At 46.7% G+C, this 286,934-nt stretch overlaps 14 protein-coding genes across 40 annotated transcripts; 6 read left to right on the top strand and 8 right to left on the bottom strand.

The window, feature by feature from the left end:
- Positions 1 to 1,333: 1,333 nt before the first annotated feature.
- LOC121589504 (cuticle protein 19.8-like) lies at positions 1,334 to 2,226 on the bottom strand. Its single transcript, XM_041908469.1, has 2 exons — positions 2,129 to 2,226; positions 1,334 to 2,054 (listed from the first exon to the last, which is right to left on the bottom strand). Exons 1-2 carry the CDS (start codon positions 2,138 to 2,140, stop codon positions 1,461 to 1,463), a joined length of 606 nt encoding a protein of 201 aa, XP_041764403.1. The 5' UTR covers positions 2,141 to 2,226; the 3' UTR covers positions 1,334 to 1,460.
- A 13,391-nt stretch (positions 2,227 to 15,617) lies between these two features.
- LOC121600592 (ATP-dependent Clp protease ATP-binding subunit clpX-like, mitochondrial) lies at positions 15,618 to 37,399 on the top strand. Of its 8 annotated transcripts, none has more exons than XM_041929351.1 (7): positions 15,618 to 15,704; positions 20,795 to 21,150; positions 33,779 to 34,916; positions 35,025 to 35,301; positions 35,394 to 35,543; positions 35,621 to 35,842; positions 35,930 to 37,399. In XM_041929351.1, the coding sequence occupies exons 2-7, from the start codon at positions 21,078 to 21,080 to the stop codon at positions 36,146 to 36,148; spliced, it is 2,079 nt and encodes a 692-aa protein (XP_041785285.1). In that variant the 5' UTR covers positions 15,618 to 15,704; positions 20,795 to 21,077; the 3' UTR covers positions 36,149 to 37,399. The 8 variants fall into 8 exon arrangements, with proteins under 8 accessions (XP_041785285.1, XP_041785261.1, XP_041785245.1 ...); XM_041929327.1 differs by lacking the exon at positions 15,618 to 15,704 and adding an exon at positions 15,711 to 15,867; XM_041929311.1 differs by lacking the exon at positions 15,618 to 15,704 and adding an exon at positions 15,711 to 15,871.
- Positions 37,400 to 38,095: 696 nt separating this feature from the next.
- On the bottom strand, positions 38,096 to 63,367 carry LOC121600623 (tumor necrosis factor alpha-induced protein 8-like protein). Of its 6 annotated transcripts, XM_041929423.1 has the most exons (6): positions 63,217 to 63,358; positions 60,746 to 61,345; positions 43,827 to 43,952; positions 41,988 to 42,304; positions 40,042 to 40,196; positions 38,096 to 39,968 (listed from the first exon to the last, which is right to left on the bottom strand). In XM_041929423.1, exons 4-6 carry the CDS (start codon positions 42,073 to 42,075, stop codon positions 39,555 to 39,557), a joined length of 657 nt encoding a protein of 218 aa, XP_041785357.1. In that variant the 5' UTR covers positions 42,076 to 42,304; positions 43,827 to 43,952; positions 60,746 to 61,345; positions 63,217 to 63,358; the 3' UTR covers positions 38,096 to 39,554. The 6 variants fall into 6 exon arrangements, with proteins under 6 accessions (XP_041785357.1, XP_041785337.1, XP_041785328.1 ...); XM_041929403.1 differs by lacking the exon at positions 43,827 to 43,952 and having other exon boundaries at positions 63,291 to 63,367; XM_041929394.1 differs by lacking the exon at positions 43,827 to 43,952 and having other exon boundaries at positions 63,277 to 63,365.
- Positions 63,368 to 66,495: 3,128 nt separating this feature from the next.
- Positions 66,496 to 67,583, top strand: LOC121588164. The gene is made up of 2 exons (XM_041905814.1): positions 66,496 to 66,606; positions 66,672 to 67,583. Exon 2 carries the CDS (start codon positions 66,710 to 66,712, stop codon positions 67,418 to 67,420), a length of 711 nt encoding a protein of 236 aa, XP_041761748.1. The 5' UTR covers positions 66,496 to 66,606; positions 66,672 to 66,709; the 3' UTR covers positions 67,421 to 67,583.
- Positions 67,584 to 69,544: 1,961 nt separating this feature from the next.
- On the top strand, positions 69,545 to 149,018 carry LOC121588516 (adenylate cyclase type 6). 8 transcript variants are annotated; one of them, XM_041906553.1, is made up of 20 exons: positions 70,536 to 70,822; positions 72,136 to 72,476; positions 105,371 to 105,514; positions 109,064 to 109,225; positions 109,632 to 109,862; positions 116,773 to 116,869; positions 123,387 to 123,529; positions 135,486 to 135,675; positions 137,202 to 137,601; positions 141,227 to 141,694; positions 142,341 to 142,500; positions 142,594 to 143,412; positions 143,509 to 143,840; positions 143,944 to 144,028; positions 144,095 to 144,211; positions 144,295 to 144,375; positions 144,465 to 144,622; positions 147,462 to 147,702; positions 147,808 to 148,159; positions 148,250 to 149,018. In XM_041906553.1, the coding sequence occupies exons 4-20, from the start codon at positions 109,112 to 109,114 to the stop codon at positions 148,507 to 148,509; spliced, it is 4,248 nt and encodes a 1,415-aa protein (XP_041762487.1). In that variant the 5' UTR covers positions 70,536 to 70,822; positions 72,136 to 72,476; positions 105,371 to 105,514; positions 109,064 to 109,111; the 3' UTR covers positions 148,510 to 149,018. The 8 variants fall into 8 exon arrangements, with proteins under 8 accessions (XP_041762490.1, XP_041762487.1, XP_041762486.1 ...); XM_041906552.1 differs by lacking the exon at positions 105,371 to 105,514 and adding an exon at positions 100,108 to 100,217; XM_041906557.1 differs by lacking the exon at positions 105,371 to 105,514 and having other exon boundaries at positions 123,390 to 123,529.
- Positions 149,019 to 151,311: 2,293 nt separating this feature from the next.
- On the top strand, positions 151,312 to 157,643 carry LOC121600091 (SET and MYND domain-containing protein 4). Of its 2 annotated transcripts, XM_041928399.1 has the most exons (5): positions 151,312 to 152,183; positions 152,300 to 152,663; positions 152,731 to 153,652; positions 154,028 to 154,042; positions 154,229 to 157,643. In XM_041928399.1, exons 1-5 carry the CDS (start codon positions 151,625 to 151,627, stop codon positions 154,376 to 154,378), a joined length of 2,010 nt encoding a protein of 669 aa, XP_041784333.1. In that variant the 5' UTR covers positions 151,312 to 151,624; the 3' UTR covers positions 154,379 to 157,643. The 2 variants fall into 2 exon arrangements, with proteins under 2 accessions (XP_041784333.1, XP_041784341.1); XM_041928407.1 differs by lacking the exon at positions 154,028 to 154,042 and having other exon boundaries at positions 151,317 to 152,183.
- LOC121600128 (proton-coupled folate transporter) lies at positions 154,483 to 156,543 on the bottom strand. The gene is made up of 3 exons (XM_041928451.1): positions 156,453 to 156,543; positions 154,933 to 156,350; positions 154,483 to 154,850 (listed from the first exon to the last, which is right to left on the bottom strand). Exons 1-3 carry the CDS (start codon positions 156,477 to 156,479, stop codon positions 154,715 to 154,717), a joined length of 1,581 nt encoding a protein of 526 aa, XP_041784385.1. The 5' UTR covers positions 156,480 to 156,543; the 3' UTR covers positions 154,483 to 154,714.
- A 15,741-nt stretch (positions 157,644 to 173,384) lies between the features above and the next one.
- LOC121600107 (uncharacterized serine-rich protein C215.13) lies at positions 173,385 to 252,059 on the top strand. Of its 2 annotated transcripts, XM_041928425.1 has the most exons (7): positions 173,385 to 173,541; positions 174,572 to 174,821; positions 201,897 to 203,345; positions 239,920 to 240,000; positions 240,132 to 240,193; positions 249,789 to 250,018; positions 250,108 to 252,059. In XM_041928425.1, the coding sequence occupies exons 3-7, from the start codon at positions 202,284 to 202,286 to the stop codon at positions 250,395 to 250,397; spliced, it is 1,725 nt and encodes a 574-aa protein (XP_041784359.1). In that variant the 5' UTR covers positions 173,385 to 173,541; positions 174,572 to 174,821; positions 201,897 to 202,283; the 3' UTR covers positions 250,398 to 252,059. The 2 variants fall into 2 exon arrangements, with proteins under 2 accessions (XP_041784359.1, XP_041784352.1); XM_041928418.1 differs by lacking the exons at positions 173,385 to 173,541; positions 174,572 to 174,821 and adding an exon at positions 191,597 to 192,282.
- On the bottom strand, positions 238,900 to 259,335 carry LOC121600075 (elongation factor-like GTPase 1). The gene is made up of 3 exons (XM_041928375.1): positions 256,602 to 259,335; positions 256,412 to 256,525; positions 238,900 to 239,515 (listed from the first exon to the last, which is right to left on the bottom strand). Exons 1-3 carry the CDS (start codon positions 259,081 to 259,083, stop codon positions 239,142 to 239,144), a joined length of 2,970 nt encoding a protein of 989 aa, XP_041784309.1. The 5' UTR covers positions 259,084 to 259,335; the 3' UTR covers positions 238,900 to 239,141.
- Positions 246,950 to 248,220, bottom strand: LOC121600153. Its single transcript, XM_041928486.1, has 2 exons — positions 248,041 to 248,220; positions 246,950 to 247,941 (listed from the first exon to the last, which is right to left on the bottom strand). Exons 1-2 carry the CDS (start codon positions 248,138 to 248,140, stop codon positions 247,007 to 247,009), a joined length of 1,035 nt encoding a protein of 344 aa, XP_041784420.1. The 5' UTR covers positions 248,141 to 248,220; the 3' UTR covers positions 246,950 to 247,006.
- LOC121600083 (pre-rRNA 2'-O-ribose RNA methyltransferase FTSJ3) lies at positions 253,187 to 256,229 on the bottom strand. Its single transcript, XM_041928387.1, has 2 exons — positions 253,670 to 256,229; positions 253,187 to 253,599 (listed from the first exon to the last, which is right to left on the bottom strand). Exons 1-2 carry the CDS (start codon positions 256,039 to 256,041, stop codon positions 253,323 to 253,325), a joined length of 2,649 nt encoding a protein of 882 aa, XP_041784321.1. The 5' UTR covers positions 256,042 to 256,229; the 3' UTR covers positions 253,187 to 253,322.
- A 104-nt stretch (positions 259,336 to 259,439) lies between the features above and the next one.
- LOC121600117 (tyrosine--tRNA ligase, cytoplasmic) lies at positions 259,440 to 261,512 on the bottom strand. The gene is made up of 2 exons (XM_041928438.1): positions 261,117 to 261,512; positions 259,440 to 261,014 (listed from the first exon to the last, which is right to left on the bottom strand). The coding sequence occupies exons 1-2, from the start codon at positions 261,318 to 261,320 to the stop codon at positions 259,593 to 259,595; spliced, it is 1,626 nt and encodes a 541-aa protein (XP_041784372.1). The 5' UTR covers positions 261,321 to 261,512; the 3' UTR covers positions 259,440 to 259,592.
- A 242-nt stretch (positions 261,513 to 261,754) lies between these two features.
- Positions 261,755 to 264,106, top strand: LOC121600145 (TNF receptor-associated factor 6). The gene is made up of 4 exons (XM_041928475.1): positions 261,755 to 261,907; positions 262,110 to 262,243; positions 262,324 to 262,624; positions 262,696 to 264,106. Exons 1-4 carry the CDS (start codon positions 261,857 to 261,859, stop codon positions 263,353 to 263,355), a joined length of 1,146 nt encoding a protein of 381 aa, XP_041784409.1. The 5' UTR covers positions 261,755 to 261,856; the 3' UTR covers positions 263,356 to 264,106.
- Positions 264,107 to 267,549: 3,443 nt separating this feature from the next.
- LOC121600043 (serine/threonine-protein kinase par-1) lies at positions 267,550 to 285,905 on the bottom strand. 6 transcript variants are annotated; one of them, XM_041928321.1, is made up of 15 exons: positions 285,099 to 285,905; positions 276,313 to 277,343; positions 275,171 to 275,287; positions 275,015 to 275,078; positions 274,508 to 274,623; positions 274,246 to 274,416; positions 274,053 to 274,176; positions 273,727 to 273,968; positions 273,448 to 273,650; positions 272,829 to 273,369; positions 271,957 to 272,359; positions 271,601 to 271,858; positions 271,368 to 271,530; positions 270,258 to 271,284; positions 267,550 to 268,833 (listed from the first exon to the last, which is right to left on the bottom strand). In XM_041928321.1, exons 2-15 carry the CDS (start codon positions 276,997 to 276,999, stop codon positions 268,696 to 268,698), a joined length of 4,254 nt encoding a protein of 1,417 aa, XP_041784255.1. In that variant the 5' UTR covers positions 277,000 to 277,343; positions 285,099 to 285,905; the 3' UTR covers positions 267,550 to 268,695. The 6 variants fall into 6 exon arrangements, with proteins under 6 accessions (XP_041784255.1, XP_041784264.1, XP_041784280.1 ...); XM_041928330.1 differs by lacking the exon at positions 285,099 to 285,905 and adding an exon at positions 280,730 to 280,814; XM_041928346.1 differs by lacking the exon at positions 285,099 to 285,905 and adding an exon at positions 280,663 to 280,756.
- Between the last annotated feature and the right edge of the window lie 1,029 nt (positions 285,906 to 286,934).

The raw sequence follows: 286,934 nt of genomic DNA, 5'->3' as shown, positions 1-286,934 counted from the left end.
TCGATGGCTCCGGGAGAGTTTCAAAGCCCTCCGTTTGGCTGATGCAAAGGAAGGCTTGCAGACACCGCCAAATACCCATATGCTACCCATAGTGAGAGACAGTGAACAAAAAAAAAAACCAACCAACAAAATACGGAAAGGGCACCTGTGTAGCATCCCCCTTGTGTGCCACTTGCCCTCGCACGCACCGATTTAATTACTCATCCCTCACTGAAAGCCTCATTCGTGGAGATTTGAATTAATTAGCTAATCTGCTGAAAACTGTGCCAGCGGAAGTGCCAACGAGGTGGTTCCTCTCCCACCGGCAAACAGGTGGGGGGGGGGAGGGTTTTTTTCCACCCGGATCGAGTTTCTGCCCTGCTTGTTCCTGCTCACTACCAGGCCCGGGCCCGGTAACGTCCCACCAGCCGCCAGGTTCGAGAGAAATGAAAAGTTTTGTTTTCGTTCCGTGCCGCGCGCGTTTTGCCACCGTTCGCGCCTGATGCATTCTTTTCTGTTTTGTTTCCGAGCGTTTTCCGCCCCCACTCCACCAAGTTAGCCTTCCTTTTCCCGTTTGCCACGGTTTGCATTCCAGCAGTGTGCACAGGTTTCAGGTCAGAACTATTCCCGTCCCCGAGGTCGCGCTCAGCTTCCCGAGCGATTAATAAATTGTTCCCTACCGGCAGTTTCACCTACTCGCGAAGGCCGCACAATGCAATGGAAGGGTTGAGAGAGAGTGTGAGAGAGAGAGAGAGAGATAGAAAGAACGGGGGAAGTGGTACAGAAATTCACAGGAAGCTGCTGTGGAGCCGCCTGCAATGCCCGACCCGACTCCGCTAGCGAGTCGCACTTTTTCGCAGCGTTCGTCACTTGCGCTCGTTCCCAGCGTTTAAGTCACCCGAAGCAATCGCTGATGATGGTCGTTAGACCAGCGCTCGGCGCGTCACCCGTCATGAGCGTCTTCCGTTGCGCTTTTGCGCGTTCGGAGAATGCAAAAAAGCAACCGGGACCGAGCGCGACCGGTTGGATTAGGTTGGCGTCGAGATTTAGTGGCCTGGTGTGGTGATTTGAAATCGTTTGCTCCGGTGCACAGGACGGGAGCGCTCGCCCCGAGGCTCGTTAATGTGACAGCAATGAGATGAAATGGGTCGACCAAACAGGCTGCCATCGGGCCAGCCATCCGGGAGCCCCATAATTCACCCCAGCTTGCGCCGGAAGCGCAACCCCGGACAGACTGTCCCGGATGAGGCTGATTGATGAGGCGGGCACTGCTGTCAGCGCTGTCCCCGACCGAAACGGACTGCTGCTACCTAATAACATTTCGCTTCGCTACACGCACTTGCTCTGCGTCGAATCTTCAGCCAACAGGCAGGCATACGTTTGTGTACGGTGGCATTTTATTGAATTAACATTATTGGCATTCTTCGGGTGTGTGCGGGTACGCGGGTATTATCCAGTATCGGAGCGCAGGGAAGGGTGCTTTAGTTGCGCAGCAGAACGGTGGACGTTTGCTGGGGCGTGGTGAGCAGCGCCGGACGGTGCTGGCCCGACACGAGATGGCCAACGGTCGGCTGTCGCAGCAGGACGGCCGGCTGCAGCGTGTGGACGAGCTGGGCCCGCGTACCGACCGACGGCTGGTGGCGCACGACCGCATTGAACCCGCGCACATCGTCGGCCGTGTAGTCGACGATGCGCTCCGTGCCGTCCGACTCGAGCGTGCGGTACTGGCCCCGAACACGGTCGCCGTTGCGCACCTCCTGCTGGCTCTTGATGTCGCCCGAAAGCTCATCCCGCACGGCGTACCCGTAGCTGTAGTCATCCCGATCGTAGTCGGATGACTCGCGACGATCCTGCTGCTGCTGCTGCTGCTGCTGCTGCTCCTGATCCAGGGTGCGGCTGGCGTAGCGCTGCTCGTTGTACAGATCGTTGTAGTTGCGGGACTGGCGGGCACCGTCGTCATACGCACGGAGCTGGTTCAATCGATCCTGCGAGCTGCGGCGTCCCAGCTGCTGGCCGTACTGTTGCGCATTAACGGCCACGTTCACCAGCAGTAGCCCAACGGCGATGAGAGAGATCTAGGAGGAAGAGTAATGGAGTGGAGTGTTGTATTTTACAGCGTTAAGCACCATCAAAGCCGAACACTATTTACCTTTGAAGCCATTTTTGGTAAGTGTTGCTGACGCTGGAGTAAATCACTGAGTAGCGGTAAACTCGCTGTAGAATTGCTGATATTGCACTTAGAACACTCAGCTGCTGAATGATGTCTTTGCTAGGATGGGCCAGCGTGTTTTATAGTCGTTCTGCACCCGCCTACGAAGCAAGAGCTGTCTAGCAATGAAACATCAAACCAGAGGTGAACTATAGCTTCTTTTTAGGCTTTACAACAGCAGTATCCAATTGCAGCCAGTTGATCTTCATGCACTAATTGATTACAATGTACACATTTGATGTTCAGCAGCTCAACAGATCCGTCAGCATCCTTGCGGTTAAGCGCTCCGTTTCCAATTACATGCCCCTGTACGCTGTCGCGCGCGTCTGTGCTTGTGGTAACGAGCTAAAATACAAGAATACTGTACCAACGTGAACATGCGGAAATGGCGGAGGTGGATTGGGAGGACGGTAAAGCTTACAAGGCTATTGTAAAAAGTGTGCCAAATGAATGATGTCAAGCTAATTGTTGAAGAAGTTTGTTTAATTATTAGAATGTAGTAGGTTAAAACATGTCCCTTTTTCATCATATTGCCGCTTTCGGAACAAGAGCTTACTTCCTTTATAACCAGAAGTAGCAAATTTCCATTACAAAAATCGTATTGGATCAAGACAGTCTCCGCACCAGACAAGCCATTCGAACAAAATCTCTAAAATAGCTTGACAAAATAACACCACACCTTTCCACGCCCCCTTCCGCTCGTAAAACGCAGCGAGCAGAACGTTAACCCAATTTTTCCGTTAAATCAATTCGATCGAATCCATAAATAAACTCTTTCCCTTGTGCTGCTGCTGCTGCTCCTTCCCTCTCTTCAAACCGAATCCAAAGTGTCAAAAATATCGGACCCCCCATCCCCCTTCCCTCTATCTCTCACTTTCCTGCCCCTCAAATGTTGGCCACTCGTTTCCCAGCGTTGACCGCTTCCGGGCCGTGCCCGTCGTGCGGCAGTGATTTATGAATGAACTAGATTTCAATTTCCATCGACAGCGGCCGCGATTGCCGTGCCGTGGCTGCACTTGTCCTACCCCCCCTTCCTCTCATTAGAGAACCACTTGCAGACTTGCTCTTCCCCGGACTCTCTCATGAAGCAAAAGAAGAAAGCAAAGAAAGCAAAAAGTAAGCCAAGCAACCCCCCAAAACAATCCCAAAGCACCAGCGTAATTTTGAGACACCCAAAAATAAAGATCACAGAAGAAGAAAGGTAATGCGGTACCTCGCCGCAGTTACCTCAAACAACACCGGCACCAGATGCAGAGGGGAGACACAAGGCGGGGCTGGCTGGCAATTGGTCTAATGTTGGTCCGGCACCGAGCGCACGCAGTAACGGCGATACGGCGTCGGCAATGAGCAATCGCGGCTGCTCGATGACGCACTGTCTGCGTTTGGCGGGCGGCCTAGTGCCGTGTGTTGGCTAGTGGGCAAAGCACGCCTCGTTGGCCCATGCGGGTTCAATAAAGATGCGTTGATTGATAGTAAGTGTTTGAGCTGTTTCTTATTCCCCGTTTCCTTCGATATTCATTGCACCATGCAGACGGTGCAGACGCGATGACTTGAAGGGAAATTATCATCCGAAAAGGTATCTGTTTTAGATTGGATTAAGCGATACGTTAACTAGTGTGCGAAAATGAACAAAAAGTGTGGTAACAACGATATTAATTTTTAACTTGCAATTACTACAGAGCTAATCGGATCGCCTTGCAAAGTTAGCTGCATAATTCGATTTGTGTGATTTTGACTAATGTCTCATATTTGTGTGGGTACAATCCACAGTGCAAAATGGTTACTTGGCATTGTTTAAAAAAAATCCAAAATATTTAGTTCTTAATAAAACACACATATCATTGATGTGTAATTTTCGAAAAAAGTTCAGCCTAACGTTCGTACCAATTCTAAATCATGGTAATATGCTCTGACCTACTTCTACCATTAACCCGTTTTCACTTTCCTCCGCACTGTTCTACGGTCCCGAACGGCCGCACAGGAAACGATAACACCTTCGTCTTCCGTTTGGCGGACGAAATGAAGCAATAAAGCGGCAATGCCCGACGCTCGACCATCGTTAGTTTGCCCAGTTCCGGTTGAACGTTTTGTTTCCTCCTTCCCCCACCCGTTGTACCGCTCCCTTCGCCGGTCACCCAGCACACGCGTACGGGAATCGGGGGGAACTTTCAAATGGGAATCGGGCACCCGAAATCGAGCTGTGGCTGTATAAAGCACGGTTCGGGGTGCTGGGAAAATCGCCACCACCAAGCGCCAGCTTGAAATTGAGCAAGCAATTCTTTCGTTTCTTTTGCGCGCACCTCGCCGCAACGATGGGATAATGGGCGTATATGCTGCTCGCACAGTCGCCTAGATCCCAGCGTTGGTTTGTTTGACTGGCCAAACATCGTTGACCTTAATTTTTATGACGCGCGCGCGCACACACACACACAAACGGATGACAAGTACGGAAGATTTTGGGCCAGTTTGGACCGTTGAATCACAGGTTTGTTGTGGAAAAGAGATGCTGTCTTACCTGTCTTCCTGGTGCTTGTGCTTTTATCATCGAGTCGTATGACTGCTTTGGTTAGCTAGGAGTAAGATTGGACTGGCTCTCAGGGGAAGTGATCACGATGACGACAGCGATACGGCACTGACCGGGGCTAAATCGAGCTGGAAACGTTAAACGAGCCTTTGCGGAATTGTACGAATGCCGGATGGAATTGAGGTGGACCGATTCCGCAACAACTAAATGACACATCGTCTAAGGCATCAAAACCATTACCCAATTAGCATTTTGGGTTTTTTGTATTAATGGATTTGGGTGTGTGTAATGTTTGGTCCATCGAAACCGTTCAATTCCCGACCAGAATTGGAGTTAATCGGTTGGGGCAGGCACAAGATGGCTTTATTTGATCCGATTATAGTGCAGAATCATTTTTCGGTTCATAATTTTTAATTCATTGCGGAAATGGGACAAATTTAAACCGAAAAAGAAATAGAAAAATTATTTAGAATAAATGTTAGCGTTGGAAGATAATACAACTGAAAACGGTAATCTATTGAAGCAAAAACGCGCCGAACACTCATTTGCCAGCGATGGGAAACATTCCATACGACAATTGAAAATATGCAAATATTGAACGTTAATCTGCACCCACTGCATTCACGTTTCCGTTGGGTGTGAAGCGCACACTTCGAGAGCTGCTCGTGCTGCGCAAACGTTTGCACGGCGAGCTTGCTGCGCCGATAATTGAGTGCTTAAAAATGTCCTCAAAAAATGCAGCACAGACATTCGTTTTGTTATGGAGATGGTCCTTTTTTTAACGTTTCTTCTTTCATTTTTGCGCGCAAATCAACGGTGCAAGCAGAATTGTTTGGAAAAAAAGATGCAAATAGGCGCTTTGCATGAATGTCCTCCCGTCTTCACGCCCTTGACACTGAGGGGACGACCGTCGCCGACTGGCAAAGCCGACACTGGCAAACGAACGATGCGTTTCGTTCTGCAAATAAAAAGGCCAATGACGCTGATCTTCTCATTCGCTTCATTTGCAACTGGGACTGCACAGATGTTACACCATTGCTGTGCTGATCGATTTGTTGGAGCAGTTTGAGTATTATGTTGTTTTTTGTTTTTTGTTTTCGTAACCATTTAACCATTCTCTGTGCGCACACAGTGTGCACAGGAAGGTTGCAATTTTTCACCATTTCACCCCGAAAACGCTTGCCCCCGCTGGCGCCTTGCAAGCGGGAAATATGTAAATAGCGTATCGTACACACGCGCACGGACCGTTTGTACCGGGCGCTCATTTTAAAGGTTACCCTTGGAATGGGTGCTGGAAGGCCAAGGCCGGTGTAGCAAATGTGTTGGCATTGAGCGGACTTTTTTTTTTATCGTACGTTTTCGGGAAATTTGAATCATTACACGTCACAGCAGCATCACACACACACGGGATTGATGGGTCGCCATGTCACCAAGCGTGAAGCACATCTGGGCGGCTCGGAGGTTGCCGTAAAGCCGAACGGTTTTGCATTCCCGTTTCTCGGCCGGCTGGCCACATCCTTTCCCTTTGCTTGTGCACAATCTTCCGGGACATTGGCGGCGTGTACAGTTTTATGATATCTATATGATTACATCGGTAGGCTCATTTGCATGTTCGGTCACCATAAAGATGCAAACGGGATGCCGTCGTGTTGCAGCCGGCGATGGGAAAACGGTCGAGCGGCCTGTTGCCGTGGTGGTCGTGGCGAACCGTTCGAGGGTGTGCCGAATCGGGGAGGAGCAATAAATAAATAATTATAATTATCATTATACTGCTCTAAGATTAGCCTTTTATCCGAACCCGGGCCGGACGTGGACCAGGCCATGGGTTTGGTGGTTTGCTTGAACAAAGCAGCTGGACACACACACACATACAAACATGTCTTATCAAGCCGGATAAAATTAAAAAGGGAAATGAACGATATTATTTATTTTGTCTACCATTTTCTTCTTAAATAGCGCTTAGATTAACGTTAAATATTTCCGATCGATCGCTTCCAGCTACTGCTTGATTTCGATGCTTGCAATCTAAAGATAGTTTATCAGAATACATTATAAGTGATAATATATAACTGAAATTTTTAACTCATAGCATCCTTCAAGTAGCCTTTTTTCTTTATTTTATTGACAACTTCGTGTCATTACATTGAAGTAGTGTAAGAAAAAATCAATAAAAGTGAATCAATAAAACAGAAGTCTAAAAGCAACTAGCTTTACGCTTAGTGTTGGAGTGTAGGCATAATTTTAAAAATAACCTCCTAATGATAAAAACTATGGGGATAATATAACTAAATTGAATTAGAGAAACTTGTAAGATATACAATCATTCTTATTTATTGAATTTAACTAATGTCATGACCTTTTGAATTGAATACAAATTTTAAAATACTTTTTTTCAATAATACATTTAAACGAACATCACACCATAAACATTAATCAGAAATAAATCACATTTGGCAGCAACAAAATACGAGCCCCGTTAAAAACTAAAGGAAAGCAAAATAAACACACAACAACAACACCAGCGGCATCGTCGTTGATTGGTACCCGCACGGAAAGGGCTGTAATTATCCTTCTCAACCGTTGCGGCGGCGGCAGCGGCCAAACCGCCCCATCAACGGAACCTCAGCGACCAGCTGGTTGTAATAATTTGGCTTTCCTGTTATTTCGCTTGTTTACAAACCCTAGGTCTCCCCACCCCCCAGGGTGGGTCTACCAATCATCGGTTTACCGCGCATAACAAAAAAACAAAAAAAAGAGAAGTAAAACTGCTGTCTGATGTCCTGCTAGGGTGGTTAGTTGCCATCCGTCACCTTCCGGGGGCAGTATCAGGCAGAAGCAAACCAAGCCAGGCTCGCTGCGCCGGTGCTTATCACAACGCATAAAGCATCGACATCAATTGCCAAACAGGGTCGAAAAAAAAGTCTTCTTAAAATCGCATCTCGATCACTTCTCGCGACAGCTCCGCCAAAAATAAAAACACACACATACACACTCAAACACACGATCCTCTTCACTTGTCCCAGGAATGTGCACGAAACGGTTAAATTTTGTAGTCCCGCGCAAAAAACTTCCCAGCGTTCGTTCCTGTTCATTCAACTAGCCCGGAGGGAGCTTCCGGCCTTTTTTTTTGTTTTTTTGGAAGGGTGCACCGGACAGCGAAAACAAAACCAAATGAGACAAAAAAGCAGGCACACCATGCTCAAAACTGAAGGAAGGAACAAAACGATGCCGGAGTTGGAATTTAGGACACCACGCCCGAACCCGCCGAAACGGGCTACGAACGTCGTCTGCGTGAGGTGGTTTTGTTGTTGATGGTGTTGTCCGTTGGCCGATGAAGAAAAAAAAAAGAGTTAAAAACGCATAAATACTCACACACACACACACATGCGCACGCATACACATGTGGCCATGGTTGTGGTTCATATCATGCGTTGCGTCAAACGATTCGCTGCCTCGCATGAGCTGGGCCCCGTTACGCGAGCCACGCGGATTCGCGGATGGAAGCATTTTAATTACATTTTTATGTTCTCGCTTACCCCCTAGTGCCTGCCCTCGAACCTACCGGGACCGGGCCGCCCGAGCGTTTATTTGTGTGAGTCCTGCGGGCGAAATGACCAAACGACCCATCCCGAAACGATCGCCGCGTGTTTGTCTTCATAAACTGCGCAACCCGCTGCCCGTGGTCCCCAAGTCCGACGCAATGCGCGTCCATGGTCGCACCGACCAGCATCGTACGAGCGGTTCGTCACTGGCCGTGACCGTGGACTCGGTTCGCTGTGGTCATACGATCCAGGAAGATGTAGCGGAGTTTGGGTGAGTAATTTCATTAACCTGAGCAATATTCTGGATGGCGCAGCAAAGGGTAACGATGGTCGGCAATGGCGATGCGGGAAAGGGGGACGGGGAGCGTGTGGTTACATTTTGTCACATCAATTTTCTACCTACTTCATTCTACTGCGCTACGTCGCCAATCACGGGACAGGATGGCCGGTGTCATCCTGTTGCCGGGCCTTTTTTTTCGTTTACCTTTTCAGATAGTGTCATAATTTTATTTTTGCACCATTTTCATTAAATATAAGTATACTAAAAAAACAAAATCCTGCCATCTTACCTTTAGGCTGGGTGCACCCATAGGAGGGCGCAAATTTGGTGCTTCTGCTTCCCCAAAAGCGCATGATTTATTCGTGCAATTAATACGAAAGACTTAAACAGGCGTAGAAGACAGAAGAACCGTTGGGCAGAAGGCAGTAAAACAAAGACTTCGTTACAGCCAGCAATGTCAAACAGGCATATTTTAGCCGACTGACCCACAAAGTCTGGGGCGGCGGACGGGTTACAATGCGATGCACAAAAATAACCGTTCTTGTTTAAAGGGGTGCCCCGATGGAGGAAGAAATACAACGGTGCCCCAGCATCACGTACGATACGGCAAGCACGCATTGCTCGATGGAAATCGTATGAATGAATGCAGGTGGTGTGTGTGTATTTGCTGTGTCGTGTGATCGGCTCGGTGAATGTGAAAATGAGTTGCTTGCTCGGGCGCGTATTAGACTGTATGGATTGTTTTAATTTGGTAGCATAATTTAGGACATTTTATTTACCGAAAATACATTTAAAAGCATAACATAATTACATACCACTAAAATTTGATATCGATTATATATAGGTAATCGATGAACTTTCAACATTAAATTGTACATTTACAGTGAGAAGTCGTTATGATCGCTATTACACTAACGTTAGAACGTTTTAAATTAAACCTTTTTTCGGTTGTGAAGAAAAGCTAGTTCCGTTTTTTTCAACATTTACAATTTAATATTAACTTTCTGCATAAACCAAATTCAAATAACTAATTATTTGTTTGAAAATCATTGATATCAAAAAATCATTTTACTGCTTTACAAACTCTGCTATCATATGTTCATTTGTTGTTGTTTCAAGATTTATTTTGAAAGTCTAAACATACAAATAACCATTTTATCAGTGCTTCTTATCTATTTTCGTTTCTACACATCATACCCAACACAGTTAGCGGAAAGCGGGGCAAAATGGGCATGTTAAGCTGTTTACTGAATATTCCTTTGAATATGCCACAAAAAGTAATTTTTCTTTCATTATTGTATGCCTCCACCCTTTATCTATGGATGAAAATTGCCACAAAGAATGAAAACAACTTAAAACCATGAAAACAGTGTAAAATGAAAGTTGATGTTTTACGAGACGCTATTTTGACACGGGGGGTAAAATGAGCATAGCACTGGGGCAAAATGGGCATATTAAAAAAAAACTGTGAAACGTCAAAACACTGGGGCAATATGGGCAACAACAACTGCCCTTAGGTAATGGTCTATGCTTTTGCGCACATTCCGTGAAATATGTTTTCGTTCTATCTTTTGTTTTGCTGTTCAGGAAAGCCCTTAAAAATATGTCCAAAAATATGTTATCAAAATTAAAACAGTTTTTACACGTTTAAACCTACAAAATCGAATCTTTTGAAGCTGTGCCTTTTATTCTTATTAAGGCGACACATACAACACCATAGCCTCACAAAACGCCGTATGTCAAAAGCACCTGCCCATTTTGCCCCTTATTTGTGATGTAAGGGTTATGAAACTTACATGGTGTTCATAGAAAACTCTAATGAATTTATTTTGAGCATTGGAAAGTATCTTTGTAGTGAAATAATGCTTAAATAGAGGGTGCCCATTTTGACCCACGTGTCCATTTTGCCCCACTTTTCCCTACATGTCTAATAAAGCATTGCATTGTGAACACAAACACTGCATAAAAGCTCTTATGTATAACATTGATTCCAATGGTATTCCTTGCAAGAACCTAAAGAACACACTAATTGATGCTAAGCAGAAACATAACGATCGAGTAGGATAGGTTGAGAAATTCGGTAAACTTTTCCATCGACACCGGATTGATCGAGCCGCAGGTGAACCGGACCCGGTGCTGGCTGCGCATAATCAGCAATCGAATCGTAAGCGCCGCCGATCGATACTCTCGTTGAAAGTCTCTCGAATACTGCAGCTTCAGCATCCACTCCGTCCCGTACAGCCGATCGCCAATCGATCGGTTCTTTTACAGATGACCGAAAGCGAAATTGAACGACAAAGTCAGTCCTGGGTGCGACACTTTCTCCCTCCCATTAGGCCTCCCCTGTTACTTACCATATCCTGCAGCTTCTCGACCAGCTGGCAGAAGATAAAGTACTCCAGCACGATCGAGATGGGATACTCACTGAGCACAATGTTTTCGCGCAAGGCCGGACCGCGCAGTGTCACGTAGGAGCCGGCCACCACCAGCCCGAGCGAGAAGATGTGATGCTGCAGAAACACGAAGCTGGCCATCCGCTGCAACTTCGGTAGCATCCTGTAGAGACGCGGAGGTGCGTTAGATGTTTCGTTCGGAACCCCGGAACTCAACGAATGTTAGAATTACGTGAAGATTGCACAATGCCGCTGGGCGCATCGGCGTAACTCGCCGTGCAAGGTGGACCAATAGAGCGCGCGACTCTCCGGCTGACCAGTGGGTCCTTCCTCCTTTACCTGCCGCTCAACCGTCTCGAACACTTCCCCCAGACAGGTGGCCAACAGTTCCATCTCGCCGAGAAAGCCCACCAGCACGGCGTTCACGATCGAGCAGCCCATGAAGAAGCCCACCGTGGGGAAGTAGAGACAGCTCACGTACAGGAAGTGGTCAAACTCGGTACCGACCGGCTCACCGCGCACCACCAGCATGGTGTGCTTTTTCAGGTGCTGCCGCGAGATCCACGTTTGCAGGAGAATCAGAAGGATGCAGAGCTGCGGCCCCAGTATGAGACCGTTGCTCCAGCGATACCAACGGTCGCGGATACCGGTCGCCAGCGGATGGTCGCGGCCAAACGCACGGTCGTTCAGGAAGCTGCCCAACTGATGGAACGCGTCGTAGTGGACGGTAAAGATTAGCATCAGCAGCAGTACGGCCACGAGCACGGTGATGCCACCGGACACGAACGACACGTAGTTAATGTCCTCGGGGCGGTACAGCACGTAGCTAATCTTGTGCAGCAAGGTGCCAAGGTATGCCAGGTAGGCTGCCAGCCGCACGACGGTCGCCAGTTTCGAGAGTGCCGATCGGGGATTGATCGGATAGCCGGCTATCAGCTGGAACGGGCGCAGGTAGCGTAGATAGTCGCTTCCCTCCCGTAGATGACAAATGGCGTGGCGCTGCTGTCTGAACCACTCCATTTCTGCGGATGCACTGAACATTCGAGTGGAGTGTCCGCCGACGGGTTGTACGGTTCGATTCGTTCGATTAGCCACTGAAGATGGGACGCGGAGTTGTTGCACGATGAATCCATCATTAAAGGCATGCATTGGTAAGGCACGGCTAGTTAAAAGTTTTCCCATTAATCAAGGTTTATCAAAAATGCATTTCCACCGACATGGTACGGTGGATGGTGCGCATCCTTGTCCCGAGTGCAGCCGATTGGATAGTTGAAAGAAAACTTTGAAAGACTGCTTTGTAATTAGATGTTTACGATCAGAAGGGTATCGATTTCAACCCCTCTCGCTTTGATACTGCAATTATTCTCCCTTCATGTCATTTTGGTTCACTGTTCCGTTTGATCCTGACTGGGGGAGGCAAAGCATTGTTCATAGCATAGAACAGAATGATTGTTTGCTTTGAAGTGCTACTAACCTATTGATTAGCAATACAAATTGAAACAACGAACAACTTCTTTGTGGGTAGCATTACGTTACAATTGGTAGTTCCTTTCTTTTTGTGAGAGAAATTGTATTTTATAATAAAATCAGCTAATCAAATACAGCGCAGCTTAATACAATGAAGCCTGGCTAATTGGATGGCTATTTTAAATGAGAAAACTAAATAGGATAGCATTCAATTTAGGCCCCGAACATTATTATTATTATTAGTTTTATTTTTTTTAAGGACATTGTTCTTGTTATTCTGTTGGCACAATAGTATGGGGGTGCATGGTTAAGTCGTACTAGTTGAAGACTGTGCCATGGGACCGGCCCATTCAATAACATAATGTTTAATTAAACATTAGATTATTATATCTACTTCATAAATTAGTATAAGTTCGTCAGAATCATCCATTTAAATAATATCTTGTCCTTAAATGCCGAAATGCTGAAGTGATAGTCGTGATAGGAGACTAAACTTAATAAACATTCCGCTCATAGCTTTTAGAGGGGCATCTCTATCAGGGGCGTATAGATTTAAATTTTCAAGTGCATAAGTAGCGTCAATCTGGTTCGCAAGAATCTTAGCTATAAATGAAGCCTATTCAGCTTTCATCTAACAGCCGGTATAATCTAACAGTTATTCATAATAAAGCATTATTCTATTTCTAAAATACGAGTTTAGGGTAAAATACAATTTACTTATGTTATGTACTGCACTTCATTCATTATAATTCATTTTTTTATTCGCTTTGAGCTTTTATTCATTTTCTAAAGGTTGCCTAATTCATGGATTTTAATGTAAACATTTACTAAAAATATTACTTAAAATATGTTACTGCATATGAGAAAAAACCTCAATAAGTGAAAATTCGTTCCCGAATGAATTCTTTTTTATCCAAGTTTCACTGTGTTTCATTGCTATTATTATTATAATATTTTTCTTTCGTTCTTTACCAACTGAAAGAATGCCAAAAAATGGACTTGAATCATGCCGGTAACCAATTATTATTTATTTATTGGCCGCTCGCTTTGCACAGAAAAGCTTCGCGCACCTTCCGCATCTTCAGCAGGCATTGTGCGTGCTTGAACTGAGCCAGAGGAACGAACCGAAAGCCCCATCAATAAAATAATGTGCAATAAAGTTGCAAAACAAATGGGCACGCATAATGGGAAAATCTCACCTTAACCCTCTACCCCCTCCTCCCCACCGAGCCGTCCGGGGAAATGCTCGGGGTGAGAATAAATCGCACCTGACCCGAATCGGTCACCGCCGACCTCTCGGTGTATATGGCCGCGAGGCAGACGAACGAATTTTTTTCAGCATTGGCCTTCTTCCCACTCGTTGTCGATTGTGCACATCTTTCTATTTTACTCCACTCAGAGAGGATCGATCTTTTGGCACAATATTTGGTTGTTTTTTTTGTATTGAGTGTGTTGGATTACTTTGTTGGAGAAGTTTTCCAGATCCGAGCGGAAATAAAAGAGCGAACGACAATGAGAAGATACTTGAGCATCGTTTCGGCTTTTAATTGCTTATCTCATATTGTGGACCGTGATGCTTATTATGATTCATACACTACACTAAAATCCCAGTGATCACTGGGCAAGATGTTCCCCAAAATCATGAAACCATATTCCACTAACCCAGCGGCAGAACTCGCACGCTGGCAAGCAGTAACCCGCGGACAGTGGCGCTTGGTGTGACCTCAAATGCAGTTCACGGCTGACAACTTTCACCCAAGGTCACGTCCGACGAATTGATGCGCAAACACTAGAGCAGGAAGCGGATTTTATGATCCTCGAATTGGCGCTGCTGCTGGGTGGTTCCAGGTCGCGCCTTCCCTACCAGACGGCACAACGCGCGCGCGTGGACTAATCAGCACGACACAATTCTTGCCGCGTATGGATCGGCGGACCGGTCGTTTGGAGGAATGGCACAGTTGCGAAGGTGCCACTCGCAACCGAACGAGCGAGCGGGACCCCTAACGGCCCATTCCATGCCAACCGATGGAGACAGTGCGATAAAATATAGCAAATCGGCGCTCGTGAAGCGGAATCAATTCGGAGCGAGGCATCGGGCATTTTGGAGGCGTGAGCAGCATAACGGAGCTGGCTGGCCGACGAATATAATTAGATGGAACCGTATGATGACGGTGGAGTGAGCAGGGCGTTGGTAGGAAGGCCAAAATTCGTCACCGAACGAAGAGGACTCTTGGCAGTTTGTTCAAGCGTGCCATATCGTACTCGTGGCGTCCGCTATTCCACGCTGCTCCTCGAAACTTTGAGCTTGTCGTGAACTTGACGAATTACTAATGACTGTCCTGTACATTTTAATAAATTGATCGATTATTATGCACTTTGGCATTCTTCCATTTGAACATTTGACAATTATTTATGAATGAGCATTTTTCAGTTCACGTTCAAATTTAAGATCTAAATTAAATCGTAACTTTTTGTGTTACAGCATGTGAAAAAAAACGAAACAAAAATTAGTATTAGAATGTGTTTATAAATGCTTCAGATTTTTTGAGACCCGTTTTCACATATTTTTTTAAGCATAATCAAGACATGTAAGATTGAGATATTTTAGGTCTTTACGAAGCTAAATACAAGTCATATAAGAAATCTGCACCTTTTTGAGATTCGTCAGCTCGCATTAATTCCCGGAAAATATTTTAATCCGTGAAAATTCTTATCTTATTCAAACGTTTCAAAACGTCCGTTATACCTTGTGTGAAAAGTTGCATTCAAGCAGTTTCAATCGATTTTAGAACACAAGATTGCTTGCAAGCGCAATCCACTGTGGTCGGCCTGTGCGACAGGCGAAAACTAATATAAATTAATGTAATAATATAAAATAAAGTTTTCTAGTATTTCATGGTTTCGGTGGTACATAGTATTTAGAGCTGTGATGTGGAACTGTGTATGCAACATATTACGTAAATTTCTATTATATTACATGATTATTAATTGAGGAAAAAACATTCTCTTGGATGGAGTTATCATGGTTCTACAAGTAAATATTTTACACATTTTTTTAAAGTTTTCAGATTTATGAAAGTTCGTCCCGTGGCTACAAATACAAATTTATTTCGAATAATTCCCCCTAGCGATGGGCTGGGCTGGGAACGATTTCTGGTCGGAACATACCGACCTGTTTGCCGCATCCGGAGCGGATCGGTTCCGGATACGCTGTCAGTTTGACGTTCGGTTTGTTGTTGGTTTTTTTTTTCTTCCCGCAAGAATTAAGAACAAGAGGCACGGACCGAAGAAGGAACAAATTACGCACACGGTAATAATATCGCAGAGCGGAAAGTGAGCGGTAGTAGGAAGACGAAAGTCAAATCGCGCCCGTGCTGTTCCGTGCATTGCCCGTCCGTGCGATTATTCCCCCTCAGTTTTGTGCTGCTTTTGCTCTTCCCCACCTGGATCGTCCAGCAGATCAGCAGTTGGCCGTGCGTGAGTGTGTATGCCGCATAGTAGTTAAAGCGAAAACAGTAAAATATTCGGCCTAACAGCGGTGACGGTAGCGGGCCCGCAGTGTTGAAGTGCGTATTAAAAGTGCGAGAAAAAAGCACATTTGCTTTGTGTTTTTCGTGTGGCTTTTACGATTGTCGAAGCTCTTCCCTCGGCCGCACCAGTAAGCGGCGCAAGCAGAGCGACCCAGTGATAAGAACTGCTTCGAACTGCGCCAATGTGTGATCTCGATAGCGCTGCTGCCCGAGCGTAGCGAACATTGCAAACATTTATGCAACAAACACACTCCCGAAACCGTGTGCGAAAATCGACCAGCGAATGGGAGCAAGGCAAACGAAGCCCGATGTATCAGCGGAATAAGTGCAACGTTCCGTTGGCTGGCTCAAGAACCAGTTCTCGGTTTCGCCCGTCGATATATGTTTTAATGCGTCGCAGTTTCTGTTCTGTGCATTTGCTCGCTCCCGCTGACAACCGATCGCTTTTTCTTTCTCTTTGTAGCCCGTATCATCATCCCTCTTGCCAATGGCGTGACTGTATTTATTTTGCTTTGCGATGCGATTGCTTTTTTCTAAAACCGTCTGACGTTTTGAACTCCGTCGCCCGTCACTCCGTTCCCCCGTCCCCCCGCGGTCGAACGTTCCGGGTTTTGAGTGGGCACAGGTTGAGTGAAAATGATTTCATAACAAGTGGTGAAATTGCGCGCTCTGCGTCCTGTGTTGTTTCGCGGAGTAGTGTAAAGTTCTGGCAGCTGTAACTGCTACACTGTTTGCGGATTTAGGAACGGAAGCTGTCTCAAATTCTACCCAGTGGACAGAGAACACATATTTTTGGGCCAGCTAAGCGCACTGAGACGGAATTTAGAATGGTAAACACTGTGCTGCTGTTTCGTAATGTTTAGGGGCAGTGCTCTTTGTGCGCTGTGCTGCGAGACACGGGCCAAAACAAAAACTCACTGTACCCCTACAATTACTACTACTACTACTACTGCCATATGGTTACCCCAAAGAGGGAACATTAATAGCGCGCGCGGACAAGAAAAAACGAAATATCATGCCTCGAAGGGAATTGCGCATGTCGCTCACAGAAATGTAAACAAACAGCTGAAGTGGACGTGTGGGGCCTTGAGTGTATCGAACACAGAACGCGCTACGATAAACAGCGAAACCGTTTGGGACGTATGCAAATCTGGCTCGATAACAAAAGCCACTCTCCGGTGTGTATGTGCCCGCCCAGCATAAGGCGCGACTGGCAGGCAGCTCCGCCGGGCAATGTGTGGTGACCACATACCATTATCGTTGGCTAATTGAGCGATCTGCTTCGGTTAATGTGAAACATCCGCCTTGAGCGTCAGCATGAGCATCTTACCCCTCTCCAGCTCCAGCTGGAGGAAATCCTGTTCTCTGCGGACCTCGGTTCTCGGATGCTTCGTCCGTCCCCGTTTCAGAAATGCCGTCATTGGGGGGTTTATAAATAAGCAAACCGATCTAGAGAACGAGCGATCCTTCACCCGCCGTCTCGCTCTTGTTTGGGTGGTAATGATCGGTTTGTTGAACACCTTCAACGGGTCATATAAGTGGCACGTTCGATTTGTGGGCTCGCTTCACGCTGGCTTACCTTAGAACGAAAGTGGGCACGGAACCGGTTCAGGCTCGTGCGCCCCACCGGGCGGGCGAATTATTTGCAACAGCACCCACACCGAGACACGCCGCACTGAGGGGACGTCTGTCCAGCTAGAGCTTTGGATCAAAAATTATTATTAAAAAAAAAATTGAATCATCATAAGTTTGTTAGGATTTTCAAAAGATTCAAGGTTATCGTGTCCCGGTAGAAGCTTCATTTTATTAGGTGTGCCATAGTTTGAAGAGGTGTGTGTGTGTGGGGTTTTTTTTGTTCGTACACATCTTGTTGTACGTCTTGATGGTCATTTTAACACAAAGAACCGTGAAGTGGTACAGCTGACTCTGCATTTTTTTTCGGAATAATTAACATTCGCTGGCAGCGAAGAAATATTTGTCGAATAGTAGACTCATTTCCGCCCTGTGCTATCTGATAGGCGGACGAAAAATCAGCTGATTTATTTTTTGTAGGGTAATTAATGGTTTCCTATTATACTAAGGGCGCAGCAAATTTAACATTTATTAGGCAAAACCCACCTCAATCGTATCAAAGCTGTCGAGCTTACAAAAGGAAGTAGATAATTTGCTTTTAAGTCAGTGGGATTGTATCCGTTTACAGACATTCCCCGATATACGCCATGCTCGATACACGTGATATTCTAAATTTTACAGTTCTTTGGGCAAATTGCACTAATTTCACCCATCCATTATCAAATGCAAAATACAGGGTTTTCTAGTGGCTCTCTCAGTTGTGGAACACTTTATTGACTCTTTCTAACAGGAAGTGATCTTCATATCAAAATTGGACTCTAAAGCACCCTTGTTGCACACGCTCCTTGGAAAATCATATTGGATTTGTCTAACAAGGGTTCTATAGAGTCAACCCCTGGAAAATCCTGTAATGCCCTATTGGTTCAAATTTTAAAACCATTTTAAAAAGGTACAAAAGTATAATCTTCAGCTGGAATCAGATCTAATAAATTATTATGTGGCTGAAACCTACGACTTAAAGCCAAATTACACTAAAATTTACACCTCGAAATTCGAGATACGCGATTGTCTGCGCTTGGCATTAATAGCATTATATCGGGAAATACCTGCATTAGTCTAATTTGATTTATTTTAACTACAGGTAAATTATGGTTCCAAAAAGTGCAGAAATGCTACCTGCAATCCATTAAAATCGATTGTAGTGTGTCGCTCATGACATTTTGTTTCTGTTTAAACAACATGAATCCTCAATGCCACATATCATCTACCTATGTTCGGTGCGCTGGCTCATGAAAAACCATTCCTATCAGGTTCTCTTTCTCAAGGTGGACGAGAACATTTCGCACTGATTAAAATCGCCAACACCGTCACCACCGCCGCCACCACCACCACCAAGGTCACACTGATCATAATGTTCTTCCTATCCGAACCTATCTGGCTCTGGGGATAAATCACTCTTCCGTTTCTGTGAGAAATTATGTAAATCAGTCCTACTGTCCTACAGTCCCCGGACGAATTGATGTGCTATATTCGGCAATTTGTTTTCACCGGTGCACCTTGAAGCGGAGAACAACAGTTCCTCCGGTGTTAGTATCGGAAAGCCCGACTGGCCCGGTCCGAGAATGATGCCGGTAGGTGGGTTTGTTGTTGTTATTTGCTTTGTTTCGTTCCTTCTTTTGCATAGATCGCGTTTCTTTCTTTCCCTATGCGATCGGCGCCAATTCACTGCTTCTTGCCGTGCACACGGGCTGTGCGTGGTGTGGTTCGGTCGTTGGGCGAGCATAGTAGGCGCACATTTGCCGGCCCGCAGTTGCTATACCACCAAGGCTGATGATGATATGCTTTGGAGGAGGGGCACACGCGCTTGAGTTGGGTTCGTTTTGGTCGCCGCGTGGCTCAAACGCGATCTTGCCGTTGCCGGTGTAGGACGTGTTCGGTTCGTTCAGTGTTCGCTTGGGTGTGCTGTACACGTGATCTTGTTTTGTTGGGAGTGTTTTTTTTTGTTTATTTCAATTGTTGTGAAAATAGGACTGTGCTTAAGTACAAGGTAAAGTGTACTCATCATAGATTGCAGTTGGTGACTACCGTAATAATTGTACATAAAATACTACCAATAGCACAATGCAATGTTTATTGGCATTGTAAATACAATGAGCGATTCCCTTAATAGTGTAGCAGTGCGTTAGGAAATACACAACTGATGATCGATCATCTCAATGTGATCTTGTTTCGATTGATGTTAGTGATCAAGAGAGAGAAAAAAGACACACACACACACACACACACTTTCTGCCCTTACTGAGCGAGACAACCAACACTAAACCGTACATTAGAGTGATCTTGGTGAACAAAGAAGCTTCGTCTCTGTACAAACCTGAGACCTAAAATGGTTCAAACCCGTGTTCGCGCACAGGAAAAGAAGTAACACCAGTACGCACGCTTGAAGGCGCAAAGAAGAGCGGCTTTCCCTTTCCGCTACAGACAGTCAGGCTATTGTTCTTCCATCGCCAGCCGGTCGCGTCGATAGACGATGTAGAAGGTGTTGATGAAGATGCTGCTGATGATGATGCAATCAGTGGGCCTGTTGTTCAGGAAAATCGAGTGCGGCTATAGCAGCGGGTACGATCATGCTTCCGTGTACCCGATCATACTTTATGCTCAATATACGCTTCCGAATCATACCAAGCTGGCTGGAGGATAGTGAAAGTGGTACGATCTTCTCCGTGTTTGGGGGGTTTTCCCTCTCATTTTTCTAATCTGATCTTTGTCCGGAGGGAAGCATGCAATCTACGCCTTGTTGCGACGGTGGGTGGATTTTGAATTGTGGGGATTTAATCTATTTTCGCTCTTTCCGTTAGATATTGTGTCCATTCCTTTTACGGTGCTTTTCCGCGTTTCTCTATTCCTAGCTTGGCGCGTTTTAAATGCATTCTCTTTTTAACTTTCCCGGCAGTTGGGGCGGGTTGTACGAAACCGAAAGGAGATGTTGAATATGGGTTATAAGGTTTTGTGTGTGTGGTGTGTGTGTGGTTTTTTTCTCTCGCCCTGTGGACTGTTCATGGACCAGTACGTAGTCTCAAACAGTATATGAAAACCGGACAGTGCAGCTATCTATTTCATCACATTGTGTGCAGTTCGTGAATTCATCGTTGGCGGGTGCAAATGTTACTAAAAGTACCTTCCTTTAGGCACACGCCCTAAACTCTCCAGTAGCAAAATACCGTGGCAATATCATCCTGTCTTATCTCTCCCTTTTTGTTGATTTTTTTTCCTCTCCAACGAAAAATTTACACCAAAGTGGTAAACTCGGCATAAAAAGAGTGATTCTTTCGAACGAAATTAACTGTGAAAACTCGTAGCAGCGTGTAGCGGAAGAGAAGCAGTTGACCGTGGCCCAGTAGTGCGTGAGATAGTTGATTAAATTAAAACATCAGTCAGGCGGACGGACGGTGGGCAGCATCAGGCAAAAGGAAATCGGATTACAGCCGTCTACGAAACCGGAACCGATCGAGCGTCAGTGTTGTCGGATCGTGCAAAGCTCTAAGGCCTTTGTCTCGTGTTACGCCGTGTGGTTTGCCGAGATGCGTAGCGTACGGAGCAGCTTCACCATCGGGCGGTTGGCGATCTATCCCAAGAACTCAAACATTCGCACTGGTAAGTACTGCTGAACCGTAATTTAATAACGTACGCTTTTTGCGAGCCCAGATCCAGATTACTTCTTTTAGGTTTTCTTTTAATGCTGCACCCCACTGCCTGCCCAATCGAGCGGATTCTTGTTTTTAAACCTCGCCGGCGGTGTGCGGTTGTGAACTGTACCTTTTGCAACCTTGGGCATTCCGTCACAACCGGCAGGCCAGGCACGTTTCGAAAGGACGAACGGCCCTGCCAGCCGACATTGTGGGCCGAATCCGTTGGCATACACTTGCCAACTATTCCCTGCGTTCGCCTTTTTTCGATCGATTCTGTTGGAAAACAATCGAAGCGTGAACGAAGTGTAGGGCAGAGATGCAGGTTGGCGAAACAAAACAACACGCCGTGCCAAACCACCAACCAAGCACACTATCAATGGCACAGGCTCCGTGCAGTTGCACGTGAATGGACCAAACCACCTTCACTCTCAAAACCCACCCCAAAGCGCGTGCATTCTCGGCGCACAGGTGAGCGGCGCGTTTTGGCGACTCGCACGCCGGCTGCGCACCATAAATATACAATCCCGCGATCAGATCAGGGCGAGAAATTTTTGGCAAAACCAGATTTCACCTGAACCATAATGCGCCTTCCAGAATCCTCTCGTCCTTCGAGCAACAACCAATTCTCGGCCCAGGTTCTGTCTATAGGTAGAGCTTGCCGGCTACGGAAAGGTAAACCGGTGCGGGCAATGCGTTGTTTTTGCTGCTTCTCTGGTGTTGTGGTGCTCGTAGAGAAAGGATAAAGGTGAGAAGAACCATTCAAAAAATGCCATCAAAACACACTGTTTGTTGCTGTTGCTGTTTGGCAACCTGTGCATTGATCACTACTGCTGCTGCTGCTGCTGCCGCCTTTGGCTGCCCCATTGAGGACATGGTTAACGAATCAATTATTTTATTTTACGCTGTTTACTTTACCACTGCCCGGGTGGTGCATATTATTCAACAACTGGGTGCTAATTACTTGTGGCGTTGCTTCGCTTTGGATTATAGTAATTATCAGTTGGTTGACGAAAAACATATTGAGGAATATTTAAAAAAAAATGAATGCAATCTGTTTATGCTCCAGTATCCTTGAACCACATGTGCTGCTCCACCTGAATGGGGTTGCTGTTTGTGCATAATAATGCGGGAAAGGATTTTTTTGGTGGAGAATGTCATGAAACAGCAATAAAAGCACGTGCAAAAGCATTTAAAAGATTTTCCCCCCATATTTTATATTTTTTAAAGATCCACAACTATATCTGCCAGCGTTTTTTGGTATTGTTGGCTGCTTGGCTCGGGAAAAGAAACCGCAGCATTGTAGGGCCCAGCCAACATTAACCTCATAGCCAGCAATTGCTGAGCCAAATATAGACGGGGGAGGGTAGTACGAGCTCGGATGGAGATCGTGCGGATGGTGGCGCGATCGATAGCTGTCTCCTCGGATAGAAAGTGGAAGGTCGAGGCCTCCACCGGTACGCGTGCGATCGTATCTACCGGAGGGAGGACCGGTGGCAGAAAATAAAAACCTACGCCAGCAAAACACACAAGCACAACACGATAGCACAGAATAGCATATGGTTAATAGGTCCGTCTCTAGATAGTGGGAAAAAAGAGCGCCATAAAACGGTACATAATAGGCTTAGCCCGAGTGGCACATGCAGCAGCAGCAGCAGCAGCAGCAGCAGCAGTAGTTAGTAGCGTCTTTTCTCCACCCAGCAACTGTCGCGGTGTCGTTGTGTAATCGAGCAAAAGAAAAAACAAAGACGTGATCGCACAAAACGGGTGTGATAAACACAAAAAAAAACAGCCAATCGAAACAAATGCAAACACTAAACAAAGCTCTGGGCGAACTCGGATGGGATAGGAGATGATTAAAACTCTGCGGCGACCTTCCTGTCACTTGGTGGACGGCACACGTGGAACGGCCACGGCGGTATGCAATTAAAAGTTGACCCTTTTCTCCTGACCTAGGCGTTCGTCGGTTGAGCGCCAGGCCAGACCAGGCTGGAAGGCTCCTAAGGCAGGTCCGCTCGCACGTATCGCGAATGTGAACTTGACAGCGGACAGAGCAGTGGCAATAGTAAACGGCTATCTGTGTGGCAATGACGAGCAGCGCTGAGCTTTGTGTGAAGCATTAGAGAAGCAAGACGCGTCCTTCGAGACCAGATTGTGCGGCTTAGCTCAGGTGTTTTGGATGGTGAGGGTTTTTTTTTGTCATTCGTAAGTTCAATTACGTTTTAGTTTGGCTTTGAGAAATTGTTTAGTAATCGTAACGTTCTTTATCTGCAGAGTACAAACGGTTTGCGTCACAACGAGAAAACAAAACACTCGCTGAAGGCCCGCTAGTACTCGCGATAAAACGGTGTGTATCACCCCATCACCTTCTTATCTTATCGAAAGCGATAAGACCGCCCCGCTCCATCGAACGATTCCCCAGTGCCAATCGGGCGTATGGATTGTTGTGCTGTTTTTTGGGAGAGTTTTTTGTTGTTGTTGTCATTATTCTGCCTTTGTTGTTGAGGTGTTTATTGCACTGGGGGGAGACCTAGTGAGTATGGTGTCCTTATGTGACGTACAATTGGCATGGAAAGTGTTACCAAATCTGTCACTGTGCAGCGCGTCCATACATCAACCGAAATGCGTATTTATCTGATGAAGCTTTCGGGCGTAATGGCATTAATTGTGAATAGAATCGCCTCAATGAATCAACGCGCGCGCGTACACACCATGAAAGGGCACTTGAAGCAATCAAGCGGGTAAGATACGCATGCATAATGGGGCATCTTTTGTAAAAAAAAATGCCCGGGCGAGGAAGACGTCTCAAAACTGGCTGGCGATGCATAAACGAGTTTCTGCGCCGTCGTGTCTGCCTGACAGGAAGGAGGAATATATGTATATAGGTAAGGGCGCTGGGCGCCGCCCCGTACTCCAGGGTGCTGCGACCCAGTTTCAGGACGCGCCGTGCGTCCGTGACACGATTTAATGAACCGACGACGCTGTGAGAAATCCGGACTGCAGAGAGTGTGGTGGTGTATGTACGCGCACAGCATCATCATCGACCACGCTTGGGCGGGAGATGGCCCGCATCCCGCCGTGCCCAAGGACCCAAGCTGCAAGGGCGGGTTGCAATGAAAAGGACGCGTGTTGCAATGTGCTTGCATCGTGTTAATGGCGGTTTGGGTGGGTTGTTGTTTTTGCTTGAGCAATTGCAAGTCACTCAAATGCATAATGTCCCGTCCCGTGCTCCTGGACGGGGCGCGTCCTGCTCCTGCTGCCTGCTGTCGGGCTGTCCGGTGTTGGTCGGCACGCAACAGCACTAACGATGTGCCATTTGTGTGTTGATCTGTTCAACAGGGGTTCGTGTGCCTCATTGCCACGACGGCATCTTCCCGCTTTTGAAGGATCGTTTCGACGGGGCATGGGGAGGGGGGATGGGTGGGTGGTCCGGCTGAACCGGTTCATACTATGCACGTATTGTGATTTCATATAAAGTGTGTAACGGGATGATTTATATCCCGCGCAAGGACTGCGCATAAGTTTGTAAATGCAGTGTAAATCGGGAAGACGAAGAACACTGCGAAAGTCCCTACAATTTTTGGGTTGGACGATGGACGGGTGAAGAAAAATGACACAAACATACAAAAAAGAAGAATATTTTTGAATAATTTCTTCCAATATCCTAAAATCTGTAGGGATTGTGTGTGTTCATTGTAAAAACATTGAAATCATTTTTGCTAAAAGAAGGATATTTCGATGACACAGAACCACCCACAGGCGTGTGATTACAACTATGTATCTGAATCAATCAAACATAAGTATGAAATGTTCTCTACCAACTGTCAACACTTGTCAAACTGCTTCCCCACGGGATCATGCATGTAGCAGCAGCTCAAACATGAAACAGCTCATCTGTTTGCTGAAAAAAAAGCCCCCCGAGATTGCTGACCAATTGCCAACTTTTACGTCAACGATCGCAGCGTACCAACCCCGGTGTGGTACACACGGTGGTTCGGTCTGGCGGTTTTATTGATTTTTGCTCCAAGCTTCCATCGTTTGGGCCGCCGCCGCCGCCGCGCAAAGAAGACCTCCTCTGTCTCAAGGTCAAGGTTGGCCTGTTGGACGCACTGAGCTGGGACGGTGGCTGGGGTCTACATGATGGGGCCTACCTTTCAAAGCTCATGCCTTGTCGCACGACAGTAGATTGATCGTCGCCGCTCAAATCAAGTGTTAGTGTTTGTTGCGATTTATCGGAAGGAATACATTATCGTGTGTTGTTGTTCCGCTCGATCGCTCCGAACCGTTGGCCGGCAGTGCTCTGGCGCCAAACCGGTGTGTCTCTCTCTCTCTTCCCATCCATTGGCTCCCAACTTTGTGTTGGAAATAAAAAAGAAAAACCAGTATCCACCTGTAGATCAGACGATCGGTTTGAAGAGGTTGAGTTTGGGTGACGGTTTTTTCTCTCTTCTTCTCCAATCTGCGTCAAAGGGCTCAGCAATAGATATGTTCGATGCAAATATTTTGCATTTAAAGTCGTATTTTGGAGTGGTAGAACTGTCGTTTGTAAGCAATAGAATAGAATCATTGTGATAGGCTCCAGTACTTCAGACTTATTCGACTGCTTTTGCTAAGACCTGCTCGTCTTAGCGGGCTTAACATGTGCATCGATTTTTCCAATTGTTTGCCTACGTTGCCACTCGGCGGAACCCCTTTCGGCCGAACGGCCAAAACGGCCAGGAATAGCACATCAGCTGATATTTCAACTTGCGTCGCGCGTCACTATGAACTAGAGCTCACCGAACGGCTGCTAAACGCCACGAACACAGCCCACACGGGGGTAGGAACGTGTTGCTGTGTTTATTTTTCCTTTCCATTCTTCGTTTTGTTTGTTGTTGCAAAATGTTGTTTACCAGTTTTTAGTTCTCTGTCGTCGCCGTCGTCGTCGTACGTCATCGTCTTGGAGCGCGCGAGGATCACCGTGTCGTCGCATGAACCGCCACTACGGCCGGGCCTGTTTGCGGATCGTCGTAATTGTTTATCACTTGCCTTCGTTCTTTATCAAGCTCAATCATCGCGGTCAGCGTCTAACGGCGAGCAGCCAGTCTGGCCGAAGGTGGTTCACCATGTGTGAGCGAACTTGTGTGTGTGTGTTACGCGAAGAAGGGGGCGCGTATGGATTCATACATCGGTTTTTTTTTGCAAGCATTTGACAATCAACAATCAGCGGCCACACACAACAGTGTAGGGTGGATAAATATGTTGCTTTGAAGGTCATTTTCATTTAGGCAAGGGGAGGGGGGGGGGGGTCGTTCAATAGTTCGCTCAATACAGGAAGTGCGAGATGAGTAAGTGCACAGTAATGTTCTTTTCAGCCTCCTGAAGCTGTTTTTTTGCTCAATCTTGAATGTTGTTGTCCCCTTTGTTTGCATGACGTTTGTGTGTGCGTGCGTGTGTACGAGTTCAGTTTCGCAAGATCACATTTTATCGTTAATTGCTGCGAGTTTTCGCATCTTTGACCGCACTGAACGATCGTAAGGCGTGTGTGTGCCAGGGGATGCTACTGTTTGTATACATTATTGGTGATAATAAAACAATTGGACATAATGTTGAAAAATCAGCTGATCGATCGCTGAACGTCTCCTCTAGACTTTTAAACTTTACTACTCGTGTTGAAGCTTGATCTGTAAAAAATAAAGCCTGGCCATGGGAAACGCAACCGTAAAAGTGTATAATTCATGAATTTCCAAAGATAAATGAATCTTCTAAGATCAATGAATCCCGCAAGACTCATGAATCTCGAAGGGTTCGTGAATTTTAAAAGAATCTTATATCTCGAAAGATTACCGTATCTCCAAGGATTCATGAATCTCAAGGGATTCACACATCTCCTAACATTCATAGAGCTTGAGCTACTTATTATTCTTCTTCTTGGTGTATCAATCTACGTAGTCATGCCAGCCTATACAGGATTTCGAGACTTCTTGGCAAGTAGCAAGCAGCCGGATAGTTTATTTTGATACGAGGAGACGGTCCATGCCGGGCTTGAACTTAAGACGGTCATGATGTAAGGTGTGATCGCGCAAATATTTTGAAAATCATACATCTCTAAAGATTCATGAATCCTTGGAAATATATGAATTTTAAAGAATTTAATCTTTGAAGATTCACCTATCTTTCGAGATTCATGAATCATTGGAGATTCTTAAATCCTTGGAGATTCATATATCTTTCGGGATTTTTAATATAATCCTTGAAGTATCGATTCGCGATTCGAATCATTCTTCACTGAAGATTCATATGTATGAAGCTCAGCGAAAGATTAATGAAACCCAAGACTACTTATAACCCGTGCGATCACGATGTGCTTTTACCCTCACGACAACACCTACACCCCGTGGGGGGGGGGGGTGACCTTCGACATCGATTGCAGTTCAGCAGAAACCACCCCCAACACAAACGCGTTCAACACGCACGTAGGCACAATACACGCGGGCATGACGCGTAGCAGTGTGCATATAGTTTTAGTTGCGAATCACGCGATCGTGTGTGTCACGATCGTGTAATAATGGCGGTACAGAAACGCGCACGTTTTCCAATCGCGCCATGATTACTTGCTTGCGACATTTCGCTTTCCTTCCCTTGCGCCGCTTTGTTTCAGCGCGTTCGATTTTATTTGCTGACCCGTCCGCCCGTTCGCACACACACACACACATTCGCTCGTGATTACACTCTCTAGAGTTACTTCCAAGATCATCGCCACTGCCCACACACCGCTCGGTTTGTTGTGATCGGTTCACCAGCAGCGACCACCGTTGGGCAGCAGCTCCAACGCGTCCCCCGCCAATGCCGAGGTCAGCAGAGACGACGGACCACCACCACCACCACCCCCACCGTTCGCTGACCCGCCGGGTGCAATACAGGCGTAATTCGCCAATAATGCGGCGCACGTATGCACACACTCTTTCGGCAGCGCAGCACCACCGCATGGCGAAATGGCATGCACCGTGTGTGCACCGCCCTCAAACGCATGAACATGGAACAAAAGGGGCCACTCTTGCGCACACCCGCCGGCTGTGTTTGCGTGCGGAGAGATATGGCAATGGTCGGGTTGTTGTAACTTTTGCACTTTCTTGCAAACAACTGTTTTGATGCACTGGCCGTTAATGCTTTTTTGGTAGTGTAACATTTTTTTTTTGTACGCGAAGTCGTGTGTAGAATGGCACGGCGGCCTGTGAGCGTTAGTGATGCCTTATTTTGCACGAGAACGGCCGCAGCAGCAGCCCGCTACGGAATAGATGGCATGTCATACCGGTTCATAATCGGTGGCAATAAAACACGCAAAAAAAGCCAACTGAAACTCTGGCACCGTGTGGTGAACTGTAGCACGAGTCATAAAACTGCGGAACAACAATGCAATGGCCGGCAGTACCAGGCACCAGGCTCTGGTGCTGCAAGACGCTAACACTGCAACTGCTTCACGCCAACATTGTTGTTGCCATTCTTTGGTGGGAAGGTGTGCAAAAAAAGAATTATATAGACTGACGATCGATGCAGACTTTTGCGGTCGAACAAAACCAGTCCCGTATGGTTTGATCGATCGCCCGGGAAAGGGGTGGGGTAAAGTATAGAATATTAAAAGGGAACGCCGAAAGGGCCGTGCGCGCTGATCGGTGTGCTGATCGTGGCAATATAAAATGCAATAAAATGAAATAAAAACACTCACCGGTGTTGTGAACGACTCGTATTGATATGAATGCTGGTTCAATTTGGGAGTGCAGAAGTGGGACAGCGTGTTGCAACAAGCCTTACACCGCCACCCTCGCGCGGGACCGCGGTCGGTGGTGTATGATCGGCATAACTGGGGTCTTGCCTTGATTGCCAAATAATTCCACCGCACGCGGCAGAGTTAATATTACAAAAGTAATTCCGCCAGCTTGCGTTGCGTTTACGCATTCCAGCCACGGAACGGATCGATCGAACGGTGTCGTCGGGTCATAACAACAGTCCTGCGGGTGGAGCGGGTGATGAGAGGGGGACTGATACTTCAAAGATTTACGCTGCCTTCATTGTATTGTTGTACCGGCTGGTAGTATTTATTGAAGTTGCACTGCATGCATCTTATAAGTGATGTTTTAAGATTTGTTTATAAAAAAAGCTAAACGACTAAAGAAATCATAATGAAGTATGTGTGAAATGTTGTAGTTTTGAGTTTCAGCCTTGGCGTTCGTTTTTATTTGTGCGTGTCGGGTTGTTTTTTTTTTTCTGGTGACCCAAAATAAAAACTCCAAAAAAGGGTATCACTCTCGCTCTCCGCAATACAAAAGGCTCTGAATCACACTCACTTGGGCGAGCAAGGGATCATGCATATGTTACCGATTTTTTGACCGACACTTGAGACACAAGGGTTTAAGCATTCGAAACAAACCGCAAACCATCCACACCGCCGAAAGCATACAGAAGGAGAAGGTGGTAAGCCGATTTGAATTAGTCTTTTGCATTGTCCGGTGACGAATGACGCCACATTCGTACGATCGGTCAAGCTGACGAAAGTGGAGCCTCGAGGTGTGTGTGAAGTGTTCTCGAGTTGTCGCCTCTCGAATGATGGAAAGCAAATGTGGGTATACGGTCCTCCCGAAATCCAATAATCCCATTGTTGTATGTTATAGTGATGGGTAAAGTTGGCAAATATCCGAAGTTGACTCCGAGCTGACTCCGATAATTTCGGAATCGACTCCGGAAGGTTATTCCGCCTAGTATTACCCAGAGTCGTCCGGAGTCGTTCGGAGTCGTGTGGAGTCGTCCGGAGTCGTTTGGAGTCACGCGGAGTCGTCTGGAGTCGTTGGTAGTCGGAGTCGTTCGGAGTCGTCAGGAGTCGTCCGGAGTCGGCCGGAGTTGGCCTTCGACACAAAGGCCTGTTTACAAAGTGCACGCGCGAAGTGAACGACAAAAAACGCAACGAAATGAAATGCCTCATCATTGCACCGAACGGCTCCTGATAACTCCGACCGACTCCGATTCCGGTCGACTCCAATAGACTTAAGATGACTCCAAATGACTCCGACTCCGGTAGACTACAAACAACTCCGGACGACTCCGGACGACTCCGGACGACTCCGGACGACTTCGAACGACTCCGGACGACTCCGGACGACTCCGGACGACTTCGGACGGCTCCGGACGACTCCGGACGACTCCGGACGACTCCAAACCACTAGTTCTGCGCGATTTCGAACGACTCCGAATTAGAACGACTCCGCACGACTCCGGACCACTTTGCACGACTATGGATGACTTTGGACGACTCCGGACGACTCCGGGCGACTCTCAAACGACTCCGGGCGACTCCGACTCCGCGCAGAACTAGTTGTTCGGATTTTGCCGGAGTTGGAATCGCACTAACAATAGCCGGAGTCGGATCGGAGTCGTGTATGCGCTCCAAAAACGCACATCACTAGTATTTTATGCTCGGTTCAGTGCGGCAGCATCTATTTGTCAGTAGTAGCAGGAGGAGGGTCACACGTCATGCACCGGAGGTACGGTGGCTCGATGGCCTTACGGTGGCGGTTTGAAAAATTAAAAAACTTAAACCCAGACAACGCCCCATCCAGAAACTAGGTGACTACCACCCCGCACGCGCGCTCCTTGCAACCGATGCAGCCGATCATTAGCGCCACCACTCCGGCGGCAGCGCGTGGTCTGAAGCGCTGATTAGAGTGTGGCAAAGAAAGAAAGGGGGTGCTTCGTGGGGAGAGGGGCAGCAGCACAGGCCAAATCAGCGCTCCAAACCTCCATAGATGGGAAGTTAACGAATTTTTCGACATTGGTGTGGTATCATTAATCACACGAGCAAGGGACGAAACGACACAAAGCGCGTCAAGTAAACAAAGTCTCCTTTCTGTGACGTGACGATGCCGACGGTTGGGCTCTGGTGTATGGCTTTTGCTTCTAAGCTTCATGTTGCAAGGTGTGTGCACTAGAAATGTTCGAGAGATAATTGAAATGGCAAAGTGAACCGTAAAAAAAGTATCTCTCTCTTGGCCGACGCTTTTTGTTATAAACATCACCGAAATGCCTGTTGGATGCCTTCGGATGCTCCATATCAAATCTATGGCACTCCTTCAAATATGATTTCAATGATCAATCTAATACTTCAACCTCTAAAGTTTTCGCTCTGCCGTGAAAGCTCTTTTCGAGGGACTTTAAGGTACGGTCGAAAACTTCACTAATGCCATCGCATTCCCAGACAATGGCAAACTCTGTCCGGTTGAGGAGAGAAGATTGAGCAATGCTGCTAAGCGGGGGTAAGCGCAACATTAAATTAATCTACTTCATCGCTGTCATCGAAAAAAAAAGGTTTGAAACGATTCTCTCTGCAAGGGTAGGAAACTGGGGCAGGAATAAAAGGAATGGTGACTGTGAACCCCTTTTGGACCATAATTTCTAACAATCTATGGATGGTGTTGTTGGCCTCATTTGCCATTCAAGCAGCACCCCCGTTTTCGTTTTTGGTCACTCTAAAGACCCAAATTTTGAGTTCATGACACCTCTTCGTCGTCGTCGTCGTCGTCGTTGCTCGTAACCTTGACGGGTGGGTGCTGAAAAGATGCGGTTAAAAGAATTATCTCACGTCGTGTGTCGGTTAAAAGTCGTGGGAATGTTGCCCATCTTGCCCTGCCCGAGCGCTTCAGTTCACTCACTTCTTGTCGGTGCAAAATTGTCATTTATGTTGTACACTCGCGCACCGTCGGTGTGCGGCTTCAAGAGGAGGACCAGCCGGGCCCGCCCCCGGTTTGTTTACCATTTCACGTGTCGCCCTGTGCAAACAGCCATTGTGTGGATGAACCGCGCGATCATAACCATTTCACGCACAGTTAAGCATTGCACGCAACAGCATCTCGGAGTGGTGAAGTTTGTTTTATGAGGAAGAGCGCTTTGCGCTTTGCTTCAATGTTACCCGTTCCGATGCCTAACGGAGTGAGCGTGTGTGTGTTTATATGGCACTGGCACTGTTTATTAGCACTTTGGGCTGGCATCCTCCGCTTCTCGGAAGGGTTTTCTGACGGAGGCTGGCCAGCAAATTTGCGCCATTTGCTTACGAGCGGGCGCAACACTACGATGCACGTTGGGCGGCTGCGCATTATTTACCAGTTGTTGTTTTCTCGCGCCACTTACTCATTAAGCGGGAGACGGGTAGTCGCGGGGCGGGGAGCGGCTAATGTTTGGATAGTTACGGTGTTTTATGATCTAATGGTTCCTACAATTACGTTGAACCCTGCGTTTGTACTATTGTAAGCCGCGGGTATGATGATGATGACGATCATCATCATCAATCAAGAAAGTACAAACATTGACGAGGGCGCACAGTTTCCGAGTCGGAGGGAAAACACTCGCGAGCTCAAGCTGACTCAGGCACACAGATGGCAAAAGACGGCGGGGCGGCGCACACAAGCCGCCTTCCCGCTGATGGAAAGGTGTCGCCCGCGAGACGAACGCGTCTGGATTAGCAGCAATGGAAGAGGAGATAAAGAGAGAGAGAGAGAGAGTGGGGGCAGCAGCAGTCTGACTTTGCATAGCGCCAATCCTAATTGGGATTTGCATCGTGTGGGCGCGCGCAGACCCGTAATCTTGCTGCTCGATCGTCCGATTGCCATCGCGGGAGATTAGCAAAAAAAGGAAAGGGTTTTTTTAGTATGCGTTTGTGTGTGTAGTCGTCGTTTTGCTAGGAGAAATGTATGATCATGCTTTAATTTGGTAGATCTCTCTTACACACACACACATACACACGCATACACGTCACATCTGCCTGTGGCTCACATGGGGTCATGGCAAATTGCTTTTTTGCGCGTCTCTCTTGGTGGCCTAAAATTGAAAGTTGAGGCAGGCTTTTTTCTTCGGAAGCTGCCGCCCCTCTACCTAGCTAAATGATCATGCGACTTATTACATCAGTGTACGTCGGGAAAAATTGTCGAGTTTGGATGATGCTGGCTGCTCTGGCGGCAATTATTCCACAACTACGCTCGGTGTACCGTGTCCCCTTTCTCCTACTGCTCATTGCAGCAGCTCCAAATGTCTGGTGTCCCGGTCATGGTGCGCTAATGATTTTTGCATTCCAGGTCAAAGTGTCAAACAATACGCGAGAGCGCTTGTTTCTCGTCGCTCCGTTTGTGGTTCGTCGTAGCGCGTAAGCCGATGAAAAGTGTAAAAATAATGCAAGGATCATCATGTACCGCATGACTCGTTGCACCCGCAGTGGACGGTGAAAGGGTTTTTCTTGCAATTGATGTCGGTAACGCTGTCGCCTGACGATTAGTATTATGTCACTTTAGCCTGTTGATCGTTTGAAGACGGCGTTTTGGTATTAGAGAGAGATGGAGAGAGAGAGGGAGAGCAAATTCAGGCAGCAAATAATGATGGGCTCGAAGTACATTACTTCGCAGTCCCGTTGAAGTTTGTGAAGTTTTTGACCTAAGACGACCTTGTTTGTTCACCGTCTCAGATAGCGGGTTTCGTAAAACTATTACTTGCTTCGTGTCTCATTTACCAAACGTCCCTCTCGTATGAACTTTACTTTACCAATATTGATGGACATTCTTTTTTTCGATTCCTTCTTCCAGGTTCGATCTGTCTGGTATCGTCGAACGCCTCCAGCAGCGGCTACCAGTTTTACCTGCACCATCCACAATGTAGCCTAACGACGCTTGCGGCCAGCAATCCCGCCGTCACAGCGAGCGACCCATCCCGGAGGACGATCGGTAGCCACAGCGTGAAAGCGTGCCCTTCCTCCCCCGTGCTGCTCAGTACCGGGCCAACGGTCACACAGCGTAGCGGGCGCCGCTCGTTTCATCTTTCCGCGGTCTGTGATAAATCATCATCGAAGGATGGTAGCAGCGGAAGCAACAACAACAACAATAACCCGCCCGGCGGACCGGGTGGCAATGGTAACGGCAGCAGCACCACTACCGCCAGCGGATCCGGCGGCTCGGTGGGAGCGGGAGGAAAGGACGGTGGCAGTGGCAAGGAGCCGCCGAACAAGAAGAACACACTGTCCTGCCCGAAGTGTGGCGATCCGTGCACGCACGTGGAAACGTTCGTCAGCTCGACGCGGTTCGTAAAGTGTGAAAAGTGTCACCATTTCTTCGTCGTGCTGTCCGAGGTGGACTCGAAGAAGACGATCAAGGACACGGAGACGAAGGGTGCGCGAAAGCCACCGCCACCGCCGAAGAAGATCATGGAGTATCTCGACCGGCACGTCGTCGGCCAGGAGCTGGCGAAAAAGGTGCTCTCGGTGGCGGTGTACAATCACTACAAGCGCATCTATCACAATCTGCCGCCGCCGGCCTCGTCCGCCTCGAGCGCTCAGCAGCAGCAGCAGCAGCAGCAGCTGGATTCGATGTCGCGCAGCGGCGATCTGCTGCACATTTCCGGCATCGGGCACACGATGATGAGCTCGGCCCCGTCCGAGGTGCCGCGGCCGCCGATCGGGGCGGGTGGCGGCCACGGTGCGGGCTCGAGCGCGCACCAGCCCGGCTCGGAGCTGCTGGACAAGAAGACGCACGAGCTGAAGCTGGAGAAGAGCAACATTCTTATGCTGGGACCGACCGGGTCGGGCAAAACGCTTCTGGCGCAAACGATCGCCAAGTGCCTGGACGTGCCCTTTGCCATCTGTGATTGTACGACGCTAACGCAGGCCGGTTACGTCGGCGAGGATATCGAGAGTGTGATTGCGAAGCTGCTGCAGGACGCTAACTACAGGTAGAGTATGGTGTGCTGTTGCCGTGTGGCTCATTATGCGCAACCAGGGCTCGTCTCTAATTGTGTTTGTACCACTTTCTCTCTCCCTCTCTCTCTCTTTGGTTGCAGTGTCGAGCGGGCGCAGACGGGCATCGTGTTTCTGGACGAGGTGGACAAGATCGGGGCCGTGCCCGGGATCCATCAGCTGCGCGATGTCGGCGGCGAAGGCGTGCAGCAGGGCATGCTAAAGATGCTCGAGGGTACGATCGTGAACGTGCCGGAGCGCAACTCGCCGCGAAAGCTGCGCGGCGAAACGGTGCAGGTCGACACGACTAACATTCTGTTCGTGGCGTCCGGTGCGTACACCGGTTTAGATCGGCTGATTGCGAGACGCTTGAATGAAAAGGTAGGCGCGCGCGTTGCAGAGGAGGGAGGTAGTTCGTCCCATCGAGCCATCACGGACACGGTTTATAATACTTCCCTGCACTTGCGTTTCAGTACTTGGGCTTCGGCATGCCGGCCAGCTCGTCGGAAGGACGCCGGGCAGCGCAAGCGTCCGCCTCGCCGATGGATAATGATCAAGTGGAGCGAGACGCCAATCTGAAGAAAGTACAAGCGAAAGATCTCGTCGAGTTCGGTATGATTCCTGTAAGTGGTTGCACTCATTTCCTGTGATTTGCTTTCAAAGGGAACAATTAGTAATATTCATCTCCCTTGCTTTGCAGGAATTCGTTGGTCGCTTCCCAGTTCTGGTGCCGTTCCACAGTCTCGACGTGGACATGCTGGTACGCATTCTTACCGAGCCACGAAATGCTCTCGTGCCGCAGTACAAGGCTCTGCTCGGTATGGATCAGGTTGAACTCTCGTTCACTGATGAAGCTCTGAAGCAGATCGCTCAGCTGGCGATGGAACGGCAAACCGGTGCTCGTGGTCTACGCGCAATTATGGTACGGCAACTCACAGTGAAATGCATCTCACTGATTTTTCGCCTCCACCTCCGGCACAAACTAATCATTACCGTCCGCTCATTACAGGAAACGCTGCTACTAGAGCCAATGTTCGAAGTGCCCGGATCGGACGTTAAGGGCGTACGCATTACCGAGGAAAGTGTACGCGGTGCCGAACCGGTGTACGTACGCCGGGGAGAGTCCAGCACATCGAGCAAGGACTCTACCGGGTCCGGTGAGGCAGGACACTCCGGCAGTAATTCAACGGAAGAAGAGGAAGCGACAAAGGTGCGCGTGAAGCAGTAAAAACAGGTATGGGCAGGCAGGCAGGCAGGCAGGCAATGGGAAGTGGGGTGCGGGCGCGTGCAAAATTCTGACAGACATCGTAACAATAACAAAAAATTACATACATTTTGCCCACAATCAATGGATAAACGAAGCAAATGTATTTGTACATACGATTTTTCTTTCTCCTACGAAAGCGTTCCTAATTGTTTTGTTTGTTCTTCTGCGTTCCATCGTGGTTTGTGGTTCGTTAGAAAGCCATTTTTGGGATTTTTTCTTTTGCTTTCCTTTTCAGTTTGACTCGACTTGTGTGCGAGAGTACTATACTAACTTATTGTTATGCTGTTGAATTGGAGATTAAAACAAGTTTTCTTTTAATCTATGTGTAATCGTGACGCTTTGTTTTGCTAGCAGTTGATTCTGCGTCACCCTGTTGCTCGCAAGTATTCCTATGGATTTTGATACCATTTATTTTAAAATGGCTTTTAACTTTCCCTTAAATTGTAGAGTCAGATGATCGCGTGATCGTTTAATTAAACAATTAAAATGAAACCTTTTTCGCACGACGACGAATTACCTGCCACGGAAACATTGAAATCAATTCATTAGCACAGAGAGCAGAATAGGCACAAAAACATGCCCTGTATAAGTCTAAACATGGGTATAAGTCTAAACAAAACACAAAAACCGTTACATTGCTTTGAATCATTGGAAATTATCCGCATTTTTTTGTTTGTTTGCGAGCGGTTTAATTATGCTAAAGGTACGCAAAACAAAAACTACAAAATAGACATGAAACTGTTAACGAATCTTGAAAAGTATATGAACGGAACAGTCACTCTCGATAGTGTAAAGATGAAGCACGGGAAATCGCCCAATCCTGTTTAGGAAAAAAACAAAAAACATAAAGCAGATAATCCCCCTAACCTGCTGTTTGATGCAGGCTGGGGCAAAGGCTACCCCATTTACGCAACGTAAAGTCTTTAATTATATCTTTCAGCTTGCGAGAGAGCGTGAATGAAAGTGTACGTGTAATTAGTATCGTGTAGAAGTGTATCGGTTTTTTAGAGTAGGATTTTTCAAAATTCCTAATTTTGTTTATTATTTCCCTCCTCCTCCATCCCATCCCCCACCCTTACACTCGTTCCTCAATAATGTTGTGCGTCGGTTAGGGACGATTGTACTATGCAAGTTGATTAGGTGGTAAGTGAATTTAAGCGTAATAAAACAGATGCCCGCGAAATAGAACGTTTTCGCGTTAAAAAAGTGAAACTAATAGCACGATGGCGAAAGTATGTGATGAAAGAAATTAGTTTAGGAGGGGCGGGAGGGTTTCTTTCTCGTTAGTCTAATGATAAAAAAGGCTGTAACGAAAGTAAAATCGTGATTAAATGTTGAATGCCGCTACGAGACGAGAAGTAGGTTAGGTTAATCGGTTAATAGTGCGTGACGAAGGCGATCTGGGGTACGCGTTGAAACGATATGATGCAGATCCAGTCATATGGTAATTACACGACGAAATGCATCGTTTTTGCTAAAATGTAATCAAATAGAACGAGTGATGTAAAATCGATCGAAGGTTTTCATTAACAAAGATGAGAATGGTGCTTTTGATTGTTTCGTGTATGCTAGTCGAGCATTGTTTTCTTTCCTGTTGATAAGCGTTATGAAGTTGGTTGTCTTTTCTCTTCTAAGTTGTTTTACGATGTAAAAAACAAATTTGTCTCTAAATTTGCGAAAGCGTTCCACAAAAGGTTGCCTGTTCGCAGCTTTGCATACCTTTTGAAATATTTCACTGATGGTTATGAAATATTTCATTTCAAATGTGAAGCAACGGAAAAACATGTTTGTACGAACGGGTGAACCAAATCTTAACATTTGACTGTTTTCTAAATAGCTTGGCATATCAATTTTATTATGTTAGTCTTCTCAAGTACTGCTCAAAAAATAATAGTCAACAAAGATTGATTTTCTACGTGCCCATTCAAAATATCGTCGGTTTTATTTCAATTAATATCAACGGCTTTCCCTCCACGCTTACACACTTACACAAATGATGACAGCATTTTACACTGACCATGCAATTCGTTCCATTTTCATAGCATCTGTTCATTAACATACAATAGCGCGTTCAAACACAGCAAACATGTTGCACAGCAAAACATTCAACAATTCCATTCAGCTTGTATTCGGTTCTGTATCTAACACAACGACGCACGAGTTTAACATACGCACGGTTCTACCAGCGATCAAATGCCATCTCTAACGCTCCGCAATAATCCAGTATATTCGGAATTTTGTTCCTATTGGTTGTGTAGATTTTTCTAAGATTTGCTTCAGGTTGTGTTGTTGGTGCATTACGAATACGTTCTTCTCTTGCTATATAGTCAGCGTTCACAATGGAAAAGATTTGTGGTTTTGTGTTTTGCTAGTGTTTCAAAAGTGGTCATCAAAACTGGTCCTCACTGTGTTTTGTTTTAGCAGTGTAGTTGCTTCTATAGTGATGTGTTTATATCTGCTAGCTGTGTGTGTATGTGTGAGATATGAATCGAAGTGAGGTCATACTGCTGCCGTGTGTTCTAGGAGGTTTCTTTACCCATTCTAGCCATTTTATGCGTAAGTTGTGCCATCTTTTCCATGAGAATTGTGACGCCAATGTGTCATACTAGCAAAAGTGTGTAGAAGTGTTTCAATAGTAGCGCCAATAGTGCCAAGTCTACAATACTGCTTTCGCTATAACCACTCTAACCATACGTACGTTATTATGCACTTCCCAAAAGCTCATCACCCCGCCACTGACTTAATTGATATGGACAATTAACCTCACGATAAGATGCTTGAGTATGTACTTCCTTTCTTTTAATACTTTTCTCTGTATCTCCCTTTTATTTATCCTACCACGCCTGTTCCTCGACTGTACCGAATGCAAAACAGGATACAAGCGTTAGTTGCTATGACTACGTAGCTATTCAAAAACTTAACTTAAATACGATCGTTGCATTAAATAAAAAGCTGAAATTGTTTTCTTCGCTTTTCCCGTTTCCCATTTCCCTCGGTAAATGTGTGACTTGCTTTTCGATTTGGGTTTGAAATTAATTATCCTTCTTGCTGCACTCGAACTCCCGTGCGCAGCTTTGGTGCATCGGTCGGTTCCCGCTCAACCGAGAAAAGCGGCAGACTCGCGACATGGGCGATGATGATCACGTTTGGCGATGATCTTCTGCTGCGGAAATCTAAAGCCTTGCGGTGCGGTGCTTCATCCACGATGGGTACTGTTTCAGAGGGGGGGGGGGGGTTGCTTTCTACCCCACGCCCCAAGAAGCTTCGTCGCTGGCAGCAGATGAAAGACATCTTTTTTTTCGTTTTTTTCTTCTTCTTCTTTCGAGAGCATTTTGCATGCAGACGGAGCTAACGGATTTCCCCAGCATTAAATGTCTCCATTCTCCATCGCTTTGTTCAGATCGACCACAATCTTGTCCATGATTTCCCGGTAGGGCGAGTCCTGCCGGAAGGCCGTCTCGAGCAGGGCGGAGTCAGCGAACGTGTCAAACACCTCGTCAATGCGGCCGAGCGATTTGTCCGTCAGGTGGCGTACCACGCACGAACGTAACAGGCTGCGGCAGTCGGCGAGCGATTTCTGCAGATAGTTGAGATCGAAGCTGTAGTCCACCTCGTAGAAGGACAGGATCGCCATCTGGAGCGTTTGGAACTTGGTGCGGAACCGGTCCGCCTGGCGCAGCTCGTCCGCATTCAGCTGCCCATTCCGGTGCAGGACGGCAATTTTGATCACGATTTTGATGATGTTCTTAACCAATCGTTCCGCATCCTTTTTGCTGCCGGTCTGTGAAGATGAGAAGAGAGAGCGAGAGATGAGTTGTTTGGTCTTTCGCGTTACAAGATTATCTTTTACTTACATGCACCTTTACCAACCGGTACACGTTGTCTAGAAGGGATGCGGTCGTACCGTCGATGAACACTTTAGCCACATTTTTGCTTGCCATCCGGGAGAGGATTTTCTTCTGCGCCCGCAGCCCAATGTCCTTCGCTTTGAAGGCATTATCCGTCATAACTGAAAGGCGAAGGAGAAAGAGACCGTTAGAGACGTTAGGCTGATACGGATGCAAGCCGCCAAATCCGCTGTGCATCGAGGCCAACCAGCGGCAGTCAAGTAGAGGCGTAGAGACTGCGAGACTATCAAACCTCCACAACTTTCTAGCCTATCTTCACCGCAAACAGACGTGTATCTTATCGCCAAAGCAGTGTGTACAACAAGCAGAACCACATTTCCATCTCAGACGATTGCGCTGTGTTGGTCAACGCAACCACCAGCCGGTATCGCGCAATGATCACCCAACTCATGGGCCCAACGAAAGCCTAATAATAGAGGCTTCGAGTGTGATTGTCGTGATTGCCGAAGTGACATCAATTTGGTTGATTGGTTTCCCTACTTTCTGATGCTGATTTGATGCTTTGTGGTTTTGTTTATTGAATCGTTACACCACCAATGTACCGTTCACTTTTATTATTTCACCTGTTAGTGTACCGCGGCTAGGGTGAATTGTATACGTACCTGTATCGATCATTGTGCACGGTAAATAGTTTGGACGAGAATGCTTTGGACTTAGTGATTGAGTGAGTTTGCTCAGCTTTTGGGATGAGTTTTAATATCTTCGTTTTGATAGTACCGATGAATAACGTAAACAAATATTTAAATCTGCACGCTAATGTTTTCAATGAAAAAGCATAATAACAATATGATGAATATTCCTGAAATAATAAAAAGAAAAAATAAATAAATAATAAATCGTAAATAAGTGAAGATAAGCGTTAAAAAGAAGGTAATTTAGATATCAACTTACAAACAGAACATAAAACAATGATTAAAAAATAGAAATGTGAAACAAGATAAAACTAAATAATGCATACAAAGGCAATTAGTTCCTTCGTCTAGCCAAACGAAGCTCTCGCGGTTAGTTATTTCCTTTCAACATGCGACAGTTATCCTTATCTCAAGGCATCTAGCAGGAAAACCACAGCATTTCCATACCGTCTGGTCCCTCTCGATGGGTACCATTTGCCTAGGTCACAGTGTCACCTGCTGTCAAAGGATATTTGACGGTCACACGCTACTAATGATATATTCATAACATAAACGTAGCCGTACGAAAAAAAGGGGCAAAAGAAAAGGGCCAATGCATTATGAAACAAATCGAAAAAATCTGCCCACAAGAAGAAGATGTCTTTACTTTTTGAGCCAGAATGCCTTAAACCGGGCACATTGGCAAGGACGAAATCGTTCACCCACGTGTCACCATTTAAGAGGATTAATGTTGCTGCCCTCTGCCCCCTGCCCCCTGCCCTGCCTTGCCCTGCTTGGCGGTTAACCTTTTTTGAAATTAACCCTCCAAGAGTTTACCAATTTGTGCCACAGCCCGATCGTATTCCGGGTAAGGCGATAGGAGGGCGGATGTAAGGCATGGACATTGCTCCCTTATTTGCTTTTCATTACCAACCGCTGCCCAAGGATTACTGTGACCGTTCAAAGCGGAAAGCGAAGCCCTGTTTGGGAATGGGTTTGCTGCCCACCCCGGCAAGATGGACCGATGGCTTAATAAGCCTAGCGCGGTTGTCTTACCGCAATTGTGTGTGCTGCGGTTCTGCCCGTAAGGGTGTTGTTGTCCATTTCCGCTACCCTTTTTGGTGGAGGACAAACGTTGAAGGAACGCACGCTTGTAAGCTTTTACACTTGATCCTCCGAACGGTTTGCCGTTGGAAAAAAGGTCCCCGAACGGTGCAAGTTCATTCATCGCAGCCGTTTGCCAAGAAGCGTGTTTTGTTTTGGGGCGGGGCAAATACTTACACAAACAGTTGGCACACTCGGCCGCGATGCGCTGGTAGACGATCCAGGTCTGCAGTTCGAGAATGCTGGCCGCGCTCATGTTGTACATGCTTTAGAAGGGTTTTATGCTAAAATGGGTTTCGTTTGGTGTCTGCTGGTGTCTCCAGGTCTAGTTTCGTTTGATATTGATTGCTTTTCTCGAAGGTGAAGCTATATCAATGCATTTGTACTTTTGCACGGATGGATCGAAGGGTGGGCCCCCAGTTGTGATGGCTTGGATGGAGTGCGATTATTGCCAACAAGTGTCCAAGTAAAGATGATTCACATTACAAATTGATCTGCGAAATAGAAATAGAAAGGATGGAAAAATAAAATTAGCAATCTTGGTGATATTTGAGAAGAAATTGTATGAATATATTAAATTGTAAATATCAGTCTGTAAATTTTGTGCACAAAATAGGAAAGTTTAATACTCTATGTTGGCAGTCGGTGATAAATAACTCAATCCAAACTGAAAGCTGCTAATAAAATTTGCAATAAACGCGTTCGATGAAACTGTAACTTGCACATTTTAGTCCCCGCCCGCAGTACAAGCCGATGTACTAATAAATTGAATGTTTGCCGGCTGGGGCGCGTTTCACTTTCGCATGGGTTTGGCACGAAACACGGGCACCAAACACATGAGGAGAAAATCGATTTGATCATGGGCGCTTCTTCTCTTTGATCTTTGGCACCGTATGGTCAAGGCGGTGGGGCTTTCCTTAACTTTTTTTTGGGAGCGTGCGACGTAGTTGTGATAAATATTAATTGATCAATGTAGAAATTCGATCACACTTTCCCCCTCCCTGGTTGAGCTGCTAAAATTGTAAATTTTCTTAATTGACATCATGCCGACTAGTAGTTGGGTTGGTATAATGGTTAGAAATTGTAAAATCACCGAATAAAGAGGGAAGCAAAAACACTTGCTCATATTACCATTTTTAGCGCTGGTGATAGTTTGTAATTCAAACCCTAGCTTTCAGGAAAAAAAAAAAAACAAAACAATACAAAACTGGACGCACTCTCTTTTCATTAGAGAAATTATCATTAACAAACATCAGCGCACGGTAGCTCCGCGCACCTTTTAAAGTGTGCTGCTGCACACCTCTTTCAGTCGACAAGCCATTACCGCTCATCATTTCCATAATTCTCATCACCGTGTTATGTGTGTGTGTGTGCTTACTAAACGTTGCCTCTGGTTTCGTTGACTCACACCTCACCAACGGACGCACGGACCGAGTGGAGGACAGGTGACGAACGCGAACAACGATCCAAAGATGTGGCCCAGCGAAAGGAAGACATTAAATATGAGGCTTTCAACAGGGTTGAGACATCGGCAGCAGCTACCGGCGATGCACTTTGTTTTGCGTACAAAAAGATGGTTTAAAAATGAACCCCTCAACTCTGCACAAAGAGTCTCTCTCGTCCTACCAGAGAGGGTTGGCCACGTTTATCATGTTCGCGCTGCTGTTCAAGTTGCTGTTGTTATGATGATTTTTTTGTCTGCAAAACCATCATCTATCTCGCAGACATTGTTTGGTATTTTAATTTACAAACGGAAGCTAAACCATCCCCGCGCGCGTGGTGTGTTCCGCTGTCGCCTCAAACACACACAACAACAAAAAAACAACCCCCAACATGACGTTAGTGTTTGCCTAGTCTTGCCAATCTACACATTCACCATCCCATTTTGTGACATGAAAGAAATTTTAATGGAGTCACTTTTGCTGCTCCATCGTTCTGCTGCTCCATTTGTGAGGGCGTCCATTGGGACGCGTTGGGCTTGCGATGGTGTAATAAAAGGCACAATTTCATCCGTACCTCAATGGCATGTCGTTGTGTCGGTGTGCCTCTGTGTGTGTGTGTCGGGATGGGTTTTTGTCGTCACTTCAATTTTCCATCACAAAACAGTGGATGAATTGGTGCTGCTCACATTGTCAGCATGTGCTGTGGAGGAAAGTTTTCATAAGAGGGAGAGTGAGCTCTAGGGGCTGAACATTTGATCGAAAACGAACAACTTTCCCTATCGATCGTGAGAAGCGAGAGTGTGTGTGTGTGTGTGTGCGAGATATAGAGAGAGAAAGAGAGAGGCGCTTGGGGGGGGGGGGGGGATTGTCTGGCACGGACGGGCACATTTTCTGTTTATTAGTTTGATGTCTGTTGATGAAATTATTGACATGATCAATCATCGTAAGCGAATTTCTTGTGAGGAGGGGGCACTCTGTATTAAAAGTGATCCTACATCACTGGTACGGTGGCAAGGGGGGGGGGGTTGATTTGATTTTGACTTCATAATATCACGTAACCAACCGTGACCAAGACACAAGCAAACACGATATACAATGTGTTCGGTTCAGTACTTTTACGACCAAACTACCAACACCCATTTGCTTGACTAAAACCGGCACAAGTAGATAGATTTGACGCAGCAGCAACTAATAATGGTGTCTCCAGTGGCTTCTCTGTTTATTTCATTACCATTCCCTGAGTGGCCCTTACTTTGTCTTCAGGCAGATCGGCAGCACCCACAGTCCTATTCTCAGCTTTTCTCAACTTTCTACGACACAAACGATGGACGAGGAAGGATTCGTGGAATTTGGGAATAATGGCGAAATTACATTCTTGCCATCCATTTTCGCCCGGAGTAGTGTACGGTTACAAATGTGCTTCATTGTGCCTTTGGGGGGGTGAATTTATCACCCGCTGTGTCCATTTACAAGCAACGGCGTGCTCTGGGAAAATAAACATTCTATCCAAAGAATTACCATAAATGATTAAATTTCCTCGCCGAGCTACAGGGATACTACACCGCACCAGAACGATGGTTTTTCGATTTCGTGTTGTCTTTGCAACTGTCTTTGCAATGTTACAAAATTAATTACGCACCCCACTGCCCGGAGGGTTGCGCAGCTTCCGACCAAAAATCAATTATTGATTGTTCTGTAAGGATTGTCGCAGGAATCGTACAAAAGGCAGCACTCGGGATGAAATTAGCTGCCTACGCCTACGGGGATATCGAAAAGGGGGCTAGAGTGTTAGGAGCCAGAGACGGGAGCATTAGGATTGTACTTCAATCGGTAATGGGGTAGATAGACGATAAGCGAAATGATCAAGAGCTGTTGAAGCAACTAAAGACCAACCTGATTTCAGCAAGAATAAAGTATACGAGCCTAAACAGAGTCTAATGAAAGCCTTAAACAGCAAACAGCAGGGAGGTCTAATGGTAAACACATGAGCTTCTGTAAAGATCGGACATGAATCGATCCTCATTCTGGCCGATATTTTCCTCAGTAAGAACTGAATAAGCCTACAAAAAGCCGCGTAGTTCGTTGGATAAAGAAGTGTAATTAGAAGAAGCAGAGTGGCTGACACGGTAAACGAAATAAAAATACTTCTGTGTTACATCAAATGAACAAACACAAAAAGCACTATTTAAAAGCACTTCCGAGCTTCTCTATTGATACGTGGTATATCTGGACGTGTTATTTACAGTGAAATAGAACTTGTACCGGAAGGCGTGTGCAATTCCCTCAAACAAACATGGGGGAAAAAGCATTTTGTTCATTTACACCGTGGGTGGAACGATTGAAGCTTTTAATTTTTGCTCGTTTGTTGGCACTCCGCAGTGTTGTGGCCGTTACTTCATACTTCTATCCTGGAAGATGTGTTATACATCCAGAGCAGTAGAAGGAAATTTAACCACCCTTCTCTGAACATATTTCAGTTATCAACAGGAAAAATTATTAACGCCAACAACTGCTATCCTCGTCTTCGGTAGAAATGTGTATGAGTGGTTGCTGTACGGCACACCACACGGTAAAGCGAAAGCTTACGGACACATCCTTTTTTAAGGGTAAGTTTTTCCCGCACAAAATATTCTTCCACCTCTTCGTTTTCATCACACGTTCATTGATACTCAAAAAACATTATTTCATCCCCGAGCCGTATGTTGGTGGTGAGTTTTAAAGCGAAATGAACGAAAGTAAAGTTTCAAATGACTCCATCGGGAGTCATTCACCCGTGCAAGAACGGTCGTGCCAACCGAAATGGGGAAAAGTTTTTCGCTTATGTTTTCTTTCCCTTTTTTTGGCAAATAACTGCCGAAAGGGTGAGTGAGTGTGTGGGTGTGTGTGTAAGCAGTGGTACGACTTTTGAACGTTCGCGGGAAGCAGAAAGGATGCCGCTTTTCAAGATTGCTTTACACTGTAGAGTTCACACAAATGTCACCGTTGGGTGCATTTAGAAACCCTTCTGCCATATCATACCGCAATCGCCAAGCAAAGCGATTCATTCTACCACAGCCACAGGCGTCAGTCGTTGGGATGATGTGAAAGGAAAGGATGTGCTGTGGAAGATCGGATGAACTTGAGCCGTCTTCTCCAGAACTTTCAGTACTCCAGCTCGTAACGGCAGGAAGAAGCCATTGTAATAAGGTCACTAGCAAGACTCGCAGTACCGAGATTGCATCTGGCGATAGATGGAAGAGAGTGGGCCGCTTGTTTTATGTTCCAAATTTCAATGCAACCGTCTTCCTGATCCGGTCACGTGTCACGAGTTTATTTCTTTGTTAACGCGGTGTATAAAGCCAGGGTAGGCGCAACGAACTTTTTTTTTCCAGCGACAGTTGCTATAGCTACTGGCGTGCAGGCAAGCAGCAAGTTTGTACCAAAGTGTACCTTTCAAGGGCAGAAAATGTACTTGAACCCCGTGGCAAGCCGTTCTAAAGCGCTGAGGTTCATAGAGTTTTCCACGTGCAGGGGAAAAGAATTGTGAAGAGCATCGAGAACGGGAAGATAAAGGGTGCTCTCACATGAAAAGCGCAATGTAGACATAAATGGGAGCTGGAAAATGTGGCGTTTGTGTACACGGGCCACTAACGGCACGACACGTGCTGTTGGAGTGTGCTGTTCGCTTTCAAGTTCCAGTACGCTGGAGGAGTACGGCGCTTTTAAGTGAGCGTGAATTTCCATGTTGGAGTACTGCCGTGGATGCTACGCCAAGCATTGGGAGGAGATATTTTGGGCCAACCATATTTCATTAAAATATGGTTTCATTAACCTCAACTTGAGCCTTCCTTTTTTATTGACATGAAAGGTACCGGCATTGGGAAGAAATTTATACTGCGAGATGGTGAGTAAATGAAAAGTGCGTTTTTTTTGCAAAATATCGTATTAAAACCAAAAAGTTAAGCACGGAGAATAACGAGAAGAATTTAATTATTGCGCAGCGTAACTTATAGATGAGCCCCCTCAATTGCATTAAAAAAGGTACACACATCTGTTTAACATGACATGGCCGCTCCGATGGAACTTTGCAGACACGAGCATTCGTTCGGTCGAACGTCAGCAAGGGCCACACAGAAGCCCCGGGATGGAAACGAAGCCACAGTATGTAATCCACATGCACCGGTCGGTCCGGAAATCGGATCCCTTTTCCGGTTCCGGTATTGTGTCAAGATGTACTCGCCACCGAAATGGTTCCAGTTGCTGGAAACGGAAACATGAGAGCTTACTTCACAACAACAACAACAACAACGGAACGAAAGAAAGAAGAGTGTTCTGGGGCACAGAGACAGCAGAAAATGGGACTCCTACGTCTCACTTCCCTCGCCCCACCTCCCAAACACACCGTCCATGTGAACACACAAAATATATCCAGTTTCCAATAACGATGACGGAATAGCGATTAAAGGAATGCTTAACGGCATTCCAGACGTTCCTCAGGACCGGTTTTACAGGGCGGCGAGTGGGGTTGTGCTTTTCTTCTCAAACCCACCAACGACCCAGCTGACTGGCCGGCTGGCAGTGGTATCGAGCTCCGAACGGAGCGCTGCCGCGAAAACGTTCGAACGATAGCTTAGCGCAGGTTGATGACTGTGACGTGACACCGATGGTGAAGAAGCAGCCGCGATTTCTGCTGCTGCTGCTGCTGCTGCTGCGGCTGCTGGGCCCAACGCCACGCCACCGGAGGCATTAGCGGTAACGGTTATTGGCATATTTATAGCGCCAGATGACCCAGCCGGCCGGTCGAACTCAAAGGTGGGGCAGGGGGAAGGGCGTATGCTGATAATCGGTTCGCTGCATTTGTAGGGCTTTGGAGCCGTTTTTTGCTTTATGCCAACCTCCGGTGGGGAAATGGACGTGGCTGAATGTCTGAAGCATCGAGCCCACAAGTCCCACGATCATGAGACGATCGTGACACCGACCGACCGACCGACCAATGCTTGGGCCGAAGCATTCTAATAAAGCGATTACTGTCGCAGTGGTTTGCCAGATAGGCGGATTTTGTTGTGAAATTGTGTTCCAAATTGGGAAACAATGTTGTTTGCTTGTGTTAATTATGGAGGAGTTTGGTCATTTTATTTTATAGCCATTTCTTAATACTTTTGTTTGCTGTATTTAATCTACTTGTAATTTGCGGAGGGCATTGTTTTGCAAGCCTTTTCTTTTTCATTAATAACTAGACATTTAATGAGCCAAGTATGCAACAGTTTGCAACATTTGAAGTTACATTTGCAGTAAGGAAATAGTTTTAAGAAGCATGAGCAATTTGGTGTATTGTTCATAACATTTTTGTAGCAAATTCTATTACATTACGTTCAAAGCTTACGTTTCATTACAATGCCAAATAATTGTAAAGCGTGAATAAAATAAATCTTTCTGCTCTGTTTAGCTTTTGTTTTGCAAAAACATTAGCAGAAAAGAAAGAAAAAATCTTGTTATAATATGCTTTGTTTGCATAAATTTGCACTGCCGCTCATCACTTATCAAGGTAATTGAAAGAAATTTCGTTGGTTGAAAGCATAAGATATGCACAGCTTAAGTGTTTCTACTTTAGATACGCATCAGGCGAACGGCGAACAGCGGAACCCCTATGACTACCACACACAAAAAAGCTCTCCTTTCGCTTTGACCAAACACAACACACAACAAACAAAAATACAACCGTTCGGCAGAGCAAACGTTTATTAATTTGATTAGCAAATCTTCAAATGCTCGCACACCGTATCGCGCCAAACTGTTTTCGACACTTACGCCATCATATTGCGCACACCGTTGGGTCATATTTTTGCGTTCACAACGAGCGCCGGGGCTTGTGTCTCGCGTTACATTAATTTGCACATTTTAGGCGGCCCGATGACCGAGACCGGTGGGCTAAACAAATAGGCTCAAAATTTACATTCGTGTCGGGGCCGGAGCTGACGAACGAAAGTTTAACGAAACCCGCCACACCGTGCAAGAGCATGCAATTCACTACTACTACTCCTATGAGGGTGTGATGTGTTTAATCTTCAGGCGTTGGTGATTGATTCTACTTGCTGCCTAACGGTGCCTAACCAAATAAACTCCCAAAAACGCTACGCTTACTCTAACCCATTGAACCAAGGGCTGCGGGTTCATCGTGATGTGGTAAACTTCCCACAAATGTGCAACTGCCTGCACACCGTCTAACTACACTCTCACACAGCTGCAGGAATGTTTATGAAATTCCACCGACGGCTAAGAATTGCTTCGGCATTCGGCGTTGGGAAATGATCGGCAGATTGCGTCGAATGTGGTGGCGAATGGGCGACGACTTTCAAACACAGATGCACCATATCTAGCGATGCACCTCAGCGAAACTGGAGATGATGTGACCGCAAGCGCGTGGTTTCGGTAGCAGCAGCAGCAGCAGCAGCAGCAGGAGAGTTTGCCGTCTGCATATGTAATGGTGGTAGATGATTTTCATACGCGACTGTGAACCAAAGGGCGTCTGGTTGAAACAGATGGCAGTGAAACAATGCGCTGGAATTTGCTTTCACACCGCAGTGTGTCGAGCTGCATAGCAATTGTTGCATCTTCACGACGCACGATGTAAAACGGTCGTGTCAGATCAATCGGCGAAGGGTGTTTGTTGTATGTAAAACGCAACCAATGTTGTTATGCTAAAATAAATCATTTTTTGTATAAAACATCGTTCAAAACATCTCCAAACGAGCACACAGTTTTTGCTTTTGGAGCGGGTACAAAGTTTGATTAAAAACCGCCTCCCAATAGAACTACCGTTGAGACTGAAATTTCAACACACACACACCAACAACACCACGGTCTCGCACGACCGGGCTTATGTGATGCATTTTAAGCTACTCAGAGCGCGTAGGCGAAGCAGAATTTCAAATTAGTTCATTAGCCCTCTCGCTGCTGCTGCTGCTGCTGCTAATGAGCTGGTGCGGTTTGCCGCGACGAACGAGCCGGTGAAATCGTTTATTTATCTATTTTCCAGTGCCAGTGCCACTCGGCGCTCGGTGTCTCGGATCTAATCTCGCCCGCTAATCCATCCATCCACGGTGCACGACGATTCGGGACTGAGAAAGGTGTTGTTGTCTGTTCTGTTCTGCAGCACACGGATGTGTGAAATGATCTCTCTTGCTCTCTATCTAGTCTGTTCTAGTTTAAGACACAGCGTGCGTTGTAAATCTACACACAATACAAATCAGCAGCAGAATGCTAGCAGTGGTTCTAATGTTCTGGTTTGCGGGTAAAGGCAGCAGATCGTGCTGTGTTTCTAGAATGTAGGCTCAGGTTTCGTTTACGAGGCGAGATGATGAATTCTTTCGTATTAACCCTTTATGAGCTATGAAGAATGAGGCTAATTCTAATGAAAATTGATGGTTCTACCAGAAAATATATTCTAAGTATAAAAAAACAAGTCTGATCACATTGCACTGTATACATCTGAATAGAAATGTCCCATTCATGACACATAAATGTTGTATAATAAACACTAAATTAAAACATCTACTCACTGCAAATGATTCGAATGTTATTGGATTTTTTTTCAAAATTGACAAAAAGTTCGATTTCAATATGGTTTAAACGCTTGAAATGCTTGAATACCGGAAAGTGTATTTTCATCGCATTCAAACGGGGACTGCATGGTGGGGAGGTTTGTTTGGACAGGGAACTGATTTTTATTCTCGCATCGTCGATGAAGTAAACATTCATTTACATTCATCTTCCCGCCGCAAGACAAACCAACGGGTTTTGCGGTACGGGGTTTTTATCCCCAACTCGCAAACAGCTCCCCAAGCACGCATAGACAAATCTTTCCCCAGACGGTTTGAGATTAAAACCGCAGCGAAAACGAACGAGAAAGACGGAAAAGGGTGTGAGAGGAAAATCAAAGTTTTTCTTGGAGTTTTCAATAATAAATTATGCTACCGGGGGCCAGCTTCGGGACATACGGGTAGTGTATCCCAAACAAAGACACAGCTTCCGGCGAGCCACAGCAAGACCGAGCCGCTGACCGACCGACGGACCGATCCCAGATAGATTTTTCTCCCCCCCCCCTCACATAATGGGAAATAGATAAAGGGGGGTAATACTACCCCGGGGAAAGAAGTAGTAGATAAACACAGCGGATAAGAATGGACCAGAAGCGGTCGAACGCTTGCTTGACCGAATCGATCCGAACGGCGGAGATATGGCGGGGGCGGGGAAAGACAAATCTTCCAACGCTCGCGTACGATCGGAGCCACTCGCCACCGCAAAGGGTTGGGAAATCGTTAAGCAGTTGTTTACCTCGGAGCGTCTGGGGGATCTGGAACACGGCCCTGTTGTTGTTGCCACGCTTTGTCGCCGTTCGGCTGGAGCCACCGTGATTGTTTTATCGTTACGATGGCCCGCGTGAAAGCAAATGGGAGGAAGTGAAACAAACCAAAACTGAACGATTGGATGGTCAATTGATGAAGCGGGCGGTAGGAGAAGAAGAAGAAGAAGAAGCGAAAAAAATACATCCACGATCGCACTAAACTATTGATCAAATTGTACGAGACAGAGTGTGCTATTGCCACTCTGTCACTACTGCTGCTGCTACTACCACTATTACTGCCCTATTACAAATTCTCATTCGCCGTGAAACAAGTGCATCGATCCACTACACTGCCGCGGAACGCGTTACAGTGAGGCACAATTTGTAGCAACACCTAGCGAGATTCCAACTTTGAATGAAGCCATCAATCTTGTGACAGTACGAGCGGTACGGGAACGGTACTTATGAAGCAAATATTTCCTGCAAATTCTATTTTTCGAATACGTGCGAGATCTGTGAGAATCTATTCCCAGCTACCGGTCTCTAGCTGGACGATCACGCGATCGCGCGTGCGCTCGCGCTGCATTTCGCTGCGCATTCGTTATGCAGTTTTGGTGTGCTGTGATCGTAATGGCATGCCTTTCGTCATGCATTACAAAACACTTACAATCTGAAGCGGTGCGAGGCGTCGTGGAAAACGCTACCGCGATGCACGATGGAGCAAGATGCGTTTTAGCAAGAGACGTTTGATTTTGTTGCGCGTTTTGGAGGGTTTATCGGTCTGGGAAACCGTGGTTTGACTTTTTTTTTGCAAAAGCAATGTTAGAATTGGATGTTGTTTGTGTGTGTGTGTTTCTTTATGATAACTGTGAGTAAGATTTCACACATACAAACTCATAACCGAGGTCCCACAATAATTCGGTTCCATCCGATGGATTTATATTTGACGCTTGTTGGCTATAAATCTCGCACAGTAGCACTAAGCCTTGAAAGTGTTGCCTCAGGTGGGCAAATAAGCAAACAAAAAAAAACGATACGAACGAAAGGAACCACATTTGGTCGTGTCACCTACGTAAAAGCATGAAATTCCCATTTTCGACCCGTCAAAAATCGGAGCGTCTGGAGTGGAAGCTTCGGAACTATTCGATCCATTACGCTTGGGATCAAAGCGGAAAACGGTGGCAAAGTAGAAAATTGGCTTTTCTTCCTTATCGTTCTTATTCAGAAAAAAAACTCCATTTGTGACAAATAGCAAAAAGGTTACAACACGAAAATGTGTGTGTGCGTTTGGCGCACAACTTGCGCACTGCCCAAAATCCCATGTCATGGCGCCTGGGGTCCACTGTGAGCTAGGCCAGGCTGTCACGGGTCGCCAAAAAGGTGCAAAAGCGTACCTTGCCAGCCCATATACCCATCCGTACGTCAAGCCCGTTCCAACTGGTTGGGTTCGGCCTTGTGTGGGAGGCTTTTGGAGGAGGCTGAACAAGAAACGACAAAACAGAAGAAGCTTGAACTTGAGCGAAACCTTCCACCGGTCGGTGTGTTGTTTGAGGTGCGTGTGCGTGTGCGGTTGACAGCGAAACTGTGAGCTTGTGGGTGATCGTTACCGACCCAACCGTTACCGGTATGTTGGCTTGTCAAGCTTAATAGTTGCGAACAGCAGAGCACTCGAAATTTGTTTCACCCAGCGGGCGGTGGTGGTGGTGGTGGTGTCGTTTGCGTGTGCTTCAGTTACTTACGTTATCCATTACAGGATAAACATATGAAAAAATGATGATTATAATAAAACACTACTCCATTTTATTGGGGTAGAAAAATGTGAACAGCTTCTTAATTGCCCAAAAAACAGCACACAATTTTTTTTGATTATTAATAGAAGGCAGGAGGAAAGCAAAACTGGCACGAATCCAATTTCCAGTCCTGCAACGCCCTGCCCTGCGCATGTACTGGTTAATTGGAAAGATTATCACGGCGATGCTAATGATGTGGTAATGATGCAATCTAGCCCGCGCTTCGGCATGGCTGAAATTCACATCAGCGTAAATGTCGGAGCATCAGCGTACATATCCTCCGGCTGACGCACACAGATTGGACCATTGAAGCAAGCGAAACGTGCTTCATGCTATGGCTATAGCGCACAGGCATAGCATAAGGCCGTCGTCCCATCAAAGTCCCTTGAGCATGAGGCGCATGCAAAACTATTGCATAATACACTGGAAGGCGCAAAAAAACTGTACTACACATCCCCGGAGTTGATAGATTCTTGTAATTGGGATGGCTCAAGGTTTAAGTGCCAGTTTTTCATTCGTTTGCCAATTAAAGTGAAATAATTTTAGTAGCGTAATAAACAACACACTGCTCATTTCTCCTAGTCAAACACCGTCATGGGGAATATTAATTTGCGAGTTTTGCGATTGTTTTTCTGCTTCTGTTTATATACTCATCGCGTGGAAAGTTTTTGCTTTTCAATGAGTCGCTACTAAACAGCACAACTTTTCAAATCCCTATCGCGCGCAAACACTACGCGCGTACTCAAATAAACGCTACGCCAAGGCACGCAAAGGATATCGCGCTAAAGTCGAGTCGTCGTTAAAAATGGCACAATCAACGTGATAATGAGATCCGCTTCCCTCCGCCCTCTTTTACCTTTACCTTCCCCTTAGGGTGGATAACACGAAGGACGAAAGCAAAACAAATTTCATGGTTCGTGCAAAAAAGTCAATTTCGCTTGCTCTCTTCCCTTCGTTCGAGGGACCGGAGACGGTGTTACCGTTTTTATCCCGGTGCTTATGCTGCTGGTAGAAAAAGTCACCATTTAGAGTCGGCTGGTGCTAAAAATATCAACCAACAGCACGCCACAAACACAGTTACCGCCCTCAACGACACGACACATCGCTGGTGGACGATTTTCGGTGGCGCACCGTTCTGTGTCCCTTTGCTTGGGTTGCTTCCAATTTTCTTTGATGATATTCCAACGATGTCCGTCCAGCGCTTGACCACAACAATTCATCATCGAGTAGAAAAAGCACCCGGGACGGTGGTGGCCATCGAACGGCTATGGTGAGCCGGTGGGATCAATAGATGGATCCGAAGCAATCCGGCCGACGAACTAGAACCAAGACCGCACCGCTGCTTCGGATGGGGTCGGAGCTAAGGAGCCAACATTTCCAGGCTTTTCCATCGCCCTCGAACTATCGATTTCGTTCAAGGACTGGGGTTGCCCTGGCGATTGTTTGGTACCTGTCTATTTGAGCACGACGTAAAAAGCACCAAACACTGGATGGACAAGTAGTATGTGTTGCGTGTGAGTGTTTGAGTACTTGTGTGTTGGAACCACTGGCGAAAGTTCGTCCATCGGGTTTTCATCGGCTGACCTTATACCCTCCAAAAGCCATGGAGCAGTCCCCCCCCCCCTGGCCCAACTGGGGCGGAGGAGTTTTAGAATCGATTTTCCCCTCTACTGCTGGCTTAAAGGTAGCCCGAAAGCAAGAAGGACGATGGTGAAATCTATGTTCCACACCATGTTGGGGGAATGGATGTTTCGCAGCACGGTTAGAGGTCAGGGCGAACGTAATCACCTCTCATAAATGAACGAAAATATCGTTAGCAGAGTAGTGCGATAGGGAATGATGATAATGTTGTGGATGATGCTGATGATGGCACAACATGAATGTTTGACGTTTTTGACGGACAGCCCGGAATGGTAGTGTGACATGATGGAGTGTTTTTTTTGTGCTGATTTTTTTTCGATAGCCCATTTACACCCATGATAAGGATATGCTGGTTTATGTGGGGTGTGTGATTTTTGGACACTATTTTTGAGTAGCGATGAATTGAATGATCGTTAGGCAGGATGCTCTCATCACGAATGGAACTATGCACTAAGTGGATTCTTTTATAATTTTGGAGCGTTTTAAAGACATTTTCATCCCTGTTTGATGGATTTGGTTTTTCATACACCTGGTTATTTTTTTCTTCCTACTTTATTAATGATATTAATCACATCACGTCGGCCTACACAAGCATTGCAGACTAATTAAGCACAACGCCTCCTAAGCCCGTATAAACATAGATTCGTGCCAAAAAAACCACGTACCTGCTTGAATTTGTAACCTATTGCACTAGCCTACTTTGATGCCGGAGCTCAAGTCGATGCAATTTATACAGATCTGAAAGCAGCCTTCGACTCTCTTCCTCACGCAATTCTTCTCGCTAAACTCGATAAGCTAGGATTTCCCTGCTCGCTCGTACAGTGGCTTAAGTCTTACCTAATTAATCACATGTCCAAAGAAATAGTCAGTAGCTCGGGTGTGCCACAAGGAAGCAATATTGGCCCGCTTTTCTTCATATTGTTCATCATCGATGTTACCCTCGCTGCACCTCCCGACAGCGTCAGTCTGTTTGCCGACGATGCGAAAATTTTTGCGCCTATTCACAACACAGGTGACTGTACATTCCTGCAAGACTGCATCTAAATATTCTGTTCGTGGTACAAGTGCAATGGACTGACTATCTGCATCGAGAAATGCTTCTGTGTGTCTTTTTGTCAATGCAGAAGCCCAATTACTGGTACCTACTGCACAGACGGCACTGCAGTTAATCGACAAAATCATGTCATAGACCTGGGCGTTTTTCTTGATTCAAGTTTGAACTTTAAACAGCATAACGATGACGTTGTAGTCAGAAGAAACCAACTACTTGGCGTGGTTATCCGGACAACTAATGAATTCCGCAACCCCATGTGCATCAAAGCTGTGTACAATACGTTCGTTCGTTCGGTTCTGGAATATTCGTGCGTAGTCTGGAGCCCAACTACTGCTTTTTCAATTGCTCAACTTGAGGCGATTCATCGTTAGCTTACGCGATATGCCCTACACCTACTTCCCTGGCAGGATCGCAGTAATCTTCCTCCGTATGCTGCGCTGTGCCGTCTTCTAGGCCTTGAGCCTCTTTCGGTTAGAAGCCGCAATGCACAGTGCTCTTTCATCGTTTGCTTTGCTAAATGGCTCTATCGACTCATCGCCTTTGTTGCATCGAGTCGATATCTATGCACCATCCCGAACACTTAGGTCTAGAGAGACTCTACGACTCGCTCAACCTCGTTCCAGTGCTGGTCGGTCTGACCCTATGTTCCGCATGTTGGCTGTCTTCAACACTGTCTCGGATTGCTTCGACTTCAATATCTCAACTCAGTGCTTCAAGGAACGTCTCCGGCTTCTGCCGTGGCCGCAGTGAATTGCGATACTTATCTTGTTTTTGCTATGTATTTTTTTGTGTACTGTTACTTATCTTAATTAGGCCCGCTGAAGATTAAACAATAAATAATAATAATAATAACAATAATAATATCGCAATCGGATAGTCACAATTCCTATCTATAGATAGAATAGACCACCACTTACTGCTCTCGCACTTATGCACTTCTACTGCTATCCATGTAGCGAACAAGTCCGATGCAGTTTGTTGTAGCTCGCCTTACAGCTAACTGCTAAGCGGCAGCATACAACACGTTTTTATGCACTTTTCTTTGTTTTTCTTCAATACATTCATGATTCAATGCTCTGCACGCTAAGCATAACTGGCACGCGTACCACACATGACTGGCCTGTGTGTTTTTTTTTTTTGTATTATGCTTCATAATTTGCAACATGCACTAAGCCGCGATAATGCCACAAGTAGCGATACATAAGATGCGCATGGCACATACATTGCTTGGTTTTTTTTTTGTCATAAAATTCACATTAATTGTCTTAGATGGGACTGTGAGACAACTGAGCTACTGCATTAGGCGCCGCGTGTTTTGCATTGTGTCCACTCCATCACTCAAAGCTGAGCGTGCAAATGCACACATCCTACTGCATTTTTAATCCCCCTTACTCTTGCTCTTCCTTCCATTCGGTCTATGCACTTCCATTACAACCATCATTCCACCCATCATTCATTCATAAGAGAGCACCTTGAGGCAACGGTGATGATACTGCTGCTGCTGATGCGAACGGCGGGGCTGCATCGTACAGGAGTGTGTGGAGTAACCCTTTTACCGGTCGCTAAATTTAGCGGCACAAACACAAACTGTGTAGCCCAACCGCGCGAGCCCAAACGCACGACCAACCGTCCAGAAAGAAGCCAAAGCCAAAGCAACCGAGCGCAAATCGATCCGTTTGGGTAGGTGCGCGTCACTGTCCACTGTTGGTGGGCCCGGCCAACTTGTTTTAGCAGCGGCAAAAAATATATATATATCAACAAGCGTTATATTTTCTTCGGCCGCTTTGAATGGCGTACGTAAAATGCGAAAATCGTACGTAAAAACCCCCCCGACCATACCATGCATCTTAAGCGCTTACTTGTTTTTCGTTTGGTGTGTGACTTTTCATGCGGCTTCGTTGCTTTTTCGTTGCTGCAGCTCTGGATGGTGGATTGGTGAAGCAGTGGGCGAAAATGGATGTGATGGAATGGAATGGCATTAAACATTTACACCACGAATCATAAACGCACCGCACGCAGGCACGGAAAGCAAAGGACACATACACCGAGCCGTGTTTGTTGCGTGTTTTTCTTGGGAAATCTATTTCCAGAAGGGTAAAACGCGCACTGCCGAAAATGGAAAAAGGTCCTTGCCTGGGTTGTCGTTCTAAAAACTGTCCCCAATAAGGAACCTTTCCTTAAGTACTGCTGGTATGATCGGGTGAAACATTTCGTTTCCTGAAGGTGAAAACTTGACGCAAACATTAGAAGAGAAGTGAACCATGCGTGTCACTTTCCTGTTTCATTATTCATCTAAAGGGTTTGTGTTAAACTTTATATTTGAAAAAAAAAATGTACGTCTAACTCAGTGCAAAACACACGCACAAACACAATTTCTTCTACTTCTACTCACACGCAGACAAATACACGCGCGGATGTGTAAAAATCAATTCCCAACCTAAACCCAAGCGCGTCCTACCAATTCCCTAGCTTTTACAACCGTACCATTTCCGTTATGAATGGGTCGTTAAATATGTATAAGGTCTGTACGTGCGTGTGCGTGGCTGTGTTGGACGAGAACAAATTTCCGCCCGGAACAGGATGCGTATTGTCCTTTGCTGGCGTGGAGCATTACAAAAAAAAAAAACCCCGCACCAGCAGACGTCAATGACGAAGAGAAATAAATTCGCGCACATTCACATCCTTTTTATTGCGGAACCATTTTTTTTTTCATTTTTTTTTTTTGCTTTTTGTTTTTTGGTTCACAACCCCTCGAGGGTAAATGGTACGGTAAAACCTTTTCGTTTTTGTTTGTTTTTTTTTTTCTACAACTGCGTATTTGTTTATTTTTTATAGGATTTCTGGTATTTTGCTTGTTGTTAAGCAGTGTTGCGTAAAGGATCTACTGCCACGCGCACCGGTTAGCATCGGAGACGGTGTTTTCTTCCTCTGTGCATTAACATTTCTCTATCGAGATGTCTTTATGCTGCCCAAAGCAGTGCAGATGAAATAAATCATTACCCTGATGATGATAAAAACGATCATAATCATCGTCATTTTATGTGCCAGAGCATTAAGATCACATAAACGCGCGCAATGGAAGAGCAATGATGGCAGTGTTAATTATTATAATCTGGAATTTCCTTCTTTTCGTCTTTGGGGCATACTTTGCGCGTGCGAGAGAGAGAGAGAGAGAGAGAGAGAGAGAGAGAGAGAGAGAGAGAGAACCACAAAATATGATTCATTGCTAAATGTGTTTTACTGCAACACGTTTCGTCGGAAGAAAATGATTACCGATGGCCTTTGGTGTGCGACAGTGCGGCATCATCCAGAAGGTGGTGAATGACTCAACTGTCCTCGGGAGGAGACCTCGGCAGTAAGATCCAACTTAGAGCGCTTAACACACCAGTCATCATCGTTGGGTATGCTTGTATGCTCAACTCGTCCCCAGGTCGGTATGAGTCTCTCTCGGGGATAGTGGAATGAATTGACCCTGATGGTGACTACACACAGGCACAAACCAACACAAATGCGTCACTTACAACGTGCTATCGATAGTTTGCTTCAGGTTGATCATTTAGTGCTGTTCGCGGAGTTTGTTTGCAGGCTGGGGCAAGCCAGCCGAACAGCAGACGCATCTTATCTAAACTGTCTTCATTCCACCAATGTCTTCACATCGTTTGTCATATTTGTTTGCGCGATGACAAACCTCTTCCAGGAGAGCGTGGTGTATTGGTGTTTGTGTGTGCCCACTGCTGTTGAATGTAAGTGGTGGATGGATGGAATTTCTGCTGATAAGAATACCCCATCCACATTCGATAACAGTGTGTGGAGGTTGTAAACCGAACAGGTTGTTGAGGGAACAGGGACCAGCAAATCAATCGCCACTCGGTGCACTTTGTACCATTCAAACTTTCAATCAAAAGAATGTGATGGTGGCATTAAATTTAACGCTTTGCGTGAATTTCTAAAAAGGATGGCAAAATGGACCTGGGAAGACAAGCATCGTCCACGATCCACTTACTATGTGTGGCAACACCAATCTGTTTTGTCTGCACATACAGCGTTCGAAACGAATAGAGCGAACGAAGCGAGCGTAAGTGCATTGGCACCACCTAACGTGATGCATATGGATCAAATGCATCAAGCGAAGAATTTATCAACCCGTCCTGACACCGTTTCACCCTCCCATTTTATCGCTTTCCCTTGCTGAATTCTAGCGACTTCTCAGGCTAGTGCTCCATTCTGCAGCGTGACGAGGTCGAGCTGCGTTCGTTCTACCAGATGACTGCAGCAATTCGTGATCGTCGTTTCAAAGAATGTTCGTTGTTGCTTCACAGCTGCTTCCTGTTCCAAGCTGGGGTTCTCGGGGAAGCGCGAGCACGTGTTCCGGTTGAGCGCACACATACACACATGGTGCAATCGGTAAGCCGTTGTATGAAAGATGGGATTTTGAAATACGGAAGGGTCGAAAGACATTAAAGTGTCTGGAGACATACGAAGGAAGCACATCTTGAATAGTCTGTGTTAAAGTTTTGAGTTCTAAAGTGTATGTTAGTTTCTTTTGTAAAGCAATTCTAAAAAAGAACCCAAATAGATGAAAATCAATCTACAACAAAAAAAACAGAAGCTTCTATTTTACATAAGGCAATGTTTGGACTTAAAGTACTTAAATTAAAGCGTTCTCGTTAGGAGAAAAAACTTACCCAACTGTTGGCCTAGGATCGTTGAAAAGAAAAAAAAAAACAGTAGAATCGACCGCAAGACACAATTCTTCTTCTTGACCCGCCAGTTTCTTGACACCCGGTTCCAGCTGACACCGTTGGCCGTCGCCCTTTCTGCCTTGATGCGTTGTTGTTTTGGCGGTTATTAATCGATATCCTTTTTTCACTTCTCTTCTACACACAAGCACGCATACACCGTGCCGCTCTGTATTACACGCACCAATACAGACACGCACCGGCACACACTCACACAAACACTCTATTGGAGGGAGTTTTCTTCTCGCACTCGCTCGCGCCTAGCTCAAGGACGAACACTGTGGCCAGCTGCTGCTGCTGCTGCTATGACTGGGCAGGTGCTGATTGTACGGCACACGACACAAACCTACGCACACACACGACACACACACACACTGAGGGATAAAAGGACGAACTGCTGACAAACGCCACCCGTTGCGGCTGTTGGGATCGTTTTCCTGGTCACACAGCGGCGCCTGACCGAGCGGTCCCGGCTACAGTACAGTGAACACACTTTAACGGAAATTCGATTTCCTACGCGCAGAAGATGATGGCCAGCTGTGGATGCTTTAGAGATAGGAATGATTGAATTTATTACCCCTGAAAAAAGCTGTTTTACACTCAATGTACAATGCACAAGCGGTTCGGTGTGATGTGATGTGATGGGAAGCTGCAAGGAAGCGGACGTTGCCAACAGTTGACCTACTTTTCTCTACCCAGCTCGCACCCGAACCTTGCACAAGATTTTTGTTTATCCCCCTCCACACCACGACACACGAAAGCCGCAGAGCAGTAGGCTATGCGCACACCTCGCGGTCATTAGGCAATTCGCGCGCGAGTTTCTTCAATGACGAGAGGTGGGGAAGGAGAAAAACAAAATCAACAATCACTCCCGCTTCGTCGTGCGGTTGCGACAAAAATCAACTTTTTCCCATGCAATTGGACTTCATCAGCATCGGGTGCCGTCCAACCGTCCACCATCGTGACCATGGTGATGCTGCTGCTGCTGCTGCTGCGTGTTGGATTGGATGGGATGGATGGTGATTGTTGGGTTTGTTTCGTTTGGACCGGGCTGGCCGGCCAACCGTGGGAAGGGAACCTGGCCCAATCGACGGCCCGTAGGCTGTAGTTGAAGATTTTGTCACACTAGCAGCATGGCAAGACAACTTGCACCACTGACCCGGGGGCCGGTTCGAAATTAATTATTGCCCAACCGACCGCTGACCAACCGACGTCCAGTTGACAAACGAGGGGAGAGGGAGTTAAGTGGAAGGGGACAGACTAACACATGGGATCTGATGACCGTTTGTAAAATGCTAATTACACCAGATGAAGCGTGAAAGGTAATAAAAAATCCCCCCTCGATTGGCGTTTCTGGTAGGCACGCAAACCACACCCTGGCGGTGTCGCGTGAGCTGGTGCCGTACGGAAACTTCACCATCGTGTGTAACTATGGTTTTACCCAGCCAAGGGAGCTCCATCAATTAAGATTAATAAATTCATCAACCTACCAGCGCCTGGTTGACGCAGGAAAAACGTATGCCCTAACAACACTGGAAGTTCCATTCCCGCAGAGAGAAAAAAAGCAACATCAGCAAAATGTAAAACAAATTCCTGCCAAGTACAGTTCGTTCTCCCGCCAAGGACATCATCTGTTGGGTGGGGGATACGATACGCGTCTACTCACACACACACACACACACACACATACACGTCAGTACGTTTCGCACAGCAGCAGCTTGTGTATTGGTGCACCAGAGCAGTTCCGGGCCAAGCCTTCCGCACGGTCATAACAAATCTAATACGACACCGCCGTTCGTCGCCTCTGGTCCGCTCCGTTCCTACCGCTTTGGGCTGCTTTTCCTGCAATTTTCCGCCCAGCAATTTCCACGCTCTGTGTACGTTTTTGGTGGAACTCTCTCTAGCACAGAGAGCAAGCAGTGTGTAGCGAGACACACAGATATATACCACCGGTTGCATGGTCCTGTGGCCAAGCCTTCGCTTTTCTTCTCCCGTACACGCTTGTGCATGTTGTGTATGCGTGCCTGGGTTTGCCTCCGAATGGCAACGAAAACGTAACGATTTTTTTTTTTTTGCGTTTACTATCGGCGACGACGCGTTCCATCATCCATCGTCAGCTTTAGTACCACCACACCATCATCACCAACACTACTGCTGTGTTTAACGATCTTTTGCATGTTTTATACTTGTCGTATATGTTTCACTCACAAACACTGTATTTGTTGTTGTTGTTGTTGCGTATAAGAATATTTGCCTTTCCACGGACACTGTGCAAACACGCGATTCGGTGAGTCAGCCATCAACAGTCGACACGCACGGTAAAGTTCAAAGATGTTTGTTATTTCTTTACTTTTCTTGGTAATCAGTAGTATTGGGGTTAAATTTGATACACACTTCACTCCATCGTAAATTCTTACCAATTATTTATCTAATTTTTTAAAATGTAAAATAGCAATTCATAACACAACTTCACTTACGCGAACGAACTTACTATTGCGGATACGCAGCGACGCTCTGCACGTCCGTGCGCTTCGAGTGGCGGGAGAGAATTGATGTTGCTTCTCTTTGTGCGCGGTCAGCGAGCATGAGCAAGCGTTTCCCTCTGGCGTTATGTACGTAACGGTATGACGAAAGATGCGTTACATTCAACCGAAAAAAAATAAATCTGTGTTAATGGTATCACAGGCTTTTTTAAATAACAATGATTCAGGTTCTTTTTATAAATAATGTTCACCATAGTTAAAAGTAAAAAACAAAGAATAAAATTTATTCTTGCTTATACCAAGCGTTACTATATCGTTGCATGCGTTACATGCGTCGTCAAGCGAAAATGTTGCTTGGGCGTTGACACACGTGACCAGAGTGACCAGAAATACCGATTTATCTGTATTCCTACCGATTTTTTATATGCCTACCGATTCACAGATGACAGCCCTAAAACTACCGATTTTCCATTTATCCTACCGAAAATCACAGATATTTGATTTTTCAGTCGTTTAAGCTTAATCTGTGGCGCTTGGGATGCTGTTTCAAGGATTGCTAACCTCATTTGTTACTTATCGCGCTAATGCACGTTTGTATGCCTGGCACTTTTTATCCGTTAAAATTTAATGTTCACAATAAGCAGAAAATGTCAGTTGCGTGGATTCCGAGAATTTCTCGTCAAAGAAAATCATTTAAATTTGAATTTGAATCTCGCTGTCGGCGGTTAAAGCACCGACAAACCGACGTGACACTGGTGTTACAAAAGTGTCCCACAGGAAAGTACTGTCATTTACCAGTGAGGCGATCACTTCTGTCAAAGTAATCTCTGTTCACTGCTGCTTCGATGTGAACAACTTTTCTAAATACAAATTGCAAAGGAAGTGTGAGGCAAGATTTTGTGAGAATTATTGGACAAAACACCTGGGAAAATCATTTTATAAGTTTCCAAATCAATGCAAAGATGTGAGAAGCACATAAAACAATACGCATTGGAATTTGCGAAGAAAAACAAAAAGGGGATTTAGCAGTCTCTTCTCTGCTTACTACAGCGAATCATTATAGAGATGGCGCAAGTGTTTAACGTATTTTCATTTGAAATAAGGAGACAACCTTTGAAGCTCATTTTGTTCGAAGTGTCACGTCGGTTTGTCGGTGGTTAAAGCTTACCCGACAGACAAAGAGAATGAAATTTTCAGGCGAGGGGAAGGTAGAAACACACGGTGGGGGTCCGGCCCAAGATCGGATCCGAAGTCCGTTGTTTTGGGCTGATAATTAATGAATGGTGGATGGAGCGCTACCACAGGGAGAATGCGCTCTCTTGCTCCTTCTTCTTCTTCTTTTTGGCACAACAGTCGCTGCCGGTCAAGTCCTGCCTGTACCCACTAGTGAAGTGGGCTTGGCTTTCAGTGACTTATTGCTACCATAGCAGGATAGTCAGTCCTACCTACCTATGGGGGGTCGGTCTATCCGGGGCTTGAACCCACGATGGGCATGTTATTAAGTCGTTCAAGTTGACGACTGTACCACCAGACCGGCGCTCTCTTGCATGCTGCTCTCTTTAAAATACACGAGGCGCTCTCGCTGAAAAGAACGCTCGCTCGCGCCCCAAGTGCCACAAATCCACTAAACGACCACTAAACGGCTTCTAAACGACTCAAGTTCTCTACCTAAACGGAATATAGAAAGACTTCGTTTAGCAGACGGCAAACGACTCATTCATTCTAAAAATAGCAAAAAAGCTGGTGGCGCTCTCTGTTGGTGGGATACCCCAACCAGTTGAGCTTCATCGCTTGGAGGAGAGCTTTCTCATTTCCTCTGTACTGTTGTATGGTTTCGCATTGAAGTTATGCATCGCTAGAACTAGAACGGCGATACAATTGTTTAATTACTAAACTCCAACGGAAACCACCAGTACTGAAGCAAGTGAGAATTGAGTTATGGTCGTTGGTGTTGATACCCACGTATCTGACCACACGACCATTCACATAGATTTTTGCTCAGAAAGTTATAAGGCTATATAGGTCATGATAAGATGAAACTTGTCGAAACACATTGCAAGAACAGGATAGCAATATAATGATGAGTTGTAATACGCCATCTATTGATCAAACCAATGAAGCTGTGGAGCTTTCATTTTTTTATATGGATATTAAATTTTCCAGTCGTTTAAGCTTAATCTGTGGCGCTTGGGGCTGTTTCATTGTATTTTCTCCATACCCCTTCCTTCCCGTTTCTCCCCGAACATGCTGCACTAGTGCGAGTGAGACACCGCCCAAGCGCCACAGATTAAGCTTAAACGACTGGAAAATTGAATATCCATAGAAAAAAAATGAAAGCTCCACAGCTTCATTGGTTTGATCAATAGATGGCGTATTACAACTCATCATTATATTGCTATCCTTTTCTTGCAATGTGTTTCGACAAGTTGCATTTTATTATGACCTATATAGCCTTCTAACTTTCTGAGCAAAAATCTATATAAATGGTCGTGTGGTTAGATACGTGGGAATCAACACCAATGACCATTGCTCAAATCTCACTTGCTTCAGTGCTGGTGGTTTCCGTTGGAGTTTAGTATTTAAACAATCGTATCGCCGTTCTAGTTCTAGCGATGCATAACTTCAATGCGAAACCATACAACAGTACAGAGGAAATGAGAAAGCTCTCCTCCAAGCGATGAAGCTCAACTGGTTGGGGTATCCCACCAACAGATAGCGCCACCAGCTTTTTTTGCTATTTTTAGAATGCATGAGTCGTTTGGCGTCTGCTAAACGAAGTCTTTCTATATTCCGTTTAGGTAGAGAACTTGAGTCGTTTAGAAGCCGTTTAGTGGTCGTTTAGTGGATTTGTGGCACTTGGGAAGGTCGCGTGGAGGCCCGAGAAAAAGAACTTGCCACCATTTAGAAGAAAATTTGCATCTCAGTCCTTCTTTGGCTTAGAATTCCTAGTACAATTTTCAGATCAACACTTCAGGAAGACCTTCATTTGTGTAACCGCTGAACCAAATCTAATCCATATCCTAGGTAAAGGATGCATATTCTTTTGAAATGGAACTTTCATTTTGCGCATTCGTACACCCCACCCCATCCCGCTTAACACTTCTTTCGCTTTCACTTCTTTTAACTCGAGTTAAGTTTCTAGTTTTAACCTACCGAAAACTACCGATAAGATATTGTTGCGCCTATCGAAAACCGCCAAAATATTCTGGCCACACTGGTCTCAGCCGAAGTTTGACAATTGCGCATTGTTTTTAATCGATTTGGTTGGAAAATTGTGAAAACAACAGTACAAAACAAAAACAAAGCAGGGCTAATTTTCACAAGGTTTGTGGTGCTACCGTGCCGTTTCCCAGTACAGTGCACTAACTTCAGTATGTTGTGTTTTACAGCTACCTTCGCGTACGCGTACTAAAATGTTCCACTGAACATGAGTGGACCGAGGGGCGATGATTTGACGGACGGTACCACTGCGAACGACCATCGTACCAGCTGCGTAGAAACGATGCTGAACAAACGGCCCCGTCTGCTGTCCTTCCAGGGACTGAGCTCCCATTCGCGGGCCCTGGGCGAGCGGGACGTTGCCATGCCGATGGCAAGCACCTCGTCCAGCTCGCTGGAGCACATCAATCGGCGCGAGCAGCTCGCGAACGATCTGCGCAGCTGGCAGGAAAGTCAAATCGCTGCCTGCATCGATGACAACATACTGAACATGGTGCTGGAACGGTACCTGGTCTTCTTCGAGCGTCGAAACAATCCGAACAGCGCGCAGCAACCGGTGGCCGCGAACGATGACGAACTGTTTGAGGATGAAGCGGTTCGCATGGCCATCAGTGCAAGAGGTTTGCTGCCTGCAGCGACCGCAGCTGCTGCTGCTGCTGCTCCCCGAGCGGACGAAATGGCCGGCCCGTCCACGGTACCATCGACATCGTCATCCCAACCGCAAGCTATCCGGGTGGTGCGTGATCCGGTCGAGCAATCGTCACCAGGACCAAGCTGGCCTGCAGCAGGACGTGCCTTGCAGGACAATTTCATCCTCGAGACAGCGGTTGCGGCGGCGATCCAGGAGAAGGGTCTGGTAACGGGTAGTACGGAACGGGCTGGCGAAACAAGCGAAGAAGAGGAAGACGATGGCAGGTAGTGGAGGCACGCGGCAAAGGGTTTATTTGTAAATCAGTCTTTAAATGTATCGTATTAGGAATTGTGCACGTATCATCTTATCTCCTCACAGGCATCTGCTAACTCGTTTGTATACCTGTCGTTAGAAGTAACAGCGAATAAAGTACGGAATAATAATAACGTTATGTTGATTTGTTTCGTCTTTTTTTAAGTAAAACAACTATTATCATGATAGCAGACGTGGACTAAGACTAAATCACAGCTCATAGATTCAATTGTTCCTAGTGTTTAGTGAGGGTCATGGTCAAATGTTCCCGACACAGGCACTATATAGGGAGCACGACACAAATAGCAGACGAGAACATATGCGACACTCGACACGTTACGCCAGCTGAGCGCCGAAGATAGAAGACGGTTGTGCCGAACCAGTTGTGCGTGTAGCGTTGATTAACACTAGCCTGGTAAACAATTACGATCGTGTTTTACCGACCCTCTGCCAACACAGAGTTTGAATGCCTTTTCGTTAGGACCGGTGTTGCGGCAGTCGTAGACCATGGTCTAGCACGCTCCAGAATAGAAATATTGGCGGCATTCAAAAGAGACCACCGTAGACGCCGTGGACTGTTCAATGTGTCCCATAGGATCATCCTGCAATAATCATCTTCTTCGCAGGGCTGCCTTCATCCTACTGTTGGTAGAATTATCAATGCTACGGACACAAAAATAGCAACTCGTCCCTTATGTGTCTGAAATCGTAAAACAGCGATACGAGCGATACATTAGCTTATGGTTGTAAACTGATCAGCGAACCATGGCGGAGTGGCCGTTGGAATAGCACACCAAACCACACAAACGCACAGGAAATGCAATGCAGATGATACTGCGCGCATGATTTACCCATTCACTCAATCGACAGCTCACCGAGACAGGAAGCAAAGTATGTCGTTTTTTGTCTTATTTTTAACTAGCAAATAGATGCAAACAGAAACAGGTCTGGTACGGTTTACGATGTAGAGTTTGCCACATGCTGCTGCTGCTGCTGCTACTGCTGGAATGCACTTGTGAATTATGCAATGACGTCACAAAGACACGCGGAAATCCGGTCAAGTTCATGGTTGCCCACGTTGAATGAGGATGGGTTTTATGAAAACATTACTGGTTTTTTTGTTAGACCGATCGAACTTATCTATTTTTAGCTTAAAAATTGTACGATTTGAGAATGATCGATCGTTTTAAAATGGATTGAATAAATAAAATAATACAAATTGTTCGTTACATCTCCTAGAAGCCCGATTTGTTCTGATAAAGTAGGTACAAGCTTTTGATGTTGAGCTTTCGAAAGACAAACATTCCCCTTTCGCAACGCATTGGTAGAGAATCTCCCCCCTCCTCCCGAAAGCTCACTCACAAAGTGCGCAAACGCCGCCAACGAAAAGGAAACTTTGTCGTCGTGTGCACTTTCTCTGTGCGATGTTTTCCTGCACACTGGCACAAACCGAGTCGGAACACTTTCACTCGGGTTTGTGATTGATTGGGGCTTTTTTTTTGTTGGTATTGTCGGCTGTTGCATCGAACCCACCAACAGGTCCAACAGGTTATCCAAAAATTCTGTTCCCCTACTTGCCCTCTTCTCCCCATGCGCCCCAGTAATCCGATCGGAAAATTCAAGAGCATGGCTGAGTAATTCTAAATTTGCTTCTCTCACACTTGCATAGCATGGTTGCTGTATAAAGGGAAGGGATGTGATAAAGGGCGGTTGGGTGTGTGGGGCTGGGGGGGGGGGGAATCGTTTCAAATGCTTGCTCAATGCTCACTCACTCACGCACGCACGTGAGAGATCGATGAGGTTTTGCGTTTTTACCCCACACACCAGCACCCTCTGCGCTTACCCTTACCGCTTGCACTGTTAGATGGAACTCGTTCAACAACAACAACAAAAAAGCACCACCCACCAGCCCACCCGCAGCCGGAGATAAAATCTTCCGCCGCATCGAGTGGAGAACAATCTCGCCGCCAGATGCTTGGGAAAATGTAAACAACCCGAGTTCGGAACACAAAAAAAAGTGGGGGAGGTACCAGAACCGAACTGCTGCGGCGTTTTCGTTTGGGCGGACTGTGAGTCGGCCCAGCTGGACATGGCCAAGCGGAGGCAACCTGTTGTCTTCCTTGTTTGCGTCTATTTTTTTGTTGCGCTTGCCGCTTTAGGCCTTCAGTTTTTTTCAGTTTTAAGTGTGTGTGTGTGTGTGTGCGTTAGTGTATTTTGGAGGGGTAGGTGAAGTGATAATAATGATAACACAAGATAAGCTTCACGTTCGTGCTTGCTGGTGAGTAAGAGAGAGAGAGAGAGAGCAAGTGCGAATGCAGCGGGAAGGAAGATGTTCAAAGAACGGTGGGTCGCAAGCAGGTTTAATAAAACCATTTGTTTGCAATTGCCCCTTGAAATCAGTTCCATGCGGTTGTATTAACTAATTGCATCTCTGTTAAGGTGTGTGTTGTGACTAAGTAAAAATAACTGAACGCTCGCAACAAAATGTTGGCTAAATAATTGGTTTAATGTCAACTCTAAACGCCTTTGGAAATTGGTTACGCTTTTTGTGTTTGGTGTTTTGAATATATTTTTCTTAGTATTTTATATTTAATTTACTATAAGAGTTCTTAGCAACAAGAGTTGCAACTTTTATTGCGAAAAATCTGCGAAACGCTTCGATAGCCACGTGGTGAAACGCTTTAAACGCTTACCGCTTATCGTAGATTAATTTAGTTTTAATCTAAACATTTTTTTATGTTAATTAATATTAACAAACTTAATTTCCGTTCGCTTTTTATTAATGCTCCTACTTCCGAAACTCGGTTAGGATGGATCTATTCCTGAAAGTTCTCAAAGCGTTCTCCCCTCTCGCCGCGATGTTTTTCTCCACGCGTCGTGTGCTGTTCGGGTGGCGCGTCGCTGAGCTTTCGACTATATTTGATGGGATGCATATTTTTCCCACTCCCGCTTGCTACCCTTCCCTGTTTACGGGCAAGCAACCAGCAGACTACCCCGCCGCGGTACGTTGCCCCGGCAGCGGAAGATGCTGAGGCTACTAAGTTCGAGTTCGGGTTTGAGTTCGGGGCTCTCCGGCAGTCAGTCAGTCGAAGTCGTCGGTCCGTGCCCATTCAATCCGTGAACGTCGGACCATCTGGACGTGTTGTGTGTGCGCGCGCGTGTGTGTGTGTGCTTGTTTGTGTGTGTGTGTGTTCCAGCCCGTGGACGACTGTTGAAAACCTTTGGGACCGGACTCGAAGATTCAAACGTAAAAGACCCCGGCCTCGGCTCGAAATCGCCAAACTCGGTGCTAATTTCCACTCGGCCCGCCCGGAGCGGGGCGGTGCCGGCGGAGGCGAGATTATTTCGTGCGCGACCAGCTTCTTCATTCCAGCTCTGGTGAGGATGGGAGACAAAGGAGGGAAAAGTGGAAGGGGGTTTGTGCTCCTTCCTCTGTCTTTGCCGCGGTTGTGTAAATAATCAAAATTTACTACGTGTTCCCCATGTCAGTGTTACATGTGAGGGGGGTTGGATGGGAGGATTCTTTTATCACCCGTTGTGTTGTGTTGTTAGTGTGTTGCGCCTACCGCCAGGCCGTCCCAAATCCATCCCACCCAGCCCGCTAACAACCACTGCAAAGGGGAAGGGGAGCGAGGGGGAGCGAACAAAAAGAAAACATTGAACTTGCCCGGCGTTTGTTACAAGCACGGCCGAACCGTGGCCATCGCGGCAGTGTCTAAACTATCATCCCGAAACCTCCTTCGATCTTAGTACAACGCCGCCTCTATCGAACGATCGAGCTCATCGGTGTGCGTGTGCGTATATGTGTGTGTATGTGCTTGTGTCTATTCTTGGTGCTGCTGCAAATAAATACATCTCCTGGCTCAGGCTGGCCCACAAACGTCCAAACAGTGGGCGAGGGAGTGTACGATTTTTGCGCGCATTTTCCCTTTTCGCGCACAACAGATAAATATTTTCTCTGCAAACACAGTCGGGATCGGCTTGTGTGTGGTTCTGCTCTTTTACGATATTGCCTATCGATCGCTCTGGACTCTGGACTGGATCAATGGTGACCTGCAGCTCTGGATCTGGTCTGGTCTCGGCGAAACCTTCGGGCCGTACGCTCTACGTCTCTACATTCCGGTGTGGCCAAAAAGGAGCAATCGAGCGCGGCCGTATCAAATCAAATCGGAAAGATAAATATGCAAACGCATATTGACATCTATGCGGTGGAAATGATGAAAGGTTGCCAGTGGTGCTGGACTGGCTAGCAGACGATTGCTGCGGGCGATTGTGCCGTAGTGTTTCTGGCTGACCGTTTCGGTACTTGTTGCTATGGGATACGCCGTGAGGTGTGCACTGCAGTGACAGGGGTTGTTTTGACACGGCCGCTCATCACTATTTGATGCTTGCGGGAAAATTGCACCACAAATTGTGTGTTAAACGGTGTTAAAGCTATTAAAAAAATACAAAAATCTAAAGTACAATTGAATAGGACGGCGTGAAAAATACGTGAAGGTGAATAGATTTATTTTACCAAACAAAGTTGTTCAAAAGTTACCAGTAATACACAATAACAAAATGTGGTCGAAATACTCTTTAAGAACTTGAACAGCTTGTACCGTCTCACTAAGAATACAGTGTTAAAGGGAACCGAGTAGGGAAAAAAGTGATTGATTTCTATTCTCTTCCGATTGGTGTCGCAATCACAGGTTCGTTCAAAATTTGCTGAATAGCTTGATTCATGCGCTGCTCCCCTACCAGTGACTGTACGTCCGTGTACGATCGGTGTGTGCGTGCGTGTGTGAGTGTTTTTGTGCTGTGTGTTTCCAAAAGTAAAGAGTCAAGCAAAAACCCTGCGCCAACAGGGATAAAGAAAAACATCCTTTCTGGGCCTACGACCTACACCTGTGCCGGTTCTGGCTGATCGAAGTACTGCTGAAGCGAAGGTCCCTCGTGACCGTAGCTTTGAGTGCCATTCAGCGACGGAGAGTAGAGGTACCATCTCGGAGCTGGTGGGGTGGTGAGGGTTGCAACAATCTTCAAGCACCAGGTACGTTCGGTAGGAAATATTTCTTCCCCACGTCTCCACGATGATTGTAGGAGCGTGGTGTCCTTGAGTCCACATAGGGGGAGGATTGTCAGCACACACACACGCTTGCCTGCCCTCTCGGTTCGATTACATCTCGAGCTGTCTCGGTTTCAATCCATTTGAGAGACATGCTTTCGCAAATGGGTAATCCCACTGCTGGCTCGATTTCACCAGCAGGCTAGGTCGTACGCTTGCCTCCATGCCTTGGTGGCCGAGGAATAGTGGAAGCAAGAACGATTTACACCGGTTGCGATGCGACAGGACCGACCAGAGACGCACTGGCATGCAATGAAGCTCAGCCCAGCAACCCTAAAAGAACACACATTCCGAGAAGGATCGCCAACAGACACAATGGAATCTTCGTCCTGTACACACCTGTGAATGGCAGGACATATGCACATTGTCCTTCGCCCAGCATGACGTCAGTCAGTAACATTGTATCATCTACCCGAAAAATAGGGGGGGGGGGGGGGATGAATGCTGGAGCATGATGAAATAGTTTCTTCTGACCGACAACATAAAAATGAGGAAGGAAAAAAAACATTCTATCCATCGTTGCAATAACATATTTTCTTGCCAAATATTTTCCTCTGATGATGGAACACACAGTGGCAAGGCGTTGAAATCACGTCCCGATCGCGCGTGTAAGTTGGCCGGAGTCGATGAATCATGGTAGTTGCGGGTGTGTTTATCTTACCATGTGCCCGCCCGGCACCCCAGCCCACTCGGTACGGCCCATACCTGTCCTAGTACAGTATGTGTGTCTGTGTGTGGCATGTAATTACGTCCCCATAAAGTCCAAGGTAAACGGGTCGAATGGATGAACCCCACCCAAAACCCGCGTGAGCTCGTTCACTTCGGCTTCGGCTTCCGAAAGGGCGTTTGTCCAGGGCAGTGGAAATGGGTGAAGGAGAAAGGGAGCGGGAAGGTAGGCGTGTGCCATCGATAAGAAATTTCCAACACGCGCCAGGTATGACACTACTACCGAACCGGTGATGCAATCCAACGTGCGTTGTTCTGGGGAAAGGTTCCAACATGAGGAAACCGAAAGCAAATCCGATCCTCTTGACGACTCGATTCACCTCCAGCCAGCCAGCCAGCCAGTGGCCACCAAAGCAAGGCAAACACAAGTCTTGTTATTAGCGAGAGGGGGCTGTAAAGAATGAGAAAATTCTGCTGAGCGTAGTAATAGCAATGGAAAGAAGCGATGAGGGAGGCAAACGGGGCAAACGTCGATGGAAACGGAGAAAAACTGCCGCCAATGGTTCAGCGGTACAATGAATTCATTCCACCACAAACACTCCGGGCGGCACACACACACACACACACACACACACACACACACACACACACACACACACACACACACACACGTTCATCCGTTCGTTTGCCTCGCAGCTTTGCTATTTTTAGTTTGTTTTATTGATGGTAATCGATGATAGGTTTCATTTTACATGCATACATACAGATACGCCCGCATTTCGTTGTTGCATGTTGTTCCCTCCTTCCCCTTCGTTCACTATCACACCCGCCCCTACGAGGGTGTCTGGCGGGGTGAAGGTTGTGTCGGTTCGGTTAAGGTTTGAAGTTCAAGCTGTGGACCACAAACAAAAAGCTAAAATTTTCCACTGGAAAGTGTGAATGGTGGTAGAAGTTAAAAAAACGGCGCCAAACGTCGACAGTATTATGAGTCGTTCCGGTGAGCTGATTTCTCGTTTAAGACACTACATTACTCATTTAGACGCTTTATCTGCGTATCGCTGATAGTTGAACTAAAAACATTGATAGTTTTTGTTTTGTTTGCTTTCTTGGGTAAACCAAAGAGTTCTGGAAACTCTTTTGAACAATCTGCGATATGGCATGTAACGTTTGCATTAACAAAATGGATTTTATCGGCTAGCTGTAGAAAACCAAACTAAGAGAGATCTTTGCATGAACATCCCTTGAACAGAAAATATTTAAGAAAAAATGCAAAAACAAATTTACGCTTTTACGATCTTGCGAGCTGCCTTTCGTTAGTTATCAGGAATTTTCCCCAAGGCGGACGAAAACATGTGTGTTGGCAAATTTTTAAGATCTACCTTCGTATTTTGATCAATGCCTCAGTTTCCCCGACCAAATTGTTGGAGTAGAGCTATTGCATCATGTTGGTTCAGAAAATTCCGATGAAACGCAGCTGGAAGATGTTAAACCGGTTTGCGGACTAGGATGTCATATGGAAACTCCACCGAAATTCGCCTAAAATAATCGCATTGAGTTTTGCTGCTGCAAAACCATTGGACGCAATTTCTGACTTTCTTTTCTGAACTTCAGAATTTCTGAATTTCTTCCTGACATTTCGTTTTTTTTTCTTTATGTTTCGCATGTACTATTTTCACTGTTTGACCGGTTGCATCGACCTCTCGGCCAATGTAGCGACTTATCCCTCGGTCTTCGTTTTCAGTCTCATTTGGAGCTTCTTATCGCTCAGAGTCATTCGGAACGCGGCTTTATTTCGATACCCTGATTGTTGTTTAATAATGCCAAGATGTTGTAGATGCCGGAACGGCATTATTCATCGTCTACAAACTGCCCCACGATGTCCGTTTTCGTCGTAGCGTTATGTCCTTCTTTGATTGCGCACGCTTCTAAACGAAGTTGCTCCACTTTTTAGGTCATCACGGCTAGAGTTTGTCTGATAGAGAACATTTTGTCTGCTGACTCATGGGGCACTATTATTGAAAGTGCAATTAACGTTTCGTCAGTGCGGGTAAATCCATGAAAAATCGACAATTTGTATCCTTTTTTGTAAAAGGCGAAACACTACTGTCTATAAAATATAAAAAAGTGGCATCCCATTTAGATGTTGTCTTTGAAAATCAGTAATAAATTAGACAAAAAAAAAAAAGATAAATTACACCCCCGGTATGTTCACTCTTCGCTTTATATTAACATTAACGGAACAATTGTCCTTGACCAGCAACGGTACGAACGACACAGAACAAAGGTACAGTGTCTTTGTTTAACTGCAAGGACGACCCTGCGTCCTTGGGCATCCGAGTGACTCGAACGGATGGAAATAACCTTAAACCCAGCAGAACAAATCATGCTACAGTGCGCTGCACAACGGATGCTTTATAAATATCCTTTCCATACGTGCCATGTGCTAGTTTTTTCTCCATCTCTGCTGACTGTAGAACCCTTTAAGATCGTTCGGAGATGGAAAGTGCGGCGTTAAAGTGGCACTTACATTTGTGGAGCATACATAATTATTAAAAAAAAGTTACCCTAGCTCCCGTTTGTTGTAGTTGGTTGGGGCTTTGTTTCCTCTCATAAAAACAAATGTTTCGAATTAAAATAATTTATTTGCCCAATGTTTGCCACATCAAGAAGCCAGTTGTTTTTTTAAATCGCTTTGCACAGGGTACTACTGGGTAATACTGGAAAACATCGAAAATAACTCGAAAACAAGCACATCGCTGAAAGCAAGTTGATTGAAGATACTCTCTAACACCACTGCACAACGTGCGGCTGACCTCGGCGAAGCTCATTTCCAGTAAAACCGCTAAACCCACCCATCGGTGGTTGGCTTGCCGAAGCCAGCTACAAAGCTACCGGTTCATGCCCTCTTCGTCGTGGCGAATGCTGGACATGTTGAGATGCATCGAGCTCGGCTGAACAACTTTTCGTTGCACTTTTGACTCTTCCGACATTCACCACCGACCATCATCGCACAGGATTCTGTGCTACTTGTGAACACCATCGTAAGTAGCACACCGTGCGCAGCAATGTAGCTTGCACGATGGCTGTATTAATTTGCTTTCCCGGAGCCATTTCCTTGCACAGGCTTCTTAAAAAAAAACTTCTTAAATTACAAATCCAAACCAAAGTGCATGACGGACCACATCCACTGCACTTCCGCTCGCTTTCAACCGGTGCAGCGGTCGAGTGTGCGATTGGGTTCCGCAAGAAGATGCAGCTGGAGCAGAGAAATGGTGGGTACGCTGTTAAAACAAAGCGAAAACTTGAAGAAAATTTTGTTGTTGAAAGGAAACAGACAACAACACAACAACAACGGGCAGGCTGCAGGACTTCAGCACCGTGTTACGAGACGCCCAGCGAGTAAAACAGACACCGGGAAAACAACCATTATCGAAACTAAATCCATGTTCGGTTGGTTGGATGGGCGAAAGTTTTCGCTCGCTGTGTAACCCGTTCGGGCAGGTGCGGGCGAGGGCAGCGGTTGTGTTGGCCGTGTTCTATTGTGTGCCTATCCGGGCGCGTCTGCTCTGGAAGCTTTTCTGCTCGATCATGCCAGGGAACGGTGGTTTGGGAGTGCTCGCCAGCTTTGGCAAAGTTGTAATGAAATGATTCTCTTATTTCACGTTGACTTTGAACCGTTCGTCTGTCCGGCTGACCGCCCGCTGTTACGGGGCTTTCATTTCCCATGTAAGTGTCAAATGGGCGAGGTGTGTGTGTGTGTGTGTGTGTGTGTGTGTGTGTGTGTGTGTGTGTGTGTGTGTGTGTGTGTGTGTGTGTGTGTGTGTGTGTGTGTGTGTGTGTGTGTGTGTGTGTGTCGGAGTATGAAAGACAATGTGCATCTTAAAACAATGCAACGAAAGTACAGGGCGTCATGCATGCGGTCCCCTGTTCGTTGAGGTCGTATTCGGGCACCCACCGGGGCACACCCAATCCATTTTGTGTGCCCTACCAATGGCACTGGCACACCGGCACTGTTGCCCACTAGCTTCCTTAGCATTGAAAGAAAGGCACAGCGGAAAGACATGAATTGACAAAAAAGGGACATTTCGTTTGACACTCCGCTCGAGTGGCTTCTGTGTCCGATGTCAAAGGTGGAGTTGTATTTTTTTTTCTGCCGCATTGTTGCCGTTCGTGTTGTGTGGCAGCCGAGTGCCGCCACATTTACTGGCGATGGCACCCAGTACTGGAGGGTTGCAATTACGTTTATAAAGCGAACGGTTTGTCGTTTTGTAAAATGAACTCAAGGCAGCCGGAGATGGGGCGATAGAGACAAATGGATGGCTCTTTGTTTGGTGCTGCTAGTGCCAGGTTGAACTTTGCAACCCGGGGTAAAAGCTTACCGCGCAGAAGAAAGGAGTTACCGCTTGGAATGGCAATAGTGTGACAAGTGATACCGGCTTGCAGCCATTTCCGAATGCATTCGACGCGAGTGTCGTTGGATGTTAGCAGCTGTTTATTTTAATCTGTTAACAAAGACATGAAGGTGGCGGTACGAATCGAAGAAGAAGCTTCAGTGGCAGCGTGTGTCTATGTGTTTAAGGGACGTGTTGAGGCGAAACAATGCTTCCTGTTCACATGTTTGTAGACCATTGCAAATAGAAACAGGAAGTGAAAGACAAATGATGGTTTTCAAAAGAAACTTCAACAATAGAAACTCATCAGAGAACTAAAACATAATTTATTACTTTAAAATTAACAGGGAAAGCAAGCATATCAAACTCATGACCACTCGAAAGCAATCGAACTCAGAAACAGAGCAGTGAAAATATTGATTCCTCAAACCATAACTGCAGACAAAAATCGAAACAGCAAAGAGCAGTTTATGGGCATGAGTGCTTTAAACAAAACATAGCCAACCAGACGACGAATCGCAGGGCCGAGAAAGCTTTAAGCTTTCTGTGTCGTTTCACGTGCGTTCCATGAGGTTCGATCGACGTGCTTGTGCTGGGGTTCGAGATTGTGCAAGCGCTTAAGGAAAATGAAAAAGTTACCCTGTTCCATTCCGGCCACCGAACTCTGAACCGAATGTATTGAACGCGAACAAAACCCTAGCGTTGCGGGCTAGAAGTAGTGGCCGCAAATGGAATGGCAAATCGGCGGCAAACCGCAGTTATGCGCCCTGGGAAGTCGTTGCATTCCCCCGCTCGATGATCGGTACCGGGGTGTGCTGACATTTGATACTTACCATTCGTGTTCGAAGTCCCTTAAGGACCCTTTCGGGTGCTTTCTTATTCGTAAGAGGATTTTGGGCTTTTGATGTTTGGACGACATAGTTTGGCCAAAAAAAAAACCTTACTGCTTGTTGAGCCGCGTTTCTATTGCTGGTCTCTAGTGGTCTGAATGCAGGTTGGGAGCGTCGTTATAGAAAGGAATGAACAACGAAACTGTACGGAAACATTGATTTTCTATTTATCTTTAAAGATGGATGTTGAGGGAAAGTGTATTTTATAAAAGATTGTGGTTGGATAATATAATTTAATAGTTGGCTTCAACTCGTTTTTGTGCATTAAACTACCTTCTTTAATGCAGTCAATTCAAAGAGTAACAATAGATATGATATTTGCGTTATTAAATCAAACTCTCTTTAACAGCTTTTACTCACCGTGAATGCATCTGTTTTCTCGTTTAAACGCGCAAAATGTCTTTAAAATACGGCAGACTGTGAGCCGTAATAAGTGAATTTGCACAGAAAAACGCGAGAAGAACAAAACTCGAACTCTGTAATCAAATTCGCTTCACTCCGACGGGAGCTTCTCATCCTCCCGGCCCCGGCGCAAAGCTTTCGTGAAAAATTGAAAGAGAATATTTAATGCCACTGCTTTGCGAGTGCCCCTGCCCCAGACGAAAGCCAACGTATTGAGATGCCATAAAGGATAGCAATGAAACTCTATAGCCGTGTCACGATAGCTCGTTTTGGCGAACTGTTAAATGGCGCCACATTCCACCACGCTGTTTGACCGAGCAGCTTGAAGTTGCAGACCATTGTCTGCCGAAACTCTAAAGATTTATGACCGTTCACCAGGACGCACTGTACTGCAAAGAATTGAACAAAAAGCTCGCGGATGGTGCGTTCTTTTGGGGCGTCAATTTTCAGCAAGGCGATGCTTTCCCAGCTCAGTACGGGTGACTTTTCCACTCCATAGCGAAGCGTCATCGTGATGGACTGGGCGTCTCCATCGGGTCGGGAAACGCGTACCGGCCGTTGAAAAAAGCGTGACAATACACCGGCAGGGCTGTGAAGTGGCTAAGTTTGATTGATTGATTGAGCTAGCGGATTTAGTGTACAATTGTGCATGCGAACATCATCATCGTTTCATCACACTCGACGGACGGTAAAGTGTGGAACCACTGTGTGGGGATGGGCGCAGCGTATTGAGCTTTTCCGGTATCATCTGCATTCCAGTCCAGACTGCAGTCGGGATGATTGATGTGAATTTCATTAGAATGTATCAAGCACGAATGGTTTCAGCGCTGCGGTTGGGCTGAAATGTTCGACACTATGCGGATTTGTCTACTACAACCTTGCTTTAGGTGATGCTAGATGGCTATACTTTCTAACGTATATCTTAATTTATTGTTGAAAAATTACGCTACATCATTTTGCAAGGTAGACTATTTACTTTGATATTCATTAAAAATGAAGAAGTAGCGGAAACTAAAAGACGTAAAGAATCGGGATACCAAAAAAGCGTACAGAATTAAGCTCCGGACAGGTTGACATCTGTACACGTTGCGAATGTTGTAGAATGTCGGTACGATGTAAGGATTAGTGTCGCTGTCATCCTGTTTTATTCAGTGCAAAGTGCTAAGCCAAACACACGGAACACACTGAGCAGGCTAGCAGTTCCGACACAGAGAGGCGAAAACGGAAAGGATCAGTGTATACCATACACTCGCCCTACATGTGCGGATAAACCATCATCTGTTTGTTTTTAATGCAATCGGGAGCATGTGCACGACGGAGCGTATGTACGGGATAGTTTATTCTGCCCCTGCCTTTCAGCTCAGGGTTGATTTGAAATGTCACAATGAATGCTGGTGTTGATTTTTCAGGCGGTTCGGATTGCATCACACAGAGCGGTAAAGCTAGCTTGAGATTGTTTGCGCCCGGGCGGATTATGTGTTGTTGGGAGGGGGAGGCTGGAAAAATTTACACTCATCCCGGTCCATTTAAATGCCAAAATGGGGCTACAGTTTGATGAATGAAGAAGCTTAATGTTGTTGGAAAAAAGATAAAAAATTGTAAAAACTACGTTTATTTGTTTTTTTTTATTTTAGTGCATTTTAACTTGTTTTTAATTTGTTTTAGTGTATTACACATATCATCAGACATGGTACCATGACGTAAAATGTATGGTTGTTCAGAAAACCATTTGGTTATTTGGATCATTTTAAGTACAATGCGCCAAATCCAATGCGGAGAGACAAAGATAAACAGCAATAGAGGAAGAAGACAAAATTCACCTTAGCAACGAATAGAAACAGGGTAGAGCGCAATCTAGAGCGTAAAGTGCAGTTGAGAGAGTTTGGTGAGAATAATGCTCACATGGCAGAAAGAAAAAGGAGAATTTTACGAATGACTGTTGACATGTTGATGAAGGGAATCATTTGATCGAGTTGCAGAAACTTTTGCTAAACTAACGAACGTCATGAAACCAGTAATCAAATTAACAGAAATCTCCAAAAGTACCGTCGTATTAGCTGAAAATTACACTCCCAGCATCAGTCTGAGTGCCAGCCTGCTAACCTTTCCCACACCGTGAGCAACACGGGCCATCCGCTTGGGGTGCATATTTATAGCATGTTCCCACCCAAATGTGTATCATAATGGGCTCAATTATTTCCTAAAGAGCAAAGTGAATGGTAAACTTTCGCAACAGGCTTTCCTCATCTGCCCGTCAGCTTGGAACCGTTCATCGAACGTTCATCGAATGCCACGGTGAATACGTTCAAAGCGGGAAGAAATCACATCGTTAGCACACAGAGCCCGACCCCTGCCCTGTGAGTGGGTGTGAGGGGGGGGGCGGGAGTGTTTTGCCCGGTGCTTGATTGAAGTGGTAGGCAGCCGGCAGGCCGGAAGAAACCGTGTGGCAGAATATCTTGGGTTAGCGTCCTGGCAGTCGTGCAGGAGTTACCCTAATTCCCATTCAGTTGTCCCAGTCGCCAGCTAAAGGGATAGGCCAACCCTTTCCGTCCCGTGCTAAATGGTGACGATGATGTCGATGATGGTGCTAATGGGAGGGTGAGGGTTATTACGTCCCGGGAGCAATGGTTTCCTTTCGGTGCCCTTCGGTAGGGAAATTGGATCGGTCTCGATTCGGCAGAGAGGCCCAAAGAAGACGAAAGCGCGATCCTGACAGGGGGGCTTTCGGCGAGGGCGAGACGGTGAGTGCTTTCTTGCTGTAATATTAATGCGCTTGAAGCGTTATTGCTTTTATTCGTACATTAAGCATATTGAGTTAACGCTCAGTGGGCAGAAACCGAATGCAGATTGGGGATCATTCGAGGGTTTTGTGGAATAAGAAGAGAAAGAGAGAGAGAGAGAGAGAGAGAGAGAGAGAGAGAGAGAGAGAGAGAGAGAGAGAGAAATAGAGTCAAACCGTCAAATGTTGAGAAAGACAAGGTGAAGAGGGACAGAGCGGTTCAGAGACACGACAGAATGTCCTTGTGCGGTGTGTCTTTTCAACTGTCGCTGCATAGCATTCGTTGGAGGGGAGAATGCCGGATGCCGTTCGCGGAAACTGTGGCGGTTCCCACGTTCACCATCGGTTCGATATGGTTTCAAGGCGGTCTCATTCCACAACTTCCAGCAAAGCACCTTCCACCGGCTTCGTTGCTCGGAAACGGCTAAAAGTCAGTCAACGTAAAATTTGTAACGCTTTCCGCTTTAAACAGGCGATCGTATGCTTTTCGTTTTTCATAGCCTTCTTTCTGCTCTCCTGTCTCTTTCGCGCTTGCTGGCACCATTTCAGGCGACTGCTTTGCCTTCTCTCTACAGCTTCCTTTCGTGCTGCTCAGGAAAGTACGGAACGCTGAGAACAAGATTGCCGTTGGCAGAGAAAATACGGGATAATGTGGTGTTTAAAAGTTCCCCATGGTTTCCATACACGCACACACTCACACACGAATATACACATTCACAATCACCCACTGTGCTATTGGCTTTTGGCAATGGGATGGGCTCAGGGAAGGGGGAAGAAGAAGAATTGTAAAGATTCAGCGCGCGCTCGAAATTGGTACCTTGTTGGGAGGACAAATTTGCGTACCCCTTGAAATGCGATTGTTAATGGGGCTCCTTGTTTTTCTTCCGGCACCGGTTGGCAGGAATGGGAGTGCAAGAGGTGCGACGTCTCTTCTACAAGTGCGCACCGAGCGGCATGTGAAGATCGCTTTATTTTTGGAAGAAAAGCACCGTACGCTAGAAGCGTTTGCTGCGCGTTTTTCTTCTCCTAAGCGTAACTAGTTAAGTGCAGTTTTTTGTATGATGCGATTTTACCAGGTTACGCGTTACCGGCTGACGAGGTGAGGACAAGATTGTGGCTCGCTTCGAGGACCCATTACCCTCCAGGGATGGGTGTGTGTTTTTTCTTCTTTGTTTTATCATTCCGATTGCTATGTTCATTTTTCGAACGAAAAGCAGAACAAGTTTCAGCTCTGCTTCAAACTCTGTGTTGTCGATTTCATTATGGATCATCGGGTTACGGCGGGGTGACTTTTTCGATGAGAACACGGAGCACGAAATTGATTGGTTTACGATTTTTCTTGCTCACCGGTCGGTGGAGAGTGGTTGGTCGGTGAGCCGAGATTGGGTCGGATTTCACGTTCACCTAACCAGGCAGACTGGAGCTCTAGCATGTATGAATAAATTATTGCTTGAGCAATGCTTACCAAAGCAACGTTTCTATTGAAATGTGCTGAATCGAAATGAGTTTTTGGAAGCATTGGTGTGTCAGCGTTTTCACAACAGCTACTGCTGGCATTTGAGTTTCTTGTTAAAGTGTTTAAATAATGAAGCTCCATATTAATACGATTGGAGTGTATGTTTGATTTTGAAACTATGCTGAAATACATACATATACAGGGTTTCCCACGATTTATTGGTCGGTTTTCCATCAATTATTGGTGAGTTCCCATATTTGTTTGGTGCGTTCCCACGATTTTTTGGACGTTTACCAAAATTTTTGGTCCAATTGTATTGATATCCAATCGAAAAATACCAATAAATTATGGGAACCAACCAAAAATCTATGGGATACGACCAAAAAATCGTTGGAACGCACCAAAAAATCATGGCAACTGCCCAATAAATCGTGGGAAACCCTGTAAAGTACATTTCATGTATATGGGTATATTTTAAATTAATGTTATGATGAATCGATACCAAGCCAACCAATCCATCAGATTTATTGGAAAATTTTAATCATGCATGTTAGTTCATGTATCAACATAATTCTCTGAATAATTATTCCTTTATTTTCGTGCCGGCTTTGCCAACTGCTTGGTTTTTGCCCGTGGGTAAGCCAATCACGCCATCGATAGCCTAGCACATTAGTGGGCGTTACAGGCCTAGAACCACTCCGTTTGTTGCAGCAGCAGCAAGCGGAGCTGGATTTCTCCGAACTTGTCTGGCAGTGGGGTGCTGGTTCCGGTGCTCGTTAATGTGATGCGTTCGCATTTCCAGCATTACATCAAACACACACCGTTCCCAGAGCTATCTTTTATCAAGCTGTTTGAAAATTTTATTCCAAGAAAATAGCACAGTAAATATTTCCACCGGCTCTGCTACATGCCGATCGTTGTCCGATCGTGGTTAATGATGCGACAGGTAATTTTTTTTTTCATTTTTCAGCGTATCCTTGGGTTGGGTGTGTTGGTTGCAATCTGAACCCGCGGTCCGTGTACCCTGCACACCCTTCCAGTTGGGGTGGAAAATTATTTCAAGATTACGTCCTTCTCTTCGTCGCCAAAAGCTAATAAAAAACCGTTTAAGCATAAGCTTTCGCTTTGCTGGGCCGAGCCGGTGCGCCTAAAGCCCAAAATTGTATTCAGCCGTTCCGGTGTGCGTGCTTTGGTACGCTTCTTCGCAAGCTCCAAATGTGCAAAAAAAAAAAAACAGCTCACCCTCTCCCCATTGTGGGTGGTGGGTATCGCTATGGCGGGGCGCAACGCAGCAATAACTCAATTGCCGATGACGCGGAAGCTTAACCGTAGCGCTCCGATCCTAATAGATATTTTATTATCGCACACGCCAAAGTTTTCGGACCTCGGATTAGGTCAGAACCTTCGAGATTGACAAATTTCTTTTAGCTGCTGGTAGAGTGTTTCCTTTTCTTTTCTTTTTGGTACTAACACCGTTGATTGAATTTCACTCTCACTTTCTACCTTCGTTTTCTTCGATTGGCCGCTGCCGAAAGCAGCAATTCCCAGCAGGTGACAAAGTTTTGTCGTCGAAAAACGATTAAAGTGACCCAAAGTGGCACCCGGATCCTTCTGTGCCGCCTGCACGCGGGAAAACACAAACATAACGCTACAAGCATGCTTTGTTCGGCCTGCCCAAAGCGCCGACGATGAAAAGGACGAGCCGACAAGGACGGCGGCTGGAGAGGTCGATAGAAGCCGATTGTCCAATGCAATAAATTTATAATCTCAGACCGTGCGGGACAGGCATAGGTCCGATATCACGTATCGAGGCAGGGCTGTCCGTGGCAGTCCTCGAGCTAGCCTGCGCCACGATGCGACATCACGATGCAGAGAGCCACGGGTCGTGTCAAAAATTTCGATTAGCGCTTACGTTGGATGACTTCAGGGAAGTAAGCGCTGGATGACGGAAGAAATCGGCTGTGTATCGGGGGAGAAAACATGCTGAATACATCATTTTATTTAACTTGGCCACGTGGATTAAATCTTGACTGTGGTGCAGCCCCCGGAGCACCGCACAAGAACAATTATTTATAGCTCCTCAGAGGGGCGCACGCTGCTGCACGCCTGAAATGGGGAAATAATTTATGTTCATCTTTCCACGTCGTCACCACTCCCTGCGCCGCGTTGATGGTGCTGGTGCGTTTCCGAAAGTAAGCCAATCTTTCGGCCAATTTTGCGCGACATGTTGAGCATATTTAGTGACTGGCGTAATGGGAGTGTCGGGCGAACCATTCCGAACCATTCCCAACCTGCTGAGTGATTAATTTCTATCACGTAGTGATTCAAATTTAATTAGCAATCCCTTTCTAGAAGCCCTGCTGGGGGGTGCAGGAGGCTACAACAGCTTTTCTCGTTGGGCAAAAAAGCCTTTCCGAGAAGCACAGAGAAGCATGGAGATAGTTTTTTTTCCAGGCACGGTAAGGGTCCGTTAAATTCCGTACGCACTGCTGCCGTAGTGACCATCAGTCTCAAGGGTAAGGTTATTCGATTCGGCTGTATATGTGTCTAGTTTGTCTGCACTGTTCAAGGGTATCGAGCGTTGGTTTTGCCATCACTCTGTCTTTGTTCGTGACCTTTCTCAGAACCGCAGGGTAACACAACGTTTGGCAACATTCCAAAAAAAAACATCATGGCCTGTTTTCCGATAAGGCCGAAAAAGAACAATTTGGAAAGTTAATTCTGGACACTAAAAAGAAAGCAGTTGTAGCTACGCTCCCTTTTGTTGGGCCTAAAAACGGTTGTCCAAATCCCAGAATAAAAACGCTGGTTGGAAACATTGTGCACTGTTTGCCGAACAAACATTGACGTGCAAGTAAACACAGCAACAGCAAATACGGATTGTTTACGGAAATGATAAAACAGATTCATCTGCATCGACTGCGGACGGCGCTAGGACACAAACGGTCACGTGTTAATGTTTTCGATTTCCGAAAATGTCACAAAAATCAAGTCCAATGTAAAATAAAATAAAACCCGACCAGCTACTCTGTATCACGTCCATCAGAAATCATGTTTATCGCCTCGGTTCGGTTAAATATTGTCTCGGTGGTAGAGGCGGCCGGCGGGCGTAGAATGTCAATTTTCATTGCGAACCAATTTATTCGGAGCCTATTATTAAATGCAAACACCTACACACCTAGCGGGAGGCTAAGGGCGCGTTTGGTGCGGCTAGGCAGTGGCTGACGCGGGAAAAAGCAAGCAAATTAACATTTGATTTGAAATACACGATTGATACGCCGCGGGGGAACAGTGAATAACGTGTCCAGGGGGTAATATATGCTGTGATTAGGATGATTTATATTTTGACTTATTGTGACGTGTTGATTATGGATGGGCAGGTTTATATGTTGAGCTCATTAGTTTTTCTGTAGACCATGCAGGTGTGTACTGTGTGGCGGGGATAACTGAAATGTGTTATTAAATGTCAGTTAGATTACTCAGTGACTGGGATGGATGGAAACGATAAATCACGTGTACTGTATCAAATCTCGGAATGGAGATTTCGAAGAAGCAAAATTATGAAACAATTCGTGAAGAGCAATATTTCAAACTCATCAACATCGCAAAGCCGAGCTTGAAGCTCTGATCTGGAAGTGGAAGAAATTTGAGTTTTCGAATGCTTCACAGGCTTAAGTGTTCTTGCAAGTCAACGTCAACACTTGACGCGAAAATTCTGTGCTGCGATCACAATGCTTCACGTTAAAGGATGAAAATGTTTAAAATAGGTACTTTTGGATGTACTTCAAACAAATCCGTTTGTTTGAATAAGCCTCATCACAGTTTTGGCACGTGTGTACTATTAACGTTTATATTAGAAACTTTTCAAGATATTCTCTTTTTTATAGAAAAAAAAATAAATCTTAAAAATAATGCACAATCTTTTTAAAATGCGTGTTTGAAAATGAAAAATATTTATTGACATTATGAGAAATATTTCAAAGACAATCGATGAAATAAGTTTTTGTTGCTGTAATTATCAAAACTAATATTGTTCTTAAACTCGTGTTTCAATATAACTAGTTATTTGTTTTTAAACTCAATGTTTGTGGTATAGAGCTACTTGCGGTAATATGATCATTAATGTCACTCAATCCCCGTCAAAATTTCCGAGAAGAATTATTTTGAATGCATGAAATCGCTCCCTTTCCATTAAGTATTATTTATCTCATTTGTAGAGCAGTTCAGCAATGCTTTTGTCTCGACATACAAATCGAATCCTTTATTCGCGTCCCGTGATAAAAGAGCATCGTTATTGAATATAAAGGCCAAACAAATATCTGCAAAGCGTCACAAAGAAGCGATAGCCACCCTGCAAGCTACGCCCATTACGATTCCATTAGCTTTTGCCAGTATGGCTCGTGCACAGCACCGAACACAGGAGATAATCTCTTATTATGTCCTTTGATTGAAGCAATAAACTAAAACTGTGGTCCAATCTTTACCTGCCAAGCTGTGATTATTAAATTCCCCCCGTGCACGGTTCCCCGTTTGGTCGACGGTGCGCGTAACGGCTTGCGGATGGCGGCTCCGGGTCTAATCAAATCAGAATACCCTCATTTCACTTTTACTGACACGTTGCGGATTCCGAAGCGTACGATACGCATGCTGGCGTGTGCTTACAAGGTGGAAACCCATCCTTGGGGCGTTCTTTTCAAAGGCGGTGGCCCCGTGAATGGACCATAATAGCGAGTAATGTAACGAGCGGTTACAACTCATTACTTTCCTTCCATTACCCACGATGAATGTCTCACCATAATGGGTGGAAAAGTGTGCATACGGCTCTAACCCCGTTGCCGATGGGCAACGCTTTTATGGAAGGCCGACTGCGAATTGTTTCCTGCCGCACGGAGCAGTTTCGTTGCACCGTTTCACTCCCGCAACCCTTTACCGAACAATGACAGACAAAGGCCAACCGGCTTGGAATGAATGTTTACCGTCCCTAGTGCATTGGAGTGGTCGTTCGAGTTAAAAACGGCCGGATGTAGTTGATTTTTCGGTGGAAATTCGATTGCGCATTAATGTTTCCGCTTTGCCGGGTGGCTTCGTCCGTGCGTACCGAAGTGTTCTCCAACCTGGAGTGGAGAAAAACGAGACGGTGAAAGCAAACGGATTTTTTTCCTGCCTTTCCGCTTATTTTGTGACTTGGCGGGTCCCATGGGACGAATTGGGGGCAGAATCAACAGCAGCAGCAACAGCAACCGAAATTTGATTTTCCTAGCAACAGCGAATGCTCGGGAGAAATAAAACGTAACGAACCAAATGTCAGCCCTTCATTTCTAGCGGGCAGGTGGGCCGTAATAGATCGATGTGTTTGCGTGCCGTTGCGTGCCGGATGTGCAGAAACCGAAACCGAAATCGATAGGTGAAACTGTACTCCGATCGGCCGTATTCACCGGGCGTCCGTCCAGGATCGCCAATCGCGGGAGCGGAAATTAATTTCCAAATAGCTCGCCACTCGCAGCGCTCCACGTTTGGCATCCCCCGGGAGTAGTAGCCGAGGACGTCCGAGCTAAGCCGACGGTCGGGAGACGTGATACGGTGAGTGGTTCTCGTAACCAAGCGTGCAGCAACGAAAGGTTACTTCCGGCAGATTTGGAACCTTTACCTGTAGTATTGCGGGAACGGTTGAGGGTGATGTGTTTTTGTCCGGTTTTGGGGGATGCCGACATGGTTTGCTGATGATACCGTCGTCAATACGGGCGCACAACGAAACTGTCCAAACAAAATTGAACGATGAAAGGAACAAAAACAAACGGTTGATATTGATGAACTCATGGGGGCAATATGTGGGAACATGTTTACCTCCTTGCAGGAGAATATTCCCCTTCCCCTTCCCACGAAACATGTTTTCATTTTCACCTTCCTTTTCCTTTGCTGTATCCGATTCGGTGGGAAGGTATTACAAGGTACGGCCGAAGCAATCGACTGCCTTTCAACACTGGATTTCTTGGCAGGGCCCTTGCGGGGACAGATGGGCAATCGCACGTGTGCTGGTAAGATTGGAATCCGGTCAAGTGATTTACTGGCTATCGTGCGAGCTTCCAAGTCCTACCAGACTACGACCCCAAAGGGATGTACGCTACGCACCCTGGTTCCGGATGAATGACGGGTATGCGATGGTGGATGGGTTCGAGATAATTAGCTGATAAAAATGCAATTAAAATTCCAGCACGTGTAGTACACACGGGATGAAAGGGTGGGATAGAGCGGCGATGCTACTTTGATGTTGCGCCAAGATGGTCCGATCTTGATTGTCTGCCAATCCAGCAGGTTACCTCGGGGCAGCGGTCAGTTGAGGTTTTTTGCTTCTAAACTTAACAATCAAGCAATAACTTCCACGGATGCTGTGGGCGTGACAGTTTCTGAAAAATGGATTGAAAACAGCTTATCAAGGGTAGATAATTGGAGAACATGAAAAAAAAATTCCAATAAAAATAGCAAAATGGTTTTTTGTTGTTGTTAAACTCTACAACGGTCTTCAGATTGAAGTATAAACAGGCGCAATCTTGGTACTTTTTTACATTTTTGTTCGGAACAATCCAAATTTGCTCAATTTAAAATGAGAGTAGGTCGCCACAGATCTGCTTCTGGCTGTTTATTTTCAAACCGAAACACAGCATAAGACATTGTATAATCTTCTTCTTTATTATGGCTTTATTTTGCCTCAAACAGTCTACATGGTCATGGCCGGCCTTACAAAGGTTTACTACACTGATGCGCATTGAACCACGTTCCGTCGTCACGCTAACCATTAGACTACCCTTCCTCTATCCTCTGCGTACATGTTTAATATATTTCGATACTTCTAGAAGCTTTTGTGAAGCGGGATTGGCACCGGCAGTAAATTTGCTACAAAATGTCTCTGCATTGAATCATGACCGAAAGTAAACACAGACAAAACCTCACAGCCCCACAGTTTCATAGCGCTGATAAGAATCAAATATCTCTGCTACAACCAAACCCATTGCGTCAACTTTACGATAGCTGTGTTAAAAAAAACACTCGGCAGATTCTGGCTAAAAAACTGAATAGTTTTGCGTTGATGAGAATCCCAATAGCTCCTCTCCCCGTCCTTATGGACAGTGATCGAGACAACCAGGCGTCGTCTGACGTGACCTTCACCTCAACCATAACCTTGACACTGTGGCTTGAGCTGGCCTGTAAAGCCCGGTGTAATTATAGATTGGCGTGCTGGCCCCGTGCGTCGCCCAGTCATTTGAGGCAGGGGGTCTATTTTAACATTCTGTGTACAGTGCACCGCCACATTGACGGGGCTTACAGTCGCTGCGTTGGCCCTGTGGCTGCCAACATTTTGGACAGGCAATTACGGAGCGAACTTAATTTGCTGGAAAAGTTCCCGTAAGCTCCCCTGTCCTGGTGTAAGACGGTTTGGAATATTCAACTTCCTGTACCTTTTCTCTATGTGCGGGCTAGATTTTTTTTTTTTTGTAAATTTTGATCACCCACTTTCTCCGAAAACGGAGTGTTTTCCGTAAATCTATTGCTCACTCTCGGGCGCACACATTGAATGAAGGTCATATTTATGAGTTTGCTTTCATCTGTTCAGCGCGTCTGCCGCGGTCAAGTTAGAAGAACAAAAATTAAATTAAAATATCTTTAAGACTACAGGGAGCAAGCAAAACAAAAACACACACTCATACACTCACACAAAATCGCGGAAGGTTTTTAAAAGCTTGCACGTGCCGTCGGTTCGCAGCAAAGGGACACGAGTGGCCGTTAAAGCAACAGCACTAAAAGGTGCTTCCTTGTGGTCGGTTTTATTAGCAAGCACCGCTGGACGCTGTCCAATGTAAACAAGGGGAAGGGTGGTTTTTTCCTCTGCTTTCCTCGGTTGCAACCTTTTTTTTTGTCTCCAAAGGGTAAATGAATTTGCCTTCACGCGTACACACTGTGCGCTGGTGGTGGTGGTGGTCGTGTGAAACGTTTGGCATTACCAAAAAAAGGAAAAAAAGCACCGCATAAAATGGGCGCTTTATGAAGGGATGGACATCCGGGTACGCTTTCAAGGGTCGGTTGTTGAAAGTTTAAATTAGAAAATTATTCAATTTGCGAAAGATCTAACGTACCGTTAGCGTTTGGTGAATTGACAAAATAAACAGAGAAAAAAGGTAATTAAATCAGCTGCAATCTGTACCATGCAGCTGGTGGCAAATGAAGGTTGATTGTTTTGGAGATTTTGTTCACATTCAAGCAATTTGTTAGTCCAAACAAGTGGAACAAATTGAAATTATCAGAACAAAAAGGCTTTTTTTACAGTTTATGGCGCGATATGCTTTTATTTTACACCTTTACAGTACTTGCGAACCGCCAAATCTTCATTAGTTCATTCAATCCATCACTATGAACCATTCGGCCGAGATGATCCGCTCAATGAATATTGTGCAAAGCGCGGTAATTAGTGTGTTCAGTAGTGTGTTCTGCGTTCTAGCTTTCAGCTGACCAAATGATGAACATGCGCTCGTCCGCGAGTAACACGCATCCGCCATTATCGATCAGCGGACGCCGTCGCGGCACACTGAAACAGATCTAATGAAACGCACCGAACTGATTACCGATGATCCGCGCCCGACTCGGTGGGGGCACGGGGCATCATTTTATTGTTTGCACGCCGAAATACGCACACGCACACAGAACCGCCAATTTAACAGTTGAGCTTCGGCGTTGCGGGCGCTTTAAGCGTACGTTATTAATTACCGATTATGAATGCATGGGAATGTTTTTCCTTCCATCTTCCCCCCAAAGTGCAACCACGAGCGCGCTTTACAATTGCCACTGCACAGCACTACAATCGCATACTAATTAGGCGTGGAAATATGCAATCTAACGGGGCCAAAGCGCGGCGCGCGTCTTTCCTATCACACGCCACGCCAGGTCCCGCTCCGGCTTATGTCGAGCACTTCCGGCTCGCGGGGTAAAGCGAACAGTTGCCGGCAAGTTTGCAATCTTCGCCGGTGCTTTGCACATTCTGACACCCCCCGGTACTTGGCTAGAACGAGCAGTTCCAAGCGTAATGGCGGTGTGTATGTGTGTGTGTGTGAGAGAGAGAGAGAGCTCCGTTTGGGAGTGGGTAAGTGGAGTGTTCCGCATAATGGAACCCCTTCAGTTCAGCCAGATGGTGTGATGGATATCGACGATGCTCTCGGGGCAACCGGGGAGCCGAGCCGGTGTAAAACTAAAGCCCTACAAATTGAAAATATGGAAATGAGCGGGACTTCTATCGCCGATGCAAACCCGGGAGTCGGGAGAGATGTGCCGTGTTGTTACGCATTGTGGTGCGTGGCATATTATTTGCCACATTTTTCCATTCAGCTGGCGCTGGCTGCACTGTCAACGGTGTGTGCGGCTGGCATGGTGTTGGTATCACCTGTGGCAAATTCACTCTCTATGCATTCCGGTAGAAGGGAGGCGCGTGTACGATATCGTGCGGTTTTCGTGTGACACACTTCACGGAATTTTCGGCATCGTGAGATTATATTAATGAAATTGTCAAGAGGATTGAGCCATTTTTAGCAGAGCCCTGCGTACGTGGTCCGTGTGCTTCGTGTGGCTGTGTGGTCTTTGTGGTTGATGGGAAAGTTCATTTTGAGTTGAAAAAGAGATGAAAGTGGTTTTCGTTTTTCACTGCATAGAGACGGGATGGTTGTACAAAATAAGCTCCTGAACGCCGATGAGAAATAAGCCGTTAATTGATAACTCTCGGCATGGCGATGGAATATGTATAACATACCGCGGAACGATGGAAATGGGAAACATATTTTACGAAAATTTGCAGTATGACTTCAAATATTAATAAGAAAAAAAATGTCAGCTTCAAAATAGCTGAGAGTAATTCTTAAGTTATATAGATTTTAATTTTACTTATATGAACAGTGTATCAAATATTCATTTTAGTTGGATGTGTGTGTGTGTCGTATAGCTGTGAGCTTCAATTAAATTATACGAAATTTAAACATTAAAAAACTCGGTACTTCTGACAACGACATCGGGAGCGAAATCCGGAGGCGCATAGCAAGTAATATAATATTTATCATCACCGCTTTCGATCAATTTAAACTTCAAAGGCGGGTTTATTCACTGCGTTATGCTTGGTGTGAAAAATCTATTAAATAATCGTAGTTTTTAGTTAAGAGTTTATGTTTTCTGAGCGTAATTAGCTTCAAACAAAATTAGTTTCCTAAAACTACTTTCACTGCCAGATTGAGCCAATTCTCTGAAGATATGCCACCCGTACGTAATTCATCTCCCCTGGGGTGCGCGTGGTGTCGCATGCTCGGATGAGTGTGAGAACCCGCATCTCCTGGCCGCATTTTAAGCAGTTAGCAGAACAATTATTCACATTTCAGCTAGCAAACAAAACAAACATAAAACCCTTCACCTCAACCCATTGCTGTTCCCTTTGCTGGGTGTGGGTTGGGAAAATCCCGGATGGGTATCGACTTCTCGATGGTACTGGAAGCCACTTCAAAGAGCAGGTCCGGAGAATGGAACACATGGCATGAGGGCGCCAGCTACAACGGCCCAGACTCAACAAGTAAAAGTTACTCCTGCTGGAGGTCTAATTGACGAAATTTCAGTGCAACCCTCGCCCACCCAACTGCACTGCCACTGCCAGTGGTGGTAATTTTGGAGCGTGAAAGTTTTCTCATTTTGGCAGCAATGCCGTATCGGCGGGGTAAGTGCTGTCGATGCTATGAAAGACCGGCTAAAATAGTGAGCGTTGCAGTGCAATCATTTTGCAATATTCCTACGTGGGTGTGTATGATTGTTTGATTTGAGCGTTGGGTATCTGTCGATAGCAAACGGAAGAAAGGGAAGCTAGTAGTTGGATAGTTTTGTTGCAAGGTAAAACAAATGTAATATAAAAACGAACTGTTCAAAAATAAATCATGTCATAGTTTCCGGCAGGTGAAATGAGGTACAAGATGAACATTCAGTAGTCAAGAGTAACGATGAACTTACTGGAAGCAGAGCAAGAATGTTTCATTCGGCACAATCTTTGAGGCCAAACTTTATTACGTGAAGTGGCGGGAAGGAATAGTTTGCAAGGAAAGATAAAACAAACAGAACTCCATTCTTGTCAGTTGTATTAAGATTGTAATCACTAACTGAAACGCTGATTCCAAATCTAAAACATATATAATTACTCAAACGTATTAACTTGTTCTGGAAATTTTGTAACGATAGTTGGTTTTTGTGCTTGAAAATAGATGGGATTAAAGGAATATTTCAGTATTGATGTTGAACAAGCGTTATAGGTAATTGTAAGTAATGTAATTATTTCTTCAAAAGTCTTTCAAAGGTTCTGCTGGTCTTCATAAATTACGAGTAATAACGATTGATATTTTCTTATATTTTAACGATATTTGGGACGTCGTGTGCTATTTGAAATCTAGAGGGTCGATTCAAAATATCAGATCGCTACACTTGCTCCATCTCTTAGAAAGACTCAACACTTCAAAGGATTTACTCTAATGTTCATAGTATTGTTAAACTAGTGCAATATGATGACACGCCGTTGTTATAAATTGCAAAGAAGGAAGCACGTAATTGGTTTTGCAAGTGGATCAATTGAACTTTATCAGCTTAGAATGAATAAAAAACAGGTTGGGTTAATTTATGCTATCTGATTTGATGGAAATTAATGTAGAACACAACCCAAAACAAGGGAAATCACTACCAGCTTGTGTTCCTGTGTGAATATTTCTAACTTAAAAGTGGCACATCAGTAACAGAGCAGAGCAGAGAATTTCAATCAGAAACTAATTATATTGTAATAAACTTTTTATACAAGCTCCCTTTTCATTGGCCATGCTCTTATCGCTCTTCACGGTATAAAAAAAAACAAACACAGCATTTAACATTTCACCAACCGGTACGGAAGACAAAGTGAGCAACTGTTGTGGGAGTTTACCGCATTTGGCCCGCAACAAGTAAAACCCATCCACATGCCTTAGTGTGCCGATTTATTCACAGCACGGTACAGTTTTTAAAACATTATGGGACTGGTTTACTTACGAAATTCATGCACAATACATTTTTCTCGCCCACATTGGTTTCGCTTTGTCTTTGCGGGGAAGCAAACCGTGCCCACAGGGGAGCCGCATGTGTTTATTTGGCAGGAACGCTTGAGATATGCGTGCGAGAAGGGAGGGGAAAGAAAACACACTCCCAAATCCTCACCAGCTACAAGTATGTGCAAAAACATATGATTACTTTTTTCATAACTTCCCTGAGGGAACGGTGCCACCACCAGCCAACCAGCAACCATGCCGGGTTTGTGCGTGCGTGCGGATGCAAAAAGTGATCGAAAAAGTTTGATTACGTGTAGCAACCATTTCGCTCAAGCTCCCAAAAAAAAAAAGAAAACATGAAAAAGAGGTGGCTCACTCACGGGTGCAAACGGTTTGCTCTGCGCGAACGAAGGTAGCGGCACAAACATCTTTAATCACAGCGCGGCAGCCAGCAGTTCTTATGCGGAGCAAGATGACGATGAAAAATACGGTGAGCTTACAAACAAAGTAACACGAGGCAAAGGCACTCCCCTGCGTGCCATCGTGTTTGCCGAGACAGAGAAGTTCTAGTGCATTCTAGGAACGTGGTTAATAATTCAGACACTTTACGTACATTCAAGCTTCGTACGGGTAGTGCAGCGTTACGGTGCTGTTGTGTGCTTTTGCTTTTTACCGCTAGCCAGCTCCTAGCCGCTCGGTAAAGGCTTCCACTCCTACCCGGCTCGGTGAATGGTAACTGATTTTAAAATTGTTTTATTTTTTCAGAGTGAATGTAAATAAAAAAACGGTTGCGTCGTAGAACCGGGGAGATCAGACCGATACCAACATACCGTTGTCATTAATCTTCGTGATTTTGACTTATTTATCGTCTTTAGAAGGAATTTTAACACGTCACCAGGCTGCTCCATTTTGGAGATTTTGGATTTTAGGACAAGGCAACAGTTTTTGATGCAGGCACAACCCAAAGTGTTGGATGGGACGTTGAACAGCCAGGCCAAGATTAAACGAGCGATGGTTGGATGATTAAGAAATAGCTGCACGGAAGGGTATTTTCTTATGGAGAAGCTACAGCACACAAATACCATTGATTATGAAAGATGAGTTCTATTTGATCATGGTGTTCTCGGAATGCTTAGATACAATTTTATCATTTCAATTTACATTTCAGTTGCATGAGGCAGGGATTAGTATGAAAGCTATAATCATACACCATCGGGGTTTTTTTTAACAAGATACTTTTTAACTTGCCCTTGCTCCCCTAACTTGAATTTAACTTGCCCTGTTTCAATGTAGGGAAATTAAAAAAAAATAAAACTGTTTCTGGGTTAAACACGCACCCATCCCCTCTCGCCTTAAACGCACATTTTCAGTGCGTAAGCAATGAGCACGAATTAAACGTATTAACGAGAAACTGTCAATCAACCTTTCCGCTCGATTGATCCACGTGGCCCAAATCATATTCTGACATGAAAGGTTTGACGTTGCGTGTGCGGAAAACATACGCATATTCGTTCGGACACCCAGATATACGTCAGCATCATCCGTACCTGCGGTTACCAGTGTTTGCCGATCAACAATCAAACGAATAAATAATACGTACGATAAGCTGTGGAAAGGTACAGCGATCCTTCGAGAGAATGGTGTGCAGCACTGCTGCGGAGAATATTATCATGCACGATTGCCCACATTAATGATTCATTTCAGTATTATCAGCTTGGACAGCTTCTTGCTAAGGCTTCGGCAAAACAATTCCTCTGGCATGGTCTTTGGCAAGCGGCGTAAGCAAGCGGGTAGCTGGACCTTACTGTATGTGTCTTGGGTTGTGCTCGGAGCTGTCGGAATGTAGGAAAACCGTGAGAAACAAACCAGTCGGCTCTGTAGCACGAGGGCAAACGGAATGGGTAGAGTGGCTGGGTTGATCTGTCGTGTCGTTTTTGCCAAGGTTTGGTTGCTATTTGCGTTCGGTTCTGGTGTAGAGTGGCCTCAGCTTGGGCACTGGTCAGCTATTACAGGTTCATTTTTTCATCTACAAAGTAGCAGTGCTCCTAGGAACGTAATTTGGTTGAGCTTGAAACAGTATGAGAATACGATAATTGTGCAGAATAGCATGAAAGCGGCTTAAAACTGCACACATGTTGAGTGAAAATTGAAGGTACAGTTCTTCGAAAATGTGTAACCTTTTTCCAGAACAGCTGTATCGCTGTATTGGAATGATAGAAAGACCAGGCCATTTTTATCATGATACTACAATCATTGATATTACTCAACATCATGAAGGGTAAGAACAGTTTGGTAATACTTATATTGGTTCTTACACATAATTCGCCTGTGTTAAACCATCGAAAAGCATCATTTAGCAACACTGTACTGTGGCTTGGTTGAATGGTTTCATTTTCATTCATGTTTTGGTTGAAACTGTTGCAATTTAACAGTGTATGCTTTTACTACGCAAGTTCACTCCACTCGCAGCTGTACCATTCGTTGCTCCCTCTAACCACACCACTCCAATTTCGAAACAATACCTCGTTAATGACGCACGACGTAGTTGCCAAAAATGAATGCTCAAAAGCCCAAAAACCCGCTTCTTTATCAACGCATTGGGTCGCTTTTATCGTAACCAGAAACCTCCAACTCCGGTGAGCGTCATTTTTTCCCCGTTGGCTAACCAATATTCCCCACTCACACACCACATTTGCTCCGCTGTCTGCAGTTCCCGCGTTGCTGGCTGATTGAACGGTTGGCTGCATTGTAGTCACCGTTTCGACTTAATTTACAGCGTGTCATGAATCAAAACGGCCCCATTTTTTTTGGGCTGTGCAGGACAGTATGTTGTGTGCTCGCATTTCCCAACGGTGACCACTCGGCGTGGTTTCGCTGCAGTGACAATCGGTACCCGCATGTCCCGAAGGTTTCGTGTAGCGGATGATCGACGACGGATCGAATCTCGGGACCGTTGAAGAAGTCTCGAATGCATATTTGATCAATGTCAAAATTTTATCACACTCTCTCTCTCTCTCTCTCTCAATGTCTGTCTCTCTCAGTGATGGTCTGCTTTTCCCATGCGTTCCATCTGGGGAACGGGAAAAGGGACGCTGAGGTATTGCGGTTGTCCACACGATGACAACATCAACGGCAGTCGGGTTTCGGTTGCAAGCGCCGTCCCTGGAATGCCGATGAAAACTCTTCAACCCTGTGATACATGGACGGGACTTAAGCTTATCCCACCGAAACCGTACATTGGGACGCATACCCGCCACCAGATGGCGCACTGGATCTAGTTCCTCGCGTAACACGTACAAGGATAAGCGCTGAATCGGTTTCCGTATGTTGGGGGGGGGGGCGAATGGGGACGGAAACGTGCCAAGTTGATTACCCCATATACTACCGCTCGAAACAATGGACCGAAAAGCCACGGAATGCAACACTAGACCCCGCACCGCTCGAGGCCAGCCCGGCCAGCCGTGTCGACTCAACATCAAGCTCGGTTGCACTCGGTGCATTGCTGGCAATAACGGAAATGTCAATCAAAATCGGCTCGCAAAGCCCACATACCGTATCGAACGTGCCCACCAGGCATGGTCTGATGCAATGGTTAGCTGTTACACTCGTTCTTCTCCATCCTCCTCCTGTTCCTTACACCGTTGTCAAAACCTCAGCAAATGGAGCCTCGGCCTGAGCAGCACTTCGTTGTATCTCTTGCCGCACGGCCCGGAGTAGTGCCCGGGGAGTAGTGACGGGGAACGTTCGGAAGGACGAGCAGCATGATGTTGTCGGGTACAGTTTGCCAAATGCATGCTAATGTTGTCGGTCGGAAAGCGTCGAACGTTGGTTTGTGCACGTTACAGAAGATAAACTCACGAAGATGTATTTTCCGGATCAACAGTGCACTCGCACTGAGCTGCATTGAAGGGGGAAACCTTACGGAGTTGTTAACAAGCCAATATGAGAAAATATTTTACGGCTCCTCTTGGCTTGTTGTTTTGTGCTCGACCGGCAGTGCTATGGGTGCACTGCAGATATAAAGATTTAATTACTCTTTCGTCTGGAGCGGCTACACACCGGCTCCCATGATGAATCACGTACAGGAAGCTTATTGCGTATTCTGTGCCAATCGGATGATCGGTTTTGGGGGGATGTATTGATTCGGATTCCCATGCATATCAATCGGATGTACAGTGAGCTTCATTTCCGCTCCTGTGGTTTATGACATCTTATTCTGCATTATGGTTTGCTGCTGTAGGATGATAATAAATAGTTTCGGGATTTGCGGCTGACGAACATGTGGTTGACTTGGTTCAAATTATACTGACGACAGGTATCGTGTGCAAACGAACATTTGGTTCAATGTATAGCTTCCGAGAATGTAAAATAATCCTCACTGTGTTCATGTAAACATAATGTTACCTACACGCAGTCACGCAGAGCATTATCACACCAAATTAATCACTGTATAACCAGTAAGAAGAGGTTACCTAATCGGATTTGCCGTTGGATGTAGTTAGTAACATGTTCCGCGTGATCAAAATTAATTAGATTGTAGAGCGCATGCGATGATACTTCCAGTAAAAGGTTTAATGTTAAAACTAGGCATTGTATGTAACAATTCATTACGGTACTTTCAAAACATTTAAATAGCCAGCTATTTATACATGAGGAACGATTACCTTGATGTGTAACTTTGACTGACATTTGATAAAAAGTGCAACAAATTAAGATCCGATCAGTCACATTCTAAATTTGAAGTGAAAGATTCATGAAATAAAGTCAATTCCCTCCCTCTTTCAATTCACTACTATTTCGCAGTAAATTCTCGTTTTTAAATTTTGAAACTAGCATTTCCCTTGATACCTTACTCAGAAATTGAAACATATATTTTATCTTGTTATTACTCCCTGTAGGAAATGAAGTGTTGGCGTGATTTCTGGCAAGAAGCACTTCAAATTGAAGCGTTAGAGGTGTTTTAAGGACAATTGAAATAGAAACGTTTGATCGTGTTCTCACGTAAGAGGTAAGAGCAGTTACGCGCTATATTGATTACAGTTTGCTCGATAGCTAGAAGTTAACGTTTAAACAGGCGGAGAAAAACGCTGTTGACACATATTTTTAGTGCATCGAAGTAGCAGGTGAGCTGATACCGTATCAAATAACGGAAAGGAAATCTATTCAGATTCAGTGTTTTATTGCCAAAGACACCGTCAGTACCCGGTTTCTCATAAGTTGCAGCATGCAGGGATGAAGATTGATTTGATACAGCCGGAAGCTGGCATGCAATATCGTATGTTTAGGATGGATTTCCTATGCTTCGATTTCTCCTCGAGCGTCAGCCATGAGGCAAACCACAACACGGAACCGCAAAAGGTTCCGGGTGAGTTATGGTTTCCGCTATCTCATCAGCACCGACCCCCAAACCCCATTAATGTATCTTTTATGAATGCCCTTTTACATGTGGTGTAAAAACATGATAAGCTCGGATTGAGATTTCCGATCGAGTGCCGGAGCTTATGAGCATCGGAAGCGCTCGGTTATGAATGCACTTTCAACGATGAAATATTACCCTCACAGTACTGTTCTTGTCAGAAGACTTGGCGTGGCTGGCGTAAAGTACCGTGTACCAATAGGAAAGGGTTGAACGAGCTTTTTTGCCGATTTTTTTATTACCATTTGGTGATGTAGACTGTACCGATAGTGGTGTCAATATTTTATGATTTCTTATTGGAATTGCTTTCCGCTCCGAAGCATTTGTGAATGAGTTTCAACGATGTTAGTAAAAAAAGAAAACGTATAGAAAACAGTCCTTCCTAACGAGAATCAAAGAAACTTCCATCTGTACAATCCGGGATGATAAAAATCTGTAAATCTGGTGCAAAAACATAGCGAATCGTTTCACGTACGGTAGTAAAATTCGAAAAATGTTCATTTCCTTTCTTCACCCATACTCGCCCGTACCTTCCCGGACGGAAGGAAATATGAATCGAAGCATGTTTTGTGGTTGTGCGGGAAGAGCGTTAAATCGATACCCTTCATCATCTAAACCATCAGTGCCAAAGTACGGCATCGATTGGACTGCTGCTTGGGACGCATGTGGAGCAACTTTCATTCGCTGTGGCGTTGTTCATCATGCATCGATTTTTGTGCTTCCATTTCTAAAGTTTTACGCCAAGAACGTGTCACGGAGAAGAAAAAGGGTGGCTCAAAAACTTCTGCCATAACGTTTTCGTTTTCCGTAGCGTTGCGGCAACTGAAGCACGCGAAAACCCTTTCCCCTTGTGTGGATGAAGAATGGCCTGCCTCTGCTGCTCCCGTCTCGTCCAAACGAATGGTTCGATTTCGAGCAGGTGAAAATGATGTGGAGAGCCCACAGCCTGCGCCTGGAAAAGCTTAACGAGCGGGGTGCAAACTGATTGACGGCCACTTGGCACATGCCAGAATGGAGTTGGAGTAGGGAATCATCTGCAGCTAATTTGTTGCCGATAGTTGCCAAAGTAGGTCGAGGTTTTTCCGCAAATCGGTACCGGGAGATCGGTTCTTGCGTGGGGAAAGTTTTGCAAACGATTTGTTATCAATATGTCCTGGAGGGACATATTACGGCGCTGTTGTAGAGCGTTTAGTATTCGGACCATCAAATTGGATTGTAAACTATGAACTGCGGCAGATTTTTGTTTAATTTTTACTAAGAACGACCTAGCTGGCCGTATCACTTTAAACACATGCAATTTTATTCAATAATTCAAGGAAATACAAGTTTTTTTTTGAGTGATTCGTTAACTGATTTCCTGTTCCGCTACTGTTCCAATGAAATTTAAAACAACTTTAACAATAAGAAGTTGTCTTTTGTTGTTGACTTTATGATGATTTTCGGTTGTCTAAATACTTTCTACAAACATTCATTTTATTGATGTTTTCGTAAGAAAAGAATGGAAAACTATACACAGATTCGCAAATTCTTGGCCCTAAGCTTGAGCGGTATTTTATTCTTCATCCCCAGAGAAGGAAAAATCTGTTTTCCATCCTTTTTGAGAAATTTTTCAAAATTGTTTTCCCTGAGTGTAGTAGCACCGTGTGGGTTTGAAGGTTTTATTCTTTGTGAACAAACATTCCGCAACGGTCCAGATGAAAGGGTTCTATTTTTCTTCCATGAAAAGGCAAACCCCATGCTTTTGTTGGACAATCACTCACACACCCATCAATCTTTTCGTATAACGGAAAGCGGAAAAAAAATCCCAGGGAGCATAAGAGTTTGAGGGGTTCAAACGTCGTGTGCTGTGATGTATTATGTATTATGTAAGATTAGATAAAATTTATTTTACCTGCATACACGATTGACAAATTCCATCACCAATCAGAGAACATTTCGACACATCTTTTTGATCGTGTGCAATTTGTGTGTGACTAGGTGTATTCTGACTTTGCCTCCCAGACTACTTTTCGGGATGGTGTGTTTTAATCTCGCTTATCCTGCCTTTCATACGGTTTCCATTGCCGACGGAGTTACAGCGGCACTTTTTCCCATACATGACGCTGTCGGCCCGATGTGACAGTGCACCCTCCCGCTCTCTGCAAACGGCAGCACGACACACACGGAAACATGAAAGGTTAAGAGCAGCAAACGCCCGACGGCACTGGAACCGTCCGAACCGTACCGACAACACCTTCCCTGCGGGTCAGTGCAAGAGCGAACAGCGGAAATGAAACGAAAAAGTGCACACGAGACCGATGTACGCCACTACAGGGTCCAGGGTTTTATGTATAGTTATCTTTTTCCGCTTTAGTTTTTTTTTGTATGGTACCATCACTACACATGTTTTATTCATGCAGCTCGCATGGTGAGTCTTTTGTTATTTGCATTGTTCCTGGGGGGCTGGAGCGAGCAAATGAAGCCGGATTGTCCGTTTTGCTGCTGCCAACCACATTTCAGCAGCTCTCAACTGATCAGATCGGTTGGGGAACGGAGATAAAAGGACGAGGGGCGTTTGGCGATGTGGGTAAGGATTGGCGAAGAGTGGGCTAAAGTCAGCTACCCAGGTACCCCGGATAGGCTACGGTCATGGGAACGCGGCGTACCGTTCAGCAGCTGTTTGCGCTTCCCTTGCGTTTCATCTTCCAGCAATGATTTAATCTGAGAAGAGATAATAAATTGGCTTTAGCCGGTGAACCGCAGCTGCCCGTTGGCTGTACCACAGCAAGGAAGGAACCGGGAAGGCGACAGTGAAGGAAACAAAAGGGCAAGATCAAGGGCGAGCGCGTTGAAAATTGACTGAAAATGAACCACATTCTGATGTCAGCCTGCGCGGGGGCAACAGGAATGCACGCGGGCTCGATGGTGGAAGGCATTGCCTCGGAATATGTTTGCGGAAAAATGCCGATGGCATTCGTGGAACGTAGACGTCGATGTAGAGAATTTAAAACACGGGAGGAGCGCGATGATATCGCAATCATGTCGGTGGGTTGAGGATACGTTCAACATTCACTTAAGTTTTGATTGTATGGCAGGAAATTCACTCAAGCGCGTTTTAAATGTATTAATGAAGTTAGGCTAACAATCTAGTACGTTCAACCGTTATAGTTGAACAATGATCATGGCTCTTTTATTGGAGGATGAATGAGGAAAAAAGAAGAGTTGGAAAATTCACATAGAATTTTTCTAATAAGTTTAAAAACAGCTTATGAAAGTAAATTCCTTTGTGAACATAATGTGAAATATATCTATGTAACATCATTCAGCCCTTCGTTACATAAAATGGCACAGTGTGATAGATAACCTTAATTGAATGAAAACTTTTGGCAGTTGAAATAACACGATTAACAACCCTCCCGTGTCATGTGACGGCCGATAATATTATGCCGAATCTACCGCCGACGGAGAGTACAATTTATTAATGAGCTTGCTAAAGTTACGCGCGCGCATATATGTGTGTGTGTGTGTGTTCTCATTAATCATGTGAAGACAAATTGAAGCTTTCGGTTATCAATCCTCCAAGGCCGCTGCTGAGCCCAGCCGCCAGCATACGTGAATCGCACCAGACACAGTTTACGCTTCGGTTCATTTCAATCCTATCACAAGATTGATGCGCTATACAAGAATCCTCCCCGGAAGAGGTGCTGGGTGCGTCGGTTCCTGTATGCCCTGTGCCGATAAGACAGCATCTGTCAGGTAAGCTCAGGTACCTGAAACTATCTTCAGCCCCGGGCTACGTTTTGTTAATTGTTCCTGGTTTCCTACCGAACCTTGGTTGTATAACAACTGTACCACCTGGTCGGCAATAATAATGATCGATTGGAAAATTAACGCACCACGCATCATGGCAGCAGCGGACGGTTCGCCGAAATGTGTTATTTCCATTCGATTGATTTCGACACCGGCGAAATCGACCGATTCATGATGGCAGCGTATGCTGCCCGTGTACATGCTTCAGTTTTCGACTAATTTCATTTCGGCCGATGCCCGTTGACACAGCAAGTCTACTTGGCGATTGGCGGGGCGGCGGAAAATGCGCCACCAACGGAAATCAAATTATTTTCCATCGATGACCGTTTCCGGGAAAGCACCCTTCTATCCAAACTCGAGATTTTTGTAAAAAAAAACACACACAATCCTCAGGTTATATTTATGATAAAAGGCCAAAAACAAACCTAAATGACGGCAGGCGAAACAGGTGGAACAACCCGAACAGCAATCATCAATCAATACATATTTTGCAATCGGTTGAGCTTGTTTATTTTATTTTATAGTACCGTTTTAATTTTTACCCATTACGCTTGGCACCGTCCGGATGGTTTCGATATTCGACGAAGCGAACGGATCGACCCTTCCCCGTAGGTACGGTGAAAAATCTGGATTGATTTTTCAACTGTCCAGTTTCGGTGCGTTACGCTTTCTGGCGAATTTTTAAATAATATCTCAAAAGGTTGGTTGGTAGAAGTTCGAATGTCGTTTTTCGTTGTATTGCCCGACTTTGCTTCATTAGTTCGATGTACACAATTTGTTCTACGATTTCACAAAAACAAACCAACGTTTTAATGTCCATTTGTTCGTTGAGTATCTGCAAAAAAAGAGAACCTTCTTTTCAAACGTCCCACCCCGATTGAAGGTTTCTTTTCCGTGCTGAGTCTTTCAATCAATCCCGCTCTAATGACCACCGTATGTTGTTTGTTTTTAATTAGAGACTTCAAGGCGTCTGAAGAGACCATCTTTCTACGATTGTTTACCTAAAAAGGGTCTTGTCGGCTGGTGACTATTTTGCTGCCTTTCACCTACGGTACGAGTTGAGACAAAGTTTCTAGCACGGAATAAAAATATCTCTCAAGGTTAGTGAAGCAAATGGCAAAGCATACATCTTACTTTTGACGGATGGGTTTGGCGCAAGTGTTCGACCGCGATTTAAAGAGCTTTCGTTTACGCATCAATCACCTTAAAGCACCTTCTGCCAACGCAGTGATGTGCGATGTGTGTTCGGCTGTCAGATTAAACTGCTCACAGCAGCGGAAGCAGCGTGGCGGACGAGCCTATGGGACGATACTGCTCGGTGGAATCTTCCGGTTCGATTTGATGGCTTTTCAAAAGAGAATGGAAAGCATGGCACAAACCGCCGGAAAAAGCTTGCCGGCTCGAGCAAAAACGTTGTTGAACGCGCTTCACAAGGAGTGAAGTTTTCTTGTGAAGTGTGATAAAGAAAACACTCCTTTTTGCGTTCTTTAGCGCTTTCCCGTCCAACTCTCCTCCCCCACCGTCAAAGGATAATCGAAAATCCCATCCACGAGCAGACGATTGGTTTACAAGATTTTCGCCGTATCTTCCGACGTATCATTTGAGGTCTGTGTAGCTGTGAAGCAGCAGGGAAACGCAATGAAGCGAATGGCGATGGAAGATGATCAATCGGGCGGGGGAGTTTCCCCCGTGTGCACTGTCGATGAAGGGTGGAAAACTCATCAGACACAGTTTATTGCTGATTGACTGTCAATGTCAAAGTGTGTGCCTAGCGTGTGTAGTTTTTTTTGCGTTCCTTTATTTACAGATCAACACAATCGAACGTATTTTATGTACAAATCAGATGGAAATGGAGCCAAAAGCCAACCTGCGCCCGCATACTCACACGCTGCATACATTTTCTCCATCCATCAGTGAACCATTTTATTCAACCAACTGTAAGAAAGCCATCGAGAAGCTATCTAACTGCGCGACTCTTTTCATATTTTCCCATCAATTCGCTTGCTCTATTCTGCTTTATTATCTATTTGTGGGTTAGTTTCGTATTGATAAAAGCTTCGCATGTAGGGTGCAGAAACGAAGCCAAAAGTTCGCCGCAAATGGCTTCATCGTTTCGATCTCTAGCTAATATTTACGCGACCACAAAATGGCCACCAACCAGCGGTTTGCTAAAGCCGTGCTCGTAGTCGACCAAAAGTGAAAGTCCAATAAAAGCACCCAGAGCTGGCAAACAAATTCCACCGGACTCGGTTGTACCAGCGTCGTCCTGCGAACACAACAGTTGCACCACTAGCAATGGCTAAAACCGTCGGCCGTGCAGTGAGTTTTTAAAACAAAGCCACCTCACCATGGATAGAGCATTAAATTCCATAGCATGAAAACCGCAAACATAGTCGTATGATTGTTTTGTTTTCTTTCATTTAATATATGCAATTTATTTAATGGGCAATGTTTCGATAGAATTGGTTGTATTTTGTTTGGGCTCGATATTATAAATGAACAAAAATTACGTTAAACATTCATCAAGTTTGTGGGGGTAAATGAATCATATTTTAGGCTTCACAAGAGTTGGTTAATTAGCCGTTTCTTTTGAAATAAGCAGTTAATATTTTTGGTAACCTCATTACCACCAATCTTGAAGAATGTGGAAAATTTATTTTGAATGTTTTATATGCCTTAATCAAGTTATAATATTGGCATCTAATATTATTAACTTCTAATTATTATCAAAATGTTGTGTTTTTTTTTTCGCTTGATTGAGTCTCAGTTCATGTTTATGTTTATGTTTATTTGTCTATCGATGAAAAGTAATGCCCTCTCGAACAATTTTTGCAATGTTTTACAATGGATGGAATGGAACGTAGAAAGTTCTGACACAGTCAAATGTTTTACGAGAATATCGGGTAATTATTTTTAATCGCAAAATGCCATGCCAAGAATAAACTCCGTACCTCTGGGGAACTTCTGTGAAAAAATAATTAAACCAGCGAAAGAACTAAGAAAAACAACAATACAACAGCAAAATTTGCGAGAAAATACAATAATGACCAGTTGGAGCGACCATCGTTCCATCTGCACAGGCCCGCCATGGATCATGCAATGAGTTAAGCTGACAAAAGCAAATATTTACTCAAGCTTTTGCTCCTTCCACCGCTTCGGTGCAGTTTTACTAGCGCCACGAGGAATTCCACGACCAGCCCATCGGCACACTTGGCATGGGAAGAGCTTCCCAATGGTTGACGCTACCGACCCGAAATCAATTAGAGACGGGCAAGCAGGCGGCACTCTCTGTTATTGTTAGTGTCATGTGCCTGCATTCCCGTGACGAATTTCGATTCCAGATGAGCGACAAAATCAACAACTTCGTTTGCCGTCTTAGTAGCGTCTATCAAGCTCCGTTCGGGGATTCGCGTGTCACACTCAAGCACACTCACTCACTCACACCTTTCTGCCTAGGGGCGACGACATTTTGCGTTTATTTGACTAGTCACTTTTGCGGTGCCCGGAGGAAGTTTTCGATGAAGTGCCAAAGTGGTATCGGTGGTGTCGATGATAAGAAAGATCGCATTGATCGCGTGTTGCTGCTAAGCAGGTGGCAAACGGTAACGCAATTAAATCATAGTTCTCGTTTTACGAAGGCGACGGTGACAGTGTTGAATGGGAGCATGCTTTACTTGGAAAATAGCTTACAGCTGGTTGTCTTTTCATTTTACTCCTTCGTAAGGGTTCTTTGCGGGTGTTACTAATCGAATTCAAGCTCTCCAATGTGTTCGATTTCTTCAATGCAACAGTTGCGCGAGCTAAGAGCTGATTGAGTAAATGGCGGTGCTCAATAACGCTTAATTGCGAAGTTTGCTGGCAACACATGACTGAGCTGAAATTTGGTAAATTTGCATTCGAAAGGAAATAGATTCTTAGAATCAAGTAAAGCAGTTTAAAGTGAAATCCGTAGTATTGTTGCTATGGAATAATTATATGCTACACACAAACATACTTTACATAAAAGCAGAACATGTCGGAACGATTCAATGGTAACCCAATGGGACTTCATCAATTATATGTCAATGAATTATACGGAACCTAATTATTTTTTGCGTCAAATGTACAACGTATGATGTTGCTCTTAAAAGAAGCACAATCGTTTTGAAGACGGCTAAACACTTAGCTGTTCTTTAGCAAGAAATTCTGATGATTGGATACTAAATAATTGTTTCATATTCTCAAAGTTCCGGCTGATTTTCTGCGTGCTTTGCGTCCTAACTTAGCGACTCAGTTTTAGAGACTTTGATTCTAGATGAATTTGAAACATTTTGCAGAAGTCATTTGCAATTTCGCTTTGAGGAATTATGATCAAAGTTTTCCTTTGATTTCAAAACTATATAATTTGAATGGTGAGTAAATGTTGTGTAACATTTAATTTTGTTCGAACGACGGCCAACTTTTCGTCTACAAGAAGTGAAACACTGGGCGTCTCCACTATTTCACATAAAGGCTACGTTCAGTAAGGCGCCCCTTTTTCGGGTCATTTTCTGTAGAACATTTAGACTCTAGCTAATAAAGCTTTTAAAATAATAACTCTAAAGCAAATATTTTCAAGGAAACTACGTTAACACTTTTTTAATTGCCTTTTTATCTATTTTAAATTACAGAATACAACGCACCAGTGAACCGACCTCTTTGGACGATCCTTCGTCAGCATGACGTCTCCACTACCACTGCTGCGCTCGTTTTCGACCGAAAACCAGAACCGTGACTGGAGCAAGCGGTTTTCCTTGCGCATCAAGCAGAAAAGCAGCAACGATGGCAAACTGGTTAGTACCCACGCGAAAGCTTTCAGGTCGGTCAGCTCCGCTTTTTGGTAGGCCGGCTTCGCTCCCACAATTCCCAAGCGTAACCTGTCTGGCCCTTAAGCTGACTGCACGTCCATTCTTGTATGTGTGTGTAACGGATTGGGGAGGGAGGCACTTTCACTGACGCACTCATCTCCCCCTGCTCATTGTCTAAAGTTTATCAGATTCTCACACGGCGCACGCTCACCTGTTACCCTCTGTTTCTCTTTCTTTTCTTTCTTTTCATTTGTGTCTCTCCTGTGTTACGTTTTCTCCCGTTTGGTGCAATGTTTCGAAACTCCCAAACGCACCACCGGCACACGACTAAAACCACCACCATCACGAACACCTCCAACCCTGTCACCCACCGACCCGGTGCACCGCGCAGGACTTTGCCTCGTTGCGCAAGAATAAGTTTGCACGCCGCTGTTCGTCCCTGCGCCAGCAGCCCACCGAGCAGACCACCTCGAGCGTCACGCTCGAGCTGGAGTCGGCCTCGCCGGCACATTCCATGACCATTCACGAGAACAGCTCGCCGAAGAAGCCGAAGTGGGAGGTCATCGAACACTTCAAATCGAACGTCCGGGGACAGGAGTCGATCAGCAGCAGTCTCATAGCGGTAAGTAGTGTCATACACACACACACACACACACACACACCCACACACACATACACACTAGCAGTTGTTGTTTGTTTATTTTCCCCGGCTGGAGGGTCGTTCTGCGATGGCTGCCTCTGTTACTAGTGCGCAGCTAGTGGCTGCTGGCGGCTTGTTTGTACAGCAAACCGATATGGTAGTAGAAAAACTCTCCCTTTCCGATAAAGAAAGTTTCTCCCTGAGCACCCGAGCACTGAGCACAACGTAAGCAAACAATAACAAAGTATGATTTATGCTCTATTGGACGGCTGTGGGAGATTATGCGTTGTCGAGCGGCCTCATTTGACGCTGACTACCAGAATGAAGATTGAGTGTCCAGCTTGAAGAAGCTTATGATTGCGAGGTGATTGTGAAAAAGAAGAAAAAAAAAACAGTTCCACTAAGCAACAACTGCCACTGAACGAACAAATGTTAATTAAAATAAAAGGTACGATAAGGAGTTCTCCATAATTGATGATCCTTCAACGTAAAACCTCCGCCACCACCAACGGCACGTGTGTGCGTGAGTGCTTTCGCGAGGTGAATTTCAATTCGGAATGGGGGAAGGCTGCCGATGATCAATCGGTCGTGATGAAACTTTTCCTTCCTGCCGGTGCGCAGCCACAAGCACGCCGATTCGCTTCCCATTCCAGCACCTTCCATTTCATTCCATTTCTCGCCGCGCGAAAGTCAATGTTGGACGTGAACTTCCGCACTGAAATCGGCGATGCAATCGTGCGTAGAATATTTCCACACGCTTTTCCATCAGATTTGTACCGTTTGATTTCATTCACCTTCCTACGACGTTGCGTCGGTGTCGCTATCATTCGGCAGCAGTCAGGGGACACAGGCGCAGTTTCGGTCGAGGAAACGTAATGGCAAAACTGGTGCCGTTTGAAGCGTGCCGTTTACGTATTCAAATTTAATAAAATGTAACCGATACCGAACCGCCGAAAGGATACGCTGTGCTGGCTTTTGCTGATATGGTGGAATGTGATGTGATGCGGAACAAGATAGTTCCATATGCGTATATATTTAGCCCAGTGTTTGACGTGTAGGTTGCGGCACGGGTATGGAGGGTTATGAAAGTAGCATCGTTCTTTTTCGTGAGTGGAAAATGTTTTATCAGTGCCAATTTTATCTAAATGGTAAGATTGATTAGGTTAAATTTATACAGATGTTTAACAACATGACACTGAAATGAGTTCAAAAGGCATATCTTAATTTATTAAATATATAAATTGTTATACACTGTTTTCACTATTTTGTTTAGCACGAATTGTCAAATCTAAGCCAAAGGGAATTTTAATGAATCACGAATACCAAACCGAATGAGTATTTTCAAAAATCAAAGTGGTGGAAGTTAAACACATCATATTCTACGGGATTTTTTTAAGCCAGTCAAAATACATAATTTAAACTCAATTTCGTAAGTTACGAAATATACAGTACACATTGCAAAATCTCTTGATAAACCCTGTTAGATTCAAAACGGAATACTATATGTACATATAATGAAACTTTCGTATACGAACACATTTCCAACCAGAGTTTAGGTCAAATGTTATATAAATTATCATGTGAGGATTTGAAATCGTGAAAAAAATCGTTTTAGGGTAGGTCTTGTCACTTCATTCCCTAATTTCATGTCACATGTAATACACATGTCTTTATGCTCATCCTTTCATTGACTTACACCGAACGAACGCTAAGCTGCTTACACAGCTTAAGTTTATCTACCCACCTCTGCTATATAAAACACCAGCAACAACGTTAAATCAGTCTATCGCCGGGCGCGCTTACCGGAACAATCAACTTTCTCGAGCACTTTTCAGTCGGAGCATTTCCCTCCAGCTTCTAACGGCGTAACGTTTTCGTGGAAGCGAGCGAACACTTACTCGTACATTCTACCCAGTGCTAGTGCGCATCAAAAGAAATCCCTCTCAACATTGTTGGTTTTATCGTGGGCAAACTATCTGCAGCTATTAGAGCTTACAGCAAAACCGAAACCGGGGAAGCTGTGCGCCACGTCGCGTCAACCGCGCCGCTCACTGTGGCCCGCCTGCCCGAAGGCAGACCGAGCCAACGACACCTTTCAAACTACACACACACACACACACACACACACACACACACACACACACACACACACACACACACACACACACACACACACACACACACACACACACACACACACACACACACACACACACACACACACACACACACACACACACACACACACACACACACACACACACACACACACACACACACACACACACACACACACACACACACACACACACACACACAGACAGGCACATGCGATGCTGCGCTTGGTCCACCTAAGCAAACTCCAAAGCGCCCGTACCCATGGCAACCGTAGCAAAGCGTTGCTTTTGTTTGCTACCTTGGCAGAGAGCGGCAACTATCAACCAGCGGTGTGCGATTACGGCGCTGCAACCGACAAAGGCCGAGCGGCAACCAAACAGGAGATTGGAATCCGCTTTTCGCTTCCTTTCCACGCGGTCACACATGCTTCCTGGTTGGCTTGTCGAGTGTCACGCAGAAAAGGTGTCTTTATTCGAGCCGGTGCTCTATGTGTGTGTGCGAGCATTTATGACTCTGGTGCAAAGCGTTTAAGGCAAGTAATTGTTTTATGCACGCGAAGCGATAAAGCGTGTTAAGGTGAAAACCTCCGCACGACACGCCGTCATCGCCCCCCACCCCGGACAAGTGGGATCCGTTTCTGTCCCGAAACCTTGCGTAGGTCGGGATGGTTTTTACGCTCAGAGGCACACCGTGTTGGCGGAATCGGTACGCCCAGTTGCCAGGATCGGTACGAGGGAGCACGATTTTGTGTTTGGCGGTGTACGTCGGGAACATAAAAGTACAAGCCAAGCATTAAAAGTAGCCCGCTATTGTAGGAACAGAGCGTCTTTCCATGCATGACACTTCATCCCACGCGTCCCAACGTGCACAGCTATTGATGCGCGTATGTGTTTGTGCCTGTGTGTGTCATGTGGCAGCATGTCCACATGTAGGTTCCTTCTATTCTTTATGATGGCGTTGGTTTTTTGGTTCTATTGTTGTTTTTGTGTTGTTTTTTTTACGGTTTGGCCTCTTCCGACGCGCTTCATCGTCAGGTGTGTTTGCAAAACGGTTTCAGCACACTACATTCCAATCCATCGGAGGAGGGCATATGGGGGCGAACATTGTACAAAGGGGGAAGCGTCAGCCCGGTTTTGTACGGTGTGTCGCCAGAGTTTTCATTTCAAATCAAGCCGCTCCAAGTCACTCGAAGGAAGCAATTCCGGTAAGTCGGCAGGTCGTAAAGCGAACACCGCTACGCACACCGTGCGATGTAGGTGCTATTTTTATAATCCCTCTCGGCATCATTTATAATCTTGCTGTGTTGCTTCTTTTTATTTAGTGTTTGTTCATGGTGGACAAACCCCGTGCTGGTAGCCCATAATGTCCGATTAGATGCGCAACGGAACAGACACGCGGTGCATAACGCTTGTCCGTTTTCGTTTTCGGCAGCGCTCCGACGGTGCGTTACATTGCCGCCATTCAGGCGCTTAGCTTTCCGTCGCTTGTGGTTACAGCCGGTTTTGAGGCGGGCGCTCGTGTGTGTGTGTTTTTGTAGGTTTTTTTTGCAGATGTTGTTGTTTTTGTTGAAGCTATTGCTATTACGATTCATAAATGCAGCAGGAAGCGGTGTAGAAAATTGAGCACCGAATGGAAGAAGCGAAGCAATAAAAGTCACTCAGCCCGATTTCGTTGAACGGTGTTTACCAGTGCCGCCGGAATCCACAGCGCCACTTCTTTAAGTATACTTTTGTGGATTATGGGCCGCTTCTTCTTTGCTCCCTTGCGCTGGCATTTCTTCGTTTCACCAATCACAAAACGTTTTACTGTTCAATTGAGGGGCCTGTGCTGTTTGATCGTGTTTATCCAAGCGCGTCGCGTCTTGGGCCATTTATGGATGCTACTCTTGAATTTTATAACAACGAAAGTAGCCATTTTCGGTGCGGTCGGTAAAAAACGCCGACAATCAACGGCACTTTTGTGTCGTGTTTGGGCGACACTGCGAGGGCTAGAAATTATGGGTAATTATGAGCTTTTATTGCATCCGCCGTTTGCGTTTCGCCTAGAACTTTTCGTTGCATCGGAAGGGAAGCCAAGCTTGCCTTTATTGTCATCGAAATCTCGGTGTAATTAAGGGTAATTAAATCCCCAGTCAAAAGTCGTTCCTGGTGCCGTTCGACCGGGTCGTAATTGTAATTAAACTTCTCAACTATGAAACAATCGTTTGATGCAGGGAGGTATAATCATGGGAATCAGTGTTTTGGGTTGCTTTTAATCACATTTTAGTACCGGTAGCGGCTTGGAATTTTAAAGTTAATATTTGGTTTGATTCTATGCTTGATATTAATCATAGCGAATTGCTAACAAAAAACCAAATTTCCAAACAACGGATACAATGCAAGCTTGTTTTAGTTGTCTTTAAGGTATAAATGTTCAAAACCTTTGGTATTTTGAAAGGTTTTTATTCTTCTTCTACTTTGGCACAACAACCTTTGTGGATCAAAGTCTGCCTGTACCAGAAGTTGGCATGGCTTTCAGAGACTTATTGATTGCCCATAGCAGGATGGTTAGTCCTACCTACGTGGAAGGTCCATTCGGGGCTTGAACCCATCACGAGCAAGTCGTACGAGTTGACGACTGTACCACGAGGCCGGCAAGCTTACTTGGAAAAATAATGCTACGAGTCAATAGATCTAAATCCAGTGAACGCGATTTCTGCTTCCTGATGTGTTTAAAGTTTTCCTAGGTACTATTTCAATGCTTGGCCGATTGCATCGATCTCCCGACCAAGCTAATGCAGCGATGTAGAGACTTTTTCCTCGGTCTTCATTTTTGGCATCGTTTGAAGTTTCTTGTCGCTCGGGATCGTCGGCCATTCGGAACTGGAATTTCTTTCGATACCTTTATTGTTGCCTAATAGTGTCGCAATATGTTGTAGATGTCGGAACAGACCTAAACGGCGCCCACAAACTGCCGCCCGATGTCCGTTTTCGTCGAGATGGGGTGCCGTTCTTTGATCGAACACGCTTCTGAAAGAGATTGCTTTACTTTTTTGGCCATCACGGTTATAATTCGTCTGATAATGGTCAAGATTTGTCTGCTGACTCACGGAATACTTTTATTGTACTATATCATTACATTATTCTTTTATTATTATACTATCATAAAATAAACCCATGAAAAGTTTACAATTTTTGTCCATTTTTTTTAAATTGCAAGTGTTATTGCAAGTTTACTGCGTAGTGTTTTGTTGAAAAAAAAATCTCCCTAGAAATACATTTATTTAGCCACACACAAAAAATTCAGAGATTGCAAACATTTTCAAATTTCTGTATGTTGCATGGTCTATTCACAATCCAAAGAAAATGCTTCCGTATAGTGTTGCACATCGGTGTACGTGAACGCCCTTCGCCTTGCTAAAACCGATCTTGCAAATCCCGGTACATATAGACGCTAGCAAAAACACGAAAGCAACAGTTTCCCCGGAAAGCTTTCCCCATTCCTTGGTATGTGCAAAAATTTTAACTAGCTCTCTATGACGAGTATGTACACAATTTCGCACCACTTTCCTCCGGGCTATAAGTGCAGCGAATGAGAGCGAAGCATAGGTTGAAAATGCACTGAACATTTTGGAAATGAAGTTTTCCATTTTTTATAACATTTTCTTTCTCGCTGTTCTCACTCTTCCCAATACAGCTAGCCAGCTTCTGCAGTTGCTAACGAGAATGTTCAGTGGCGTTGGAGCTACCATCATTCGCCGCTACCAATTTGCTTGGTACGATGCAAATGTGGCCGCATCCATGCACATACCTTACGCGTTCCGGTTGCCTCCATTTTTGTTCCATCCTGCAAACTGGTAAACGAAACACCGGCGTAAAGAAAACTAACGGCGCACGATAATGATGATAACGCTGTTAACAAGGAGCGGAATCAGTGTGATGAATGGGGTTATCTTTCCATTTTCCTTCTTGCCGTTTGCAAACACATTCTGGGTGCTGTTCACTGTATTTTAAGCTGATTTTAAGTGAGCGACTATATGGTAAAAGTGGTTAGAGGACTATCCACTTTTTGTTAGTAATTGCAATGTAGCTACTCTGTTTTGTTCTTGATAACAGAGTAGATGCGTCTAGTCCAGTATTAAATAATAATTTTGCGTTCATCTTGACCTACATACTTCATTACCATCCGGTAATGTTCTTTCCTTGCCATGAGCGCCTCATCAAACATAACTGCCCCAGCGATGAAGTGTCATAAAAGTAGCCTCCATAACCGAATAATAACAGCTCCGGCAATGGCAAGGTCGGTCGAGTTCACTGTTCCAAGGACGCAACAGCGTCTGGAGGGATTTCAATGGATTTTTTCCCTGTTTGGAGAGCGGAGGGGCTGATGAAAATTATTCGCCAACTCAATTTAGCACGTTGGATTAACTTTTTGTGTGATTTATGAAACATTTAACGATGTCTCGGCGCGAGCATGGCGTAATTCCTGTGCCAGTTCTGCGGTGCAGCGGATGCCAAGCAAACCATTCATTACCCATGCGCTGGATGACTTTCGGGGATTAGTTGTGTCGCACGTTCTGGCGACAGAGTAAAGAAACAAAAAAAAACACCAAAACCGTACTTCTTCTATTCTCGTTTCGCCTGCGAGATTCTTAACATTAGGTCAACCGTTCATCGAGTCATTTCAAATTTCGTACAAATTTGTTAAGCTTGTTTTTGTTTTACTTCCGACGACAAACCGTAAGCATGTTTGATGATTCTAACTTCTTTTGTTTTCCCTTTGGTACTCTCGGCAGGCCGGTGTGACAGCGTTCAACCTGGACGATACCACCTCCAACTACTCTGGCACACCATCGATAAGGAAGAAAAGCTTCCAGATCTACAGCGGTGCAGGTAAGTGGACTGGACGGGGCGGAATGGCAGCTCCGTTTGCTCCAAGAATTGGGCGAAGCAAACAATCAAGGACGTTCATTTGCGCTGCCAAACCAGGGCTGACGCTTGTGCGCTTTTTTGTCGTTCTTCTCTCTCTCTCTCTCCCTCTCTCTCTCTCTCTCTCTCTCTCTTTCTCCTCTGGGTATAATTGTGAAACGACGATCCCAGGGGATGAGGCGCTTGAAAATTTGACGAATTTCAGGTTCGTTAAGACATTCGCTTTAGCGTTTGCCAAGCCAGGTGCTCTCCAGTGAGCGTCCCTCGGTACACGGGACCGGGACCCACTGGGGAAATCATTATCAAATTGTTTTAATCATAGCTGTTGCCTAATTGAATGCGATGGAATTATCGCTTCGCAGGATAATAATTTCTGTTGAGCATCTTTTTTTTTGCGCACGGACCGTAAGCAGCACTCCCGGAGCGGTTCGAGTTTCGCCGTTGCTTGGCAACGTCGTGGGAATCAAGCGGAGTGGAGTGCTCCCGAAGGAACCGATCGTTCGGTTCGATGCACGCCTGAATGTAGACTGGCTGCTGTTCTGTTTTATTTTTATCCCAGTTTCCGTTTCCCCTTGGTACAAGGTGAAGCAAGCAAACGTATGCTACTCCAGTGAACACACGTACAGCAACCTAAATCATTACGTAGTGCACGGAGATACCGAGCTAGTTAGCATGCACGGTACCAGCTATTGGGGAGGTGGTTCGTGCTGTGGCATTAATTAAAAATTCATATTACATTAATTAATACTAAACCATCTGGTACAGGATATGTATGTGTGTGTGTGGGTAAGTTGCGTCAGTCAGTGAGTAGCACTGGCAGAGGCTCCGGCAAGGTGACTGCAATTAGCAAACTGATTTTTGTAGCTAGCTTTCCAACCAGTTTGGCTTTGAACCTGAACGCGGCTTCCAGCCGGGACAGGAAGGCGATACATATGTAAATCGAGATTAAACTATCCTCTACAAGCTACACACGTGCAGGCATCACACAGACACACTAAAGTATTCATAAACGGCACATTTTCATGCGCCAGGCAGGGCGAGCGATTTAGCCGAGGCCGAGTCGAGTAGCTGAAGGTTAACACGGCGGCTTTCCTTTTGTTGTGGAAATTTTCGGCAGCTTTTTGCGTAACAGCTTACCTCCCCCTCCGCTCTCAGTCAGCTGCAAGGGCGTCATCTTCACGCGCGGCTGAAAGGTTGTTAACACCGGGATGCTTGCCATCAACCGACGGTTTATCGCCTAAGCCAGGCGCCTGTGTAAAAGCTATCAGCAGAAACCCTTTTGAAGTGAGTATTTGCTCTTGCCCGGAAGTGCGTTTAATCTCTCCCCTTTCTCTGTGCGAGCTACCCTGTCCTGTCAGCAGGTTGTTTCGTCGTTTAGACACACAGTGAATAGTGGCCAGCGTGGGCCTGGCAATATATAAAAAAGGGCAGCATTTATTGAACTTTGCCATGGTATGAATATTTACAGCCGCTCGAAACGCAATGGTGCGGAAAAGAACCTTGCACGCCCCTTGTCCGGGGGCCAAGACGGTATGCATCTTCAGGGTTCGGGGGGAGTTTTGTACAATCGTGTCGTACAAATTGGACACCACGAAATGTTTGCTCAATTTGCAATGCATGACATTGTCGGCGTGATACATTATTAAATTGTCCTCTATCCCATTTCCAACCGGTTCAGAGCGGACAAAATAAAAGAAGAAACAAGAGCGGGTTCAGTTTCACCCCATTCTTTTTGTACTCTTTCACACAGCCATACTGGGCCATCCAGCACAACCACGTTGCCGACCCGTCGGTTTGCTCCTCGGCCGTACCGGCAAGAGATTGCACAAGCTCCGCCGCTTTCAATTGTAGCCAAACTGTCCCAACAGTCATTAGATGACGGTGTTACAAGCAAACATAGTGTCATGCGACACGTGCTGACTGGGCGAGCACCATTCACCGGGTGGAAAGTTTTCCGTAATTGAATTCATGCTTGCTTGCTTGCTCGCTCGCTCGCTCGGACGCTTCGCTATTGTCGTGCGCGGGATGCGCTTCGCTCGACGGATGGTGAAAGTATTGACTTGATGCTGTGTTTGAGCTCCACGGCGTATAACAGCGTACGACAGACGTACACATACACACGCCCAATCGGATGATGGTTTATTTCGAACCATTACCAATTCCGTACGCTTCTTCGAATGCATTCAAACGCTACTACTGTTCATGGTTTTGTGCGCTCGTTTTACCCTCTGGTAGCGGCAAGCATCTCCTCCCGGAGGCAACTTCTTTGAAGTAATGTGCGCTGTAGGTACAGTGAAGCACGAGTACTTCGCGAGCTTGCGGCAGTGTGTGTGTGTGTGTGTGTGTGGGTATGAGCGGTTCCTTTTTCTGGTTTTCTTCGTTACACGCAGCAGAAGGAATCGCATTTCGCAAACAGACAAGCGAACGGATCGGTCCGCTCAAGGCAAATAGCACAAGCAAATGTAATCATGCTCATGTTTGCCCTTGTTTACGTTGCTCCACCATCCACCGATGAGGCCGTTAGCTTCTGCTGAACTGAAGCGCATTGCCAATACCAATATTCGGTTCGGTTTGCCAATGGTGTTGCGATTGAGTGTACTGAACGCAACTGTCTGAAGCTGGTCAAAGGTCAACGAAAGACTCCTCTAATGGGATAGTTTACTTTATTTGTTTTTCAAGACTTGTTTTGAAGAGAAGTGACATAATTCATGCTCAATAATAATTACATATTACTGTACTAAACATCGAAAACAGAGTAGGAATTGAAAACAACGGTCAGCAAAGATGGAAGATTCATATCTAAATGGAAGATGAAAGTTACTCGTGTACCCCGTCATGTTTGTTTTGCTGTGCGACGCGCCAACGCGTCCTGCAATAACCTTTAGACGTCGATGTGTGTGATTCTCAAAGGACCGCTTCACATCGGTGAGTGACAAGTGGCAACAAGAAAGCAGGAAAGATACAAGAAAAAGCACCAGCGATGGAAAAGAAACAGAACAGCATCAAAAACAAACACACTATTGCTAGCCATTCTGCCCTATGATCGAACAACTTACCAAACACACGCTCTGCCATCATGGATGTGACACATGGGCGCCGGAGTTGGGACGACTTTGGCGAAGAGTGCAAAAACTTTGTGTCGATCGCAATATAGATTCCCGCCGACAATGGTACAGGAAAAGTTTGGTCCAAACTTTCCATTCCTGCACATGGCCAGTTGCTGCTACACTGCTTTTGAAGCGTTACCCCTGATAATGAAAGCTCTTTGTCACTGTTTGTGGCGGGCCTTGGAGTGTGCTCTCAACTCTTCACTTCGCGGCGATGCAAGAGCTTTGGTTCCCTCGTCCTCTGTCTCTCTTTCTCTCTTGTAGCTCGATCAAGAAGATAATTGAGTTTGTAAACTTCTTTTATCAATTTTCAAACCGATCTCGAACACCAGAAGATGCCTGTAGATGCGTCCCTTTCCCTTTCCTTCTCCACATCGAACCAGAAAGTAAATGCTTAATAGAGTTTGTGTGGCCAAAGTTATTTTGACACCGCCATAAGCGTAGCGAGCGGAAGACATTTCCCACAACAAAAGGGCAAGGGCAAGGCACTGCGCTGGAAAATGGTTCCCGAGATTGTATCGGATAAACATCGCTTAGGGCTTCGGGCGAGCGGTAATCGTTTCACCGGGACTACGAACCACCAAGATGTTCGGTGCCGGCGGGTACTGGCATTCTAAAATCCATCCATTACCGCACGCGCCAAAGCCTAATGGAGCATTGGAGCCGGTTCTCGGCAGGGCGATGTACCTGTTACGCCGGCATCGGGCGCATTATCGTTGTATGATATACGTGCGGTGCTTAACGCTTCCCAGGCCCTGCTATTAGCCCTGCATCCTACCGTTGGGCTTTTGTTGTGCTGAATGCTCGTATGTGAAGCGTTGGGCCCGAACCGAACCTGAAATGTGTTGGGCAAATCTTTAAGACCATTCTACTGCTGCCTGCCGTCCATGCTGCATCGAGCTGGAGCTAAGCACCACACATTGCGTACGGTGAGATTGGAAGGCAGCAAGGCATCGGTGCAGTTATGAAATATGATGTTTATGTACATTCCCCGGATGCCTTTGGGCAGTTTGAGTTGCTCCAGTTTGGTAGTGTTTGAAAGTCTGGGTAGGAAGGCTTTCGTTCGGACAAGCCTGAGATGCTATAGGAGCTAGAAATAGTCATAAATATATGATGCTAGAAGAATTGCTTCCGATTATCTTCTGCGTTGATTTTTGTATGGTTGTATTCGGCTGTATGAGACTACATAGTACTGCAGAGGATTAGGTATCATACTGTGAAATTATGTTGCTTTAATTTGCCATTTTCAGGAGGATGACATTGAAAAATTTACTGTTTTAAAACTACTTATCAGCCTTGTTTATGAAATTTTGTTAGATTCCAACTGGCGTCGTTACAGCGTTGAACACTTACAAATCATCACACATGGCACTGAGCTAGTGCAGAGCTATATCCACGCTTTTCCGGTCAAGAACATGCTCTGCTTTTTGTACAAGTATGCCACAGAAAATGTAAATTTCAAATAATCACAACACTCCCGAACAAAGCCCCTTTGTTCGCTAGTGTCCTCAGCAGAAAAGTAAAATAAAATCCCTCTTATTATTCAGTCCCTCTCCTAAACGCCTCTTTCCTACTAGTAAAGTCGTTCTTCACGTGAGTGGTTGAGTCTTTGACAAAACCGAGTGGCAGACATTCACGAAAGCGCTACAGAGAGCAAATGCAAAAAGCAGTCCATCTTCTGGCGAATCGAGAAAATCGATGCTGAACGGCTCAAGGACACGATTAGTGACTGTTGAGGCGACGGTAAGCGGCGCTTGAGCGCCTGTTAGCGATGCTGCAGACGAGCACGCTTTTCCGACTTGTGCCGCGGGATTTTCCTGGGCGCCCTTTGCGTCGCAAACACCTGTTGATGTGTGCAGCGGTAAAAGCCGGTCTGAGTTTCACACGTAGTGCGATTTTGGTAGCGCTGAGTGCCTATTTGGTTAAGCATATTTGCGTTCCCACTTACCGCAGAGTGCAGCGGATGGAAAACGATCGTAGGATTTGATGGTGCATTCAATCTCATGACAGTTAAAACATCCTCCTCGCTCGCTAGTTGCACAGATTCACATCATTCCTTTCTCCGTTTGCTTCGGTGTGATTCAATTACTGCTTCGGATCCGGTGTCTCGGGCCTTCCGTGTCCATCTGGTTGCTTAGCCCTCGATATGTAATTAGCTAGCACCACACAACCAAACTGGAATAGCGAATAGTTTGCACAGTGAGACGGTTGTCCTGCGGTTGCCGAGGCAAACTGGGAACTCGAGCTGCGTACCAGTTTGCGTCTATTGGAAAAGAAAACCGTCTGTAGCACCGGTTTACACGGCAATTAAATGCCAATTACACTAATTGGAAGTGCAAGTGCGACGTCGTGGCAGAGGGCAAGGAGAAGAATTGGGCTGAGGTCAAACGTTAAATGATTCGGGGCTCACACGTTTGTGCAACAATTAAGTGTGCTCATCTCACAATTGGACCGAACAATTGAACGGTGAGCTTCATTAGAGCCAGTGCCTAGTATTGAGGGGTTGAATGCGTTTCTGATTTGAAATGTAAGACGCCTTGACCTAGATTTACTGCTGGATCTCTGTAGTTGAATTGTTAACAGGGTTTTTGTTTTCCAAATGAAGAATAACATTAGCAAATTTTTAAATGTTGGTAACTAAATGTATGTAAGTAAGCAAACAAAAACGCCAAAATCTAAAGCGTTTAGTCATTTCGTAAATAAAAGACACAAAGCAATAAAACAGCTTTCGTAATGAACTCGTCTCAAATAATGTACAATTGATATTGTTCAACGATTCTTTTGTGGTTTACACTCTACTACAACTATTGACTAACTGTTTTGGGACTCAAACCAATCACTCTCAACGCCTCTGCGACTAGTGACTAACTTTTTTTCAGATTCACCTAACCTACTCTCCTCATTGTATAGCTTCTCACTCTTTTGGGAATTCTTTCCATGCATCAGTGTGAATCGGAGTCTTTAAGGAGCTAGTCGCTACAAAATGAAGACGACGTAGAGAAAAGATTCATATAAACTCTTCGTGCTGTGTTGAATCCATACATCAATAAGCAGCGTCCATCTCACTCTCTCACTCATACGAATATCTCTAATTGCTGTAACAAGGCCAAGTAAAAATACGTTTAAATTTCTGTTGCATAAAATTGAGCAAATTCAATCCATTTTATGCACTAACGTCCAAAGGACGAATATTCGCGCTGCACAATTAGAAAAAAAAACTACTGAAAAGTACAAACACGGTAAACAATAAATCATTCAACTAATCTAGCAATAAAACACGCCCCAGTTTGTGTGGCTCTGTGTGTGTATGTATATTTTTTTGTTTATTTATAATTAATGTTTATTTTGCACATCCTCCGGTCTTATCTTTTCAGCAGCCCAGGAAGAGCTGGAACCGCTCAACAACCTGAACATCAACAACGCGGCCGAGGGCGTGTTCGATACATCCCGCTGCTGGAACACGGTCAAATGTTTGTTCAACGGTGTCATCTGTTCGCACAAGTTTAAAAATGTCCAGGTAAGCGGGGCCATTGGGCGAGTAAACACGGACACCCGTTCCGTCGTGTCGTCCTCCAGTCGAGTCAATGTTTTATATTCCCGCAAGTGCCCACACCATTCAGCTACGTTCGCGCTGGCCAGAACCAGAAGATGAACGGAATGGAATGGAAAATGCAAAACCGGAATCTTGAAGCCACAGCGCAACACAGCGCACGGCCCGAGCAAGCCAACTAAATAACAGCTCACGTAATCTTCTCATCAAAGTTAGACTCATCGAAAAGATGGAGTACAAGGATGGGGTGAGGAAAGGGAATGGAAAAGTACCGAGAACGCCGTACTAGAACTGGCTTAGCCGTAGTCAAATTGCAATATCACGAAGAACTGTCCGGGTGTAGCTTACCTTACACACACACACACACACACACACACACACACACACACACACACACACACACACACACACACACACACACAATCCACCCAGCTCCATTTGTATGTACTGTGTGCGGCGCGAGGATAATGCGATAAGATTTTCCGTTTGCACCGGCTTTTTCCTCCGGCCACCCAAGAAGGTGAAATTACATTTTATTTACAGGCACGGGGGAAATGTCGGGGTTTGGAACTGAGTCCGTGACACTTTTACCCAGTAGCCGCGCGTACCGGCACGGTCGTGTACAAGTTTTGCATCCCCCGATTTCGTATTTTAATTCCATTTTGTACACTGCCGGGCCGAAGAAACGTCCCGCCAGAACCGGAGGGAAAAAGTTTTTCCATCGAGGTAAGCAAAGAAAGTGTATAGAAATGGGTGTCCCCTTTTGCGACACTTATTTTTGTTTTACGATCGCTTAATGCTTACAAAACTATGCAAAGCTTCTCTCAAAAACGAAAACGCAAAATACGATCAACATAATTGAAAACGGCATAACGCAGCCATAAAGACTTCAGTGCAGCGGAAGATTTTCAATGCACTCAATGCAACAGCATGACCTCTCACTCCTTGCATGATCAAAGGCTGCCGGCGATTGCATTTTGATTTACGCCCTACGTTTGTGCCCGCATTCGTGTTTATCCATTCGCACTGGGGAAGTCGTTTGAATGGTTTTTGTTTGGTTTTGGATATTTTGTTCACCTTCGCAAACTGTTCCAACCGGAGACCGGTGGCACACCAGACAAAGGCAGACACAGCAGCGACGAGTTTGGTGTGCAAATAAAACGGGCAGCGGGAATGGAAAATAAATAACAAACCTTGTCTGGCGCTGTTCATCGAATTGAAGTGTAGTCACTTTTGCACCTGCGATATTTGTATCGCTTTGTTGGAGCAACCGGGCTCCCGATACCATCTGAGCACGACGCTCAGTTGCCGGCGATTGGTAATGGTGGTGGTGGTGATGGTAAAAAAAACTATCGCAATGTTTTCCACTTTAATTTACCAATCCTGTTTCCTGCCGTCGCACTACCACCGGAACGGGATGAGATTTATATGGTGGAAATAAGTCAATGGAACGATCCACTGGCTGCAGTGCACAGGCGAGTGAAATACAAAGCACAGGGTAGCAACGCTTCCGGCAGGCACCCGGTGCACTCGCACCGGAAGCACTCGCTACCGGAGGTACATGAGCTTTTGCATCTGACAGTCCCCTGTTCGAGGGGGCCACAAGCACACAAGCGGCGAGGAATGCATTCCAAATGAAATACTCCGTTTTGGTGCTGCCACTCTGCACGCTCTAGCGTCGGTGCGAGAGGTTCTGGACTCAACACGACTGTCGCTGGGGTAAACAGTGGCTGAAGCCAACTCATGCTCGCTTGCTTTCTTCTCCCGGGAGCAGCTTTGTCCGGTAGGTGGAAGGAAAAAAGGATTCCATCTTTCCCACATAAAATTTGCACAAATAGCAGCGACGAAACCCTTCGCTTTACATTACGGCTAAACGAGCGGACCAGCAAAAAGGAAACCAATTCCGGCACAATGCACAGTGCGCCGAGGCGCTGCCTTCGGTACGATCCACAATCGTCAAGACACTCGACACAAGACCGCCGATCCTTTTTTCGCCCATTACGGTTGGAAGAAAACGCCAACACATATACACATCCATTTTGCCAGCGCCTTTGAGCACCCCTTCTGTAACAGCCTGGTCGGTGGGCATTTTTTTCTCTCTATTGCATTACTACATTACCACAGCACTAAAGGGAAGAGCTGTGCTGGGGTGAGCATTGGGTTGACGGTGATGGGCACAACCGTCGCCTGGCAGGACAATGGAAGATGACATTCTGCTTGTGTGAATTTTTGAAATCTTTGTCCTCAAGCCAGCGAACGAGGCTTCAATGCTGCTTCACATGAAGGCAAACTTTATTTCTCCTTGTGTGCTGCTCACCTTCTCACTGCCACACAGCCACTGCTGACAGAATGTAGGAAAGGAAAGCTTACAGCTGCTGGAAATATCTAATCACTACGCTTCAATCGATGCTGGGCTACGCACTTTTGGGATTTCGTTGGATAGTGGAAACCTTCTCGATTCCATTTACCATACCTTTTGCCGAATAGTCTTTAATAGCTTGATAGAGCGAAGATATTAAGGTTTTGGTTAATCAGTAGAAAGTATCTGAGCTTTAAGCACATGATACGTCAATGGAGCGATTTGCTTCGGTAGCCTTAGGGTAAACCAGTTTGAAGTAATGGTAATTAGCATTTGAAGGGTGTACATTTCCATTTTTCGATTTTGTGCTGGAATTTTGTTGACGTAACCGAACTGGAAAGATTGATACACCTGCTATTAGGCCCATTCGTGCGTGTTGAACAAAAACAAATCTAGCATGGGGGACTTTATTATGCGAAATGTACGGCAAATAAAGTGGAATTTCAATTACGAAACAAGTAAACTGTTTTAAATTGTTCAGCTCTTATCCTTCGGTAGACGGTAATATGTGGGTTGTATGTGGGCTTTAAAACGTGAACTTTAAGCTATGATTAAAATTAATTTGCTTTAATTATAACCATGGCCTCCGTAAGCAAGCGAAATTGGTTATTGCAAACATTGCAAAGCGTGATGCTGTAAAATTTCGTAATCAAACGATAATAATTAATGAAAATAGAAATGTAAAATAAAACAAACATGCAATACATTATGATGGTGACTACTTTCAGGCTTTCCACCATCCCAAATGTGGGCTAATGTTTGCTCAGGAAAATCAATCATCCTGATTACAGGGATGCTTCATCTCGCTCGATCAGTGTACTGTTCACTGCTTACATTGCTTACATTGCTCCACAATTCGGCTATCAATCTTAATAACTGATCCGTCATTTGAACTTGATTTCATTTTCCAAATCCCTCCATAGCGCATTGAGTTCAATACTCAGCTTTCATTGCTTCAGATATAAAGCTCGATGTAGCTCTCGAACATTGAAATGCAAATTCACATTCGACCACATAAGAAGCTTTTCATGATGATAATTATTCCCTATCCAAGGCACACTCACACAGATCTGCACAGATGCAATGCTTGCTAAATGGCAGATGAAAGTGGCTACGCTTTTGTTTTCATACCATTTGGACATTTGACAGCTTGTTTAGCACCGCTGCTCAACAGGAGCGAGATGATTCCCAGCGGGTCGTTCGGAGTGTTTTATGCAAGTGAAAATGATCCCCCAGTCTTGCTTTTCAACTGGTCTTGATAGCCACGGCCAACAGAAAGAGCAATGCTTTCAATCCATATGTGAGCAATCAGCTACAACATCAGTATCATTGCACCTTTCCGAGCTGTTTCGAAACGCAGACGTGTAAGGTTTTATGTTTTGCCTCTAGGGAAAATTACCAACTACCATAGACACACACACACACATACACACTAACGGTACATCTGTGTGTACGACTGAAAGACACAAGAAGTATGTTGTGAGTATTTATGACGTTAGTGATTTGCGTTCTTGATACGTGCTGCAAACGAGAAAGAATGAAACACATCCAACAAGCGTACGTTTTCTGCGTACATGCATCCTCCCCGAGGGGGAGAGGGGGGGGGGGGGTATGATGGTCATGGCTTTCAGAAGAGATAGTTTTTCTTCCGGGGCAATAACACTCGACTGCGCACATACCGACCCAGGAGCCTGCAGTGGGCTTACGAGTGGGGTTTTGTGTTGAGATTTTATTCGCACTCGGTACGCAAAACATAGAGGAAATGCTGCACCGCGTACAAGAGCACTTCGTCCTGACGATTGTGCTGCCGTGCATGCATTCCGTACTTGTATGCACACTGCCCTGCAGCTATGATGCACAATGTTTCAGCGAAAGTGGATGAGCAAAAAAAAAAAAAATACAAACTTTCCCATAACTTTACGGCTTCAGATGTGTGGAGGTGTTTTTTTTTCAGCGTCAGAGTATGTTCATCATGTACGCAAAAGTTTATCGTTTTTTCGTTACTTTTCTTTGTCCGCTAGAGCACACATGCAAGTTAAATGCGTAGCCTGGTTGAAGCTGGCCTGATAGCCCAGTTTCATATTTGTTATTTCATTGTATAACTAATGATACCTGAATGTTTGATTGGTTTTCTATGCTTATTGAAGCATTCATCACACATTGCAAAATAAATTTAAAACCATGCATAACTTCCTGCGGAAAAACAAGCTCTGTTTCATTCAAAAACTCATGCTACATTATAAATCAGCAAACATGTTTTCCAGTAAAAACTGATTTTGTAAGATTTTTTTTTACTTTACACTCACCACTACACTTACCGTTCAACGTCGTCCCGTTCTTTTATTTCCTCCATTTTCATACTAGCTTTAAAAGTACTTCCATTCCCCCTGCGCAAGTCCGGCGATGGGCGGTGCAACTTGTGCAAAAGTTTTTAATATACTTACCCATTAGTAGCGCCACACTTTCACCCGTCACCCCTTCGTCAAGTCCAGGTGCTTTGGACGCAAAATGGCGCATCCCACCATCCAGTAACGAGGTGCGAAGGGCTGCCATTAAAGGGAACTGTGTCTCTGTAGCTGCTAATTGCATTCATCGTCAATGCGCGCGTGAATTGAGTTGGGGAAAAGTTCTGCAGCAGCTTGGTTAGTTTGTCCGTTTTACTACTATTTGCTAGTTTACTGGCAAACCACCTTGCTGCTGGAGCTTATTTAGTTGCGCCGAGCAAACTTTCAGCTTATCGTTTGAATATTGTTGCTTCCCACGGTAAACCAGGCTGGCAGTAAATGGCACATTCAACGATACAGTGTCATCATTAATAGCCGGTGCTAGAACAGTGCCAAATCATGCTACCACCAGGCGTCTCCATCACCGCGTGCCGTGATTTTGTGCCCAGCTGTGTGATGAGTTATGGTTCGATTTAGCTTCTAAATAATTCATTACCCTTCGACCTCGGGTTCTCCGTGCTGTGGCCCCGGCACGGCACCCGGTTAAACCGATTGCCGAATGGATTTGGCAATTTATTACACCCATTGCTAAGATCGTGTTCTGCCGGGCGTTTTGCTACAATGACCACCACTGCCCATTGCTCGATCGTGTCGTGTCTTTCGTGGCCGGGAACGAGCGCTCCCACGTGAGGTCCGTGATTTATATGCCCGTGCCGCACGCCAGTGCCTTGCGTGAGCTGGACGCACGGTACGAAACGGACATTGAATAATAAGATGCTGTCCGGTTTAATGTAGCGACTAGGGGTTGCAGCTGGCCAGTGATGCATTCGGAACAAGCACTGCCAATTGCTTTTAAGTTAATTGCGGCAAACGCGCGGAATAGAAAGCGTTTCCCGAAAAACATGAAAAAGTTGCAAGTAAAGTCTTCAAAAATAATTATATAAATGTAAATAAAATGTAAACAATGCATGATTCCAGTACAACGTACCTTCACTCGAACTGAAATGGTATTTCAAAGACGATATTTTTTTACATGTTTATTTTTCCCCGATGTCTCGTTTTTCTCTCGCCATAAGATGTAAATTGGATGGTATCAGCTTAAACCGCACGACGTAAAGGAAAAAAAACCAGTCCCACCGCTCCACCACAAAGCAGTTAAACGAGGCTTAGAAAGGAAGGGAAAAGGAAAAACAACGATAATAGCTAGCAAAAAAAAGGTCTCACTTCGCATCTAACGAAATGAAAAAATATGAAGCGCCAAAGAACGCAACAGGAGCCGGTCACGACAACGGATGGCTTTTTTCCGGCCAAAGCAGACCCCGCTCTTTAACGCGTCCCTATTTTTTAAGGTTGCGAATTCTTACGCACCAGGATCGGGCGCCTTAGCATTTCCGCAGCCGGCAACATACCGATGGGGTATCCCACTGTTGTTGCTGCTCTGCTTTACGGTGTCCGGGTAAACCTTACCAGCGTGTTGGTAAGTTTGCGTAACCGTGTCCCAAATGTCCCTTGGGTGCAGAATTTCTGTCATGCACTAGCGACACAGACCCTTGCCTCATGCGATGTAAGGAAATGGCGATGCAAGGAAGAAGTAGCAACAGCAAAAAAGAAAGGCTACCCTCACTGCTCGGCTCGCAGGGCGGGAAAGTAAATTGATGCTCGTTATTTTTGCGCCCAAGTGATTGCTGGGAAAATCGGCCCAAATCTACGAACCGGAACCTGGGGAAAGAGTGCGCCGTGGCGTGCCCGTAGCCCTAACAATCTGCCGTTCGGCACGGTCCGTTCTACATCTTAATGTTTGTGTGTGTGTGTGTGTGTGTGTTTTTTTTTGTTGATGTTGCCGTCGTCTAGCTTTCGGGATCGGTGTTTCGTGGAAGAATTCCACTGTTGCAGGCGTTGTACGCTGTCGTTATCCTCTTTGTCACATCGTAAAATTGGGTGTATTTGTATCGTGTTCTTGACAGTGTTTACAGCCGATTGCCGTACTTGTCTAGTGTTGACGCTCTTTCTCGCACGTAAGCGGAGCTGTGCTGTGTTTGAGTGGATCACGTAATAAGCAATGCTAGCGCAAGGAAAGTTATTGTTGAGGTGGCTTACATGTTTTATTTGGTTTTTTTAGGTAGAAAGTGCGGAAAATCCAATCAATAATGAAATTCATTGATTCCACGTCCACACTACTTAAACAATAAGACAAGGAACAATAACATATTATTTTATTTTCATGAATTTGGTTTAGAAAAAGGTAGCTTACTACGCTACCAATACAATTATCATAGCTTTTCCGTTCTAAAAACCTCTCTGATACCACTCACTTACTTCCTCAGCGTTCATACGCTTGTTTATTACGCTCTCGATAACTAACAAAGCATCTCCATTGTCACAAGTGAAGTTTCCTGACTACGCAATAGGTGAAAACTAATTACCACTGTATTACTTTAATCAGTATAGTGCAACGACGAAGCTTCCATTGGTAGTGGGTGAAAGGTTTGCATTTGCTAGGGCAATATGAATGCGCCGGTGTAATGACACTCATCGAAACGCACGTTCCGTTCCGTTGGCAATAGAATCATCATCATCTTCATCTCCTTCAACCGGTTCATTAACGTAACCGGTAAGCTTTTGAGCGAGCACAGCTGCACGATTCAATTCCCTATGCAAAACGGTGTTTCCGCAATTGAAATTGCTGCTGCTTGGGGAATAGTGAGTGCCAGTTGCACGTGACCTTTGAACCCGCGACCAACGCTGCGACGAGAGAATTGCACCAGAACTAGACTTAGTTTACATGTTTACCGTTTCCTTGGGATGAATAATACGTGCCAAAATAATATTCATCGCGTTGTTATTCAGGATTCATGGTACTGCTTTTTGGAATAAAAGCAAATAACTTCCAGAACACAGGAACACTCAAAAAACTTTTTGTGAAAATGTCCTAGATGGAAAAAATAAACCCTTTTTTTTGCTTCATTTTACTTTACTTATCACTCACATCAATCGTTTTATCTCTGTGCTTGTAACTTCTTCCATCATGTACAAGCTTCATAATTGACATTTCAACCGTCCACGCGGGACCAATGCAAATTCCATTCTCATGCTCCGTACCCTTACCCGCAACGGTTCGAACCGTGCTGCTTCGAAAAATGTGCGCATGCCTTCAAAGTTATGCTAGGCAAACCGTCCTGTACCTGGCCCTGCTGGCTGATTGCAGACCAAGCCGCCAGGATCACTCAAAATCACTGCTTCGTTATGATAAATTATTGACAATGGGTTGGCTCCTTCGTACTGGCCCGGGCAGAACCGATTCCCAGAAGGGTGATTTAACGGGAAGTACAGCGGCCGAGGCCGGTGACCCAATTTTTGGTAGCAGAACAGTTTCTATCAGTCAAAAGTTTCCGCCGCAAAACAGAGCAACAGGTCCCGGAAGGGTGGCACACACACACATGTATTCAAACATAGGCACATTCCACCATTGCGAGCCATATTAAAATATCTCTGATAACGTTCGCTTCTCTGCTCCTGCGTTCTAGAAAGCGGAAACAGCAAGCATACAAAAATGCGATGGAAGCATTTTATGTTGTGCTCACATGCATTCCACTGCGAATGGTTGAAATGGCGCCGGGGAAGGCTGAGTTGATAGGGAGAGGGATAGTTATCCGGATGAAATGAAAACATTATTCTTTTCTTTGTTTTCTGAACGACCCGTTTCATTTTTTCATCGCACTCCCGGGCGATGTAGTTTATAATATTTCATCAAATGGACCGGTTGTTTGGACCGTAGTACCCTTGGCAGAAATGTCAGCCCCACTGTGTGGTTGAGGGTTTTCATCCATTTTTAATGCAACCCCCCGTTACGGATGTAGGCACAGGATTCAGATGGAGCGAAAGGATTTTTTTTTTCTTTGGGTTTGAGCACTTTGATTGGCTGGCCTTTTGGACGCTTTTATTGCAGCAAAAATTAACATCCGAAAAACAAAAGGCGCACGGGTCAAGGGTACAGTTGAATACAACGCCAAAAGGGCCGGGTTTTCTGAAAGGCTTGTAAAAATGTTTTTTTTTTCTCGTACAACCTAACTTTTCGCCTAACTTTCCCGCCCAGTTGAATAATGAAACAAATTTCCCTATTAATGCGTGTACCGTTGCATTGTTTTCTTCGTCGCGTCCATTGATTTGCTTCAGCTGTACGTGAGCAGCATCGCTAAGTTGTCAGCAAACAGTGGGAGTGATTTGTTGGTAATTTATGTTTCTAAAATGTATACTGTGAGTTAAATCCAAACTCTTTTAAGCTGCCATCATACACTCTTGCAAAGATAAACACGTCAAAAAAGTGAAACGCAAAATGGACGCAACCAATCACGGTGGCGAAACTGTTTCGTGTTGGTGGGAAAACTTAGCCAAAGTAAAGTTTCGCCCCGGGCACGATGAAGTGTTTCGCCATTGAGGTTTAAGCTGCTACGGGATGGATTAACACAGCGTCGAGCGGGTCGTGAAGGAGTTTGCAAAGAAAGCTACAAGCTTCTGCTTGCTCGGTTTGTGTCCCGAAAGGTAAATTTACTCGCGGTGAAATGTTTTACCGGTACTTGTGGGTAAATCGTGTACCTTTGTTATGCTCCTGATGGAGGAAATTGAAAATCTTACTGTTTTAGTTGCGTCTTTACAAGCTTTTTATGCTTTCATTATAATGTGAACTTTTTTCGTTATTATTTTTTACCGGGACTTTAATTTCTGTAGTTTAAAAAGTTTAGTGAGTATTTTCTTAGTCTTTGCAATTATTGCATAGACCATGTGCAAATATCCAAATAGAGATGATTAAAACAATTGAAATTTTTTATGTTGAAAACAAAAACAGTTTCATAAATATTTTTGAAATAATTTATCGTTTCCGAACAATTAATTTAAAAAAATAATTGTGTAACAGTTATTTATAACTAACGGTCACTATGCTTGAGAAACAATGCATCTGTGAACAATCACAATTTAAACAACTTCTCAATGTATTTTACTGGATTTGAGTTGAACCATCAACTGACAATAAAGCAACTTGAAAAACACATTTACTTGCCTAAACCACTTCGTGCGATACAGGGTTTCCCACGATTTATTGGTCGGTTCCCATCAATTTTTGGTGGGTTCCCATATTTTGTTGGTGCGTTCCCACGATTTTTCGGTCGTTTCGCAGAATTTTTTGGTCCAATTGTATTGATATCCAATCGGAAAATACCAATAAATTATGGGAACGAACCAAAAATCTATGGGATACGACCAAAAAATCGTGGGAACGCACCAAAAAATCATGGGAACTGACCAATAAATCGTGGGAAACCCTGTAAAAGATCAAATTTTGTGCCTGACATTTATCGCCCTTCCCCAATCATTTCAATCGAACGCAGGAGGAAGGTGGAACTTAATGCAATCCAATTATGTCACACAGCGTTCCTGCTCTTTCATTCACTTTCTCCACTCGTTAAATCCTCGGAAGCTTCATCAATCGAAACAACAACAAAACATTCGAGAGACGAATCGAATTCACTTCATGATGCCAGTGACGTTAAGCCACTGTTGAGCTGACAAATGAATGCCAATAACAACTCGCGATTATCAGCTCACAAATTCAAATTCAGCAAAGGGCCGCATCATATCATACGAACAGAAGCACAATACAACGTGGGCAGCCACCGAATGCCTACAATATGCCTGCCGTAATAGAACTAATTAGCATTGTGCTGCTCACAGCGTGGGCCCGATTTGTTGCTTTTAGAAGTGAAAATGAAATCAAACCTTGATTAAGCAACGAGATTGGTTTATGACTTGCTGCAACAATAACGACGGTAAGGACTTTCCCTGGTTACGGTCGAATCGCGCTTGGAATGTTACCATTACTACCCAAAGCCGGTGGGCACCACAATTCCGAACACATCCGAAACTGAATTTCCCCTGCAGCTTGCGGGCACTTGCTAGTACGAGGGAGTGTATTAATCACTGCCTTCGATGGGAATGATTATCTCCTTGCGTTTCGCTACGTTTACCGGCCGCAACGTAATGACGTCATAACGAATCATTTCGACGAAGCTTTAAGAGCTTCAATTGTTTCGTGTTTCTGTTTTGTTCGCTTGCGAATAACGTCTTTATGGCAGCAATAAGGGGGGGGGGGGGCGCTGGTGATTCTAGGAATTTTGTAACTTTTCCTGCTGACAACGGAGAAGTTGAGTCATGTTTCATGATTGCTCACAGATAATGGTCGAGCATATTTGCGCATTTAAAAGCCATTTCGAAAGAAGCAGCATTCAGTCTTTAATTGAGTTTCAAAGTGTATGGGGTTGAAAGTTTAGCACGAAAGAATCATACAGCATTGGTGTGTATCCCAGTACGGGGTAGCGTAATGCTCAGTATAAAAGGTAAATTAAGTATAAAAGGTATTTAAATTGAAGCACTTTGCTTTAGGATGCGAAACAGTAGTCTTAAAAACCCTTGCTTCTTCATAAACGATTAGAGCTTTAAAATGTGTTATCCCACTTCCATCGGATACTCGAGTTGCAGGAAAGCAATACCTCTACACTTGTTGTTTGTCCCAGGCGGCTGTCTTCAATCACATTTCAATCACACACACACACACTCACACATGTTCCTGGGGAATTAAACTGCTCCCACAAAAGTAACCAGGTCTCGCCGGACCCGGTGATGATGCAATCAATGTTCAATCACTTTCCTAAGTGATTGAAGCAAAGAGCTTGTAATAATCAACACAATCAAGCCGCCGCTCGGCGTTAGCCACCAGAAGACCCGATACAAACAAACACACACACAACTACATACTCACACGTTGTTAGCCACGATACCATCCCCGGAGGAAGTTTGCAAGTAATAATCGGCACCGTTTGGGGCGGAATAGTATGGCAGTGGAGAGAAATACATCGTGCGCTGGTGGTCGGTCCCAGCCACCGGGCACTAATATGCTTGATTCCGTGTCGAGCAGCTCCGACTCCGACTGTGAACTATGTGGATGTGGCCCTAATGGCGACAACTAATGAGATTTCCCGCCCCGATGTATTCCACCACTAACCACTGTGCTTTCTGTTTACTCTCTTCCACGCTTCCTCTATCCCTCCCTCTCTCACTCTCTTTGTAGGTGGAAATGCTGTACCAGCGGTATTTTCTTCGCATGAATCAAAGCAATGCGGTTCACATCGTGTGGCTTCTGTTAGGATTAATATTTATCTTAGCGCTAATACATCTAGTGTTTACGTTCATCCTGCAGCAGTCGCTGGAGAGCTGCTACGAGTCACCGCTGGATGGTGTGCCCGGTGGTATCGGTCAAGGTAAGATGTAGGCCATGCTGAGGACGTTGATAGCGAAAGATGCTCCCGCGCTGTGTTGAGTACGACACGCAAAACAGAGCGAGCGTCAGCCGAGCGGTGAGATCGGATTTGCTGGGGCCTACTTTGTCGAAAGAAGCGCCCAGTGCTTGTCCGTTTCGCGGGAGCTGAGTAGCGTGTAGGAGCGTAAATCCTTGACAGACCGTTCTCGATCCGGATTTCGGAAAGCATTTTTCTCGGTTCCACTCTCGACCGAGCTGGCATGTTTCATACAGGCTAAGTACGACAGCGCCCGATCGGACGTGCAGCAGGACAGCTTAGTGGCGTAGCGAACACAGCATGACACATTAATGGGAAGGATTAATAGTATGTGTGTGTGTGTGTGTCTGTGTGCATGTTGAGGCCAAACCGTTCCCATCCGCGTACGGACACACATGAATGACACACGCTCATATGGCGATGTAGTTCGTTCTCGTTTCTGGCTCCTCCCGTGAGCATGTGTGGGAAGTTAGTATAGCGATAAAAAATTAACATCATTCATAATGCGAGAATTACACGTACAACTTCAAACTGCGCTACTAACTACAGGGGAAGGTCGCAATCAATTTGAGTGTGTTATTTGTATCTCACAGCGCCATGGTCGCGTATGTACATTCATTGGATGTATGAAATTAATTTCGCTGAAAGGAATGTACAGTGTAAAATCTAATTATAATAACATTTCCAGTGGCTTGTTAGTATGTTACCGTTTGGAAAGGGGGTATGAGGTACCGCTTCGATGCATTTACTAAGGATGAAATGAATACAACAGTAGTTTGTTCAAAATTTAAGCTTGCATTTTAGTTTTATGTCGACGAACTGCATAGATAGAATTGCAAATTCTCAGGAATAACATACCAAATAGTACCATACATTTATTTTTCATTCATATCCTTCATGAAAGTATCATGTAAAATAATGTATATTTAAATGCACATTATCCTTTTTTTCTATTTCATGAAAACAACATTATCTTTCATACAGTAACCTATTTTTAATCAACCTACAAAACAATGTTTTGAGTGTTCATAGCTCCTCTGCATGGTTTATCTCCCTCTGGCTAATCTGAAAATACTTCAAGCATTATGTTTTTCTGTCCGAAACGTTAACAAATCAGATAGCTGAACGAGATCTCACTGCCGGGAAGCTGCCCGCCTAGAAACAGCAATGTCACAAACACGAATCCTCTTTCCCTCGTCATATCTGCTTCATGCCCACAGTTTTTCTCCCTAAATTGTATGTAAAAAAAATCTCCTCAGACTCTTCAAACTCCAAAATCGCTCGTTCACTGGCAGACAGCAAATAATGCTCTGGCATTAACTTCCGTTTAGCTAATCTTCTGCCCCGCAACGCCAGTCCCAGAACGAGCACCGTAGCGTACACCTCCCTGCTGGCTGGCGTCCATTTTATTTCATTCAATCGATTTATGCCACCACAACCCCCGAGTGTAGTTGCCCTTTCTCTACATCTCTACTCCCCCTATTTTGCAGATGCCCAGATCAACGGTAGTACGCTGGCAGCGATCGCATTCGGCAATGGTAGCAGCTACGAGGACCCGCTCGGGAGTAACCGTACGGAGGAGGTGGAACCACCGGATCGGCCGGATCAACAACCGAAGAGAGCCCAACTGGAAAGCCGCACCGAAGAGCAGGGAGCGACCGAAGCCCACCGGCAGAGCGGTTACCGGGGCAACGAAAAGGACGACCCGGGAGGTTTCAGCGACAGCCAAAAGGAGGGTGTACGTTTGCAAAGGACCAGAAGACGCTGGGACGCTGAATCTGGTACCGTCGTCGTGCTACCTGTTGCTGACGAGCACGAGGATGACGGGTTCGGTGGGCGTTCGGGGGATGGCCGAGCAAAGCGATGGACACGGGGACATGCAAATCATAGGTGAGTGGTGCAGTGAGCCGGAAAGAAAGGGTACGATAAGGATACTACACTTTCCCCAGCAAGCATCTTCCAACGCAAATCAAATTACATTGAATGGGGCAGTGTGGTATGGAAAAATTGAGCGAATGTAGCATTATTTATAAAGGTAACCTGTAATAACGTGTTATATTCTGGTTAGCAGCATCGACCCCACATAACCGTAAACCCCGTTTGTACTTTGAAACAGTTTATCAACAGCACACTATCAACATGACGGCAGGAGCGATAAATATCCCAACCGAACGCTCTGTCTGGTGTTGCTCTTTAAACCGGATAAAGTTGCAACAAAGATAGCTTTCTTGTTTCGATCTTGTTACACAAAGGTGCGTCCACATTTTCTCTCTCCTTCTCTCGCTTTCTTTCCCTCCCTGCTGCCCACAATTGGTGCCGCAACTAAGCAATCAATTGCCCTAAACTGATGCGCAAATTGAATTCCCCCCCCCCCCCCCCTTTCGTAGCAGGGATGCATTCTAGCTGCTTGGGCTGGGCAGAGAAGGTGGCCCAAATGGACCCAAAGACACCCCGCACTGCTGCTGCCAACATAATGTCGAACAACCATGAATTGACTTACTTTTTATACGTTTGATAAAACACCATCCCTCGGCTTCCCTCGTGTGCTCCTCTCCATGAAAGAGCACGTGTAGAAAGGATGCTGCTTTGCTATCTCTCAACGAGATAAATGGTACGAGCACACGCTTTGCTCGAGTAAAAGCGTTTTATTTGTCTTGGTTTATTTTTATCCCTTTTTTTGGAGGGAATGCAAAAGGGTGCTTTCACAACAGGACGAACGCAAAAATAAGATAGCCCCGTTGACTTTAATGTGGAAAATAGGATTGTGTGGCTGTGTGGGCCCGTTGCTTTTCCCGTAAAGGTACGGCAAAAGAAAAGTGAGCACCAAGAAAGCGTTCCCCGGCCGTTCGGTACCTGCTTTGTGCGATTGTGATAAGAGTTTTAGCTGCCACAGTGGATCCAGCATCTCGCTGCTTTCTGCTTTAAGGGCGGCCACAACACAACAGCGCGGCATGCTCCGGTGGCTCCGGACGGGAAGCCCATCAATTTCCCATTAACAGTCGAATAAAGATGAGTGGTGAAGTGACGGCACAACGGGTTTCGGTGAAGGCGAGGGATCGGTTGCTTTTCACTTTTATCCCGCGAACTGCATTGACCATAGAAACGGCACAGATAATCATCGCTTTGTTGGTCGGTCGGTTTTGTACGCCAAAGTCGCTGAAAGCCGAAAAGAAAAGCGGCTCTCGACCCGCGATGCGGTGAATTTGTTGATCAAAACACGCCGCCGGATTACGGTCGGGCATGGTGATAAAACGAAGCTTTTGGCTAAGGATGAGAGATTTGCTTTTTGGGGTGTGGGGAATAGTGTCCAATTGAAAAACAACGCATCAGAAATGCGATACGAATTATAGGTTACTTTGAAATAAGATGAAAAGCGCCTGACCTTCCCATGGCGTAATAATGGAGAGTTTTACGTGTAGCGTTGAAGAACTGATATTACAACCTGTGTCGGTGGAACCGTTCATCAACCAGGTTTTTTCCCTAAGGTAATTGACTATTGCATTCCAAAATTTTGTACTTAATTCATCATAACTTTGTGTATATCATTGTATTACACTGTTTAACTTATTTTTAAATAATGTTTATCTTTTCTTGACAAGATAAAAATGTCATCGGTGTATACATTTAACCATTTTTTGATTATCTTTTTGAGTCATCTTTTCCAAGTCGATATGGAACTAATATTATGACGAAAAAAGCATTACGGTATAGCTTCATTTCTCATCCAGAAGCTCCACCCCAGCCTTTTGAAAGGATATTAAACAGCAAAAAATAACATTCCAAGGATACCCATATTCTATAATGGCTTCAAAATTCTTCCGCACCCATTGCCCCCTTACCCGCGAAAACCCCTCAATCTTACTAATTATATACTTGATGTGACAGTAATTGGACCCCACGCATCCATTCCGAGCCCACTCCCATCGCTCCCGAAAGCTGCTCTGGTGTGAAAACTTTCTCACCGGGCTTGCCAAATTAAAGACCGGCCTCCCACTGTCTGTCCTTCCTCGCACATACTTGAAAGCCGGAAGCGCTTGAACGCGAAAAGAAAGCTGCCTGCCGGTTGACAATAAATACCGTTTACCGGAACCCTTTCAAGCCCAACGAGTCCGCGTGGGATTAGCAGTACGGGTCACAATCCGCCACCAGCAGCTGGTTCTGCTGGTAGCGTCTTAATTAGCGCAGTTTGGGTTGCTTTGCCGGTGCGACACCGACAGGATCGGCAGTGAATATTCAAACGGAAAGTAGGAAAAATATAATGGTGCCCCTTGCTGATCATCTTAACCGCGGCCCTATGATCCGGCCGTTAGCCGAAGCCGAAGCTGCCGCACCTACAACCGCAGCTCTGGGTCAGAGAGTGTACGAAAATTATGACCAAAATTGTCGTAATTAATCATGATAAACGGCGCCACGCTTGCCCATCCCGTCCACACGGAAAAAGTAGGGGAAAGCCATTTTCTTGTACACCGTGTCACCACAAACGACGCACAACGTGTTGCTTCCGTTCTGCGTGTCCAAGTGGTTGTTGCGGTAGCCTCGGCTTGCGCTTCTTGGTGCGTTTCAGTCGCAGGCAAGACAAGCTTCATCATCATTCTGATGAGACATAATTGATCACAAAATGGAGCTTTATTCGTGTGGGTGTGTGTGTGTGTGTGTGTGTGTGTGTGTGTGTGTGTGTGTGTGTGTGTGTGTGTGTGTGTGTGTGTGTGTGTGGTGTGTGTGTGTGTGTGTGTGTGTGTGTGTGGTGTGTGTGTGTGTGTGTGTGTGTGGTGTGTGTGTGTGTGTGTGTGTGTGTGTGTGTGTGGTGTGTGTGTGTGTGTGTGTGTGTGTGTGTGTGGTGTGTGTGTGTGTGTGTGTGTGTGTGTGTGTGTGTGTGTGTGTGTCAGCTTTATTACTCGAAAGCTCAGAACTCGAGCAACTTTACAACTCAGTACAGAAGTAATAATCGTAAAATGAGAAGCAGTACATCTTTCTCACCTTTCGGGAGAGCGTTTCACGGTTAGGTAACGGCTATCATTGTCATAAAGCTGCCTCTAACACTGCCCTCCAACGCACTCACACCTTTGCGAACGTATAAACCTTGCAGAATAAACCCTTTTTTCTATCATGGAAGACTGTGGCCATCGAGTGCCTGCGGCTGCTGCTACTGCTGCTGGACATCATAATCGAGCCGGCGGGTGACCATGAACGCACGTCACGATGGCTGCGAACAGAGACTTCAGGCAAGAATGATTATACACATTTTTGTTCCTCTCGTTGGGGACCGTAAAATGCGAACGGCATGATTGAGCTTAGCCATGACAAAAAGGAAACTGCGTGCCGTGGAATATGGTCCACTCAGAACCACCTCATCCACCACTGCTGGAGAGGCTGCCATTCCCGCTGGACATATAGACACAGCGTATGACAACCAATACCGACACTTGAAGCATTATCGCACAGACAGCACACAATGTTGGCTGGGTACATTATTTTTTTACTCATCCATTTACGCTTTCGTGCCATCTTCGTGCAGAAACAACGTGGACGTTGCAGTAAGCGCCGCTGACAGCGTGCCGCCCAGCCAAGACAACGAGCTACATCGACAGGACAATGATGAACGGAGGCGGAAGTACGGCACGGCAGCGGAAGCGGGCGAGCTGGACGCCGGAAGTGAAGCGTACGGGACGGCGACCAGCACCAGCACCAGCAGCAGCAGCAGCATCATCACCACCCCAACGGCCGTGCCTCAGCCGGCCAACGTCAGCAGCGATTACTCGGAGGACGGTGACATTCCGCTGTGCAATCGCGACTACTTTACGCTGCTAAAGGACAACATGACCCAGATCATCGTGCTGGGTGTGTGCGCAACCGTGTACGCGCTGCTGCTGATGTGCCTGTACAAGCAGCGCATCAACGAGATCTACCTGTTCCAGGTGTCGTACGTCATCATGGTGACGCTGCTCGTGCTGGACGTCTGCTTCAGCTTTACCACCTCCGCCAAGTAAGTATCAGGAATGTGGGTCGGTAAAAGGGCGGATTGAACAGGGGCAGCACTTTAAGGGTTGGTGTCTTTTTTTCATTTCACCCGTCTGACTAATAAGTTTAAAAAAAATGTCAACAGATTGTGTTGAACTTGATGGCCGTTTTCGCTAAAAAGTCATCCCGAGCTTAATGGTTCAGTTAGTGATCGAGTGAAAGTGAGCGTTAAATATTATATTCAACATAGTTGTTAGGCATTGCTTGCTGATTCCAAGATACGCGGTTCTTGGAGCAAATTCTGCTGACTTCACCCTCTTATTGTCAAATAAAAAAACCATGTGAGATAATGCACTGCATGAATATGCAATTTCCATTCTCCAATTTTAGAGATATTTTGCATGGACAACGCGATATTTGTTTAATGCGATTACTGAAGATACGCGTATGTGTGCCAGATGCGCTAGTGAAAATCGAAATTACACTAGCGAGTACGTACAATGTCCCCCGGCCTTTAGGAATGCATCTACCAAGTAACTTGAGCGCATACTGTGACGCGTTTGCAAATCTTGAAAGAAATGCGTCAAACGCACAGGGTTTAAAAGGGTTTTTTTACGGATCAATCCACGTTGTTTCATATCAACATCATTTCGATTGTCCACTCCGTACAGAAAGTTCACCTCTTCCGGCGGGTGCACGGTGATTGCCATCTACATCATCTACACGATGCTACCGATACGCCTGCGGGAAGCGGTCGTCGGTGGAAGTCTGCTGTCCATCTCGCACATCGTGCTCATGTTCTACATGAACGAGTCCGACGATATGGATGTGGTAAGTGTCTGCGTGCAAACCAATGCTTCTCTTAGGCTCCCCATAACTTATCTCCTTCGGAATTTCCACCACTTCTCCCCACCCAAAACGCAGCTGTACTGCGATCTGATCACGCTGGCCTGCACGAACGCGACCGGCATACTGCTGCACTGGCCGAAGGAAAAGTCCCAGCGGAAAGCGTTCATGGAGACGCGGCAGTGCGTCGAGGCGCGGCTCAAGATACAGCGCGAAAACCAGAAGCAGGAGCAGCTGCTGCTGTCCGTGCTGCCGCGCCACGTCGCGATGGAGATGAAGAACGACATTGCGGGGCAGCCGCGGGAAGCCCAGTTCCACAAGATCTACATCCAGCGGCACGAGAACGTGAGCATACTGTTCGCGGACATCTGCGGGTTCACCAGCCTGAGCGACCAGTGCACGGCGGAGGAGCTAGTGCGGCTGCTGAACGAGCTGTTCGCCCGGTTCGATCGGCTCGCCCAGGAGCATCACTGTTTGCGCATCAAGCTGCTCGGCGACTGTTACTACTGCGTGTCGGGACTGCCCGAGGCGCGGCCCGACCATGCCCTGTGTGCGGTCGAGATGGGCCTGGACATGATCGATGCGATTGCGCTAGTGCGCGAGGTGATGGCGGTAAATGTGAACATGCGCGTCGGCATCCACACCGGCCGGGTGCACTGTGGCGTGCTCGGGCTGCGCAAGTGGCAGTTTGACGTGTGGTCGAACGATGTGACGCTGGCCAACTACATGGAGAGTGGCGGTGTGCCGGGCCGGGTACACATTACCAAGGAGACGCTGCGCTGCCTGGGCGACCATTACGATGTGGAGGAGGGCCGTGGTGCCGATCGGAACAGCTACCTGAAGGATCATCAGATACAGACGTATCTGATCGTGCCGAAGGATGCATCCTACCGGCCGGTAAGTCGAGGGGTTTCTGGTTCGCCTTTTTTGAGATGGTAGGATATGACCAGAACTCTTCCTCTTTTTCCTGTTTCCCTTTTGTATGTCAAGCAGCACACAATGTCGAAACAGTCCTCGTCGGTAAATGGGAACATCTCGAAGGAGCTGCGCATGATGGGCCACTGGTCGAAGATGGGGTTCAATGACAAAACCGAACCGAAAAGCACCGAGGAGGAGGTGAACGAGTATCTGATCAAGGCGATCGATGCCCGCAGCATCGACCGGTTGCGGCTCGACCACTGCAAGCGCTTCCATCTGACGTTCATCAAGGACGAGATCGAGCGCAAGTACTGTCTCGAGCCGGATCCGATGCTGAACGTGTACTTCTACTGCAGCATCATCATCTTCCTGGGCATCACGTCGATACAGGTGCTGGTGTTTTCCATGTAGGTAGTGACGGTTCCCTCTAGAGAGCTTCTTCCTCTTCCACACAAACACACACACACACAAACACATACTTGTCCACAATAATCTGTTTCGATTCCGCAGGGATCACTACAGCTACTGGGTGTACGGGATCCTGTCACTGACACTGCTAGTGTCCTGCGTCCCCGTCTTTACCCGGGAAGATATGGTAAGTGCGCCCCTATCTGCACTCTCCCAATTCAAACTGCTAAGCGCCATTTTCTTCCATTTGCAGAAAGTTTCCACCTTCTTTCGTGCATTGTCACAAAAAATTCACGGCCACCGTGAGATAGCTCAAGTGATATCGCTCTGCGTCGTCATAACTGTGATATGTTTATCTTACTACAAACTGGTACGCCAATGTTTGCGGTTCGAGTTGCAGCATTTTTGCATCCTCCTAGTAACGGTTTGCCCTTTTCTCTTTCCCGTTTGCAGACTTTAATTTTCTATCTTTCCCTTTACGACGAGTTCCCGCTCGTGCGGCCTAGTAATTGTAAGGAGTCTAAAATTATTAACGTAAGTAGCGACGCTAAGCGGTGAAGCAGCCTCGGTGGCTCAGTTTCAAGATTACCAATCTTCTTACGTTCCTGCCAAACCATTCACAGATTCTGCTATTGCTTACCCTGCTTGCCTTACTGACCTGTGCGGTGCATCAGTTTATTAAAATTCTCTTCAAAATCTTGCTGCTTATCGTCATACTCGTGCTGTATATTGCGTCCATCATCGTGCTGGCGCTGATCTTCGAGCGGCACTGCGAACCATGGTGAGTACCTTTGCTGCCACCCCCTTCCTACCCATTCTGCGTCGCCTTTGGTGGGTCTGTACGTTTACCGCAAATCGAATTTCGCAAATTTCGAAGCGGATGGTTCGGGGAAAATCGGAAATTGGAATTCGTGCAGCTGAACAGGCACACGTTAGCTAGTATTGATTGAACGCACTCACGTTATTAATTTAAGGCGCATATAATGTTGTATTCTCCTCCCACTCTAGTGGGGGTAGTTCGTGGAACAATGGAGTGCAATTGAAATGGTCTCGTTTCATCAGTTCTGAGTAAAGTGGGTAAATCTGTTTAAATTAATATGCCTGACGTGTTATGGATGAAAATAGAGTACGAAATTTAGTCGAAATGGAGTTTGTTATTGCATTTTTGCGTTTCAAAGTTGTCAAGGAAAAATATTACTCAATTGAAATTAATTATTATCCTACGTTTTTTAGTTTCATCATAGATATAAAAATATTAATAAATATAATAAAGAACGTTGCAACTACAAAATAATATTAAATATTTTTTTATACTCCTTTTCTTTTAAATGATAATAAAGTCATTAAAAATCTTTTTGAATGTGCCGAACAGCATGACAACAAAAACGTCTGAATACCGGAAGGTAAAGAAAAGCAAAACGAATTCCAAACAGCGCGCTAGCTTCCCGCATAACTTTAGCGCACAGCATACGGCGGGATCGATCAGTAGAAGGATTAAAAATAAATCATAATTACAAATAAAACGGTCCCCTCCCATCACCCGCACGGTCCTGGCTTGTAACTGTGCTAAAGATTATCTCCTCTTTCGCGGGCTCTCCTCTCTGATGAACTTATTATTTTCAACCCTTCAACCATAGCACTCTCCTCTCTTTCCCGTAGCTGCCGATGATCAAGTCAATGTTAGCATTACGATCAACTTTGCCCTTTCTGCTTAACCGCAACCGCAGTCACGAGATGCGGAAGGGATGGAGCAATAAAACCAACAAAACAAATTTACAACCACCTTTTCTTCACTCACCGATTTGGAATCGATTCGTAAAAGTCCGGCGGCCAACTTCCACCCCGTCGGCAAACCCCTAACCACACACACACACCCAGCGGGGATTAAAAACTTCCCAACCAGACTCAATAATGTGGATTTAACAACCATTGCTTCCACCTCGCTGACCATCGCAGACTGGTTCTGGCGCATCACCGATTACTCCACCAATCGTTGCCAATTGGGGCGCTTTTTGTGGGTGGGATGTGGGTTTAGCAGGAAAAGGAAAGTTAGCAATCGATTATGACAGTAGGAAAGAATGGGGTTTAAAAAATTCACCTTTTAGCTTGTTAATCACCCTTGGAGAAAAGTTTCTCGCCCGCGCATCGTGTCAGCAATACTTCAGAGCATCGGTATCGGAAGTGATTCCGGTTTTTTTTTTGTTGCTTTTCCTTTCAAGGAATTAAGGTTGTTTTTTTGCGCTTTCGCACTTGATTCGCACTGTGTGATTGAGAGCTTTCGGAACACTCCTGGGCATTCGAATACCCAGCTTTTTCCCTTTTTGCATCGCTCTGCTTCACGGATTAATTTCGCACAGCATTGTTGACTCTAACCGGATGTGGATTAATTTTCAACCCTGGGTGTAGGGGTTCGGTTTCGATTTTGTTGTTTGCCCTTCTTCACGTTACGGGTCCGCTTGGACATTGATGGTGTAATTAATGTTCCACCCCATCACCAGCATCAAGTGTGCTGAACAAGAAAATGTTTCCTTTATCGTCATCGATTAATCAACCCGATCGGCGAGAGCAATTGGGAACGAATTGTTTTTGCTTATTATCGCTTTAAGCATCTGCAAAGTGACAGTAATGGTGTAGCAATGACGTGCAATTTAGGATGGACTGCGTATTTGTTTAACAAAAACAGGCAATGGAGAAAAAAAAACTAGCTGTTGTCGAGCGTTTTAATTTGTAGCTAACTTATTATTCAACTCCAAAATGGAAACGATTTTCCCACCGCCGGGTCGGATATAGACAATGATAGTATCCCACTCTCCCCGTTACTACCCTGTTACTAATTGCTACGCTGTAAAATTGTTCCGCAACATAGCAAAACCACAAACAAACCGGAAAGTTAATTTGCACAGCGGTACGCAAACCCCATTCAACGATTTGCAGGACATTGGTGTGTGTGTGTTTGTGTGTGTGTTTACTTGTGGGAATGTTTGCAAAATATTTCGTACACGGCGCACGTACCACGCGTGCGAAATATTGTCAAGCGATGGCGATAACTGCACCCAGAGCCAAGCGATAATTGGTACAGATTGTATGAAGTTGCTGCAATCGAGTGAATGTGGTACATCCATTAGCTTCATTATACCTTAATTACTGGCTGGAATTGGCTGTATTAGATGGGTGTATCTCATGGCAAGGTGTTCAATGTTCGGAAATTCTGTTTACACAGAAGATTTGCAAAGAAAATGCGATTAATTTCATTTAAGAGCGATTACATTTTGCAAAGCTGTACTCGTTCGTTCATTCATTGAAATAGGAAGTATCTAAAACGGCCTGATTCAATGGCTGGTTTAGTGGCTATACATTTTAGAAGTGCAAAACTCTGCTGCGATTTGAAAAGGGGATGAGCAAGATTGAACTTTAGATCCGCTATTCAACAACAGATGGCGCCACGCATTACAACGCGCAACAATAGATTGTAGATTTCTTATTTGTTAATTTGGATTGAAAGTATTATTCCTGACACTTCTTACTTCTAATTATTTTCTTTTTATTACTTTTCTAATTAAATTTGTTATTCTGACTGCCCTTTTAACAATCGTTCGCCGTCCATTTGTTCCCACCGCAAGGTTTCTCACGACGGAACGGTTTCTGATCGACGTCGCGTTTCTGGTCGTGTTCGTGATCGGCCAAATTATGCACAGCCAGCAGACGGAGATAACGCGCCGGCTCGACTTTATCTGGAAGCTGCAGGCGACGGAAGAGAAGGAAGACATGGAGCATCTACAAGCGTACAACCGGAAGCTGCTGGCCAACATTCTGCCCGTGCACGTGGCCGACCACTTTCTGATGCGTGAGAAAAACATCGAGGTAAGTGTGGAGGAGGGAGGGGGGGGGAGGGTAAAACAGTCAATAAAAAGAGTCTCTTTAACTCAACATCGTTTTGCATTCTCACGCTTATGAATCCGCGTGCAGGAAATCTACCACGAACAGTGCGACACGGTGTGCGTAATGTTCGCGTCGATACCGAACTTTTCCGAGTTCTACATCGAGCTGGAAGGGAACAACGAGGGGGTCGAGTGTTTGCGCCTGCTCAACGAAATCATCGTCGACTTTGACGAGCTGCTCGGGCTGGAGCGGTTCCGGTACGTGGAGAAAATCAAAACGACCGGCTCCACGTACATGGCCGCGTCCGGGCTGACCGCGAACAGCTGCGATAAGAACGACTTCCAGCACGTGTTCGCGATGATGGACTACGCGCTCGAGCTGTTCCAGAAGATCACGGACGTCAACGAGCATTCCTTTAACAACTTCCGGATGCGTATCGGTAAGTGGGTCGCACTGTGCGAAGCTTTCAAGAGGAAATGCGTTGAAAAGGTGGCGGTGTTGGTTACAGTCAAACTGCTTCTGCTTCCAGGCATCAACATCGGCCCGGTAGTGGCCGGGGTGATTGGCACCCGGAAACCACAGTACGACATCTGGGGCAATGCGGTCAACGTCGCGTCGCGGATGGACTCGACTGGCCTGATGGACCACATCCAGGTGACGGAGGACGTGTACCAGATAGTGAAGGACAAGGGCTACAACCTGACGTGCCGTGGGACGGTCAACGTGAAGGGCAAGGGTACGATGATCACCTACCTGATGCCGGGACTGGCGAAGGAACCTAGCAACTAGGAGGGTTAAAATGGGAGGGTTTTTGGTTGTTGTTGTTGTTGTTGCTGTAAGTTTCCCTATTCTATCCTCGAGCACACTGGGCACCGTGTTTCAAGTATTTGAACAGTACATATCAACACAAAGCTCTGTTTGGAGATAGAAAGAGAGCGAACCACAAATTGTTCTCCTGTGTGTTTAGTAAATGTTACTATGTTACTTTGCAGAGCATAGGTTGATCCTGTTTTGCTGAGATGCGAGTTGAGGGTAGTCGAAATGATATGGATCGTACAGTATAGGGTTAGTGTAGCGATTTCGAGCACCTTTACACCTCTCCGTAGATCCGCAGGCCTTCGAACGTGACATCGAACTTTGACCACCCAACCAAGAGAAGGGTTGCATTGTGTGCGAAATGGCAATCTCATCCCAAGTTTTTTTTCTCAAAATCATTTCGATCTTATTCTTTCCCAATAGATGCTGAAAGAATCGGTCTTATCGCTTCTTTGATTCGGGACGCCAGAAATGCCCCTCCTTTAAAAACAAAATTAGAATGTGTCGTAGCACAAAGAAACAAAGACAAAGACCCATATCCAATCTACCTTGTGGCAAAGTGAAACAATCGAATCTTGATCAGTATTATATACAAGTGTACAAGTAGAACATTCACGCCAAGCAGCTTGGCGTTCACTCAGCTGCTTCAAAGTGGTCGTATAGATACAGCAACAGATTCATTTGCGGTGCAGTTGGACAGCATTGGCTAATGAAATTGTCCTTTTAAAACGTTTTTTTTTCTTTTCAAATATTCGTGTTCGCCCTCGCCGACAAACACTGAAACAGGCGTTGATAGAAAGACTAATGCTCCTAAAGACTAAACCACTCGGTAATGTCTGTATAAATGCGCATGGAACGGAATCGAACGAGCAGCAGAGCAGCTTAGAGTAGTCAATTAACCACTATCTTGACCAAATCTGCAGCAGAGCAGCAGCGAGTTGTCGAACAGAGAAGCCGCCCGGTAAAGCAACTGAACAGGCATGAACAGATGAGAAGATATATTTTTCGAACCATGTTTAACCAATCTCACCAGCATTTAGTTGATCGTTATAAAGCTCCCGAGCACCCCACTACAAAACGATCCCCCTTCTCCCCGAAAAGACCAACACCGGATCTCTCGATCTCTCTGGATCTGCTTTCCACCGTAGCAAAAGTAGCAAGTATGTATGTCTGTATGTGTGTATGTATTTTCTCCAAATCTTACTACGGTGCATGAATGTAACTTGACCAAGGAAAACATAACATATAAAACACAACACAACAGGAAGCGGTAAAACCGTCTGCCTCTCTTGCTGTCACAAAACGAACGCTTTTACAACTGCGCCTAAATGTTTGTAAAGTGAAACATGTTCCCGTGCGTACGCGTGCGCACGCTGCCATGCCGTTTGTCATTGTGCCGGGAACCGTACGGCGTTACCACGTGTGGGTTAGCGTGATATGCCACAAACACTCACCGCGACGCAACGGTATAGTGAGAACCATTATCAATATATACATATATTAATACTGTGTGGGCTAGTAGAACCGGGGACTGGAAATGGGAAATGAACCATGGCGGAGTAAGGTAAGAGAACTACGGGATAACTATAGGAGCAAAACTATACAACACGAAACGAAACGGAAATTGTATTACTGTTTAAGAGTGGGAAACCAAAGATGTTAAAAAATCTCTGAATGGAATTTAATTCGATGATACACAACCACAAATACACTCACAATCTCACACACATAAACACAAAGATAAACACAAATGATGAACATAAACTAATGCTTTGTTGGAAACTAAGCGGAACGAAATAAAACAGATACACGTTAAAGATGTATTATGCGATATCGATGAAGAAGAGTGAAGAACAGAGTGGCGTACTTGAGAAAGAAATGCTTGAATATTGGAGAAGAAAAGTCTGGGAAATGGGAATCACCCACGGAAGCATACCAGGCAGAAGATGCTGCCGACCTTTACACCATCGGGCCACTCCATCCCTGGAACCTTTTAGATGAGATCCTTGACGATGACATAAAGGAAGAGTCACCAATAGTTTCACCATTCTACATACGTACGATCGAAATTTCTCTAAATTTATCACCATATCATCCAGCTTTGTTTAATTAACTATAGGACACTGTCAACACTCTGTTCAAGAACACTGAATCTGAGATATGAATCAGACATTACATCATTTCGAAGGGAATTCCAATGCTGCAACCTAGGCAATCCCAATAACATCAGTGTTCTTTATTCTCACATAAAATCCATAATTTTACAGAGCATCTCATCACACAAAGATTATTCGCACTCTCAAATTGAATCATTGCTTTCAACCTACTACAGAATTCCTAAATAATACATATTATTTCTCTGTTCAGACATCAATATTATTAGGTTTTCCAAGAGCGGTGATGCAATCATTAGATTCTTCAACACATAAGATGAAGTTTTGATATGAAATGTTCAATATGAAACGTCTTAGAGGCCAGAAACGTACCTTGTCTAAATCTGACGCATTCTTCATGGTCCCTGATTCTTCGCTTAGGAAGCTTATTGGAAAGGTTTTTGGTCTCGTAGGAATGTTTCGAGCTGTACGACACTCTCATTATCGTGCAGAGGATCAAGTTCCAGAGTCCCTCATGTTACCAACATGGCACAGGACGGCCTATTCAGCATAGAGCCTTTAGACCGTTCGCAAGGACATAGGGCATTCGAATTAAGGTATTTCTACAGACATTTGTAGAGGTATTTCTGGATCTTAATCATGCACATCTTCACTCGTGTAACAACCTGCGGCTGTAAACAAAGTGATGCGCAAACGTCTGACCAAACAAACTATTTTGACATTCCTACGAATCAAATGCGCGTGCGCTCTCCATCTCTCACGCTCTAGCCACATTAGATCGTTTGAGCATCACCGGCATGCCGGGAGATGCATTCTAAATTTAGTGCACTCGCGCTTACAAAACACCGTTCGTTCATTCTACTCCGACGTTCCCATTCGGCAAGTTGTACGGGCGTGGTGTTGGTTGTGTGCGCTTTTCTTCCGAATAAGATTTCCCACATACACCCAGTTCCGAGACCACCAGGGGCATCAGGATGACCTCGATCGACAATGACCCGCTGTTTACGTCGCTGTGCAACGAGAAAACGCTCCAGTCGCAGAAGCAAGGTTTCTTCAACGAGTTTTACCAATCGGTGGCGGAAAATTTCACCGGAAAAAGTGCGCGCTGGCTGCAGGACGTGTACCAGAAGGTGCCGAGCGACAAGGAACGGTTGCGCCTGATCTATGAAGATCCGGTCGTTGCGTACGAGGTGCAGGGCACGCTAGAGCACGTGGAGCCCGTGTTCCGCGGGAAGGATGCAAAGTTTTCCTGGCAGCGGCGTGAGCAGGCGCTCAAGCTGCTCGGCGAGAACAAGCTGCAGCAGGCCCTGATCATCGCCTGCCAGGCAGTGATGCGTGCCCCCGGCCAGGGTGTCGATCGGTACATTGACAAGGGCCTAACGCTAGCGCTGGCCCTGTGGACGCGGGCCGAAGTGTTTATTCGGCAGCTGGACGGCAAACGGGCGCTGCAAGATCTTCAGCTGGCGGCCAAATGTGGCCTGCCAGTGAAACAGAACGCGGACTACTATGCCCGCGTTGCCAAGTGTTACGCACGTGAGTAGAGAGAGAGAGAGAGAGAGAGAGAGAGAGAGAGAGAGAGAGAGAGAGAGAGAGACATAGTGTGTGACAGACTTCAAATACTACTATTCGTTTCTTTCTTCGCTCACAAGTTATCGGTGAAAATGGTCGTGCTGAGGTGGCGGCGAAACTGTTCCACCAGCTGTCCGGCCACAACAATTACGCCCTTGTCCGTCTGCAGGAAGATTTGGAGGATTTGCGTGTGCTAAAGCAGGAAACACCGTCGGTGGAGGTAGAACGTTCGCTGCCGAAGCTGGCCGGGGAAGGCGAGAATGGCGAAATTATGGGTGCTTCTTCAAAAATCAAGCTTGCTGGCAGTAAGGAAGATCCACGCGGACGGTACGTCGTAGCAGCGGCCGATCTCGGCCCGGGCGAGGTAATTCTTACCGAGCCCGCGTATGCAGCCTGCCTGCACGCGAAGTACTATGGGACGCACTGTAGTGCCTGCTTCTCACGGTAAAAACAAACGCTCAGATGTAATCACGCGCCATTTAACTTGTCATTTAATTATACCCTTTCACAGCTTGATAGCTCCGGTCGCTTGTCCCGACTGTTGCGGTGTGGCCTTCTGCTCGGTGGCCTGCCGGGACAAGGCGTGCGCCACGTACCATCGTTTCGAGTGTCAGTATCTCGATCTGATGATCGGTTCCGGCATGTCGATCCTCTGCCACGTCGCCTTGCGCATGGTCACACAAGCCGGCACCCCGGAGAGGGTGCTCGAGGAGGGCAAAATGCTGCGGGACACGTTCTGCGCCCACACGGAACACCGCGACCCGGAGGATCACTTCAAGCGCACGCTCATGACCGCGTTCCTGCTGCGCTGCCTGCAGAAGGCGGAATTTTTCGGCCGCCGCACGACGGAAGCGCCGGAACCGACGGAACAGGAGCTGGAGGTGGGCGCGGTGCTGCTGTCCGCCCTGCAATCGCTACAGTTCAACGCGCACGAGGTGTACGAGACGCGCATTACCGGCGAGCATCGGTTCGACACGGCCAAGGTGCAGTACATCGGCGTTGGCATCTATCGCGGTGCCTCGATGTTCAACCACGAGTGCTATCCGGGGGTGACGCGCACCTTCCTCGGTACCGCCATGATCCTGCACACCAGCCGTCCGATACCGGCCGGTGCGGTCGTGCCGGAAAACTATGGCCCACACTTTATGCGCCAGCCGAAGGCGATTCGACAGCGCAACTTACGCTCGCGCTACTGGTTCAAGTGCGATTGTCGGGCGTGCGCCGAGGATTGGCCGCAGATGGACAAGCTGCCCGCCAAGCCCCGGCTGCGCTGTCCCACCGAGGGCTGTGGGAATGCACTCGCCTACCCGAGCAAACCGTCCCAGCGAAATGCCAAGTGCAACAAGTGCAAGCAGCAGATCAACCTGGACGCGAACGTGAAGATGCTCGAGGCGAGCGATCAACTGTGCACGACCGGGGCGGAAATGATGGCGGTAAGTGGAGCGGGGCCGGGTGGGATGAGTGAGCGAGGGCTGTACCGGCCCCTGTGGCGGGTACAGCCCCCGTCCAGAGAGGCTCAAAATTATCTCCCCCAGTGTGATAACACGCTACATCGTCATCTGCTATCTGTAATCTAATACGGCAAATTCTATCTGTGTGCGTATGTGTTCCCTTGAAAATTGTGCAAAACCCCACACAACTCGGCAATGCGTGTGTGGGTTCGATCCGCTTTCCCTACCTTCCTGCCCGTGTAATGACCATTCGATACCGTTTCCGGTGTAGTATATGTTGCTTGTGTTGGTGTACCCTGGTGTATCGTGTGTATCGCCGTGTTAATGTGCTTTCGTCTTTTATCTATTTATCTACAGTCTCAACCGTTGGAGGTATGTTTCTAGGGTGTCCCTTTGCAATGCCAAACACGTACACATTGTCGTAAAGCTCTTTAGCCGTACCAGAGGGATTCACAGAGGGGATGACGCGAAAACCGGACACCGTGATCCGGTTTCGAGGGGCTCTCTGAACTACCGACCACCACCCGCTAATGCCGCTCTTTCTATGTATCCCCACAGGACGAGCGGGTCGATGAAGCGATCGAGCTCATGAAGAAAGGCATCGCCCTGTTCGCTCAAGCCGCCCATCCACCGCACAAACCGACGCTTGTCGCTGAGGAATCGCTGCGATCCTGCTTTGCGGACAAGGGCAACGCTAATCGCTACTAAACGCTGTCGCCTACCATGCCTTGCCACCGTGTGACAACGGTTACACGTACATTATATTAACGGGGGATGGAAGACCTCACAACAATTACCACAAGACACCTGGATGTTACCAAACGGATCTATTTGCAAAAAGGAAACAAATCTTTTAAACTCTAACACTAATGGATGGTTTCGAACGAATCGGTAGAAAGTAATGCTAATAACACACCACTTGAAGCACTTGACCACCAAACTGCCTTGCATTATCACTCACATCGCGATCGTCTCGCGAGCGGATTATCAGTCGGATCGCACTAAACGGAAGGTGGCGGTGGCGGTACACTGTTGCCTGCCCCACTATGATTGAGAAACGGCCGGCGCATCGTCATCGATCGCTGGACCCTTCGCTTCGTCGATCAGCCCGCTTCCCGGTGGCTTTTCTGCCGGGGTGCATTCTTCCATCCTTCGACCTCGGAGTGAAATGTGTATTGCGCTACAACAACGTAGAAGAGAAAAGGTAATTTAAATACATTGTAATTCTTCCCAGCCCCAAATTCCAACACCCAGTTGCTTACAGTGCAATGAAGAACACGATCATCTGCGTGCCCATGGTAAGCAGAAAGATGGCCTGCGGGTACGTGTTGATCGACGAGTTGTACACCTGCGTGTACAGTACGCCGCTAAACAGCGGCACCGCATTGTCAAACACGGAAAGGAACGAAAAGATGATGCCGCGCTCGTTGGTGGGCACCATTTTGGAAATCATGGACCGGAGTACGGGCGCCACCACCGGGCCCACGCTCGAGATGGTAGCCCCGATGTACAGCACCCATCCGACCTGGGCAAAGATGTACACGAACCGGGCGCTGGCGTGCGCCAGCGCGCCAATCATTATGATCAGCGTGTCCTTCAGCCCCAGCACCTTCGTGAAGAGCGGCACGCCGAGAAACATCATCACCACGTACGCCGCCGACTGGTACGTCTTGAAGTAGCTGTACAGATCCGTGTCCCAGTTGAAGCGCAGCTGCGTGTACAGGTACATCTTGGGCTTCTCGTCGCGCTGGAACGTGTAGAACGACATGGCCACCATCAGCAGGTACATGTAGGTGCGCCGGTGCATCGTCCGCCGGCGTACGAACGTGCGCACCGAGCGCACCACGTGCTGGCGGTCGAAAAAGTCCAGCGGCATGCGGTACCACGGCAGCTCGCGGATCGAGCACTGGCGTTCGGTGGTGCGCGATTTCAGCCGCAGCATCGAGTACACGATCGAGCAGGCGAGCAGGGACGCGTTGATGATAAACATGATCGTGTACGATTTGCCCGTATGGTTGAAGATCACATTGCCGAGCGCGACACCGATCGGCATGGTGCTGAGGTAGGTGGCGTCCAGTATCGTAATGCGCAGCGTGCGCTCCTCCACCGTCGTGATGTCGGAGATGTACGCAAAGCAGGAGGCAAAGATGGCAATGTCGGCCCCGGTCAGTACGCTCGGGATCGTGGCCGTGTAGATGATATACTCGACCGGCCACGAGGGCATGCGCGTGTTCACCACGATCATGACCGAGTAGACAAACTTGCCCACCAGTCCGAGGATGAGTGGCAGCTTGCGGCCACGCCTATCGGACCAGGCGCCGAGAAACAGGGCCAGCACGATCGGCACCACGTACATGGCGATGTTGTTCCACTGATGAAAAGTTGAGGTCGTCACCTGGACCTGCTTTTTGATATCCTGGTACTGCTCGATGTTGAGGCAAATCTCGTGCGAATAGCCATGATCGACGGTGCACGCTTTGTACAGGAAGAACGCCTGCTCCACCACCGACGTTAGCATAAACGCCATCATGTATAGGAACATCGACGGTTCGACGGAAATTTTCTCGTACCATCGTTCCGCCCGTACGCTGGCCGTTGCCATAGCACCAGCTACATTACTGCTGCCTGCATCGCCATCTTCCTGCGCTCCGGGTTGGCTGTGCTCGCCCGAGCCATCCGGCTAGAATTGTGCAACAAATAATCAACTTTAAACACATTGAAGCTACCACAAACGGGCGCGAGCTGTAATCGCTCCACGAAAGGAAAGAATTGTTTTGCTTACCTTCGCAGTTTCAGCAGACATTGTCATCGTTGGCAAAGCGCTAACGCCGTCATAGGAAACGCTTCCAGTGACCGACCTGATCGACGGTTCGCTGACGACTGCTCTTCACACCAACGCCGTTCATACCCTTCTGGGTTACAGTGCGCGAGGGATCGTAGACATCTCTCACGCTGATTGTATTACACGCGACGGTTTTTATCAAGCAACAGTTTGAAAGGGAATCTACTATCAGGCGGGATGAGCTTCCCTTTCTACTCGGGCCAGCCCTCCTGCAGCCAGCGTAGTTGCAATGCCCAGATAATGCTATCTCGTCGCCAGTGATGCTGCGTAGTGTCGGGGAGCAGTCGGATGAAGAAGATTCTACAGCCTCTCTAATTGAAGCTGTTAGCAGCACACCGACCGTGCACGGCCGTTCATTCAATTTCGCACTCTGCTGACGAACGTTTATTGGTGTGTGGTCGATGTTCGATAGTTCTTGGCTGTGTTGCACTGGCGATTGTGTGTGTATGTGTGTCTGTGTCGCCAGCGAAAAAGATTGATTAGCTGATAAAAGTTGGGAGAAAAAGGGGGAAACTGAAAATGAAATGACTTTGGCTTGTTATGTTTAACATGGTGAAATCTATTTTGAATGGCTTTTGATTTTGCTATTTGTTTTGCTTTGCTCAAATGTGGTTAGAGGTTGGTGTAAATAGTTTCTATATAGAGGCGAAAAATTACGCAGTTTCGAATTGGTATCCGTAATCAGCTAATTAAATTCAATCATACAACAAGGCCCCAAACAGCTACCCAAGTGACATTTTCGAGCAGATTGTTAGCGTTTTTCGAGTTGCTGGAAGCTTAAAGAGCCGGCTTAAAACTGGCTTAAAGAGCAAGCGACCCAGGTGACAACTGTTCTACATTTTTAGCTTAAACTACTTGTGAACAGCTCGATTTAACCCATTGCCTCATATAAACGTTTGAAAACATGGGTGTGTGAGTGAACAACACACGAAGTTTATGTCAGAACTTCGGTAGAAGCCGGGCAAACAGGAAGCTTGCAGTTTCGTCCTCGGTGTACAACAATCAAAACACTGAGTAAGAAGAAATAAACGATCTATCCAGGAGTATCAGAATAGCAGGGAAGCGCATTGACCAACAAAAAAAGTGAAAGAGTGTTTTACAATATACTTTTTGTTTCATACGGATTGAAAAGTACACATGTTTTTTTTGGGCCGGTAGCTTTTGCACAACGTGATGACAATTCTCAAAATGGCACCAGCAAAAACGCTTCACTCTGACGTTTCAACTGTTATAATAAGCTTAAAGTCGTTGCCCAAGTGACATTTTCGAGTAGATTTTTTCGTTTTTCGAGCTGCTGGAAGCTTAAAGAGCAGGCTTAAAGTTAGCTTAAAGAGCTGGCGATTTCATCGACTTTAAGCTTATTATAACAGTTGAAACGTCAGAGTGAAGCGTTTTTTCTGGTACCATTTTGAGACTTGTCATCACGGTGTGCACAAGCTACCGGCAGAAAACAAAACATACGTACTCTTCAATCCGTATCATACAAAAATTATATTATAAAACATTCTTTCACGTTGTTTTGTTAGTCCATGCGTTTCTCCGCTATTCTGGTGCTCCTGGGTAGATCGTTTATTTCTTCTCAGTGTTTTGGTTGTTGTACACCGAGGACGAAACTGCAAGCTTCTTGTTTGTCGGGCTTCTACCGAAGTTCTGACAACTTCAACGCTTCAACACATCATGATTCACTCACACAGCCATGTTTTAAAGCGTTTATATGAGGCAAAGGGTTAATTCGAGCTGTTCACGAGGAGTTTAAGCTAAAAATGTAGAACAGTTGTCACCTGGGTGATATCGCCAGCTCTTTAAGCTAACTTTAAGCCTGCTCTTTAAGCTTCCAGCAGCTCGAAAAACGAAAAAATCTACTCGAAAATGTCACTTGGGTTTAAGCCTGCTCTTTAAGCTTCCAGCAGCTCGAAAAACGAAAAAATCTACTCGAAAATGTCACTTGGGGATATTGCAGAGTTTAAGCTTATTATAACAGTTGAAACGTCAGAGTGAAGCGTTTTTTCTGGTGCCATCTTGAGAATTGTCATCACGTTGTGCACAAGCTACTGACCCAAAACAAAACATTCGAACTCTTCAATCCATATCAAACAAAAAACAATGTTTTACAGGGTTTTACAAGTCAGAATAGAATGTCAGCAAAACAATTTCAGAAGCTCAAGATGCAGTTTAGCTGTCAAAAGTTGTTGTTTCACCGCATCGATGCTATTTTCAATAGCGCAATTTGATTTTTAAATCACTCAAGTTGGTTTTTTAGACCAACTACCAACGTATTTTGATATTATTTGTATACAAATCATTTATTTAGTGCGTTTATAGCGTTATATTTATGAAATTTTACGTATTTATTGTAAAAAATAATATTTTCTGTGCAAAAAGCTACGAGCACTTGCGTATGTAAACATGTACAATGTTTATGTAGCCTTTTACACAGAAAATCGCAATTTTTACCATAAATACGTAATATTTCATAAATATAATGCTTAAACGCATAACAGCATTGATCTTAATCATATGATCTCAAAATTTGCAAAACGATGCGAATGGCCTCTAAAAAAACAACTTGAGCGATTTAAAAATCAAATTGCGCTTGTGAAAAATAGCATCGGTGCGGTGAAACAACAACTTTTGACAGCTAAACTGATTCTTGTGCTTCTGAAATTGTTTTGCTGACATTCGATTCTGACTTGTAAAACCCTGTATTATAAAACACTTTTCAAGTTGTTTTGTTGGTCCATGCGTTTCACCGCTATTCTGATACTCCTAGATAGATCGTTTATTTATTCTTACTCAGTGTTTTGGTTGTTGCACACTGAGGACAAAACGTCAAGCTTCTTGTTTGTCAGGCTTCTACCGAAGTTCTGACATAAACTTCAACGCTTCAACACATCGTTGTTCACTCACACACCGATGTTTTCAAGCGTTTATATGAGGCAATGGGTTAAATCGAGCTGTTCACGAGGAGTTTGAGCTAAAAATGTAGAACAGTTGTCACCTGGGTATTTAATATTCTGCTTCAATACGCACCAAAATTATTCATTTCAAACAGGTTGAATCTAGAATAATAATATTTACTCTTGAATAGTTATAATTCCTATTCAAATATTCGAAAAAAACGCCTTCAAACTTTGACATCTCAGTATGAAGAGTTTCTAAGTCTTTCTAACGCCACTTAACCACCCCTGACCATTCAAGGGTTAACTCAAGCCCGCGTGAAAAGCACGTGCTCGCCGCCAGCTGTCAAAGTTGTTTTTGTCTGTTTTGTTTTGATCCGCACCGAAATCGATGGAACGTCCTTCTGCCGATTATACAGCTGGTGCCGACAAGCAAACAGTCTATGATAAGTGCTGCTCTTTTACCGAAACATTGTGGTCACCTCGTTTAATTGTGCTCTTAAATCTCCTGCCATTGAACACACACGGTGCAGCAATGAGCTGCACCAACAGTGGACACTCGTTTATCTTCAGCAACCCCTCGAGTGCAATTTCGAGTATGTCAATTAGAGAGGGCTTCTGCTATCAAGATTTACTTACATTGTTGCTGTACGATGAGCGTTGATTTGTTTACGGTAGTAATAATCGCGTACAATGCCGTGTAAAGATAACGGATGTCGAGAAAGCGCACGGCGGGGAATGTTGATTGCTGTATGCTTCTCTTATCCTTGGCGATTCTTTCCGTGTCGAAGGAATCCAATGCATTCACACGAATGATACGGCTGCAGTTCACTTTTACACTTTTTTAGATAGTTACACTATAACATTATGCACGGATGTTACACAAGATTACATTGTTTAAAGGAGATTTGGTTTACTTTTTACTTGAAACCAGTATAAATGTCTTGTTTTGCCAGGAGTCGGCGTACGCACAGCAGCGCCAAGGCGGGAAAGAGACACGGAAGCTGTTTGGTTTCATAATTGCTGGCTTGCATCGTAACAGTCGCAGGGATGGTCAACTTTTTTCACGCAAGATGCTGGTATCGCAACCGAATCAGTGACATTTTAGAAAAAAAATATCAGCTCATAATTGATTTTTGACGCCATTAATCGATTAAGCTCAATTTTACAGAAAATGATCAATTTTTATTACGATGACTCGTTTTTAATTATCCCAAAACAACTGAATTATGAGGCTATATAGCGTTAACGTCGCTGTATACAAGTTGTATGCAACATACATTTCACAATCGTGCGCAATTCAACGTGCCTTGAAATTTTCAAAAGACGCTGAAATGTTTTCATTGTATGAGTAATGTTCACCCCTTTCTACGAATAATGCGATACAGGTTCCCGAGATGCACTCTTAACACTCTGGGCGCTGGCATTTTGCATCAGCTTTCTGCGGAGAAAACAGTACAAGATAAGAAAGCGATGAGAGCGTTTGTTTGGCTTACGATCGTTTACTCTCTGTCCGATCCTCACGTACGATGCCGCTTCTGCAATATGCGCTCTTTCTTTCTTCCCGCTGCAATGCGCTCTGCTGAGAGGTGCTGAGAGACCAATCACAGAGAAGGGGAGTGAACAAAGCTGTGATTCCAAAGCGAGCCACACAGCGTCCAGAGTGTTGATGGGGACCGATAACGACCGCAAAATATCGCGTATTTCACGATTTTTAGCTAAAATATCACTAATTTTCCTGTAATTATGCTAGACGTGATAGGTTTTAGCCAACAAATCAATTATTTTATATAATTCAGACTGTACAGGCGTTTCCCGAGATACACGGTACCTCTTATACGAGGATTTGGAGATTTGATTGGCGGTTTTTTAAATTTGACAATTCTTTGAGCAAAATTGTAGTCGTTTGACACATCAATTAACGACCTACTTGCAAAATTAAATGAAAATTAGTGATATTTTGGCTGGAAATTACGAGTTTCGACTTACGCGGTATTTTGAGGCCGTTGTCCGTCCCCATTAACCGTGTATCTCGGGGACCGCCTGTACATTACTATTTTAAACCTTCTTGAAAATATTATTACATTCGATTCTGCAGAATGTGATTACTCTGTTCAATTGTTCATCATAAATTTGTCAGATACATTTTTGAGTTATTGCAAACTATTTCACTTGTAAGTTGTCATATTGCAAATATTCAACTGTTTCCTTTTTACAGCTAAATTACATCGAAATCACAAACAGAAATATGAAAACATAGTATCTTAAGCATAAACACACTTTTTCATCATCAATCAACCAACTGGTGAAATATAACTGTTCCCTAGTGGACCCAATTTTTGCCGTTCATTGTTCCTCTTCACGCAATACAAAAAATAATATAAAAAAGGCATCCCACCGTGAGCCCTTGTAGTTTATTGTGTACCGAGCATTGAATTGCCAGTCCCCTTTTTACCTCAAAAAAAAAACCATTTTTGTCCTTGACCAACATACAGCAGCGCAACATAATATAACCCTTCGGATCGGTTCCACAGTCTGGCCGCCTGCCCCATCCAGGTGCTGTCGAAACATCATTTGTCATGTAACTAGCACACGGATGAAGCTTCCTCCCGTACCCATTAGCGATTCTGGGGTCTGGCTATGGAGGCATGGTTCAAAAAGCGAACTCAAAAAAAAAAAAAACAACATAACCATCCCTACAGTCGGCCAGCACTTCAACCCGGTACTCCCGCGGCAAGTGTTCTGCCACGGTGCGCGCATTCCACCCAGCATAAACCAGTGCATAATGAGTGCCCCGTCCGTGCCTCTCCGTGCAAAGGGTGGCACAGCACAGGTGGATAATCACCATCCACCCAAAACCGCGCCTTGCTTATCCATAATTACCGCCTCAGACATCAACCGGGGCGCATCGGCAGCACCTCCATCGTTTCCGAGTGCAGCTCGGACTATTGTGCTGCTGCATGGCGCTTTATTTCTGATTACCCAATTTTGGTGCCACCTCAAGCGCCCCGAACGAACGTGGCACTACAATTGGCCACCCGCCCGAGAAGGCCTCACAGCCGCACGGTTCCCTTCGCTCCGAAGGGAAACTAGGATGGGAAGCGCCATGCATTGCGCCCGTGCTGCTGCTGAGGCCACTCCAAAATTCCGGCCACTTCGAGTGGAATCAAATCGGGCACAGAGTTACCGCACTCGAAAACACGCCCCACCAGAGCTCGGGCGCACCAGCTCAAGGGGACCACGCTTTGAGACCGGCCGGAACAGATGCACTTGGTTGGATGGGTGGGTAGGAGGGGGAACTGGAGGAAGAGGGTAAGAGAGAAGAAGAAACGTTTAATTGATCGGTGCTTCACGGACGCGGGCCCCGGTGTTGAGGCGGGCTGTGTGTGTGCGGTGCGATCGGTTTACCCTAATCCCGCGCGAATTTAATCCCCCTCCTCCCATTGCCCAGCTTGCCATCGCTTTTTTAATGCTCTGGCATTAAACGACTTACAGGAGCCTACCGAAAACATTAACCCATTTTCCGGCCGGCGAACATTTTTGGGGGGAGCATCGTTTGGGGATAGTATTGCATTGTTTTCTATTGCAAAAGCACCCGGGTGGGACGGTTTTGCAACCGTTGTTATTTATGTTTCTTTTGGCAAAACCGGTAAAAAAAAACAACAATTTTCTTGTTCGCACATAGTTTAGAGCTGCTTTTAAACAGACGGAGTCGTGCCATGTGGAAAGGTCATCTGAGGATATATGCATTATATATTATTAACTAGGAATTTGAGTACGTGTAAAACCAACGCTCCAATTAACACATCAATTCAACTAAGACACCACATGAACGCCAGAATAAAAGTAGATGTCTTAAAACGAATGTATTAAACAAAATCTTAGAACAGTTTGGTCCTTAGTATTTCATAATTTTAAAGCACATAGTTAAATGTTGGATCATTCAGCAAAGTTGCATGATTATGACTTGGTAATGGCTATCGGGTGGGTCGTGTGATCGAACTGTTGTTAATTTGGAGGACTTAACAACATCCCCGTCATGGGTTTCTCATCTCGGTGTGGACCGAGCTTCCCATTCGCAGGACATGACTATGCTGCTATTATGAGTAAATATGACAGCCAGGCCCGATTAGTGACTTCAGACCTTGAGTCAGATCTAAGACCGTCTGAGGGCTGTGGAGAAATCAACAGTTGGAAAAACATTTCAACAAAATCAAAGAGGATCAATTCTCATTCGGGTTCCATTCCCCTTTCAGCATGGACCCTAACTATCTGGTTACGGTATCTTCTTCTTCTTCTTTTTTGGCACAACAACTGTGGTCGGTCAAGGCTTGCCTGTACTCACTAATGAAGTGGGCTTGGCTTTCAGTCACCTATTTGTTGTTTGGACAGGATAGTCAGTCCTACGAATGGGGTTACGGTCTATTCGGGGCTTGAACCCATGACGGTCATGTAGTTAAATCGTACGAGTTGACGACTATACATATACAGTATCGTAATAACAGGCAGGACGTTGTGTTGATCGAAATATCAGTGAGAAGAAGAGAATGCAAAGCACGTAAAGATGAAGAACAAATAAGAAGAAGAAGACTGCATGTCGCAGTTGTGTCCTGATAAGTGGTGCGTCAGATCCATTAATTGGTTCTTGGCGAGCTATGTAAAGGATGCTAGGGAATACCATTGTATTCGATGGAGTATGACCCGTTTTTTCTTGATGAAACTATGTTGGTCATCTTGGGTGTGTGTTTGACTCGGACAGTTCCTCTGAGAGTTTTCCGATGCCACCACTTGCTCGTACAAATTATTTTAATATACCTATCAGAGTAATATTATCGTAAAGATACCTCCGTCCTTCTCAAACCTATGTTGGGGAAAGACTTATCATCATCTAATAAAGAAACACTACCACTACCGATTGGTTCGATGGAGGTTTTGTTTTGCTCTTTAAATGACAAATTATTTGATTTCTACTTACCTTGTTTGATTTAATATTTATAACAATCTAATCTAATTCGCACAGTTTCTCAATATTTTCAGTTTTTGTCCCAAACATCTATGTTTCGAAAAAAATATATATATTTTGACTTTTATTTATTTCACAGTTTATTGCCTTGAACCTTGAATTTTCTTGCATTTCTAATTTCATTTATAGTGAGAATGTTACATTCGAAGTGTACTGCAACTGTGTTGTACCACGGAGAGTCTCTAAGAATGACTTTGTAAAGAGGTAGTCTCCAAGCAATTAATCTGGTCTTGCTAAGGGATTTAACAGTCGTCGAAACCATTTCTAACCCAATGTAAGAAACATCTTTTTTTAGTTAACATTGTTCCAATTTCTCAGAAATTATCGCCATGGAATGAGTCCTCCCCAAAACTCAATAAACATTAAACATCATCGGCCTCAGCACCATTTTCCGATCGAAAAAATTCGATAGGCGCTCACGTAAAACTGATAGTATAACTATTTCTTTCATACTCCTACATGAAGTCGATTCCCATCGAGTTCAGTATTTAGTGTAGGCTAACCATTTTTTAAAATATTTAACAAATAATTTTAATCACCCAAAATATTGAAAAAGAACCAAAACAATTACTAACTTGCTTTTACATAACGTTTTTCAAAACTATTACCCTTGATTTAAGGCATTTTTCTGATATTCGAAAATTTCCGCAGCTCAATGACTTGCGGATTTTTCGCCATACAAAGCGGAACGATCGAATTTTTGTAGCATAGTTCATTTTGCTCGTGAGTGTCATGGTATACCAGTTTTCAAAAAGACCAGTAAAATGAACACCTTGGCGGTAAAATGAGTGTCAAATGACACCAAAATGACAGCCGGATCGATCGAATTTTTTCGATCGAAAAATTGTGCTGAGGCCGCATATCTGGAACATCGCAACTCACAACAGTGCGCCAAATGTGCACGTTTTAAACATTCAAAAACTCATTACACTTAATCATACCCCGTGCATCTTATCACACTCACGTGCATCTTCCCACAAAGACACACACACACGCGCGCACACATCAAGTTTCATCTTAATTTGTCGATCTGGCAGAGATAACATTCAGCAGACGGCTTAAGACGGCTCAGAGTGTTTCTAGTGTCGCCGCCAGATACAAAACTCCAAACCAACCATACCGGCGCACGGAATGGTTACGGAAGCTTACAGCAATGGGGAAACGAAGTTGGAAATCCCTCCCACAGACCCTTCCTGTCCGGGAGACGATGCTGCAGGTGGCCACCAACCCCGATCGTAGGTCGAGCCGGCGCGCAGTGCACAATGGGGGTCGCGCAATGTCTTCATTAGTGCGCTTTCGCGGACCATAATTGTTCGGTAGGCAAATGGCAACCGATTTTCCCTACCCCTTTGGTGACCCGTGCAGGGATCCCCACACCCCACACTTCTGACTGCCAGCCTCCCTCAATCGCCCGCAATATAGGGGGGGGGGGAGTCACATCTTGCGGCAGTGAAGCCGCGAACAGCGAAAGCTCACCTATTGCTAACCCAAATCGGGATGACATTGAAATCATTAACTCTCTGTTGCCTTCTGTTTCTATTTCCCCCCCCCCCCTCCTCCCACCTCCCTCTCCTGACAGTATTTTTTGTGCTGTGTTTCCGTAAACTACCAGCCCAGCTACAAAGCAAAGCACACGCGGCCCGGCCGCAAGAGTTCATTAGGCCACCAAGCGGGGCGCGTTGCGCTTTTCCTGCACTGGCTGGCTCGTCATTATTTCCCAATCGCAGCAGAATGCAAAAGCAAAAGGGCAGGCACGGCAACAAAACAACAACAACAGCACACAAAAAATGCCACCCGAGGAAAATTCAGTTCCCGTTGGCATACACTGGTGGCAACTGCTCTATTCCTCATGGCCCCCGTTTGCGCTACCTTTGACATTGACACTCGCACACCACGCGGGGTTCGTTGCAGCTGCATTGCAGCCGCACACATTTGTCCCACGGTGGCGCTCCCATTGTAAACACTCGTTGTTTTTCTTCCACCACCTTTGCGCCTTCGTCGCGGGAAAACGCTCAATCAGGCGTCAGGCGTGTTGGGGCTGCTTGGGGTTAAGTTCAACGATCATTTGCATCTACTTACATTCTCGAACTGTACCGCACGCTTGGGAAGGCGCAAATGGTCCACGCGGTCATGTTTACATCGAGATCGTCCGCGGGAAAAAGGGTCCGCGCGCTTTTTTGCCACTTTTTAGCAGCTGGAGGCTAGGTGGGTGGAAAATAAAAGTAACAAAAAAAAAAGATCGTAACCATCACGCTGGCAAACGAAAGCAGTTGGGAATACATTTGAATAATCTTTCCCGATAGGATGCTTCACCGTTGCAGCTGCAGCGCGGTGTTGGAGGACGGCTGGTCGTACAAATTTGCATGTAAAATATGGAAGCAGAAAATCGCAGCTTTTACTTTCTAAACCACGGACTGTGAAGCCCCATTTATGTAGTCCTCGAAGATAAGAACTACTAAATTTAATAAAATGTAGCTAAAATAGCTCAAAACACCTTGCCACAGGCAAGCAAAGTGTATGATGCAACGAATGTCAAAGTGTCACATTTGAACGTCACTTAGCTTGCCCCATTCGTTCGCTGATTGCGTTCCGGGTTGACATTTTCCCTAAAAGGTTCCTGCTACCTTCTGGTGTCTCCCCTTGCTCCACCGAAGACCCATTCATTCGTCATTATTTTTGTAGTCCATCGGACGAGGCGTGAAAATGCGCGCGATACACCACACGCTCTCGCACAAAACCTACCCCTAGTCGAACGTGGGAATGTCGTGATTGTCCGAAAGACGACAACGATGTCACGGGCTAATTTGCATTTTCCTCCCTTAGTAGGTTTTGCCACGCCACGTTCTTCTTCATGTCTTTTTCCCTCCCCACGCTACATTCCGTGTGCGGAACGGGGCGCGTGTGAGTTAATTTGTTATTTTCCCTTTCGTATGACAGATGTGTGTCTTTTGTTAGGCCGACCTTTCCCAGCCCAGCCAAGCGCCGGAATGGAGCCGGAGAACCGGAAAACGGAAGCAGACAATTTGCCTACCAGAAAGGTGCAAAATTTCACGACCCACCTGTCCACACATTCGGCCACCGGTATGGCTGCGAGAGAGGAAGACTTTTGATCTCTCAAATTGATTTAGCTATTCAAGTCCGGTAAAAAAAAACGATTTCTTGCTTCCCGATTGAACGCTCCTCCCGGTGCACGAAGTTAGCGGCCTTATTCGCAACGGGCTTCGACCTTCGATTTCGCGCGGACTCACAGCTGGAAAGAAAGTAAACGCACAGCACGCGCCAAATCCCGCGGATCTTTGCTGATTTGACACACGATCGCGCGGGAAAGGCCCCTTCCCGGGATGGAGCTACGTTCGGCAGCAGCGCTTCTTAACCTGTTCATCCTGGACGCCAAAACCCGTACCGATAAGGGAACAAGATCAACTCGGGACTACTTTTGAGGAGCTCCACTTTGTCATGCAGCAAGCTGTAGCTACCCTAACCGGAAAATCTGGACGAAATTAAATTGGGCCGCACACGCTCCTGGTCCCGGGCTAGAAGGAGCGCAGCAAGTTAATTTTCCAATCTGCGCACTAGCGCACTGCAATCAAACGCCGATGAATTGGCTCTAAGACTCCTAGCTCCTAACAGCTGGAAATGGAGTGTGCGCACACACTTGTGGGTGAGAATTTATTGCAATAATTAACGAATTAAGTTTTGCTGTTTGTGCTGCCTTGTTTCCTGTGGCAACTGCAGCAACGAAGATCAATTTTCATTTCGCTTTCACCGTACAATCACCGGTCACCCCACCAGTCCGTGCGGGTCCGATACGTCAAGCAAGGCGCCAGCCGTCCGAGACAGAGGCTTTTGCAACGGGATAAGGCAAACCCCGTTGTTAGTGAGGGCGAACTGCGACAAGTGGTCGTACGTAGCTGCCAATTCGCGGTGAAAACCGATTATTGGAATAAGATTTATCGGGACGCGATGTGTGGGAGGAAACATATCCACCCGGTGGCGCACGGGTGGATGGCGAATGAGTGTGATCAAAACTGGACAAGACCAACAAGGCCTGTTGGAAGGGTGGGTAAGCAGGAAGTGGGCGAGGGAAATAATGTAGGTGGACAAACGCGTTCTGTTAGTTTAACACAAGAGGGAAGAAACGGTTTGGAAAAGATGAAATGAACATCAATGTTTGACGATACTTCTGTATAAAATATGCTGTGTAACGAAGAGTTTTAGATTTATCCATCTATTATTTATGATTTTTGTTAGAATTTCATTCAACTTCCACGTTCAAAATTGTCCAACACGTTCCACTCTTTCCAGGGACAACATTAACAACATTGTTATTATATATAATTTTAAATAAACATTACAAAGCAGGCACTGACGAGCCCAGTGTTGCGAACGGTGATAGTCGTCGACATAAAATTTTACAAAATGATACTTTTTGAAGCATCGCATTCTAGATCCAAGCAATCATTCGACAATCACGGAAAAAAATATCATTTGACACGATTATATATTTCTGCTACAATCATTTGACTTTTTGATTTTGCCGTACCTCAAGTGAACTAGATCTTCATCGAAAATGGGTCCTTTTTCGTGTTTTCGCGTGAATTTCTATACTCATGTAAGATAACACCATTTTCCTGATTGACTGAGTGAAAATATCAAGTGGTCTAATGGCTAAGTATCGGTAAATGCACGATTAAGCAGTTCTGGCGTCTCATGAAAAATGTCAAATGACATTCATTTTACATTTTTTGCAATCATGTCATCGCAAAAGCATTGATTGTTATTGCACAAATGATTGTCGCTTTTGGAAAGTCGTGTCATGGTAGCCATGAATATCATGTTCAAAAAAAAATACTTTGACACCCGCTTACTGCGAATATCATAAAAAAATGTCTACAATTAACAACACTGGACGAGCCTATTCCTGTAATATTTAAAGGGTTTTCCAGGAGTTGCGGGATACTTCCTTGACTCTTTCTTATGGGAAGTGAACTTCACGTGATAGAAATTGGACTCAATGCCACCCTTTAAGGACAGGATCCTTTTAAATTCCTATTGGATTTGTTCAACAAGGATGCTGTAGAGTCCAATTCCCATTACATGAAAGCCTTTTTACCTAAGAAAGAGTCAATAAAGTGTCCCACAGCTATTAGAACTCCTGGAAACCCCTGTATGATTTGTTCATTGTGAGTTTTATTGAGATGCATCTAAAGATCTGTTTTGTAAAGCCACATACCTCTCGATAACTTTGGGTAAATAAATAAATAAAAATAAATAAATAATAGCCCCACCCCGCGCATCGCAAACGAAACCACAACTTTACCTTACGTTCAAACAAAGATCGCCACCCTCTGGATGCAGATCACCAGATACCAGATCGATCTCGATCAGTGTGCCATTTAACAGCTGTGTCACGCTTCCGCAGTTCCGCACAGTAGCGGAACAATCTTCGCGCATCGCAAAAGCTCCACCTCACACCTTCTGACAATCCGCGCATCGTAGTACAGTGCACTAGAGCACTATAATTTCACCACCCATTTCAAGTACCGAGCCGCGTGTTCCCTTTTCGCCTGACATTTAACTCATTCATGAAGAACCACCCCATTGGAAAGTCACACAGCAGCACACCAAACGGAGCAGCACGATAACTGACACCACTGTCAGTTCTATCGCAGAATCTGTTGATACCGAACAGCTCAATTGCCATCGCTATTGCATACTGCCCCGATCGCGCGGGTGTGAAACTCGAAATGCAAGCCATCGCCGGCCTCTGAGCGGTAGAGTGTCGTAAGGATTTACGATCGCAACCGTCCGCGAGTCGCGCAATTCGACTTGACGTTTACGAGTGTGCTCTGTCGATGAAATTACCAGTTGCCAATACCGACCGATCTCCCACTTTTAGCTGATGGCTCGCGGGCAGTAGCTCTCTCAACTTCTGCTGCCACCTAGCTGGTAAGGATGCTCTCGCGCCGGAAAGATTCGCCTTGCCTGTAAGTGGCACTTACTGCTAGGATCTAACGGCCGGCCACTGCAGCTGCCACAGACAGTTTGTTTGCCGTGCACGTGCACACAGCGCTTCATGGCTGTTTGACGGTGCCGAGATAAACGAGACGGCGTTCAAAACGGCAGACAGCATCCCGCGGTACGTACGCGACTAGGAGCTCAGGTGCTGATCACAGCTGATTTTATCAATCTCGCGTGAATCTTCGTGCCCTTCAGCAAGTCTTTGGCCTGGCTCCGGCAATCACCAGGCAACTTTAACCCTTGCGGGCTTGAGTGTCAGGTGGCGTTCAATTCATCCCCCCCCCCGCCCTCAAAGGTGACGCGTTGATAGTTTGATGGCGCTTGAGCATCGAACCGCTCATTAGCGAGGCCCCGTCCAATGCGAACTCGTACAGGTTTCACTTTCTACAGGTAGGGCCTGCTCGCCGCACTGAAGAACGCTTTCACAGACACTCGGCACTCGGTGCAATACACTCCACTGTCTGGCTGACCTCTGACATTGACGAGCAGCGGCGTGGACGAGTACGATCCCAACCATCATCATGATTAAACCAAAGCATGATAAATTTCGCCCCTGTGCTTCCCTGAGTACGATAATTTACCGATTTTATGATTTCTATCTTCGCATCGCACTTTACAATTGCCATCTTCAGTTGCTCTTCAAAACACTCGCCGTGAATCTTACGATCGAGTTGTAGCACAAGACAAGGGTATGCATTTAACTCCGACGCTGTAACCGGGCTTTTTTCCTTTATATTTAATATAAGAACTTAGCTCTCTTAGCGGAAGAAGCCGTGCAGAGTAACCTGAATTCAACTAGCTCATCGTTTGCTTCCATCCCTTCAGCCCACTCCAACGATGCGATGCGATCGATACGTCCAATTTCTCATCATGATGCAGCAAGAAGCAAGTCCAATGTCTGTTGGGTATGTGAATGTGTGTGTCTGTGTTTTAAACTCACCGTCAAGGGTACGATTGTTTGGATGAGTCAAGGCTTTTGATTGGGAATTGAATAGTTTTCTTACACTGAAAGAGATAAATTGGCCTAAATTGAAAGTACCCCCTTGGCCCTAGTGAGACAAGCTAGTTGCTGAGTGAAGCTTTCAAGAACACATCTTGCCCGAAAACTCAAGCTCCTCTAGAACCATTCTAAACTCTGTGTATGTGTGTTACACTTCCCGCCATATCAGTGAGCTCTTCAGCTCCCTTTGGAATGCAGTAAACGGTAGAAACATAAAACAGTCACTGTGTTGATCAGCACACCGGAAGATCACCGAAAACGGCTTCCGTGCAACGATGCCAGCAGAATGAGGTCATCGTTTCGAAGCCACCGCTGTTGAAACCATCAGCGAAAGGCTTTCGGTTGATCATGACGTTGATGATGTTGATGATAGTTGGAACCTAATTAGTTTTTATGTTCATTGATTAGCCACGGAATCCGCCACGGAACGATCGTCCGCAACAGCATTCTTCGGACAGAATTTCGGGCATCGACACCAAGCGGAAGCTTCCCTGACGCCGCACTGTCGAGCATGATATAGTGTGTGACCAATGCAGCTAAATGTAGGGAATAGTTACACGCAGCTTTTTGCCCGCCCGCTGAGCCGATGGCAGACGACTGGATGGCACACCCCAACATCGGACAGAACCAATTCTAAATTCCACGTTACATCATCATTAAGGATTTCTTTAGTTTTACTCTTACCAAACCATTTCATGGCTTTTACAACATTCCACAATTTTTAGAATGTGTTTCTGTGGACAAAGAATGCAGCTAAGGTTAGTTAGGTGTTAAGTGTTTTGAAACGATAAGGAGTTTTTAGAATGTTTTTAAAACTAAAACTTTCTATCGTATCGTTTTCGACAGTCATTTCCTTCCGAAAAAAAGCTTCCGAAACCCAACTTTGGCCCCTAAACGCGAGCACCCAAAACGGGGCATTATTAAGGGCAGCGTGTGGCACAAAACAGCACCATACCCGGCGGTTGCATGTGGTGCACGCAGAGCCACACCATTAGCTGCGTGTTGAAGCGTTTTCCGGATCTTCGTTCGCGCTCACACTCTACCCCCTCGCTCCCTCGGCTGCTCGCGGGCCCAGCGGTGTGTCGCGCCCAGCTCCACGGTCTCCTGCCGGGAGGCGAGAATTAATGGAGATTCGGTAATTGGATAACTCACTTCTTGTGGTCTGGGCGATGAAAAATCCGCTAATGCGCACCTTACCCACACACACGGAGGAGGGCTCCCCGAAGGGTGCACCATTCTGGACCGGGAGGACCCTACCTTCTCCTCCGGCCGTTGTTCGGGTGACCTTAATTCTCACCTCTCCGAAACTAATGGTAGTAAGGGGGGGGGGGGAGAGCCGTTGGATCGGATTGTGCAACATGCGTCCCGTTTACCGTACGGCACACATTCCGAAAGGCTGGCTGGCCTGTTGAATCGGAAATGGTACGTTTGTTCGAAAACACTCCCCCCCCCCCCCCTCCCAAGAGTCCCGAGTTTTGCGTTCTGCAACGGTCGTTAGACGGATGGGAATCTCGTTGCTTGGTGCGGTTGCGATGCAAACGATGCTGTACTGCAAACGAGACCGTTTGAGTTGAAGTGACTTGAGCATCACAGCAAGCAACGAACCCGCCGCTGCACGCTCTGTCCAGTACGTGGCGAGGATGGATAGCGCACTTTAAAAGGAAATACATGTCCGAACGGGAAGTGGGGTTAATGATCAAGTTGGCTTAGTGATGATATTGATCACTGTGGGTGAGATATTGCTACAAGCAATCCTTTGTGCAAAATTATTACACTATTATTACTACAACGCAACGAAAATCAATCGAACAGCAAATATGATTTTGAAATTTAAACATCATCGTCATCAACAATTGCTTTGTCACCATCATTTTAACATGCTACAATTCACCACAAACGTGTTCCTAGCGATCCACCAGCAAACCCCACTTGTTCACTTTCATTCTCAAACAAAAGCACCTTTCCCGGCAGTGGACCGGCAACGAAATGAAAACAAAATTCGTCACCCTCGTTCGGGGATTTAAATCTACCAGGTCGTGCTGCTTCGCTTCAACGTGCCCAGTGCCCTCGGCCGTGCGTGGGAAAACGGTAACTTTCTAGAGATGAACTTTTTATCCCAAATTTCCATCCCATCCCGGCACTAGCCCTGGTAAATGATGTATTTGAGAACCCGCGTCACTGTCGAATGCTTAACGATCTTGTTGTTTTTTTTTTTTCGTTGACTCCATTCAAGTGTTTATGCGGCATTTTCAGATTTTTTCTGTTTTTTATTTGTGAGTGTTTGTTTCCGTTGGTGGCCACCAACGTCTAGCAAATGGTGAGTCTTTAATGTTTAGGTTTCAATAAGCATTTGTTTACAAAAAGGGAAAAGCTACGCGGTGGCCAGAGCGCACGTGGCCCCTTGACATTGGTCTGCGTTCACTGTTTCTCCCACCGACGTTGCAGCGTTATCAGACTTATTGTTTGTTTAATTAGTGTCCACATCAGTTTCCCATACCAATTTCACCCTCCGACGCCCGTAATCAGAGCGGGCCCGGTTAATAATGCATTATGCCGGGATGTCAACCAAAAATTATGCATTTATATCGGGTGGGAGAAGGCTTCGCTTGGTTGCTTTTTTAGTAAATCATATCACCAGGCGAGTGTCAGCTTTGGCTTGTCAGCCGTTTGTTAGCGGATCGTTTTAGATCATTTCTGCGCCATAATTATCAATTTAGCCCGATGAAAAGTGACCGGCGCGTGACGATCACAGTGCGGGTGATGGATTAACAGTGGGTGGAAAATCACTGTGTTTTATTTACAAAATGCTGTCGTATTCGGGTTGGCTTAGATTTAACCTATTAATTTATGCAAGTGTGAATAATGGCCCGGTAGTTTGGAGATTGAGCTTTCTAATCTTTGTTTATTTGGCGTAGACACTGCTCAGCCTGCTCATGGCAAATAATTATTTAATGGTTTATTGGTTCAGTGTAAGAATATTATTTCCGACAGTATGATGCATCGAAAGTAGTCGATCGTGGCTAGATGACCATTTTTTTGAAAAGTCTATTTGGTATACTAAACGATCACTTCTCTATACTCATCATGGTTTTGGTACATATCTCTGTCTACATTTCAGCGCTGCCGTGTGGCAATTGGACCACCTAATTTAATGGACAGCGTAGAAGAAATGAATGTTCAAATAGTACTGTTTGCTCTGAAATGTTCGGTTAAATTCGACCACTGCACGAGGTACCAATACGGCTACATCCACCGTAACTGTTGACAAAGCATGCGGAAATTGAAAAATGATCTCAAATCTGCCCAAGCTCCTTAAGCGAAACCAAAACGGAACATGAGAACGAGCCCGACTTCGCGTGTGGTCACAGGTAGGAGTGAATTGTTTTTATTTTCTTTTTTCCTTTTTTTTTTGGTGAAAAATTGCCAGCTTTCATCGTCCACGTCCGCCAAAGCCGTACGATTGGTGGAATTGAAATTTATTACCAGCACGCTTGGGGACGACAACCACGACACACGACGTCATACTAGTGGGCTGGAAACAATCGGAAGTACTCATCAAAAATCAATCTGCCAATGTCATCAAGGGCGACTGCACGCCGTCACACAGGCCGTACCCGAACCGGATGGATCGGTTGTGGAAGAAAAAACCCCTCGATCAATGACGCAGACTCCCGTTGCTTACTAGGCCAAACGGTCTGCCAAACTGTTTCGGCGTTCCTTCCCATGAGTGGCTGTGCTATTTAATATCGCTTGCAATGTGACCACACTTTTTCTCAGTATGTTTCTGCATCCGGGCTTTGTGAGGGTTGTACTTTTGATGGTTCAATTTTATGACGAGCAGATTGGGTGACAATCAGCAATTCAATCTCTGATAGGCTGCGTTTAATAATAAATTAAGTTCGTTATCAAGCATTTTGAACATTTTGTACCTATAAACTGATGGTGCAAAAGTTTGAATGTTCTTGTTCCATACTGAACCAAACCGACCGAGCAGAACTGTCTCCAGTAACCGATCGAATCCGTTACTGATCGCCATCGCACCCAACGGAGTGCCCAAACGGTGTGTCTGCACTTTGGTCATGCGTATTTCATGTTTCCGCCCGTAATTCATGTGTGCGCTTCCGGCCCTGTAACGGACACTCTCCATGACGTCTGGCAGCCTAGTCGGTTCTACCGGTAACCTTCGCCATAGTGCACCACACTCTTTCACACACATAACTTACCCCATCGAACCTTTCGCTTACGCGCTTGTTAACGCTGCAGAGAGGCAGAGGAGGTGTTGCTCATTTATCATCCCTAGACATGGCTAGGTCAGCAGCTTCCCGAAGATGTGCGCGAGCATCTTTTTCTTTTTGTTTAGTTTCTTCTGTATGGTTTTTTTGTTTTGCTATACTCCTCTTCATAACTGTTCCACCCATTCCACGGAAGGAACAAAAGCAGCGCGCGAAACGCGATCCAAACAATAATAATAATTTATCATAACTTACGCAACGTGGTGTTGCATTTCGATTCTCGCTCGCTTACTCAACGCTTCGCTAGTAAATTGGTTTCCGTTGTGGAATTTTCCTTCACATGGCTTTTTTTTCGGGGGGCCCTGTTCTGCTTCCCCTGCACGGTCAGAAGGGTAGAAGAAGATCGCGCTGGACGGGCCTGGCCAAGCTCTGAAGAGCTGACGCTAACGGCAAAAGTGGACAGGTGAACTAGATTGGGATATTAATGTTTCGGTGGCTTGATTGAAACGTTATATTTGGGGAAGAGGTAAACCATTTCCAGCGAAAGATGATCTTCAGTGCTTAAATTCGTGTGTCAGAAGGAATGGTCGTGTTTGTTGGATGTTTTTTCCGTGTTTTTTCTTCCAATCAATGGAGAAAATCTAATCTAATCGAGCTGTAAGTCTTTCAAACAAGCCACCATATTTCTTATTTCTCGTTTAAAACAAGTTATTCCAAACGCAATGGACTGCTTTAAAAGACGAATTGTTCAACACTTTGGTTTCAATATCGATGACTGTAAAAAGTATGCCAAATTAAAGCATCTGGACAACTGGTAAAACACGCAAACACTCACACAGTTCGAAATTGAAACGTTTAATGAACAGTTTGATCATCATGATCTAAGATCAAAGTGGAACGAATAACACAAAAAAAACATTCCTCAAACACACCAATCCGTCAGGCAGGATCGTGATCGACGGAAGCGAAGTTTTCTTCCCGCACCGCCCCGGGTTAGAAAGAAGGAAAAAAGGGAAAGCCCGCGCACAGGGGGAGCAAAAATCATATTTCACACCTTGGCCGGCGTGAAATTGAACGCCAAAATGTCCGAAGTACGTACTTTTCAACCCTCGATACCCTCGATTGCATCGCGGCTGCGGCCCTGTTTCGGCTCACGGATTGGATTTCGATTTCAATTTTTGCTCCCCCTATTGCGCACAACCCGTTCGGATTTCCCTGCTCCCTCGGATTAAGCTTGTAAGCATTCGGGCACAACAACCCGGTCCTGCTGGCTCGTGGTCACGCACATCGAGCGCTGGTTGAAGCCAAAGCTTGGAGCCATAATTCGCACTTGGCATTAATAATATCGTTCCGCTCGACACCATCCTCGGGCGTTCGGGGCGGCGTGTGGGCACGATCATCTGGCCTGGTTGGAACGAGCTTGCACAAAACGTGCACTCGTCACACCCACCCCATCTGTTGTGAGCGAAAAACCGGCTAAACGTTGCCATTTTGCAGCGGTCAAACGGAAAAATCGAGCTATTTCTGGGCTAATCTTCCGGCGAAGCAAACTGTAGCGTTGGAAGCTCGGTGGAACGTAGAAACAGTCGGGCAAACAGAAAATGGTATTATATGAACAGAACAGAAAATATTAAACTTGGCGCTATTTAGTAAGCACATTAGCGACATTATGAGCTGCTGCAAAACGAAAACCATTTAAAAACTTAAAACAACAAACAAAAAGAGAGCGTGATAGAGCGAAATCGAATGAAAAAAGTATCTCCTCTTAGTAATATTTGTATATTGTAATTTTCTTAGTAATAACAGACAATAATACTGTAATAATAACGTAAAACAAAATGTTGTGCATGTCTAAAAGTGTGCATTGAGCGTACTTGAAGTACTTGAAAAGCTTACTCTAAGATGACTTGCAACGATATCGCCGTGATTAATTTCAAACTGCGCCACAACTGCCGCTCAATGAGATCCGGAAAAACTTGAACGACCTTTTTTTTTTTGTTTTGTTTGTTTGTTATTTCTTCCCATCCCTGTTTGCGTGTGAATCTGGATGAAATTTAAGACAACCAAACACGAGCCAGTATCACCATGCCACCAGGGGCAACCACAATCCGAACACCCTATCACTCCACAAGGCTTAGTCAGCGTCGCAGTGGAAGAAGCAAGGTCTTCTGCACCGCCCGTGTCTCTGCCGGCGCACGACCATCACGACCCACGTTCGATCGTGGGCCGTATCCGTTGCTAACCACAACGGCCGGGGTGAGGCTGCTGTCCCACATGTAATGGCCGTCAATTAGATCTGGACCAAGGTCTGAATAGACGCAAGGGGACGTCGCCAGCCAGTCTCAACGCCCTGCAAACCTAGCCCAACCACCGACAAACCGATTCCAACCGGCGGTGTTCGCGGCTCGCGAGAGAAAGTGGTTCTCGAGCATAAGATTAGGGCAGTAGGTTTTATGGTTCGGTCCTTCCACCCTTGCGATCGGCCAGAAGCAATGACGCGGTATGTTTGGGGCAGGAAATCGATTTTATCGAACAAAACGAGGGACCGATTGCACCCATCGGGCCGCGGTTGACAATCGGGCCGACCGCAAATGGGGAAATCCATTCGCCAAACCAAAGGGGAAGCAGCCGGAAAATGGGGGCCCACTGTTGGATGCACTGACCAATTTTCCGCCTCGACACCCTCCTGAGGTGCTGTCTTTCAGTGGGATGTTTGTGGTTTAAAAATAGGGTTTTTATCCCTAGTAGGAGGTTTTTTTTCTTCTTTTCGTCTAGACGACACTAGAACGACCTGGGTGGTGGGTGCCATTTAACAGCAATATCGGGAAAAGTGAAGCAAATCGGTTACTTCCGATACGAATGAGTGGAGGGGAAGCTGAAGAGTTGTGTTGATATTAGGATGATGTAAATTAAAAAAAAAGGGAAATAAGTTTTTGGTCTTGTGACTCATGCATAAGTAGAACTCCAATTTAAAGGGCTTAATTGGAAGAGGTAAAAAGAGGGAATGATTGATGTGATAATTTTGAGAGGGATTTAACTTGGAGAAAGTCGGAAATATCAACACACATCGGATAACGATTTAAACAGATTGAAGATATTTAAATTAATATTTATTGCTACGATTTCCAACTAAACTGCAGATAATTACTAAGGTAATATTATTTTTCAAACGGTTTTTGTCTAGTTATTGTTCCTGAATCTGTTTAATATTCACGACAGTTACCAATTATTTTCTTATATTTATCTCATTTCCTTATTTGCCACTGCGTTCAATAGGGAAAGAGACGTTCTATAGAAAAGGTTTTTGAAGGGAAAAGAAAAGCTTTCAACATTTCAACAGCGTCAGAAAGCACAGAACAATAACCCTACACCACGAATATCCAAACACAATCAACAGTGTTAGAGAGACAGTATATTGTTTTATAATGCTCGCCGAGCGAATAAACACCAATAAAATGAGGCTTATTTCACCTTCAAGATAGCTTTTAATTAAAACGACACATGTCGAACCGCGTCACACTAATCTCACCTCCGAAAGGAAGGTGGTCTTCAGCCAACATAAAACAATCTTGTGTAAAGAAAGAGAGCGCCAGTGCCCTTTCAGAATTATGGGAACCGTCACAAAGAGGCAAGATTTAGACAGGGAAATCAAACAAATCTTTATTATGTTCCTAAGCATTTATTGTCGTTGATGGTTGCTGTCTATTGTTGATCTTTATCCACCACAACACATTTCGTCGATGAGTTTTTTTTTCTATAATCGTCAATAATCCGCCTCTCACGGAACGCATCGTACCGATGCAACACCCAAAATGCTCTGAAAAGCTTCTCCGGAGATTAGTTCTATCCATTGTCACTTCGTCACGACAAGTGTGTGCGCTGCAAAATACAAGGCAGCCTTCTCTTTACGGAGCCTTTTCCACATTGTTAGGTCGCCACACAAAGCACGACTGCCCCGGCTGGACTGCCCTCTGAACTATAGCATTCCGTGTCATTTCCTCTTCAAATTACCAGCAGCCAAACCAGAAAGTCATCGTTCCTCCGCTCGTTTCATCTTCTTTTCCACCCGCAAAAGGGGTTCCGGAAATGGATATTTAATCTGCGCCGTTCCCCGCCTCCCCCCTCATGGCCAGTCTCCCCTATTTGCGAGAGGTCAAAACGTCATCGGCCGCGTCCGGGGCGAGCGGCGCTCCACCACAGTTTCACGACCTGCTCATCAAGCGGCAGCCGCTGTGCCATCGTATGTCGGCCAAAAGCTTGCACCACCCGGCGGCATAATCGGAACGGATGCTGTTGCTATCCTAGGTAGCGGGCCCAGCCCCAACCCATCCAAAGGTTAATCGATTGGGCGATGTTGTGCAAAATCTGGGGCCACGATTCAGGGTCACTCTCTTTATCGCGGCGTCTGCGTGCGCCCGATTCCCTTTCGCTACCATTCAAGCCTCAATCTGCCCCGAAACAGCTGGCAGACGCTACCAAGCCCGCCTGGTGTGTGTGTGTGTGTGTGTGTGTGTGTGTGTTTGTGTGTGTGTGTGTGTGTGTGTGTGTGTGTGTGTGTGTGTGTGTGTGTGTGTGTGTGTGTGTGTGTGTGTGTGTGTGTGTGTGTGTGTGTGTGTGTGTGTGTGTGTGTGTGTGTGTGTGTGTGTGTGTGAATGATTTTGATTCCTAAATTATATCGTGCAAAAGCGGACCAAAGCTGCTTTGTGTGTGCTGGAATTAACGCAATCGCAAGCGGGAAGGGTGGCCATTGGATCGACTTTGGCAAAAGGTTCACTTTTTTTGCCAATCGAGGGGATGTTTCGCTTTTCGTTGTTTGTTGTTTGCAGCAAGGGAAGGATGGGGGAGAAAGTGATCGACTTTGCACAATTGGCTGAAAGGTTGTTGGAAAACACGCAGATTAGAGGAACCGGACATACTCGCCAAAAGTGTTTTCATGAGCGAAAAGGTTATCCAAAATTGAATCGACCCCGTTCGTGATGTCGCCGGTGTGCCGGCATTGTTGGCGGCCAGTTCTTTATTCCACCGATTTCGGTACCTTGTTTGAGGCAATTCCATTAACCCGATAAGCCGTTTTCGTGAACCGTAAAAGAATTCGACTAGACACTCGATACAAAGGTCACTGTTTTCCACTATCAAGACAAACCATTCCATTCCTATAAGTATTTGATAGCTTTGCTTTAATCCACTCCGCGTCCAAACGTTGCGCTTCGCAATGCTACAGCAGTCTTTTATCGATCGTCAGTGCACCTTAATACCAACCGAAGGTGAAAATTAACGAGCAAAGCCCATCATCAGGCTACATTCGTGACCCATTTTTGTCAATGTCACCTCATCGAGGCATTCCAGGCCGTTTCACCTAACCTCAAAACACTGCTTCACCACCTTACCGCACTGGCCCTTTTAATCTTCTCAAGCTAATGTTTGACCCTCCGAGAGCCTCCCAAAAGAAGAAGCAAAAAAAATACACGACTCGAAAAATGGGACAGAAAAAGACAAAGTGTTCCAGACGATCTCTCATGCATGCACCAGACGTGAGATTATCCAACGAAAGTGTTCACCTTGCGCACACGCCCGGTCACAAAAATACTGTCACTGGGAGGCAAGAAAAGCGAATCCTATCGCACAGCTAATGCCCTGAAATGCGCTTCTGTAACGAACCAGATCGAGCGATCATTCCCGACGAAAGGTAATTTCTATTGACGGCGGTCCACTGTGGCTTTGTGTGCGTCTGTAGTTTCTAAAAAAAAAACCTTCAATATCTCTTCGATGTTTCGGCTATTTCGCACGGCAGTCTGACAGTTACATTTTCCTCGCTTTCGATGGAACGGCCGCATATTTTAAACTCTTTACAGCGTTAACTCCCGCTCCCCTTCGTTGAGTTCGCACATTTTCCCTTGCCACATAATTTGCCTATTATCCTATCAGCCTTTTGAGCACGATGATTGACATCGGCCAATCATCAGCTGCTTCCTCCCCCTGGTCGAACCGATCATTCGACCCGGTGCCCGTGGTTTGCAAAAATTGCATCTCTTCCAGCGACGGCTGCTGGCTGGAAGCATGGGAGGAAGCCACTGTCGGCCACAGGGTACGCGGCAAGTAAATTTAATTTAAAGCTTTCCGTGTGCGCTGTATGCTGCTCCTCCATCTCTTTGCGAGCGTAATCGAATGGAAGCTTTCACGCATTTTTCGGTCTACCCAAACGCAAGCGAGGGCACGTGCCACAAGATTGGGGCCCTGCGCTTGGCTCTCTGCTCCGCTTGACAATGGATGTGTTAAATTACCCGTTTCAACAATGTCACCCCCGAACCGAACGCGAGTGGAGCATAATGCAGCTTAAATCCGGAGGCACTTTCTACTGTGTGGGGGGGGGGGGGGGTGCGTTTTTCTTATTCGTATCCTTCCCTAGGGCTAGGGCTGTGCGCGCTGCGTACAAATGTTTTCGCCGTGGGCTGTTTTTCCGCACACATACCCTTTGAATTGCTTCTTTTAGTGGGGAAGTCAGCATTGTGCGTGGTTGAAATACGCTATCGAGCGAAATAAATGCGCACAGCAATACAAAAACAGACGGAACAATGTAATCGATCGCATATGACGTTTAGGGTTGGACGAATTGTGATTTTAGAATTGAATCGAAGCAAATCACAAAAAGCTCACATTGAATCACTGTATTTCTATTTCTGTACCTAGATGTCTCTTTCAAACAAAGCTTGGAACAATCCAGCCTAATAGATAAAATATAAAAATAAAACGTTTTCATTCGTTTAACTATTTATCGTCGTTTTTCCTCATAGAAAAAAGAAAAAGGTAACGAATAAACGTAACATCTTTAAATGTATTTGAACTGTTTGATTGGCATATTAACGAAAACTTGAGAAACCATAGAATCATCTGCCGTGAAGGTCGCTCTACACGATCATATCAAACGTTAGAAATTATAAACACTGTTAGTTTACATTTTGTTGTATTTTTTTTAATTTGAATAGTATCTAAAGTCGCTCAAATTATCATCAATTTGATCCAAATGTTCGACAGTGTAATACCACATATGCTGTTCCATGTGACTGCCGTTCAAAAGACTTGATTGAACTACAAGTTACGAAGCATGCAAGTGCATTGTGCTCCTAGGAAGAGAGAAAAAAATACTTAGCCATTTTCCCAAACTCGATCGCAGCGGTTGCCAAAAATGACATAAAATAGTAGTTTCCTTAGATTTTTTTAGAACATTCTGCCTTATCGTACGCATTATTGACAGTTGGGGCGGTTCCGTGGTACATTTGTCAACTCTAACGACTCAATAACACGCCCGCAATGGGTTCAAGCCGGGAATGGACTGACGAAAGACCCGGAAAGGACTGACTATCCGGCTATGTAGTATTGAATAAAGTCTTGAAAGCCTATATAGGCCGGCATGTCCTCATAGGACGTTTACACCAATTAGAAGAAAATTGACAGTCGAAACTCGTGAAATAAATTCAAGAAACCGTTGTATTTTCAGCAACTGCAACTATCGTTCCTTTTCGATCGAGTGCATGACTAATGGCTGACTAATTGATGCTGCCAGTTCTCTAAACAGTGAGCGGCCATTCCGATAGCGACTAATAAATAGCTTTTTTGTCTGAATACATCTTTTTTCATTCAATTTTTAATAAAAACGAGCTAAACACATCTCCTTGCGTAGGGATACGGTAATGGCGCGCTGCTAGATAAATAGTAACCATCCATTAAATTTAATTTACCATCCAATGCCATTTGTGCCTGGAGACCCTCGGTTAGATTTTTTGCTCACCATATCGGACCGGGTTCACACTGGTTCATATTTAGTTGGGTCGATTCCGCTCGCCCCTGCTCATTGACCTTCCACCCGCTTTGGCGCGGCGGCCGGTGAAAGGCAAACCCGACACAGACACACACACACACACACACACACACACACACACACAAAACCGCAAGAAGAAAAACAACCAACACACACAGTCAATTTAGCTGGCTCCTCTTTAACAGTCATCATTACTCGAAATCTCATACGATGCTTTATATGTTTTCAGCAGTTAGCTTTTTTTTTGTTTCGTTGTTTTCTGGCCATTCCTCAGATTTCATTTTTGCCCCCTCAGCCACCCACCACCGCCACCGCCTGTGTGCGTTTTGTTTCTCGTAATGTTTTCCCAGCCAGGCTTCTGGCCGGTCAGAAAGTGGAAAGTCCATTTCAATGCTAATGACCATTGGACGATGGGTGGTGTAGGGGGCACAGCGGGCACTGCCGGTACCGCGGCCGCCCGACCACAGCTCTCTCGGACTAACTCAAATTACCTGTCGTATCCGATTTATGGAGTGTCCATCGTGTCCAAACGCACGCTTCCGACCCGTGTCTGTGTGCCCGCCGCTCCGATCCACCCGCGGCGGTACCATGCGGTACCAGCCGTGGCCCTCTGTCACCGAACACTGAGAGGGAGAGAGAAAGAGGGTTCGTCGCTTGAGCTAGCGTTGGACTCACGTGATGCACTTTTCCCATTCTGAATGACATTTTTGAGCTTCGAAACTGACACACGAACAGATGTACGGGGTATGCTGCCGATGCAGGGATTGGCCGAATGGTGCACGACGTGCCGTACCGTGCCCGTGACGCCATTGTGACCTTTTCCTGGGCCCAAACGAATCGGGTTGTCCGATTGCCTGGTGGAGATCCTTGCGTACGGAACGTGGGAAGGGTTCAATTAAAGATTTTTCTTTTTTCCCCAGCCCCGTTGAAGGGCTTGGCTCGATGGGCTTCCATCTCTTGGCGCTCTCGACCCGCTTCTTATCGTAGCGCGCGGCTCAAGTGCACCAAGCTGCACGGCTTAACCCTAATATTGGGCGTAGCAGTACGGTACTCGGGCCGGCCAGGAGGGTTCCACCTTTTTCTTTTCCGTGGAAGAAAAAAGATGAGCGATTGTGGATGGACCTAAGGAGAGGGGGGGGGGGGGGAGCAGCCGCAGAAAATCGAAAGTACAGGTTCATCGTTTGGCGTTATCGCGTTTTTTCAATTGTTGTGCCTAACGGTGAGATTGCTTGAAGGTAGAATGGGAGATAGCATCAGCTGTTTCTGTGGAAACATACCATTATCTTGGTTGGCTTTTCGAGGGCCTTGATTAACAAACTGATCGGTACTGATAAACAGTCGTAAGAAGTCATTCATCTTGTTTACTGGTGACTTTTCAATAACCCTTCCAGCCTAAAACATAAATACTACATTGTTAAGAATGGATTGTGGGTTTTCGGTATTGTTTACATAGTAGGTAAGTAGTTCCGTTTAAAAAGCAATTTTACGGGTGTCTCAGGAAGCTCAGTTGGATTGTGACGTTAATCTAATTTAAAAACTCTTGAAGATTGCTGAATTGTTAAAGCTTTAATACGTAATAACATAATGCTACATACGGCAAACCTTTACTGTAAACTATTAACTTTAACTGGAAAATTTATTGAAACAAATTGTCAATATGAACACTGCAATGTGCTTTCGTTCAAAAACACTCACTCAAAAAGCTCGGCAATGAATATTTAAAATAATGTGTATTTGCTTACTTTGCTTACTACCCCGTTAATTGAAACAACGCCAACTTCTTGCTCACGCCAAACGGCCAAACCCAGGAAAGCTTCCTCCATACGTTCACACATCTAGGCACTAACAGCCTGCAAACCGCCACACTTTGCACTGCGCTAAACGGTGCTCTAATTGCATAGCCTATTATAATTTGTTCAACGATTTAAGATGTAGAGAGAAAAAAATGTTATGATCTAACCAAACAATTTTCATTTGCAGCTTACGTTTGCTTGCTACCAGTTTTTATTCTTCCCCCTTTCGACACGATGCATAATAGTTGGTTCTGCAATTTAATTGCAAAACGATACGATCAGAATCAAACCACGGTTGTTGTGCCGATTTGGAGCTGCTGCAAAAAAAAAAACGATTATTCCGTCTTTGGATGAAGATGCTAAAGTCGGTAACGAAATGTACGCCCAGCAAATGGGGAACGTTCTACCATCATGCCGTGTATACATACTAAGTAGCAATGGTTCACATTCAGTTGTTTTCCACGATAAGGGTTGCTTGCCACGTCTGCTTATGCGGTGAAAACCATATGATATCACGAATTAGTAAGAGTTGCAGCACCTAACCCCTCGTCGTTCGATTTGGGCATCCGATCAGTTACGATGCGTATTATCTACACCGGTAGCACTGTAATTTGACCCATCATATCGCCATAGCATGCCGCATCGATTCGTCAGTCCTTCCAGGGCAGCTTCAACAGCTACAACATCATCTCATAAACAGATGGGTAGTAGTCGTTCTAGCCCGGACACTGACTGTAATCACGCACCGGCACCTGGTGCTGCTGCTGCTGCAATGCTACTTCCAGGCATACGCCTGGTAGTTCTTAATTAATAAGTTTCCTATTCCTGCTCGTTACGGCACCACTTTCCTCTCGTTTGTACCTAGCGGTTGTTTTTTTTTGTGTACGTCTGTTTGCGTCGTAACCATTCTTGCGCCTCCCCTGGTTAGTTTGGTGGTGAGTTGGAGAACATAACAATCGAATAACGAGAAGACAATAAATCATAATCCAAAAAATCTAAGCACGATCTTGACCAACTTCTACCCAAACAATAACAATAAGATGTCCACTATTAACGGAATCATAATAACAATCGTGCGCAGCGCTGGGTGTAGTGTGCGATCGCGATCCTCCCACCGTCCAATTTAAAAGTGTGCCATTATCCGGTTATCGGTGTCAGGCAGCGTCTTGATTACGCTCGCCCGATTACACTCACGTTCAGGAGGATCCATCCGCCGGTTAAGATGATCTGCACCCGATCTGAGCAGATGAAATGTGGAATGTGTCTGCCACTTCACCGTACTTCACGAGAGGTTTTGAAGGCAACAAAAAAAAGCGGTTTGGCTTAAAAACAGTTACACTATGCGCGCGAGAAGCCAAGCCTGCGATGGGCGACGGAAAGCACCGGAGGGTGTACCCAGGGGTTTGCCGATAGGACGCGATAAATCACCATGACCGTGGTCAATTTCCGAATGCGATATGGGTGCTTCTGCCGTTGCCGTTTTAGAAACCGCAGTGCGAAAGAGTTGCAAAAAAAAAAAACAAACAGACAGTGGAATACGAAAGAAAAGCTACGAAAATGTTGCCAAAAATGAGGTGAGATATCGATCAAGCGAATATCGTTAGAGCAGTGCGATCGTTCGCGGCCAGCCGATTAAGCCATCGATCGGTGGTTGATGGCGATGGTGGTGATGGTGATGTATTACCGTAATCGCGTGTTAGCTCCATCTGTGGTGGGTAAAGCTTTTGTCAAGCATGGGGATAGTGCAAATCGGAACACAAGTTTTGACCCACAATCAACACGAGACAAACACAGATTGGACAATTATTTCAGCTGTTTGGTGGTGCTGTTTCTGTACGTTCTATTTCCTACGGTAGGCGTGCAGGCCGTAGCGAGTGTTGTTGTCGATCGATAATGATAATTGGGGGGCTGTTCAATTTTTTTAGCTGTTTCTCGTGAATGGGTTTTCGCCAAAAATTGCACACACCGTTAGGGAGCACAAACCGCTGCCAAATCATTGTATTGTAGTTGACACAAGTAGGGTGGACCATTTGTCCCTTTTTGAGCCTATTATTCACACATTTCGTAACTAAATTTGCTGCAAAGCGGCGTTCGCAAACATGTGTGAATATTATGCTGATCATTCCGCCCAACCATCCCCCAAATGAAAGTCCCCCCTCCCGACCGAGGAGTGAAATTTCACGCAGAAGGTCATCGGCAGCATAATCGCTGACCCCCCATGGTATTTCCGCAACGGCAAATTACTCTCCCGGATGGGACATTTGATCCGGAAAAGACACCTCGCCGTTCCACGCTCAAACGACCCCATCCGGTGGATAATCTTTGTTGGTAAGCAGTTGGCTAGTGCCATCTCCAGCATCAAGCCCGATACCATTCAAAACCACAAAGTGCGCACAAATGGACAGCACTCTAACGCGCACGTGAAGCGAAACCGTTGCTAGGAAACCGTTTCATTTGCAGAATAAGCGCGCGCACAGTTTCATTGCGCTTCCGATTGCGCCCGAAGGTAAACGGTCAAAATCACTCCCAGCGAGCTCATTTGCCGCGAGGACAAAAGGCAAAGATATGGCTTTTACTTTCACGAGCGCTGGGGGACGATTTAGCGTAATGATTGTAATTTCGGCAAAGTGTACAAAAACTAACCATTTGGACGAGCTTTGGCAGGATGGTGCCGTGCTTTTTCCGCACGAGACAATTAGAGACAAACACGTCCAGCCCGGGAGAAACCCGCTCTGGGGCCAGAAATCAATGTACCAAGCGCATCTCACTCGATGCCCGGTGCAATTGCCCCGTTGCAGAGCGATTCGCGCCCAAATCCCATTGGCGTCGGTTTCGAAAGCCGGCAGGAAAAATGTGATTGTAATGTAAGATTAATTAATAAAACGCGCATTACCATTTTGATCATTAACCTCGGCCCTGCGGTCCATTACGCGGTCTGCCGTTCGGTTGCCCGATCACAGGCCCTGCTCGATCGCTCGGCCCTTCCATTTAAGGGTGCTTCCGGTCGGGCATTTAAGGCAAGTGAAGCTGCGCTTTCTGAGCGCCCTTCGAATGGAGCGCTTCTGGAGGGTGGTGGTGATGGCGAGAGAGGCAAACAGCTGCCGAAGGTGTATACTCCGCTGACCTCCCGGGTGGCATGGAGAAAGGTGGAGGGAGTACACATTTAAAGATCGCTTTGTCGAGATCGTCTTTTTGTGTTGTTTTACCTCGCACCCGATTTTCCCTCCACAGTGTGTTCAACGCCATCGCGTTTTGGGGTTTGATTTTTTTTTTCTTTACCGCCGGTCGCCGCGTGCCGCAACCTGGTTTGCTTCTATTTAATGACAAACAAACAATTCGATCCACCACCGATGCCGGATGGTCGGATGTGTAATTCCGCACGGGGGTTTGGGAGGCGAAAGGTAGCGAAAAACACCACAAAGTGTTTTCACACTTTCTCTTCCACCACCGGGCGGGTTGAAGGTGTCCGATGGCACCCCTGGGGGGCAGTTACCATCAAGATTCGGATAATGCTAAGCGACGTGCATGCAATATGGTAAAACGTTAGATCGATCTCGAACGAAGCCGAGTCCGAAGGGATGCGGGAGCGAAATTATCGATCGACACTGAAACAAGAGCGTCCACACGGCTCCGAGCTTTAGTTCCCTTTTGCGGGTAACCGCTTCCGGTGCACCGATCGGGCGTTGGGTTGGCAATTGATATGCGATTTCTTCCAAACACACACACACGAACGTCTCTTGATCTGCATTTTTATGTTCTCTTTTTTTTTATTTCACCTCCCGCTAGCGGAAGTAATTCCAGCAATAAAAACTCGAAGAACTGCACTCTCGGTACACGCGATGGTCAAGCATACAGAAACGACAAAAGAAAGAAAGATTATTTTATGTTTTGACACTACGGTGAAACGAACCCACGGCTCGGGTTCGGACACCCACCATCCCGACGGAGCAAACCGTTCCGTTCGCTCAACTGCGTTCGGTTGTAGAGAGCCTGAAAATTTCCATACAATCGAGCAGTTTCAGCGACACTTTAACGATGTGATATTCACCCGCTGTTTGGCAACCGCGATTGGACGTACCGCAAAGAGAGATGTTTTGTGCGCAAATTGAAGAAATAAAATTAAACTGGCCCGAAAGATACGTATCAGAAAGCGCAAGGAAAAGAGAGAGAAAGAAAGCGAGTGTGGTGTTGGCGGTTTACGAAATCCAAAAAACCAAAAAATGGGCAAAATATTAAAATGTTCTCGCTTCCGCAATGTGAACACAACCGGTAGAAAGCGTCGTTTGGGGTATGTTATTTTGTCTTCCCCGTGGGACAAAGCTTCCACACAAAAAAGCATCCGAGCCCACCTTGCGTTGCATTAAGCGGTTATGAATCATCATACTTGTGTAACGCAATATGTATTTACACCTTTATGGGCCCTTATTTTACTTTGCGAAACGATTTATGTGTGTGTGTGTGTGTGTGTTTTATTTCTCTTCGAAATGTGGAATATATGCTAACAAAATTACTGGTTTCACTAGTCTGGACATGCCCAAATTACTTAAACAACCGTAAGTCAGATCTTTGAGTTTTTTTAAGCTAACAGCTTCCGGAGAAGAACCTCTTCCACCTGAGAGTAGCCTTTTGTCACGTGCACGTGGAAGATACTCGTTTTTTTTCTCAAATAAAATTCCTATTCTCAATGATGCTTAACGCGTTTACGCGCCTAAAACACACTCCACGTTCCCACTAGGCACGACTCTCAAGGGAGGAATCCACATTGTGCCGGTTTGTTGAGATGCAAATTTAGATACCCGAGAAAAGCGGGTCGATTCGCACTCCGGACGTACATTCGGTGTACGTTGAGAGGTGAGTTTGGTTACTGTTTTTTCTGCATCCTCTTTTTCCTTCGCTATAGCCACCGCACAAAAAAAGAAACAAATTTGCAGCGTGTCGCATATGTGTGGTTCATTTTAATGTATGTCAGTTCCCGATGAGCACTTGAGTTGCTTTATGTTGTTTTGCACCCCTGGAAGAGGAGGTGCGAAAAATCAACTGCAATCATACACAGCGAACGACTGATAGGGCGAGCGAGTGTAGAGCGTGCGGCAAGACAGCTGAGCAGGGTTGAGCATAATCCACCGTGGAGGGAGACTATTTGCTCTCCTATACTGCACACCCGAGCTATGCTAAATGATCATCATTCGCCAACACACTCGCGATCGTGTGCACTAGCGATTGATATTGCACGAACGTGCTGGTGCAACTCGATAGTACGATCAGCGAGAGAAGTCATTGCTCTGTGGAGGAGAAATTATGCTGCAAAGAGCTGAGTGCGCTGGTGGAATTAGACAAGGAGAAGATGATTTTCACCCCTAGACCAGGCCTCTAATCCAACATTAAAAACTCGCTTTTTACTCTCGTTTCTCTTTTCCATCCACACAAACGCAGACATAAAAATGCTCTCTCACTCTCTCTCTCTCTCTCTCTTCTTCTCTCTTTTCCATTTTTTCTCCATCTTTTCGCGATCATAATCAAAGAAGAAATTATGCTACTCCGTCTCTTTTCTGCACCGTTCGCCTGTATCTTCGATCCGTTCGGTTCGGTTTCATTATCGCCACTCGCACAAACGCACACACACACACACACACTCCCTGCCACGATCAACCCTTAACTCTGCCAAGATTCAAACGCTTTCCTTATCTTTCATCCTTTTCCCCTTTCTTTCACCCTTTATCGCTGCCGATCTCTGTTTCTCTTCATGCCATCTTCTCTCTCTCTCTCTCTCTCTCTCTCTCTCTCTCTCTCTCTCTCTCTCTCTCTCTCTCTCTCTCTCTCTCTGTCTATCCGTACACTTACAACGCTTACGATCGCGCGTACTCGCAGCCTCACGGAGCGTTTCATTCATAGCTTCTTAGCTTGCCCTCACGCCCTTCCAGTCTACCTTCCGTTTCCTTCGCCTCTTCGAACGCAGCGCGCCTGGCGGAGTTCATTCGTGTGTTCATTCGCGGCTTCAACCGTTAGACCACTTTCCCGCTCCCGCAATGATTATTCCAAGATCCGATGCCTCTGTAGCCTTCCCTCCAGACCTATCCAACCCCCCCCCCCCCCCCCCCCACAAACAGTTGGAGAAAGAGCGTCAGCATTAGCGCCATCCAGCAGCAAACCTCATCATCGTGATCACCGTCATGATCGTCATCGACGGCATCATCGGCTGCAGCGCGCAAGCATAACGGGGAGTGCGCTGGAACCCCGGGAAAGGACGGTGGACTGGTACCGCGTACCGAGCGAACCCTGGACGGTGGACCGCGTACCTACCGGGCTTTCAGTTTTCCAGCTGTCGTTGGCCAGAGTGCACGTGCGCGCGCCGTTACCGTTCCGACTGCTTTTCTACCGTCAATCTTTGCAACACTCCCCTCGGGTACACTTGGGAAAAGCGGGCTGTTTTTCTTGCGCAGAAGTTTGTCGCGACGGGAAAGTTGAACGATCGCTGGATCGTTTGTGTGGCAGTGCATCGTTCGGCAGTGTATGGTTTGGATTTGCACGTTTGGACGTATGGATTAGGAGGAATATTTGAAAAGTGTTTTGTAGTCGTTTATGAACCTTGTTTGGTGCAGTGAAAACATTAAAGTAAATTATCTCGGTGGATATAACCTACTCAAAAGCGGAAGCGGAAAAGCGTGCTCAATCGAAAAGATCATAGCCGTGTAACACTTTTGAATCGTTTATCAACTGCCCTTTGTTTGCGTGTTAATTCGTTAAACTGTGCGTTTGCAATCTTACTGACGAGTGATTACACCTGAAGCAAGAACGTAGGAGTTACTCACCGTGTGTTGGAAGCGTGCGTTGCGTTTTGATCAGTGCTTGCTAAAGAGAATAACAAATTGGTTTGAAAGCCTATTTTGAATCCAGTGATCAACTAAGAGCAGAAATCCGACCAAACCAATTCTGTGCAATTCGGTAGAACGATTGAAAATCATCAATTCTGTTTACTAAACTAAAGAAGGTAGGTTTGAGGCTGTGCGCTAATTACAAAACATATTGTTAGTCAATCGGTGGAGAAGAACGATCACAGAACCATCGTTAATACGCGACGAACCCCCTTTTTCCGAATGTATTACCCCTTTTGTTCTTCACTCTTATCAAAGCGACCGTCGACAGCCGAGAGTAATCAATGCGCAGAATCTTAATTAATCACTGCACGGTGTGGGTGGTTCGTTGCATTTCTTGCATGCAACGCTAAATGCACTTACAAAAATCAATTGCAAGCGCACGTAAGCTATGTTCGCCACGATAGTCCGACAGCTTCGAACACGACGTGTACATGATCCCGATAACAGAACAATTACAATTATTAATTAAACCTTCTCATCCGCGCCCATTGTGGAGTTATGAACTATCGTAAAAAAAACGACCCATCTTACCCAGCTAACCGGCACACATGTTCACGTTAAGGTTACATTTTAAGTCTGCTTTGCTATAAACCAGTGAAAAGGGGAAGCAACCACCAATAAATTTGTCCCTGCAATGGATTTATTGGCTTTTATGTGTTCTATTTTCCACATGGCTTTAAGTTTTATTACCCTGACAGCCTCCACCCTTCGACATTATCTACCAATGGTTGGGTGGTTATAAACGATCACGCCGCGATCACTGCACGGAGATACCGTGTACACGCGATCGTTATAATTGTTTCATTTTTATTCGCCTATCGTAATGACCCAATAAAAGTAAAGAGCATCTCTCAAGCATCAACACACATCCTTGGTTCTTGACGGGGCGAACGAACGAGCGAACGAGTAGTAGTAGTAGTAAATGCAATTTCCGACCGAGCATGCAAAACAACACCAAATTACCTAAAGCTTACTGTACACCCCCATTACCTGCTGCGGCTGCTGCTGCTGCTGCTGCTAGTCTAGTCGAATGCATAAATTAATGCGCTCAGATCAAACCGAGACCGTCCTGCCGGTTGCGGCCACATGTTACAACGGCAGACAGAAGCGATCGATGCAAAGCAAACGCCTCGCCTCGGAGGGAGCTTCGAGCAGAGATCTATTTTGCCTCATTTCCCTACCACGTCCGAGTGCGCGCTAGCGTGCATGCTATGCTTTTGTGCCTTCCACCTAGAATCAAAGGTGCGCAGGCAGCGAAGAACGGTGAAGCCTGCTACAATTTGCTTACTCTTTTACCACCCTCCGCCTTCGTTTGTCCTGCTGTGGCTGGAGCTACTTGGATGAGGCTGCGCTTTTCTTCACTCCCATTATTCAGCCGCTACTACACCGCGATACGATCGAACCAGATTCAATCGGTGTGGCTCATTTTATGTAATGCGGCAGAAAATTGACTTCTTTCAATGGGGTTGGGAGCGCTTTCCCGAACGGTGACAATGCGAGCAAATTGTTCCCAATGTGTCGGAATCCGATACGGCGGACGAGACGATGAATGAAATGTTGGACAGATTTAAAGAGGAAGACTAAATGAGCCACCAACCCGGAGGGTGTAGCCGAATCGACGATTTGTGTGATGAGTATTTTATTGTTTATTTTGGAGCTTTTTTGCCAAAATGGGGTGATCTCCAGCCAGACCCGCTCTGCTTCAATTTACATAGACTTGAAACGAATAAAAACAGCTCACTATTAAAAAAAAAACAACCACCTCACATAAAACTTTACAATCTTGTCGACTATATTGTCTAGCGATCGCATGCTCGTGGATACTAAGTTTAATACAATTATAAAACCAAACGACCCACAACCATAATAGCACTTTCACTCGCACAACATTGGAGAACCACATTGCCGAGTGATAACACCGAGTGGTATAATGGTGCATAATTTATGTTGGCAAGCCAAACATACAGCATCTTTGAGTTTAAACAACGGAAGGAGCTGTTAATAGATGCTGTACCATCCACGTTTTTTCTTTCTTTTGACCACGCGATTAAGCTTTCACCACATTTCGGAAGCTGTGAATTGTTTTGAATCGTTTCAAGCACCGCCAGTAAAGCCGTGTGAGTGGGCGGGAGGGTGAGAGAGCCCATCATGCGTCCCCTGGCGTATGTAAAACTGTTTGCCATATTGCCATAAAAACGGATCATAAATTTGTTGTGACCAATTCCGCGGCCAGTTTCCCGTGGCCAGTTCTTTCCGCTAACTTCGTCATTCCGCGGCCCAATGGAAAAGCGCCCCAAAAGTGACTGCCCGAAGCGCTGAAAGAGCGTTCAGTTCTTTTACGGGGTTTAAAATCGCTCCAAAATACCAGCAACCACCAGATGGATTGTGTTTCCGTACAACTTTGTACGTGTTATGTGTCCAAAGCTGAACCCTCTCCTTCGGAGCTGTTTTCCCATAACCCAAACGAAATAAGGCCCCGATCAGATTCGCTCGGTTTACGAGCATATTAATGGAGCCGCAAAAAAAAAAAAACGGATCCCGCCGTGTGCGGTCTGTCGGTTGTTTGCATATTCCAATTCATTAATGGACTGGGCCAGACTGAACTGGATGTCAAATTTAAAAAGGTACCAGCGAACGAGGCTAATCCAAAGTTGCAAAACGGATCGAATTAACGAATTGAATAATAAAAACCAAACAGCAACGCTGCAGTAAAAGCTGGCCTGCCGCCAACCGGACAATATTGGAATTGTGCTCGATTTCGCGTAAACAAAAAAAAACAACTACAAGCTTACAGCGAGCAAGAGGGAAAGCGAAACCCTCCCGGTAGTGGATGGGGCCGGGTGAGAAAACCCCCATTACCCAAACCGAAGTACTTTCCGCAGCATAAATGCACTTCCTTTCCCTGCGCGCCGCACCAAAAGCAGGCATATCGATCGATCTTCGATCTTTGAGCTTTCCGCGATCGCGATCGCGGGCTGGTTTCCTTTCGGCTTTGGTGTGTGCTGTACGGTTTTCCTGCGTTCCGGTTTTCCGGCAGCACGGCCACCCGTTTCTAAACTGACACCAATTGTTTTTCGGATTGCTTTGGTAACCGAACTGACATCTGTGCCCGATGTTTGAGCGGGCGGTCTTCTGTGGTGTGTGCTCGATCAAGCGGAAGATACAAAAAACAGATGACCGAATTATGAGCTCATCGAACAACTGACATTCCGGAATGGTACATTCGAACACCTCTGCGATCGCTTTCCTTTCGTCACTTGCGTCAGAGGGTGAGGCTGGGGCAATGATTTCATTTACTTTGCCGCACGATTAGGAGTCGGTCGAGCAAATAAAAGCGGAGCGGACGATAGAGAGGGGAAAAATGTATGACCACAGCATAGGAAGCTGTACGAAACTGATTGTTCGAAACGTCAATGAGTTTTTGCCATTGTGCCACATATTTCCCCCCCCCCCCCGCCTTTGCCATTTGTTTGGACAGAGAATTATGGCAAAAGGTGTTACAGACGAGCCAGTCACGGTAAGAGCGTTAAATAAAGGAGAGAAAAAATACAAATGGTGTTAGATCGTTTTCTCTGAAGCATCACAAAAGCTACAAGAAGAGAAAAAAACACCACGGTGCACACAATTCTGCACATTAAAAAAAAGGGGAATCGAGAAAAAAGTGACCCAAAAACTGGTGCCAAAAAATAAAAACGATCTCACCCCACCCCCCACTATTAGAGCAAGCGGAAAGAACTTCCCTTCGGTTACGGTTCGGTACGAAATTTCGTCAATATTTGCCACCCGTACCCGCAACGCTTCGCACTTTATTCCGCTCCACTCCGCGGTGAAAGCTGCAGCAACGGGACAAACTGACGCTGACAAATTCTTCACGTCCCGGTGTGTATCGAGGGTAAAACGAGATCAGAGGCCCGCCCGGGCCCAGGGGATGATCGGTTGGCGACCGCAAAAAAACGAGCACGAGAACATCTTTTGCTATTTATGTTACACAAATGATGAGGAGCGCCGCACAAACATCGCCCCGCTCGAAAGGTGTCAAATTTTATGCAAACAAACAACAGTTAGCTTAAACGATCTCTAGAAATGAGCGTTCGCAAAAATTGGGATTTGATTGCCTGCCAGTGTTGCCGGTGTTCGGGGCTAATCAAATGGGCGCCTTTTAAAATGTTAAACAATTTAACGGCACAAACATCATTTGGCGCTTGTGCGGGCACGCGCGTTGTATGAATAATGTATCCACCTAATGGTGGGCTTATCTCTCGCACCGGAGAGCATTGCCTCTTCATCTTCCCTCCCGTGCTGGACAGAACGTGGTAATAATTAGGCGAAGAGGCAAAGGAAAACAGTACTACCATTCGTACGATACATTCATCATGTGCCACGCGCTGCTCGGTTACAAACTTTAGTAACTGTTTGCCGAACGGTCAGGATGAAACTTTAATGACTGTGTTAAAGCTTATGGTAAAGCACTTCCCAGCTGGTTGCCACCGATTGCTCCACCATCCATGATGGAGTAGTTTAATTAGCCGCTCACAACCACCGAAAAGACAACCCTTCCATAAATCAGTTCACAGTCTCGCACGTGAGTGAGTTCGGGCGGTAGCCTAAATTGTGCTGACATTAAAATGCATAAAAATAATGAGCTCTCGTAGTAGTGTTTTTATCACGTTACTGCTCGTGCACACTGCAATCACGCCCCCGTACACCATTCCGGAACAGTGTTCCGTCACACGATCCGTGGTGCAACGAGTGGCTCGTTTTCATGGGATTTAATAAAACGCACAAACATACACACTTTTCCCTACGAAAAAGGTCAAACAAAACGCTCCACCAAAACGAGATTCTTGACATCTTAATGTTTACCCTTTTCAACCGCTCGGGCAACGGGTGCTTTGTTTGCTTTTCCATCGTCAACTGCCCGTTAGAGATACATGTTCCCTTTCATTTATACATCTAACGCATTTTGGATTACAACCGTACCGAGGGCGAGGGGTTGGCACGGCTGCAGAGGTAGCCCACTTCCTGCAACGAAAGAAAGACAAGATTTTGTTCGTAAAACAATCTGTCGTCTGAGACCGCGAGCGCAGCTTGGTGCAGCTCTTGAACTGGAATGATGTTGAGGGTGATAGTGGCACAGGCACGATAAAGCGATAAATGCCGCACAGTCACCTTTTTTCGGCGCTGACAGTTGAATTCATTAGCATAACGCAGGGGGATTGTTTTCACCCCGTGCGCGTAAGATAAGCCCCAGGAGCAATCGCTTGAGTGTGGAATGGAACAAAAATGTTCGAGTTGCAGGAGGTATCTTTGTTAGCGGAAATGCTCATGATATCTCGAATCGAATTATTAATAAAGACATCAAACACAGAAATTCCAATTTATGTTGACCTACAATCCAATTTCTAATCCAAATTTAAGATTTTAGACAGCAACTCTTTCGCGCAAGAGTTTCAGGAGCTGTGTTGCGATCACACGATGTCACTCGAAATGTCACCTAGCTTGAGCTTACAATTATTGCAATACCTTTTCTACCGTTTCAAGCGCAACTCGACGAACGCTTTATGGCTTTATGATTTATGCAAGCTGCCATCCGCTTCTATTCCCAACAACCCCATGGAAACTCAAAACGAAAATTCCCAGTTTCTTCCCAACCACTGGAGGAAGGTTGAACTTTCGGTTTTGTGTGTGTGTGTGTGTGTGTGTGTGTGTGTGTGTGTGTGTGTGTGTGTGTGTGTGTGTGTGTGTCTGTGTGTGTGTGTGTGTCTGTGCTGGTGTACCCGCCTGTTGTTTTCTTACACTCCGAATTATGACGAGGCGAACGAACCACCCACTGCCACGGCTGTAATCATGATCATCTCATGATCGTAAAATTCATCTCACCGAATTCGCCGGATCTCGCACCGCACTGCTGATAGCTGGTGGGCTTGCCGATCCCGCCGGCCGGGAATGTGTGGAAAAGGGGGCACACGAACGGTTGTAAGCCATACCGTAGCCGTGTGAGGGAGGTGGGAGAAAAGCCAGCAAGTCTCCCCAGACACACACACACACTCGAGGGGTGGGTGTGTTGTGGCTGGTGCTGCACGGAAAGAGGAGAAAAATCCAATTTTCCCATCCCCAGAAACAGAAACCGAAGCCAGCCAAATGCCAGCCATGGCCCGCAACCATAGGCGCTAACTGCAAGCGCTACGTTGGAATCAGGCTTTGAAAATCTTGCCACGGTACGAACCCAAGCCACGCGGCAGGAAGGAAGAGCGCAAACTGCGATCTAATTGCGCTACACCCTCGCAATTGACCGTGAGGTTTTTTCCACAGTTTTGTTTCCGAAGGAGAGCCTTGCAGTCCCGAAACGGCCGAGAGATCGCAGTTCTGGCGCTGAGCAATTTTTACCATCGCAGCTTATCATTGCATTGTTTTATGTTTTTGCCTTCTTTCTGCACTTTTCTGCAAAAGGCCATCGACATTTGTGTCTATTTCTCGATCGTTTGTGTATCACTAATACACCAAGCGTCACACACAGCAGCTTTCCACAAGCGTTAGCACAAAGCACTGACACGCAGAATAAAGTTGTAAACATATACTATAGATCACCATAAATTTAATTCCCATTAACTCCCCATAACCATTCATCCATTCTCACCCTTTCTGGTACGGCGTGCAAGAACGCGTCGGGAGAAAACGGCGCTAACGAGAAGCTAAAACTAGCCAGCCTCAACACAACCGACTGTTTCTAACCACCCAGCCCCGAGGGCCCCAACCATAATCACCAATCGATTACGGAACGCAATCATTGGCTGTGCAAGCCGGGCGCCTATTTCCCGGACCCGGCTTTTGGTTCGATTCCCACTACGAAAGAATCCAAATTTACGAGCTCAATCTGAATCGAAATGGGGAAAGGAAATGCGCCCGCACGCACACAAGCACGTATATTTTACGCTCACCGCCTTTTGACACCTGATTCCGTTCGAGAAAAGTTGTTTCTGCCTCCTGCCAACAGCGGCTCCGAACGAAACGGGTTAGGCTGGATGTGAAAATTCTTGCCTCAATTTGTTTGAACGTGTTTGCTGCCGACACCTTCCCAGGGCGGGACGAGTTAGAAATGAGAAATCCCCTTTATAGTACGATCACCTGTCGTATGGTTAACAGTGGGCCGTTTTATTTCCACCTATCGATTGGGTTTTGATTTTTTTTTAAACTCCAAACCTGACGACCTTCCCTCTATCGATTTCAAATAGGAGCCGTGCAGACGCCACTGCTGGAGGCTGCGCACATAAAGTAGTCATAAATTTAATGCCTCTGCTACTGCTACGCTATGCTCCACGCTCGGGAAGATATGCTCGTAAAACTGCGTGCGCGTAGTCCATAAAACTGTCCGTAGCGTTGTAACACTGAACCGTATCGGGTCGGATCCAATTTCCGTACTCATCAACAAGCGGCTGCTTGACCTAGGTTTGGGACCGGGGCCCGTTCGCTTCTCTTAGAGCCATACCTCACTCGAGCAGGTGCAATGGGTGCTGCAAATAGCTTGCCAGACCTGTTGAAGATGTGATTTATTACGCCGCGTTTTCGGTACAGCAAAGGTAACTGCACTTGAAGATGCCAAGAGAACGGAAATGTAGGTCAAAAGTAACTTTCTCCACCTCGAGAAGGTACGGCGCAATGAATAGGCGAATATTTGGATACCCAGTCGGTTGGTGCATGAGTTATGTTGCGTTCTAGAAAATGCAGCTGCATGAAATCTGCATGCTTCACGATCTTTTTACTGCACACAATATTAAAACTCAATCCTTCACATCGTCTGTTGGAGGAAAAAGCAAAAAAGAAAGGGGGAAAAATAATCCACCTACCGCGGTCTAATTAATTACTAGAAGGCAACCCTTTACTTCCCGCAGTAATTACACATTTCGGGCCTCGCGGGTAGGTGGGTTAACCCTGCGAACCCAATTTCTCGCTAATTAAAATGTCTGCAACGTGTGAAAATGGGGCGTTCTACTGGTTGACCTACCGACCGATCTGTCGATCGTGTGATCTACAATTTGGAGGGTTTCACAATTGAGAAACGTAACACGAACTTTGCTTCTCTCTTTTTTTTTATTTTCATTTCGGTATTCGCTGGTGGGACGTAATTAAAGCATAGAAAACTCACCCACCGCCGTACGAATGTGAATCGAAACAGTACGCCGCGCCGCTGGTGAAACGAACAGTGCGCGGAAGGTGTATCTATTTGATGTGCAACCTTCCCGCAAGGTTACCACAAAAAAGGGAACAGAGTCTTCCCTAATAAGGCCAACGCACGGAGGCATTGCGTTTGATGAACAAATAAAAAAAAAACATCAAATGTGGTGAGAGTTCAGACAAACAAAAACGATCTTTTAACTTTGAGAAAGAAGCAGAGGCACGCGACAATTGACAGGGCTTAAAGAGGAGGTCTTTGCGTTCGCTCTGCTCCTACCAGCCGTAGTTGTATTGAAGCTGCTGGCGCCTTCGTACCGGTACAATTGCGCCTTAGTACGATCAATTCGTTCCCTCAGCCAACCGGATCCAAAGCAAATATGCAAACGCGTGCCTACGGATCGGGAACGACAGCAAAAAAAAAGGAGCGTAAAAGAAGGAAAAAATCAAACCCCAACTGCCGCCAGCATGACAAGTCAATTAAGCAACTAGAGTACGCAAATGGATCTCGATCTGGAATGGTGCGGTTCCACCACGGTCACCACTTGCAAAACCCGATCGCTCTCTGTGCGACTTGCACGCACAAATGGGAAGATCGCACCGGTGCTGTGACGCTTCAGGCCCTTGGGACTGGGTGGGATCCGGCGTGCGGAAGTAACGATTCGGTTTGGATGTGTTGCTCACATACGCGACGAAAGCGCACGGGGATCGGATCGTAATCAGCCTCCGGTTTGACCTGAAAATTGTGTGGCAGATCCCGATCTAGGTCGCTGTCGTCGATCGAGCCTTGGTTCCAGTTCGTGCTGGTTTCGAAAATGTCACCCACCGACCATAGAGTGTCGGCAATTTTCCGTCGCTTTGTGGTTTGCTTTTTAAAATCCAACTTGGAGAAAAAAGCCAGACAAAAGCTTGCCGTGAAGAGGGGTTTGCAGAGAATTAAGATATCAACGTATTAACAGTTCTTGAGACACTAGAAACCCTCAAACGACTTTGGTATCTTGATGTTCTGTATATAAATAGTCTATTTTCTTCAATCATCACCACCCCCAAACGAACATGATCATACAACAAAACAACGCACATTAAGCGCACAATAACATCTCTCTCTCTCAAACACTGCCACAATCGCCTAAATTAAAACATAATCCTCCCTCATTTCAAAGTGCCTCGCCAAGCTAACCATTTTTGACTCATTATCTTATCGTAATGGCATCGATAAACGGTGCGTTTTGACTAGTGCCCGAAAGCCATCCCCTCCTTCAGATTGATGGATACCAAAGAGTCCCGATAAGAAAGGGGTCGCTTGTAGTAATAACAAAAAAAACTGCCCCTTTATCCTAAAGCATCTGTCTGCCAGCTGTCTGTTTCTCGTCGTTTTACCTCTGTTCTGGCCGTCTTTTTTCTTTGCCTTGCCAAGCTGCGCCTAATCTTTTCACAATCCACAAAATGTACAAAAAAGCGTTTCTCATCGTCATCATCATCATCATCATAATTTTTAACAGCAAAGACTAACCTATAATTTGGTTCTCTATTTACCTTTCCCACTTTCTCGTTGCAGAACTTGCAGCCATTTTCCCGAGCCGGTGGACTATTTGTCTTGGAAAAGTGCTTCCTTCGTCCGATCTCGGAACGATCTGTCGCTCTCTGGAAGGGGGAGGTCTGTAAAACCCGATTCAAGATACCGGCTCCAGCATTATTATTCCTCCCGCCCAACCAACGTGAAACAATGTGGAACTGTTGAGACCGGCCTCAAGTGTCTAAGCGTCACCTTTCAACCTCCGTTCCCTTTATTTTTTGTGCTGCAAAACTGCACCCCATAAAAGCCGCCCCCTGCCGTGGTTCGTGCGACCCCCTGTGTGGCGAATATAATTACCGACTCGTGAAAAGTGTCACTCCGGGTTGCGCATCGCCCATCCGAGCATCCGATTCCGCATCCAAGTGCAAAATGGTGACCTGTCAAAAGTGGATGGTGCTGGCGGTAAGCTTGCAGCTGCTAGCGCTGGGAACGTGGGCGATACCATCGCCCGCCAGCTCGAAGCGGACGGAGGAAGCGGCACCAGCGGCCGCCGTGCAGCTGGACTCGGACACCGGGGACGATCGTGAGCTGAAGAGCGACGACGACGGGTACGACTTTCTGTCGATCGATCAGCTCTTCCTCAACAACCCGCAGTACCGGCAGCTGATCAGCGATCTGCAGGCCCACACGTTCGGTAGCAACTGGCGCCGAAAGCGTGATGTTGCCGAAAACGAGCTGCCGGAAGCGTTTCGCAGCGACGAATCGCTAAGTTCGCCCCGCGCCTCAACCGTACCCTCGACGACAACGACGACGACGACTACAACGACGGCAAAGTACACGACGAGCGCGGCTGTTGCTTCCAGCACGCCAAACGAACCGCTCGTGACCGATGTCGGCTCCAACCGGGACATGGCAGCAGCTTCATCCACCGCTTCCGAAATGCCGAAAGCGGCCGCCCTCACAAGCACACCGGCAAAGTCCAAGGAATCGCCCAAGGAGGTAACAAAACCGTCCACGGCCAGTTCGACCGCGGGAACTAGCACCACTACAGGCACCACCACCACCACCGCAGCATCCTCCTCCGTCACGGCAACGTCCGTGCGGGGAAGCTCGACCGTTGCTACCAGCGCCTCGTACGGTTCGTCCGGTTCCACGGAGGCTCCCGTCGCCCGCAATGCCACGCTGGAAATGACGACGGCGGCAGCCCCGATCCGTGCCAGCACTCCGCGCCGTCTGTCGCACAAAAACAGCTCGAACAAAAACAAGAACAAGCTTACGGCCGCCATGGCTGCGGCTGCCCAGGCCAACAAACCGACGGTCAGCTCGGGCGGACCCGGACCGAGCACGGTCAACGTGAACAAGGTCAGTGTCAGCAGCAACGCGGTGGCAAGCAGCAGCAATCAGCTGCCCCAGCAGACCCCACCAGCTGTAACGATTCCGGCAACGGAAAATGGTACCGCGTCCGGACCGGCCGGCAACAATAAAGATAAGGTAAGTTTTGGAGGGGATGAGATGGCAGCTTTCGGAAAAGATTGTTTCTAACATTGTATCACCAATAACCGGAAAGCACTCGGTGTGGCGATTACCAAACGTTGAGCGGCTCGCCAAACCGTTGCGGCGCTTCGGGGTGGTCTGCACGCATTCTGGTACAGGCAGGACGGCATCCTTCTTTCGCAGAATGCGTTGTAATCGGGAGGTAGATTGTAGCCTAATTTTTGAAGCGAGCTAAACTAGGGCATAGCGTGATGGAACAAAAAAACTGAAACAAAACTGTTCCAGTGACCGAGTGTGTGGCGTCATCGTCGTTCCCGCGCTCCCGATGCGCGGTGTAAACGGTGCGCAAAGCAGCCGAAAACAAAAATCTCATCAAATGACACACCAAAGTCGATTTAGCCAACGGGACCTGCCAGTGTCGGTTCTCACGGCAATCGGCGATACGAAAAGTCGACGGTTCCGGGAAAGCGTTTTCCTCCGGTTTGTGCTACTGCCTTTGCTCAGGTGGCTCCACATGTCGGGGTTTTTTTTTTTTTTATTGCCATCCAAGAATTGCATAACACTCCCCTGACCATGACCGTGCGGGCTTGTTGAGCCATGATCTGGCGAACCATAAAATGATACATTTTTATTGTGCAACACCATTGCAACAGTTTACGATGCATAACTCCTCCCAGATAGCTAGAACAACTTAAAGCACTTTAAGCGCCTTCCGAAGGCGGCAATAAAGCTTCTAATTAATTGCAAAACACCTCATCATTCCGGGCGGGTAAAATGTAGAACAAATCAGCAACATCGCCTCACCTGCATCGCTTACCTTCGAGCAAAAACCGAACGGGGAAAAGTCCATTCTCGACGCAAAAGTAGGTTGTGTACCAGTGCACTATGCCGAGGCAAATGGCTAGCATTGAATTTATGGCCCCCGCTTCATTCCCGATGAAAGTTGCCCTGAGTAGGGATGGCGGGCAACATTCTTCCGCTCCGCCTGTGTAGGTGCGTTTATTTTTGCAAAGCCTCTATTCTAGACGAACAGCAAGCGAAACAGCAACAACCAGCAGGCCCAACCGAATAGTCTGCTACGTCTGCTGCGAGAATCAAAACACGCTGTCCAGGTCCGGCTAACTGCAAAACTCCACAGCGTTTGGGTTCCACGTACCGTATGCTTTCTACCGGCACCGGCGTCGTACTTCGTACCTCGTTAAGCTCGCCCCATCGAACGGTTCCTTAACGGTTCATTCGGCCCGTACGAATACGCAGCCAAAACCAACGCACACTCGACTGAGCGCTGGCAGACGGTCGGTTCTGTGTGTGGTTCTGCAGTAGGCCACGTCGGCTGTTCGACGCTTCACTGCTTGACAAAAGGCTTGCCTTAGACACTGGCACCATGTTCCCGAACGCTGAATTAATCAAGTCAGCACTGCTATCTCCAAAGCCTAACAACTCCCCTGGGCAAGAGAACAGCTCCATTACAGCGGAATATTGACCGCGAACGATCGCCGTAAGGAGGCGGCCCGCCAGCATGCGATCCGCCGCCGAAGCAATCTGCGATACGCTAATTAATCGAGCGCCTTTAAGGGCGCCCCAATGCATGTTAGGATCGGCGGACGAGATAAATCGTTCCGCTGCAGTCGGTTGATGCATACACAGCAACAACACGAACAACTAAAAAACGAATCCACCGAACCCATCAATCGCCATGATCTATTGCAAGCGTTATCGCACCAACCGTATCAAGGTGAGAGTGGGCTCCAGGGACGCATTAGCTTGTGACATCAACCCGTCCTAGAGAATGTCTTCCGCGTCTTGCATGCAGGTCTCTGGAGCACACGGCCACAGTGGACGGAAGTGGTTGAGCGAACCGATAATGAGCCGTAGGCGTGTCTTGGTACGTAATGCTCGCATGCTTAACCACCAGTACCTGGCTACAAAAACGTCCGCGAAACGCCCCAGAACGTTTGTGCTCCAGTGTTCTGGGCGGTGGCAAGATTTACGAGACGACTTTTAACTGGACGTCGCGTCACGTAATTTGTTCTCCTCGCTGTTCACCCCAACCCGTCCGCGAAAAAGGGCGATTCTGCACCGTTAGTCTTGTGGTCAGTCCTGCTAGGGGCAATTCCTCTGCACTACAAGAAGTGGCGAAACGTGAAGAATTTGTGTCACTACGTACAGCCGGAACCGGGCAGGACGACATCGCGCGGCGAAAGCGCCTTTATGCAAAACATGCTTGACGCGTAACCGCAACCGTGGAATGATTCCCCTTGTTGTCCCTTTTATCACCACGTGTGTCTGAAAGGTTCACCAAGAATGTTCGCTGGGCGGTTGGAAGAATGTGAACAGTTATCAGTAGCCTGCAGGCCTGATGGGCTATAAAGCTTATGTTGATTATAAGATCGTTAGAACTATGAACGGTGCTGTTGGGTTGCGTACACAACTTGTAGAACTAACGGAAATCCTATGAACTGTACGTTTTGCTTATCAAACGAGCATTATTGATTTACTGCCAAAACGTTATAATGGGACGATAAGGGACTATCTACTAAACTGATTTATAATACTATAAATCAAATATTGCGAAACAGCACTAGCTAAAGAACATCGCGAGGTTTACTACGAGACAGTCAAATAAAAGAAGAATAGGTAGAATATTTGAATGTAATAAGAATTCTAAAATTGCAATTTCCCTTGACAATATAGCAGAAGATTAACCTCATATGTGAACATCAGAAGAAGCGTTTTTGGTCAATTTCTACGCCATAATGGACATGGACATTCGTCATAATCCCAATGGAAGAAGCTTCTAATGTAGATTGCTTCACGATTTCGTTCATAATAGTCTTTTCTTTTCTGTTCAAGATTCGCTGCAAAGAAGACTTCTATTTTGGAATAACAAAAACCCATTAACTGTACTCTTAACTTCATTTCAACTACAGAAGATCGTTCTCCTTCACGTCTGTACATCTACTATAATGCTGTCCAGTTTTGACAATCTACCAAACTGTGCCATTATTTCCTGTCTGCCTGTCAAAACAGCCCAGGGCGTTTAAGCACAGGATTAGCGATGTGTATACCATTTATTAATGCTATACATTCACTTCTGCTTCTTCATCTACAAACAACTCCCGGTTATGTGCACATATCTCTTCATTCGATTCCACCTGCCTTTCTGCCAACCGACACAAATTCGCAACCAGAAGATTAACGTTGCGAACCGTGAATTTTCCGTCCAATTATCTCGCCACTCGGACTCGCCACTCGGCACGAGGGACACAGCCAGCCAAAGTGATGTGTAAACAAACGCGGATGCGCACAATCCGAGCAATCAGCTGGGGCGGGAGAGAGATGCTTTTCCACAACCCATTATTGGGTGGTATTGGCCTACACTGGATCTAGATGAAAAGACGAAACGACGGAGCTTTGGCAAAACGTTCTAGGCGGTGGGGACCCTCCTTACTGCTACGGCTAGGCGAACGTAATTGACGCGGGAGACTGGAACTCCCGTACGGATTGAGACAGAATGAAGAATGACCCAAACCGAAACCCGAAGATGATCACCTTCACAGCCTACGGTACCATCTAATTGGATAATGATCGTGCAGTAGCCACCGGAGAAGCCCTTGGCGGTGCTGGTACTGCTTTTGCAGCAGCAGCAGCAGCTGCTGCTGCTGGAAGAATCACATTAGATCCACAATCACAAGGTCTCAGGTCTAAGTGCTGGTTTGGTGCCATTTGTTCGGCAGTTCAGCACCCGACAGCCAGTCAGATAGCAACGTACACTGCCTTTCTTCTTTGCATTTGGTGTGCGATAGCTCGAAATTAAGCCATTCCCTCTTCGCTTTGTCCGCTCCCGGGATATACCGGGGGATGCCGGGGTTTCGAATTAAATTTAATTAAACAAAATTGGATGATCTAATCAAACGTGTACGGTCGCATCAGGCCCGTACGAACTGTGCCGTGGCTAGCGGGCTGCCAGCAGTTAATCAACGTCCAATACCGTGCAGTCCCGAGATTCCGATGCGTACGATGATGTTGATCTAACCAACCGGAACAACAGAGCGAGACGAACGCTCTTATGCGCTCATCAACGCATCCTCTTGGGGGCTTCTAATAATCGCGGGCAAAGCAAGAAAGCACGTGGTAAGTAGGGAAGAGCAAGCAACTGAACACCTTAACCAGCCTTTGGCTGTGCTGATACCGATCAGTATGGGAGTACGGTTAGTCGATTGAATTGACAGTTCACGCTCGCTTTGGCGTCTCGTTTCCGGCTGAAACCGTGGAAGAGCCCGTCCAGTTCCAGCTTCCAAGCAAAACACGTTCAACAAATTCTCTACGTTTGTGCACGATGCTCTTCCCGCGATTGCCAGTTCCGGCCAGTGCAAACGATGACAACTGGAACGCTGGCACCGTTTCGGTAGCGTACCGACACACACAACGGTCCCCCTCCTTCGGTGTTACCTTTTTTCGGTGTCGATTCTACCATACTGCCATAGCACTGACACACTTCACACGCCACGGAGGTTGAGCATAAAATTTAACGTTTATCATAAACGCCCTTCCATGGTGCACTCTCCCAAGGGAAGCGAACGCAGAACGAAGTGCTCACGATCCAGTTTTATGACGATTACGTTCCATCAAAATCACACTCTTTTAATTATTTCATTTTGTACGGACCTTTAGAAGCCGTTCGCTGTGGGACGTTATGTTGCATCGTTTTGTTGACGGCAACCGACGCAGCAACGATAAAAGCGGAGCAGTTCTCATGATCTGGAGTTTGTTCTTTAATGCGCACTCACGTTGTTTTCCCCGGATCGTACTTTAATTTCATACGGTTTACCTAACCTGTGTTGCTGTTTACTCATCACCGTCCACGTTGCGATGCTTCAGAAACAATGGCAGGTCGGCTGTCGTATAGCAAACCGTTGCTGCGTTGCTTTTATGATAAATGGCTCCCTTTCTGACATAACATTTCGAGCCGTTGCGCAACGAATAAGGCGATTTCTTTAGGTGTGCATAAATATAGCTGCCTGCGAGTCTATCGATTTGCTATTTCTGCTCCATCGAGTACGATTGCGATCGACACATTACCGCTAAGCTGGCAATTGATGTGCATAAATCGAATTGATCGTCACGACCGCACGCACTTCCAACCGACTGGCACTCTCGATCTTTCTCCTATCTTTCTCTTTACTGCCCTTAGATCGCTTCATCTTGGCTGTGCTTCTGACAGCATCCGATCAGCTCCCGTTTCTGATCGCGAAGGTCGATTCCATTCTGGTGCTGTTTCCTATCATTCCTAGAACACAAACACAGACACACACACACACACGCGCCCTCGGAACGATGCCATCCATCGAACCGGTCCCGGTGGCGACCAGTTTTACTACATCGATGCGCAACCACAGCCTCGCTTGCGCTTGCGCACCTGATGTTTGCCCCAGGGAGTGCCGTTGCAGATGTGCGCCCGGAGTTCGCCCCAGCTTCCGATCCCGGGTGATCGACATACCACCGGCCGAGCGGTTTGATGCAACGTGACGGCATGCCAACCGCTAATAGCCTTCAAAGCTGCAAATTAATGTGCTCGCGAATGGATGATGAACGATCCAGCAGGCAGCGCACGGTGCGCTTCTTCTAACTCTCTTTTTTTTATCATCGCAAGCGAAAGAACTGATGTTGCGCAATCATTCGGAATGGGAAGCATTATCGCTGGACAGAACACAACTTGTACGCACATTCCTCTTACCCTGTGTGAGCTGGTTTTTTTCGTCTTTTTTCTGTTTAAGCTTTTGCTGCAGGGTTAAGTGAGAGTTTGTACCAGCCATCCGATTCCCGTTGAATTCCCCTCGGAACAAGTTGACACTTGTTGGGACGAAAGAGGTAAAAGAGCAACGAAAGAGCAAAATTGATTTAGCTGACAAATGCGGTCCACTGCCTTTCTCGCTCTTTCTCCGTGCCCACAGATCCCAAATGCTCGAACCGTGTTACAGTGAAAAGGAATTTGCTACCCGCACCAAACTCCGCTAGTCACACAGTTACAAACTTCCCTTTCGAATCGATCACTGCCCTCCGGCGCCCAGTTTCGCGACGAGAGTGGAGTGTTGTTTCTTTAGACTCTCTGGCTAAACGACATCCTTCAAGCCGGACGTCAACTGGCCCCCATCTCGAGGACGGGCGAGTACAGTATTATTAGGCTGATGGAAAAATTGATTTTCCTTTCCCACCACCGCACTATCACACCAACGTGAACTGACATCTTAATGGCTGATTATTTGTACCCAGGGTTGGGATTGATTTTTGCAGGAATTTTAATGCCACCGCTTTCCGAAAGCATTGCGCGTTTTTCCCGTGATAGATTTCCATTTTTTTCCCTATCTGCACTTTTCCCAGAAAGCGTTTTGATTAGCAATTCAAATTGCTGGTGGTTTGGAGCAATGATTGCTGCTAATAATTATTCGCACAGAGAGCAATGAGAGTCGATGCTGGGATGCGCTGCGATTTCGATCGGCAACATTTCACTAACGCTGCTTCCCACACGACGCTTGTTGGCGGATCGGATGCTAATGTGAGATCACGTCACAGCAAAGACGAAACTGACCACAAGAAAGACGATAATGGTACTAATAAGCATGCTGGCGAGGGATGATTTATGTTTATCTACAGCATAACCGTTGCGATGCGGCGTACTGCGTTGCCCCTTCCTTGATATGTCCCCCGCCTACAGTACGATCGATTAACCCAACCCCGGACGGATGACAAGGCCGGGTTCGTCACCTACGAGCGGCATTCAAGTCCCTGCCCAACGCAATCGTCCATCGAACGTACGAGTTTGTCGCGCCTTTAACTCAAAAACGGGGTTTGTCGCAAAACGGGGTGTACTGCGAAGCGTGTAAAAACACACCCCTGCAATGATACTCGCTGCACCGTCGCCAGTGCGCCAGGGGTGCGAATTGGAACGTTTCGGTTCGCACCGCCAGCCTTCACTTCCCTATCCCTAGGATAGTTGTATTATTAGCGGTATATACCGGGCCGATTGAAATTAAACTTTAATGATGATGGTTAGTGCCGGTGCGGTAGATGATGAGAACCTCAGTGTCGCCGTCCAGCTTGATGGGGCTAGGTTCGGTTCCCCGCGATTTTTGCAAACCATCCCAGGAGACAGGTTGATCCTGAAGCAGTGGTCGCTGGTGGTTCACACCTTTGTGAACTTGTTCCATTCGAACTTTACCCCGAAGAATGCGAGGGAAATGGAACAGATGACGTCAGTGCAGCGGTTTGCCAGCGATCGTTTCCAGCAATTTCTGATGCTTTTTACGCTTGTGGGATATTCGCTGTACCGCATCTGTGAGAGACTATGTTTTTTTTTTTTCATAAAAATGACAGATCATTTCCTACACATCCGTTCTGCAAGAATACAACACAGCATAAATCAATTATCGTCATCAGTACCACTCTCGGGAACGATTCATACATCTTACTAAGTTTCTGTGACTGCAAACGAGTTTTGCTGCCGAGAACTTGTACCCTTCCGGATGTTGCTGTTATTGGACAATTTTCTCACCGCCGTTTTTGTTCTGCTTTTTGCTTCCATTTGGCACTCAAAACGTGAAACCCAAGAGCACATTATATTGAGCATCCAATCTTGGGTAAAATTCTATTATTCTTAAAAATGTCTTCAGGCGCTTCTATAAACAACTTCAGGAGAAATATACGTTACATTCCCTCTACGTTTCCAAGCAATCGGCGCCGGTCAAATAAAAAGTAGCGGTACCAAACGAATGCCCCCTCACAAGGGCAATTGTGACGCGATTTGCGACCATTTACTCTGTTGACCCATAAAATCGGGAATCGAAACACCAGCTGGACTGCATCTGGAAGATGATGGTTGGAATGAAATAAACGAACAAACACTTCCAAAAACCGTGCCAAATAAATAACACAAAACAAAGGTGCAAACACACCGCTCCAGCAAGTCCAGCCACCTTTGTGGGCCTTTGTCCGGACTGGCAGAGCGGGTAATTAAAATGAAATGCTCACTGCACAGAACGGTGATTCGCACCACGTTGGAAGGAGAATGCGTTCTTGTACCATTAACGCTTTGCCGAGCGTTAGAGAGCTGAGGCAAATCAAATCTGCTACCACCATCACCAGATAGCGCTAACCCAACCACCCGAGTCGAAATGTGTTGTGAGCTTTACTTCACGGCAAAAGACAATGTGTGACCACGCAGTGTACGGTGAAATTCAGAATCGCCAGCAGAATATTACGGCCCGGTCAGTCCCTTACCTCCCTTTAAAGCGCGAGTATGCGCGAAATCATAAAAAAATACCCAAAACCGCTATTGTTTTGAAGTAGGATAAATGTTTAGACAAAGACCCCGGGGCAGATTGCAACCACTGCCAAACGAGGTACGTAACACAGAACAATTATTTCCGCCCCGCCTTCCGGGACCTCACCGCGACCGGGAGCGATTAGGGTGATTAAAATTGGGGTCAGTTTCATGGCTTGGTCGGCTTGATCACCGCCGGCCCGGTACTGTTACTCGCCTTCGTTACTGTTTCCGTACCGTGCGTCACCGGCTCAGACAGCTACGAGGGGGTTTGGAATCAACCTTGCCCTACCTGTTAGATCATAAAACTGACCTCATAAAGCATTATTAATACGCCGGGAAATGCTTTTTTGCTGCGCTTCTTCATTTTTGTTTCGGTTCTCACAACGTTCGTCCATTTTCGGACCGTAGCAAATTTACAGATCCAGGCCCTGTGCGTGTGGGAACGGCGAAAAGCTGGGCTGGGATATTTGAAGAATTTGCAGACCGTTTTTGTGTAGCGCACCGGCGGTAAGCGACGAACCGTATTATGGATGCATTTGCACGGTCGTATTAAATGCCGCTTCAAACTGAGCGCTTCAGGTGTTCGAGAAAACTAATTCAAAGCCCCCTTTCGGTTCACGAATATTTTGCAATTTCAGTGCAGAGAGGCCAAATTTGCAATAACAACGAAGAAAGAATGTCTTTTTCGTGCAAATTCTCATGACACGCTCCCGTTATTTCGTACGTTGCAAGCGTCTGCGGAAGCGTTCTCGCTGGTGGAACAAAACGACAAACGGTGAACTGGTTCAATCAAGTTGGCTGTTGCCTTTCTTTGCCTTCAACCGATGCGCATTACATCCACCCGAACGCGCAAACAATGCCGTGAATTGGAAGGAATCTTCCCAAACACTTGTCGAACCCGAAACGCAAACGAATGTAATTGAGTCATGGAAAATGTAAACTCTCTGTTGGAAATGGAAACGTTTGTTGATTTTTCTCGCATGCTCTCGCGTTGCCCCGGCTCGGATGCGCGTTTGCACTTGGCGTTCTGGTATCCCTCACTTTGCCTCACCAGAGCTACCTGGCGTTCTTGTGGGAAAATATCCCGTTGCACACGCACGCTGGGAATAGGTTTTTGGGTCGATTTATCCAAACACTCCCCAAACCAAACGTTCCCTTGCGTATCTGTTTCAAATTAAATAGAGGAAAAAAAACCCTTCGCACCCAGTCTCTCTACCCCATTCCCTTTCTAACTGTGATGATTATCGTTTTAATCGCCACTCTACAAATTAACGGTCTCGCCTCCGTCCTTCCCGTTCGGTTAGATTCAATATTCGGCTGGAAAGGGTCTGGAAAGCCTTTCATCCATAAGAAGCACGTTAGTGTGGCGTCCGTTCGGTCTTACCCCAACACAGATGCATTTACAAGGCTGTCAATTTGGAACGGTAAAGGAGACAAACATTTCGATTATGATTGCTGCAACATGTTTTCCTGTTGAAATTGACCCGTTTTTTTTTCTCGTGGCATGAATTAGCATAAAAACTTCAACCGAAGGTCAGTTCAAGGGATCACAAACCCCTTTTCCAAGGCTCCATCTCCAAGGGCGCTCAAAATGGTGCGATCATTACAACCACTATCGCGTCGCATCGTACGGTCATAACGGTCGAACCACAATAGGGCTGATAACGATCGATTGCGTTAAGTGTGTGTGTGTGTGTGTGTGTGTTTGTGTGTATTTGTATGATTTGCATGAACCCGACATAATTCGTTTCATGCTGTGTCACGAAACGGTCAAAACGGTGATGCACAATCGAAGGCATTTAAATGATCAGCATGCACACGACCTTCGGCTTGTGGTTCCTTCGAAGCGATCTTTCTCGCCCGCGCATGAATTATTGCAGGAAATTGATCATACAAATATCGAACACAGCCATTGCTCCATTGCTCCATGCATCCATTGCCTGCGACTCGGTCGCGACCAGACCCTGAACTTTTCCTGTACATTGCCCATATAAAGAGGCCGTATCTACGTTTTATCATTCCATCCAAGGTCTTGGAACAGAGAAAAAAAAAGTTGCCCTCTGTTACATTTTCCCTCGGTTTCTATTGTTGCAGTTCAGCACAAACAATCTAATGACCTGATTACCGGTCAATGGCGGTTTAGAAATTCTGCCATTTTTCCATATCTTCATCATCGAACCCGTCCATTTTCCCCTTCACGGTTCATTTGAGACAAAGTAACCCAAACGTACCATTCGCTTTCCAAAGTGCGGGACGGGCATATCACCGGCCTCGTTCGTTTCGCATCGGAAATGCAGCAAAACTTCGCCAACACGGAGCGGGAGTTAGAGAGTACATTCCCTGCTCCAAACACTCACACCACAATCAGTACCACCGTGCGAGGGGGGGGGGGGAGGGGGGAAAGTGTAAAATGATATTTTGAATGCGTTTTGATAAGTAATCATTGGTTTGGCAGTGAAAGTGTAGCTGCGGCCTATCGCCGGTGTGAGATCTGGTTTAACGCTCGCACAATTAAAGAATCAAAACAATACGCAATGACCTACATGGGCAGCAATTGTTGCCAACAAGCACAGCAGCAGCTAGTTACCGCAGATAGTTCCATGTAACTTCGGCAGGAGTGTTGCACTGAAATACGATTTCAAAATAATGGTTGAAAGTTCTTTTCCCCTTTTCATCGCACGTACACACTCACCAAGGCCGCACAGAAACGATTTGTAATCATTAGCAAATCAATCGCGTTAATACACGTCGATTGCGGCCTGTTGAAGCTTATCTCCAAAGGTACAAATCACTTCACGACCTCCGTACGGTTGACTTGAACACACAATCAAGAAACTAAAGCTCAATCGGAAGCAATTTTACCATCGCTGTTGCGCGATGGTTCAACTTGCTCGGTTCGCTCGATTCGCCCCCGGGATGATTGCACGGAGGGGGTTATGTTCTTGCTGTGTTGTTCAAGCGAGCTCTGCCACAACACCCCGCCCCGTAACGATGCAAATTATCGGAATTTAACCGCGTTCAACCCAGAACAAATAGACCAAAATTGCCGTTTGAGCTGGGAAGAACACAACACAAAAGGAAGAATGGTTCGATGCGAAGCAACATCGGGGCAAATATGCTGCTGCTCAGCATCCAATCCAAAAAAAAAAGCAATCTCATCATTCACGCGATCGAGCTAAGCAGCAGGACGATAACCTCACCACACCACATCGATGCTTAACGCTTCTGTATCGTACCGTTTCTGCAGCTCATCTCATCAATCAATTAATTAGCAAGAGTTCGTTTGCCTGTGCGAATACTTTGACCTACGGCCCGCCGCTTAGTTCATTGGCAGTCTTTGAACTCTTTGGGCAGAACGATGTGCAAAAAAGTGAGCAAAACGATGGCTAAACACGACTTGTAATCTAGAACCACAAAGCAGGTAATCGTTTTCCGCTAATGAGACGTTAACTGTTCGTCCCTGTCAGAACTTGATGAAAGTAATAAAATGGCTAAACGGATCAGCTCCGGCTAAATTCCAATCGCTCCAACAATGTGCTCTATGCGAAAGGAAAGCGTAATCCGGGTTCATCCCAATCGGTGGTCGACCTCAAACTCACCCACCCCCTCAAGCAACCCATCTGCTATTCCTATCTGCTACCGATTGATTTACGATCGAAAGTAAGCAAAACACGGAACTCGCGTAGAAAGTAAAGATCGACAAAAAAAAACACACACACACCCCAGAACCACACACCACCCAAGATCCTTTAGCAGACGGTGTGAAAATTATCATAAATACAATGCAAAACGCACAACAACCTTCCACCGGCGATTGAGATGTCGGCGAACGAGAAGGAACCCTCGACTGTAGACATGTAGGCTTGTTGATGGCCCCAGTTGATGGGGGAATTTGCAAATACGTTCACGCGAGGCGCCAAAAATCCGTGACTGAACTTTGGAATGGGCCTTCTTTTAGATGCCCGATCCCGCTCGCAGCAGCATATCAGCATTTGGTATTTGCTTTTTTTTTTCCTGCTCCCGCTCGGACGAGACTTTCCGTTCCCAAGCCAACGCCGCACAGCCCATGCTAAACAGGTCTCGCCTGCCGTGGCAGGTGAAAAATCAATCGGCAAATTTATTACCCCTGTTGGGGTGCTGCGGTTCAATCGCCATGGGCACGATTTTGGCTCTCACTTTCGTTCTTCACCCCGCGGCCGTATTTGTTGTGAATAGTTTCATGTTCCTGCTGATGGGTGGTATAGATTTTTTCATCTAGTTTTTACTGCAATTGACGGCGACCACCTGTTTTAGGCTCTGCGGCCGGAGCAGCCCGTTTAATGAGCTTGAGCGGCGGCTAATGGAACACGATCGCAGGTCACGGATTGCGCGATAAGCGCACTTTCCGATAATCGCACTCCGACAACAAGCCTGTGAGCGAGAGGGAGAGGGCTCCAATCGCCATTAGGCCGCACCATGCAGAGCACAATGTGGCGCTATTTTGCCACTCAGTTGAAAGCTATTGCAAAGTAAAAGCACTACCGCCGCCGTCGCTGCCACCGCCAGCTTCGGGGATGGGGATTTGGAAAAAGATTTTCCGTCAAATTTCACTTTCACGCTCCACCTTGGGGATCCGTTCTTTAGAAAAGATAGCAACTAGTTTTCGTGTAGTTTCGTTTTCTATTTTGTTTTGTGGTCGCTGTGGTTGATCTGCTTTTTGGCCGAAAACCTGATTTTGAGCCTTAGAGCGCGGTCAAGTGTTTTAGCAACAGCCTCAATATGCTTTCTTTGGGCGATGTGTGTTTGTATTTCACGCCTGCGATGGCATACGGATTGTAGCAAGCGATACATATCGAAGTATTTCAATTCAATTAGCTCGTAATGGCCATTTAACTACTCAGGAGTGTAGCATAATTGACTCATACTCGGCCCCGACCGTTTCTTACGCTGCATGTAATGAATATTGATAGTAAGCAGCTTGCTTGGAAACGTCTAGCTAAATCATTTTGCATTAACACCGAGCAAATGATGCTTGCTGTAGCGAATTATGCTGATGAATTATATTGAGTGGGAGTGGGATGCATCATTACTTCTGATGGTCACGTGTAAAAAGGGAGAAACTATGTTAATTTTGGCTTGAATTGAGACATTCAAAGAATACTATTCGATACAAAGGGTACAAACTCACACATCATGATTAAACTAATTATAGGCAATTGCTACAACTTTCACCTTCTTTTTGGTACTTTTTAATTGAGACAAGTTTTAAACGTGAAAAGAATGTGATAGTTGAACATGTTTACCAATCTAAAGTGTGGCAATGTTTCGCTATCTTGAGTATTTGTGCCCTTCCTTACCCACTCAAGCTGATAAGTCATTTCAATTGAACCATTCAACGGGAACAACAATAAGGAGCAACGACTCAAGATTCCTTCCTGCAGAACGGGACAGTTGGCTTCGTAGGAGAAAAAAACCCTCCCCACACATGCTTTCTGAAAGCATTTCTCATGAGCGGGAACGGAGCAACGGACCCTTGCGATCCAACGGGAAAGGGAATTCGGAATGAGCGTTCCGGCCAGCGTCTAACCGCTCCGCCCTTTCTCCCCGTTGCATCACTGGTGCGCGTTGATTGATTGTATGACTGTGGGCGATTATCATTAAATTCAGCCGCCTCGATACCTGCGCCACCGGCCACCGCGCGACCATCGACGCGATTGGCGCCAAAAGAGACTTGAACGATCGTACAAGCGGCGGTGTATAGGAAGCGTCATCTTCCCCGGGCAGCTTGCGGTGGCGCGATATCAAGCGCAATACAAACATCTCTACATGAGCGTGTTATTTTGCTACTCTTCGCGTACCACTTTCGCCTGTCCCGCCTGTTTCAGCTCGGCGCTACTCATAAATTCTTACCAAGCGCAATCAATACGCCCTTGCGCGTGCGCACTTGAGCGAAGGGAAGCTCACGGTGGTACGATATAAGTACTGTTAGTTTTATTGTTCCACCGGTCGGAGCGGTTGGCTCATCGTCACACAGCTGAGTGGTACGTGTCGGTGGTCCTCTGGCACCGAATGAAGGAAAAACAACTTGACGAGCTGAAAAAAAGGCGCCCACATACGCGAAGCACACAACATAATCGATGCAACCGACCAGGCAGGCAGCAAGACGGATGGTTGCGATTTCCGGATGGGAGCAAGTTTAATGAAATTTATCTATTAACAAGCTATAATTCAGTTAGCCGTACCGCTGGCTGGCATTCGGCCGGTCAGATTGAGATGGCGGTACGGGCAAATGGGAGTGGAGTGGACCGAAATGCGGCGTGTAATCAGCTGATGGCGATGCACCCGGGGATCCAATCAGCCGCTCTGATTATCGTTCATCGAGGTGGGGTTCATCGATTTAGATTAAATGTTGCCCCTTCACTTTGCGTTCGTCGCGAAGGTAGTGTTCAAAATTTGTAGCCTTTCGGGGTCGGTATTGCAAGGAGAAAGACAGCGACATGGAATGGTTCAGGATTCATTTCTAATCTCTCCGCGACTCCGCATAGATGCCTGAAAAGTGATTCCCAACCCGCAGCCAGGCAGCGTTAAGGCTTGCCTCGGCCCAAACTTGATCCCCCGTACAGATTTCGATGGTAATTGTCTCGGTAACTGTGTGCATCGAGGTATTGAAGCCATCGAGCTGCTGGTGCTGCCGACTGACTGGCAGCGTGGTAAGGATGATGATGTTGATGATGAGATCATTAGCACCTTTCTCTCGTTTTTCGAGCTGCTTTCCATCGGCGTCCGGCGGCATTGTTAGATTCGGCACAACGAGGAGCAGATTGGGGAGCAAAGAGAAGAGAAACAGCGCGGCATGTAACCGATCTTGGCGCATAAACCACGAAGCATAATGTGCCGATGGCTTCGATGGCCGAGGATTGGCATCGAATTTTCGACGAAGCCAACCTGGCTGGCCGACTGAATTGCGGTTGATTGTGAGAAGCAGGAAGGAACATATACACACACACAGACACAAAAACATACTTCAGGCCATAAATAGCACAAACCTAGTTCCTGGCTACCTTAGAAGCCGCTAACGATGCAGCCTCCCTTTCCTTGCGCTCGCTCAAACGGCCTCAAAGGCAGCCTCAAACCGACGAGTAAAATGGGTAAATGTGACGGTCTATTTTTGGAGCTACCTTTGGACCTTTTCCTGTACTTTTCCTTCCACCAAAACGGTGCGAAAATAGCACATTATCATATGATCAGATATAAAAAATATGTTTATCGATCGGTCAATCGTTATAAAAGGTTTACATTATATTAGATTGAAAGTTAAAGTAATTCAAATCTAGTAATTAATATAATGTTGAAGAAACTGCGTTAGCTTCTGAAGAAAATATTATCTCTAAATAAGATACAAATGGTACGTACAAATTAGTATGGGCATCATAAAGTTTTACGAGCTCTAGAAAGGTATCAATTCATCGTGATTGTGCTTAGTTATTCAATTAGGCCCGGCAAAACAAAACAACAAAAACCCACAACCTACTCCAAACATACTCCCCGCAGCGTAAATAGCTTGCTATTAAATCTAAAATAATCAATTCTTCCCAGCACTGCCAAGCTCTTCCTTCCAATGGTGCCTCGTTACGATCGTACAGCGATAAAAGCTCTCAGCACCCTTGTGATTAGCCGTACTACTGGGTGGTGGTACGGGATTAGAATCGCAGCACAGTAAGAACCACTTTCCGTTTTCCTGACCGGCAAACAACCATGCCGGAGGTACACGATAATACAGTAAACATTGTAACCTGGCCAGCTTAAGCGGAGTGGCGCGCTGCCAAGCCTCCCAAATCCCTATGATTAGCGCATTAGCGCAGCAAACGCAAAGGGTTTTCTATTAGCCACTGGTAGCCGCACTGCTGCTTGCCGCCGTTTGCTTCTTCACGTCGAAGCTTTTCCGGTGCAGTTTAGAAACATTTCCCTTTCACGCTTCCGTTTGTGCATGTGCTTGGAAAGGAAAAACGTACTTCTACGCACGCACACACACACACACACGCGTATGCTACTTCTAACCTACTACCCGTGTCATCTATGATGCATTTCATCCTGCTCCCCTTTGCCGTTCCCTAAGATTTACTGCTCAATGCCCGTGTGTACTTATGCTTTTATTTTTATGTTTCCTCCCCACAGGTAAGCAACCGCCGATCAAACGAAAGCAAAACCGATGCTTTCACGAGCCGTGTAAACCCGTAGCCAGTTCGTGTTGGTGCCCCCGGCAGGGGGCGATCGCGGCTTTGTAAGTAGCTGGAAGCAGAGTGCTGCGGAATTCCCCTCCACTGGGGGCCACTGGGATGCCTGGGGAAGTGTTCTAAGCCCATAAAGGAAACCATCATTAGCGAGCGCATAAACCGCCCACAAAACCGCCCGGGCTTAATCCCTAATCACTTCACCAGCCAGCAGGCCCGGTGAGCACCCGAGCCGAAGGGCCAGGAGGCAAAGATGCAATGCCGCATGCGTTAATGGCTTGCGTACACAAAAAAAAACAATGAGCATGCAGGAAGGTGTGCAGCGAGGGGAAGATTTTTTCTTCTTCCTCTCTTGTTACACACCGCTTTCCTTGCTCATTTAGATGTGCTGCCTTCTAGCTTAGCGAGCGAACGCAGCAACAGCAGCACATAATTAGAGTGCAAACTCTGGTAGCCCTTCCTGCCGCGCGCGCGCGATGTGTTCCATTTGCCTGCCGGCGGGAGGGGGGGGGGGGAGATGTTGGTTGGTTGTCTGCTAAATTGTCCATTTAATTTTTTGCTATTTATCTTAGGCCAGCATCGACGGTCACCAGCTGCCCTGACACAGCAAAGCTCGCTAATCCGGCGCTGCCGTTGCGCCGAGCAAAGAAAGCAAGACATGTACCCGAGAAAGAAAGTAAAGAGGCAAACGAACGCACAAGTCACACAAGATCGTTCGCAGCCAAAACGGGGGGAACGGTGATTGCCCGTTTGCGCGCGATCTCTGCGGGCAAAAACAGATGAATGCTACCTTCCCGTTTCGCTCTTTAAAAACGATTTTAATTAATCCCTTCCCCTCGCCAGAGTGGGGAGAGGTCGCGACGGAGGAGCATGCGATTGCCATAAGCGCCCACGCCAAACGCACAAATTAAAGCAATTTAAAAAGTTTTATTTCTGCAGTTGAATTGATGTGCCGTTTTGCCCAAGTCGCGTGTTTGCTGGTGGTAAGGATGGCGATAGAAAGTTACCGTTCTCGGTAACAAGGTCAAATTAATTCCATTTAGAAGGCGCCACTTGCACAGTGAGACTTTAGGGCACCGAGTGGCGATCGATTTGGACTAACTTTTGCCTTGTTTTTGGTCGTTTTGTGGATAAAGTTTCCACAATTTTGGATTTGTCTTTTTAAAACGCATCTGTTAAGCTTCTTTCCCTTAAAAATACAACCACAACCGAACAATGGACGCTGTGTATGCGACAACCAGCAACATCCTCAAGTGTCCACACGTGCTCGCTACAGCGCAGCACGGAATCTCACAATCATCTCACAACAAGTACCTCGTACTCTGGCAGAAGCATTTCAATGGAGCAATTTAGACGCCAATGGAACGGAAACCAAAAAGGAAACCTCCAAAGTACGTCCAAAACGGCACCACTCTTTCGGAAGCATAATTATGCAGCGCTGCTTTGTTCCTCCCTTTATCTCGCACTCTTCTTTCTTCTCACAGCTTTGTGCTACGATCGTCACTGGAGCGATCGCTCGAGCACTTGAGCAGGTTGGTGGACATGATTTTACGAGTGCGCTGGCTCAAGTGTGTCAGTCTCGCGATCGATGACCGAACGTGTGTTGGCCTTTCGTCCGGTGTACACAATCGCGACACGTTAACTGCTGTCCAGCACAACATTGCCCTTTGTCGTCTGAGCAGTTCGAGACCCGGTTCGAGGGCGGAGAGTGGTGGCAGTGGTCATAAATTAACTACTTGTCAGCACGATCGCTGCTGCCAGAGCACGTGTTGGATGCCTTCTGTCAGAGCGAGTGTGTGTGTGTGTGTGTATGCGTTTGTCGGTGGAGCTAAACCTATGCGCACAAAAGCCCCAACCTGAGCTATCTCGTATGGAAATGGAGATTTCGTAGTACACAAGTTCCCTTGTGTTTGTTTTGTTTTGTTTATTCGCAACAGAAGTGTTTTGTCTGCCCTTTCCGGCCGCCAACGAACATGTCGCGATAAACTGGATTAGTGTCGTACCAACCTTGTTCAATTTCCGGCGCAGAAAGTTCATAGCACAGCCGAGCTACAGCTACCAAAGTGCATCGATTTTACAGTCAGTTTAAATGCAAGCCCTTCCAACATCTTTACTGGAGCTTTACTTAAGAGAAAAAAAGAGAGAAAGTTCATGAAAATTGTCCGATTCATAACAGTGCATAATTGTTTGCTTCCTAGCAGTTGCGCCGAAGCAGATGAGCTATTCTTTCGGCTGGAAAAGCCCCGATGGTGCACCAGGGCCGACCGATTCATCCTCAACAAAAGCACTTACGCCCCCCTTTTGGAATGGAACATCCAAATACAACGGTTTGTTGTTTGATTCTATTCAGCCCAGAAACCCGTTACCTTTCTAGATCATCCACCGATACACTTCCCGAGCCACATGTGGTACCATACCGCCGGCTAGTAGCAGCTCCCTTGGGCCTGGCCATATGATGCCTTGATCTACGTTTGCGAATTGATTTCATTTGCCGCCTGCCCTTACCGATTCAGTCCATCAGAAGAAGAAAACCTACACCCGTTCAGATGAACGCTAATCATGCTCGTGCCTGCTCTACGCTGCGCACCGGACCGGTCGATTAGATGAAAAGTAAAATTTGCCAGTCAAACGTCAAAAGGCCCTTTGGCACGCCCTAAGAATGGGAACGCGCTTTGTGCGAACACGGCTGCGCACAAAATTATCTCCAGCTTATATGGGGGGCTACCGATCGGCAACAATTTCCTTTTCATGCTTTCTTTCCCGTCACAAATAGGGTAATTTTTTGCTTCATCACAAGTTTTTTTGTGGCAGGAAATTAGCGAACAAAGCAAGCCCGATCGATGCGTTTTGGATTTTGCATCTTTCACAGCCCGGGCCGGCCGGGAGCTTCGTTGCCCCTGGAAACGGTAGCATACTTCTAACACCAAACCGGCATACAGCACAGGTTATCGTACCTTCCCGAAAGCCACACATTCGGTTTTGGCAGCTGGCGCACAAGGCAAAACTTTTCCACTTTACCTTTCACTCGCTTTGCCGCCCATGTTCCCACTCAAAATTGAGCATCGCACGAAGCGCTTATGGGGAAGCCTCCTGTGTGAGCAAGCAACAGTCAATCGAAAACTGCTCATTGCCCATTGCGTTTTTCTTGCCCGTTTTTTTACCAACCAGTGTGATAAAAAGTAAAGATAGCAACAAAAGGAGAAAAAAAAAGATTTAGCAACCAACGCCAAGGCGTAGGTTGAATGAAAGAAAACAAACGCATAGGAAACGGAAAAAAAAATCTGCAACACAGCCATTGAACTACACCAGCTGGCAGCAGATTTCTTTCCTTCCCCCGTTGTGCTATGTTCCTGCTCAAATGCGAAACACAAAATACAGAACAGAAAACAGCAGATCCAGCGTACCACCTTCATACCTTCTTCGCTCAGTTCCATATCGCCTGCGATGGTAAAGGTTCCTTGTGGAGCAGTTCCGGCGGCAAAGAATTCGCCGCCCTACCCTCCCGACAGTACCGGCAGTAAATCGTGTAATGTGCGGTTTCTAACCAACGTTACAATTAAATTGTGGCGCGGCAAGAATAGAACGAAATACCTTTAGATCAACCGGCGTAGTACCGGAGCAAGCACACACACACACAGCTAGCGCAGACAGTTTCTACTGGCTGGTACCATGCCACCGCCAAGCACCGTTGGAGCACCGTGCACCAAGGATGGTGGAAAACAAATTGCTTTCCACCCATATCCCTGCGGCCAGCCATCGTCCCTGAGCGCGCTATCAAATGGCGAATCGCTTCCATGATCGCTGCTTCGATTAAATCGTTTTCACCATGCGCGAAGACGTTCTACCCCCTGGCCGCAGGCAAAAACTACGCTCAAAGGAGGGGGGTTTTTTGTTATGCAAAACAAATGCACCACTTTTACAATGTATTAGGTGTATTGTGCCGCCGTCGGGAGGAGGTTGCCGACAATCAACGTTGATGATGACGGCCATCAACGGTACGTGTCATGTGTGTATGTGGTTAGCACTGCGGTTCCTGCTTCTTGGGCGTACACTTTGGCGGCAGAAGAATCGCGGCCCGCACGTGATGTGATGTGGAAAATTCTCTGTTTCTTCTGTGTTCCATCATTTTGCACATCCCGAAATTGGTTTGATTAATGTTTCTGCTTCTGCAGCCCCCGAAACCAGGTCACAAGAAAAAAAAAACAATCTACTCGTACAAATTTGATAAATAATTTCATTCATTTATCATCCCAACTTTCGATGACTCATTCAAGCTGCTGCCGAATCCAAAGCGGGAGGAATTGATTCTCCATGCAAAATGCTGTCCAACGCCCGTAGACGGATGACATTGCACAAGTAAACTAGGGCAACTGTTTCAGCACGCTTTCGTTCCAGTGAACGACTAAATTCTTAACCCGTAAAAGCCAAACACTATCGATTTGTCACGCGTGCGCGTCTTTCTTTCCCTCTCGCCGTCGCCGTAGATCGCTAGGACGAATCGCATAGACCACCCCACAAAGGCACGTAAAATCAAACAGCTTCCAGCTAAAGTCTCGCGCGTCGTGTTCTACTCGTACGTATATTCCTTTCTCCTCTGGCAAAACACGCTCTGCCAATCTGGTACCGGTCTTTCGGCTATTCGGCGAGTATTCTCATAATTCAATGCTTCTTCCAATCTCCCGTACCGTGTTCGAGGTTGGGGAGCTGTTTAATAAATCAAACAATCAATAAGCCTCCTCCATCTATCGGGACAATGATGGCCCATGTAAGAAGGGCGGAAGGAAGTCCTATACAAGACAAGAATTACACAGCTTAGCTACTGCCCGCGTTCGTGAGCGACCGTTGCGATCGGAGAGTAACGAACCTGCAGCACAACACACGGCCACACAGCTCTGTTTTGTTGCTAATCTCTTGGGCTTTTTTTCTATTTCTAGTTTGCCTTTGTTGGCCGCGAATAGGGAAGCTAGAAATATATGAACCGTGGCCAACACGGGGTGCCACCTCCAGTCTAATCTATGCTGCAAGCATCAAATAATGGAGCTATCGGTATTTTACGAACGAAACAACAACGGAACGGAGGCATCCAACGGTGTCCAAACAACTCAGTCGTTCTGGCGGTCGCTTTTGTCTGGCATTTATTCTGTCCAATAGAAGAAAGGGTCCTTTGCATGGCTGTGTGTGTGTGTGTGTGTGTGTGCGCGTGGTAGTGTATGGTGCAGATCTTTAGAGCACTTCCTTCTGGGCGGCAATCGATCGATGATTATTTCGTGCCAGCGCACAATAATGATGACGATCGCGGGCAATTTGATGGCCAAACGGGAAGGTATGATGGTAATGCTGATCGTTATCATCGCAATTGAAATTCATTGCCGTTTGTATGGAAGGGGTGAGAAGTTAGCACGAGAGGGAGAGTGGAGAAGGGTTGAAGGGTTTCTGGTTGAACACGAAGCACGAATGAACCACGCGCTGCAAACGATCGGAACGGATAAATGCAAATTTCTGCTCCACGGCGATTTCCTTCCCTCCCCCCCGCTGGAAACTATCCGGTTGTCGGAGCAGAAGAAATACAATGCCACCCGGAGCAGCACTGCGGGTAATCAACCGTGGCGTATGTGTGTGTGTATTTGTGTGGTTGAGTGCCGGGAGAAATGAAGTCATTGCACCAGATACCGTCGCACAACCGACAAACGCTGCTCGAAGTTAAAGTGGTTCGGCTTTGCGCTCCTCACCGCCACAACGCCCAACTGGCGACGAGATTCGGGAAGTTGCAACTCCTTTTTACGGCGAGGAAGAGATAAATAAATTAGCATAGCATAGATAGGGCCCACAAAATCGAACAAACGAGCGGTTAATGCCGGCTTTTCCACTCATCGATCGTACGTACCACAACGTGCTCCGTGGCTGGATGGTGGATTCGTTTCCATTTTGCCGTTTCATTTGCCGTTTCGTCTAGGGAATTGCTCCAGCCCCGCACCAGACGACTGTCGATTGTTTTACCTTTAACCGAAGCAAAATTTGTGCAAAGATTTCAGCCAAACAGACAAACAAAAAAAACACATAAACACACAAAACGAGAAGCGGTTGAATGGTAACAAAACAAATTCCGCTAGCTTGGTGGTTTCGTGGCGGGCAGGATCGGAAGAAAAGATGTAACACGGACATGGAAAAGGCGTACCATCAGGCCGGATTGGTTTTTTATTTCACTCCAGTTTTGCACAGAAACCGGTGGCCCGTTCTGGTTCGCGCAAAACATGGCAGCAAACAAATTGCTTCACTTTAATCGAACAACACTGGCGGATTATTGTTCTTTCACACGCGCGGCCCTGTTTGTTTGGGCTGCCGGTTGATGAATTGGATTGGACCGTTCAGGGAGCCAGCGGTGGGGCAAAATGTAATCCTTTCTTACGGTCAACACTCATTTGCAAAAGGGTCGTCTGAAGAGTTTTAACCTACTTTTTGTGTGACTGTGGGGGGAATTTGAACTCGTTTTAACTGGCTAACGAAACTGTTTGGAGCTAAAAATGGTAATCTACAAAGCCAGTTTACGTTGACATGCGATAAGACGAATCCTATCGTACCAAACCATTACTCCCGGGGGTTCTCATTCTCAAATTAACCTCTTCAGGCGCGCTTCCCGTCAAGCAAGATTTTAAGCGACGAACCCGAAAACATAAATCAAGATTGCTCGCATTGGTAACACACTTACAGCATACATGTCCACACGCTGTCTGGCGCACAGCCGCAGGCACGCACCCTTTTCATCTGAGGCACGCGCTCTTCTCCCCTTTTCGAACACACAATGTATAAAGATAACTGTTTCCCGATTTCTTCGCTCGCTGCCGGGAAGCACGCTTGCAGCCAATAAATCCAACAGCCGCCGATTGTTGAAACTCGTTCAACAAATTCGTGTATAATTTATGCACCTCGCGGGTGATCTCTGAACCCCTCGCCACCCCCTGGGCTAGTCGCTAGACCCTTTCAGCAACTTGAAGCCACCAGAACGTTGAATTTTATCTTTCATCTTTAGTGCTTCGAAGCTGCCCGATGGTTCTACATTCTGTGGCTTTCCTCTTAACGGCCAAGCAGCTTTCCCCCCACGAAACGAACAAAACGATGAAACACGTGCCGCGCAACCAAACTCGGTAAGATCTTTTCGGTGGATCCGGAACGAGAACGGCAGCATCCCTTCCCCCGCAGCACTGTTCCGGCCAAACGGAAGCCCTAAGCTGTCTAATTTATTTCTCTTCCATTTTTTTCACTTACACTCCTGCTCGGTTGCTCGTGGTTGCCACTGCTGACCAAAAAAGCCGCCGCCACTGCCGTCAGTCGGTCAAACAGGGTGTTGATTAATGGCTTTCGTGTATATGCCCGTGCAAAAAGGGGCCTGGGGGAACGGTCTGAACCCGAACCCGCACAGGCATTGTTTTCAGTTGCTGCAAAACGGGCTCGAAACGGGGTGCCAAATTTGGTGTGAAAATAAATTAGCAGCCAGACAGTGTATCGAGCTGTGACAACGTCCGCATAACGAGTCGTGCACTCTGTGGACGGTCATAAATTTCCCCAACCATTCCAATTGGAACGAACGTATTGGTACTATTTTTGTGGTGGAATGTAAAGACTCGATGCGATACGGGTTTTTACGCGGAATGAGTGCTGATAAACGTACACCCAACGAGTTAGGAGATAAAAAAGGGATCTTTGCACTAAGGATGGACTGGTCGTGTTGATGCGCCCACTGTTTCACTTTGTTTATATATCCCTCACTCATCCACACCACTCAAACGGTGCGGCAAAAGTTGCTTGCATTGAAGTGCTGTGCACTTGTGCACGAACAGTATCTAAACATCTGCCCTAAGCCGGAATGGTGCGTGAAGAATATGTTGTATTTTTTTTTATCTGGACCTTATTTGCTCTGCCCGATCAAACGTCAAACGATCAAGTGAAGGCAAAGAACCGGCCTGGGGGAACGGTCTGAACCCGAACCCGCACAGGCATTGTTTTCAGTTGCTGCAAAACGGGCTCGAAACGGGGTGCCAAATTTGGTGTGAAAATAAATTAGCAGCCAGACAGTGTATCGAGCTGTGACAACGTCCGCATAACGAGTCGTGCACTCTGTGGACGGTCATAAATTTCCCCAACCATTCCAATTGGAACGAACGTATTGGTACTATTTTTGTGGTGGAATGTAAAGACTCGATGCGATACGGGTTTTTACGCGGAATGAGTGCTGATAAACGTACACCCAACGAGTTAGGAGATAAAAAAGGGATCTTTGCACTAAGGATGGACTGGTCGTGTTGATGCGCCCACTGTTTCACTTTGTTTATATATCCCTCACTCATCCACACCACTCAAACGGTGCGGCAAAAGTTGCTTGCATTGAAGTGCTGTGCACTTGTGCACGAACAGTATCTAAACATCTGCCCTAAGCCGGAATGGTGCGTGAAGAATATGTTGTATTTTTTTTTATCTGGACCTTATTTGCTCTGCCCGATCAAACGTCAAACGATCAAGTGAAGGCAAAGAAAGCCGAATACATTCGACACACTTATCCCCGTTTTTCCCGTACTCGTGCGATCTCTGACTGACCTCGAGCGATCAGCTCTCCGCAACTAGAGCAGAGACGCAAAACCACGGTTTGTGAAGTGGCAAAAAAGAAACCTTAAACCATATGCCAAAACAAGGTGGGAACAAACAAAAAACCCAACTCAAGTGCGTTTCATTAAGTTCGACTCCCGATTGTGCGCCACTGAGCACTCACTTCACTTCAGCAATCCCGAGTACCAGAGCCCAGAGCTGAATGGGTGAGCAATGAGGAGCAACAAAAAAAATACACCTTAACCCTCCATCACCAATTAACCAGCGGCTGACGCTCCGCTCGGTAATTAATGACCGAAGGTGATTAACCGCCTTTAAAAGTGGCTAATTTAGACATCAGATCGGCACACGGCCAAGGGATGGTAAGATTTTTTCTGCTTTCTTTGCCTCTTTTGCTGCTGCTCCCTATTATTGACACCTTTTTTGCCATTTCGAATGATCGCTGCCCAAAGGCCTGAACCTCCCGAAACCATACCAACTAGCCTTATTTCTTCAGCTTGGTTGCTAATAGAGAAAGACATGACATGACACAGGAATTAAAGCAAACGAAGCCGTCCCAGCTGGGGACTCACTTCCAGACAAATCGATATAGTAGAAGGGATGACTACCAATTCGACTTGGTTAATTAATTGCTTCCCTCTCCGTTCGCCTGTAATGCTAGTAGCTTACCGTAGGCGATCAATTTCCGGATGGCTCCCGAGCGACCAATTGATTTCGTATTTCAAACCTTCCCCCCATTCCCTTCTAACTGAAGACACACGATCAGCGGGTACGATCAGGGTGTTCGGGATGACGATTATTAAGACACGGGTAAACACTATAATCTGTGCTGCGCATGGTCATCGTCTCGCACGCGGCTACCGACTCGGATCTGACCGATATTTTGTATGACATTCTCGCCGCGGGGCATGCACAGACGCTCGATCGAGGTAAACCTGATTCCAGGCTATTGATCTGTGCGAGCGAAAGTAATACACATGTTTAAGAAAAGTTGTTCCATGACGCTGGACGCGGTTCATTAGATGGTGGGATGGTTGAAAGTGAAACACAGAAGTGATCCCAGGAAGTGATTAGCGGTATCAGATGGTTAAATCGTATGTAGAGCACCCTCTTGCCTCTGCACGTTCGTATCAGGAATGGGTACAACTGTGGAGGAGATGTACGTTTGATCCGATGATTAGATTTATAACCCGCAGTGATTCATCACGGCTGTTGATACTTGATGTGATACAATTAGGTTGAAGAAATCTCAAACTCGAGCTTGTTCAACGACAATCTGATCATTTGATCGTGTTAAAAAAAACCCTAGAATGCCTTAATATGCCCCTTGTTGAAGATGATAACTGATACCAGTCATCTCTTATACCGTTGAGTATTTAAACTCAAATTTAAAGAACAGTTACGAACCGCAACCTCCCAAACAAAGCGCATTACGGAAGACGTTCAAACGTAGAATCACCATTTAATAGGTAGTTAGTGGTCCGTATTAGGAACGAGCACTGCACAAGACTTAACCCACTCAAGCTGGAAGCAACCCGCAAGCAAACGACACGCCAATCGCTAATCAAATGGCCCACTCAGTGCATGCCACTTACCTTTTCGGTTTGTCGAAATTGGTCTAACGGCACTCTAGAACTTACGTGATGCTGCCACCGGCAGAGCCAGAAAGACTCTCCCTAATTTCATCTCACGACAAAAAGGCAGCAGCGAGCACAGCATGCAGTCGCTGTGCTGTAACATCTACCAATACGGCACACAAAAGACGCAAAAGATCCAACAGACCCACCTAGTGCAGTAAAGTCAATGTCAAGCGCAAGGTTCATTAGCCGTCCACACTAGTAGCAGCAGCAACGGAAGCAGCAAAAACAATCCAATCGCTCCCACCAGACAGCATAGATCGAACAGATCATGCCATGCCATGTTCGCCAATACAGCCGCGCACAGTCATCGATCCCGCCGCGTGCAGCGTGCACTCTTATCGCGCAACAAACTTCCTTCATTTGTCTAACGCCGTGCTAAACACGAAGCAGCAGCAGCAACAGCACCATCAAACAACACAACCGTTCCCAACGTTCCACCACTGGGTGCTGGATTGGCAACGGAAAAACAGGCAACGCTATCCATTTCTTGTCCGACTCCGTTTTTCTTTTCGCCAGTATTTCAGCGACTGCGAAATAATAATGTTCCTTGTGCAATGGTTTTTTTTTTTTTCTTCAATTTCACCTCCTTGCATCCGTCCAACAAAAACAAACTTCCCATCAGCTACAATACTAACCGGTACCGGTGGTGTGCACGAAAGACTTGTATGCCGAGTGAGGAGGCGAGGAACCTCCTCAGAAACCGGGACACGTGAACGCAGCAAACGAATCGTCGGGATTAGCGGCAGCAAAAACACGGATTCACCGTAACCCCATGGATACGACGGATCGTGACATTTGATTCCACTTATTTCTCTGTTCCATTCCATTCTCCCACGGGCCGAGCCGGCCTCCCGATTGCGCCGACGGGGAGCCTCCAGCAGGACGCAAAAAACAAACGCAAAACCCACTCACGGACAACGACGACGACGACAACGGTTCGAAGTTCAGTGGGTTGATTTGAGCCTCCTCGATCCGAGTGTCTTTCCTTTTGCATTAAAAATTGCACCGATCTTCATTACGTGATCGCACCCAGCCATGCTACTAAGCGCAAAGAGGAAGCTTCGCCTCGCGCTCGGGATGGAGGGCTGGGTTACAATGTTTGATTTATGACTTCCCGGTCTGGCGTTCACGGAAACGCGAACGGAGGGATCAGATTGTGGGTCAACCAACCGCAGCAAAGATTGGGAGTGCTGCCAACCAAACAAACAACAAACCCCCGTTCCTGAAGTGAGCCGCGAGTCTGTCGTTTCCCTAGCTGACATTCAAAAGCGTGCGGCACATGGGGAGGGTTCGTCGCTTTTATCACAGTTTCGTTATTCCGACCGCAGCAAATGATTTGTTTTGAATTGGAAAAAAATTACATATGCAGCTAAGCGGAAAGTCGTGTGCGTACATTGGCAACCGCAAAGTATTGGTGGAAAAGGGGAAACGCTTCAACGGACGCATTGAACTTTTCAGCGAAGCTTTCCTAATTGATTCGCCTTTCGGAGCAAACCAGTAGCTTTACACACGCATCATGGTTGCCGTTCATTCTGGACATTGTTCGCTCACAATTTGACTGTATCATTGGTACAATCGCGATGAGTTGCTTGCCCTTTCATTAACGTTAACGATATGGTAGATCGATGCAACTACAATCGTCACAGTAATATCAGTGATTGAGGTTGCCCAATTGCCATCCATTTTTGCGACCTAGGCTGATCCTCGCCACACGCGTACGATCGCTTCCTTTCATGCTCTCCAAAGGGTTGGCGTGCACTGATGGACAGTTAATTATTAATTTCATGCCCATTTCCCGCCCAATGGATTTCTGCGACTATCGCTAGCATGTAATCACCACCCAACGTCAACTACGACGATGGCCGCGCGGACACACCCGAAGGTACGGACGACGATCATACCCGAGGCAGCTCGTTAGCGCACAACCACCTACTGCGGAATGGCTACTGCTTCGAGTTCAGTTGCGTTTCAGTGCGAAGGAATGGCAACCGTTCATGCGCACGCCATTCCCGACGTCAACAGAGCAGTGAGCAAACAACAAAAAACTCACCCTTTTGCTTTATTCGTCACTCGTTTTACACCCGTTTCCGTTCGTTCGCGCTCTTTAGCTGGTCTTAAAAACAACTGGGGGAAAAAGGGTGGAGACCGCGCACTGTTACGCGATGCTTCTAGCTGCGCGCGACTCGCAGGTGACAACCTGCTTGAAGATGCGTGAATGTATGCTGCGGTAATAAAAGTTTTGCAAGCCCTTTCACATCCTTCCCTTATCAAACAAGCAAAAAGAATGTTGTACTGACTCCCGCTCACCCGCATGACAGATAGTGGGAAGGCATGTACTATCCAGCCGGGAAGAATCTTACGCACCCCGAGCCACTCCCATGTTAAACGTGCGGAAATGTAATTAAAATTACGCTAAAACTGACCCACGCTCGCTCGGGCAGTGGCTTTTTGCGCTGTTGCGCAAACAAACGCTGCGCCGCGCAACGCGATTAATTTTATTAATAAAACATGCTCCACAAACGCCCCTTACGCCGCCACATTCCGAACGTTCCTTCCGAGCCGTATAACGCCGGTGTTGGCGGAAAATTAGAATTTTAAATTCCATCACTCCAACCAGTCGAGCGGGAAGGGGACGATGGGGGGGAAACGGAAACTGCAGCTGACCAGGGAGCTTCAGAACAAAAACAATCGTAAGTTGTTGTTGTTTCCGTGGAGCGTTATTTTTTATGTCCATTCTTCTGTCCATCGCCACTTTGGACAAGCGCAGATCCGTTAGATTTTGTTTGCACGGGAACGCGCGCCCCCGTCAAGAATGCACACTGCCAGTTGCGAAGACGACAACGTTGCGCTGAAGCACAGTTCAATCTAAACGTTGCATACATTTCACGGTGAGGTCAGTATCACATTCCTGCTTGGAGGGTGCAGAGCGCGCATTAACAGCACTACAATAGACAGATCGGTTCACATTTTACCATTTTCCGAGAAGTTCACAGCAAAAAAGTCAATGATCTTGGCGTTCTCGCTGTGTGTCATTAGTTCGACCGAGGCGAAGCGTGTTTGTGATATTTTTAATGTAACGTTTTTTTGCCCGCTGGTAATATCACGAAAAATGCAAAGGAAAGCGTTTCAGTACGCTTGGGAATGTTTGCTCTAGCAGCAGCAAAAAAACAAAGACTTTTTCTCTTTACTTAAGCCAAGCTAACAGCACAGCACAAAGCCGAAAGTGGGACAAACGGCTCACCGTTGTGCTCGTAAATCTTTCCTTTAGTTCCACGGGCGCAATACTTTTACTGGTATCGCCATTGCCAATGGGTGGAAGTTTGCACCAACGTCCACCGTCCAGCAGTCAACAGTACAGCTGATGGTGATTTTTTCCCCACTGACCCTTAGTTAGGCCGCTAGTGACACTCCAGTCTTGCAGCAGTTCTAGTACAGATTGGTTCAAAGATGAATCCACCCTAGTCTAGCGCAAACAATTTTATTTTTCGTAACCTAACCCCTCGCTGTAAGGCTACGAGAGGAAGTGTCAAACCTTGACCTACACGCGCTTCCCTGCCCCATTGGTAATTGAAAATTGGAACCACATAAATTGTCCTTTCGCTGCCATCGGCCGTGTACGCTCCCGCATACGTGTGTCGCACAGGCCCATTGGTGGTGGTGGTGGTGGAGTAATTTGCCATTCGACAGCGGCAAACAGAACCACCACGCAGGAGAAATGATCGTCCATTCCACCCTGCGGGTGTTGAACAGGGAAAAACCGCCCCATCGGACGCACTGCGCGAAAAAGAAATAAGGGAAATATGTACGAAAGAGGTGTGGGAAGCGGTCTAAACGGAGACTGTTCCTTCGAGCACGGTTTGTACATGGTTATTGCATTTGCAAAGCACGAATGTGTTACGTGAGCCGCTGAGAATGAATATCGGTAGGGATGAGAGTGTAGTAATATGTTTAACATGGAAGCTGGTCACTCATCTAGCTGGAGGGTTTGGCATTATGCGAGAGTGGTATAAGCGACCCTGGAAAGATCCTTCATTGATCGTTCATTTTATCGTTCTAATGTCCTTTTCATCGTTTAAGATCCTATAGAAAAAACAATAACAACAAGAGCAGCAAAGAAAATAAAAAGTTTTCCATTACGATTGCAACAGACAAAGATCGCTTTCACTAACCACATCCCATCAAACCGTATCGTATTAAAGTTTCAACGGCTCATCATCGTAAATAACACGTCTTAAGCTGTGCAAGAACGTCATTATCACTTGCTATTCCATACCGTACATCCGCACACGGGGCAGCCCTTGATCGCAGCTGCAGATAATGAAGATCATTTCCCCTTTTGTGCCCTTGGATAACGATGCTTCCTCTCCCACTCCATCTCGCTTCCCAAGCTTGGCCGCTCAGGCAGCCACAGAATGATTTATAACAAATTTACACCAGCACCTCCTCCACCACCAACGCTCATCGCGAGCATAACAAAAGGAAAAGTGTGTGCACTATACCACCCCGTCGTCTCCCTGGGCGTTGTTGTCAGTCGCTGGGAAAGCGAAGAATAAATTAGCAAATGTTTAGAAGCATCAGCAGTGAAACTGAGTCCCACCACCCTCCGTTCTCAACCCCATCGACAACTCTCCCATGCTCGGGGGGGGCTGCTTGCACTTGGCCTTGCACCCAAACTCAAACACTCCCATGCGCGATAATGGGCTGGGAAGGGAAATGTTCTGCTTTTACCGCTTTTACCGGCGTCGGGGTGACTTCGGGCCGAGCCGATACGCATCTAAAATCCCGCGGCACGGTAAACATTCCTACCTGCTGCTGAGCCCCAGCGTTTGCTTGCTTATGCGTCTGTGTGCATGACTCCAGGTGTGCATGTGTGTCTGTGATGCAGGTGTAAGCTCTCTCTCCTCTCCTTGTTGTAAGAGGGAGGGAAAAATAAGATCCCAATTTTCTCGCACGCCTGCTTAGCATGCTGCTATTATCTTCTTCTGGCGTTGGTCTCACAATTTTCCCACCATCGCGTAGCGCCACCAGGCCGCGGTTCACACGCGGATAAGCGAACGTGAACCAATAGTTCACATGGAGGCAGCAGCAGCAGCAGCAGCAGCAACACAAGCTGCTGAGGATGATAATGCTGTTCCACAGTGGCACCAACCCCCAATCGAGGCGTAAATCGGCACAATGAACCTGACCGAGAGAGAGAGAGAGAAATAAGCCTTTCCTAGCCTTGACGCCCTTGGCCCACTGAAGGCGCGCAGCACGCACCCCCTGCTGCTGGCAAGTAGCATGGAAGCAGGACGCTGGCGGCGACGAATAGAAAGCCGTACCGTACCTTACCCACAACTGTCAACTGTCGGAGACACATTCCCGATGCCCTGACTGTTGCCGCTGCAATCGCCACGGTTTGGCACGCTAATCCGGCACGATCAAGCCGTTGAGCACAGTGTGCGGATCACATCTGCAGCGAATCGCCACCGGCGGCCACCACCATCTGGTGGATTGGTTTCAGCCTACCATTCCTGCCTTTGCAAACACTTGATCGGACTACCGGTTTCGGTGCCATTCCAGCCATTCCGTCGACTCTACGCCGTTTGCTTTTCAATCTCCTCTCTCCCCAGGGAGGTTGGCTATCGCGCCTACTTTATCTTTCTGGATCACTGGAACAAAAGCAAAGCAATCATTAGAAAACAAGCAAAACCAACATCATTATAACACAGCGCGCGCGCGCACACACATACGAAAAAAAACCTCCCGCAGGCAAGAGTCTGCTCGACTCACCCGTTGTTTAGCTTGGGTTGTAGATTTAGCAACAACAAAAACATAAACTCTCCCGAGCTTCCCTTCCGCTCAACCGCGCGGCTAAAGCAAAGAACCTACCGGCGATCGTTGCGATCGCCCACACTGCTAATAAAATAATTGGTTAACGATCTGTCATTATGACGCCGAGCGCCGACCGGAGCTGCATTTCAAATGGTGCCGCGCGAGCTGCCGCGTTTACCACCGCCAGCGCCATCGCATCCACGCGCGTGTGTGTGTGTGTGTGTGTGTGTGGATGCTGTCGTTCGGTTGCTGGCATTATTAATTAGCCAGCTCGATGGTACGATCCCCCCCGCTGGTACGCTTCAGATTAGCTGCCGGACAAGCGCCATCAGCACCGGGCGGATCGTAATGTGAGTCGGCATAAATCAATCACAGCACCCCTTGCAAAGCATCCACCACCATCATCATCTTCGCACTGGGTGCCGGGTGCTACCGCGGCCTTTTTCGCGAGCCACACAAACGCGGTGGCCGAAACGGCACGACGGACGGGCCCCGTCTGACTGCCACTGCCAATCACTGTCACTGTCACGACGATGGTGGCAGCAGTTTGCGCCGAGGCGAAACGATACCCCCGTCCCGTTGCAGACCTCATTCGGACTAATGGCGACCCGACGATTCGTCATTCCGACCCTACGGACGGTGGGTCGAGACGACGGCACACGGTTCGGTCACGGTTTACTTCTTCCCAGCCGGTGAAGTGTGAGCTCCACTTGGAACGATCCACAGGAGTCGTGCGGATCGACGGAACCGAACCAAAGGGGTGGCGCTTTTCGCGATCACGATCGAATCAACCGGGAACGACAGTCGGGGAGTGTGAAATTTGTAATTTTCTTCCACGCGCGAAGCGCGACCCGACGGAAGGTGGGGCTTGATGGATAGCAAGAGCATAACCGTGTCGCGTAAGGTGATCCGAAAACGATCCGGACATTGATCCGCGGCGAATCGATCCGCAATCGGTCGCTTCTTGCGGTTGGCTGCTGGAAGTGGACCAGCGGAAGAATGTTGTCACCTCTTTGACCAGAGCGCAAACACCTTCCCAAGCACTCCGATGGATCACATTCCATCTTTGGCCCGGATTTTTTCTCCATCATTCTCATGAACCAACTGTTTTTTTGCCAGATTTTTTTAATGTTCAACTTGTGTTTTGCTGTGACCAACATTGTAGGGATTAATGCTACACAATTAAGAAATTTAATTACGCTTCATAAAGTCACTACAACACGGCTCAGCATTCTTTACCTGAGATGATCCTCAACCTCTGCCTCCCCTGCCTTAACATCGACGTAAAACGGCCGCAGACTTCCGGTTTGTCGTGGACACTGACATGGAACCTGCACACCCAATTACTGCGGGCCCCAATTAATTAGCCCCGAACCATACCGCCACTGGCCGGCACAAAACTATGCGACCACGACATTCTGCCCACGGTGTGCACCGTTAATTGGCATCTCGTTGCCAGCGTAGGGTGCTCCTTCAGCCCAACAAACCCTTCTACCTGGAACGATACAGATACGGCGGCCGCATCATGTGTCGGGGGTACTGTATAACTTTCCCGCTCGCGCTTAACAAACATGGCAAACCCGCGCGGACTGTGCGCCGTGGGTGAAATCATGCGCATTTCCAAAACTTCCGTCCATGACCCTTCGTTTCATTCACCTCACTCATCGTGATTTGTGCGATTCTGGTGCGTCTGCCTCCCGCCATATCAAGATAGCGTCATATCAACGTAGACAGCAACGCAGACGGGAAACCTCCGTGTTTTACCGGTGCGCAGGGATGGAACGATTCCCACCATACCATTCGTACCAACGGCGTACGGCAACGAAAGCGAAATCACTCTCTTGAGCGCAGTTTCACCGTGTCCGCATTATTTCTTCTTCCCCTCTCGTGTCATTGCCCGTCTCCCGAGTCGCTCGATTTGCTTGCACGGAGGAGATGCGCATGTAAATCCGTGCATCGATACGTGAAAGTGAAACCAATCAAGACGAACACAACGCAGCTTTATCTACGGTGGCTCGCCGTTCCCGCTTGTCCATTCCCATTTCCGACCGATGGGAAAATCGGGGAAAATGCCAACGATTGCTGTGGAGAGTCGCGCGTGTGGGAATGGGATGCTGCCGCTTTTGTTGCTGCTGCTTGCCGTACACTTACAGGCTACACACGATCTTGTACGGTTTGCCATCGTCGTCTTCCTAATTGACATACTCAACGCATGTGTGCGGTTGAAACCATTGTCGTCGCACCGCAACCAATGTACGTGTAATTAGTCGGAAGCACCTCCAGCCTGCAAACAAGCGGCGGGCTCGTTCGTATCACAGAACACAACCATCGAACCATGTTGGTTTTGCACAGTCCACGGAGAAGGAAAGCGAAAAGCTTCTTGTCACAGGGGAAAGTCATGGCGTGGAAATACGATCCACCGGGGAAAACCTCACAGCAAACCCACGACCCCGGGGCTGCAGTTGATGGAAAACTACACCACAAACTGCACACACACAGTACATACCCGTGTGACGGGGAACCGTGTGTGAGCTTTAAGAAATTTACTTTCTAGGTCAGCCGCCCCTCTTAACCCGAAAAGATCTCATCCCATCAAGCGACGAACGTGCGCCATCGTCGACGCGGTGACGATGGTGGTTTGATCTATTTTACACGCTTTCGTGTTCGCAGGCGTTCGGTTTCGCTGAGGATCGCCTTTCGCTGATTTGCAGAGGATCGAAACGACAGAACATCCACCCACGGATATAGTTATGTCTGCGGTTGATTAGCAGCACATCCCCTCCACCGGTTGGCTTTTCTTGCCCGGTTGTATTGGCTCGGTCACAGCACGTCCAACCACGTACGCTTTGGCCTTCTTTTTCTTCTCCCCGTTCCTTATTAGCTGGAAACGAATCTATAATAAACCGTGTTGCGATTTCGCGTTCTCAATACGTGGCCGTTAAAAGGAAAAGTCACTTTGCTGATCGTACTGTAACCGAGCATCCATTACGGCACTGACTTTAAATCAATTATGTTAAGGATTAACTGCTTAAAGTTATCAGAAATAGGTAAAACAATCCACAAAACTACCTGCGCTGTCCCTGTGCCAAAAGAATGAACTATCCTTTTTCTTGCTGCGCTTCAAAAAAGTATCGCGGTCGAGTTCGCTTTACGGTTCCCTCTTTATAAACCGCTTCTCAAACAGTCCGCCGCAAGGGGCACGCTGCTTTTACTTATTTTTCGATAGCGTGCGCTGCTTTTCCGCAAACTCCACCAGCTTCTTCTCCACCGGCAAACCCTTCCGTTCGCGTATCGCGTCCATGTAGACGCGGGCCACGTTCGTAAAGTCGGCCTTCTCGCCGTACTGCAGGTACTCCTCCTCGGTCGACGGTACCCAGTGCGGATCGATCTCGACCGTCTCCCAGTGGCTGAAGACGAGCTGCGGCATCGCCAGGCCGGACGTTTGCTTGCGTATTTCGGTGGCGAAGTTAAACGACTCGATCACCGGTATGACTGCGGTCACGTCGAACTGGCCGCTGCCCTCGATCAGATCCGCCGACTGGATGCGCCCGTGCCGTCGCCCTATCACGGCGTACAGTTTTCCTATTGATGCAGGAAAAGAGAGAAAGAGAGAGAGAGATAAATGTAGCATTAGTAATGGTATAGGATAAAGTTGATAGCATCAGCTACTCAAAACACATATGCACACAGCAGCGAATGAGATATTTCAGTTAAGTTCGGTGGCAATGGTTTCCAATGGTGTGTAGTTTCTTTCTTCTTTTAACAATCACCGTTAATGCTTCCAACTCATGCCTACACACGCCCAGAAACAACATCTACGCCAAATGCCAAAAATAAACTTGCCACACACAGACACACACACTAATGAGAAGATCCTCGAAATTCAAATTCAACTTTCCATGCTGCACCAGAATGCGCAGCAGAATTAGCCGATAATGTTCACCTTTCCTCACATTTGATTCCTTTTTCTTTGCTTCCCATTTTAGACTGGCCTCGCACCCACCAAGTACCATTATTACCCACACAATCAGCATATCTACTTCCTGCCCGAGTGCGCCATCCAGCAGGTAAGCATTGGCGCAGCGCTCGCGCACACAAACACACCGTTAGCCCGTTCATCTGCTGCCGTGTTCTAATCAATATTCTATTTTTTGCCTTCATTTCTCATTTTTCCCAACCATCCACGGTCCGCGCACAGGTCTGCAATGCTGTCTACGTGCGTCTGAACTACACCCAGCCACTGTGTGCCTGCCCGCCGAGGTAAGTTGTTGTTCGCCATCCACCACCGAAGGGCAACCGTCCCTTGCGGGTTGGGTTGCGCGCGTTGTTCCGTGTGTTCAGTTTTCCCATTTTCAAAACCCAGAACCCACGACCCATCGCTTAGTCGAAACCGATTAAAACATTCTTCGTAATCAGTAACGAGAGCGTCTGGAAAGATGGCCATGCAGGAGGTAGAGTCGTTCGCCCCATCAATTGACATGACTGGTGAAAATGGGCCCTTCCCGCAACGCTCACAACAGATATGTTGATTTCGATGCGCCTCCATCGGAGTCATTGAACTACCGCCACCGGCAGCGAATGCCCACAAGTGACCTCGGCCGACGAGGGACGTCGGAATTTGTAGATCAAGGTCTTTCCCGAGTCCCCGAAAGCTGTTCAAGGCTGTGGAGCTTGCCGAGACAATCACCCCACACCGATGGATGGTTGTGAATGGTTGATTAATTTCCAATTTTCCGCGATTTTGTTTTCCTTTCACGACAAAATCGAGTTCCTTAGAACCTCCAAAAACTATCGCCCCGCATACCCCACCATCTGGCTCTGGCCGTTCGAATTTGTGTTGGTGTGTGAACAAAAACCCCAAACGATCCTCCAGCGCTTACGAGGGTGGAACGCAGACGCAGGCCGCCACAGACGTAATTGGGGTTTTCACTTTCCGCACCGAAACGCCGTGACGGTGGGTCGGTTCGGCGTGGGCTTGGTGGGATCGTCATTCCCCGCCATGCCGGAAGAAGGCGTCTGCCGGGCCGTGAAGCGCATCGCCAATCGGTCCCACAGCGGCTCCTGCTCCTTGGGCAGCGGGAAAGAAGGGGGTGGGGAAGCGCGGCAGTGCCTCACGGTCACGGCGCATGAGTGCAGAAAGCAATTACCCTCATCAATCATGCTTCGAAGCTTTCCCGGGTGCTTCGGTCTTCGGACTGCGTCAACCCAAACGCAGCAAACTCGTTCGCAAAGCTCGGCGTCTCATTATGCTTTGGTGCAACTAAACTAAACAAGCTGCTAAACATGATGTATGACAGGCGCACCACCGCACAACGCGCACGATCGCCCTCGTGGCTCACAGCACAAAAAGTCCCATTGCGAAGAGAAGAGCTATTGGCACAAACAAAAGGCAGCAAAGCAAGCAGGCACACAAAAAAGCATGCTCTGGGAGGTTACAGTTATTGGAGTTTATTGAATTTCTTACAACGGTGGAGGGAATGCATGAGAGACGTGTGTGTGTATCATGTGTGTCTGGTGCCGTTGTGTGTTTACAACAAAAGCGGGAAAAGAACCCATAAATCGTTTCTACACGGTAATCGAATTAGTGTCGGACAGGTTTATCGCACAGGTCGTGCCCAGACCTCAGTGAGACGGTGGAAGGAAGTAGAGGATGGGAGGAAGGGAAAACACTGCACACTGGATGATTTCAATGAACCTTTCTGCACCAGCGCCCGTGTCGATTATGCGTCGTGTGATCGATTTCATTACTCCCAGGCGGAAAGTGTGTACTTGTCGGGGAGGGTTTTAAAATGTCACACGTTGCAGAGTTTCGCTATAGATTTCAACACTTTTTCCATTGATCTCAACGTGTTTGATGTGGGTAGACCATCCCAGCTTAAATAATGGCTTTTTATACTTTAGTCCGTAGCCCGCTTAAGACGAATTTTCTATTTTAAGGCAAAGGTGATTAGACTGTCTAGATTCCCTAAGTTTCATTATGCGATGGCAGGTCACAGACATATATTATTCTGCAACCAAAGGAGATGATAACTAAACATTTTATTTTTGAATACTGAATACTGGTAACAAATATGGTAAGTTTCCTCAACATCTCTAATATTCCCAAAGAAGTAGAGAGGATATTGCTTATATTTCCCGGAACTAAATTGTAGATTCCTTAACGACTTCAAGATAGATTCTTGAAACTTTGGGAAAGGATGTTTATATTGGATGTTTCAAGAGCACAAGTGTGGCATTAGGGAATCGTTTGTTTTGATGCTGTACACTGTTGGTGTTGTGAATTTACATGTTTGCAGCGATTTCAAGCTATCAAGTATTTCTTTTTTTATCCTATGATGTATCATATCAAATTGGAGAATCCAATGGTTATATCTAACGAAAAAATATTGATGTGTATGTAACGAAATCTCATCAACGATATTGGAAATAATTACGAAAGTGTAGAGATGTATAGGTAAACCGAGCAAGTTACATATCGTAGCCAAATTTGAAGTAATAAATATTATTAAAGCTAAAACAGTGATACTTCTATATCCAGTACCGGTACGCTCTCATCGAATCAATCTCACTTCATCGTACTAAAGATCCATTACCGGATCGTGTTAGCAACTTCTAGCCATCCTCCTCGGTTTGCATTACAACTGATCAGCCGACTCGCCGTAACCCGCACCCCGGCAGTCCTTAGCTAAAGCGACATTAACATTCTTCTTCTCATTATCCGGATTGAAATGTTTATTACTCGTTTATAGGGCCGTGTAAGAATTTCTAGTGCTAGTGCACGATGCCAGCACACAAACATGCGACATGCGCTCCGGTTACATGTTCTATTCCCTTTACGAAACAGCACCGTTCGCCCGGGAGTATCAGCAGGGGGGTCACGTATTTAATTAAATCACCAGGAAACACGATCACGATGAAAATTCCCGCACAGGAACAAGCATTTTTGGGGGGCTGGCCACCTTCTACGCTAATGCACGACTGTCCCAGGAAAGCCAGAGCCAGTGGCGAGCAAATGACAACCCAGGAGCCAGGAATTCAAATTTCCATTCCACCGTTTCGGTTCATCCACTAACAATGCAATTCCGTTAAAATCTATATTTCGGATACCGATGGCCATCACCTTGTGAGGCCCACCTTCCCGTCCCGGAGGGAGAGCTAGTACGAGAATGTGGTGCCGTTGTAATGAAGCACAGCCTCCTTCCTCTTCGGAACCCCTGCCAGCTTCAATTATGCAGCAGGCACACTCGGGGAGACCAAAGGGTGTGAGCGTATCGAATGCATCGAACACGCGGGGACATCTGCTGGAAAAATGTGCCTCAGCTCGGCATTGCAGGTCGTCCCAGCGAACAAGGCATAACATTGTTCCCTAGCTCTAGCGAACCTACGAACCACAACGAACGCTAATGTCTAAGTAATATGCAATATTTTCTCCCCGCTCAATGCTCCCTGTCGTTCTCTTTTGGTTGTTCGCGACATCTTCACGATGCCGATCGATGGTAAAGCCAGAATAAGAACACGATCGGCCGCGAGGTCTGCAATGGCACGCTCTCTTACACCATCAAGGCTGTACCCTGTGCATAATGAATATGCGCTGAACACGGGTAGCCTCATTTCCCACCTGGCTGATTTAGATTCGCGTTCACTGCCCACTGCAGGGAGGCCAGATCCAGACACAAACCTCCTAGCCTCCCCAACACATGTGTCAGCCAGTCAGGAAGCTTTTGAGCAATGGGTCATGGTGTGAAGCAGGCACGATTTACACGACCATGATTACAGTCAAACAAGCCATTTGCTTGCTAACCGACAGGGTCTTTTTGCCGTGTATCTTTCGCTGCTGCTGATGATCTATAAAAACGTACACCATTTTTCGGGCGCCATTCGCGTTGGGGTTTGCTTCTATATTAACATATCCGTTACTGACCCGGGAAGGAATTATTACCTAGAGCACCAACCCCCTCCTTTCTTCAGTAGCTCATTATGCCCGATCGTTTGCCGGCCACATGGCTGAAGATTACACACCCGTTGGCTCATGTTCGCTGATGCATCGCCCGATTTAAGCCAGGCCATCGATCCTCTGGTATCGTTTTTCGTCTGCGCGAGCAAGAGTGTCTTCAAAATGCAACAAAAACGAACTGGTTCCGAACAACAGCAAACCAATTCATCTAAGATTAGCCCAGCTATGCTTGGGCAGTGTTGGGCAAAGCATACCAATTAAACTTAGTGTCGGACTATAGACCGACGACGACCTCGCTCGAGCTCGGGCGAAGAATTTATGCAATACGGGAGGGAAAACTTGGAGGCTCTCCTGCGATAACTTGCAAATTTTACAAGTCCGCGTCGGCGCTCGGGCACCTTGGTCGTGTTTTGCTATCGGAACCTATCGATCGATCCATGCGCTTTCGTGCGAGGAATTGTTAACAGCACTCATTAAAATAAATCGCAGCGGAATTTAATCACCCGTGTCTAATCGCACACTAATCCACATTGAATCATTGCTACAGTTTACACATAAATTAACACTCGTACAACAGTGAAGTGAAGAGTGAGCAGAGAAAGCATACAACAAACACACCACATTTGTTTGGTCATTGCTATTGCAAGCAGTCGCTTAACTGCGTCCTTTAACTTTCCTTTGTAGCGAGAGTGTTGTAAAAATCAATTGCCCCCGCCGAACGCCACGCGGGCGGGCATCATTTCAGGACAATATAAACTGCATACCGAGGGTTTTTTGTTTATCCATCACACACACGCACAAAATCATACACTATCAATCATTTTAACCCCGTTTGCGATCACCGCCATGCTGTCATACAACGAGCGACGGGAAGAAAAAGGCATAAAATCCACATCCCCCTGAGTGTGGTTGATTGCACCACCTTGGCGTGGTGTTTGCTGCAGCAAAGTGAAGGTCAAACTGAACCTGTACCTCACTCACATCGATCAATGCACAAAGCGGGAGTGTGATCAGCGCGGCTGCCCGTAACAAAAGCTCTTTTCTGCTTACGCAGCGTCCTCGTCCGGGCTAATGATTACGCTAAAATAATAATCTCATTGGCAACAAATTTCCCTCCACCAGGGAGGGTGGTACTTTCTCCGACCGTAACCGCCCGCTGGTGTGACCTCCCACCGATGAAGGAATCTAAGCGAACCGCTCGGACCCTTCGACTGTGTAAACTCTAATGATTGCCATTCCTGCGATCGCGTGTACAATAATCACCCGCAAGGGATGCAAGCTCATTAAGCCCGAGGGGTGGTAAAGCGGAAAGAGATAAATGCAACCGATTGACACAGGCAAGCAAATGTTAGCGAAAAGTGTGTCCGTGCGGGGAGTCATCGAAGTCATCGAAACATTGTACTTATCTTGTTATTCCCTTTTTTGAAATGATTAATTCTAATGCGTTATCTGTTTGCCTTGCGGAGTTCAACGCGTTGAAGGAGTCAAATGTTTGCTTTATCTTTCCGGCTTGCAACTCGCATGCACAAACTCATGTAAAATAAGTATAATTTTGTTAAAATAAAAGCTTAATTCAAAGCATTAATCAATTATCGCCCATCGGTGCAGGAAGATTTCAGTCCATTTCTTATCGGGTTTGATTGAACATTTCTCGGTGGAGCAGCAGATCGGAAAGATCCATTTAATAATCGAACCTCCCCTTGCTTTGGCAATTAGGGGATGGAGAGGGGAGGAAGTTCGCTCCAAAAACTTTCCACCAGCAGCACCTCTACACAAAAAAAAAAAATATTTCATTTCCCTGACGTGGTGTGTTCGCCTTTTGTTATTCGCATTATTTCATTTGTGCGATTATTTTGCTCTGCTTCCTCGTCTCAGCCAGCAGACAACAATTCACTCACGGCAAATCATAATCGAATCGAATTGCACTCGATCGATATGCAAAAATTTCTCCCTTCGCTCGATCAGGCCACGCGGGGGAAAATTGGGTTCCGACCGATCGGACGAGGAGTGGCCAAACATTTTCCAAATTTTCGTTGGTTTGTCCATGTGTCGGCGTTTGTGTGTTTGTGTGTGTATGTGTAAGGAGGAAGGTAAATTGGTTGCAATAACCGCGTCCCGAGGCCAACCGGGTTACTGGGCCTGCCGGATCGGAAAAATCATCCACCTTCCGGCACAGTGCGTGTAAGGTGTGTAAGGGAGGCGAGGAGACAGAGAGAGAAAAAGGGGGTAACACGAAAATTTTCACCATCACCCCCCCCCCCCCCCCCCCCCCCCCCCATGTGTATGTGTGTGTGTGTGTGGACAGCACGGAAAGAATATGGTACACGCACCTGTGCGCTGATCGGGCACGAGTGATTAAATTCCACCGACGATCGATCATCTTTCGATTGATGGTGGGTAATGATGATCCCCCGATCGCAATCGGAATCAATGACCGGAAGTAAGTGGTTCGATTGGCCGAGTCTGGTAAATTTCGGTGACCTGAAATTCCAGCCCCTCACACACACACACACACAAACACACGGTGGCCGCATCAGTTTCCGATCAACGATCGACCACCAAACAGCGAGGCAAAAGTTAATGAACATTAGAGGGCAACAGAGCGCCCGGCCAGCCAGTTTGAAAGCGGTCAATTAATAATTGGTTCACAATGTGTGTGTGCTACTATCTTGATCGCTTCACCCACGTGTGCTTATGTGTGTGTGGGAAGGTAGAAGCTGAATTTCCCGCACCGCAGGCGATCGCTTACACGCCAGCGAGATGATCTGATTGTGAGCAGCGAGCGATACTTTCGATTCAATTGTGCACCGTATGGAGACGCGCTTTGCTTTCCATGCAGCGGGTGTAGCTTTCTAATTTCAACAACTACGCACTCCTATACTTACACTGATAATATATCTATTTCGAACAGCCGTGCGTCCGTTACACACCTTTACGCGTAACGGCTTCAACCTTCAACGGGCAAGGTTTAATGTCTACCGAGTCTGCCGCGTCTTAGTACCGACCCCGGGCGCGTCTAGACGGAACATGTTGTTCACAGAAAAAAAGGGGAAAAAGCACCGTTCCTCGGGCATACAGCATAATTCTTAAAACTTTATTTCAACTACCATCGCCCTCTCTCAGTATCTCAGCAGCGTTGTTGCCACCCAACCGAACACCAGCGAAAGGAACAAACATTCGATGGCACTTCGTCCGGAAGCGACCGACTTGGTGCTGCGCTGCACTGGTACGGCCGCAGCCGCACCGTTCGGACGCGGATGGATCTGTATCGGTGGCCCGTTCGGGTTATAATCGGCCAGCAGTGGCACCTTCACCCGTCCCGGGACGCCCATCACGTTTGAGGGTATCGTGCGGCACTTGCTGGCCGTTTTCCAACCCTCGCAGATTTTAGTCGTCGCGTACGTGCAGCCCATCTGGTAGTGCCACATCACACCAACGGTATAGTTCACCTGGAAGCACTGGAACTCCGGCGCTGGGCCTGGGTACGGTACGTTGCGCAGGGTCGGATTGGAGGACGTTAGGAATAGATGCGTTGAGTTGACGAGCGAGGCCGTGCACGGGGCGGACGGGCTGCGCAGACACTCCTCGTAGTTTCCGGTCGAGTGACATATTTTGCAGTTCAGTGGTTGGGTGCTGTGCTGCACTGTTACGGCTGCAGCGGCACCGTTCGGGCGCGGATGGATCTGTATCGGTGGCCCTTGTGGGTTGTAGTCAGCCAGCAGTGGCACCTTCACCCGTCCCGGTACGCCCATGACGTTCGAGCGAGTCGTACGACACTTGCTGGCCGTTTTCCATCCCTCGCAGATTTTGGTCGTCGCGTACGTGCAGCCCATCTGGTAGTGCCACATCACATCAACGGTATAGTTCACCTGGAAGCACTGGAATTCAGGCACTGGGCCCGGATACGATACGTTGCGCAGGGTTGGATTTGAGGACGACAGGAACAGGTGGGACGTGTTGACGAGCGAGGCCGTGCACGGGGCGGACGGGCTGCGCAGACACTCCTCGTAGTTTCCGATCGAGTGACATATTTTGCAGTTCAGTGATGCCAATCCTGACAACGTGCCCAATTGGAGAAGGGGTGAAATATCAATGCAGCAGCAGTATTAGATACGCACGGAAAACGGGATTAGTTACTCCACACAACACCTACCGCTGCCAACGAAGCATGCTGCCACGAGCAGCGCCACCACGAGGAGGCGCCCAGCGCCTAACGTAACACGGTTTTGGAGAGACTCTTGTCTGGAAGCCATCTGGCGAAAAACTGTCACCACGGGCAGTTCGCTTCGAAAGGCGACGATCGACGAGAGTCCCGAAAAACTGGCGCACCATTGCCACAAACGAGCGTTTCACCAATACTGTGGTGTTGCAGCGTTTGCACAGCCGGTTGTTCGTCGTTGTTTTGAACACCGGAATGTCAACAGGAAAACTGAGCCGCATGAATCATTTCTGAAGATGACGAAGGCTGTAACACACACACACACACACTTAGTGACTGTTACGCACAAATATCATCTTTACGCTACACGTGGTTAATATGTGTTAAGATTTCAACAAAGCTGACATACGTGAAGATTCCGTGCAAGAGAGCTTCGGTTTCGGTTTACTAATTGGTTCATTGGATCAATTACAGTGGTTGAAGTTTCTTTAAGCGTATTCTCATTCTCGAGCAGATTTTGATGAAAAACTGACTTGAACCTCAAATTTGTTGCTGAGCACATAATAATTTGTTTACAAAAATCCTTATCATTCGCTTTTTTTTTTGAAGACCCTATCACATTTGGGAGTTTTAAATGGAATTGGCGTTTGACAGCTTCCCAGGTAAATCCCAGCTCGCCAGGAAAAATTAATTGGTCCAAACCAATGTAGATTCTGTCAAGAACGATAATTCCACTGTCAATGTTTTTTTAGAAAGAAACAAAAAAAAGCAGTTCCAAAAGTGTCTTTGCTAAACAACTCCTTCATTAAAATATTTTTTTAAATAGAAAGATAGATTTAACATAAAATTCCGTTCCATAATTCCGAGCGTGTTATTACATTGGCGAAGTGGATTTTGCGTCCAAATGTGGTCAACAACAGATGATGAACTCTGGAAATATTCGTTTAATGGAATAGGGCCTTAACAGGTCTGTCAAGGATGAGTTCTGAATCTAAACAAAAAACTAGCTGTCCCCATTTCCTACGCTTAGATGTGTCTGGGATGCGTTCTAGAATCTGCTGACGGCTTGCTACCGCGCCGAGTCAGCGGATTCCTGAGTGTATTTAATTATTATTATTATTTATTATCATTTTTGTGAAGAATAATTATTCTACCTCCAATTAGATAAGAATTATCTGCAGATACGTTGAATTCATTTCAAAAACTAATAAAAACAAAGATCTACAAAATTCAAGAGCTAATTGGGCGTAAATTTAACACATATAATGACGATGTCTCCATCAGCACTCTTTATCGGCTGTTTTTTACCAAACATCAACTCGTTATAGCCTTACACGAATTATTTTTTATCATTATCAACAGTTTGACATCAAGCATTTGAGGTGCAAGCCTACCGGTATAAAAAGATGTAAAAAAAAATCAGATGACCTTATAACAATTTCTGTCACTGTATAAACCGGTAACAACGGCAGCGCCTAAGTAAAACAAGCAATTCCAACAGAAGAAAAAACAACATTCATTAACGGCACTTACAACACCGCTTTATCAGCGCATCTCTCAGCAAGCCATCGTGTTGTCCTCCACCCATTCCCCCCCCCCCCCACTGATCACCCCCCTTCCCGAGAGCCATCGCGATCCGAACACACATCCCCGGGACAAACCCTTTGCTGCGCGCGCTGGTGTAATTATTCTTCACTCACGATCATCTATTTTGTTTCGCCTTTTTTTCTTCTTCTACTCAGATACCGCGATCCGTGCTCGGCTAGTCTGAACGAGGACGACAACCACACGATCAAGCTGGTGGGCAATCAGCAGAAGCGCGCCATTACGCTGGCGAAGACGTGCGAAAACACGAACGAGCTGCGGGACTGCCGCGCCCCGAAGGACTGGTCCATCCTAGCGCTCCAGAACACCCGGACGGGCAAGTCGCACTATCTGGTGATCTGCAAGTGTCCGCCCCACTATCGGCTCGGTAAGCAGCAGAGCTGGGAAAGGGAGAAGCCCCCATACGGTGCTAATCGAATGTTTGTCTCTTTTCCCATTCCCACCCCAAAAACACAGAGGGACCGCTGGCGCACGATCAGCCAACGTACGCCGGCCTGCCCGGTATCAACGTGTACGGTATGCTGTGCGTACCGCCGGAAACCTCCAGCTACTACGCCTCGAAGCCCGCGAAGACGCCCGCCAGCAGCACGTACAACAAGTGGAAGGTGCCGTCGCGGCAGCCCGTCTCGTCGTACCGTGCGAACTCTGCCGCCATCACGGCCGCCACCGAGGACACGCAGACCGAGTCGGTATCATTCCGGACGTACCAGAACACCACGGACGGCACAGTGGGCAGCGAAAATTAAGGGCCAGAGGATGTTACAATCCGTCAGCAGACAAACACACACACAAAACGACAAAAAAAACGCCTCACAGGGAAGGCGACCACCCTTGTCCGCTTTTAGGGAAGCTATAGTAAGGGGGTAGCGGATGCAGCGGCGACAGTCCATTCCTTCCATGTGTTTTTCCGCCCGCTTTCTCCATTATGATCATCCACCTGCATTAGTTGTAATACCTTCATATACTTTACATGTAGCTCGCTCCCAACGAAACTGGCCAGCCTGGTTGGGCGGCCCTGGGTTTCGGACCCGCGCGCCCTTTATTTATTTATTGGTCTATACGATTACTAGCAGTACGGATATTCCGCGTGTCTGCGGCCACGTCCAGTAGTGTTACAAACCTAGCCGCACTTTTAATCAGCGCAAATCGCCAGGCCGCCACATACGAAAACAGTTACATCGGGCGCATAAAACGGTTCCGGATCGCGACCACGTACCAGGCCGGCGCCATCCGGGAATCGTTTTATCTACCGATTCCGATGTACGGTACAACTTTAAGGACATGATTAAGCAAACGGTTTGCACCCTGACTGACTGACACGTAAACATACAGCAGCAGCAGCATTTGGGCGGCTTAGGCTCCGGCAGCAAACGGGAAACTCAGCCAGCAATCCGAACACGAATCCACGTTTATCTCGTTCTTTTCATCGCTACTGCGCCAGCAAGGCCTACTCAAACACAGTCACCGGGACTGGTATGGGGGAGGGAGAAAGGGAGAGAGAGAGAGGAGGGAATTTTAACCGAAAAAACACACACACATACACAAATGAATGTAATATTTAGCAATCCTCCGATTTTAGGAGCGCAGTAGGCTTTTACTATGCTTCACGTAACATGGCGACCAGTGATGGAAAGAACGAGGTGCGTGTGTGTGTGTGTGCAATGGGCAAATGTTTCCCGCTTTGGATTCTGCTCGCGTTCTGCCCCGCACATTGCTTTGCTAATCTTGCTTATTTATTATCATTACTTTATTCGGGACTATTTATTGCAAACTCTTATCTTTTAATTTAACCACACACCATCATACCAACGAACGAACGAACACGCGCGCGCACGGAAAAGGAAAATGGGAAATTGACCGGGCAATAGTAATGCCCGGATCCGGGATTGCCGGGATTGTTTTAAAAGGAAGCGGTTTTTGTATTACCGTAGTATTTTCTCTCTCTCTCTTTTTCTTAGCCTGCCGGTGTGCTACAATGCTGGTTTTCTAGTAGACAGTTTGGGAGGATTTGTATCCTATTTAACTGTGTTTTTTTCTTTCTTTCTTTGTAAATAGTATACGATTCCGCGTAAAATTAAAAAAAACGGAAAAGGGTTCAAGAGAGCGGAAAGCGCGTTGGTAAGCATACACATTAAAGAATGCTCGAAGAAGAAGCATCGCGACATGTGTGTTTGAGTTCGGTATAGAGCGGAACCGAACCGAATTTTACTGGACTCGTTTCTACCACTATGTTCATGCACCCACACACAACAAAATGGTGAACTAGAAGCAGTAGAGCGATAAGAATGGAAACAAATAATTGAAGTAGTGAAACAAATCCACATACCTATTTAATAACGGCGCTAGATAAGCTTAACATAATGTTAGTAGCAATACTATGAATAAAAAATAACGATATACGAAAAAAAGCTAGACACAGCCTACTCATTTGCTCAACCCGCTGGAGGCAAAATTAGCATTTGTTGGTAATTTTGTCTTAACACGTCTAATGAGCATCGAACGCACGACGACGCAAGCGGGTTGGAGCGTTTGCACACTCGAAAGAAACAATTGGAGCGATTGTTCTACCTTTTACCAAACAGTACATTCTCTGTTGGAGACCATATTCTGTACACGTTCCTGTTCATTGCCAGCTACAAGTCCATCGGTTTTAGTCACGCGGCGAAATACTTCCCGGACGGTAGTGTATATGACTTTTGCGCCATGTTCCCACATTGGAGTTCCGTTGTCGTCGTGCTTTTACCACTGGCATGGAGTACAGGTAGCTGCTTTTCCCGCCTAATTGTGTCCTCAAATCCTTACACTTATCCTTTACTCTTATGCGCTCCTTTGCAGTGCACGGTTTCAGTTGCAAGTTCTGTCAATCCGCTAACAACTACAGCAGCTGCATTGCGACCGTCGGTGAGGTAGAGTGCACCGTTGCGCTCGTTAACATGACGCACCTTTTGCTGCAACCGCACAATCCCTCCCTAGCAAAGCAAGCAACATCGTCCGCGAGCCAGTTTCAGTGCTTTCAGTTGAACTACACTACGGCGGGCGTTTGGAACTATCATATGGGCTGTACCTTTGCCGGTAGTAACATTTGTGCAGGCTGGAAGGTGCTCAGTCAGTGCAAAGTAGCGGGCGGTAGCAATCGGGGACAGCCCGCGAACGGCAAAGCTTCCGACGGACCGACTTCCAACCGTCCAGCAGCATCGATCACTCCAACGCCGACGAGCAAAGGATTGGGGAGTGGCTCGACGTCGATTGCTAAATCGAACTCTTCGACCACAGTAGGTGCTAACAGTTCCACTGTCCTATCCACCGTTATGCCTAAACGCACAAACAACGGTTCGATCGCACAGAAGGCTGCCTCGAAGGCTGCCGTCTTATCGTCCCAAGCAGAGATACTGTTAGTAGTCTGGTTTGTGGTTTCACTGTGGAACCATCGCTAACTCATTAAACGAGTAATAAAAGCGATACTAATTCCTACACGATTAACTAACACGCCGTATTGTGTTGCTTCCCTTTCATAATTTAAGCTACAGAATGCATCTACATGTTCCATAAATGTATCTTTATTATTTATTTATAAGTGTTTATAGCGATGTGTTACTTTTCTGTTTTTGCTCTCGCTATTCCTGTGTGTACACGCTCTACACTAGCAATAGAATTAACCCAACAAAAAAACCTTACTTCTTACGACTGCCGCCAGCCTTTGCCTTAGCATTGCTGCCTCGGCCCTTGCCCTTTCCACCGGCAGCAGGTTTACCCCGGCCCTTGCCGTGTTTTTTCGAACGCTTATCCTTCGCCATCTCGGCTCGCCGATCCTTCTTCATGCGCGGATCCACCACCTTGAACCGGCCCTCGACACCCTTCGGTCGACGCACCTTCTTGCCGCTAACGCCCGTCTTCTTCGCCACCACGTACGTCACATCCTTCTTCTTCGCGTCTGCTTTTTTGTAGAGCCTGGGAAAGAGGTTACAACAGAAAACCATTAACATTTGTACAAAACCAGACGGAACTTTCCAATACTTACTTCTTCAGTAAACGAATCTTCTCCTGGTTGGTGTTGTCCACGTTCTCCATGATCGTTTCCGCCTTCTTCTTGATCTTCTCCAGCCTCTTGGTCGCGTGCCGCTTCTTGCGCGCCTTCGCCTCCATCACCTTCTTGATCGTGCGCACGTTGAACTCGTCCTTCGACTTGCGGTACTTCTCCACCACATCTTCCGGCACCGGCAGATGGCGCTGCATCGTTTTCAGCTCGTCCGCAACGAACCAGTCCGGCAGGTTGGTATCGTTAAACATGTACCGGTTGAACGCCGCATCGATGATATCGCGGCGCGTCTTCTTGCCCGAAATTATCATCTGTCCCAGCGCCAGCTCCTCCTCGCTCAGCTTGATCTTCTTCGGCTTGCGCACCTTCTCGGAGGACACAATCTCGAAGCCGCCCTCGCTGTCGCCACCCACCTTCTCTATCGTCTTATGCACCATCGTGCCCACTGCCTGTGCGTTCTGTGGTTCGTCCTCATCTTCCGACGAGCTGCTGCTATCGCTCGACTTGTCGCCGTCCAGCTTGTTCACATCGTGCTTGGACCGGCGGCGGGCCTTCTTTCCCAGCGGTTCCGACTCCTTGCTCTTATCGGTGCCCTCCGTACCAAGCACCGTCACGCCCGCCTTCTTGTACGCCTCGATCATCTTGTCCAGATCGTAATCCACCACCTCCTCGTCGTTCGCTTGGAGGTTGTGCTTTTTGAACGCTTCCTGCTCGTACCACAGCTGTGCCCGGTGCAGCCGCTTGTCCACCTTGCTGCGGTAGTCCAGATCCGTGATCAGCGGATTGCGGTCCTCATCGTCCGACGGATCCTTCATATCTTCGTCCTCCTCAAAGCTCAGCTCCTCATCGTCCGACTCCATCCCAAGGCCCTTCTCGTCGAAGTCGGAATCTATCTCGGAATCGCTATCGGCTCGCTGGGTGGAAAGCAGCTTATCATCCTCGAACAGATCACCCTTCGTCTCGCGGTCGTACCGCACGTACTCGCCATCCTCCGCACCCTCGTCGTCCGACTTATCTTCTACCACAAAGTCTGGCGCCTGGTCGAGGATGCTCTCCAGTTGCTGCCTGGTGCCGACGTCCTTCAGCGAAAACACCATATCCTCACCCTGCTCGGTCGGGCCGGCATCGCCCTTGATGACCATCTTCAGGCTCAGTTTCTCGTTCAGCTTTGCCCGCTCTTTGTTGGTCTTCTTGCGCATTCGCTTCGAGCTCCGCTCTTCCTCCTTCTGCAGGGTCGCAATCTCCTTCTCAATCTGCTTCAACTCCACAATCTCCTCGTCCACATCTGTTTCGTCGTCGTCGTCGTCCTTCGCTTCTTCCTCACCTTCGCCCTTCTTTTTCTTATCATCCGCTTTGTCCTCGCCAGCCTCCGTAAACTCTGGGCTGAGCAGCTTGTGCCAGCGCAACAGTTCCTTGATATCCTTACGGCCCAGGATCTTTATATCCTTGCAGCATTCCTTCAGCTCCGTCGTGGTGCGCGGATGGTTTGCAATTGCTTCGTCCGCCTTGGTGAAGGTAATTTCTGTCACGCGGCTCAACAGGGCCAGCGGCTTGTCGCTCTGCATGTACTCCAGCGCGGTTATAATCTTACGCACGTCCGTGCTGTCGTAACCTTCCACCTTCGGTTTTTTGGGCGTTTTGCGCTCCAGTTCCTTCAGAATGTTGTTCGACGAAATGTCCTTCGACTGGATGTCCAGCTCCTCGAACACATACTTCGAGTCCAAAAAGCGTGGATCAATCTTGTCCGGCGCCTTGTAGTACTGGCAGACGACGAAGATTTCGGCCGACTCCTTACGCGAAGCGGACGGTTTGGTCGCATGCACCTTGCGGAACAGCTGCTTCAGCACCCAGATCAGCGCGTTGTAGTCCTTCGAGCGGAACACCTTCGTGATGAACCATCCGCCCGGTCGCAGGAACTGCGTGGCCAGCTTGACGGCGCTAAGCGTCAGACAGACCTGCTGGTAAGCATCGTGCAGCCAGTTTTTACCCACATTCGGTGCACCATCGTTCAGCACGACGTCCACTTTCCACGTCTTCAGCTCCTTTGCCAGATCGGCCTTCGTTTTGTCGCTCGTTATGTCGCCGATCAGGCTGATACAGCCCGGCACGTTCTTGATCGGGTATAGATCCACACCGATCACGATGCTCGAGACGGGCATGTTCTGCTTCGCCACCTGCATCCAACCGCCGGGGGCGGCACACAGATCGAGACATACTTGCGACTGCTGCAAGAATCCGAAGCGTCGGTTCAGCTGAATCAACTTGAATGCGGCACGCGACCGGTACCCGGACTCTTTGGCGAGCTTGTAGAACTTATCACGCCGATCCTTTCCGACTTTTGCCTTTTTACCCATTGTTGTGAGCGCTTAAATGGGGCTTTTAACACACAATATCACACGCACTTTGCAACAGAAGGAAGTAACACAAGCAACTTTGCACACTTTTTACCTTTCAGTCGGTAAAATTAGAGAATTTTGGTCGTCGTCGCCGCTTGGTCCAATCGACAACAAACCATGTGCTCGGTTTGACAACGCGATGCGCAGTACGTTTGACAGCTACCAAGAAAACAAAACGATTTTGACAGGTCTCTGGCGAGGGGTAGGAATCTCATGATTGACACAGTGTTGCCAGCACGTGGCTAAACCGTTTTCAAACATATCCAATGTTCAATTTGTGTTTTTAAATAAAAAAAAATAAATCTAAATTTAAAAAACAGCCACTTACCAAGCACATCCGAGTTCACTGTAATGTTACAGCTATACATTGGGTGAACGAGCCGTTGCGGCTGGTTCTGGAAAGCCTTCTTACATCCTTCCTTAACGGCGGACATGATTTGGCCTGCAGAGTGTGAGAAATAAGCACCATTTAATTACGTTTCTTCAAATAACGTACATTCATTTCAACCACCACATACCTGAAAGTGGTCCATGAGACGCAACCGAAGCAAGATCCACTCCGATCGTCACGTCTAACTCCCAACGTTCCACCAAAAAGCACACGCCCTGCATCGGCTCATCGCACAGCGGTCCCGCCAACGAAGCCATTTGAAACCCGTTCAAAAACGACGACTCGTACTGCGCGCGTGGATCGTCCGCCGTCTGCTCGGTCGTCTCATTCTCGTACCACACGGCCGTGTGCTTGAAATCGGTCCCATTTACAAGCAAATTCGTACCACACTTTTTCGGCCCAAAGGACCAAATTCGATCGAACGGCACTGTTTCGGGAAGCAGCTGGGTCAGCCCCGCCCGAAGCTCACTGATCGAATCCTGCAGCGCCTGCGGTAGTGGTTGTTTCGCTTCGTGTGCCTTTATGTAGGCTTTCAGTACCGGTTCGTTGGTGTTTAGCAGGTCAACCACCTCCTGCGACAGTGGCATTGCTATCAGCTTGATCGTACACTGCCGGTTTGGCGTTTGAAGCGTTACCGTTTTGTCTTTCTCACGATCCTTTGCTATTTCCTCCTCTGGATTATCCTCCGACGTCGGTACGAACGGGACAATTGTTTCCTTAAACGGTACGATCGGTTTCGACACGTTCAGCTCAATTTTAGCGTACGTTTCCTGCAGATCCTTGATGCACCGTTCGAGATGGACTTCGCCGAGCGTTAACAGCACATGCTCCCCACTTTCCTGCACGCGAACCTCCACGCAAGCGTCCGCTTGATTGAGCAGCTTAAGCCCACGCACCAGCTGGGGCATTTTTTGAATATCCTTCGGCTCAACGGCCACGCGCAGGATCGGTGTCGCTATCATGGGAAGATCGACAAACGGTGGACAGTAGCGGGTGTTGCTTAGCGTAGCCGTTTTCAGCACCACGTTTTGCAGACCACCGATGCCAACGATATTACCGGCCGGCACTGCATCGACCGGTTCGAGCTGACGGCCCATTAGCAGGAACAGACTATCGATTTCGATCTCTACCAGGTGTGGATTCGCACCGGCATCGTCGGTCGTGATCATCGTACGTGGATCATACTTGGGTCCAATCACGAATACGCGCGATCCTCTTCTCAGCGTACCGCTGTACACTCTGGCAAAGGCCAGAAATATTTCCGCCTCCCCATCACATCCACCGTCCTCAGGATCCGACAGCGAGAGCGCCTTCGTTAAACGTTCCAGTGTGTCCTTCGCTCCCGCTAGTGCACCGTGCTCGATAGGAAACATTTTCGAAACGAACACAATCAACCGTTCGCTGTCCGCCCGGCAACGCATAATGTCACGCTTGAGAGCTTGCGTTTCCGCCGGATATGACGCGAAGTCTGCCAACCGAGAGCAGAGCAGCTTTTCCGCCTTCATCTCGCTAATGCCGGTCGGGTTGGGGACCGTTCGGCAAACCGCACCCAGCAGCGATCGTTCCATTGGCAGCCAGCCGGCCAACAGGTTCCTCACCGGCACCCGTCCATCGGCGTGCTTCAGGTCGCGCACATTCTGCACCACGCCGCACCGCTCCGAGATGGTTCGCAGCTTCGCTTCATCTCGGTTTTCCACCAACCCGTATATGTTCCACAGATTGTCCAGGACCAGCTGCACGAAGAGCGGCTTGCGACCCTTTTCCGTGGCACCGGGCTCTATCGCTTTCTTGCGCGGTGAATAGAAATAGTCACCCCACAGTGCGTTCAACAGCTCGCCACTATCCTTTACGCCCTCCAGCTTACCGTGGTACAGCCGGGCGAAGGTTGCCAAATCGAAAGCCCATCCATCGAGCGCCGAACCGAACAGCACGTTGCCCTGCTGCGGTGTGTAGTACAGGAACGAATCGTCCGCCTCCTCCAGCGCGGAAGTTTGATCCGCCGTCGTACTGATCTGTTCCCGGGCCAAAACATCCGTTGCGAACAGGTTCCCTACGACGGCGTTCACTTGCTCCAGCACCTGCGCAAGATGGTGGTACGCTTCGGCCGGTTCTAGCCGCTTTTCCAGCACCAGTCGGTCGATTTTGTTCAACAGCAGCACGGTGGAAAGCTGCTCGTTGTAAGCTTGCTGCAGACAGACGCGTGTTTGCGGACAAACGCCTTCCACGACGTCGACCACGATTATTGCCCCGTCGCAAAGCCGAATGGCGGTTGATACCTCGCTGCTGAAATCTACGTGACCCGGCGAATCGATCAAGTTAACCAAATACTCTTCCTCGCCGGTGCTCGCCGGAGCGTCTTGCGATTCCTGTCGAAAGTACAGCGCAATGCTGCTGCTCTTCATCGTGATCTGACGCTCCTGCTCGTCTGGCCGGCTGTCCATGTAGCGCAGCTTGCCGGCCAAGCGCGTGGAAATGATGCCATTGCTTGCGATCAAACTATCTGCCAGCGTGGTTTTGCCGTGGTCCACGTGGGCCAGAATGCAGATATTACGCACCTGGCTCGCGTCCTTCTGAAGGTGCGTAAGCTTCGATAAGTCCACACGCACCATACTTATGCTATGTTTAGTAATACAATGGTTTATCACAGTTTTGTCGGTCTTTGCCGCAGGTAACGCAAAAACAAACTAACTCTTGCACCGGTAGCCGCGAAATCAACACAACAAACAACCAACCCAACCAAACAGCTGACTTTGACGCATGCTCTTCCAGCGCACGTGCTTTTGTTTTTATTTACTTTCCGCATTTGGGCGCAGTGTTGCCAGCATTTCCATTTAGCTGATTTAATTCTTACTTTTCTTTCGAATGGAATTTCTCCTCAGATCGCTATCCCAAGAAATAGAACAACATTTATGTTTAGAATCATTTGCGATGCCGACTTTAATAAATTACTCTCTGCAAAAGTATGAAATGAGTGTAAAAACATGCGTTTTTAATCATCCAAACGGAGATTATGTTGCAACAAAATGTTCACCAAAAAATAAGACTCTCAAATCGCAACAGCGGACGCGAAATGCCATCGTAAACACAGAGGTCCCTTCTCTCCTTATTAGCCACGGGTCTACTTGATGCTACATCCTGCCAGCGTGCTCGTTACCCGATCCCCGTTCAGCGTCATCAGCGAAAACTCTTTCCACAGGGCCTGTCCGTCCGTGCCGGTGTGCAGTTCCGCCTGAATCTTGTCCCACACCTTCTTCTTCGGGTTCAGTGCCGGGACGGGGTTGCCCGTATTGTCGAACCCTTCCACAATTATGCGTTCACCCACCTTCGAACCCTCCGGTACGGCCAAAGCTTCACACTTTTCTGCTCCTGCCGCATACAGCACCAAGCCTTCGCTCTCAACGCCGCGAATTTTCGATGCCTTCATGTTGGTCAGCACCACCACAAACCGGTCGCGCAGCTGCTCTAGCGTGTAGTGAGCCATCAAATTGCTCACGATCGCCTTCCGCTCGCCGCCACCAATGTCCACCGTCAGCACGCAGAGACTGTCGGCGTCCGGATGCTTCACAGCGTCCAGGATCTGGCCGACCTTCAGCTCCAGCTTGTCGGGCGTATTTTCACCGACCGCCGCAGCAGCATTTGTGCCTGCTGCTGCTGCTGGTTGCGCTTTTCCACCACCGGCCTGCTTTCCTGTCTGCACCTTCACCGGTGCCGGATAGGCGCGCTCGGTCAGCTCGCGGTAGTAATCCGTGTCGAACGACTTGCGGATCGGTTCCAGCAGCCGGTTGATGTACACTTCGACGGCTGCCTTCAAGTCACCCGGGTGCAGCTCCTGGGCGGCAAAGCAAGCTTCCAGCTGTTCGTACTCGGCAAATACGAGATCGCCACCAAAGTCTGGTTTGCGGTGGACCGTGAAAGCTTCGCCCTCCTTGAACATCGGATACACGACGTGCTTCACGAACTTTAGCAGCCCATTGTCCTCAATGTTGCCCGGCTCACAGAACGCTTTCTTGATCTTGCTCTTCACCTTTGCCGCACTGTCGAGCAGGTCGATTTTTGAGTCCTCCTCACTGGACGACATCTTGCCGCCGGCCAGTCCCGGGATCATCGGATTCATAAGATGAATACGCTTGGCGTAACCCAGCTGCGGCAGGTATTTCTCGGCGAAGGTGAAAATTTTACGCTGATCCACCCCACCGAACTGGGCGTCCACCTTCAGATACTCCTCGTCCAGCGCCTGCAGGCCCGGGTACAGGATGCCCGACATCAGCGGATGCTCCACCTGCTTCACCACCTCCGCTCCCGCCTTCTTGGCGTCGTGCTGCGTCACGACCGAGGACAACCGGTACACATCCAGCGTGTACTCCTTCGACAGCTGATAGTCCGTGCCGCACACGAACTTCAGCTTGTCCAGCGGCACTCCGAGCGAGGTAAGCATCGCCTTGATAACCGCCTCGTAGTACTTGGTACGTTCCTTGAGCAGCGACCACGGCGCCTTCATGTTGTCCAGATAGGCGTGCAGATCTGCAAACAGGATCGTTACCTGCAATCGGTCGGGGCGGGCGATAGGAGCATTGAAAGTGATAGTAGAAGAAAACGTGGCCCCTGATGCAACGGGCTATGAGTTTTACACGGGCTCACTTACCTCACAACCGGCTTTCAAAAAGTCGGCCACCTTGGACATGGGGACAAAGTAAGCGATGTGTGGTTTGCCAGTCGTGGCCGTACCCCAGTATATCTTAAGATCGCGCTCCTTCAGGACCGCGCGAAGATTATCCTGACCCAGCACCTCCTGCAGGTTGCGGGTGATGAGATGCTCCTTCTCCTCCGGCGTTAGTGTGGAAGCCATTCTGATGCAACTTTACTGTACCACGCAGATAAAACTAACAGGTGAAACACAGAGATGGTGAAACGTTCCTGCTTCCCAACACTTGCGATGGAACGAAAAGATCGCTGATAAAATGCGATCGGTGCACGAAGTTTCCACAGGCGGCAGAGGGCGATCGAACGATGTCGGGAAATGTTGTACACGTCCGCAGTGACAGATCTGTCAAGTTTTTCAAAGGTGATTAGAGCAGAGGTGAGCACGAGGCGAGTTTATGTCTGCATTTTGGGTGACGATTTTTACATCCCAATTCAAAAACATCCATACGCAGAAAATATTAAAAATATCAAGGAAAAGAGCTGTTCATTTTCAAACATCTTTTATCAATTCAAAAGTAAAATCAGTTTTGAATCGCTCACATTAGCAACCGTCATTCTCGGACACCTTTTGTAGTCATCTTGAAGCGACCATTCACAACAACAGCAAAATAGTTGACAAACGGAAGATATACAAATCGCTTTGTTTGGTTCAATATTTTCGTGCACTAGTTATGATCAGAAATGAGTAGACCCGTGAAAAGAGAAGTATCCGCCGAAGAAAACTGTTTGCAGGTATGTAAAACCCGTTTGCCAGAACCGCGAGATAGTGGATGAAGTGCGCCCTTGCCCCACTGCTTGTGCTCCCGGATGTATCGGAATGAGTCATGTTCATGCGACCCCTAGTTTTTATGTTCGACCTCTCCCTCCCCCTTCGCGGGATAATGAAAAGGTGAGGATTTGATGTTATCGTATTTTTCCTCCAATCTTTCTACAGAGTGCCGCTAAAGCTGACGATGGCGTCCTTGAAGCGCGGTATGAGTGCCCCATCTGCTACTGCTGGCTGAACGAGCCCATCCTCACGAAATGTGGCCATCGGTTCTGTCGGAAGTGCATTACGGATTGGTTGAAGTAACTATCACGAGCTAATCACGCGTGCCCTTCATGTGCTACTATTTAACAAATCACCCGTTCCGTGCTGCCCTTTCCAGTGAGAAAAACTCCAACTGTCCGCTGGACAACGAGCCGCTCGACATCAAGTGTGACATTTTTCCGGACAATTGCACGCGCCGTGAGATATCGCAAATCAAAAAGCCGTGCCCGAACTCGATGCGTGGCTGTGGCGAGCAGCTTTCACCCACCGACATCGATACCCATCTGCGGCAGTGTCCGTTCGCCATGTCCCGGCAAAGTCAACCATGCCCGTTCGCCCGGGTAAAGTGCAAGTTTGTTGCTCCGGATGAAGCTGCGATGAGCGCCCACATTGCGTCAGACTGTCAGCAGCACTTACAGGTAGCGCGATCTTCGTGCGTGAGAGCTTTGATTGTTACTAAATTTGAATTTACCCCATTCACGATTTGCAGCTACTGCTCGAGACGTACACGGGAAGCAACGATCGGTATAAGTTTTGGGATCCACCGGCCAAAAACAGTGTGCCGGAGATGAGCACCAACGAGCTGGTTCGCTCGATGTACGAACGCATCGTCATACTGGAGCAGGAGGTACACATACTCGGCATCAAGCTGTCGAAGCAGGAGATTCAGCTGACCAAAATTAACCAGGAGGTCGATCCGCGGTACAGCGGGGGCGTGCTGCTCTGGAAGCTGGACGATTTCTCGAACAAAATCGAGTCGATGGTAGCAAACAGTAACTGTATGTTTTACAGCGGCGAAGCGTACACCTCGCCGCACGGGTACAAGTTTTGCGCCCGCATCAACGTGTCGCCACGCACGAAGGATTCGATCGGGCTGCACGTCCATCTGATGCAGTCGGAGAACGATTACCATCTCGAGTGGCCGTTCAAGGGACGCATCAAGATAACGCTGCTGAACGTACGGTCGCCGGAACTGTCGCAGCACGACACGATCATGTCGAAGCCGGAGATACTTGCGTTCCACCGCCCGAACCAGGACATCAGTCCGCGCGGTTTTGGGTTTTTGGAGTTTGCCAAAATTAAGGACATTTTGGCCAAATTTGCCGACAATAATACGGTGGTGATCAAGATACAGATGAACATTGTGTAGGCGATGCGACTGGATGGAGTAGCCGCTAGATACATATATGTATGTATACACATTCCAAACCCATTACCTTAGGAGAGAATTTGATGCTCTCATTCCCCATTCGTAACCTGCCCCTCCCCCAACACTGTGAGAAAACTGTGTCTGGTAAACCACCAATTTTTGTCTAGCTATTATTCTTACGATATATACATGTCGATGGAATAATTGTGTATTATTGTGCATTGTCTTAGGTAATAGTTGCTTTGCGTGTGTGAAATGACAGACAGACCAGCTGGTAAAGTAGGGTTTAGGTTATTGTGAGCAGCTCCATGTGTAACCATTAGCTCAAGTAATTCATACTTAATGGCCGTGCCAAATGCAATGTAAACATGAACGGTATTATTATCCTGCCCCGAATGCTCTTTTAAAGGAATCTCACGGGTGAACAGTCGGTACTATTTTAGCTTGTGTAACTTTTACGACCCTTACGCTAGTAGCGTTCTTTATCGTCCTTTCCACTTTCCGTTCTGTTCCAAAAATTACCAGCGAACAATACACCACAAGTAAAACCATTTGAAACAAACCAAATTACACAAACACAATGACACGGAAACGTTGAAACGCAATGATTCCAAAAGCTTTTTTGTTAACAATTTTAGATGTTATATACAAGAATACAGGAATTTTCGAACCTGATAGAGAAAGGCAATGATGGTAAGCGAAATAAAAGTGTACTCCAAACGCCCAGTGGTAATAAAAATGAGACAACCAATCGCTATCTGTGGTAAACTTGCAGGTGGAAAGAAAACGGAATCGAAACCACCGCAACCGTTTGCCGTTGGTATCATTCACAATATTTCTTTATTTGTCCGTGATTATAAGTATATTTTCTTGTGAAAAAATGTATATCAAGTAATTATAACTAGTCTACGGTTTAATTGTATGTTTCCTTTTCCTTGTCTGCTTTCCTTACAAACACGGTCTAATAATGTTATTGTTTTCGTTTCCTGTAAATGTAATGTTACTAAATAACCAATATGTGTTCGTTCACATCCATTTGTATTACGATGCTCTCCTTAGCTGCTCCTGTCCCATGGCTCTCTAATGTTCATTCTTAATGCTGCACTTCTTTTCTTACCGGGGTTGCGCGTTACACTGCCCCTTCGATCTGAGTGTCTGTTTCTTCATCTCGCGTCTAGTTCCTTCTCTCTTGCTATTTTCCAATCCAGAGCAAATTTCATCACCATTCTCCTTCCTTTATCACTAACGATTGACTGTTTGTAGTGGGATTATTGGGGTTGTTGTTGTTGATCGTGATTTTGCTGCTGTACTTGTCTTGTATTGAATTTTATGTCCGGAGGTGATGGTTTTTTTTATTTTTGTTTCTGCACACCTTTTTGAGTTTGCCCAGGGTCGCGCTACAATAGTCTAATTTCACACACACACACGTTCCCAATTCACGTCATTTCCTGCAGGCGAGTGAGCTTTAGTTTTGTTGGTTCTTTTAACAAAGCGTTTCGAATTGTTAGATTCAAGAGCTTGTAAAATGGTGGAGCGCGTATTTTTTGTGCAATTCTATACATTATACCATTTGTTCGCTATCAAGATGATCAAGCGCTTTTGTGTCATTTCCATAGACGAAGCAACATACCAAAACTTGCCACGCACCGGTAATGCTTTTCGGCTTGGAAAATGGCAAACAAACACGCGTAAGTCGATAGAGTAGCGAATGCAATTTACGCAACAGTGTGTGAAAAGTCCATTCGTTCGCGGTGAGCTGTATGGCCAAACTCGGTGCACATCTGGTTGTTTAATTGTATTATTTGCTGCATTCTGCTAAACCACCGCATCCCAAAGATGATAATACTTTGCTGTTACTATGTGACTAGTCCACCAAATTTCTAAGTTGCTTTTTTGTTTGTTTGAATGCTTCACTAAAGAGTTACATTTGCAATACATTTTGCTACCGTTGTCTTGTGACCGTCTCTCGTCCATTTGCTAAAATTGGACAAATTGTTTTATTTTTGCTAGACACGATTCCTGTAATTTTACTTCGTTTAATAATAGTTACCGTACAATTTCATTTCACTAGGTGTACCGGTTTCACACTAAACTCGTGCAGCCACGCTACTACTATCATCTGCATCTAGGTTCTTTTTTTTGTTTGTTTGATTTTAGTTTTTTGGTAGGAGAAAATGTAATTGAATGCATTGTAATTATTGTGATTAAATCGCAAAAAATGCCATCAACACCGGACATGCCGTAGCATTCGCCTGGGTGCGGCTCAAATTGATTGCTATTCTATTCGCGCTAATCGATTCGTTTCTCCCCCTGCTTACTAACGGCACGAAATACTGCGCACCGGGCGTGTTGCTGTGGCAACGCTGATTACTAAGCATCGTGTGTGTCGATGTCACCGCGCCCGTAAAGCGTGATGGTGCGCAAAGCAAATCCTTGTGGAGGCGCCTAGTCGCTCGTAGATTGGAGGCGCTGGAGGCGCCTGGTCACTTGTAGATAAGCGCTACCAGCCCCGTTCGCCTCCGAGTGGGACGAATGGTACGAATTTTAGAAAAACTTCTTCACCCAATACACAGCACTCACGATTGATTAAGGGTTTTGTTTGTTTTAGCTTTTTTGTTATTAGTTTCAGTGACGCAAATCCTTATCAAACGATTGTTTCACTCTCGTTGTCAGTATTGATTGCATATTGGTTGCTCTACTCTAGATGCTAGAGGGCGCCCCTTCCCTGACGCACTTACTATTGTTCCGCTCCCCTTTCTTCAGGAGTTTCATGTTGTTTTTTTGCTTCATCTTCTTCGTCCTCAAATTGTGTATTGTTTTTCGTTTTGTTTTGCTTGCTTCCATCGTCAACGATAATGTATCATATAGTTTGACTAGTTATATGGACGACGCTATACGTTTGGACTAGGCATAATGTGTACCACGAAATCTATTCAAATTGCCATCTATCTCTATCCATCGCTCTTTCTTCTCCCTCTATCTCTTTCTATCTCCTTTCATTATTATCTTGCTCTAAATATGTTCTATCGAATGATGAAATGTTGCTGTGGAGTACAAACTGCATTCTTCTATATATGTGTGTTTGTGTGTGTGTGTACGATTGATATGACTAGATATATAGAATTGGCGCTTTTCCATTGTTTGTGTTGTTTGCTACTGGTGCCTTCCTTCATTCACGGCGTTCTTCCCGCTCCCCTTGCCGTACTTTGTTTGACCTTTATCGTTTTTTTACATGGTTGTTCTCCATCGTACTCTTTTTTGTGTGGATATCATCGTTTGCATACATGCCCGGAGCAGTTATTGTACATGAGAATGTATCTGGTACTAGTTATAATAGTGATAGTAGTAGTATTAGTAGTAGTAATAGTAGCAATAATAGTAGTAGTGATAGTAATAATGTTACTAAATTTCTTTCGATTAAACCGATATCCGGTCCCTTGGTTCATTCATTTGTTTTGCATTGCTTCACTGGCTTCGGATGCCACCGCACCACTGGTATGTGCAAATGTTTGGGATGAGTGATGATGATGATTATGATGAAATGATGATCAAATTCGCTGCTAGATATTAGATACACAACATCGACCATGAACACTAACTATCATCCCCTGCTCCCGCTGGGGTGGACGTGGCCGAGTTTCGATGTACGGTTTGCGTGTTTGTTAATGTGCCGAACGCAGCCAACACCAAAACGATTATTCTTACAATCTGTCACAACGCTTCGAACTCAGTATTTCCCGTGCTGATTGTGTATTACTATAAAGCTCTACAAAACACACTCGCCGCAATTCGTTTAGTGAAGATTGTTCGATAAATCATGACATCGTGCATGTTCGGTCCATTGTGTAGGAATACACTTGTAGTTTTTTTTCTTCTCTTTGTGTGTAAATGCTTGGCAGTTGTTCGTTATTCGCTAATGTGTTGCCTAATGTGTAGCTCTTATTGCCTCGGAAAAGACTTACATTTACCCTCATGAATCGCTTCCAGTCATCGATTGATAGAATGTGTAATCTAATGTTTAAAATTTGATTCATGACTTGCTTCAAATCATAAAAATATATGTAATAATAGAAATTAAATGAAACAAAAAAGGCTTGATAATACTTCTCCCAACTGCAGTGTGTGTGTGTGGCTGATTATGTTGTTTAAACTTATCGGAATGCCCTGCAACAGGAAATCATAAACCAATGCACGAAATAAAAACAAATATATTATATCCACTATTCACAATCCATCGCTCTGCCACCGCTTCAAACGCTTTACAAACGTAACGTTTCGGGAAGGATCGAGCGTGTAACAACAATTTGCATTATTTCTCTTATGGCAGCGTTTGTAAAATTTTCTAAAACGAAAATTAAATCAACATTCAAACAAACGGTAAGCGTAACATAACTCTTCAATTGACTTTCCTACTGCGGGAAACGCTTGCCTAACCGTTGGGGGGCACCGTAGAAAATCAATCCTTTATCGACTAGATGTTTGTTTTTAGTATCACTTCACACTTTACAAGTAGACCCTCCGACCACTACACTCTAACAGTACCAATCTGCCTACAATACCCACGGCTTGTCCCTGATAGCGATTGCATTATCAAGTGTGGTCCTGCTACTGGGATTCCAAGCAGTGCCCTGTTTTGCTTACGTACAGATGAATCAGTCGCAGTTTACAATAGTGTTCACGTACTTTCACGTTAAAAAAACAATTCTTCCCAATCTTCCGAAGCGTCGAAATTCATGCTAACGCTCTTGCTGGGCGGTGCTGGCGGGTAGGTTAAGAGGTTTCTGCGAGTATATGATTGTAATTGTAATTGTTTGCGTACTGTTCTAGCAACTGTTACGTAACGGAGTTTTGTTTTTCTCTCTTCTCTCTAACACCGAATCTTACGTTATTTCAATTTCATATCAATTGACAATGGCCAGTCTCGTTGACGTTGTTACAAGTAATTATTTCCTCTCGTTCCGCACCCACCCAACAAACTGCCAAAAACTGTGTCTCCTAAGTGCGCTGGGACTGCAAAAAAAAAGCTTGGAAACGCTACAAACGGCTTAAAACCCGAACACTAGGGATGAAACATTAGGCAGCAACGAACGAAGGAAAGGCGAGAAATCATCAACACCTTCTACCGCTTTCATCTTCAACCGCTGCACTCGCTTTAATGATAGCTAATCCCAGATACTTTCAGCATGTAACGAAAACAGCCTTTCTGTGGCAAGCTACGATGACATGTGCTGAATACTATTGCCACCTCATCCTTCCTATTGTACAACCGCAACCAACGTGGCGCTAGTAAGCAACTGAACGTTCGTCGCCACCGTCGTCGGGCGCAACGCGTCTCTCCGCTCAAATGGACTCCATCTGTTCGGCCAGCTCCGGTATGGGGCTTTCGCTTAGTGGTAGCTGCATCGAGTGCTGGATCGAGGACGAGTGTGGCGTGATCCAGTGCGACGGCGAATACAGCGGTCCGGCCGGCGGTACATTCTGTTGGGACGATACACGAACGAACACGACTCACTCGACCGAGCTTGATTGGATGTTTGGGTATGTATGTGCGCTTTAGCTTATATGTTTGCAATGATGTTTTTAATGCTACCCTATAGTTACTGTTACTGTTACTATGTACTGTGAAGCACGGGGTTTCATTTCTAATGAGCATGATACGGCATCTGCTTATGTCTGCACACATCGAAAGCTACATAAACAACAAACAAATTACTAATGGTAGTCTTAACTCTAGGGAAGTTAGAACAGGCTTCCTATTGGCACTGATGAAAAACAAAACAAAACAACATAAAAGGGTGCATCGTTCTAAGAAATTTAACGAAAAAAAAAAACACAAAAAAGAACAACGTTAACACCATAATACAACGAACGAACAAAACAAGTTAGCTAAGCGAGAAAATGATAATGGGGGTTGAGTTTTGTGCAGTGTAAACCAACTAAATGAAAATAAACTGTAAAAAAGCAATGTATATGTAGCATTAAATCTAAAAAACAACAGACAAATGAAAAAAAAGACACTATCACTGTTGCTTCTCCTTCCAACTAACCTGTCCAATTTAAACTTTCATTTACTAGATCCTTTGGAAAACTTTGATGGCACTGTCTGCTGCTGTTACTGATTATGTCAAACAACGTGCATCATATATGCGTTTAGTGTTGTTGTCCTAATCCATTATGCTTCTTTTTTTACTTTTAGCTCTTGTCTGTTGCATAGAGTACATTACTTGCAGGGCGGTTAAAAGCTTATTTCGAACTGTTTTACCATGTCCGCGGGTATGTGAGTGAGAGAGAGGGGATGATTTTCTAAAATAACCTCCAGCGTTATGCAAACGAACAAATGAACATGACGAACGAACGAACCATGTATGCGCATTGCATTACGTATCATTTCCACTACAATCTAAAACGACGATAAGTTTTAGTTACAAAACAAACAAAACGATCGATTTCACTACTACTATGGCGTACTGTTAGCAAGGAGCGTGGGAAGGATCTATAATGTAAACACAAATATACACACACATACACACACACATACACTGCTATATCTACATTCGGTAGTTTAGGCATATATCGTTAGCGTAACACCAGCCCTAAAGCTTTCGGGGTACTACGCGTGGATCAATGATTGATGGATGTGGGTTTCCCGTCTACGCTTCCCGATGTCACCGTATAGCAGCGTTAAGCGATAGCCAGGCAGCCCACACACCAGCGCAGGCTGCCATGCGTGTCAACGGAGCCGCTTGTGCGAAGATGCTTGCGGGAGTGATGCTAACCCCCAGGCTAACCCAAAGCGAAGCCCCACCCGCAGGTCATGGGGCAGGATGATGATGGTATGATGTGGCTAATGGATGAGGCTGTTGGAGCACCTCATCGATCGATTACTTTTGTGTCGTATGTACCTGATGGTAGAGGGCGGCTACATTCCACGGGCTGTCGGTTGCAGGGGCTCCATCACTGATCTGGCACGTCTTCATCGAGCTCGGCAGCGTGTTCCAGGAGCAAAGCGCTCCCCGGTCCGCTCCCAGGTGGGATCCTGCTCCAAGCCCGTGCTGCTGCTGCTGCTGCTGATGTTGCTGTTGCTGGTGATGCATATGCGAATGGTGCGCTTGCAGGTGCGTGTACAGCTCGAGCTGCTCCTTGAGCGTTTGGCCCGGTTCCGTCTCGAGGATGGCCGTCTCGCGGACGGACTGCAGGGTCGGATACCCACCGGCCGGTCCGTCCCCCGGCTCGCCCATCTCGCCGTACGGCAGCGGCGGCAGGATTTGCGTCTGCTGTGCGATCTTGTAGCTGTGCTGCCGCAGCATCTGCCGGCGGCTCAGGCCCGCCTCCATCGCGCCCTGCTTCTGCAGGATCTGGCGCTTCTGCTGCAGCAGCCGGTGCTGCATCAGCTGCTGCTGGAGCGGCGGCTTCTGCTGCAGCTGCTGTACCGCGGCAGCACTTAGCTGGTCCGAGCGGGCGACGCCAGCCCGCAGCAACAGCTGCTCCGCCTCGAGCTTCCCGAGCGCCGGCTCGGGCTGCCCACCGGCCGACCCCGCACACCCGCCCTTCACGCCGAGCGACAGGGCCACGTAGTCGGCCACCTTGTTGTAGTAGCCGGTGGCGGTGCCACCGCTGGCCGGATCGAGACACGCGCTACCGTGCGCCGAGCCGGACAGCGGCTTCAGCAGCAGCCCGTCGAGCGGGTTCACCCGGAACTGGCTGTGCTGCAGCTGGCGCACGTTGATCTCGTCCTGCGGCACGTTCGCCTGATACTTCACCTTCAGCTGGGCCGCCTCCTTCTGCAGCAGGTGCAGCTCGAGCACGCCCTTCGCCTTGCACGTTTCGTTCAGCCGCTGGCTGTTGAACGCGACCGGCGAGTTGAGCGGGTTGTCCGACGCGTGCACCAGCCCCTGCGTCACGAGTCCGTCGCTCGCCCGGCGCCCCTCGCTGGAAAGATAGATTAGAGGTAAGATTAATCGCTCAGAATGGCACTCAGACGCGTATTCGGACGTCGGTTTTTGCTCGCTTACCGAAAATCGACCGGCGACCGGGTAATACTGCGATGGTCACCATTGTGCACGTCCTGGTACACCGTGTTGGCGCGCAGGAACGAGCTGACCACCTTGTCCGACATGGCGTACACGCACTGCGGCTGATTGATGCACGCCGCACTAGTGACGGCACGGAACGTTGCTAAAATGTAAAACGGGAAACGGGATAGTTAAAAAAAAAACAACTCCATTTCAGATCCGCACCAACAAACCTTCATCTTTAGCCACACTTTCGTACGCTTCCGTCGTGGCGGTGCAGGACGGCAGGCTGCCCGCCAGCTCCGCACAGTCGGACAGGTTGAGGTCCAAGCTTTCGAAGGTGGAGAAGTTGCTGCGCGACGAGTCGCAGCTTAGGTTTTGGCTCAGGCTCTTCGGATGGATGTTGGTGACGACACCGCTGGACGAGCTGGAGCTGGCGAACGAGTTGAGCCGCTGAATGGACTTGTCGATCGACTGCTGTACGTCCTCGTCTGTCGGGGCCAAAAAAAACAAGAAAAGCAAAGAGCAGCAGTATAAGAAATAGATTACCGGAAGCGTTTCGATGCGCCCAACCGAACCCGCTAATTACCTCCCAGATCGGTTTCACACCCTTCGTCCGTGCTGGAGCTGTACTGCGCCGTAATGGACGTCGCCGGCGGTGGTGTATGGCCACTCGCTACCGAGCTCGCCACGGTCAGGTTGGGCTCGTAGTGCTGTAGGTACGAGTAGGTTTGCATGTTGTTCAGGTAGTCCTTGAACGGTGGCACCGTAATCGACGTTTCGGCGTTCGATGACGCGCTGGTAAGGTAGTCCTTGCTGAAGCCATTCAGCGGGTCCGAGTAGCGCTGGGACTGGGGCATCGCGGACGACTGGGCCGGCGACGACTGGGAGGGCGGCTGCGGCGAAGCCGTCTGGTGGAGATCGCTGTTCACCGGCGAATGGGACGGTGGTTTCGTATACCGATTCGATTCACCCATCGATACGGGACGTGCCTTTAAAGGAAACGGGATAGCACACAAATCAACGGTCACGCTCTGCGACACTTATGTACTAAGGAGGAGTCGCAAGCTGCCTACTGCTACTACTGTTATCACTACTACTACTACTACTACTACTACCTACAGTGCTACTGGTACTGTTGCTGCTACGGGTGATATCTAATGGAGAGGCTACTGGACTGAACCAACTGCGCTAAAACAATACCCGGCATGCCAAACTGACCTTAAGCGTAAAACTCATAACAACAAAACAAACAGAAGAAATCATGATCATACCAAAGGATGCTTTATTCCTTTTATTTTTAAGTCTTTTCCTTCGCCTCTGCTAGCGCTAACACACTGGTTAACCCCTTTTGCTTCGGTCGCGTTTTTGTGCTTCCCTCCCCGCATACGCCACTACAACAGGGCTTACCAAACTACCCCTTTAAGTTACGACACATGGAGCCATTTAGATGGAACTTACCTGCTGCAGTAGCCGCCGACAATCTTCCGTGCTTTGCTGCAGAATGCGCTTGTCGATGTTGCTGGACAAGAGCCGGCTCGAGGAGATGCGGCTAGACAGGATGCCCGATTCGCGCAGCACAATGGAGTTGCTCTCCCGTGCACTGGACGAGGACGCCCCAGCTGCCGCCGCTGCCAGCGTGCCCGCCACGTTCGAGGAAAGCGACGAAGGCAGCAGCCCGACCGTGCCGGTCAGATATGTGGAGCTGCAGTCGCGCTCGCGCAACGACGCCAGCTGGTACAGCGACGCATCGGTAAAGCCCGAGCTGGAGGTGTACGATACGCCCCGGAAGTACGAGCTGTCCTTCAGCACCGGCTGCTGCTCGCGGATGCTCGTATCGCGCAGTAGCATCATGCCGGGGGCCATCGCGGGCAGTGCGGGGGACACGCCCGAACCGACCTGCTGTGCCGCCGACAGCAGCCCGTGCAGCGTTTCCGAGCTGTGATTGTTCAAGCCGGACGAGACTTGCTGATGCTTAGGCGACGAACTCGGCTGGTCGCTCCTAGAGAAGGGTGGGGAGAAACGCAAACGTTTCGGATTAGCGTGAACGGGTACCGAGATGGAACACAACGGTCCTTACTTGTGCTGTGCACTGATGGCGAGCTTGCGCATTGCCTGTTCGGCCACGTTGCTGGGACGGCGGCGCTGCGACTCGTGCATGCCCGACTTGCCGCCACCGATGCAACCGGCGACGGTGGTGGCGTTCTCGTGCGATACTGTGCGGCTCTTCAGTCTTTCCAGTAGCAGCAGATAGAATGCGGTGTAGTGATCGTAGCTGTGCAGCTGCGAAATGGAATGCAAACGCATCATTTACGTCCCTTTGCAAGCGCCCGGAAGCGTCCGCTGCACGATGGCTCACCTTTAAGCTTTCCCTCGTCTTGAGAATGTCGATGCCCAGGTTTTGCATAATTTTCAGTATCTGCTCGTTCGGTTCCGTTTCGAGGGCGCTCACTTCACTCACACTCCCGTTGATGACGATGCTGCTAATCTTCGGCGTGTCGATGATTTCCACCATCATCCAGCGGTGCCGCTTGATCTGGTCGATCGAGAACCGGCGTGACGGATCCAGCACCAGCATCTTACGGATGAGCGATTCACAATCTGTTTGCGAGCGTGCAGGGAAGAGAGAGAGAGAGCGTGAGAACACCTCCAATGCATTGACAGGTAAAGCCTACTGCTACTAACCGGAGCTCATGAAAAATGGAATCCGAAAACGGCCGGACAGCACACGATCCCGCAGCGATTGCAGCGATGATCCATCGAACGGTAGCGCTCCGCACACCAGCACGTACAGCACAACGCCCAGCGACTGCAAGACAGGATGCACAGGGGAACCGTTAAAATCCTGTGCGGCACAAAGAGCCAACCCACTACCTACCCATATGTCAATCTCCGGCCCAGTGTACCGCTTGCCCTCGAACACCTCCGGCGCGGCGTACGGTGGCGAACCGCACCAGGTGGCCAGCAGTTCGCCCTTTTTGTAAAAGTTGGAAAACCCAAAGTCCGCTATTTTGATGTCCATCTTGGAATCTAGCAATAGATTCTCAGCCTACGAAGCAGAGATAGCAGGGAGGAACGGGGCATTAGAGTTTTATTTGGTTTTGCTAGCTCATCCACCGGCTACACCAGAGCCACCTTACCTTAAGATCTCTGTGTACTATGCCCTTATTGTGACAGTATTCTACGGCGGATAAGATCTGCCAAAACTTATTCCTAGCAGCACGTTCATTAAGTCTTCCGTACTTTGCGATGTAATCTGTAAAACGCAGGGTGGACAAAATTAAATACGGGTAATACAACCATAATTGTGACAGGCCTTGGGCAAAAATGAAACACCGAAAAGCGTCCAAAGGTCAGCCAGACGTCGTGGACTACAGTTCAACCTGACCTTAATTACTATGCATGTCAGCCGACTTGGGTATTGGATCGTAAAACGGTATGAAACATGCTACCAAAATCTGCATTTTGGCCCGTTTTCCCTCACGGCCGGTGGAGTAGCAATCTTGTGTTCGAATCGGTAAACCGAATTCATGAGCTCTAGCGACTATCGAACAGTCGTAACTTGACCGGCTATGTTGCCAAGAGGTTAAGAATTCCGCACCACCAAACGAATATGGCTAAGCACCTGAACCAGCCGCTGAACTTACCGAAAATTTCACCCTGACTAGCATACTCCGAGACTATGTAAATCATGCTCTGGGTCTCCATAACCTGCAAAAAAAGGAGTAGTACGCGCGGTTGCATATTAATGTCGTCTGAGGGTATGTCCCCTCCCTTTCGCCAGAATCGGACAAACACAGTACCTGGTACAGCTTGATGACGTGCGGGTGGTCTAAGCGCTTCATAATTTCAACCTCACGATAAACCTTCTGCAAGTTGCCCGGATCCAGCTGGGATTTGTCGATAATTTTAATTGCTACCTGTAAGCGTAGAGAGAGAGAGAGAGAGAGAGAGAGAGAGAGAGTGAGAGAGAGAGAGAGAGAGAGAGAGAGTAGAAAAAAAACTATCAGACAATCGTTGCTCATATTTGTCAGAAATTGGGGAGGTAGAAGACACACAGACACTTCCTACTATCCTACCAAGAAACCTTTCAATGGAGCTTATTTCGAGGTAGCAGACAAACTACCGAGACAAAAGTATCAGGTTATACACCTCAAAAACCCATCCTGTTGTGCGACTAGCAGCGATGAACTTTGCATCGGTTCCAAATAATCTCCCGTTTTGTGTGCTTTCTTCACCCACTGCGTCAACGAGCAAGCTTCACTTCAACGTAGCTCTACATCATCGCTTTGCGCAGGCAACAGGCAACAGTGGTCCATCCGTCTTCGTTTCGGTTGCTCGGAAGAGCAAGCTTCCTACCAAGAAATGCGCCGGAACCGACACGAAACTTATCCCCCCGTGCTGACCTTACCCGATGTCCCGAAATAGGCTAACTAATTACATTCTTCTATTTTCCTGTCGGGTGAACATTATGTTCGGTTTGCTTATGGTCTTGCGAGACAGCGGCGTGCGGCGGCGGCATTGTGGCTGGCCCAGCGCAAGCCACACATTATTAAGCTGCCCAGAGGGACCCGTCGTTTCGTTGTTTGCCGCCCGTCGGAACCGCCTTCCGAGAGAGGTTGGGCCGGCAAAAACCTTACAGTGTGCTGAATTTCTGACGAATACACGAGCGCACGCAAACACACAAAAGCACAGCCACACATCCAAGGACAGGAGCAAACGGGAGGGTATTAATACGTCCCCAAAGAGTTTCGTCCTGGGGCTGTATTTTCACTTAAGCGTATCCTGCCGTAAGCTTGTTGACGACGGTTTGTAAACTGTTTCCGTCTTAGGACGCACACACACACACACACACATAGTCCGCCCTTCATATACCTCAAAGTATCTGAACTCCCCTCCCACTGGTAGGGAAGACCCACCGGACTAGGACGGTGGCGATACTTACCTCATTTTTGGTAATTCGATGGCGTGCCAGCTTAACCACGGCAAAGTTGCCCTTGCCGATCGTTTTCTCGATTTCATAGAAACCGACGCGTATTGGATCCTTACACTTTACCCGCTGTCCGCTGCCGCCACCACCATTGCCGGCGCCCCCGTTACTGCCCGACACTGCCGACGGTCGTGGCATGCCGGACGATGACGCAGGTTCGTGGCCTGTCCCAGCTCTCCCACTGCCCTTGGAGACACCACCGCCGCCACCGGTACCGTGATGGCCGGCGCTGGTAGGGCCCGGCACGGTGCCGAGCCCGTTGCTGCCCCCGCTCGGGCCGGCCGTTTTGTGATGGTAGAAATGGTAGCTGTCAGATTCCACCGACGACGAGGAGGTGGACGTTTGGACGTGATTGCACGGCATTTGGTTCGTTGTAGTGTTGGCTGTCGCTGCGGCGGCCGCTGCCGCCAGTACCATCGCGACGGACGGAGCCGCCCCGGTCGAGGAGGGACAGGAGGGCGACGGTTTGCCCGCGGCAGACACCGACATTGCTGCTGCGGAAGAGGAGGAAGAGGAGGAGGTGGGTGGGGCTGCTGCTGCTGCTGCCATCGACATTGGCATCGGCATCAGAATTGACGTAACGGAGGACGCACTGCTACTGCTGGTGATGGTGTTCGTGTCCAGTGTGCCATATTCGCCCATCGATCTCCGGCTCCTAGGCTCCTAGATGCTAAGCGGGTTGATGGGGGGACGGAGAGCCCGGTAGGATAGGGTGTTTGGGCTCCGGTCGGCCGTTCAGTCGCACGTAGTAGTTGTACACTGCGGGGCTCGCCAGATGGGCTCGATCGATTCGACTGCACTTTCACTGCGCTCGCACCGCGATGGTGACGACGAAGCCTTACGAGCGGCAAATTGGCAAAATTTTCGGTAACTTGATCCGGGCTCTCGTTTCCGCTTCGTTAAATCCGCTGTTGGCAGGTTGGCAGTTGTGCGACGATCTCAAGCGTAGCCCACTGCTCTACTGCAGATGCGGTCCATTATTTAACCTGCAGGGCGTTGTAGGGAGAGCGAGAGAGGAAAGAGGAATGAAATATTAATATAAACTTGGCCAGTGAACCATGAAATTATAAAATATAAAACGAGTTAAAATGGAATATAGACAGCTGCTAGCGAAACCTTGTTAACACACATTTGAAACAAATAATAAATCCCATAAAATGTTTCGAAAACTTCTTAAAAGTACATAACAATCGCAACAGTTTCAAACTGTGAACGCGTGTGACAAGCAAACAAACGCTATCGGTACACACATCGCTCTTAACAAGTCTAGTGGTCCGTGCTTTTAGATGACGGAGCGGCAATAATGGAGGTTTTGTTGACACACGTTTTGTCTTATCAGTGGGCCTTTATAGTTAGTGACTTCAAATCATATATGCTGCTCTTCGCACCTCTGTTGGGTGTTCTTCTTTACCGCCTGTCTTGTTTTTGGGGATACACCACACACGATGTACAACAGCGACACCTGTCCTCTATCGTCTTATAAGGTAGGAAGAGAGCAAAACCATATACCATAGCTAGGATACCTTGCAGAAGCGGCCGAGTGTACGATTAGACCATCGGGTCTCTCCCTCACAACCGTTGTCTATGGGGCATTAACATCCTAGACCCGCTTCTAGTTGAACATCAGTTTAATTGATAATAATTTTCAATTACAGTTTTAAATAAGTGTTTTTGAATCGTTTAGCGACATGTTTAAAAAAATCCATTAATCTTTATAAAAATAAAAATAAATCCATTGTTTTTATGAAAAAGATTTTGTGTAACAAATAATATTGAATTTTTTGTCAAGTTGTCTCGACTTCAAATTAAACTTTTCCCTAATCGAAAACTTATATTCGTTCGCGAAGCTCACGATGCTGCTTAGAATTAGCCTTTTCCTATAAGCTTTTGCAGCGAAACAGAACCTCGAAGCTCTGACTGTCGACCATCAAGAGCTATTCAATCGATAATAAGTATCGCATCATTAAATCATTTCACAACTCAGTTAACACTGGAACTGATCAGCACGCCCAGAAACACACACGATGAAAAGCTATTCAAAATACAACAACTGTAGATATAACAACGAGATAGTGCAGCTCGAGCAGCTCGTACCGCAAACCGAAGTCTTCAGGGTCAGTAGCGTGTCAAACCTTTCAATCGTATGAGCAAAAGGTATTCAAATGCGCGTTGCGTAGCTTCGCATCTAGATAGACAAACGCAATTAGATTACAAAACACAATAGTAAACACCACATGGCACAAAATCAAACCCTGTGTCTGCATACTGGTGTGCCACCGCGCTTCTTATCGCTCCTCGGAGAAGGTGCTCAGTTTCTGCTTTTAAGTTTTGTGCCACTCCAAACAAAAAAAAAAAACCAAGGCCCGAAACAAACCATGATAAATTGAATGCTCCGGCTGTGCGGAGTATCATTGTATTGGCCGGCACATAAAAATACAAAGTAAAAATAGATGAACACACACACACACGCACTCGCTGCATAGCATATTTCCTTAGCTGTCTTATCACACCGATTACGCTTACTTTTACTCTCACCAAGCCGAGCCTCACCACTGCATCCAACCCCCAACAGCCCGCGCGTCGTTCCCGTTCGACCGCGAGTGAGCGATAGTAAAAGTAAATACAGTCACAAACAGCACCAAAAATTGCCCTCCAGCCGAAACAACAGAACGAGCGATGAGGACGAAGAGTGCCACGATCGCCACCGGGGAGCAGCATTCCCATCTTGTTATCTTATCGTGGGCTACGACACACAGCCACACACACACATACACACGGGGACGGGTGAGTTACATTACAGGGCAAGGGAGCGAGCTTGTGTGAACGCAAACGAAAACAAAGGCAGGAATTTGTAGTATCGAAAAGGCCAGATACCGCAGGTCCATCCGGCAGGACTGGAAGATGCAGTTCAATCCGGATGTAGTAGTAGTAGTAGTAGTGGTAGTGTCCGGATTAATTGAAAATCGCTTGCAGCGGGACCTACAACCTACAATAAATCATACTCCAACTGGGCCATCTTGCGCACAGCGACAGATCGAGCAATGAAATCGTTTGAACCCGGAATAAAACAGGAGCAGAAATCAACAACTCAAAAAAAAAACTGACACAAATCATCCACAAACCACACATGTCCCGGAATGGACAGAGCCGGCACTCGAGATGGTGTCTGTGTGTGTTTTTTTTTTTTTGTTCTGGCGCACCATCATCACACCCCTACACCATGGCATGATTTATATCGCGCTCCGTGTTTGCCCGAATTTGCGTCAAATTGCCGCCCGCCCTGGCAACCAGCACGATCGTCCTACACGGGCTACCCCGAATCGGTTCTGCCGGTCCGTCGTCTTCCATCTAGAGCGATCTATGATGTTCTGCGTCAGTACAGATGCTTTCTCCTGCACCTTCTTTTTAATATTTGTGTTTTTTTTTTTGCCTTCTCCTCTTTGCCAGTCCACTCACATTCGGTTTGTCCTTTCGCGTTTTCCTTTCCCGGTGCTGCACCGCGCAATGAAGGTGATGTTGCGAAGGCCCGAAGGACGCTGGCAATATCATCGAGCAGGCTCAAACACCATGATGCCCACATCGTGGGTGGACACCAGAAAACAGCAACAACAACAAAAAAACCAAACACCACACACACACACTGCATGCATGGCACCCACTCGAGGATGAGTTTTCGCCGTTTGACATCACATCGCAAAAAGATCGAATATCGATTACAGCGAAGGGAAGGGAGGGAAGGGTGTGTGTGTGTGTATGTAAGGAACCTGCGCCCCAGATACGTCCACCCGTTCCACTGCTTTTGGTTTCATTCCTCTGGCATCGTCGGTCACCGTTGCCCATCGATCCGATGTCGGCCCGATTTGACGTGGCGTGACCGGGCGGTTTTTGCGGAACCACCATGAGGCCGGCATGTCAGGCCGACGCGGAAGTCGGATCGACATGTGTGTGTGTGTGTGTTGGTGAGTGGGAAACGAGAGCAAAACATCGAATTGTATTTTTTTTTTGTCGTTGAGGTTCGTTTGCTTTCTTTTGTAGTGCCATCCAAAAATAAAACCCCCTCACCGCACACAATATATTGGCCAGCGTGTTTATCACCCTGTCCCACCGGGACGACACGACTCATGCACGCTGTACACCTTCGGCTCTCTCCTCCCCGTCGCTATGCTGCAGCACTTGCCTATCGACGTGAAATGTACTTTTGATTGTGATAAGTGGATTTTAAGCAGTGATGTAGCGTGGCCACTACTCCACTGGCAGGCTGAGGTCATTCACAATCACACAGAGACACAACACATACACACGCACATTCCAGACGCACTATCAGTGAGGGAGGCGCACGCTGCCACACGACCTGGACGGGCGTGCAACTTACTTTCCCAACCGGCCAAACGCAAAGCAGCCCGCCAACTACACCGCGAAACCTTTGCAAACCAGCGTGTGCAGGCGGGTCACCCAACCCCCCCCCCCAGTCCGGGTAAGGGGTTGCTCGTGGTGGTGGTTTTTGTGTTTTGTGAACCGGCGTCACTCTCTTGCATCGTGTAATTCGTGCTCTCCTTCCGTGCTCTCTCTCTCTCTCTCTCTCTCTGTGTGCGCCTCCCTCGCGCATACGTAAGCACACCGTACAAACAGCACTGAAGGGGGTGATGAGGAGGGGGGGTGGTTACGAGTGGATGCCGGTGGAGGTGGTTTGCTTACCGCATGCAAGCAACACCACTCAATATGTACACACGTACCCCACCTCTCCTTCGCAGATAGAACAAGGGTGGCCCAAAGCAAGTGCGAGCGAATGGAGGAGGTTGGGACCTGCGGGCGCGCAATGTTTGCTCCCCTATTCGACGTCTTTCTTTCTTTCTTGCTGCTGCGCGTAATAAACACACACGGCGATGGCACACTCTTTGCCGTGCTGACGATGCGGTGCGGTGCTGCGGTGTGTGCGCGCGCGAGATTCGACGTGTTCTCCCCCCCTCCCTCGCGATTGACGTAGGTAAACGATTTTAGCGGTCGAGGCACTGCGTCACTGACTGTCCCCAACCCCCGCCGTGCGCAACATACACTCATACCAACGACACACATGTACTACATACAGCCACACATACACAGACACACACACACACCTAACACGACTTGACATTGTGCACCACTTCACGGTCTTGCGGCTTCCCTTCCTTCTTGCCTTCCCGGCCTATTAATTGTTGTTGGTGGTGGTGGTGGTGCTGCTGCTGCTGAAACTAAACAAACCAAAACCGGGAGCGAATAAAGACGGTACCAGGAGGCGGGATCTTTTTTTCTTAAACAAAAAAGATTGTAATGAAGATGCAAAGAGCAGCAGAGGAAAAGAGAGAGGTGAAGACAGAGAGAGAGAGAGAGTGACTGACGGTAGCACGAGGTTTGTGGATGCTGTATGCTGCTCTCTGCATACTGCACACGTAAACAAAGCGATCGGTTCGGGGATCGAATAACCAAAGATCGCACGGTGGAGCGTGTGAAGGGGTAAGCAATCAGGGAGAGAGGAGGATTTGGATTGGGTACACATTCTCGTACACCAAACGATGCCACCACTCCCGAAACCAATCCCCCGCAGTTACACAATGAAGGGCAATCTTAATGTAATAGGAATTGGACTCTACAGCACCCTTGTTGGACAAATCCAATAGGAATTTTCAAGGAGCCTGTCAAAAAAGAATACTATACAGTCCAAATTCAAATATGAAGTTCACTTCCCATAAGAAAGGGTCTCACAACTATGAGAACCCTTGGAAAACCCTGTATTGCATGTGAATAAAATCATTAAACGCGAAATGGGGCGCGTAATCTAAGTGCAAACGGCTCGAAAAGAGGCAATCACAAAAAAAAACCTTGAAGTACAAATCGTGGTTGGTACATTTAACCCGTAGCAGCAGCGGTGACAGTTCAACTTCGTCGTCGCCTGCTGAGATGTGCTGAGATTCCAGCGCAAATGAGCACGTGCTCGTCGTTTTAATGCTTTGTATCGCTCTCTCCCTCTCTTTTGCAGGCGCACATACACACACATATCCTTCTTTCTATATCTCTCTCTCTCTCACACACGCTTTCTTTGTCATCCCTTTTCTGTGGGGTCGAAAAGATCAAGCAATTACACATCATATCACGCTAATAAATTGCAAACGGAAAGAGAAAAAGGAAACTTCTCAAACCTCAAGGTTTTAGATGCTAGGAAAAAGCCGGCATTGTGGATACCGGTCACACATATTTTCTAAGTTTGTTTGTGTGTGTGCGTAAATATCGTAAGAAAATGATCTACAAACACACACACACACACACACACACACACACACACACACACACACACACATACGATCGGTGTGAGAAACGATCTTGGAGATGGGAGGATTTGACGCACGCATCAAAAGCTGCTGCTACCGCTGCTGGATCACGGTGCGAACATGTGCCGGTACTGCCGGCATGACGGTGACGACCTGGCCACCTCTTTTTTTTGTTGTTTTGTTTATAAAACGGAGTTCCATAACCGGAATGGGAGGAATCGAGTTGAAGGCTAGTGGGAGCAGGGTAGAAAGCGTGTTTGTGAATGTGATTGCTTGCTCGTCCTCCGCGCGCGTCTGTTCGTTAATCCGCTCTGGCGTGAGGTTGCGAAATGTTTGCACTTCCAGCGTCGTCCACTGGTGTGTGGTGTAATTGAACAGTTTGATTTTTTTTTTTCTTTTTTGCATCAACAACCTGAACAGAGAGCACAGTTTCTGACACTGGCAAAATGGGGAAAGTGCCTCGCAGCAACATCTCTGCACACACACTTCCGAGCGCGAAAGACAGCACCGGCGAAGCACAGCACACACAGCAACACATTAATCCAATCGAAAGCTCGTGTTATATAATGCCGTGGCGAAGAATTTTCCCGGAATTTAACACATCAAATCAAAACGAGTGGGTCTGAAGAGAGTGCGGTGCGTGTCCCGGGGGGCGAACGAACCGGCACGAACTAGCACAGCAAAGTGCGTAAAACTTGTTGAAGAAAGTCTTGTGGCAAGACACCGCACTTGTGAATCATCAATCGGCGGCATGAAGCCGAACAAACACCGCTCGGCGGGAGGCCGTTTGTTGCTCCTGTCGCGGTGGCCCATCTCGTGCGCTACCAGGCACCTCCACCGGTACGCACGCGAAGGGATGCGAAAAGGAGAAAAGGAGAGGTAAGGGAAGGCAGTCAAGCGGGCAAGGCGGCACGATTCGGTAAACTTAACCTAAAATCGAAACAAAAACACGCTTCCAAGAAATTATAATAACGAAGAGTATTTTTGGGATTTTTTCGTTGTTGCTACTGTTGGGGGAGGAGATTCGGCGAGGGTGAGCGAAAGATTTCCAGAACCCATTTTTGCGTACAAAAGAGAGTGGTAAGGAGGACGGGGGTTTAAGAGAGAGGGGGGGGGAGGCACAAAAAGTAGACAAAGAACGAAATGGAGAAAGAAAACAGAGCGCTGCGAGAGTGAGACAAAGCAAAAGATGGATGTTAATAGGTGTGTATGTGTGAGGCGATTCATTTTTTTTTATCGCTCTCTTCTCACTCCCATAATTCCTCTCTCTCTCTCTCTCTCTCTCTCTCTCTCTCTCTCTCTCTCTCTTTGTTTTTCTTGCTTCCTTTTTCTCTTTTCCTCGCACAGCAATTTCACCCACCCCTTTCGTACCTTTTCGTGCCACTTTTTACCCATATCAACGTATCATGTGCTCCTGTTGTGTTTCAGCGTGCCGGGTTGGGGAAAACCATGTTGGGGGCGCTCGTGGGTGGCAGGCAACAGCAAATGCAAACCCTGTGACTCACACAGAAAAAGTGGAAAACTAGCCTGAATTGAAGTGGGCAAGGTGTGTTTTGCTGGAGAGTTGCAATAAACACGAAACAAACAAAAAAAAGCTCAAACAGCATAGGGGAATGGAATGTACGGCCGCAACGAGAATGTTGAACGGCCCCGGGTACCCAACGGAGCGGGAGTTTGTTGCATGGTGCAAGAGCCATACACTTGCCGCACGGTGGAAGCTTTGTAAAAGTGCAAAATGTAGCTAACAGGAGAGGGTTTACTATTTTCTCTTCTAGCAAGCGGTGTGCACGAAAGAAAGGGATGGCGCGTGTGCGAAGGGACCGAGGGAAGACAGCGTTGTTGGGGCGTCGGAAAATCGATTGACGGAATCGACGAGACGGATTGCTTTCGGTGGCTGTGTTCGTGCTGTGCTCGGGGGCAATGGAAATGGGGAGAGAGAAAAATGAATGGATCCGTGTCGATCGGAGCATCGGTCTGGTGAACCGTGCGGGTTGCGGGTCGTGCCAAAATGGGAGACGGGCCGCAACAGTGCGTGCCGTGCAGGCAGCCCAGAACAGTGGGCTACTAGATCGGCGCTAGATGGAGCGTGTAAAATTCCGTACACACGCCGTGGCATAGTTACACCATTCCGAGACATCCTTTTGGGGCAGAAAGTGTTGTCTCCGCTGCGCATTCAAAGGCTTTAGTATTGTTTTTTTTTTAATGCCCAAACGACACCTATGCGAGATTCGCTGCTTGGGAAGCTTTTGCATAACGCAACCCGTTGTCTGTGGTAACCCTCCACCTACGCAACCCATTAACACTGTTCCAGTTTCATCGCATTACGCGAACAATGGGGCTCGCCGTCTGCCACAAGTACAGCCTCCTTCTTACTAATGGCTACACTTACAACTCCTTCACACACACACACCCATAATATTCGGGATGCAGAATCTTTACCTTTTGATTTTCTGTACAGCTTCTTCAGCGGTCGCACTCCAAACTTGCCACACTGGATACTCGTGCCGCTGTCGTTTGCAATTGTTGCCGACCTTCTTGAGGTGTTTCTTTCAAATAAAGCAATTAGCGTTCCACTGTGAAGGAGTGGTAAGCATTTTCACTTGTACGCACCGCTTGTAGAACATTAAACCACGGCCGAACCACTGGGTCACTTGGCTGGTTGCTTGGATCGGATTTCTTCCTCTATGTTACGGCAACCCTCGAGACCAAGGAGACGGATCTATTATTTTTCCACTTCACCAAAAAAAACACTTCACACAGTAACTCCCGCATACAAAGCCTCACACACACACACACACTGCACAGCAAAACGAGAATCCTTACGGGATATGATTTTGCCCTCCGTAGTGTCCCACCGTTTTCGATTGAGCAGGTATTATTGCACACCGCCTCGTCTGCCGCGTCTGCCTTGTTCTCCTTCTGCTTGTTCTTGCACTGTTGGCACCGGGACCGTGGCCGTGGCGTAATTGCTCCCCTTTGCTGGCTGCGGATGCTGCGAGGGGGATCGGAGCCCGCTGCCTTCACACGACAGCCCGAAGGACACACCGTCGCAACAGGACTGCTTGGATCGATCGGCCGAGCCCAGTGCGTCTGGCGGTGTTGTTTTGGACCCGCACGAACCCCGACGACGGTTGGAACGGAACTGAAAGCAGCACACGGTTGCTCCGTCCAGCACAAACTCTCGGCGCTCGCTTTGGTTTTCTCTTCTCAGTACCAGACCAGTAGAGCAGTTGCCTCAGTTTGCGCTGGCAGACAACAACATTTGGCCGTGAAGCAGGGTTGAGCTTCTCCGCTCTTTTGTCTTGTGTGTGTGTGTGCGTGTGAGAGAGCGAGAGATAGAGCCCGTTCGCCAGGCACGCTTTCTCTCATCAGTCGTTGTTGGTCCCGTTGAATGGATACAGTTTTTTACCCATGGTCTGTTGCTACGCGTAGTGCCGTTTGCAAAGGATTGAACAATTGCAAGGAAAGTTTGTCGAAAATGTAGGAGAAGTCATTCTTGAATTGTAGAAGATTTGAAAGAGATTCTTAATCCGTGTGCATTAATTGTATTCTTCACGGCGTCGGTGCATTATTCCAGATACTTTTCAACCGCTCGTCTGCAATAGTGGGTGGCATTTTGATTGTGTGCCCGTGAACAGTCGAAAACCAAAGCAAACCTACAATTAATGCCATCCTCGCAACGCAGAAAAACAGTCCTCTCCCACAATCGTATAGCACCAAAATCTCACGCTCAGCTTTGATGCGTGCTCACTCACTCTCTTGATCGCATTTTCTCTTTTTTTTCTCTCTCTCTCGATGCTATCTTTCTTTCACTATTGACTCCCTTCATTTGCTCCCTGCACACTCTACTCCAACGCAGGGGTTTGCGTTTTGCTCTAAATATCAATTCCACCACGATGGAGGCGCATGGTTCCTCGCTCAAAACCGTCAAAATGTGTCTCTCGCGTGTCCATTTGCTCCTCTCTTCTACACTCAGTCGGCATTTTGCTGTGTCTGTGTGTGTGTGTGTGCGTGTGGCACGAAACGATACACTTGACGCACTAGAGGAAACGAGAGCGAGCGACTCGCGTCGTAATGACGTCAGAGCAAAGGCAGAACCCCCGGTACTGGGCAAGTGATTACCGAGCATACACCGCCAGCATGCACAGGCACAGCAAAATCCAATCAAAGTGGTTCTGTGGGGAAAAGGGATGGGTAGAGAAGGAGACCCGCGCCAAAGCAAACACTCATCGCTCACCCTCAGCCTCACCCTCTTCCCCTCCATGTTTGCTCCAT

Source organism: Anopheles merus, chromosome 2R, assembly GCF_017562075.2.
Source record: "Anopheles merus strain MAF chromosome 2R, AmerM5.1, whole genome shotgun sequence".
In the NCBI taxonomy this organism is placed as follows: domain Eukaryota; kingdom Metazoa; phylum Arthropoda; class Insecta; order Diptera; family Culicidae; genus Anopheles; species Anopheles merus.
This window is presented reverse-complemented; position numbering and strand designations above follow the sequence as displayed.

Coding starts and splice junctions, on each gene's coding strand:
- LOC121600592 (XM_041929351.1), top strand. CDS start 21,078: ATGCGTAGCGTACGGAGCAGCTTCACCATCGGGCGGTTGGCGATCTAT. Junction 34,917..35,024: donor CTGCAGGACGCTAACTACAG/GTAGAGTATGGT, acceptor CTTTGGTTGCAG/TGTCGAGCGGGCGCAGACGG. Junction 35,302..35,393: donor CGAGACGCTTGAATGAAAAG/GTAGGCGCGCGC, acceptor CTTGCGTTTCAG/TACTTGGGCTTCGGCATGCC.
- LOC121600623 (XM_041929403.1), bottom strand. CDS start 42,075: ATGTACAACATGAGCGCGGCCAGCATTCTCGAACTGCAGACCTGGATC. Junction 40,197..41,987: donor CGAGTGTGCCAACTGTTTGT/GTAAGTATTTGC, acceptor TTCGCCTTTCAG/TTATGACGGATAATGCCTTC. Junction 39,969..40,041: donor ACCGGTTGGTAAAGGTGCAT/GTAAGTAAAAGA, acceptor TCATCTTCACAG/ACCGGCAGCAAAAAGGATGC.
- LOC121588164 (XM_041905814.1), top strand. CDS start 66,710: ATGAGTGGACCGAGGGGCGATGATTTGACGGACGGTACCACTGCGAAC.
- LOC121588516 (XM_041906556.1), top strand. CDS start 109,112: ATGACGTCTCCACTACCACTGCTGCGCTCGTTTTCGACCGAAAACCAG. Junction 137,602..141,226: donor CGGGGACATGCAAATCATAG/GTGAGTGGTGCA, acceptor ATCTTCGTGCAG/AAACAACGTGGACGTTGCAG. Junction 144,623..147,461: donor GAGCGGCACTGCGAACCATG/GTGAGTACCTTT, acceptor TCCCACCGCAAG/GTTTCTCACGACGGAACGGT.
- LOC121600091 (XM_041928399.1), top strand. CDS start 151,625: ATGACCTCGATCGACAATGACCCGCTGTTTACGTCGCTGTGCAACGAG. Junction 152,184..152,299: donor CGTTGCCAAGTGTTACGCAC/GTGAGTAGAGAG, acceptor TTCGCTCACAAG/TTATCGGTGAAAATGGTCGT. Junction 152,664..152,730: donor TGTAGTGCCTGCTTCTCACG/GTAAAAACAAAC, acceptor ACCCTTTCACAG/CTTGATAGCTCCGGTCGCTT.
- LOC121600128 (XM_041928451.1), bottom strand. CDS start 156,479: ATGACAATGTCTGCTGAAACTGCGAAG. Junction 156,351..156,452: donor TGTCTGCTGAAACTGCGAAG/GTAAGCAAAACA, acceptor GCACAATTCTAG/CCGGATGGCTCGGGCGAGCA. Junction 154,851..154,932: donor ATCGTGTTCTTCATTGCACT/GTAAGCAACTGG, acceptor ACGTTGTTGTAG/CGCAATACACATTTCACTCC.
- LOC121600107 (XM_041928425.1), top strand. CDS start 202,284: ATGGTGACCTGTCAAAAGTGGATGGTGCTGGCGGTAAGCTTGCAGCTG. Junction 240,001..240,131: donor CCGAGTGCGCCATCCAGCAG/GTAAGCATTGGC, acceptor GTCCGCGCACAG/GTCTGCAATGCTGTCTACGT. Junction 250,019..250,107: donor TCCGCCCCACTATCGGCTCG/GTAAGCAGCAGA, acceptor CCAAAAACACAG/AGGGACCGCTGGCGCACGAT.
- LOC121600153 (XM_041928486.1), bottom strand. CDS start 248,140: ATGGCTTCCAGACAAGAGTCTCTCCAAAACCGTGTTACGTTAGGCGCT. Junction 247,942..248,040: donor AGCATGCTTCGTTGGCAGCG/GTAGGTGTTGTG, acceptor GCACGTTGTCAG/GATTGGCATCACTGAACTGC.
- LOC121600083 (XM_041928387.1), bottom strand. CDS start 256,041: ATGGGTAAAAAGGCAAAAGTCGGAAAGGATCGGCGTGATAAGTTCTAC. Junction 253,600..253,669: donor AAGATTCGTTTACTGAAGAA/GTAAGTATTGGA, acceptor CCTCTTTCCCAG/GCTCTACAAAAAAGCAGACG.
- LOC121600075 (XM_041928375.1), bottom strand. CDS start 259,083: ATGGTGCGTGTGGACTTATCGAAGCTTACGCACCTTCAGAAGGACGCG. Junction 256,526..256,601: donor GTCTCATGGACCACTTTCAG/GTATGTGGTGGT, acceptor CACACTCTGCAG/GCCAAATCATGTCCGCCGTT. Junction 239,516..256,411: donor AGTGAACTCGGATGTGCTTG/GTAAGTGGCTGT, acceptor CTGCATCAATAG/GAAAACTGTACGCCGTGATA.
- LOC121600117 (XM_041928438.1), bottom strand. CDS start 261,320: ATGGCTTCCACACTAACGCCGGAGGAGAAGGAGCATCTCATCACCCGC. Junction 261,015..261,116: donor TTTTGAAAGCCGGTTGTGAG/GTAAGTGAGCCC, acceptor GACCGATTGCAG/GTAACGATCCTGTTTGCAGA.
- LOC121600145 (XM_041928475.1), top strand. CDS start 261,857: ATGAGTAGACCCGTGAAAAGAGAAGTATCCGCCGAAGAAAACTGTTTG. Junction 262,244..262,323: donor TGCATTACGGATTGGTTGAA/GTAACTATCACG, acceptor TGCCCTTTCCAG/TGAGAAAAACTCCAACTGTC. Junction 262,625..262,695: donor ACTGTCAGCAGCACTTACAG/GTAGCGCGATCT, acceptor CACGATTTGCAG/CTACTGCTCGAGACGTACAC.
- LOC121600043 (XM_041928321.1), bottom strand. CDS start 276,999: ATGGGCGAATATGGCACACTGGACACGAACACCATCACCAGCAGTAGC. Junction 274,417..274,507: donor TAGTACACAGAGATCTTAAG/GTAAGGTGGCTC, acceptor TCTGCTTCGTAG/GCTGAGAATCTATTGCTAGA. Junction 271,531..271,600: donor AAGTGTGGCTAAAGATGAAG/GTTTGTTGGTGC, acceptor TTTACATTTTAG/CAACGTTCCGTGCCGTCACT.